The 288,358-nt window shown below is 46.1% G+C and overlaps 8 protein-coding genes, 2 long non-coding RNA genes and 1 pseudogene across 17 annotated transcripts; 6 read left to right on the forward strand and 5 right to left on the reverse strand.

Annotated features, from left to right (window-relative positions):
• Positions 1 to 14,523: 14,523 nt before the first annotated feature.
• On the reverse strand, positions 14,524 to 15,521 carry LOC119168353 (serine/arginine-rich splicing factor 5 pseudogene; annotated as a pseudogene).
• A 35,400-nt stretch (positions 15,522 to 50,921) lies between these two features.
• LOC142765631 (uncharacterized) lies at positions 50,922 to 121,251 on the reverse strand. Of its 4 annotated transcripts, none has more exons than XM_075866942.1 (8): positions 121,056 to 121,251; positions 118,349 to 118,443; positions 117,234 to 117,426; positions 115,535 to 115,583; positions 114,215 to 114,318; positions 108,465 to 108,553; positions 102,651 to 102,870; positions 50,922 to 51,109 (listed from the first exon to the last, which is right to left on the reverse strand). In XM_075866942.1, the coding sequence occupies exons 1-8, from the start codon at positions 121,149 to 121,151 to the stop codon at positions 51,020 to 51,022; spliced, it is 936 nt and encodes a 311-aa protein (XP_075723057.1). In that variant the 5' UTR covers positions 121,152 to 121,251; the 3' UTR covers positions 50,922 to 51,019. The 4 variants fall into 4 exon arrangements, with proteins under 4 accessions (XP_075723057.1, XP_075723059.1, XP_075723060.1 ...); XM_075866943.1 differs by lacking the exon at positions 50,922 to 51,109 and adding an exon at positions 87,890 to 88,115; XM_075866944.1 differs by lacking the exon at positions 118,349 to 118,443.
• On the forward strand, positions 51,734 to 76,468 carry LOC119184961 (uncharacterized). Its single transcript, XM_075865717.1, has 7 exons — positions 51,734 to 51,758; positions 52,409 to 52,810; positions 57,810 to 58,162; positions 61,443 to 61,769; positions 63,473 to 63,649; positions 64,515 to 64,692; positions 76,299 to 76,468. Exons 1-7 carry the CDS (start codon positions 51,734 to 51,736, stop codon positions 76,316 to 76,318), a joined length of 1,482 nt encoding a protein of 493 aa, XP_075721832.1. The 3' UTR covers positions 76,319 to 76,468.
• Positions 97,597 to 144,319, forward strand: LOC119184958 (uncharacterized). The gene is made up of 5 exons (XM_075866936.1): positions 97,597 to 97,970; positions 139,752 to 140,507; positions 141,073 to 141,516; positions 141,962 to 142,067; positions 143,462 to 144,319. The coding sequence occupies exons 1-5, from the start codon at positions 97,941 to 97,943 to the stop codon at positions 144,016 to 144,018; spliced, it is 1,893 nt and encodes a 630-aa protein (XP_075723051.1). The 5' UTR covers positions 97,597 to 97,940; the 3' UTR covers positions 144,019 to 144,319.
• Positions 126,327 to 127,967, reverse strand: LOC142765021 (uncharacterized). Its single transcript, XR_012884018.1, has 3 exons — positions 127,925 to 127,967; positions 127,746 to 127,811; positions 126,327 to 126,447 (listed from the first exon to the last, which is right to left on the reverse strand). It is a non-coding gene; the product is annotated as an uncharacterized LOC142765021 (long non-coding RNA).
• A 1,631-nt stretch (positions 144,320 to 145,950) lies between the features above and the next one.
• On the forward strand, positions 145,951 to 157,230 carry LOC119184959 (tetraspanin-33-like). 5 transcript variants are annotated; one of them, XM_075866937.1, is made up of 5 exons: positions 145,951 to 146,333; positions 149,553 to 149,879; positions 153,459 to 153,635; positions 154,503 to 154,677; positions 156,332 to 157,222. In XM_075866937.1, exons 1-5 carry the CDS (start codon positions 146,070 to 146,072, stop codon positions 156,349 to 156,351), a joined length of 963 nt encoding a protein of 320 aa, XP_075723052.1. In that variant the 5' UTR covers positions 145,951 to 146,069; the 3' UTR covers positions 156,352 to 157,222. The 5 variants fall into 5 exon arrangements, with proteins under 5 accessions (XP_075723052.1, XP_075723053.1, XP_075723054.1 ...); XM_075866938.1 differs by having other exon boundaries at positions 156,335 to 157,222; XM_075866939.1 differs by having other exon boundaries at positions 145,951 to 146,303; positions 156,332 to 157,216.
• A 42,542-nt stretch (positions 157,231 to 199,772) lies between these two features.
• On the reverse strand, positions 199,773 to 203,935 carry LOC142765632 (uncharacterized). Its single transcript, XM_075866946.1, has 3 exons — positions 203,614 to 203,935; positions 200,970 to 201,064; positions 199,773 to 200,045 (listed from the first exon to the last, which is right to left on the reverse strand). Exons 1-3 carry the CDS (start codon positions 203,794 to 203,796, stop codon positions 199,820 to 199,822), a joined length of 504 nt encoding a protein of 167 aa, XP_075723061.1. The 5' UTR covers positions 203,797 to 203,935; the 3' UTR covers positions 199,773 to 199,819.
• Positions 203,936 to 231,485: 27,550 nt separating this feature from the next.
• On the reverse strand, positions 231,486 to 257,915 carry LOC142765634 (uncharacterized). The gene is made up of 4 exons (XM_075866947.1): positions 257,696 to 257,915; positions 245,316 to 245,404; positions 239,990 to 240,209; positions 231,486 to 231,615 (listed from the first exon to the last, which is right to left on the reverse strand). Exons 1-4 carry the CDS (start codon positions 257,789 to 257,791, stop codon positions 231,601 to 231,603), a joined length of 420 nt encoding a protein of 139 aa, XP_075723062.1. The 5' UTR covers positions 257,792 to 257,915; the 3' UTR covers positions 231,486 to 231,600.
• Positions 257,916 to 262,260: 4,345 nt separating this feature from the next.
• LOC119183360 (uncharacterized) lies at positions 262,261 to 275,938 on the forward strand. The gene is made up of 8 exons (XM_075867900.1): positions 262,261 to 262,379; positions 265,613 to 266,371; positions 266,935 to 267,378; positions 267,848 to 267,953; positions 269,379 to 269,513; positions 269,568 to 269,780; positions 271,856 to 272,208; positions 275,459 to 275,938. Exons 1-8 carry the CDS (start codon positions 262,281 to 262,283, stop codon positions 275,936 to 275,938), a joined length of 2,589 nt encoding a protein of 862 aa, XP_075724015.1. The 5' UTR covers positions 262,261 to 262,280.
• A 461-nt stretch (positions 275,939 to 276,399) lies between these two features.
• LOC119168749 (uncharacterized) lies at positions 276,400 to 278,815 on the forward strand. The gene is made up of 2 exons (XR_005109458.2): positions 276,400 to 276,618; positions 276,691 to 278,815. It is a non-coding gene; the product is annotated as an uncharacterized LOC119168749 (long non-coding RNA).
• A 5,211-nt stretch (positions 278,816 to 284,026) lies between these two features.
• Positions 284,027 to 287,414, forward strand: LOC142765635 (uncharacterized). Its single transcript, XM_075866948.1, has 3 exons — positions 284,027 to 284,213; positions 285,081 to 285,258; positions 287,205 to 287,414. Exons 1-3 carry the CDS (start codon positions 284,067 to 284,069, stop codon positions 287,222 to 287,224), a joined length of 345 nt encoding a protein of 114 aa, XP_075723063.1. The 5' UTR covers positions 284,027 to 284,066; the 3' UTR covers positions 287,225 to 287,414.
• Positions 287,415 to 288,358: the final 944 nt, after the last annotated feature.

Here is a 288,358-nt window from a genome sequence, read left to right on the forward strand (position 1 = left end):
AAAAATTGAAAAATCACATTTTCAGTCAGTTTTGCCCTCGGTTCCATCTTAACCGGCCTCCAAATAACCAGAGAAAATTAAAAAAAAAGCAGTAAGTACGTTACTCTGTTTGGTGTTTACTTATTCTGCAGTAGAATTGGTGACGCCATCCGTTGGTTCGTGACTTCAATACGCGAAAATTGGCAGATTCCACGTACCTTGGAGATCGACGTTATGCGATGCGTGCGGAGGGAAGGTGACTGTGTTGTAATTTTTTTATTAGGCGACACGTCAGAAAATGGCGCTAAATTTATGTATAAATGTTGCATGCATAGACATATGTTATAGGGTACAATGTTAATATAACGAGTTCTTTGCACGTGTGCAGTGATGCCAACAGAAACTTGAGTATTATAGCAACACCAGAAGCGATAAGCTGATATGAAGCGCTGCTGCTCGCGAGGATGGTAGCCCTTGACACTGCTACAAGAATGAACTTCAGCGCATAATACCTAACTACAATTGACGTTAACCCGGTATGACGGCTACATCATAGGAATATTTGTGTAATGTTTATAAAATTAGATAGCCGAGCACTGCGACCACAATTCGGGTTTCAAGAACATTTGGGTATTTTTGAAAAGTAGTTCCCAAACCAGCCATGGCTCTGTGAAAGAATGCTTGGTTGCCACAGAGAATGTTTGGCTTCAATTCCTGCGGGGACCTTGACACTTATACTTTGCATTCGTCGTGTCACGCTGCCGATGTCAGGTTCTTCTTAACGCTCGCGCGCTGAAATTGCCCATGCTTGTTCTTGAGGTTCTTCGGTAGATGCCAAGTGTCAATGCCCTGCGGCACATACCCGCATACATGTGGTACATACCCGCCCGTGGGTATAGCCAACTGTCAGAGAAAAAGTTTTTCTCGACGTACACGACGAGACTGTGCCATTATCCATGTCTTGACGAGCACGTCATATTCGTCAAACCATCTTACGCTCCCATAGTGATTTTTGCTCACACCAAGTTAAGGGGGGGATACCGAGGGCACCCAGACGTAATTAGATAGATAGATAGATAGATAGATAGATAGATAGATAGATAGATAGATAGATAGATAGATAGATAGATAGATAGATAGATAGATAGATAGATAGATAGATAGATAGATAGATAGATAGATAGATACCAAGCCTTCTGCAGTACCGAAAGAAATGACTCGCGTTTAATAAGCTCTCGATTGGCCCATATAATAGGTATTGCATAAGTTGTTCATTGCCTCCTATGCCTTGTTTGCCTTGAAGTCGCACGTCTGTTGTATACCGCCTCGGAACAGTCGATATGGTTCTTGGCTGCTGACCCAAAGGTCGTGGGTTCGACCCGGGCCATGGCAGCCGCATTTTGATCGAGGCGAAATGGTAGAAGCCCGCGAGCTGTGTGATGTCAGCGAACGCTAAATAATAACACCGGATGGTCAGAATTTCTGGAGCCGTCCACCATACGACGTCTCTCATAATCATATCGTGGTTTCGGGACGTAAATCTTCGGATATCATTATCATTATTCGCGCTCGCCTCTTCAAGCTACGTTGTTCAGCAAGACTACCGTACGGCACCAACCAATTTGACTTCGTTTAGGGTGTTTTCGCTTACGCACTCACGGATAACGCGGTGTAGGCAAAAAGCGCTGAATCCTGACGTGCTCAATGCTTAGTTCGTACATTCTCCACGCATTTTATGTCGAAATTATTGGCGGGGAGCGTTTGGCGCTTGTAGAAAGAGCAGTGAAGACGAGACAGAAAGAAAAAAAAAAACATTGATTGATTGAATGATTTGTGGGGTTTAACGTCCCAAAACCACCATATGATGAGAGACGCCGTAGTAGAGGGTTCCGAAAATTTCGAGCACCTGGGATTCTTTAACGTGCACCCAAATCTCAGTACACGGGCCTACAACTTTTCCATCTCCATCGGAAATGCAGCTGCCACAGCCGGGATTTGATCCCACGCCCTGCGGGTCAGCAGCCGAGTGCCTTAGCCACTAGGCCACCGTGACGGGGCAAAAAGAAAAAAAAAGAAACTCTCACTTTCTAATAAGGAGTGATTTGGGACCTTAAACAACGAGCAACAAAGTCATTATGCTCAACTAACGCTCGAAGATTGGCTGCTTCGAGTGAAACTATATGATCCGTGCATGCGCAATTTTCGGCATGTGATATACTCGGCCATATATATATATATATATATATATATATATATATATCAAGCCTTAACCTCGAATAAGGTGGTTACAGTGCTGCGTCTCCAACTTTCCAATGCGCATTTAGTGAGCTCTCGTCAAGCAGAGAAGGATACACTAAAAGTTTAACGAAGTCCCTTAATCATCTTACAGAAAACGCAATCTTTTTCAGCATCGCCCACTGCTTATCGTAAAGTGAGCCGTGCCGTGCGCAAACTCTGCGAAGTCATTAACGTGCCGTCTCAGACGACCACTTTCAAGAAACCCGTTACGTCATTTTTCTCGCGGAGTTGACGACTTCGCAGCCGGCGTGCTACCTCAGACGTTTGCCTGCGAAGCGCCGAGGGAGTTGTCCCTAAGCCACTACTGCTAAATGAGCAGAAACTCATTTGCCGAAAAATGTTAATTAGCCTAATGGGAGTTTCGTACCACGCACTCTCACAATGGCTGTTGGAGTTTAGGAGAGCACTGAGCGAGAAAAGCGTTCGCTAATTTTCCTGGCACATCTTAGCGCCTTTGCGTGCGCAGCTGCGAAATTCTCGTGGCCCAAGCTCCGACGTAGAAGCTTCTCGGTTCAGAACTGGAATTGCTCCGCAAGTTGACAAGATCTATCTATCTATCTATCTATCTATCTATCTATCTATCTATCTATCTATCTATCTATCTATCTATCTATCTATCTATCTATCTATCTATCTATCTATCTATCTATCTATCTATCTATCTATCTATCTATCTATCTATCTATCTATCTATCTATCTATCTATCTATCTATCTAAGTAAAGGACGATGGGGGCAGCTTACTCCGCTCAAGCTCTCTAGAAAAGTTTCTGTCACTTGCTTTGGGGTGACGAGTTAGCCTTCCTGCCGAATTTCAGCCCGGATCTCGACATCACTGTTCAGCCAAACGTACTATGACAAGAAAGAACCTTTCAATTTTTACTATGTGCAGTACTTACGCTTGCGTCGAAGTGAGTGCGGAAAGTGCTAGTGACGACTCTTTAGCACAGCTGAACGCAGGGGCGTGCTCTCACCCGGCTTTCTCTCTCTCTCTCTTTACAGAGATGAAAGGCTTGTACTTCATTTCAAACTGTGACCGACTGCATACCTTTTCAGGGCAGTGCCATTGTATGCTCTGGGCAGTGGTAAATAGCTGGCCTTAGCTGTATGAGGCGGCGACGTCTGAATGTGTATTCTAGTTCGCCAGTCCGGAAAGTTGGTGTTTGTTTTTCAGTGAAATGGTCTATTGATTGTTTTCTGCAAGACACTTGGGTATCGCCGTCTTGGGCTGCTAAGCCGATACTTTCTTGTTGGTTTTTTACATATCAAGGCGGGAATTGATAAAGGCATGAACCATCGTATGGAGCAACACAACCGTGTTCATGCGTATACATGCGTCTACCGTGACACCATTCATTTAGTTGCGAAAGATACAAAACACAAACTTCAACAGCCCAACATGCCTACACTGAAACCCATCCGTAAAATAGTCACAGCCAACTTTACGGAATGCCGCACGGAAATTTCTCGAGGAGACGCATGTTCCGACGCAGTTTGGTGAACACGCGAAGGGTCCTTGCCGTGTAAAGCCGAACATTATGTCTCTGTCGAAATGTGTGTCGTCGAGTGGCGACCTCGCTGTGGCGTGTCTTTGTCCCATTACTCGCGTCAGTGCGTCAGATGGGCTTGTGTCGTCACTACGCTACGTCGTCACGTCTTGCCCGGGTCGTTTTACGCGCCGTTGATCATACGGGGCCCGCAGCCGGTTATCAGCAAACCACATGACGCGATGGTTCAGCGTCTCTATGACAGCCGCCTTTGATGATGAGCACGAGGCTATCAGTTATTTTTATCACCCGGAGGACCATACTTGAATGGTGAACTGGTAAAAATATATAGCTCTCTAACAATATTTGGCGCTTTTTTCAGAAAAAACAGCGCCAACTTGCGAAATAAACAATTGTCAATTTCAAGCATAACGTCCTTCTCGCATCGTCCTGTAATAACAATTGTCTTGCGCATCACCTTGGCTTATGAAGTGGTGTAAAGTGAATCTTTCTAACTCACACGTTTCGGCGTCGTTCGCAAGAAACTCGGGGGCCCGCCACAATACAGAATGCCTTTCACGTGCTTATCTAGGAGGTGCCATTTTCCAATATGCACTGTCAATTGTCTGCTTGTAGGTGATCGGCCATTTTCGATGCGGGCATCTGATCTACCATCGAGGTCACTTGACATATCACGTTGCCGAATTTCACAGTTGCCAAAATACGAATGTTACCCTTACTCATTGTTGGCTCTACCAAGTGAAGTGTTGCGTCGCGCTGCCCCATTTTTCGCATGGAGGAAGAATAGAAGACGCGGCATCGTGCTGGAGACGCCAATGCGACATGTTCCTTTATGAAAAAACATTTTTTTTTACAGATCCTTCACGTAAAATGATTTGAGAGACGAATATGCGTATAATAAATGTCTACGAATATTTTGATAGATTCTGCTATTCGCAATTATATATGTCTGTAGCTTCTGAACCTTAGTTAGTGTAGAGACAGAGAGATAGAGAAAAAGGAAGGCCGGGACGTCAACTAGATATTGGCATTGCGGGTGGGGAAAGAGGGGCAAGAAGTAGGGGGTAGATAGAGAGGAAAAAAAAAGTTTCGTGAAACGTCTACGTAATAAGTTTTCCGCTTCCCCACAATTTTACTGAATGAGCTCTCTAGTTTATAAGGCAGCTTCAACTAACAAGAAAGAAAGAACACAGCAATGCAGTATTTGTGACTTGTCCATAAATTTTACTCTCACGTCTTCGAAGCTGAGCTGCACAATCATCATTATCATCATCAGCAGTATTACGATAACCACTAGTAAAAAAAACTCCCACCTGTTGTATAGAATCACATTGTCCACGCAACACAAACTGGAAAATGAATTTCTTGCAGTGTTTTGCGTCGAGTACCGAGACACAAGCATGAAGAAAACACGTATATTATTTATTCATTTATTTACTCAGATATTTAGAACGCCCTATAGGCATTATTGTAGAGAAAAATGAATGCATTGCTGGAGGTATGCAACATCGAGAGTTAATATAACGAGATCAGCAGTACGTTTACAATTACAGATGACGTGATGCTGTCATTCGTTATGAAAGGGAACACACGAGCGCTTGGCCTGCGCTCTGCGGTGGCTGCCGACGACACCATCAGCTGAAGAAAGTGTTCCCGCCCCGCCGCGGTGGTCTAGTGGCTAAGGTACTCGGCTGCTGACCCGCAGGTCGCGGGTTCGATTCCCGGCTGCGGCGGCTGCATTTCCGATGGAGGCGGAAATGTTGTAGGCCCGTGTACTCAGATTTGGGTGCACGTTAAAGAACCCCAGGTGGTCAAAATTTCCGGAGCCCTCCACTACGGCGTCTCTCATAATCAAATGGTGGTTTTGGGACGTTAAACCCCACAAATCAAAATCAAAGAAAGTGTTCCCGCGTTTGGCGGCACCGTGCGTTGTCACACCAGCGCGGGATTGTAATCTAGCAGCGTTGAACGAATGACCATGACTAGTTATTGCGTGTGGATATAGATGGCGCCAAAGCCGACGTGGTTTCTCTAGCTGTCGGTCGATGGTATGTAAGGAGCCGCCACGGAAAGCAAGTCACGCGCTCATCTGTTCGATTTCGTAAAGGATGACAGTGTACATTCTGAACAGATCATTTGAAAAATATAATAATACAAACCAAGAACAGTACATTACAGCTTAACTAGAAGGTGTGTAACTACAAAAGGCTAAAAAAAAACTTCCGCAATCACTTTGAATAAGTCTGTATCATTTTATTGCATCTAGTTTTGATCGTTTGCCGCAAGAACTGTAACACAAACGTATATGTGGTTCGAACTGAGCCTAATTTCGAACGTTCGATGTCTTATGAATCAGTTGATTATACAGCAATTGAATGCAAGATTATTTCGAAGAGTTTTTTTTCATTATTTTACAGAACCACAATAAAAACCAACAAATAACGAAGCCCAGGGAGATATAGCGGACGTTAATCAAACTGCTCCAAGTGTGTTGGGGTGATTCGGGAATGTATATGAAGAAAGAAAGAATATGGAAAAGAAAATGACAGGGGCAACCTTAAGAGACAAGAATAGAGCACAGTGGGTGAGGGAAGAAACCGCGGTTAAGAATAACATAGTTGAAATCAAGAAGAAGAAACAGTGCACATGGGCCGGGCACGTAACACGATGACAGGATAACGGCTGGTCATTAAGGATAACTGACTGGATTCTGAGACGAGGCAACGCACGAGGGGGAGAGAGAAAGTTGGCTGGGCAGGTGAAATTAGGAAGTTTGCGGGTATAAAGTGGCCGTGAAGTGGGCGTAGTCAGCTTGATGATGATGATAATTATGATGATGATGACGATGAAAGTGAAGTGGGTGAAAATAAAACTACCGCCAGCTGGCAGGGACCCAACCGGCAAGCTTCAAATCACGCCTACAATACTCTACCAATTTAGCTGCTGCAATGGTATTCCTCTGCTTCACTTCGTTGTGGACGTATCAGCGTGGAAACCAGGGAGTGCCACTCAGAGCCGCCAGTAGCCATGACAGCTAGTGTGGAACACTCTTTTTTCTTGCCAGCTGACGCCATCTGGTAATTTTAACAAGTGTACAGCTGACAAATATAAATCGAACAATCAATCAACTTTCAAATTTCCAATTTAAAAGAAACACTCAGTCTATCATACAAGAACCTGTGTGAAATTTCGCCATTATACTATCTTGTCAGGTGCTGCATTGCAAATAATCCAAACTAAGCTATTTTTTCATTTAACGAGTCCTCCCTAGCCATTAATATAACTTTTCAAATCTTCATCTTTCAATCTTCCCCTCCCCGTTCCTATGTGCATGGTATATAGTAAACCAGTTATCCTGGGCTGGCTACCTTCCTTGCCTTTCCTTCTTGACTATTTATTCTTCACTGTGTCACTTATACGCTATGTCGCGCCATCGACTTCAGAGCCGACAAACTCCAATTTATTCTGATGTCTGCTGTGTAATTACAAAACGTGATACATATAGTAAAAAAACGGAGGTTCAGTGCTGCAATGCACGAATGAGACATTATTAATCACGGAAATGAATAAAAACGCAGAATACCGTGAAATATTTGCGTTCCCGGCGAGAGATTTACAATAACTCGGGTTGACATCCCCACCCCCGATGCCGCTTGGCTGATCAAAGTCACGTTCAAGTCCCTTGCTTTTCGCAAACCCATGGCGCGCTAATATTTAATGAGCGTTAAAGGTGTGCTCCAGAAAATGACAGCAACGAAACTACCCGCTTGTTGAAGCCCATCACTAATTAAAAAAGTGACACGTGACTGCAAAGCAAAACAAATAAAATACTCAGCACGTGTGCCTAATATTTTGACAGCATAAGTAAACACCACGAAAGCTTCGGAAGGTACGGCAAAACCATTGAAGCCGGAGTTTCACCTTTACACGAATGTTGAGTGAAACTTTGTGCACGTGCCGGATATTGATTAGCTTGTGCCGAAGTCGGGTTTTTGTTGTACCAATCTTTGTAAAACCTGGCTGCGAGGCGAGGTTTGAATTTTTGTTTCCGCTGATCGTAGCCCTTAGTTCATGCTTAAGCGTTCTCAGCGAAAGAGAACAAGCGTAGGAAGGACTGCGCACACATGATGAGTTAGACACAAAACTAAGCAGGAAACATTTCCCCGAAGATCGGCGAAGTGTTCAGAAGACCCTTTTTCATAATCTGCTAGTGCGCTTCTCTGCGCTGCACAGTCGCCTAATGAATGCCGGCACCTGTGGCGCTTCAAATAGAGGGGAAGTTCTCGTTGCACGTTCCGGGGTGTGTCAATTATGTGTGTTTATATCAAGTGAGATGAGTTTACATTTTCTGCTTCGTAGCGCAAGAAACGTTAGCTTGAACGCGCTGCGCACAGGTGTGACTAACCGGGATCAGACCGGCTGAGTGGCAGGAAAGTTAACTGCACAATTATGAAAATGGTATATTAATAATAATATTACTTCGGGGTAAACGTCCCAAGGCTACCATATGATTGTGAGAGACGCCATAGGGATCTTTATTACGTGCACTTTAATGTATATGCACACGGGCCTCAACCATTTTTACTTCCATCGAAAATGCTACCGCCGAGGCTGGGATTCGATCCCGCGACCTACGGGTCAGCAGCTGAGTGCCTTAGCCACTAGATCACCGTAGCGGGTTTATCAAAATGGTGTATTGGCAAAATGAAAATGAGCGGAATGATGGAATAGCGAAGCGGGATGGGCAAAATACTTTATGGGCAAACAGTGCCTGGAGAAATACTTCATTGGGGCAAATATAAGTTTGCGAAAGCTAATGCAGTAGCGTGGCTAATTGGCCTGGTACTTTTTGATTCTGATAGGATATGGTGGACACAGTAACACGTACACTAGAAGAACAAGATGGCATTTGTGTTTGCATTTTTCTTCCAGTGTTCATGCCTGAATGCTCACCGCATTGTGTCAAAAAGAAAAAAAAATGTTTTCTGGTATGATAAAATAATGACAGAAGATGTTGAAATAAACTGAAAGTGTTTATTGAATTGGCGAAAATGGATTGGGAAGACATTTGACAGATGAAGATAAATAGGCGAAATGTTCAACTAGCGCGAACAGCTAGACTAATGAAATGTCGCAACGGCGAATGACATCGGCTAAATTCTCCACAGGCCCGCATTGCGATAGCAAATGCCCATGTGCGTAGCCGCTAAGCACAAGCAGCGCTGACAGATTGAAACGTGACATCAAAGCTTTTAGTACAACGACTAATGTCGGCAACCGATTGTGATAATCGCGTCATATTGCTAAAGGATGGCGTGTACATGTGATGTTCGCCTTGATGTAGAATGTACATGCCAATATTGTGCCCGTGGGAATACAAACTGAAATTGGTGAAATTACCACGTATCAAATCGTGATCAGTGCTTACAAGTGGCCCTGGCTACTGAGCGATAGAGGAATGAGAGGAAGTGTCTTTCGCAGTCTTCGTTGCGTACAGTTCGTTCAAGGTTGCTCAGTACAGCACCTGTCTTTAACGCTGGAAGTTTGCGATTGAGAACACGTTCTAACAAGCCAAAAAAAGCAATCCTTATTCTTCAGAAGAGTGCCGTGCGCCGTAGCCACAATTTTTCGCAATGAGAAACGTTTGCCATGCACCACATAATGGGGAGAGAAGTTCCAATTTGACAGCCTTCTTTTTGGCTTGTGCGCAATGGCGCGGTGTGTGTGGATTGGTGCTTGAATGAGTCGCGTTGTTGAACATTTTTCTTCTCTTTTCTCGCATTTTCTTCTCTTCTATTGTGACATCAGCCAGCGTAAGGTCAGCTGAAAGCCACTATACTGCTTTTGATCATATTAAGAACTGTAGAGCAAATGAACTGTGGTCTCAATATGTATGCGACGTGCATCGCCAAACGTGGAGTGTGTGTATCTGCGGACTCTTTCAAGGTGCATCGTTTGCGTTTCTTTGGAGATTCTTAGTCGGCAAGTGCCGCATTGTATCCGAAAGCATCCCCTTCCTTTGCAGTCAGATGACAATTGAATATGACCTGATTGCTGAACAAACATAAGTGTTTAAGTACGACCCTGTCGGCTAAAGTGCAAAACATCTAAGGAATAGCCAGCTGTCTTGTTTTTGTTTTGTTATATTATTGTATTATAATAAGATGTATTTGTTCTAACAATTATACTTGCAGCTCAGTGGAACATGGCATCGCTGAAGTTTATTTAGCGGTACTAAGACAGACAACAAGTCCCTCACTTCGCAGTCGGGGTAACAGGCCTCAAACACTAAGTTTGTACTATACACCGGCCTACACCGGCCTACACCGGCCTTGTAAAACCTGGACGTTCATTAAACACTATGAGGAAAAGACTCGGCGAGATCTTTGTCGTTAACTCCTAACTTCCGTAACAGAGCGGTGTATATCGTATACGATGAGCGATATGAAAGCCCTATAGTAAGAAAGGTAATAATTAAACAAACAATTTTGTCACATCCTGTGTAGAAAAACTGCCTCGGGAAGACATTTTTTTACGGGGTGAAGGACTGTTCAATGAAGAAATTCGGGCTAGTTGGTGGGTGCAGAATCTTAGCAAGCGCAGCTAAATTTACGTGTATCATTTAGGGGCGAGGCGTGGGTCTGTACATCCTCCGATGTATGCAGTAGTAGTGGCAAGCCACTGGTGGCACCCTTTGGCACATACCTGCTCTATAGCGGGTACGTGCCACAGGGGATGCGAGATGGTAGCATTTGGAGTGTTCCCTAGATGGAAGCACGGACGGATGCATGGACGGAGGGGCAGACATACTAGCAGACGTGTGGACGGATGGACGCACAAACGCATGGACAGACGGATGAACGAACTCGCGGACGGATGCATGGACAGACGGACGGACACACGGATGGACGTGCGGACGGTCGCGTGGAGAGACAGAAGCAAAAACAAATGAACGGACGGAAGCACGGATGGGCTGACGGACGCTTCGCTACCACTCATCATCCTTCACTCTGTGGATATGCTGTGATCAAGTCAACAATGGTCAAGTGAAGAATGGTCAAGTAGCGCAACTAAACAATGCCTCTGTAGCAGCTCAAGCATCATTTAGAATCTTTTGACACAGACAGGTTTTATATACATTTTAGGGGCAAAGCTCCTTGCTGTAATTTTTTTCTTGTGTTTGTTCCGCTGCACTTGCTAAGATGTTCAATGTTCTTTGAGGACCGTGTCCGACAAGCCGCGCAATCATACACAGCACAGTTGATTTTGTTCCAAGCACAAAACAAAAATCGCGGTGTTACGCTTGTTTAGTGTTTTAATAACTGCCAATTTCGCTTTAGCTTTGTGAGTGACCACAGGAATTTTGCAAAAAGCGTATACATTCATTAGGTAGACGAAGTTATTAATAAAGAAGTTAAAAAAAAACTACCAGGGCTGCGCAGTCACAGCGAAAGCTCGAGGAGTGGTCTTTCACAGCCTTTTTAAAATTATTTGGGTAACTGCTACATGCACAATTGCAGGGTACCCACTACGCCACAAATCATAACATTTGTGTAGTTAGAAGGCATTTTGTTCAGATAAGATTTGTACCCGCTACACACCTGCAAAGGAATTTGTGCAATTTTTCGACGTTGTGGCTGACGACGATGAAGAACTATGCCTGAAGCTCTTGTAATGGCGTTGCAGCATATGAGGACACACTCGTTACGCAGTTAGCGTTGTGTTATTCCTGCGTGTTCCTTTGCTGTTCTAAAACGCTTTATTACTCGTAATAATGTGATTCCTTTCTCGACATCTAGCCTGCACGTAGGTTCAGTTTGCAACGGAGTTTTAAGCACTGGTGTGGCTCTCAAGTTGAATACTGGGCTGGCACGCAGAGAACCCGTGTTCAAATCTCATTCTGTCCCATGTTCTTCTTTCTCATTTCGCACCATAGCAGTTATCGACACTGGCGGCGGCGAACAACTACGGCGTACAGGATCCTTGTTGTTATTTTATAAATTGTTTCAGTGTAAAATAGGTACGAATCATCTCCTACGCCATATTTAGGATGCGGCTCGGGAACGGTCAGTGCTTCAATGGTAAAAGAAACTCTCAAGCCATTTCACACTATCACCGCTGAACTTCCATCAGATATCATGGCTTTTAAACGAAAGAAAGAAGCATGCTAGCAGTTAACATTAGCTCTATTTTGTGTACCACAGCGTCCCTGTAAACAGCTGTAATTTCATCTTCATCGGTGGACAATAAATGAGCGAGGAATAAGTGGTCACCGAAAAGCCGAGAAACAAGACTGGTAGTATTTTGTCAGCAGCAAGCAGATGCCGTGCACTCCACGAAACAGGTACTGCCCTTTCACGCACGACCGCATGTACGAGCTGTAGTCGGCACGGCAGCATAGGCAAACAAACAATAAAAACAAGAACTGCAATTACTGCTCAAAAAAAAAACATTCATTGAACCAATGAAAAGTGCCAGCGCCTGTTTGCCCAGTCAGAATGCGTCGAAATATTTTAGCGCTTTTACACCAATCAGTGCCGCCCATGTGCTTAGATATGGGTGCACGTTAAAGTACCCCAGGTGGTCGAAATTTCCGGAGCCCTCCACTACGGCGTCTCTCATAATCATATGGTAGTTTTGGGACGTTAAACCCCACATTTCAATCAATAAACATATCAGCGCCGAAATTATATGACATTCACCACCGGCGAAGAGTTTACGCAACTGTATATCAATATAACTGACTCTCAGTGGATGAAACTTTTTCAGGACGTCCTACATACTAACTTTCTACCTAATATGCATCACTAGGTACATAATTCAGCGTGCCATAATGAAAAAAAAGAGTGAAACTAGGGTTACTTCGCACAAACCAATCGGCTGCCAGACCAGACAGGCGCCACCGCGGAATCCAGAAAAAATTATCAACATATTTTAAGTACTAATGCACATCTTAGTGGAGCTCAGTCAGGCGTCCATCGGGATCCGTCCACCTCCCTCTCACATAGCAACAGCTGCGGGCGCGCGCGCTTATCCTCGTCTCTAGTAACCGAAGCCCACACCTCCTTCACTTGAACGTGACTTGCAAACGCCTCAATGCAGTGCGTTTGAAACTCGTTTGTAGCGTTTACACTGGCAGCGTTGGTGTAACGTTTTTTTTAGTGGTGAAGCTCCTAAAAGCGTGGGTCTGTCCATTCGTTGTATGTATGTACGTCCCCACCTATAGTTGCACCTTTGCGAACTGCCCTCCGCTTTGTCCTCGCAAGCATCCCACTACGCCCCATCACCGATCCACCACTTCAACGACCATAAAGCCGTTATAATGAAGGGGGAACGGAAGGGACGTATAGCTATTGCTATACGAATATTATAATTTCTTGTATTAATATATACAGAGTTTCTCACGTCTGGGATGCTGTAGTGGGCAATATTTTCGGACGGTTCATGGTTTAGCGACGAAACCCTCCAGCGCTTCACCCCACCCATCATCATTCACTCCGTGAATATGCTGTAATTCTTTTTTTAAAGATGATAGTCTTTCTTGAGGACCTTCAACGCAAAACTTTTGGTGTGTCGGTCTGTACATTTGTTTGTTTGTACGCCATTAATGGTACCCCAAAAAACACCAAACGATACCCCAAACGGTGGACCCCATCCGCAGCACCCACCAATTGCTCAAACTTTAGCGTTTATACTTGTGCAATTGTCAATTTGAAAACAAATATTGCGCATATCTGAGGCACCATAACAATACGTAGATGTTTTCTATGTGTGGCTTTATACTAAAGAAGGCACACATAAGTAATTCTAAGGCCCATAGCGTATATCAGACTGCGCTGACAGTGCAACACGATGCTCAAAAGGTAAGTGTTACCAACGTTTTGCTAAGACTGTACGGTGGCGGCACCTACCCATCGCTTTGCGTTTCACACTTTATCACCTCCAAGACGGGCGCACACGCCGCGTACTTCGTTTTCCAGGATAACTGCCAGATAGCGCTCATGTCTCACGTGTGACGTGACCCGTTCGCACTCGCATCCGCTGCACGCTCGACGCCCTCTAACGCAGAATAACATTAATTGATTTTTTTTTGCGCTGAACATCGAATAAACGTTTTGTTCACTCTCTCCAGACGCAAGACTATAGTCTTCCGACTGACATTTGCAGTGTAACATGCAAATACGGGGCCACATTTTTTTCTCTTTTTTTTGCCGTGCACGCTACGTACTAGAGTTGGAAACGCATACCACGTTTCTCGCGACAGAAAAACGCCACGTGCGGCAAACGGTGCTATTGGCTGCACAGTGTAAGAAAAGAAAAAGAAAACATTTTTCTTCTACCGCTGAGTTCTCACGAGCGAAACGCCGTTATGGACGCTACGCAATGCATTCGCATTTGCTCACGATTCCCTCACAGGAGGTGGGGGCATTTGTTCAGTTAGGTGAAAGTTGTTTTATTGACCACGAAACCCAAGGTACAAGACCACAGTGAGCAGTGCCTTTCTCTGCCACACAACGACACCAGAAACGCCAATGCAAACGTGCTCTTAAGACGGTGACAGTCTTTCTTTCGCACACGAGTGACTATGATTAGAGTTCCATGTGTAAATAGACTGCAATTATGATTAGAGTTTCATTTGCAAATAGGCTGGCAGTACTTCTGGCTCACTCGAACATGGTGCCAAGGGAATCGCGGTCAAGATCAGCGAAGGGAGCAATGTTGAAGTGATGGTTGCTCTTTCACTCTGTGTGTCCCGACGGCGAACGCAGGCTGCTGGCTTCTTCGCCGGAACCAATATTGTTTTCTTGGGCTTTGCAGTCGGCTTGGTGCGCAGGTTCTTCGGTACCAGAGCGATTCTGTTCGGGACTTGCTCGACGCTCCCCGGAAGATGATCGTGAGCTGGTCCGCTTCGCCGGTGAGCGCGGTGTCCTTGAACGGCTACGGCGGCTGTTGTTAGTTCGGCGTCGCGACCTGGAGTCTGACCGCGACCTGCTGCTGCTCGGGCGCTTTGGTGAATAGCGCGACCGACGACGCGCACAGGCGCGTTCTGAGCCGGACGAAGACCTGCGGCGACCGGAGGACTGGCGTTGTCTCGAGTTGGACCTGGAGCGTCGCGGCGATCTCGAGCGTGATCTGGATCTGCTCGAGGGACGTTGCAGGCGTTTGGTCTCCACAAGACGGATCCTCCGTCCGCGCAAGCTTACATTGTCGAGACTTCTCAGTGCCTTCTTCATGTCAGAATAGCTGGCGAACTCGACGACTCCCTCGTGGCGTCGCATACTGTGCGCCTCCGTGTACGTCACTTCACCCGCCTGACGCATGAAGTCTTTCAAGTCATGCGGACCCACGCTGCTGCTCAAGTTCTCCACGAGCAGCTGGTAGTCGGTGCGTGTAGGACGCCCGCAACGCCGCGAACCGCTATCGTAGTCTGTAGTCCAGCGCCGCATGCCCCTCGCCAGCTCTACCGTGACTCGCCTGCCCATGAGCCGCTTGCCGTTGAGATTGCGCACGGCATCCTCAGCGTCGCGGTAGTCGGCGATCTTCACGAACCCAAAGCCATTTTTAAGAACGACGTCTCCTACGCGGCCGTAGCCCCGGAAAAAGTGCTCCAAGTCGCGTTCGCGAACGACGTAGTTGAGCCGGCCTACGAACACCCGAGTCGCCATGGTTTCGCCACAGCTGCTGCAATGGCCAATACTGCAACAACGCCTGTAAACACGCGAAAGGGGAGGTTGCCAGCGGCCTCAACTCTCTGATGCTTCTAGTGCACGAGGAGCACACGAGAAGCGAATTAAAAAAAAAACCGTCTTGTGACGAAGAAGAAACCGAAACTCGCGTTGCTCTGGTTTAGCGATTCGTTCTTTTTTTATTGCGTGCTCACGTGTGGCCCCGCTTTGTAAAGGCTTTATCGCACGCCTTTTGTGTAGAATGGCGTTTCATCCAGTCTTAGAGTTTCATACAATATTACCTAGAGAGGAATCTGGCGCTGCAATCATGTACCACCATGGGAATTACGGGAAGTACAGGCTTCGGATTGGATAGGGTTAGCTAGCGAACTGTCTATGGACCTTTTCATACGGTTTCAGACTGGTTCTTCGCGCAGCGTGGGTAGTGGGGTGTGCTAAAAAGCACTAAGCAGCGCCATTATTGTTCAAAGAGGCTTAAGACCACTACGTCTGCAATTTGCTGTGAGGTTCAAGCTTGACGAGTCGTATTTGACAATTTAAACGAAGCGTCGTCTACTCACCGCTGCGCAGAGATGTAGCGTCTCATGTCAGCGCAATATATTGCACATAGAATTCATCTTTTTTTTTCAAGAGCGCGTCTTGCCTAAACTCGTTTTAAATCAACTGCAAAACAATTACGAGGCAAAGTAGGCGCACCGTCACGCTCCACTGACTCTACTTCACGACAAACCAGAGGTGCGTTGGAGGCAGACCCCTTGGACAGACGCATCTTGCATCGCAGAAGGCAAAACCTTAAGTGCTTCTCACTTGATACTGTACTGTTATTTCAATAAATAGATAATGCGTACTTTCCAGAGGAAAACAAGCATGCCTGTTTTCAAATGTTTTGATGTCAGATCTGGAACGCAATGGCAGAGTAACGCATACCCTGATGGTAAAATTGACCTGGGGTCACTTTTGCCATGTCATCACAAAATCATTTTGCACTAAAGTTTACGTACAAATAAATGAAGCCAGATTCAGTTAAAAATAGGTCCATATCACTTTGTTTTACTCTCGGAAAAGAAGTGTCGCAAATCTGATGAACGTAATCCATCCGAAGTGAATCCGAAGCCTGTCCTTCCCATAGTTCCAACATAGAGGTACAAGCGCCACTAAAGGAGTCCACATAGACACTAGCGCCAGATTGCCCTCTAGGTACTACTGTAGGAAAATATATGCGCCCAGTAGACAGAGCCGATGCCGATTTGCCGTGTGCCGGACGCTTGGCTGGAAATCATGGCCGTATATGGGGCATCGGAGACAACGATCACCATGACCAGCAGGGAGCGCGGCTCAGTCGTCTCGTGACGCTCGCGCTGCGCAGGAACTCGGCTTCGCCTAATTTTGTGCTGTTGTGAAATAAACGACTTGCCACACGTGTTTCGTTAAGTGAGTGTCATGCGTTGTAACAGTATGAGTAGACGAGTTCAACACTCATGTCGACGCAATCCCTGCTGATAAACGTGCCCACCACACTGCCGAGCTTCGCTTTTAGAGCTGACACGTTGTCGTTCTTGTCAACAAAGCACAGGTGACATGATAATGACTTCTGAAAAGGATAAGCGAAACGCAGGGCAAACAAATATTCCTTCTTCACTCGTTTCCACAGTAAAAAAAAAGTGGCTTGAACTTCCCATAGCTTCTCAAGTCATGCATAGTGGATCCAGGCCAACCACTGTGAGATCTTCCTGGTACCCCTGGACACGGTTATCGGTTAGCAGCTCTGATCCTGTCAGTGCTTGTGCATTTTTGATGCGCTCGCCGTTTTACGTCGTTGGGCTTTAATGCTGTCATGCCACGATGATCGTGAGAGGCCCATAAGTGGCAACGTGCAATGCAGAAGTCGGACAGAGTGGCAAGTTCTAATGTCGTCTTTTTCCACAAGTTCTGCACATCAAGTAGAAAAGGCTCGTGGAAGTGGATCAGAAGTTCTATCTCCCCAGACGCCTGCGTTCCTCCTCCTCTTATTTCGTGGCTCGCCATCACGTGATACGTGTCTTGAGATGCTGCAGAGGAAACACGTCGTGTTTTCAGGTCTCGAATTGGCACCTGGCAACGATGAGCGTGGTGTCAATGCCATTAGAGCGCACGGCAGATGATGCGGCGTCACGGTTTTCACAGCATCATGGTTAGTTGATAGTCTTCCTGAAGCAGTTTGCTCGCTTGACGCTCGGCTCTCATCTCTACTTTCTGCTTCCACTTGAAGAAACTTCAAGATTGCCTTCACTTGCTCATCTCTTGATGGTACTACAGAGTTTGCTACTTTTGTGTTAGTTTTGCTGCGCTTTCAATATTGGATTGCCAGCTCCTCCAGTAATAAGTGCATCAACACCCGGGGCAGGAGAACCACGTCTTATGAGAACGGCATACCAAGGCTCTCCAAACAGCTGGTCAGGAACTCTATTTGCTCGCAGAAATCTTGCAGCGTTGATACTCGCGACGATGTCTCGATTGGCTCGATGGCAAGGAGGCTGCCCATGTTGTCATCGATGAGAATATCTTTTCGGCGAAGTCTCTCTGGAGCACAGTGAAGGAGACGTTATAATTGGCTTCTGCGTGACGTATTCCTTCAATGGCCCGCTTCGCAGAACCGGCTAAGTGCATCTTCAAAGTACTTTAACTTCTTCGTACCAGTGAGATCGATGTGCGTGTGGATGGTCGCCTGGTAACGCTCCGAAAACCTCTGCCCCTAATGGTTCTCGCCGCTCAAGACAGGCACTTGAAGCTTCGGCAGAGTGGCCCACAAGCTTGGTGCCCGTGGCATACTGTGATGGACATGGGTTAGGCCGGTGGTCTCTAAGCGGGCTGCTTTCATGGCGCTGCTGGGTCCGTCGCTCGTACGTGCATTTCTTTGCTGGTTGGCTTCGAGGATGGTAGAGCCAACCGGGTCACGTGCGTTCATTACAGATCGAAGCCTGCGGATAGCCTTCGCAATCTTTCATGCTAATCAAGAGCACCCAAGATTTCTTCATCAAACTCTTCACTTCATCAATCTGTTTATCATAGTTTTGTGACAGCTAAATTCTCGTCATAAAGCACGTCAAGAATTTTCAGCAAGTCCGTTGAACGGTAATGTGTATCGCAACAGGATCTCACTGTCTTTTCAAAGGAGTCGGGTAGTAGCACAACGAAGGGCGCCTCGATTTTGGTGTATCTTGTCCTCCGGGGGAACGTATCGGTGCGGAGTTTGTCGGCCATTTTCAGTGTTTCGGCACCAATAATGTCGAGACAAAAAAGCGACCAACACCCACGTTGTCCTGGCTCTACGCATCGTTCTCATTTAAGGCAGAAGCCCTCTGCACCGTAGGTTGTGTGTCCTGTGTTGTCGTAGTCGTCGTAATACCTAGTTGCATTGCTTTGCATGTGAATAAAAACGGTGTCACTGCATAATCACGGAGTGAATGATGATGAATGGGGCGAAGCATCCGTCAGTCCATCCATGCTTCCGTGCGGCCGTTTGTTGCATAGAGAAGAGAGTTTATATGCAACAAGGTGTTATGTGTTTGTATTCAGACAACAATAGAACAAAGCAATGTGAAATGACGCGACTTCAATAAAAGATCACAATTCCACATAATGACCAGCGTATCACCTACAAGCACACTATTGAGCGAGCAAAAATGATTGAAAAACAGCGCACAGCATTACGCATGTGACCAGGACAACTTTGGCGGTATCATTTCGCTACTATCGCAAACGCAATGCTGTGTTGCGCACAACAATAAAACTGCACTTCTCCACTTGTTCTGTATACCATGTATTAACTTTTTGTTCTCTTATTATGCGTGCCTCACAAGTAGTCTTTTAGCGGGACGGCTCAGTCCTCTCCCATAGTTGAGTACCAAGTACTCGAAAGCGTTAAACATTTTTTTCTAAACACATACCATTCTGTAATGTCGTCGGGATGGTTTTATGCTCTCCCATTGTAGAGTACCTATAGTACTATAAATTGTTAAGCACTTATTCTAAACACATACCAGCAGGGCCTCGTCAAATGTGAGGCCCACGGGACGGCTTATGCTCTTGCATAGTGGAGTACCTGGTACTCTAAATAATTACCCACCTTTTCTACCCCCCCCCCCCCGACTCCAGAATGAGTTTTAGGAGGGAAGCTTCTTAAAGCGGCACCCGTTCGTCCCTCGTCGTAGTGCGTAACCAGTCTTACGTTTTGACCTGCATGGTGGTGCCAGTGGGAGATTTCTCCTGTGCGTTGTTGAACAATAAACAATTCGTAGCGTGCGCGTTAACTATAGTTACCGAAGTCTCCTGTCTCTCATTCCCCATTAGCAGCCGCTGGCATGTACATTGAGCACTATTTGACAAGAAAGGGTTGCTACGTTAAACTCACTGGGCGTAACCTCCTTGGTTTTAGAAAGGTTTAGCGAGCGTTGGGCCGCTGTGCCATGATTACAATCAACTAGTATATACCATGACCTCGAGGTGGTTAAAGGTGGGAAGTAGACACGAAGCAAAAACCAAATTCTCCTGTCTCTCATTCCCTATTAGCAGCCATTGGCATGTACATTGAGGACTATCTGACAAGAAAGGGTGGCTACGTCATACTCGCTGAGTGTAACCTGCTTGGTTTTAGAAAGGTTTAGCGAGCGTTGGGCCGCAGTGCCATGAATACACTGAACTAGTATATACCATGAACTCGAGGTGGTTAAAGGTGGGAAGTAGACACGAAGCACAAGCCGTAAGAAAGTGTGCGTGTGCCACCTCGCGTTTAGTCCTTGGAATGTCCACTGGATGGCGGTGCTCCTATGTGCGGAATATATGATGAAAAGATGCCAGATGGGGGTACTTGCAGCGTTCAATAGATGGACGAACGGACACACAGACGGACGCACAGATGGCTGCTAGGACGGATGGACGCATGAACGGACGCAGGGGCGGATTCATGGACGAACGCATGGACGGACGCATGGATGGACGTGCGGACGCACGAACAGACGCACGCACGGACGGGCGGATGGACGCATGGATGGTCACACAGACAGACGCATGGGCAGACGGAAGCAAGAACGGATAGACGGATGGATGCTTCGCCCCACTCTCCATCATTCACCCCGTGGATATGCTGCCATTTTATTTTCAGAAGTAGGTACACCTAATGCTCGCCCATAGCAGAGTTTTGCGAACTTTAAATCTTCGTACATTTGTTCTAAGTGCACATCAATATTCCCACTGAAGTCTTTAACTAATAATGAGCTTCGCTAGAATAGACAGCATTGCAGGGGTTAATATGCTGAAAGTATTTGAAGAGCTCGAGCCGAAGTCATTAGCAGATGGTAAGAAACGTATTTCTGCAACGAATGCCTGGGAAACGGAGCAGCTGTTACAATGACTCGATCTTCGATTCCTAATGCGTTATCCACGGTTCCCTTGCGAGGCTGCTTCGGGTATTTGCCGTTCGAAGTTAATCAATGGTGCAACGTGATGTTTTCCCGGACTCCAGCACAGAATCATTCCCTATCTCGGAACAGTGATTGCCTTCGACTGGCCTCCGCTCCGCTCAGTTTATATCTTTTTATTTTTATTTTTTGTTTGCACCGTTTCTATAGTGTGCCTGCGGCGTTCTTTCTAGAGTCACGCACACAAGTTCTGAAGCCTTCGAAGAGAATGTTCTATTCGTGCCCGTACAGCCGAGCAAATATTCCTAGTTATGGCTACATCGCTCGAGCAGATTACATTCTTGACGAGAACTACGATACATATTGCTCGACTGAACGAATTTTGCTGCCGTTCACACCAGTCATATATTTTTATCTTATACTTGTGACAGTTTGGTATTGAAGTTCACATTGCCATAATTTGAAACAGGTAGGGTGTTCTGGATTTCACCATGCGAATGGTTTTATACTAACTGTTTCGTGTGTGCGCGGAGGAACACGTTTCTTTTTATTTGCTTAGTGAACATTTTAAATGAAGGCAATTGAATGAAATTTCGCAAATGCAGTTGTGAAGAAATTATACATTTTTTACCAGTCGTTGCTACTAGTTTATCAGAAAATGTTCGAGCCTGAATAAAGCCTGTCAGGTGTGCATCGCGCAGGTGCTATATGAGCAGGTGCTATATGAGCAGGTGCTTTAGCTTCGGTAATGAAGAAAATTATCTTGCTTCTTCAACGAGTAACGAGTACGCTAGTTACTAGAATGTGCTTTTTTTTTGCGCACCTACTTTACTCTCCGCTTTCCTTCGCATCTTTCTTCTCCATTTCCTCTCCCCTTAATTCTGACTAGTAAACGAGATGCTACAATTCTGGTTAATCTCCCTGCCTTTCTCTCAACCTTATCGCTCTCTCCCTTACTCAAATTACTTGAAGTAACTAGCAACTAATAATTGGCGTGAAAGGACGCCAGTACATTGTTTTCTGTCTAACGCTGTACATGTTCTAATGTAATAAACTTGTGTCAATATGCATACAAGACACCCATAAACAAAGTAGGCGTAAACATCTTGTTGGGTGAGTGTAATCCACTAGCATTTGCACGCCGTTTTAGGTTGCACGTGTGAGGTCGACCAACAACTTACTAACATCCCAATAGGTAGGGTTAATACTATTCACCAGCAAATAAGATGAGTAATTTAACTACAACCAGTTTCACTACCTGCAAACACTAAAAAAGCAGTTCTATTTTTTGGACTAGTAAATACTTAGTAATTACTTGGCGGCTAAACCTACCTTTTTTATGAGCTCACTAGCAAAGCTAAGGATTAATCCCGGAGGCAAAAACTTAGGTTAATTTGCATATATCCGGAGCCGACAAGTGTACAGCAAAGCCAACTATACCGAATGAGGAAAAAAAACGCTAATGACATCAGGCTGTTGTCATTTACCGTCGAAAATTCCAGCATGCCTACCATAACAGATCGATGACTTGTGCATGCTAGCCTTGTAGACTTAGCCGCATAACTCTTAGCCCGTAGAACACCTTCTTACTATTCTCTGAAGGAATACAAATAAATCCAAGCAAACTCTCTAATGTTGGAAAGTTCTTATGAAATTCTTCTAGTATGAATAGGGTCATGTTTTTTTTTGCTCATGTAGACCCTTTGCGCCGTTTAATATGTCTGTCTGTCTGCCTGTCTGTCCATCCGTCTGTCTGTCCGTCCGTCCGTACGTCTGTCTGTCTGTCTGTCTGTCTGTCTGTCTGTCTGTCTGTCTGTCTGTCTGTCTACTTCGGAAAGATAAAGTAAGTTTCCCATTTGCCATTTATACCACCACATTTCTTAGCATCTGTTTAATGTCTAACAGTTGCAGGCAACGCCACCGATGTTTCCCCGAGGAGTCGTTCCTGCCAGCCGCATAAATCCCACGCAAATTTTGTTCATGAATGAGTACCAACTCGCCCAACTTTCAGTACTGTTGTTCATGAATATTTTAATGCAGAACATAGGTTCTCTGTATCACCACAAGTTTTCTAACTTAGCGACAGCACGCGTGGCACGTGATTTACCGTAAATGTTGCCAGACCATGCGTCCGCGTATGTGCCGTTAAAACTAACGACCGTAAGCTGTAGCCACCTCCCTGAGTAACCATTACACTGCTTAGTACACTAAATAATTATTCGCTGTATTGTGAATCACTCGTTACTTGGTACCGCCCATTCCCACTAACAACGATACAAGAAATAAGGCAGCATATACACGAAGTGAAAGATTGTGAGTGGGTGACGCTCCGGGGGATCTTTAACCACCGTACATTGTTTCTGTTTCTTCTTTTCTTTCCTACCTTCTTTCTTTCTTTTTTGTTTCTTTTTTCGTTCTTTTTTTCTTAATAAAGTGCACTCCATGACCATGGGAGAGAGATAGAGAGAGAGAGAGAGAGAGAGAGAGAAAGAGAGCCGGGAGCGAGCACGTTTTATAGCTTCTGGGGCGCCGCACAGAAAAAAGCAGCGTGCCACGAGCACACACTCGATCACTAATCTCTTCTTCTATCTACGATCGGCGTGCTCGCGTCTGGTGCTCGCAGCCCGTACAAGTTAGGACAAAGGACATCGCAGACAGAAGGCTCAACCTTTATGTGCTTCGCCCCTAACATTCAACTTTGCTATCTTACCATTTTAATGTAGTTGATTTGTGCCACTCATGGCTGTACCCATATTGCAGCATTTAATTGCTTCACTAGGACTGATTTTCCTAACTTCCGAAAGGTCCCCCTTGTTCATATTTGCCTTTCTTCACCAATATATTTTCTCTATCTGTCTACCGATACTCTATTAGATCTGAAGCAGCTTAGGGTTGAGCTCAATCCGGTGTGCGGCGTTACCACCTTAACTGCGCATGCGCGTCTGTTCCCTACTCTCTCCTTTCTTACCCTCCCCCCTCTTTCGTCTCATAACGCCAACGCAGGGAGCGTCTCCTAACCTACGCTCTCATCTCCCTCTCTCTCATTTAGGCATTCCTCCCCGCGGTGTTTACAGCCGGTTGCGCCTGCGCTACACGTTCCCCTCTCTCGTCTCGCAACGCCGATGCAGGCAGCGTCCGCTAGTGACAGCTCGCGCTGCACAAGAGTTAACTTCCTACCCCGTATATATAGGCACTGAATCGTGATCCCAGGGTATACTGGCAGTGGGAGATTTCTCCTGTGCGTTATTGAACAATAAGAATTCGCAGCGCGCACGTTATCTAAGAGTAGACGGCGGGTCTCTGTATCCAATCAGAGTCGTCCGTCTCTCATAGCCCATTAGCAGAGATTGGCATGTTCCAGTAGGAAACACTGGTCCATCACTGCATGCTTTGCGCCTCCCCAGGTTTCCCCCCTGTGCAACGCCGCGATGAGCGTCAACGTCGCCGCGAGTGTAAGCGTTGGCGCCTGGTGCTTGGCATAGTTCTCTTTAGCGGAAGTTGGTGTATTTTTTGCTCTCGTTCTTGTTCTTTTGTAATTGTTTGTCCTTCCATTTTGTCTGTTTTTACTCTATTGCGTATAATTCGACATAGTATTACATTGAACAATGTTTATTTCTCCGATTGGTAATGTATAAAGTATTTTGAAATCGGCAGTGTACTTTGTTGTGTTTCTACCAATTTAATTTTAATATCAATCGACTTTTGCCTGACAGCTTCAAGGCACTCTTTATACAAGGTTACAGGAATTCATTTTTGTTGCAACTTCTAACAGATTCCCATTGTCGATATATAAACATTGGTACCATCGGCTGTATAAAGTGTTGTGTAAGTGACGTATATGTAACAGTGAAGTGAGACTAAACCCTTTCACCCTTGGGATAGATAGAAAGTAATGTTTATGGACATCACTAGATATTCGTCAGCCGTTTTTAGCGCCTGGCTTGTTACCAGAGGTGTAGGACGATTACACTATGGTGCATACAATTGTCAAATACAAACGTCAACGATATGTACACTCACAAGCACATATACACACACAGAATATTCATTTATACACTCCTGGTTTGGTGTGTGTAGTCCACAAGAAAATCAACAGCGTCTTTGTGTCGAGCACAACACGAGTGTTGTTTTGTCACGGGTCATGAAGAAGCCACAACTCTAAGATGAAAGCTCGTTTCAAATGTAGTCCTGACTCCAGAATCTCTTTTCTTTTTGTGTGTTGCAGCGGGAACAGTTACATATATTCGGGAGTAAAGTTTCATGATTGAAGTCACCCTGGTATGGCTTTTAAGGTGAGCTGAGGAAAGGGGGGGGGGGCTTTTAATTATGCGGGTCACCTTTACTCCGAGAGAATAGACTTTTAGGCTAGTTGGTTCTGTATACTAAGTGAAGCCATCCTGATCAAAGCATAGGCACCGAGGAAAGGGAGCGGATTTGTGCTTCTATCCATGTGCGGTGCTTCTTTACTAATGTGCTGTGCGGCGGAAAGTTCAGGGGTGGTCTTTCTTGGTTCGAGGTTGAACAAATACTTAGCCAGAACTTAGTTGGGCCGTTGAATCCTAACTGCTTTCTTTTGCACGATGCATGGGCATGGAAGCACAACACAGTAATGGTAGCGCGAGTCCTGCACGGGTGTCCTTATTTACAGGAGTTGGCCATTCGGCCGACCGCCACAGCAGGTGTTTTTTCTTGCCTGACTTTAGGGGAATCGCTATCTTGTCTAGCTTTGCACATCAGCAAGCTAGCGAAATCTACGAGACTTACTGCATCTAGAAGAAGATAATTCTGTGAGCACTCTTTCACTGGCTCTGGAGGCCAAGAAAAACGCTTATCTGAAGCCATACTAGAAATATATGCGTTATCTGCCGCGTCTGCGCCTCCTTGTGGGTTACGAGCATGTTTATGCACTTTCAACGTATTTCGTCGATAAACTTTCAGTTTATGTCCAGCGTCATCTCTATTTACGCGTATTTTCCTTCAACGTTTGCTCTCTGCGTTTGTTACAATGCACAAGTTAAGCTGTACTCTATATGGTGGTTATATGGTGGCTATATGGTGGTTATATGGTGGTTTCGGAACGTTACACTCCAACAACAATTGTCAAAATCTTGGCGTGGGCTTATTGAAAATAGCAAGGCTGTGGACCTAGACAGGTGGTGGGCAAGCCTATGAAAAGGAGAGACACGCAATGTGACTATTAACCCCGGCAGCTAAGACGGAACGCAGGAGCGCAGGCACCTATTGATATTTTAAGTGCGTTTACGTGTACTGCCATGTGACATCCATGAATTTCCATTCAAAACGTGCAAGTAGCATTTCTGGCAGTCTTTCATGCTCCTTTAATGGAATCATTATGATCAATACAGCTATGTCAGGTTGTGTTATTCAGTTATAACTACGACTACAGCTCCCTGACTCTCTTTTAACTGCGGATGGAGCTCGGGCCACCAGGAGTTGGCAGCGGAAGTTGTTCTTTCTGCCCTGAAACTTCCGTGCCACTAAATGCGGCACATTTATGCACGTTTCTTCCCTCCGCATAAAAACGTCAATGGCAGCTGCAAAGGCCTGCATAAATCAGCTACCAAAGTAAAAAACAACAAGAAGGTCATGTCGACGCTATTAGCGATATTACGAGGGAGACAAGACGTGGCACGCAGTCTAAGACATCATAGGAACGATGCCGAAAAAAAAAGGATCCCGTAACACGATGCGTCAGCATCAGAGCAGCTCCCGAAAGAGAGCATCAAAAAGGCCAACGGTTGTAGAAAGAAATTCTTTTTTTTGCGCGTTTGCCGGCAGCCTTAATGCAGGCATTGATCCGTCACGATCTTAAGGCGGTGTCCCGTGTCTACGTTCCAGATACATTTGCTGAGTAGCTTGCAAAGTGTTAACAAGGCAGTGTAAAGAACGAAAAAAAAGGGGGGGGGCGTGGAGGGGCAACATGTGAAATGGCTCAGAGCAAGAAAGAAGCGAGCTTTGCCGGATTCCCTCGCCGCCTTAATGAATGGCGTGTTTCTCGGCACGGTGTTGATCCTTCGCGCCAATGCGGAAGCGACGAGATGGGCCCAAACGAGGAACTGGGTGCACCTCCTCCTTTTTTGTTCGCCTTAGTGGCGTTCGCGCAAGCTATTACGTTTCTTGTATAGCAAGACGGTGGCGAAAGCCTTTCCCTGTAGACCCATTATCTCGCGCTGAGATTTCTTTCCGATCGCCGGAGCCCTGAATGACTAGTCGCAGGTCTTTCCGTACTTATCACACAAAAACCATGTCGGTGATGCGAGTGTGAGCACAGCTGCAGTGTGCAACGGTGCATACAGTGGTGGCATTTATTTATTTATTTATTTATTTATTTATTTGTTTATTTATAGCTACTGCCTCAATTGGGAAGTGTATAAACAGGTTATTAGATCAAATAACAATGATACATTGCATTTTAAAGGTGTCCCAAAATGCAGTTTGGCAATATTTGCACAAAGTGTTCACTTAGTTTTTTTACCGCAAAGAAACATACTTAGACTCTTACAAATGTTGACAATGCTTGAAAAAAAAAAGAATGCTTAAAAATTATTTCAAATGGCTGGAAAGAAGCAATACTAAGAGGAGGGATCGGAGCATGGCACGCCTAGTGAAATGACTAAAAGAAATCTGCACTCGCCATGCTACTGCTGCCGTGTACAACTTTATGCAGCAAACTGATATGCTCAAGCATGCGCTGATAAGCCAACAGCCTCCAAAAGCGCAGTAAGGGACATCATAAATGTGTAATTCAGGCAATATAATTTGACGTAATACCCTATGGAGGTTTTGAAAAATTATAAGGCAGGAGAAACCCGTGTTAACCACTTTCAGACAACAGCCTTAAATATGCATAGGCTAATAGTAGCAAACTTATTTCCAACTGACGTATTCAACCAATATAAAAACACTGTTTGTTGTAAAAGTGATACTGGCGTTGCCGAGCACCGCTAGCTTTTATGACGCACAATAGTCTTAATAAAAGTCCACGTTTTTTTCCTTCGACAGTTGAATCTTCTTGTGGAATGCAGACCCCCCTGCAACCGAAAAAGTTATGTAGCCATCATTATGTCACGCTTGTATATAGTTCCTCAGAATCTTACTTCTGTTTTTGATTACTATCAAACCATGTGCAGCAAAAAAAAAAGAATCTCTCAGTTCTAGCTCATCTTGTTCGCTAAAATATTGTTCGCTAAAAATACTGAAAACGCTTGCTTCAACTTGGCGTAAAAAAGGCCGGACTTTCTACTTTTAAAAACGTTCCTGCAAAGACAAATGACTATCGCTACGAACCGTGCTTTTTGGCATTGAATTAGGCTGGCGAAATTCTTGCGAAAAAAAAGACGATGTTTTTCTTACTTTTTAAGAAGAGCGGACATGTTAAATACCGTCTCGAGTGGACACCGGTAAGGTCTACGTTCCACGACGCCTATAGTAAGGGAGTGACAAAATATATGCAAAAGACAAAAAAAATGCCGAAACGGGACCCGCCAGTGTCCAATTTCACAAAATTGGAGGTTACCAGGCTTGCACTAGTTGAAACTTGCGCTTGACAGCAATTTGTCTTAAGATAGTGCCAGTTCGTCGAGTAGACGTGACGGAAGGTTCAGTTACCATCTGTTTCTTTCTGAGCAGCCAAGGAATTCGTTGTTTTCTCAAGGCAACTACCAGGACTGTCTTTTCTCCTCTGTTTTAGTTTCGCACTTTCAGTTGGTATTGCAAAGATGGTTCCAAAATTAGATTTTTTTTTTTCGCGACAGAACTCCTAACGGCTGTTTCCTTTCTTACTTTATTCGCGCTAACGCAGTCGGAGTTGTAAGATTTCTATCCACAGAGCTTCGAGTTACCTTGTCTAGCGGCCTCTCCATGCTGCATGCAGCCGAACTCTCCCAGACTTAGCGTAAGGTAGGAAAAACAATCACTCCTCAGAGGCCCCTGAGGGCTGGCCTGTCTTGTCGTTTTTAAAGACGATGGTCTTTCTTGGGGACCTTCGACGCAAAAAGTTTAATCTGTCTGTCTGTCTGTTTGTCTGTCTGTCTGTCTGTCTGTCTGTCTGTCTGTCTGTCTGTCTGTCTGTCTGTCTGTCTGTCCACCCTTAACGGTTCTTGGTACTCTAAACAGCACCAGCCGAAACCCCAAATGGCCGACCCCATCCGCCGTGGCCACCTTTTTTGGTCAAGGTTCAGTGTTCATACTTGTGCGATTGTTAATTAAAAATCAATTATTGCGCATATCTGAGGCACCATAACAACACGTATATATTCTTTATGTGCGGCTTTTACAAGAAAAAGGCATACATAAGTAATTCTAAGGCCCGTAGCGGTTATCACGCTGCACTGACCATGCAACGCTTGCGAGTGTTTCCTACGTTTTGTTAAGACGACACGTTGGTGGCACCTACCCGTCGCCTTGCGTTCCGCACCTTATCAACTCTGAGACGTGCGAGCACTCCCGAGTCTGAGCTGCGCGTTTCGTTTTTCAAGAAAACTGCCAGATAGTGCTCATGTCTCACGTGTGACGTGACTTGATGCGCTCGTTCGCCTCCGCTGCATGCTCGAGGCACTCTAACGCAGCACCTCCAGAATACCATTCACCAATTTCTTGCGCAAAACATCAAATAAATGTTTTGTTCACTCTCTCCACACACAAGACTATCGTCTTTCGACGACATTTGCAGATTAACATGCAGATACGGGGCTATTTTTTTTCTTTGTGCTTCCTGCTTCGGGTGTGTTTGATAGAGTACGGCTAGCTTTTACTCCGTTGTGTGAAAGACTACAGCAGTGCTGCAAAAAGGTGTTTTGGGGGCACTGGCACAGGTTGAATCTTTGAACAGAGGCGATTTAAAATGCAATTCATGGGACAAGGACATTTACGTGTCGCGTAAATGTCTGCAGTCACTCGGTCCTCTCCTGCCCAGAAACACAGAAGGAAAAGGGACATACTTGGATTTCGCTCGATTAATCCAGTCATCACAGTATTCTTGATTATAATAGTGGCATTGAAGGTGTCACAAGGCCTGGAGCAGTAGACCCCTAGCTTTGATTTGTATTTCACTGCAAGTATAGCATGTTGCGCTGCGGGAGCTACTATGTCCGACGTCCCCATCGGACTGTTGTTTGAGTGCGTCACACGAATGAGACCACATCACCATCGATGTAGGTACGCATAAGGTCCTCAACTTGGGAGGGGGGCAGTTGGAGGGTAGGGTGACTCATGCAGGGACCTGTTGCCCGACAGCTCCTTCCCCCTCACCAGGATTAGTCTGAAAACAAAGCAAACTACACTATGGAGAGCAAAAAAAATCAAGCAGTGACATGTTAACAACTACCTATCTTTGGTCACAAGCTATTCGGAGGTAAATGTGGGAAGCACAACGTTCTTGGTATATAAAAGTGGTCCTAGGCATTCACGTAGCTAGGGGGTGGCAAACCGGGCTCGTGCCACATCCCAGTTTTTTTTTCATGAAATACTGAGCACAAGATGACACTCGACCTCATCTGCCTGCCCGGCTTTCACTTCAAAATAAAGTGGCATTCCGCCCCCCCCCCCAAAAAAAATCACAGCATATCTACGGAGTGCATGATGATGAGTGGGGCGAAGCGTCGGTCAGTCCGGCCGTTCGTTCTTGCTTCCGTCCGTCCGTACGTTTATCCGTGCGTCCACCCATCTGTGCATCCATCCATCCGTCTGTGCATCCGTCTCTGCATTCGTGCGGCCGTCCGTTCGTCCATCCGTGCGTCCAGCTGTGCATCCATTCATCCGTCCGTTTGCTTCTCTGTCTGTCCATCTGTGCATCCATCTATCCGTCCGTCCATCTAGTGAACAATCCAAGTACAGCCATCTTGCGTATTTTCATCGCGATCGTAGTCACGCGATCGTATCTCTCCTTCCCTGTGGCACATACCCGTCTATTCTCTGTGGTACATACTCGGTCTCTCGGGTATGTGCCACCGGCGGTTGCCCATAAGTATCTTCGCCCCCAAAAAATATGCCAGAATCCCTGATCATAGGCCACTATAAACCATCGCGAGAAACCTGCATGTCCGTAACCACACAAGTTAAAAGGTGCCTATACGAGTGTTACTGAGGTAAACTATAGAGCTCACTTAGCGCTCCCTGAGATGGTTAGGGAAGTACAGCGAGCAACCACCCCCTCCTCCCTGTGAACATGCCTCTGATCTTCCCCGTGAACCTCCTTCGTTAAGAAGCGTACCTCGTGTGTGTTACGAAGCTACCATGTCAGACCATTTCAGCACGCTTCTGTGCGTCACTGGTATACTAGTGACGATGTGGCGTTTGTAGATGTTCTCAGGGTGAAGCAGACAATTAAACATATGACTTACACCTTGATAATACTGGCTATCTCGGGAAGTGTGTCTGAAAATCATCGAGTGAAAGAAAAGGAACATTTGTTAGCTGCGTTCACGACCACTGTTTCTGTCGTGAGAGACATCTTAAGCTGTTTAGGCACAGCGATGGCGACAGTAATTAAATAACTAAAGAAGTAGCTACGTAATAAGCGGAGACAGGTGGTTGGATAAAATGGAAGAATTGATGTCCTTTCCGAGAAAAAAAACGGTGCTTTGAGATGCTGGAAAAATTTGGCCTGTGGTAACAATTTCGTAGCAGTGAAGCTCGTGCATATTCACTGGTGAAACCGAAGCTCCGATGAGTGCAACAAGCAGATGACCAGAATGACGTCACTGATGACAACGGCAATTTCAGGGATGTTAGGTCGTCTGTAAAGTTGCGGTACGTTCGCAATACATGCTCTGATCACGGATGAAACCGGCACAACCCCGAAGCGGAAAGTCGTTCATTCAACAATGCTCGCTCATTCTGGACGTCTCGCTGCGCTCTTTCCAAATTTCGCTTTCGGTTGCGCCTGCAAGAGCTTGTCAGATTTCATTACTCGCTAATAATTTCCACTGGCTGCTTTTGTTAAATCTCAAAGCAGCCGCAATCTCTTCGTAGAAAGGGTCGATATTTTCCTATTTCAAAGTAACATCTTTGTCTGCCATTTGCCAGGTGAATTAACGTATTTCTTTAATTACTGTCGTCAATGATGCCTCGACTCATTTTCAGATGCCAGCTGCCACCGAAAAAATTGTACTTTGAAGACAACGTGAAGATACCTCACTTTTGTGACTTCTGAGGATTTTCGGACACATTTTTTAAAACACCCAGAACATATAGTTCTGGCACCGCGAATCTGCCTAAAAGCATTCATCGTTTCCTGATTCAGTTGCATCGAATTTCTCCGTGTAACGTAAATGGAACATAAGTCCAAACGACTGGATTTACCCAATTTTCGTTCCTTCTCATTGAGCGAATTTCATGTTGGTACCCAATGGCATGCCGGTCTCTAATACCTCCATGCCAAGAGGTAGTTTAAGCACACGGAAATTTCGCATAGGTTGCTTCAATGGGGTTAAGTAACCGCATGGCACGCTTTGTAACCCCGATACTACCGATCCCATTAGCACACCACAGAGACGTTAGCAGATTTGATAAGATTTGTAATGTTCCACATCATACACCTTTATTTAGTGTTTTCCCGTAAGTTTTTAGACTTGACAATTTGCTATGCGAATGGCTGCTGTGCAATAATAGCCCAGACGTCTCAACACGTATAGGTGAGCAAGCTGCCGTGAGCTGCTGTTGTACCGAGTAAGATGGGAGTCGGCAGAAGATACTACAGTATTTGTGACATTTTTAGTTAACAAAAGAACGGACAGCCGCGCTAGTTTGTCTTGATTCGCACGAAAGCGATTTTTACGGCGCGAAATATGAGATAGAGGACAAAAAAAAAAAAGCAGCACAAACAGAAAGCGCTTCTGTTCAGTATAAATTAGGACCAACCAGACCAACCACCCGTTCTGTTATCTGTACCTTCGAGCATCGGAGGTACTTATACATGCGGTAGCCTAAATATCTTTGAGTCTGCAGTCATTGTTCGGCTGATTGCAAGTCTCTTGTGCTATCCTGGAATATACTTGTGCTGAATAAAAAAAATAGGCAGGGGACATGTGACCAAGCAGAACTAAACTATATGACAGAGCATTCTGTGGGGAGAGGCGCTGCAGAGAGGGGGAGTGCTTCGCCATATCCGGCTCACCGATCCCGCCATTCCGAAGAAAGCCTTATCACTGGTTCGAGTGAAGACGCTACTACCATCCATCACTGATCGTCAAGGCAAAAGTGTTGGCATTCTGCGCGATGCAGGAAGTGCATGCCTTCTAAGAGTACGTCAGGAGAGGAGCAAACATACGCGTACAGCGTTGAAAGCATCCCATAACGAGCAGTGACGTTAGTAGCGCGGCTTCGCTCGAGCCCGTGATAAGACCAGCGTGAGAGTATTGGGATGGAGAACCAGGATGCGCCGATGCACTCCCTATCTCTGCATCGAATCTTCTGATAGAGCTCGCTGGTATGAAGGGTCAACCCGTTGGGGCACAGCCCACGTGTTCCATTTTGCTTTTGGGGCAGCTTTACCATATGGCATCACTGTTCGAATGTGCTTCTTGTATTCCGTCTCGCATTTCGCACTTCACGAATAAATTTATTAATAGTTTTCACTTTATATCTCATAAATGTGGCTACAAGCGGCTTTTAGCCAAACTGCAGTGATGGTCTTTTACGGCGTTGCTCTCTAGGGACAGAGATGCAATCGGTCGGTCGGTCGGTCGGTCGGTCGGTTGGTCGGTCGGTCGGAGGAACAGGTTACACTTTGCTCCTGACAAAAAGGAGACAGGCGCCAGTTCGTAGCTTTGGATTCGTTAGCAAGCACACTTCAATAACCTTATAGCTTGAATCAAATAGCAGCTCAAAAACAAAAACAAAGAGAAAGCTGTTCATCGACATCACGTCCATGCCTAGACTCAAGACTTCTCAGTAGGCAAACGAGAAGCAATATCTAGCGCTGCTACAGTGTAGATGGCCTAGAATGCAAATGTAAAGCGTTGGCTGACTTATCACTTCAAACAGAATACGAAATGTGCAATATGGAAGGCACTTACGACGCCAATAGATTGCATTAGATGACTTACGATGGAAAATTGAGCTTGCATGTGTAGTTGGTGTTTTGATAAAACTCCAGCATCAATTTCCTAAAAGGCAAAACTGACATTGTACGACGTCCTGTTTGAATCGCAGTTAAAATACTGCGTATTGGTATGGGGAAGTTCAACAAAAACAAATATTAGTAAACTAATCTCAATGCAGAAACATGTGGTTGGAGCAATTGCTGACGTGCCTTACAGAACGCATTCTGAACCACTGTTTACCACCTATTGCACCATGCGCCTAACCAACATGAACCATGATCGTCTTTCCCAGCTCTACAAATCACAGATTGAACACGATGTATTGTTCTTATGTGAAGTCGCTAATATCCTCACCAACGTTCCCTACTACCTTACCAGGCACCACGAGTATTGGTCTGTGCCTCACCACGGACTTGCTACAGCTTTCTAACCCTGAGCTATACGTTGCCTTCTTTGCTTAACAAATTGAGCGTTTCTCACACCTCGATACGCGAACCTTCCTTTAACTCTTTTAGAAACTTATTTCGATAATGTGTGCATTTCCCCACCACTTGAATTATAATTTGTGTGCGCAACCTTATTTGAATAGATCTGGAGATATGTTTTTGTAGTATTGCTCATTTCATTGCTCACAGAGTTTTTCTGCTGTTGAGTTCTTTTTTATTTTGCTGTACGTTAGCCTGTGCTATTTCTGTTTTCGTAAATACCACAGTTACGATGTATCCTGGGGAAAGGGAGCAAGGTCAAGCTGTGACTGTGGGGCCTTTTTCCCTCCTCCTCAGCTCTGTATTTTTGTATGCATGTCTGAAATAAAGACTCAGACATCAGAGAATGCGTTACCGCAGCATACATTATGTCGTCGCAAAAAAGTTACAACGTTTCGAAATCATGGGACATGAATATATCAACTTTCACGTGTGTTCATGGTCATTGACGTAGCGCTGCCCGAACCACTCGCGTGCATGTGTCTTCTTTCTCTCTCTTTTTTATTAGCACTGCATGATTTGTGCCTTATTATTATTATTTATTATTTGATTTGCATACACAGATACACAAGCAGAGAAAAGCGGGAGAGAGCAAGCTGGCAACTGCCACCTGGAGGGGCATTACGCCTGCTCATTCTTTTGGAAGGAGGGAAGAAAAAGAGGAAACAAAGATTAGAAGTGAGAAAGAGGAAAGAATATAAGGAAGAGAGAAAAAAAATGACAAAGACTTCAACAAGTATAAGTAAAAAATGAAAAAATAATAATAAAAAAAGTGCCGCCACATCCACGAAGTGAATGATGATGAGTGGGCGAAGCTCCGGAGGTAAACCTGGTAAACCATGAATCCTCCGTACATTTTGCCCACTCGATTTTATTGCAACGCTCCCCCTAGCGTACGTCGCCGCACTATATCGAACGATGACACGCGCCATATGTGGCATCATTCCTATTTTATAACACTTCGCATCTTTCATAATCAACTACACGTACCGCCGTCTAGTTTATAACATCTTGCATCTTTTGGATGGATGGATGGATGGACGGACGGACGGACGGATATGGCTCTACCCTTTAGATCGGGCGGTGGCTAGCGTAATACTTAATGCCGCCAGCTACAAGTACCGCCATCTAGTGAACACTGCAAGAACTGAACGAGAGGTGGCTACATACAGGGGACGCACAGCCCACGCCTTAAGGAGCTTCGCCCCTAAAAAGGCCGTCTATAAACGGGTGGCCAGGTCCGTTTGGTTCATAAATGTAAGGAGAGCTCGGTGGGCCTGGTCGCGTTGGGAAGCCCTACCACTCGGAAGAGGTAGTCGTCTAGAGTCGCACACTTTAGACCTAGAAATTTATATTTGTTAATCAGCAAATACCGCTGCGTAGAAAATGTGGGACAGTGCACTACTTACGAGATGCTCAAGTGTTCCGCAGGAGCCACAAGCTGCGCACAACCGCAGGAGCCACAAGCTGCGCACAACGGGCTGTCCACACGCCCTTGACGGTGTAATCGTTCACGCACCAGCACAGAGGCCACTTTTAGTTTGTACAAGAGCGCTCGGGAACTACGAGGCAAGCCACGGCCACGAATACGGGGAGGGAACAATCCATTTGCCACATGCTGGTCTGGGTGCTGCTTTAGGAGGTGTCGGCGTATAAGCAGACGAGCGTTGTCCATCGCACATAGAATTCCCGGACAGTCACAGTCATCATGGTTGCATGACGAAGCAAGGCGATGCGCTTCTTCATTGCCCGCGATACCTACGTGCGAAGGTACCCACTGTGCAGCTAGGCATACCCCACGTGACAGAATATTGTTAATGGATTTCATTATGCTGCTCAGAATCGGGCTGTCGGTCTCCTTGGTGGTGGGTCTGGTAAGGGCACCACGAGAGTAGATGAGGATGAAAACATTCAATGCTGGTAACCCTTCTTGTACTTATTTAAGGGAGACATCAATCGCTGCTAGCTCAGCTGTCACCGACGATGAGGGGTGCGGTATTTTAAATAACTGCCTGATATCGATTAAAGGGTAGAAGAACGCTGCAGATGCGCTCAGGCCATCACTGCGTACAGAATCGTCCGTGAATACTTCTGCATAGTCTTCAAAGTTGTAAATAAGTGTGAATGGGCTAATTGGCATAGTTCCGAAACAGATTGGTCACACTTGTTGCGTATTCCTGGAATTGACAGATGGGTAGGGAAGGTAAATGGCCTGTGCTCTGTCGATGTTGGCAACTGAATAGCTTCGCCGGAATCGCCAATGTTGTCATTGAAAAAAGCCGCCATTTTCCCCATCCGAGAAAGTGGGCGCTGAAACAGCCTGTTAAGGAGTGTCTTGCCATGTGGAGCTCGCTTCAGATGCTCAATATGACGTAGCGCTCTCTGGTCAGCTTGCAGCTTTAGCGGCAACTGGTGCGCTTCAGTCAGTAGTGAGATGGATTGTGCTTCACGAGGTAAGCCAAACAGTGCTCGGAGGGCAACACGATGGCCCTGTTCCAGCTGGGACATTAAAGCAGGCGGAACATTCAAGACTGGCAAAGCATACATGATGCAAGAGAGTACAGTTGATTGGTAAACCTGTAGTGCCATCTTCTGATCAATTCCCTCACCCCTAGCAGTCAAGGCGGCTACATATTTGAAGAGGAACAGCGCTTTTCGCATCACAGTTTTAACAGCAGGGCACAAAGAAAGGCGATCATCGATGAATACACCCAGATGAATACACCCAGGCGATGTTGGTGTTAACCTAATGTATCGGTGTGTCTCCGAGGTAAAGCCTACTAAAGCTTCGACGAGCGCGTTGCCTTGGATGATACACGATGGCAGCTGACTTCCCATGTGAAACCTGTTGGCCAACTTCCACCAAGTATTTTGAAGTTGCATTCAGAGCTCGCTGCAATATACCACGAAGACGTGCACCATGGTGTGATGGACCACTGACCCAAAGTGTGATGTCATCAGCATAAATCGCTATGCCCATAAGAAAGTCACATTCTTGCGGTGATCGGCCTGCAAGTCCAGCAAGTACGCTGTTAAAGAGAAGCGATGACAAAAAGCTGCCTTGCGGGACGCGACATTTAACAGCGCGAGGTTGACTGCATGCAAAAAAGGTCCTACACGTGACAATCTATTTGATGGCTCTTTAATTTCATGAAGAGGTCTAAGTTACATGCATTAGACATTTTCTCGACGTATTTGCGGGGCTAGATTCACCAATAACATCTTCTGATGAGTGTTTGTTTTTCGTACAAGACGTCCTGTTTCTGATGACCAATACTAGATGACGCATGCTTGATTCTTGCAGGTGATGCTGCTGTAGTTAACGTATAGCCGTTGGAATGTTTTATATATGAGGCGTATGCAAACCAATATTCTGCACTAAGCTTTCATTAGGGTCATAAAATTTGTCTGCATTGAAAGTAAGAATATGCCCGAGCGTAACTGAGAACTCGTTCACCAGTGCCAACCTGTCCATTAGGTGGGTGACAATTTTTCTGAAGAGCTGTCTCACGTGGGGAGCCCAATTCACGCAACTCATTGGTCGTAAGCTGTATTCGCGATTGCACAGCCCCATCACTAATGATATTTGCGGCATCTTCATCGAATGAAACTTCTTTTTGCCTGAACAGTTACGACAGAAGAACGTTTTCTCGAACACGGGCCAACACTTACTTGGCAATGAGTGCCGCAGAATTGCCCGATTCCCTCTGTCACACATGATGTATACGCTGAAGAAAAGTTTGGCATGATTTTTTTGCGTTTACTCCTCAGCAAGCTAGCGAAAACTGTGAATTGCTTAAAAACAAGGTAACCTCCTGTGAAAGGCGAGATGAAGGCAATTCGCACTCATCGCCAGAGTTGATGTGGTCACTCGTGGTGAGCGATCGATCCGAGACCATGATCTTCGACCCAAAGTGTCGAGTGGTTATTGCTGATTGGCTGACGCACGAAACGGACTTGGCCGAACAACACCAAGTGAAATATTGAGCCTCGCCTGCGTTGAAATCCGCGACTCCCGTCTGTTTCTTAAAGCAACACTAGTGAGCAACAATGACGTGAATGAGATTTACTAACTGCGTTCTCAGAACTCTAATGCCTTGTGTTTCCCTATCATAAGTTCATTATTAGCTGATAAAATAAACGTTCACGTTCCATTCTTAAATTTCGCGCCGAAATCTGCTCGCGTGACGTAGGAAATCGCAAAATGTTTTTTCGGTATTTTGAAATTTTGTGTAACATCGTAGGCTTAGTCTATGGCACCCACAGATTACAATGCACTTTGTTTTTTTTTCAATTGCAGCATACGTAGGACCGAATAGATGCTTTCGAAATTACTTACGTCATGGTGTTTGTTGCGAGAATCTTGAAGTGGCGTCACCATTCGCATTTCTTTTCGCACGTTTTCTCGCTTACTGAGCGTCATGTCGCGGCGCGAGGGTGTTTCCGCGTTCGTGAAATTGTACTTTAAAAACGCACGAAAAATCGTTTCGCCATTTAGTGTCTTTTTAAGCATAAAACACTTTAAATGATGAATCTCCGATGTTTTAGAGCATGAAGAGCACTACTGATCCAATCGTGCTCAAAGATATACAAATACTGGAACCATCGTGCACCACAGACCAATGCCATAGTATACCCATAAATACTCTAGTCTAATTTCAACGTCTGTTTTTCGGGAATTTTCGATACGAACATACGATCAACTTGAATGGGAGAACACAATCATGCTTTGAGTGCCGCCTGAACAGTTGGCTTTAGATCAGGCTGTTTTCTAACAGATTTGGCTCGGGATCCAAATAAGCCCTCCTTCTCTCAGCACCGAGAATGAACGGCTTCTTTGAGAAGTGTTTGCAAGAAGCCCCGCACTAGCTAAGTGAACGCCCAAACCAGCTTGCGTGCTCTTTAGTGATTCATACTTCCTTAATTCAAACCTATAAGACAAGCCCGTATTTTCCGCCGCAAGGAGTTGCGTTCAGCGTGTGTTCGATAAAGATAAGGTTTCAGTCCTTACGTTCTGTGCTCCTCTGTTTCCCGGGAAAGATGATTCCCATAGCCTTTAAACTGGTTGCCGCTTCTGAAAATAATCCCTGCATCAAATGAATCATGCTCCGGTTCTTTATAATCCCTTTTCTTGCACCCACTCAAACGAACAATTCAAATATAATCCCATTTTTTCCTAAAATAACCAGGTTTCCGAATTGGAACGACAACGCTAGCAGAAACTGCGTATCTATATATTGAACCTTACTGAAACCACTGAAAATTCAGTGCGTAAGTATGGTTCCAACAGTGATGATAAAGAAGTAAAACGCAACTGACGTCTCGTCTGCGTGTTACAATATCTGTGTATCGTCGCCTTTTTGCCCGTATATGAATTTGTGATTGATTGATGATTGGTATGTGCTGTTTAACGTCCCAAAACAACGATATTATTATGACAGACGCCGTAGTGGAGAGCTGCGGAAATTTCTAGCACCTAGGGTTCTTTACCGTGCGTCGAAATCTGAGCACACAGGCCTACAAAATTTTCGCCTGCATCGAAAATGCGGCCGCCGCAGCCGGGATTCACTCCCTCGACCTGCGGGACAGCCGCCGAGTACCTTAGCCACTAGGCCACCATGGCGGGGCAACAATTTAACTGAATAGCAAGTTTCACTTGAACAAGTTCAGCTTGCATAGGAACTTCGGTGAAAGGCTTCTAATTGAAGAAGAAAGCGCCATGACCCATAAATTCAAGAGAGTGGTCCGAGTCCATCGTTTCGTAGAAACGACGCCCAGCATATATAGTCGCTTTCTGCTAGCAATATAAAACACTTCGCTTTGAAACAGGATCCAAGGGTGACAGTGGGTCGCTGAGGTGGAACTAACTCGATATAAATTGCGCTGAAACGCGGAATTTCCTGAACCGAGGTGAGAGAACATGGCGGGCTCCCTTCGACGTGGTCGGTGACACTTGAAAGGCCCTGTGACGCGCTTTACTTGGCACTTTGTCTCGCGCGGTCAAGTGTCACGCGTCGTGAAAGAGCTGTCGGATGTGGGACACCGTATACAGTGCCTTTCACTTCGGCTCTTTTCAAGAAAATGGGAAACTTTTCATGAAGAGTGGCAGCTTTTAATCCCCACGTCTTGTGCACTGAAAGCGCGGGTCGTTTATCTTGGCCGAGAAGGGGCTGAAGGGGGAGGGAAGAGTCATGGCTTCGTGGACACGATATTTTCGAAGCTGTAGCGCGACAATGGGTCTTGTTTCTCGCAGTCTTTCAGATTTTTTTATCTGAAGATAACACTCTGGAGAGGCGGATGTGGGCTACAGTGATGACAAGTTCAATAACAATGGCACTTGAAAGAAAAAAAAAAACAGGCGAATACCAAAATAGTTTATATTTGTACCTTATGGAGCCACCGATCTGATAAAATGTCACCCATTCCCAAGTATATTCGCGTAGAGCGCTTCGAAGACGGAAGGCCCTTTCTTTTGTAGCGTAAGCTGCTCTGGCAGAAGCATGTAGTTTGAGCTGAGATAGAGCGATGGTTCCACTGAGTGTGAAGCAGCGCGCCTTGAAGGGAAAGAGCACACATACACAGCGCTTTTCACGTACGATTGCTTCTTGTAGCTTTACAATCCGTTTAGGTGCATTGTTACACGCACATGGTGTGTCCAACTGGCCCGCCGAAAATCGGTGTTGATTTTCATTCACCTGGGCTTCCAAATCAGCCACACTCACCAATTCATCAAACACGTGACAGCTCCACAAACAACAAAATGCTTATTAGCTACGAAATCTCACTCACTTCCCTTTTTCTTTGTCACCACGTGTCTCCGGTATCTAAGACACCGCAGTCCTCACTGATCCGGGTGCCGCTCAATTATGCAGAAAGCCATCCGATATTGATTCCTCAGGACCTGTGCCTCTTATTTGTCCGTCATTCTTACTGTGGGTGTCTTCTACCAAGCTGCTCGGATGTGCTATCTAGGTCGTTCGTGACAAGGAAATGCCATCTTTACGGATCGATGCCGCGCCATGCGGGGAAGCTTGGTGGCCGCGCGGACGAAGGACTCGTCCCTATCGCTTTCGAATGCTACATCCTCGTTCGGCGCATGTCGAAACAACCAGCCGGGGAAGCGTTCACTTGGGTGTCTCTGAAGTCGTGGTTGACAGTGGTGGCTGCTGCTTTTCATGCCTATGAATGACACCTTCACTACTGCCTCACCTCTAGTCAAGCCCGGTTTTATTGTCAATACAAGATACATGGCTACAACAACAACAACAACAACAACAACAACAACAACAACAACAACAGCAGCAGCAACAACAAGATGTGGTCTGGTCATACAAACCTCAACATAACAATCAAGCAGCCGTTTAGTAATCTTAATATACATAAGTATCACCTTTTTCCACGTGCAATATCGCAATGGAATAAATTACCCGAAGAAGTAGTAAACGCTAACAAAAATGAATTATTTGTTCAGTTTTTAAATATTCTTTCGTTTGATATGTAAAGTTCTGTTTATGCTGAACATCTTTGTTGCTCTTTATTCTCGCGTTCTCTTCTTTATGCATAGAGTTCATCTGATGTGTTGAAATATTGTACGTGCATATTTTATCATTTATAATGTGTGTTTGTTATTTCGAGGCATAAATTTTATCACTTTATACAGCTTGTTAATTGTGGTTTACCACTTCAGTTGTCGATAGATCTAAGCTTTATTGTTGGTATTCTTTTTAATGGCATTCTCACTTCTGCTCGGGCCCGAGTAGGGCCTGCAGTATTTGTGAAACAACAACAACAACAACAACAACAACAACAACAACAACAACAACAACAACAACAACAACAACAACAACAACAAAAACAACAACAGCAACAACAACAACAACACGAAAACTTACAAGGTCTTCGATACGTTTACCTCCGACAATTCGATTGCGAAATGCGCCTTCACATTCTCTGTCTTCTCAGGCGATGTAATGATCCTCTTCTGCCCCCCTTTGAAAGCGTGGATTTTCCATGCCTCCAGGTCACTGCAGGCTTTCTGGACACCAGTTGCTTCCATGAATTGTCAATCTCTGAGCAGGCGATAATGTCATTCGAAGGAACGTCACCTGGTGTGAGGTCACAGTGGTGTCGTCTTATCATTTCTTTCATCACTCGTCTTGAAAGTGAGGCGGCGAGACTTTCCCGGTGACTGTGAAATTTTGAGCTTGCTGAGAGATCTGAGTACTTCACCTCATTTAAATTTGGGCCGTTAGCGTGTGTGCCTATAAGTATCCCTTCAGTGTAATACATGTTTGCAAGGAAAAGAGGTTTAGTAAAAAGGTGCAGTTATTATGTCTCTAAATAGCTATGAATGATCAAGAATACTGGAAAGTATTTACATGCGACTAAAAATAAGAAAATATACGTAATACAAAAGTTGTGCAACTGAAAAAAAAAACAACACAACATAGGAAGCTTCATTAGGCGGGGTTAAATTTGCCCTTCGCGCTATACTTTTCGACAAAGTACAAACTTTTGCTAGTCTCTGTTGCCTTTTTGATTGTCGCTCATGACCTCACTGATAATCAATGCAGGAACGAATCAATAAATCAATGAAATTAAATTTTTATTTCGTGCGCCCTAACGTATAGCCTAGACTGAAGCGATGTGTTTAGTGATTGTCTCACGCTACTGGGAAATTCGCAGCAACACACTTGTTTCAAACAAAGGTTTTACAAAGAGTGCAATGAACTGCGTATGCAGACTAGGCGACAAAGAGTGGTTGTTCTACTTCCCAGGTTTGTCACTGTGGAAGATATACGTGTTGTTTTGTGTCATTTGAAATCTTGTTTTTTTTGTTTTACGCGGCCTTAGCTCTGTAAAAGTACCTTCCAAGGTTTTCAGCATGCTAGAATCAATAAATAATAAAAATAAAGAAATTGGTTTATCATCCACCTGTTATTGATTCACTTTTTAATGGCTTCAGGGAAAGCGCTGTCCTTACATTGCTTATCAGCATTTTTATTGGGTCAAAACAGAATACAGAGTACTCGTGGCGAACATTGTGACGGTAAAGCAATCTCGGATAAGTTTCGGGCTGTGAACACGGGATTTACTATGTGTCCTGATTGAATATTCTATGGGGCAGACGCAGCCGCCGCCACAGAGTTAAAGGAGGTCTGACTGTGGAAGGGGAGAAAATCTTTGGACCTCACTAGAGCTGGAACTTAAACACGTTGTCGGAGAGCGTCAGCTTCTTTTTAATAATGACAATGACAGAAGCCTCCAAATTGAGCAACTTTTCCTTTTTTTCATTCTTTCTTTCGCTCTTTCTTTCTTTATTTTTTGTTCTGTCTGTCTACATTACTTTGTATTTGTTTCTTTTTGCACATATCCGTAAAGCATCGAAATAAAAAGTTCATCAGTTCGCCAAGGCATCAACGCTTTCCTCAAGGCTAAAAAGGTTGCTGATGAGCACGAAAAAGGCAGATTTTAAATTTAAATGCATAATTGGTTGTTTATCAATTAAAATTGATAAACTACCTAAAAGGTAAATTGTCAGTCGTGATTCAACTGACAATTTAAACAGCGAAGTTGTGTAAGCCATCTGTAATTTGTACGGCCTGTCATAAAGAAACAGGTACATGCCCACGTGGCGTTAAGAATATCATCATCATCATCATCATCGTCGTCGTCGTCGTCATCATCATAATCATCATTGTGATCATAAACCACTCTGTGTCATAAAATTTGGGTGATTGCTAGTCCGAAAGGCTGAAACGATGGCGAGACCCAGCAGTGCCTTGGAATAGGGGCCCGACCACGTGGCGTTGCCCTGTTTTACGGCAACGATATCTTTTTTGCTAATAAAGTTTTGTTCTTCTTCCTACTACTCACCTCTGGTACACTAAAAACGAAAAGAACTGTAAGCCCAACAAGTGGTTGTGCAGCAACTCAGATCTTTTAGGCGACAAGACAAGACAAGATTTAGGTGAGCTTAACGTCCAGGCTACGTACAACGAGACAGTGCTAAGGAAAAGAAGACGCAAAAGTTGAGGCACGAAGACACCGAAGCTATGGACGTCCTACGCCAACGGCATGGCCGTAGAACTGTGAGAGACGTGAACGCTAGCTTTGGGCGCGAGTTTGTAAGCGGGTTTCTGTTTCTAAAGTTTTGACGCCCTTTTCGTGTCTGTGAATTACCTCGAACCCTTCTAGGCTGAGAATCAGCATAATAACAACGCAACATTACCTACCTATAGGCTAGCAACGACGTTCAGGTAACATAGAAGCAACCTGTGCCCTCTAGCTAAGGGTTTGAAGCAACCCAGAAGTAACCAGACCAGTCTTAATAATCCTATTATTTATGAATTTCAAACCTTGCCTGGCCTTGCGCAAGCTTGGGACTTTTTTTTTCACAGCGGAGGAGACATTCCTGGGAACGAATTATACATCGTCATAAGAGGTGTACTTTTCTACAAGCCCTACAAGTGATTTTCTCCCCAAACATACGACGTTCATTTACTATCAGTATAATAATCTTGACGCAGACTACCCTGTGTTAATTCTCGTATCGACCACCTGAAATACATCAGCTGTCACCACTCAAGAGAAAACAACTTCATTTTTATTTACCATATTTATTTATTTATGAAAAAAGAAAGGCTGCACAAGAGCTGGCAGTTTTATTACGATGATGTTCATTATAAAAACGCACAAAAGGTAGAAGAGCTGAAATAATCAGAAAAAAAACTATTCGATTATATGTACATATAAGACATATGACATATAATGAATACCCTTACGAGCATAGTTTAATACATGTACGGTGTTCACACACATAACAACGAATAGAGCTTATTCAATAGAGCTTTGGCCGATCGCTTGAGTAGTGGGCATGAGCCACACGCTGATATTGTAAGAAAAAGAAGCAGCTTAGGCGGCGCCCGTCGGTTCTACCAGCTAACGCTGTCCGTGCCCTCGAACCTTCGTTGAACGAGTCCGGGTTACCCTAACCAACGGATCGAACATCCGAGATGTCCAAAGCTGATGCAGCTGTCGTCGAAGCGGACAACCAGGCCGTCGGAGCCAGTGGGGAAGCTGTCTTGAACGACGAATCTCAACAAGAAAAACGCGTGAGTGATGTACGTTACAATGTCGCAGCGTACATAGAAATGAGTTTCCCCGCGATCGCGAAGGAATGAATGAGATAGCATCAAACCGGAATCCTATACGAAGTATGGCTAGCAACCATCTCCTTTAGGGAGCCTATCTGGCGTAACTGTACAAACACTGGCGATTGAGAATACGGTTGCTCCAGGGAGAGAAGCACTTTTCGTGGTTTCTGTGTAGCTTCAACCCCAGGTAAGCGGTTAGAGCGCAGAGCGTACAGCACGTACAGATGTCCACACGCTTGTCTAGAATGCTGATGTGGCATACTTCGGCGTGTTCCAGCATGTTCTGTCGCAGCATATACCACTAACAAGTATACTTCTGGGATGTCCTCCTCGCTCGCTGGATTCCGTGCCGACCGGTTGCGCCCTCGCGATCTCCGACGACAGCGCAGCTCTGGTCGACTGGGTTAGTCCTACGCCACCTCCTGCCGCCAGTCCCCTACGACGGCGACAGCGTAGCTGTGGCCGACTGTATTAGCCCTATGCCATCTCCTGTTGCCGACAAGAGCTCTCGCCAGTGGTGCCCCGTCCTCGGAGTCCTGCAACCGTGTCCTTCTGTACTGTCTTCTTACTTCCATCGCTCCCTGTCCCTGCGCCTCGCTCTCTCCTTTCCTCTCTCTCTCTATCTCTCTACTTTTTAATCCTACCCTTTTAGTGACTTCTCTGCCCCCATCCCTCGTTAGCTACTGTTGAGGTGTCTTCTCCCTGAGAGACAGTTACGGGACTCACTTTACTCTTCTTTTCATTTAAAATCACCTTCCTCCCCTCCAATATGGTATCCGGGTTCATTTTCAGTTTGATTCAAGCTGCCGATTCAAGCGCCTCGCACGGCAGCGATGTCTAGAGGCACCACTAGAGGTGCGTAAGAAACATGTGTATATACGTGTAAATAAAGATCACTTGGTGACGTGTAGTCGTACGAGGCGGACATGTCTTCTTGGTGCTCCGTGCCACTTTGCCGGCGTTCCCGCCGGCAGCGTCGAAGGGCTGCGGTGCTGTCCTTTTTTTTTTCTTCATAGGCTGCAACCATACAACACCACGCTTAAGCATTTGTTCTTAGTTCTCATGTACGCTGTAATATGCCCTCTTTAAAGCCTGGTGTAATCGACAAAAGCCGTCAGTGCAGTCTGGAGGGCGCAGCTCCAGTGTTCTGGACTAGTGTGTTGATGTCTGTACAATTAAGGGTAAGAACCATCTGCTTTTATTTCTCGATAAAGCCTACATGCCACTGTTTCCGCTCTTTTGATCAAGATTCCTATTTGCTGCTCCTAAAGCTTGACACTCCTCCTCTTTCCCTACCGTCCATCGCTATCCGCAATGAAACCTGTTCATGCTGCATTGTCAGAAGGGACACGGCCGGCGAGTTTCATCTCTGCTTGAGCCGCGTTCATACACCTGCACTCAAATGGTGCCACTCGCTAACAGAATATATGATTCGTGGAGGCATGCTATTCATTGGCGCTTAATAAGGAAGGTGATGGCGATGGTGAACATGCGTCTCTATTGTACATACATTTGCTATCGCCAGTCTTAAATGGTTCGCCGCGTTTAGCGGAACATTTCAACACAGCGTGTAAACGGAGCCGTGGCTCAATTTCTTACTTACGCAAATAACGTTCTTCATTATTTGCAAATACTATTGTCACACTCCCTATTTAAACGACACGGCTTAAGTTTACGTATGTGTAATTGTTCCGTGTGTTTTATCGCGATTCCTCGGTTTACATTGCCCTATTTTGAAACTGTATGAACTTCAGTGCTGCCTTCCCAGTTAGCGTAAGGTTTTGAGACTTCTCAAGCTGTCATAGAGCATCTGGTTTTTCTGCAACCCTTTGTCGGCATGGAGAGATCAGAAATTAAAAGAATTGACTTGAATAAAATATGTAGAAGGTTGTTTAAATGTCACCAGCTGCGTCGTGCTCAACTCTCAATTGGGCAGGGGGGCTGCGCCTATATTACTGGCTGTAAAGTGATTGATAGTTCGTTATACGACGACCCTGCGTTCATACATGCTTTTATAATAGCGAGAGCAAACAGTGAAATGGACAGTAAGGTACTACATTATTCAGATTAGGTTATGTAATAAAACTATACAGTACATAACAGCCACATCAGCTTAAGAAGCAAAAAGCCTTGGCACGGTGACATCTGTTTCATTTTGTACAGCGTGAAAAGTGTACTTGATGATCTGACAGCAGATACGCAGTTCACCGATTCTTCTTTTTTTCAGTACAGGCATCCCAGCAAATCCTTGTGTAGGCGTGCTGTTGGTTGAATTTCAAACCTCTCAATTCCTCATATTAAATAAGTGGGTGTGTTCAACTTCATCTTTGCATGAGTAGCTTCTATATATAAATAAAAAAAGTGCGCTAACGCTTAACTTCCACATGTTTTCACCACGTGCTACCCTTTGATAAATGATTTCCTATCTGCACCGTGAAGACGCGTCTTGCCGCGACGAGAAGCCTGATGTGAAGATTATGCCAATATTCAAATTTTACTACGTGATTTAGGACGAAATCCTCAAAGGACTCTCTTGTGTATGAATAAATGGCACGGATTCTTTTCTTGAAGTACATTAGCTCCTTTTTAAAAGCATGAGCTAAGTGTTAGGATTTCGTTATTGTAGAATTGAGTGCAGTTACTTTGTACATGATTACAGCTACGCCTGCAGCACTGTAAATTATTGGTTTTCTTGATTACAATGCTTTGACTGATTAAACATTGTGGAAAGCTAGTCACCAAGGTGGTCGTATTATTACAAAGTTTTTATTTCTGGCAAAAAAGCCAAGCGTTAGTTTCTTCATGATAAGTAAACATTTATAGGTATCACAAGGTGAAATTTTCGGCACCCAATATTGATGTTACATATACCGAGGCAGAGGAATTCTCAATAAAAAAAAGAAATAACTGTGACCGAGCTAGCTGGCTCTACCATTTATATACCTTATATGTTGATAACTAGGCATACACACTTTGCACAGGATCACAGAATGACCCACCGATGAAACTCTGTAAACGTATCTGGCTTACTAAATACATCACAGATGCCTGTGTTTCTGGTGATTTGCGCATGTGACAATGCGCATGGTCTCCTGTGATAAGCAAGCGTATAAAAATAATAACTTTTCTGCCAACAGGTACGGAGGACGAGGTCGCCAAGCCGAGAGAAACTACCTGATGACTACGGGCCTTGTCTTCGCTTAAATACTCGGAGTAACCCCAGCCGTGACCGTCCTCTCTTCATCAGCGAGAAGCGAGAAGCTCCAAGCAGTTCTCGAAGATCAGAAGACACATCTCTAGCTAGTACAGGTGCACCCAAAGCCAGCGTGGTGAAGCCGACCACTACTCTCAACATAGGAATACCGAGAAGTGTTGACACGCTAATTACGGAGAGGCGTTTCCAAAAATCGGCCAGCCGTGCGACTGGCTCGCTCCGTAAAAGCTTCAACGAACAATGCAGTGTTGATTTAAAAGCAGTAGCCTTATCAAGGCACAGAGGAAGTACCGATATAAGCCCTGTAATACCACAGTTTCGCGAAGAATCGAACGAACCAATATGGCAATGGACTCATAACGAGACCAAGTGTGCAGACACGGCTCCTACGGACGGCCAACTTCTCGTGCCTGAACTGTTACTATGCCAGGACGACAAAAACGCTGCGAAAGTCCGTCAGCGATTTCCGGCCGGCATTCACAAAAGGCTCATATTAAGGAAAATGTATACAGGGTGTTTCAAAAATGACCTTTCAGAGTCATCGTTTACAGAGTGCGCGGTACCTCCAGAACTGATGCGTGAGCTGGGACATTCGAGCCTGTATCCTAAGCATTTACCGGCGACTGATCATGTTGGTTCCCGAAAAGCATGCACAACGCCGGATATGAATGTTTACAATCAGGTGAGTATGACTGATGCTTTCGATACTGAAGATTACGTTTAGGTTGCACAGATGCATCGATTAAGTTGTGTATGGTATAGTGGCAAACTAGACAGCTCTGGCACAAATAATCAATGAGCGTCACGAAAGTAACTCACACTTCATTCAAAAAAGCCGAAAATTAATTTACTCCATTCGGATAGTTTCCATTATCCGCATGTGCCTCATTACGAAGAAAATTACCTTTGGACACGGAATTGAACGTAAGCATGCGGTGATCAATAGGGGAAAGAATATAGCGTAACATAATCAATCGGCTAAGGTGAGTATTTAGGGACAGGTTGCCAAAAAACTAGTACCAAAAAATGCAGGGCTTTATCAGAAACAAATGTAAATACAATAGTGAGGGACGGGATTAGTCACCTATGCCAGCGCATGCTTCTTTTTACGACCTTTACTCTTTATAGGTAGGGTGACTATTTAGTACGCTAATTGTTCGGTGACTGTTTGAGCTGCTTGAAAGTTTACGCCTACCAAGTCACACGAGACATTTAAAAATAACAATTGTTTCATTGCTTACACAGGGGTCACGGATTATTTCCAAGCCTATAGTGCAGCCACAAACCCCGACGGTAGAACACTTTGGACCATCTGGGCATCGAGCTGGCTGGCATGAAACTCAGTTGCTGACGGTACTCGTCTCCAATCTGACAGCCAGAGGGGTACTGTCAGCAGAAGAAATGAACAGGGATAGCGTGAGACTTTTCTCCAAGCCAACTACGAGTGCGGGCATTTCACCGACTGGGACGAGAGCAGGGCCATCATCCACAGGCAAGATGTCTATAGAAATCGCCAGTGTCAAAGCGGGCACAGCTGCTGGCACCTTTCCTGCGGCCATGACGTCCCGGGGCCCTGGTGTGAGGCCACAAGCCCCTGTGATAGGAAGAGCAAATGGCGTCATCAGGACCGGTGTCGGTGCGACTAGCATCGCAACCCCTGGATACGCAACGTCCCCGGTTTCAGCAGGGGTATGTGTGCTATCTGTTTACAGTTAAGCCTCCATGGAAACTATCAATGTTACAGTGGTATACCATCGGCTTGTTCATTGGGATCACATGATTTCTATAGACTGGTATGCTGATATTAGTATGTTTGCTGTTTGCGCGTGTTCATATCACAACGCAATACCCTAAAATTTATTTTCTTAGATTTTTATACATAGGCGACAATCAGTGGAAATTCTTACATTATTCTTTTTAATAATTTTCTGGTCACTAAGCGATGTTGCGAATGCGTGGGCCATCAGTCTTGTCAAGCTTTAGGGATGAGAGCTTTACTGTTTATCGTATTCTTTAAGAATTACCCCGGGTTGTCCGAAAAGCAATCTCTGCATGCAAAGCTTCATAACAATCTTTGGTCAAGAATTATGTAAAGCTAATATATATATATATATATACAATGATACATTCCTATATAAAGCTATGAGACACCTCAGAAGCTACCGTAGAAGCAACTGGTAACACTTTTTGATGAATGGGACATCGCAGGGTCCAACTGCGAGTGGGAAGCGACCTACTGTGCCACGTTCGTCACAGCCTGTTCCACCAACGGCAGCAATGCCTCCGTCAACTGCTCGCCCATCACAAGCTCAAGGTGCGTTTCCTGTAAAAAAGTGTAAGATTTTTCAAGCTTCTTTGCTGCATCGAAGTGGAAACTGCTCTAACAGCTGTGCAAACAGACGAGAACGCGGATAATCGACGAATAAATCTGTACCACAAACACACCAGGACTAAAACAATACCAAACCTTGAGTGTGGGACCAAGGCTCACATGCTAAGAGCCGTCTTCCTGGTACGACACTCACCGTTGTGCACCTTTGTACCCATCAGGTTACATTACTGTGAACTTGTTTACAGCGCAACACCAGAAACACAGAAAAAGAAAGGAGCAAAAGAGAAAGAAAACACGGCGCTGACTCAGAACTGTTGTTCGTTAGCGCCGTCTTTTCTTTCTCTTTGGTCCTTACCCGTCTTGTGTTTCTGGTGTTTCGCTGTAAACAAGTTCACGATGGATCCCAGCCAAGTGGGCCATCTTACCGTCTTACTGCAGGTTACATTAGGTTTACAAAGCCATCTATTCGTCAATGACTATCCTACTACAGGCCATGGAAATCAATCGATTGATTTATCAATGAATCAATCAAATATACACAATCATTCAGTTATGTATCCTTTAGACCTCTTAAGTACAAGACTGAAAGCATGAGCAGCTTGATGAGGTGCCAACATGGCAAAGTGGCATAAAGGTGATGGTCAGCCACGCTGGAAGAGTGCGAATAAATTCGCAAGTATTACATGGCACTCAGAACTAAAAATTATGTAACAAAGCACTGAACAATACGAAAGAGCCCATTTGCTTAGACAAGAAACGACATGAGCATAAATAAAAAAAATGTCTGATACAAGCAAACTTATCGCCTACTTCGGTGAGAGCAGGTGATGGGGACCGAAGGCTGAATAAAGTAAGCCATACATACATACATACATACATACATACATACATACATACATACATACATACATACATACATACATACATACATACATACATACATACATACATACATACATACATACATACATACATACATACATACATACATACATACAAGCGCCGACCACGTATCTAGGGCAAAATTAGGGGGCGTCCAAGAAGCTTGCACTGCCTTAGATCCCTTATGCAGTGCTAAACCATGTGAGGCACAAACCTTTTCAGGAGGGGTGCGCGGGGGTATAATACAATCGACTGAGAAGTAAAAAGACATCTTTCGCCTTTGAATAACCCTAAGCAAATATATAGGTTTAGTTTGGGAAAACTTTATTGAGCAAATATATAGGTATCCGTAAATTTTTTTTTCCTCGTGATTGCCCTCTCTGCAATGTGCTGCTCTGTGCCCTCTAGGGCCTGCTGCCAAGGGCCCTGTCGTCCCAGGCGGTAACGCTACCGTGACCCCAAATCCAGGTGTTGCCCCGGCTGCTGCTCCTGCTACGGCTGTGGGTGCTGTTCCCACTAGCTATGGCCCTGCCTTCGGTGTAGGTCAGACTGCAAAACCTGCTTCTGCGAATTCCTTCACCCTTGGTCCTGGCCCAGGCTTCGCGGCTGCTGAAATTGGTGCAAGTCATGGCGTACCCACGGTGGGAACTGGTGCACCGATACCATTCTCTCCCGTCCTGGAATCGGCGCTATTTGCGGACTCCGAGGGTGACGAGGAGCCGGACTACGAGCTTTCCGACACCACAATCCTGGACGTCAATCCTTGTCTCCTTCTGCCGCTATCTGGATGCAACTTCTTTTTCATTGCCGGTGCGCAATTTAATTTTATGAAAGAAATTCATAACCAAAAAGTTTCAGCCGTGGCGTCATACGCAAAAAAGTCAAACGCTGGTAAGAGTTTGTATTTCAATGCGCTTTTCCCAAAAACTGAAAGGATCTCTTCCGTATTCTCCAAAGGTGATTAGAAGGCGAAAGACGTATTATTATTTTCCCTCTTAAGCAATTTATATATTAGTCCTCTACCCTCCCGCGAAGCTCTCTGTACCATTGAGGTTGCAGATGCCTTCAGGATAGAATGAACTGCAAGATTTCTGAAGCTCACCTGCTTAGGCACTGGCTCCACGATCGGCTCATCTAATGGTGACGTCATCACATGATTTTTGTGCATCACTCGCGTTGACGCCGCCGACGCTACCGACGCCTGATGTTAACATCGATGGTCAATTTTGGACTTCGATGAAGCATGTAAGGCAGTCGCCTTGATAATTTGTACTTTAAAACGCGAAATGGTGGTCGACAAGTTTCGCAGATGACGATGGTACTAACTGAAGTCACCTGTAATTTCACGGCAATTCAATTGACTGAGAAAGCCGTTCATATGTAATATTAGGTGTCTCTCACAATGCGACTCTAACACCATACAAGAAGACTGCTCTCTGAATACGTAACTGATTGCTTTAACATGTTTTGGGCAGGCTTTTGACTTCCAGTCTACGAGTTTTGGCGCGCTGCCGAATTGAAACAGTAAGCTATTCTTAGTTAAGGCTTCCCAATGGGATATTGTAGCGCTGGTCACATGGCGTACCACTAGCGAGATTGAGGTTCCGACAAACGGGAGTCGTGATAGTTGTGATTGATATCCATTAAGAGTGAGTAAGCGCAAAACAGACAAGGACGTAGAAGAGACAGACACATACAGAGCGCTACTTTCAACTGATCTTTTATTTTCGCACGAACCGATAAATATATACCGAGCGAGCGGAAATAACATAAACATAAAGAACATATCGCGGAATCACATCGTAGAACCAAGCACGTGTAAATTGCACTACATAGTAAAAGTACAAGTCACTGTGTCGAATCAAGGTAATGAAGTTCTTTTTGAGAAAGCGATACTGATGGTTGGCTAACGCACATGTCAGATAATTTCGCGATTTCATATGCCTCCATAATCTCCCTTGTCATTTTGCCAGGAGCCTTAGATAGAATTTTAGTTTTTTCGAAGAGGGGTATACATCCACAATCTCGGCAATGGATGCCCAAATGGCCCGAGATTGCTTTCGTGATATTATAATGATGTAATATCACGAAAGCAATCTCGGGCCATTTGGGCATCCATTGCCGAGATTGTGGATGTATACCCCTCTTCGAAAAAACTAAAATTCTATCTAAGGCTCCTGGCAAAATGACAAGGGAGATTATGGAGGCATATGAAATCGCGAAATTATCTGACATGTGCGTTAGCCAACCATCAGTATCGCTTTCTCAAAAAGAACTTCATTACCTTGATTCGACACAGTGACTTGTACTTTTACTATGTAGTGCAATTTACACGTGCTTGGTTCTACGATGTGATTCCGCGATATGTTCTTTATGTTTATGTTATTTCCGCTCGCTCGGTATATATTTATCGGTTCGTGCGAAAATAAAAGATCAGTTGAAAGTAGCGCTCTGTATGTGTCTGTCTCTTCTACGTCCTTGTCTGTTTTGCGCTTACTCACTCTTAATGGATTCAAACCAACTAGCCCACCAACGTGTTTTGGCAATGTGATTGATATGTATGGGTGAGCTGACGAGAGGCACAACAGGATAAGAGAGAGTTAGATCATGCCAAAAAATGGCCTTGAATCTGCATGCTATACTGCAAATGTCGTCGAAAGACGATAGTCGAGCGTCTCGAGAAAGTGAACAAAACGTTTATTTCACGTTCTGCGCAAGAAAATCGGTGAATGGTATTCTGGAGGCGCTGCGTCAGGCTGCCTCGAGCGTGCAGCTGAGGCGAACGAGCGCATCAAGTCACGTCACATGTGAGGCATGAGCGCTATCTGGCAGTTATCTCGGAAAAGGAAGCGCGCGCGGCGTGCGCGCCCGTCTCGGAGGTGATGAAGTGTAGAACGCAAGGCGACGGGCAGGTGCCACCACCGTGCCGTCTTAGTAAGGCGTTGGAAACACTCGCCTTTTCGTGCAAGCGTTACATCGTCAGCGCAGCGTGATAAGCGCTATGGTCCCTGGAATTACATAAGTATGCCTTTTCTAGTAAAAATGCACACATACAGACTGGTGACGTGTTGTTATAGTGCCTCATATATGCGCAATATTTGCTTTTTAGTGGACAATCGCACTAGTAGGAATGCTAAAACGTGAGCAGTGAGTGAGTATGAACTTTATTAAGGTCCTGAGAGGAAAGAAAGCGGTGCCGAAAGCCCCGCCATCAATCCGGCGGCTCCACCCAGGTCGGGACCGGTAGACAGAGTCTCTCGGCGACGGCCCGGGCCCTCTGGACAGCCTTGAGCTGGGCGATGAGCTCTGTGCTTCGAAGGGCGGAGTCCCAGGAGGACTGGTCAGAAAATTCTGTACCCACGTTGGCAGGGCACAACCAGAGCATGTGGTCGAAATTGTTATACTCGTTTCCACAGTGTGGACATGCAGTGGAAAAGTCCGGATTAATCCTGCTTAGTGTCGTTGGTGTGATGTATGTACGTGTCTGCAATTGTCTGTAAGTGATTGCTTGTGCTCTGTTCAGATCTCTGTGAGGAGGAGGAAAAGTTCGACGTTCTAATCTATGATGTGAGGTGAGTTCGTGATATGATACAAGTGGGTCTTTGTAATCGAGGTTCCTGCAGGCTGCATTTAAGCGAGGGGGCGAACCACTGACGCGGAAAGTGAGCTCTCGCGCCAGTGTGTGTGCCCGCTCGTTTGGGTTGCCAGCAAAGCCGGAAATGTTTCCCATGTGGGCTGGGAACCATGCGATGTGTGTAGACCGAAAGTTTTCCTCCTTCGTCTCGTGGTTGAAAAGCCTGTTAACGACCGCAGCTGCCTTCGAAGAGACTAGGGCCGCCGAAAAAGTTCTTATAGCTGTTCTAGAGTCCGAGTAAATGACAGAGGCTTCAGTGCAGCTTCGAAGGGCTAGCGCAATGGCCATTTCCTCTGCTTCGTGGGTGAAGTTGGTAACTACCGTGGCTGCGTTGACGAGCGAGCCGTGGGCGTCCACCACAGAGACTGCATAGGCACCTCGATTCCAATATTTTGCGGCATCAACGAAGAGGACCTGCGTATCGTTGCACATGATCTTGGCGAGTATTGCCTTGGCTCTCGCTTTTCTTCGTCCTTCATTGTGGGTTGGGTGTATGTTTCTGGGAATCGGGTCAACTGTTATCGCTTTCTTGGCTTGTGTGCAAAGTTGGGACTTTTCTGGCGGCATGAAGAAAGGCTGAAGACCGGCTTCAAACAATATCTCGTTGCCCGCCTTTGAGAGTGAGAGCCGACTAATCTGTGCATGCCGCTGTGCCTCAAAGAGTTCGGTAGCTGTATTATGCAGGCCCAATTGTAAGAGTCGTTCCGTACTAGTGTTGCGAGGGAGGCTCAGGACCCTTTTCAATCCTGTTCGAATTAATGTATCAATTTTGTTGAGCTCTGTCTTCTTCCAGTTGAGGAAGGGGGCGGCGTAAGTCACGTGGCTGATGAGAAAGGCGTGAAATGCTTTCATGAGGTTGTCCTCTTTCAGACCAGCCCTTCTACTGTTGACCCTTGATAATACCCTGGTGAAATTGAAGACACTTTTCTCTATACGTTTGAGGGCCTCCGCGTTGTCACCGCTGTAAGCACCAACTACCATGCCCAGGACCTTGATTGTGTTGCATATTGGGATACTACCTCCGCCCTTGGTGTGTAGGTGAACGGGGAGGGAGCTAAGAAGCTGTCCCTTTCTGGGGCCGTGTTTACACAGAAGGAGCTCTGATTTGCTCGTAGATAGCTTCAGCCCCGTATTTTGTAGGAAAGCTTGTGTGGTGTCTAGGGCATGTTGTAGGTTCTGCTCCAGGGAGCCTAGTGGGCCACTTGTGGACCAGATGGTAATGTCATCTGCGTAAATCACGTGTCCTACCCCATGAACTTTCGAGAGTCGGTTCGCCAGATCGTGCATTGCGATGTTGAAAAGAAGTGGCGAAAGCACTGACCCTTGGGGGGTGCCGACGTTTCCCAGCTTGTGCTTACGGCTTCTGATTTGTCCAATGTTTATGGTAGCCGTACGGTCCGCCAAAAACGATCTGACATAGTTGTGAAATTTTTCTCCGAGATGTAAACTGGAGATTTCGTTGAGGATATGTTCGTGCCTGACCGTATCGAAGGCCTTCGTTATGTCGAGCGCCAGGATGCCCTTTACGTCCCGTGATTTATTGTCTATCACAGCACTCCTGATAAGGAGCATGGATATCGTTAAGGGCGGATAAACAGACAACAGGACAGACAGACCAACATTGCTTTAAAATAGTGAACCAATGAGAGGAGCTTCAAGAGAGGTGAGAGTCAGGCTCGTGGGAGAAATCCAGCCTTTTTGCGAGAGCTACGACAATGACTGTCTCGGGAAAATACAGTAAAAAGCGTTGATTCTTTCTGAATTTGCAGTTTCATAACGACCAAGACGAAGCAGCCACCCGAAGTGAGTGTCGGCGAGAGCTGACGTGAAAGCGGGCATGTCCTTGCCGATCAAACTGCGTTCGCACGTAAAAGATCGGAGCTAAACGCCAACGAGTGCAAACGGTGAAAAATATCGAAACACGATAGACTGTCGTCGGAGGAGCATCAGAGTTTTAAGAATATTTTTAAGTTCCTTGTTTTATGGCTCTTAAAGGAAAAATTGTAGGTAAAACCGGCACAAAGACAGAAAATCATTGGGGGGATGGTGAAAGTACTGTGTTCTATCTCTGCACTTGCGATGGTTTTGCGCTGCATTTTTTCCCCAGAAGCTTCACTATTTCTACAGTACTGGATCAGTAGATCTGACTGGATCTTCATTTTTTTTCTTTTGCAGCTTCGGTAGTGGTCTTCCTCGGGGCCCTCTACGCGTACTTTGACCAGGAGTCAACCCCCACCACGACATCCGCCAACACATGGCTGGTGTACCTGTTACTACATCTCGAAATAGTGCTCATGGTCTTGTCTCTGGGCGTCTTCATCGTAGCTTCCATCGGCTTTATTGGGGCTCTGCGTGAGAACATTGAGCTATTGGATCTGTACGCCACGTTGCAAGGGTCGTTCGTCACCACCGAAGTGGTCTTCATCGTCATGGTATTCTTCCTACCCATCATCGGGCGCGAGTTTGTCATCTCGCACATCACGACCGAATTCATCGTCCACTATCGCGACAAGCTGGATTACCAAAGGGTGCGTGCTTTTCAAAAAAGAAAGAAAAAAACGTGAGTAGCTTGTGCGAGTGGTTCAAAGCTGGACTAATTGGGGAGCTGGCTGACCTAGATAATGAGCGATGTCTCACTTAGCATGATCTCAATTAGCAAAGTCATCTATGTTTTTACTGTTTGCCTTTTTCACACTTTATTTTTGAGTGAAAAGCGTTTATTGTCCCATAATTTCGTGTGTCCGTCCCTTAATCCGTGCCCTGGAACGGTGCCAGCTGTGGTCTCTCCCCCTTACCTTCTCTCGACATTCACAGGATGGCACACGGCTCATCAAAATAGTTGCTCCACCATAGTTGTGGCTAAACCCCTTACACGTTCCCATCAATCACGTGATTAAGAGTAAAAAAACAAAAATACAAAAAATACAACAAAGAGAAGAAAAAAAAGAAAGGACACGGCAAGTCAGACATGGCCACAGACTGTTGCCGTTCACTCTTCGGAATTTCTAAAGTGTCTTTCAATTTTTGTCGTTTTCTCTGTGTCTCTCTCATTTCTGTTCCGTTTATCTGTGCTGCACTTCTTTAATTTTTTTCAAAAAGCACTCGCATGAAAAAAACAGCTGCATTGTACCAACTATCGAATTAGTCTGTGCGGATGTGCTGACCATGGGCCCTATGATCCGAAATTTTAATACCTGATACAAAGAAACTTACTATAGTTGCCTTCATTTCCCAAATGTATGTCGTGAAGCACAGAGTGTTTATTTAAAATCAATTGTAAGAAAAGAATGACGATAAGGAGGAGGTACGAAGTGCCGGCTAAATTTTACGCTAAGGCACTCGGCTGCTGACCCGCAGGTCACGGGACTGAGTCCCAGCCCCATTTTAGATGGAGGCGAAAATGCCCGAGGACCGTCTAATTAGATTTAGGTGCACGTAAAGAACGCCAAGCGATCGAAATTTCTGGAGCCCTCCACCACGGCGTGTATTATGGTCAAACGGTTGTTTTGGGGCATTAAACCCCAGCAATAATGATTTTGTTATTTTATTGCGCTGTGGGGACTTCGTGCAGTTTATATTTTCGGTCACGTTAACCGGTGGAGCGAAACACTTTAACAGCTCAGCTGTTAGAAATCATGGCTAATGCCTCGAATGAAAGTTATGTAGGGTAGAAGTGCAGGGAAAGGTAAAAAGCTTAAATAGAGAAGTTATTGAAGGTGGCGTGTCCTGAAACTAACATAAGAAAGGCTATATCTTCCTGCTCAAGGCTGTTTTGAAGGATTCTAGGCCGTTTTCAGGAACGTTGGCTCGAGTGGCATTTCGTGGTCATAAATGTTTAATCCACATTGCGAGATATACCGTTTGCGCCAAACGCAGTTCGTTTTAACACGTCGTTTCGAACTGAAGCCAGGTGCATTAATCTCGGAAGCTGAGCAGCATATTTACTAGGAGGTTGATTCTGCTTTGTGACTACTTGTCAGGATTTCGTCAAGCGATAGACCTCAGATTTGAGTTTTGTGTAAAATTTCCCAATAGCTGTGAAAGATACCGAAGGAACAGAAATACAAGATCGTGAAATTTGATGACCAGAAGTGAATCCGGCTATCAAGACGGCGTAATGGAGGGCTCCGGAAAGTTAAGTATACCGGGATTTTGTGAATGCGCACTGCAATGGCACAGTGAATGGACCTCCGGAATTCCGCTTTCATAAAAATGCGGCCATGTTAATCTCTGCTTTTCTAATCAGGATAAAAGGACCGTAATCACTACTCCTCCCACCTCCGGCCTGGTAGTTTAGAATTCCAGCTAAACATTGATTTCAGCATTAGAACAATACTCCACGATTGTGATAGAACTTCGCCTGTGCAACACATGGGCTCTAAAAAAAAAACGCGGTATCTTGGCAATAACGAAGACACGTGTTGGCTGAGAGAAGACAAAATGATAGACAGAGAGCCCAGATGTCGACTTAAGGATCCTAGCATTTCCCAGTAGCACTTATACTTATGGGAACCCCGGTGTCTTTCATGACTCTTCACGAGATTTCTCATCACTCATCAGGACTCGGAAATAATAATACAGAACACCCTCAACAGGGGTATCACAGTATGAAGCAAGAAACAGAAAGCTTGCTTGAAGACGGAGAATTAGCATTATCCGCCTCGTTTTTATATTCCGAAGACACCCGCTTTGTCTAGGCAATGTGCAGTGCTCAACTACCATGCCTATAACGACAGAGCCTCTTTCGCGGAACAGCACGAGCGACATCTGCAGTCACAAATACGTCTCATCTGAGCATGCGCATTGACAGTAATGTGGTTACCTTGCAGTTGCAGTTTCTAGCCTTCTTTATCTCTGCTTCCGCGATGACTGCTTTGGCCATCGAAGCACCGTCAACATTATAGAGCTGAAAGAAAAAAAAACAACGAAATCAGCTATTGCTCGGATAGGCGCCTTTTGTACTTTGTCAAGCTATATATGGTGTTTCTTATGGTCAGTTCATGATAACATATCACAACGAGAACAGTTCGCTTTATTATATTTGCTCGCCTTTTTTTCGATAAACTGTTCAGAGCGCTTTCGACGCCCAAAGCGGTTATTGCATCTGCGGTGGTAAGCCAAGGAGGTTATGATAAACAGGAATCAGTATGTAAAGGCAGGCACATAACTAGTGCCGCGCATGTTCAGATGTGGCGTATTTGCGACTGCAGATGTTGTTCGCGCTGGTCCGTGCGCGACGCTTACTTGAAAATAAAATACATGCCAACAAACAATGTAACTAAAACAATTATGAAAATACAGTAAAGTAGGTGCGGGAGAGACGCCGAGATCTTATAAACTCCTATCATCTGGTCGTCACTTGGGCAAGAATTAACTATAGTTGATATTGACTTTGAACATAACCATATTTACCGACAAACAAATTAAAAAAAAAGTATTGGCACGAAACGCTTACTTGACGATTCCCTGAAAAATTTTAATGCGTAGACAGACAACAGTTTTTGTGACGTTGGTACCGGTAATCGAACACGGGACCATCACCTGTTTGGTGCAGTCATTCTACCAATTTACCTCTCTGGGTGGCTTGCAATCGGCTGCGCGAAGGCGGACTGTTCGAGAATCGGAAGCCGAAGTCACTAAATACGGCAAAATACATGTGTGGTAGTAAGCGATCGTGATGAATTGTCGTGAATAGGAAAATAACTGGACATCTTATTGTAGCATGAAGCCATACTAGACACACAGTCAATCTTGTAATTGAGCCTATTATACGGTTCCTGCAATTCGCTGAATGACATGTTATCGCAGGAGATCGACTACGTGCAGTCGTCACTGCACTGCTGCGGTATGACGGATAACTCGTATCGGGACTGGAACGCCAACCCGTACTTCAACTGCAGCCCGACCAATCCCAGCGCAGAGCGTTGTTCGGTGCCACCTTCGTGCTGTCGGACAACAGAAGTTCCGGACATCGTTGATTACGATAGTGGCACGGGCGAACCCGAGGCAGAGCCAGGAAAGGCATTCAAAAAAGGTGCTCCCGAAAGTGCAGGTGCAAGCGCAAATGACGACGTCTACGTCACTACACTTTGTGGACGAGGCGTGATGAACCTCAAGGAGCAGGATGCCTGGAAGGTACGTGCTCTGGTACCTGCTTCCGTACTGTTTGTCTACGTCAGGGGCTTCAAACTGTCCTCAGCTATAGCGGGCCCCGGTCCTCAAAGTGTATAGCCACAAAGGCCATGAAATGAAAAGAGTAAAAACGGTTGTGAAAAACGGAGGGTGGTGTGGTTTGAATCAACAACCCCTTTATGTATATCTATGCCAGTACGAACGCACGCTCCTCAACTGGAGCCGTCTGTGCGCCTTAGTTCAGGGAGAGGTCGTGATGCGACGCCGCATGAAGGGTACAGGGTGGCTGGCGTCTCACGTGTGTCCAAGCGCTTTCCTATGGAGATGCGATAGAGACTTTTCCCTCTCTAATATCGTACGCCTGTCATGTTTGTTTCCTTTGTTGATTGATATGTTGGGTTTAACGTCCCAAAACCACCATATGATTATGAAAGACACTGCAGTGCAGGGCTCCGGAAATTCCGACAACCTGGGGTTCTTTAACGTGCGCCCAAATCTGAGCACACGAGCCTACACCATGTCTGCCTCCATCGGAAATGCAGCCGCCACAGCCGGGATTTGATTCCGTGAACTGCGGGTCAGCAGCCGAGTACCTTGGCCACTAGACCACCAAAGCGGGGCTTTATTTCAATTTTTCTTCGTGCTCCTTCTTTGTCGCTCGAAACAATTCCGCCAGCTCCTCACGGCGCTCTTTATGTCAGCGCTAGAAGCAGCGTCACAGTTACGCTTCCGCACTAGTTTCCAGCATAGCGCCACGATTGGTGACATGCCATCTAAAAAAACTGTATATTTTTACACAGTCAGCATGACTGAGGAGGGAGTGCTGGCTAAGAAAAATATACCTTTGAAACCATTCTTCGAGCAGCAGTGCTTAATTTTGTGACCAATTCTGTTTATCTGATCTTGATGATATGTGAGAAGTGTGGCATCGCCGCATTATGCCAGTTAAAAAACAGATCTTAAATGAGAAAAAAGTGAAAATGTGACTTTTAAGTTCCGTGCAAGTTGATTGATATGTAAAGTTTAACGTCCCAAAACTACCATATGATTATGAGAGACGCCGTACAGTGGAGGAATCCGAAAACTTTGACTACCTGGGGTTCTTTAACGTGCACCCAAATCTGAGAATACGAGCTTACAGCATTTCCGCCTTTATCAAAAATGTGGCCGCCACAGCCGGGATTCGATTCTGCGACCTGTCGGGGTGTTCCGTGCAAGTGTCGAATAGAGCTGGTCCGTAACGTTTCGTGAAGTTGTGGCTTACTTTCACCGCTAACTTCTTGTCGCTGTTTTTCAAAGCTTCTGTGCACTCCTAAATATTATTAGGGTATTTAAAGTGACGTGTCCCTAATTGTTGTTCTGATCAGTAAGAAACGTACGTAAAGGGAGGCTCAGGCCCCCCAACCTATTGTCATAGTTCATTCAGTCGCACATATTTTCGAGCAACTTTTTTTTTGCCATAGAATTACTCTCATTCAAACAATTAGGTCATACCCCCTCCCCCACCCCCACCTCCTGAAAAATATTCTGGCTACATGCCTGCATTTGTTCAATCACGTTTAATTGGTTACTAAGCGGTGATATGCCTATATAAAATATTGTAGCACCATATGTAACATTATGAGCCATTTATTTACACTGATGGCTAACATTGACAAAGAGTCTTGCACATTTTTCACTTCAAACACATTCCGAATCTGCCGCAGCGTATCTACACACGAGGGTGCGGAGCAGCCATGTTTCACTTCATCGAGTCACGTGTCGTGGAGCTTGTCCTGTACACGTGCGCCGTCATCCTCGTTCACCTCTTTCTTACGGCGCTCGCGGTCGACGTGCGCAAGGAGATTGCCGCGCTCGCGAAGGTCTACGACAAGTACTACAAGGTGCTGTATCCATTGCATAATATGGTTCACGATTACAAACTATTTAAATACTCGGGAGACTATGATAGCAGGAAGAGAAGATTATTCCTGAACATGTGCTGTCACTTGCGTAAAAATTTCAAGTCGTTTTGTCTTCTTCAAAGCAGCAACCTTACCTCGAAGACAGCACCAAGTGCCAAAACGTCGGTTTAGCGACAGCTGGAACCAACAATCAATGCTTAGTACACGTACAGTCGTCAGCAAGTTTAACACGAGTGCTCCGCAGCATGTCTTCAAACAATTTTATTGACGATAGCGCCACGTAGCTTTGGACTCTGCCTCCTATATGTTACTCATGCATGCCGACATACTATACAAATATACCGAGGTATTATCTCGGCAACAGCGCCCAGCATCTCACGGCTGGCGTCAGTCCAAGTAGTGCAGGTCACGTGTCGGAGCGTTTGTGTTAAGCTTGCTAACGACTGTACATAGCACACGTGTCCGATGTAAGGACTAAGGATTGAGCCCATCAGTATTGCGAGCTTTCCGGCTGCCTACCATTATCTTCACTTGCGCAGTCAGAAAACGCACAGAGTGAAGTGGAATTTCTTGATTGATAACGCATGAAAGTTATGCGAGACAAGGCAGAGCTCGCGTAGGATTGCTTCACAAAGCAAGCTAGAAGGCTCAAATGCTACCTACCGTGTATGGCCCAATCAGGAGCCAATCTTCTCGTGACGTCGCGCATAGAAACTGCTGGCATTACAAATTACTTCCGCAAGACGTGGTGCGCCTGGGTGGAACAACGCTTTCTTTCCGTGTATCTTCAGGCGTTGCTTTTAACATTCGTGTTACGCTTACTTGATCACTGTGCATATTGTAGGTCGTATATCGCGGCCAGAAAAGAATGAAATTGAAAGACGAAGCAGCGACAGAAAGGCCATCCCCACAGGACCCCCCTCTGGTGGCCTCTAAAGAAGCTCGTCGCCAAAGACACCGCCGTCGCTACCTCGACGCCCGGCCACCATGGAAGCAACTTTCAAAGCAGATTGCTTCACCTGGTGCGTTTAGACGTGATGGCCTTAATTGCCCAGCTACGATAACCTTGGATGCACGTTGCGCTTCTTGTCAGACTGCCACACGACCTAGGTTTTGATGGGTAGCGTTTAACGTCCCAAAACCGCCATATGTTTGAGAGACGCTGAAGTGGAGGGTTTAAAGAATTTCAATCACCTGGAGTTCTTTAACGCGCACCCTAATCTGAGCACACGGGCCTACAGCATTTCCTCTTCCATCGAAAATGTAGCCGCCGCGTCTGAGATTTAATCCCGCGACTTGTGAGTGAGCAGCCGAGTACCTTAGCCACTAGACCAGCACGGCGGGGACCAAGGTTTTTAAGACAGACAAAACAAAACTAACTAAACAGAAAAGTACAGATTATATCAGAATAGGTAGTAGGTAGAATAAGGAGCCGTTGAATGGTAGTGGGGACAGGAAGGGCACACACACACATACGCCTGTAAGCAAAAGTATAAGTGCCGTTGCCGTCCGTACACCTTTTTGTCTGCGCCGTCTGCTGTCGAGAACACTTGTCTGGCGAATTCCGTCAATGCCTTTGACAGAAATTTCGTCTCAAAGTAATACCCTCGACCGCAGACGGCTCATATTTTGATAGCGACAGCAATTTTGACACACGCTTCCATGGTCCGCGTACTTTTTCTCACTGGTGTACATACATACATACATACATACATACATACATACATACATACATACATACATACATACATACATACATACACACACACACACATACATACATACATGCATGCATACATACATACATACATACATACATACATACATACATACATACATACATACATACATACAGACATACATACATACATACATACATACATACATACATACATACATACATACATACATACATACATACATACATACATACATACATACATACTGTACCGAAGCATAGTGGCGCCAGCTCTGTGCCAGCCTGGAAGAAGACGTTGACGTCCGTGTGTGGCTCGTTCTTGCCGGGTTCCTGCCTGTACCAGCTTGTTGCGGCTAACGTTTCTGGAATAATAACCTGTGTTTTTACGCAACCTTGCTCGTTGCATTTGGTGGAGGTACCGGGGTAACGTCCTGGAAGGAAGTTGCTCGACAGCTCTCTCTTGTCGCCACCATCAACGAGACCCCCACCACACTGGACCACTCACTTCGCCGTGCTATTCAGACGCAAGTTGTCGAGGCTCTCCCTTCGCCCGCATCCCCAATATCAGTGGCTGCACCGCTGACTTATGCAGAAGCCGTCCGCCGACCTCCTGCCCAACCGCCGCTCCCTTCATACAGTCCAGCCACCAACTACTACAGGTCACCAGTTTCAGTTTATCCGGTAAATTGGCCCATTCCACCACCTCGAGCACCCGTAAACTCTTGGCGTACTCCGGATAACCGGCCCGTCTGCTACAACTGTGGTATTCCAGGACATGTCGCGCGCTACTGCCGTCGCCGTGGATTCTATTTTAAGGATGTGCAGCATTCCGGCAACATACCTCGGCCATCAGAATCGCATGTGACACCTGATTCACATGACCCCCGCTCACGTCGACCAGACTTCAGACGACGTCGATCTCCTTCACCCCGTCTTCGGTCTCCTTCCCCCATGCTTCCCCCGCAGGGGCGCCTGCGCAAGTAGGCGTTTGGTGTGTAGCGACACCACGGACCCGAGCTAACGGGGGAGTTTTGACTCCCTCCCACGCCTAGCCGTGCGTGGCTTTGCCGTGTCCGGGGAAAAGGGGATCCTGGGGGTTGAGCCGACGCTGGGTGATTGGACCTTTAAGGCCCCCCGGCAGAGGCAACACACCCCTTTGGCCCCGGCTTCACGTAGACGGCACCCCTGGGCTGCCCACCCAGGGGAAATCGGCAGTCGCCTTTTCCTATCTCTCTCTTCCTACATCTTCGTCTTTATCTCTCACTATCTATCTGTCCTGTCTTCTACTCTCTTCTGTTTACTTCCAATTTTCCTGGCGGCAAGGGTTAACCCTGTGCAAATAGCCTACCTTGGCCTAGGCGCATTGGTTTATAGCAGGGTTGTACGGCTGACGTCTGCAAGCTTTCAGCACCTGCAAACTTGCAGCGTCCCCTTGTTGGGCTCCGTGGTGGGTGGCCGCCAACGCTGCTGAACAAAAATAAGACCGGCATGCATGGAGCATTCCCTCTTCTGTCTGATCGTACCGGCTTAAAGTGGGTACGCACCGATGATATTAACTTTTTTAACCAGCCAACAGAAAATTTTCCCCATTTCCACGTCATTCACTGTGAGAAAACTGGAAAGCAAGCCAGAACCGTCTCTCCTTTCCTGGTTTCTAGATGTCTTACTGAAACTATTGGCACAGGATACAAGGTAACCAAAATGGCTAGTGGAGACCTTCTCCTCGAAATCCGTGACAAAGAACAATTTAAAAAGCTAGACCGTCTTTCAGATTTCGGTGGCATACCAGTAACCATAACACCACATAGATCAATGAACACAACTCGCGGAGTGGTATCTGACATGGACTTACTTGACTTGACTGAGACTGAACTTTTGGAGGGGTGGAAGAGCCAAAATGTCACTAATGTACAGAGAATCATCATCAGAAGAGATAATAAGGAAACACCGACAAAACACTTAATACTCACATTTGCATCCAGTAAACTACCGGAATCTATTCAAACAGGGTACACAAAGACATCTATCAGGCCGTACATACCAAACCCTCGTCGTTGCTTCCAATGCCAGAGGTATGGCCATGGCTCTAAAACCTGTCGTGGTCGCCAGACTTGTGCACAATGTGGAGTCCTAGGCCACGTGTCTGAGAACTGCAAACAACCGCCACACTGTGTAAACTGCGAAGGAAACCATGCCGCATACTCACGCTCCTGCACATACTGGAAAAAAGAAAAAGAAATAATTACGTTGAAGGTGAAGGAGAACATTACAATTAAGGAAGCACGGCGAAGAGTCGCTCCATTCTATGGAGCTACATACGCTGATGCGGCGCGTCAGGGGGCACCGCCGCACCAGCCCTCGCCACTCCTTCGGCCCGAGCATACCGAGCCGGAGGTTGTGGCACCTGCCCCCAAGGCGGTTGTAGCCCAGGCTACACCGCCTACTCCCAAACAGAGACCGGAGACTCCAGAGTCCTCGGGTCTCAAGGCCTCACCTCCCCAGGCGAGGCCTGAAATTCGAACTAGCAGCCCGCACGTGCGGGCATCCAGTGCCTCCGAGCAGGCAATGGATACGTCGGTACCCTTGGTGCCGAAAGAGCGCCGTGGCTCCTTGGAGCGCGCCAAGAAAACAAAAAAAGCCGATAACAGGGCCTGGTGACGGCCCTGTTAAGTGAACTCAAACTCCCTGTCTAAACAGCCACTCGCTTTTCGTACACACAGCACTATTTTACATTCACCATGAACACTCAAATTATGCATTGGAACGTCAGGGGCCTTCTCAGAAACCTTGACGACATCCAAGAGCTCTTACACGAACACTCATCAAAAGTGCTGTGTGTACAAGAAACACACCTTAATTCAAAACACACAAACTTTCTTCGTAAATACGTTATTTTCCGAAAGGACCGTGTTGATGCTATGACATCATCCGGAGGTGTTGCCATCATAGTGAATCAAGGAATTGCATGCACACACTTACAACTCCAAACATCCCTTGAGGCAGTGGCTGTTCGAGCAGTTCTTTTTGATAAACTGATCACAATCTGCACTATCTACATTCCTCCTAGCTATCAGCTGCAAAAACGTGATTAACACTCCTTAAATGATGAACTTCCGGAGCCCTATGTTCTCCTTGGAGACTTTAATGCGCATAGCAGGCTATGGGGTGACTCTCGGTATGACGCGCGAGGTCGACTGATTGAACAGTTCCTTCTCTCCTCGAGCGCGTGTCTCCTAAATCGAAAAGAACCAACCTATTATAATCTCGCCAATAACACCTACTCCTCCATAGACCTAAGCATAGTATCTCCATCTCTTGTGCCTCTACTCCAGTGGAAAGTCGTCAGTAATCTGTACGGAAGTGACCACTTCCCCATAGTTTTGAGCACAAATACAGTAACTGAGTGTCCATCACGTGTTCCCAAGTGCCTCATAAACAGAGCCGACTGGGAACACTTTTATACCATCGCTCGTCTAGGTTGGAATGACATAAGTACTTTGAACATTGATGTTGCTGTCAACTACTTCACAGCATTTTTGATTGATGCTGCAACAAAATGCATCCCACAAACAAATGGACACCCTGGAAAACGGCGTGTGCCATGGTGGAACTCTGAATGCCGAAACGCGCGCAAACAGCAAAACAGAGCTTGGAGGCTGCTTCGGAACTCACCGACAGCCGAAAATCTTGACACCTTCAAGAAAATAAAGTCTCAAGGCAGGAGAACGCGTCGGCAAGCCAGAAGAGAAAGCTGGCAGAAGTTTTTGTCAGGGATCAATTCATACACACAGGAAGCTAAAGTCTGGAACACGGTCGGTAGGATAGCAGGAAAACAAGTACACACACTTCCACTCGTAAACACTCAGGGTGACACCTAGAAAGATCAGGCAAACTTCCTCGGTGCACACTTCGAACAGGTGTCCAGCTCATCTCACTATACTGACACTTTCCAAAAATACAGAACAAGAATAGAAAAGCAGAAACTCGAACACAAATGCACTAGATACGAGGCATATAATCAAGCGTTCAGTCTAGCTGAGCTGCGAATGTCTCTAAACTCCTGCAGTACTTCTGCCCCAGGTTCTGACCGCGTCGTTTATGAAATGTTAAAAAACCTACCGATCGAAACACGAAAAACCTTACTTTGTTTGTACAATGCTATCTGGTTTTCTGGCACTATCCCTAACTCCTGGAAAGAGGCTATTATAATTCCCATTTTGAAAGAGGGCAAGGACCCTTCTTTACCTTCGAGTTATAGGCCTATTGCACTCACAAGCTGCTTGTGCAAAATCTTCGAAAAAATGATAAACTGCAGACTTGTACATTTCCTTGAAACAAACAATTTGCTCGACCCATTTCAGTGCGGGTTTCGAGAAAGTAGATCCACCACAGACCACCTTGTTCGTATCGAGGCACAGATCAGGGACGCCTTCGTCCATAAACAATATTTTCTTTCTGTATTCCTCGATATTGAAAAGGCTTATGATACTACATGGCGTTTCGGAATTCCAAGAGACCTGTCCCACCTTGGCGTGCGCGGAAGAATGTTTCACATAATCGAAAGTTACCTGTCAAACCGGACATTCCGTGTCCGATTGGGTACGGTTCTTTCCCAAACATTCGTCCAGGAAACAGGCGTGCCACAAGGTGGTGTACTTAGCTGCACACTTTTTCTCATCAAGATGAATTCCTTGCACTTGTCCATCCCTCGCAATATGTTTTATAGTACATATGTCGACGACGTCCAGCTTGGCTTTAGATCTTGCAACCTGGTAATGTGTGAGCGACAGGTTCAGTTAGGTTTAAACAAGGTCTCCAAATGGGCAGAGGAAAACGGATTCCGACTGAACCCACAAAAGAGCACGTGTGTCTTGTTCTCCCGAAAGAGAGGCATGCACTCAGAACCTGACATTGAATTGAACGGTCAACGTCTGTCTGTCAATGCGGAGCATAAATTCTTAGGATTAATCTTGGACAACAAGTTGACCTTCGTACCGCACATCAACTATATAAAAACAAAATGTTTAAAAGCCATGAATGTTTTAAAATTGTTGTCACGTACTACGTGGGGTAGTGACAGGCAATGTCTCATGAATCTGTATCGAAGCCTCATTCGCACCCGCTTAGATTATGGGGCCATTGTTTATCAGTCTGCAACACAAAGTGCTTTGAAGATGCTGGACCCCGTGCACCATTTGGGCATTCGCCTTTCTACGGGTGCTTTTCGCACCAGCCCCGTAGAAAGCCTTTATGTTGAGTCAAATGAGTGGTCGCTTCATCTGCAGAGAACTTACATGTCCTTTGTTTATTTCCTTAAGGTGAAAGCAGATAAGGAGCACCCCTCATACTCTACTATTAATGATTTGTCGAGCTTCATTCTGTTTCAAAACAGGCCTTCGATGAGGCAGCCCTTCTCAGTTCGCCTGAAAAGTCTAGCTGAGGAAACTGGAGTCTCACTTGAACATAGTTTAATGGCTCCTGTAGCATATCTGCCACCGTGGCAATGGCAGACTATAGACTGTGATGTGTCCTTCCTTGAAGTTACAAAACATGCGCCTATTGCCCATATCCGAATATACTTCCTGGAACTTCAACACAAATACACACGTCCTGAGTTCTTTACAGATGCCTCCAAGTCCAACTCCTCTGTGTCCTACGCTGTTGTCGGCCCATCCTTCTCGGATGCTGGCTTTCTACATCCAGGCACAAGTATCTTCACAGCGGAAGCTTACGCGATACTTGTGGCAGCTAAACACATCAAACAATTACACATACAAAAAGCAGTAATTTATACAGACTCCCTCAGTGTGGTAACGGCTCTGCACAGTCTTAAAAAACAAAAAAACCCGGTCCTCATCTCACTTTACTCCATTTTGTGCACACTCTACACACTCAAACAACATGTTGTAGTGTGCTGGGTGCCAGGGCACCGTGAGATTCAAGGCAACGTGAGGGCGGACCAGCTCGCTGCATCCGCCCACAAAAGCACTGCCCCTACACCTATATCAATCCCGGCCCTCGATCTTAAGCCGACTCTCAAACGAAACCTCAGGGACTACTGGCAGAGCAAGTGGAATACACACACACAAAACAAACTACACATTATTAAGCCACACCTTGGTCATTGGCTGCCCGTATCGAAATCGCGTCATACAGAGGTAACACTAACGAGACTCAGGATAGGACACACATACACGACACACACACACATCTGTTGTCTGGTGGCGATCCACCATTATGTGACAGATGTGGTGAAACCTTAACCGTCCTTCACATGTTAATTCAGTGCAAACACTTAGACACTCTAAGAAAACAACATTTTCCTTTACTCTACCGACAACATATACCTTCACACCCTGCAATGTTTGTCGGTAGGGAACCGCTTTCTAGTCATAAATCATTGTTAGCGTTTTTAAAAGAAATTCATAGCTTTCATGTCATATACCCGGGCATACCGTAGTACGACCTCTCCAGAGAGGTTTTTGCTGTGGTGGCTACACAAGAAAGCACTTGCCTCACGGCCCTTGGACGCAAGAGTATGAACGAGTGAGGCACTTGTGCTAATGCCATACATATCCACCATCGTTCCATCCCAGGATGATCCAGGATGAAATCATCCTGGGATGGAACTTTCTTTCCGCTAATCATGCGGTTGTTGACTGCGCTCGTGCTCAACTCGTTTTGTTTCCATTCAGCACGACATTCATAGATCTCCCTCGCTCACCCAAAAAGGTGATCGTCGCCGCTGACGTCGTCATTTCTGCTTTTCCGGTCGCCGCGGGATCTCTTTTGTGCAACTCCGTTTCCGATTCAACGGCCCTATTTATGCCGTCACAAGAATGCGCTCGTCGCCGGAACCTTGTCGTCCCGTTTGCCGTCATAACACTTGCCGTTGGCTCCACTGCCGTGTACGTGTGCAATCCGTCCCTTGTCCCACTACCTTAGTGCATGGCGAATGCATTGGGAGTCTTGACACTTATGATGACATCTTTCCTTTCGATGCCCGTTCTGATACGACACCGATGTCCGTGGATACTGTCACAGCTGGCACTGCGCCCTCACTACCTGACGAAGACGTTCTGTTGCGCAGCGTAGACACCGGCCTTACGCAAGACCAGCGCAATCAGCTCATTCAACTACTTGACCGTTTCCGCACCTCCTTCGACTACAGACAACCTCCCTTGGGACGCACGTCAGTTGTCGCTCACCATATCGACACCGGTCATCATACTCCACTTCGTCAGCGCCCCTACCGCGTCTCGCAGGCTGAGCGTAACGTCATCACTCAACACGTCGACGAGATGCTGCAACGTGGTGTTATTCAGCCCTCACACAGTCCTTGGGCTTCGCCAGTGGTCCTCGTGCGAAAAAAAGGATGGCTCCATCAGGTTTTGCGTGGATTATCGTCGACTAACAACATCACACGCAAGGATGTTTATCCCCTGCCACGCATTGATGACGCCATGGATTGCCTTCAAGGTGCGGAGTTTTTCTCTTCACTGGATCAGCGCTCTGGATATTGGCAAGTACCAATGGCTGAACCAGACCGTCCGAAAACGGCGTTTGTGACCCCTGACGGTTTATATGAATTTAATGTAATGCCCTTCGGTCTTTGCAATGCGCCTGCGACTTTTGAAAGAATGATGGACAGTGTCCTTAGGGGACTTAAATGGCACATCTGTCTTTGCTATTTAGACGACATAGTTGTATTCTCGGCGAATTTCGAAACTCATCTTTCCCGTCTGGAACAAGTTCTCCAGTGCCTTACGGCAGCCGGGTTGCAACTTAACTTCAAGAAATGTCGTTTTGGCGCCCGCAAACTCACAATTCTCGGCCACGTCGTTTCAAAAGAAGGAATATCGCCAGACCCTGCCAAACTGCGTGCCGTTGCTGAGTACCCCAAGCCTACTACCCTAAAGGAGCTTCGTAGTTTCGTAGGATTGTGTTCCTATTTTCGGCGTTTCATTCGCAATTTTGCCTCTATAATTGCCCCTCTGACTCAGCTTCTCTCCCGTAGCACGGACCTCTCTGGCTGGAATTCCCACTGCGATGAGGCATTCACGGCGCTACACCGGCTACTCATCTCTCCGCCAGTTCTCCGCCACTTCGATCCCAATGCACCCACTGAAATTCACACGGTTGCAAGCGGTATCGGCCTCGGTGCCATTCTCGCTCAACGCAAGGATGGCTGCGACGAGTACGTTGTCGCCTATGCCAGCCGTACACTAACGAAGGCAGAGTCCAACTATTCCGTCACGGAAAAGGAGTGCTTGGCTATCATTTGGGCTATAGGAAAATTTCGCACATACCTTTAGGGACGCCAGTTTGATGTTGCCACAGATCACCATGCCTTATGCTGGTTAGCGTCCATGAAAGATCCTACTGGCCGCCTCGCTCGTTGGGCTTTACGCCTTCAGGAATACGATATCCGTGTTGTTTATCGCTCAGGACGCAGACATTCAGACGCCGATGCACTATCCCGTTCTCCACTGCCTCCTGACCTTGCCTTCTTATCAACTGCCATTTGCGATTCGTCATCGTTGAGCATCACTGACATGCCATCCGAACAGAGCAAGGATCCCTGGATCAATTCTTTGCTCGACGTCCTCTCTCACAGTTCGTCAGAAACGACTTCACGCTCCCTCTCTCGTCAAGCAAGACACTTTGCTGTCCGTGAAGGCTTGTTGTATCGCCACAATTACGTGACGGATGCCCGTAGGTGGCTCCTTGTCATCCCTCGTCATTTGTGTTCGGACATCTGCGCTGCCTTTCACGATGACCCCCAGTGTGGCCACGCTGGTGTATTTAAGACTTACTCTCGCCTTCGTCTAAGATACTACTGGCGCGGCATATATCGGCACGTTCGCCAGTACGTTCGGTCATGCACCACGTGTCAACGACTCAAGACGCCTTCTCACAGCACTGCTGGCCCTTTGCATCCCTTAACCTGCCCAGCGAGACCATTCGACCGCGTCGGAATTGATATTTATGGTCCTCTACCCAACTCTCTTCGAGGCAACCGGTAGAATATCGTCGCCGTGGATCATTTGACACGCTACGCTTAAACATCTGCGCTGCCTGCTACCACTGCGAAAGACGTTGCGTCTTTTCTTCTTCACCATCTCATTTTGCGACACGGTGCACCTCGGGAATTACTCAGTGACCGTGGACGCGTGTTTCTCTCGAACGCCATCGACGAGCTACTCAAGGCATGTCGCACTGTCCATAGGAAATCCTCGGCATACCATCCTCAAACCAATGGTATGACAGAACGCTTTAACCATACCCTTGGAGATATGCTTGCCATGTACGCCTCTGGCGACCACACTAATTGGGACCAAGTGCTCCCTTTTGTCACGTACGCGTACAACTCTGCGCCACAAACAACCACAGGCTTTTCTCCTTTTTTCCTTCTGTACGGACGTGAGCCATCATGCTCCATGGACATCATTCTCCCTTACAGGCCTGATGTTTCCGAAGCGACGCCTGTTTCCGAAGCAGCTGCGTATGCCGAAGAGTGTCGTGAACTCGCTTGCTCATTTACCGCACAAGACCAATGGTGCCAGAAAACTGACCACGATTCCTCTGCGTCTACTGTACACTATAACCCAGGAATGCTGGTTTGGCTCTGGGTCCCGTCCACCCCTCCCGGTCTTTCCCCGAAGCTTTCGTCGAAATACCATGACCCCTACCCTGTGGTGCGGCAAACATCTCCTGTCAACTATGAAGTTGAGCCCAGTGATCCACCCTCGGACCAACGCTGCCGTGGGCGTGAAACAGTACACGTATCACGCCTCAAACCGTGGTATGACCCCCTTGTCGTGTCCTTTCCCTAGGTCGCCAGGTTGGCTCCTTTCTGCGCGGGGAGTAATTGTACCGAAGCATAGTGGCGCCAGCTCTGTGCCAGCGTGAAAGAAGACGTTGACGCCCGTGTGTGGCTCGTGCTTGCCGGGTTCCTGCCTGTACCAGCTTGTTGCGGCTAACGTTTCTGGAATAATAACCTGTGTTTTTAGGCAACCTTGGTCGTTCCAATACATACATACATACATACATACATACATACATACATACATACATACATACATACATACATACATACATACATACATACATACATACATACATACATACATACATGCATACATGCATACATGCATACATGCATACACGCATACACGCATACACGCATACATGCATACACGCATACACGCATACACGCATACATGAATACATGCATACATACATGCATGCATACATGCACGCATACATACATGCATGCGTACATGCATGCATGCATACATGCATACATGCATGCATACATGCATGCATACATTCATACATGCATACATACATACATACATACATACATCAGAGAGTGAGATAGAGACAGGCAGGCTTCGGTTCGCCCGTACTGTGACTTTCGCCGAGTGTTGGGAATTTTATTTTGTCATTTGTATTTAGCGCGTGTGATACTCGTTGTTGAATACACGCAAGAATGGTGTTTCGAATCGTTCATTAAGTTGGGTGGTGTTTAACGAAAGTTGAAAAATTACAAAGAGAACTATCACAGTGTCTATAAGGGGCGGCGAGATATTGTTACGTAGCGCACGCATGAGACAAAACGTATCCCTAATCCTAAAAGCATCACATATTCACTAATTCATACAAGAAAGCGCGAAGCTTTTCCCTAATTAGCACTAGTTCTCGTTGACTCTTGATGATTATGCGTTCAGCAACGCAATTCCCTCGTCTTCTGTTATTCCATTTGAGCGATTTTTCTCTGTTCTTTGTAAGAGTGCATCGCTTCAAAGTTTGATGTAGTGCCTTAAAAGTGTTAGTTTTTAATCACTACGACTGACGCGTAATTTTGTTGCTTCACCAATTAACTTCAAACCAATGATGAAGGAACCTGCGTTTTTCTTCTTTCAGCAGCAGCAAGCAGTGTCTGACAAGCCAGAAGAAGCCACATAAGGAAAGAGGAAATTTTGATATTCGCCGAAATACCACATTTAGGTTAACGTCGTTTGGCATGCGCTGAGTGTGCGAACGTAATTTTACTAGCAGCCATACGCATCACTCACGCGCAATGTCGACTGTACTTTTACTCGGATAAAGTGAACTTCCTGTGTTGAATGGAAATTATATTTATATATCTTATGCCACGAGAGGTTCAGGGGAAAGTAAAACTTTTCATTGGCTGACAAGCTGTTCGCAAGGAACGCTTCTGGAGCGGACGTTTAGGTAAGGTACGTGCCATTGTCGGTGCAGCGAAAGACGACTCTGTCCAACACTCTCTACAGGGACAGGTGTGTAAGAGGAGTCGTCATCATCCCGTGTAACCTGTCCTGTAAATACCAGTAGGAGCACACTTGCCGCGGTGGTCTAGTGGCTTCGCTGCCCGACTTCTGACCCGCAGGTCGTGGGATTGAATCCCGGCAACGGCGGCTACACTTATGTTTGGATCAAGAATACCCAACGTCCCACGTACTCAGATTTGCCTACACGAAAAGAACCCCCAGTGGTCACAATTTCCAAAGTGACATACTATGACGCTTCCCATAATCCTAAGGCGGTATTACAGCGTGAATACCACAGAATTGTTTTTAATACCTTCAATGCGACGAAAGAGGCTAGTTGGTTTATGTTGGCTTGGCGATGCGCTTGTGGTAGGGAGGTGGCACGAGGGACAGATTACAAAGAACACGGGATACAGTGTTAACCACACTCGTTCTGTTAAAACATACATACATACATACATACATACATACATACATACATACATACATACATACATACATACATACATACATACATACATACATACATACATACATACATACATACATACATACATACATACATACATACATACATACATACATACATACATACATACATACATACATACATACATACACGCAGAGAGTGAAATAGAGACAGGTAGACCATCCGTTCATCCGCACTGCGACTTTGGCCAAGTGTTGGCAACAATATTCCGTCATTTGCGCATGCTCACCAACAGTGTAGGCAGTTGTGTGAAATCGCATTCAAGAGTTGTGCGCGAAGAGCAAGGAACAATATTCGCTGCATATGCACGGAGTGAATGACGATGAGTCATCGTTGCACGGTCATAGCTTAACCTTATCCTATAAGCACAGCAAAAACACGTGAAGAGCAACAAGCCATTCGAAGGCTCCGACCCCGAAGTCAGTGCCAGTGCAAAACCACGCTTTGCACAGAAAACATATTTGTGGGGGGGGGGGGGGGGAGGATCAATACAATTGCGTGAGTAGCTGTAGTCGATGCCAAACAAGAACAGGGTGACTTCCGCTTTGCAAATCATCACAGGCAAAAGCATAACTGACGGCGTGACTCCGGGTGTTCGACCAACCTACCCTTCAAGTATGTCTTGGTATTCTGATAAAGCAGAATTTGTGTAGTTTTCAAAGTAGTCATCCCCCTCCCCACGGCCTTTTACCTAAACACACAAAAAATCTGAATTCGTACCCTGCAGTACGTATTTCGCGTTCAGTGCGTTGCATTAAGGTGAAGCAGATATGAAAGCGTGGGTTCAGGCTCATGACATGCACTGTTCAGTGAGGTGCGAGACTTTGGTGCATAAACCTCTTTGTCAGTGTTACTGCTGTATTAATGGCGTTTCTTTGCGGTCATTTATAATCAAAAGATACATAACTTTCATGGACATTTAACTGCTTGTCAATCTAAATTAATATTCCGCGAGAATCATAAAGTTCTAATTTCTTTGAAGTCGTGCTCTTTTTTCTAGTATATTACTAAAATGGATTTGCGAACCCAGGTGGCTGGTTGAATGCACGCTGAACAAGAAACCACTCATGTCTTTATTATGGCTGGCTTCAATGCAGCGCATTGTCCATTACGGAAATCAAAACGTTTCAGTTCGTGCACTGCTTTAGGAGCACACCTTTCTCGCAACAAGCGCTTCAGTCACGGTGCTATTAAAATTTCTGCGGCTTGTGTGTTGACGATGCACAAGGCTGGCGACAGGGTTGCTGTACCGTGCCCCCAAGCAGTTGCGTCGCTGGCCTCACCTCCACAGCCGTAGTGACACACCTCGCATACGGTAGCACAAAGGAGTGTGGCGCACCATGTAGGCTGGCGTCGAGTGCTGAGAGCTCGGTGTCGTCATGCAAGGATAGCGTGGCTGAGGTAATGGCGAAGGGAAGTAGCCAGAAAGGAACGTGGTTCCTTGACACGTCCCGTACCTCCTGCTACAGGCGCAGTGGTAGTATCCTGTCGCACTGCAGCAATCGACGACGCATAGTGGACTCGCGCCTGAGGATATAGCCGGCGTAATCGCTGGTGCCACCGCGCTTACCGAGGGTTGTGCGTCCTGTGAGTCAGCTCGCGTGTGGGGCGATAAACGTGGCTTAACGGGAACTGGAACGGGAACAGGCACGGGAATCGGAAGCGGAGATGGCGGCGCAGGCATGAACATGACGGCTTGGGATCGGCGCTTTCTTTTTATGGGTACCGGAAACAGTTCTTCGAGCACAATGTTCAATTGTGTGGGTCCCGGTGACGTCCCTTCGGTCTGCACGCTGGAGTGTGAACGCGAGGGTACTGGCGACGGTGACGTTGGTTTCTTCTTTTTCTTTCGTTTGTTTTTTCGTTTCCTGATACATCTAACCCGCTTATGGGGTGGTGGAATCCTCAAGCTCTTCTTGTTTTTTTTCACCCACGGCCATGAATATCACTGCGACAGCAGCCACAGAGATAGCTGTTCCAAATCCAGTCAGTACAGACAGCACCATGGCCATCCAGTGCGCCAGCAAATCGTCAGTAAAAAGCGGGCACACGGACGTCATGTCCGTGTGGATGATCCTAAACGGGTAAAAGCAGTCGCCGATGACATTTTTCTCAGCCGACCCTGCTGCGGGAACGACGGCTGGCGGTTTCTCTGGCGGGTGAGGGACTTGAAACTCTATGACAGCGTCGTCTGGCTTGAAGATCATCAGCTTGCCCTTGTCCTTTTTTGTCTGGCACGCATCCAGATTCTTTATTGGAGTCTTGCCCTTCGCCGTGCACTTCTTAAATAGAGTGCTTGGTACCAGGCGACAGAAAGGATCGGGCCTGCTTGACAATGACCAAACCATGCGGACGCTGTTGTCCAGTATGGAGTACGAAGCGTCGCGGTACGGAGCGCACAGGTACGTGTCCGCGAGCACGCAGATGGGCAACCAGCGCGCGATCATAGGAAGTGCTACGACCATGTGAGTGCAAAGTATCACTGTGGCCGCTATGGCTGCAAGTGCTACGACGACTGGACTCTTGCGACCTTTGGCCAGCCTAGTCGTGCGCCGCCTCCAGGCGCCACATGCTAACAAAACAGAAGCGATCACTGCTACCAGCGCGAAGCCGAGAAGACCCATGTGAAGCATAGTTACGACGCCAGTCAACAGGGACTTCAGACCCGCATAGGCCGAGAACTTATCCTCCCATCGGGAGATGTTGCCACGAAGCCACTTGATACCAGACGTGGTCATGGATAGGCTATTGTCAAGCTCTTTCTTGTCACCTTTAGCTGCCTGGAGCATCTGCACCGTTAGAATGGTATAGTTCTGCAGCACCTCGAAAGTACACTCATACGCCATTGGTATATTTTCAACGAGAGCACTGTTCATGCCGTACCACGTACTCAACATGACCAACAGACAGATGAGCTGGAGGCCGGCGAAGATCATTAAAAGTAGCTCGAATAATACCCACGATAGGAAGCCCATGGTAGCCGCAAAGCGCCTCAGGCCAAACAACGCGAGAGGCAGCAGCAGGAACAGCAGGAATAGATTCAGCCCTACGAGAGCGTAGCAAGCATATTGTGCCGATGTTGCTCACCGACGGGCTTGCCGAGTCGATGTAGCTGGCGAGTGTACTCATGCTCCCGTCTTCGGCTAACGCACGGAACAGATCGGCGGTGACTGGGCCGGTGGTAAGGCTCGCCACGAACGAACGGCCCTTGGAGTGGAACCAGGGACTGGAGCCACCGTCCACGTACTCCAGCTCTAGGAGTACCAGAGTGGGTTTTTTCGGTTCGGTGGCTGCGGCTGGCACTGCCATTTAAGCCTGAAGACCACGGCTTGCGTACTACGGCCTTCGAAGAAACAGGCCTGACGTATTCTTCTTCTCCTTCTTCTTCGTGCTAAATTTGTGGCTGGCGTTGGGCACGTTTCGAATGTAGCTAGAGCTCAATGAAAAAAAAAAGGCACATGTAGTCTATGGCAGCGTTGACGAGGACTAGATCTTTCGTCAAAACATTTCTTCTGGTGACGAATGGCATTCAAGAAGCATATTACCGGAATAATGTTGACCCGATCAGCGGGTTGTTGCCACCGCAGTCACTATCATGCCTCCTAATGCTAAAGCATTTGTATATAATAAAACTCACAAAGAAGAATAAAATCGGAAGAAAACATTTCCGAAGTGTGCGACAGGAGACTCGTATCTGCGACCCCTCCTTCCGCAGTGCGCGCGTTAGACAACTTTCAAGAAGTTAAACCAGATTGGGCAACTCGAGAAGGCGCCAGTAATTATCCGTCATACTCGCGGTGAGCTATTTGTATACGACAATTACTGCTGGCTTTACGAAGAACCGTGAGGGGTTTTGACGTGTTCGCTATACCCAAAAGATGACGCGAAGGGAGCAACGGTCCTACAATTTGTTTTGATTTGCAAACTGCCTGCGCGAAAACGTGCCCTTCTTCGGCACCAACTCGCGATGTGAAACGTCGAGAAAACAATGCATCGGACATCACCTTTTATACTGAAACGGAAACTGAATGCAACATGCATCTAGTCGTGTGTATTATATGTTTATATATATATATATATATATATATATATATATATATATATATATATATATATATATATATATATATATATATATATATATATGTGTGTGTGTGTGTGTGTGTGTGTGTGTGTGTGTGTGTGTGTGTGTGTGTATATATGTAAATAGTAATGCCAAGAAATGTACAGGGGAAGTTATTAGAACCAATGGGATGTAAATAAGAAGAAAGAATTGTGGATGAAAAAATAACCAGCCGTTATTTTTTCATCCGGCTGGTTATATTTTCATCCACTTTTCTTTCTTCATATTTACATTTCATTGGTTCTAATCACTTCCCCTGTACATTCCTTGGCATTACTGTCTGTTAGATCTCATTATTATTGTGTTAAAACACGGAAAAACGAGCCCTTAGATATACACTTCTTTACGTTTCGGCCGTGGGACCGGCCTTCGTCAGAATAACGTATATTCTATATATACGTTAGAACAATGTCTATTAGCTACTGATTCTGATATATACTGTGGGACCAGATGCTACGCAAAGCAGGCGGCGTACGAGAGACGCAAGTAATGATATCGCTGTAAAGATATGTAATTCATGTTCGTCATGCACTCATGTCGTTTGTTAGTAAATGTAGTCTACAAAAGGCCGACCACACGCCCACACGAGAAAGAGAGGGAGAATAATATTAATGGAGAGCTGGAGTACTTTTATGGCTTTGCACCTGACATCCTACTCCAGGAACCGGATGATGACTATTAGTGGTAAACACAGAACACTTATAGTGACACATGCACTACACTCTTTAGAACGTTTCGTCTAAGCTTGTTGCCCGCAAGAATGTTGCTTGCCCTTTTGTGACGTATAACGTGCTGAAGCGGTTTTGTCATGGGCCTAGAATATCTGTAAACTTCTAGTTTGAGTGCCGCTGTAGTTTTAAGCACAGACTTTCCTAAAATTACCCAGAGAGGACTCCGGTGCTGCGATCGTTCAGCGACCATAGGAATTGCCTAGTCTTCGTAATTGCGGCTTCGTTTATTGCTGGTTTCGGTTTTGTTTTGAAGGAAAGAACGAATACTTTTGAATTCGTGACCCTATACGAAAAGGTAAGCCTAAAATAGAAAAAATAAGGCAGTGAAGTGCAACCGCTGAACATTTGCTGGTTTTTGTTTCGGGAGAAAGCAGCTCCAACCCACACGAACACACACGGATCCAGAAGCAGGCCAGCAGTATGAAGATTAGACAAATACGTATACTATCCATCCTTCCCATGCTCTCTGTAGCGCTGTGTGCTGCAGCTCCCATAGACATTATCGCCAAAGTTCCCTCTAGTGTATGTTAGAAAACTATATGGTTTTAAGGCCATCCTCAGCTACTGTCTCTCTGATTCGTATTTCGCACGGCGTCTAAATCATAATTTTGGTGCCCTGCGTGTAGTGATTTTCAGGTCTGTGCTTGCAATTTAGGTTCCTCCGCAGCCGGGTTTTAGAGGCGTGCAGATGTTCTTGCGCACTTATCCAGCAGTTACGTCTTGACACACTGACTGCTTTTTCAGTCGTTTCTTCCCTGTACATCTCAAGACTGGAACTACTTTCTCTCGAGTGTTACGAACATCTCTGATAGCAAGGTTATCCGCGAAACGTTAGTTAATGCTGTATAGTCTGGTGAATTATCCACTCTTATTTGCTTACTTTCCTTTCGTATTGCTTCAGTAAATTAACTATACTTGTATGTATCACGTGTAAAAACATTGCGCTAGCTGAGTGCACTGCACTTTTTTTGTTCTATATACTTCATTTATTAAGGCCAAATCTCTAAATGCCCCATCGAACGTGAACATAGACAATCGGCGTCCCGCTTTGGCGTTCCTGGAGTCAACATGACAGATGCAACCAATAATTATCATCCCATTATGACTTCACCATATGATGTCATCGTGACGTCACAGATCGATCATATCAGGGGTGTCAATATGACGTCGTTTGCCAAGTCGCTGATGTAATCGCATTACATAATGGCTTATTCAAAGGACCGGGGATCACGGAGCAGTACAACGCCCGCCAGGGTTCTCCGATCTTGGAGGCAGAGCGAAACCACGTTGGCTGCGAAAATTTTTTGATGGGTGGCGGTGCAGGATCAATACATCGACTGAGAAGAAAGAAATAATGGCTTTAGCCTTCAAGTCGTCTTCGGTAAATGAGTTCATGTAAACACTCTCATATTTAGGGATCTTAGACCTCAATGGTATTTTAACTAGGTAAATAAATAAATAAGTAAATACATAAATAAGTAAATAAAAATAAATAAATAAATAAATAAATAAATATTGGTACTTTGCTGTACATGACCGACTTGCTAAGCTAGAACGACGTTCAAAAATTAGAAGAACAAGGACCAGCCAGGAATTTTTTATTTTTGTTCATGAACAGCAAACGAACCGTCAAAAACCATGTTGTTTCAGCCTGAAAAAAGATTGCAGCAAACAAAGAAATCTTCTTCGCTTTGCCACCCAAATCAATAACGAAAGGACAGTGTGTAAGGAACATTTCAGAAGGTAACTCGAATGGTTTCAGAGTATAAAGAAGAGGGTGTTAACGTTGACGAGAAGACGCTGACGGCAGCAATGGACCCCTAATACTCACGTCGGATGCCGAGTTTCCACTGTGGCTACGACCAAAGTTGTATGATAACTGCCGCGCCCGGAGCATTCTGGTCACGAAGTTCTAATCATTACGACGAAGACAGTTGAAAAAAAATGCAAGGTAAACGCAGCCCATTTATTTGCCCACTTCAACTGGGAGTAGTGATCATCGTCACACCTTGTCTCCGCAAAAGTACTGCTGTCACGGTCCACTTCAACTTTACCTTTATTTGGAGTAAACCTAAACAAAACATCGCGCCAATAGGCATTGATTGCAATGGCGGGCAGCGCACAGAATACATGGACTAAATTGGAGCAGAAGAAAAAGTTCAGGGTGCCTTCTTCTATCGGAAAAAAAAAAGGGCGGGGAAGGGGGGTCTGGCGCACTGAGTTTCTTTCTTTCTTTCTTTCTTTCTTTCTTTCTTTCTTTCTTTCTTTCTTTCTTTCTTTCTTTCTTTCTTTCTTTCTTTCTTTCTTTCTTTCTTTCTTTCTTTCTTTGTTTCTTTCTTTCTTTCTTTGTTTCTTTATTTCTGTCCTTCTTTCTTCCTTTCTTTCATTCTTTCTTTCTTCTTTCTTTTTTGCTTCTTTCCCTTCTCTCTTTCCTTCTGTCGCTGTTGCTCTTTCTCTATATTTCGTTATTTCTTTCTTTTTTTTTCCTGTCGCACGGTGCAATGCTCCCTCTTAAATGTTTCTTTCCTCTATGCCGGTAATTCAACCAAGAATGTTTTTAAAAAAACTTTTTTAAACCTCCTTGAATTCAACCGACATCCACGTGCTTACGACCGCAAACCTTCAGTTGCTACAGGTAGCAACGAATATGCCACGCTGTGATCTTCAAGCAACGATCAAGTGCGGCAAATTAAAATGACAAGTGGCTGCAATGAAAGAACCGGTGGCCATATCACAGTCGGCTGATTGTCAACAAGTAGATGACTGAGAGAGCACGACTCATTTCAAAATCACGCATACGAATGCGCGTGTGACAAGTGCACCTTTTAGAGGTGCATTTCATCACGTGAGCCAGCACTTTCTTCTCATTACGGCGTGTACAAATTTTGTAGATATAACAGTTTTGTTGCGTCGAATCGCGCTTTTCTTCACTCCTCTGTCTGCGCACGGGACGGCTCTATGCTCTCCCATCGTAGAGAATTTTTTTTTTACATCCCGAGCTTTTATGAGATCACTTTTCGGGTCACGCGCAGTCGTTGTCTGCCGCCGCCGCCGGTGTTCTCAGCCACATCACACGAAAATAGGAAAAAACCTTGCATCAATGACACAGTAAGGCTTAAAACCAGGTCCGCTGGGTACCAGCCCAATATTCTACCACAGAGTTACGCCGGTGCTTGTAACTTGTTGTCAAACTTGCCTTAGGCAGGCATGACCTAACACCATTGGCACAGTGGGGCTCGAACACGGGTGCGCTGGGTGCCAGCCCAGTATTCTACCACTGAACTACACCGGTCCTTGTGACATGTTGTCAAACTTGACTTAGGCAGGCTTGATGTCGAGAAAGCAATCGCGTTAATGCGACTTATAAAGCGTTTTACAACAGCTAAAGAACAACCGGTCGTCGTACAATCCGAATAGCATAACGAAATGGCCGTTCAATGCTCCAAACCATCAAAAAAGCTTGTTCTTGTTCCCCTATTAACTGGGGCGCATACCAACTTCAGCCATAATTCCTCATCTTCGTCAGCCAGTGCATGGACCAATCCTAGCGAATGTTTAAATTCCTGGCAAGTGTTTAAAAATTCCTTGCAAGTGTTTAAAGGATACCATGCTTCTCAGAAGAATGACGAAAAGTAGCATAGCGACTGCAGGCTCATTACCCAAAAGTTTAATATTAACGGCCTAGCGGGTACCAAGCCAGTATGCTTGTAGTAGTTACCCAATGAGTGTTTTGAAAAGGCTCTGAAAGGTAGCCCTTTTAGCTTTCGCTGTGACTGTGCTGCGCCTACCACGCCGGCCTGGTGGTTTTTTTTTTTTTGTCAACACGGTCTCATAAAGAATGAGGGCCAGGAGATGGCCTTATACTTTCCCATAGCTGAGTACCATAGCAGAGTACACGGTATTATTCCTCTGGTTCGAATGAATTGCTTCTCCGTCGTGAACTCGTTCACGGTGAAATTTTTCTCAACACGGCCTCATTAAGTGGGAGGCCCACGGGATGGCTTTAGTACCCGGTACTGTAAATCATTAAGCACTTTTTCTTAACACACTTTGAAGGTATGTCGCTAAGAATTCATGAAGACTTTGTCCTGGTGTGACTGCAGCAGAGCACCAAGTTTGGATTGTTGGTAGAAGTTCATTCTTCAAGGGTACAATTGAGCTAAAACCAAGGAGGTTTGAAAAAAATTGCTGGAGTGGAACTTCCTACCCACGAGTTATGCGGTGCCAATCATAAGATGGTGGCTGTGGCAGCCATCTTACTAGGGGCATGATGATCTAGTTGCGTTCAGCGATTGAGAAGCAGCGTTTTCCTCGCACACCGTACGAGTTCAACGTGGCAACCTTTTCGGGCCAGATAGTGCTCAAAGCGGGTTTTTATGTTACTAGTTGTCTTTATTAAGCCCAGAATTCAAGGCAAAATGTATTCCAGATTAAGTAACCAATACTAGCCTCTGCGGACTACTTATTTGTAATAAACTATCGGTTAATATATATATATCATAGCTTTTGGACTAACATAATAAAGCCACTTGATGTCTAAGTAGGCATTACCAGAAAACAGCATGATTCTGACGTCTTTGGAGGGCAAAGCTGGTTTCACTACTGCTGGCAAAGCATTGCGGGAGCTTCCACTGTATAATTTTTTTTTAAACCTTCTTGGATTGCACACATCCCCTTACGTCTCCCCTCTTCTGAAAGCTTTCTGCATTCAACGCTGTTTGACACTGTGCACGTGATCGTCGGCATTGGAAGCTTTATGCACTTTCCTTAGTCTTGCATAGCCTGCGTGATCGGCCTACCTTTAACTCAACGAGGACGTCACGTCCCGACGTCATACTGCAAAATCGCCTAATGTTACGTCATATTGACGCCTCAAACTTTGGCAGTTTTAGCCTAAGGGATGACAATGCAACATAGTGCCCTCATCCTGTGAAGACCCTTTTTGCCATAACGCGAAATTGCCTAATGTTACGTCATATTGACGTCTCGAATTCTGGCGGTATTAGCCAAAAGGGTTGACGATGCGACATGGTCCAATCATACCATGATGATTTTTTTTTTGCCACCAGTTCTGCTGATGCCGACATTTCAGGACACCACAACTTCCAACGTCCTGTTTCGCATTTTCAAGAGGCATTTAAAATTTTCGCCCAACTTTGAATAAAAGTAATACTAGGTTTCACATCCCAAAAGCACGATAGCATTATAAGAGACGCCGTGGTTGACCGCTCCGGATATTTCAACCATTTGGTGTTCTTGAACGTCCATAGATATCGCACAGTACACTGGCTTCAAGCATTTCGCGTCCATTCAAACGTGACCATCATGACTGCGATCGAACTCGTGACATTCGGGTCAGCAGCCGTGCACCAATACCGCTACACCACCGAGGCACACTCACTTAATGCAAAAATCTTGTAAAAATATAATAGATCTGGTTGTAAATTTTCGCTTCTGGTTCATGTTTAGGATTATACTGGGCGCATAAGATATTGGAGCATGGTTTTACTCAAAATAAAGGGCAAATAAATGTCTTGATAATCGATGAGAATTGTTTGAAATAGTTTATTTTGAAAGAGCTTATAGATTTCTTTTCTTAACAGCTGGGATTGTTGCAGCACACAATGGAGCGATTCGCAAACATGCATTTTTTTGTTCTACATAGCTTCTAAGATACGCTTAAGCGCAGCACCGAAATACAAACTTAATCCAAAGAACGGCACGGCACACAAACGTGAAGATGCGCGTAGCAGTACCCCAAAATAAAGGGTTAACCGGGCCTCATTTTTTTTAGTTGAAATCACGTTTTCTCGAAGGGTTCTTCACATTTCTGTATGCAGAGATATTTTACATGTAAAAATAGCTATAGCATCGTGACACCACCACCAAGCATGCTTAAGCCGATCCTACGCGGCAATCACAATACCACAGCATTGTCACAAAAGAAAACACAACGAATACGCTTTTATGGGGCTGTGCACACAAATTTATTACTCTGAATCAAGGTTTAAGAGAAGCGTTTCCACGTTTAAGAAATCGTCTAGTAGGAATATTGAAGCTGTTCGTACGTCTATCCGTGACACGCTGGTTTCAAAAGGATGTTATCTGAAAATAAATAAATAATGAGTCATAATGAGCAACTTTTCTCGCACTTATTTTCATATGCACCTGCACTGGCGTTACATTCCTAATTGCTGCCTACAAATACTGACGAGAAAATGTATTTTTTGGAACAGAAAGGCGGCTCTAGACCCACTGTTTCAAAAGTTCCCTTCATCACTGTGGGGGCGACAGGCTACAGCCAATAGGAAGGACAGTTAGCCCCTTTACATGCATACATTCGCGCAATGTCATCTGCTCGACGTCTTCACGACGTCTGCTCGCCGAATCGTCTATGCATGCTCATTGCAGATAAGGCTAGTTCATCAACATAAAAATACAGTGAAACTGTGGTCAAGCAGGCACAACAGGCACACAAGCAGGAACAAGCAGGAACAAGCGGGCACAATGAGAACTTAAACCGTGCATTTCTTGTTCTACTGAAGATCGGTAGAAGTTCATGTAAGTGGTTCTTAAAAGAGAGAAAAGAAGATAAAAGTGAAGTGAAGCCCGTAATTGTTTACATCATAGTGCGACACCTCGACGGTGACTCACGAGGGATGGGGGTAAGGATGTATTAAAAGGGATAGGGTGGATTAAAGGGATAGGGACGGAGATAGGGCAGGGACAGAGAGACCCACATACGGATATAAGGAAAAGACAGGAAAGATGAACACGGTCGCAAGAGTCCGAGGACGGGGTACCACTCAGCGAGAGCTCTTGTCGCCGTCAGGAGATGGTGTAGGGCGAGCCAGTCGGCCAGAGCTGCGCTGTCGTCGGAGATCGCAGGAACCCGACCGGTTGGCACAAAATCCAGCGAGCGAGCCCGTAGACGTTCATGCCGGCGGAATACTTCCCTTTGTGGCTGTTTCTCTCCGACGCTGTTCGTGCCTCTCGTATGAGTGCTTCCTCGTCGACGCGTTCCGTCGCATCTTCCGCTGCAACTCTTCTATCCTCTCTTCTTCGTTTCCACTGAAGGAGGATTCGACGAGCGCGAGATGCTGTACGCCAAGTTGCAAGTCCGTTGTAGAATCAGCGTTCTTAGGCCCGTATTCACAAACCAGCCTCGGCCTTACCTCACGTTTTCCCCAACTTCCTGCGTTCTTTTATGCCTGCGAGTCCACAGCGAACGTCCGTGCCTCTGAAAAAGGCAATCTGTGTCAAGGCCAGCCCGCCTGACGCGAACAACTCAACGGCGTAAACACTCGCGGCATCTTTCTGGCACGCACGTGCAGTGAGTCAGCGCAGCCAGCGAGCCCGACGAGTAAACAACTGGCGTCTTCCTGTCTGGGGGGCGGCTGACGCAATGCGCGGCGACGTCACTCGTCCTTGGGTGCAGCCACCTGCAGCGCAGCCTCTCCAGATTCGATGAGAAAGAAGGACGCGGCCCAGCGGCGACCTCATTGGAGGATTCTCACATCGCGACCAGCGGCGCTTCTGGTTGGACATTCGGGTTGGACCCGGTGCATATAAAACAAGCCCTGCAGCGCGTCGAGGAGACCCCTTTGACAGCAGACCCTTTTGAGAGTAGAGCTATGTGTTAGAGAGAAGAGCTCGGCTCTTCGCGTCTCTGTCGGCTCCAGTGCCGAATTTGTAACGCCTCTGTATATATGCTGTACATAAACCTTGTTTAACTCACCGTCGTCTCGTCCGCTCGTCTATCAGCTCTGCGCAGAAGCAGTCGCGAGCTGAGAAACCTACGCTACTAAACAGCTGGTGACCTTCCCGGTGGAATTCGAAGCAGTGGCGCCTTCGGGACCGTGTTGGGGTCGCCGTCTTTCGAAACAGTGGTTGCAGCGGTGAGATTCGTAACGCCCTTCGTAACGTCGTCGGAGGTGCGCGTCGCAACAGTGGTGGCAGCGGTGTTATTTCGAGGCGCCCTTCGTAACGTCGTCGGAGGTGCGCGTCGCAACAGTGGTTGGCAGATGCGGGATCGGCCGGCATCAGCGACATCGATGCCGTGAGTGCCTGATGTTTTCCCCTCAGTTCACCAGACTACTCTAGCTCAGGTTGTAGTAGTTTAGAGAAAAGCTGTGTGAAGCATTAGAGTGAGGTTTGATCGTTTCAAGCCAAGTCGAAGCGCTTTGAACTAAAGTTAATGCGGAGGGTGTAAACACGGGAGTGTGAAAAATTGCTTGCGCGTCTTGCTAGTAGGCTTATAGTGGGTACGGCAAGTAGATTCAAAACAGGGGCAAACAACAAGAGGCTAGTGTGAACGATGGAGAACCTTAATGTGAAGGAACTCATCGAAATTTGTGAGGAACAAGGCATTACTTTAGGCCGTGCGAAACGAAAGCAAGCGATCCTTGAGATCATGAGAGATGAAGGAGTTTCGGCTGAGGAAGTCGATGAGGCCTGGGAGGATATAAAGCACGCCGCGAAGAGGCTGAAAGGCGAGAAGTAGAAGCTCGCGAACGTGAAGAAGCTGAAAGGCGAGAACGCCATGAGGAGGCCGAGAGGCAGGAGCGCCTTGAGTTGAAACGAATTGAATTGGCAATCCTACAGTGTTCGCAGGCGCCTAGCGTAGCTTCTGCGACAGTTCAGGTCAGCGGTCAGAGAATTCGCGACCAACTGCCACCGTTCGTAGTAGGCGAGGACATGGCGAAGTATCTCGTCATGTTTGAACACGTCTGTGAGCGAAACGCTTTGGAGCGGTCTCTTTGGGCGCAGAACCTGTTAGCTCTTCTTCCCGGCGAAGTGTCCGACGAGATAACTTGCTTGTCGAGTAAAGCGTTTGAGAGCTATGACGAGGTTAAGGAAGGGCTCTTGAGACGTTATAAGTTGTCACCCGAGGCTTTCAGGCAAAGGTTCCGGTATGCTAAAAAGGGGAATGAGTCACACGTTGACTTCGCGTTTCGTCTTAAAGCCGATTTAATTGAACGGCTCAAGGGCGAAGGTGTTTATGACGACCGCGATAAAGTGGTGGAATGCGTTGCATTGGAGCAATTCTACCGCTCCATCGAGGACGATGTCAAACTTTGGCAGTAGGGCAAACTTGGTGAAGTACAGCTAAACAAGGCAGCAGAGTTAGCTGAGGAGTATTATACTCGCCGAAAGTTGCATAGCAGGGCAGTGCGCGTTGAAAAGGATGAAAGGAAAGAGGGCTTTTCAAGGAAACCTGATCAACGGAAACCCGCTCCGCACCGTAATTTCAAGAAGGACCCGTCTCTTACGAAGGACACTGTGGGGGAAGGGCAAACGGAAGCGGAGAAATCGAGTGAGGTTTCTAAACAACGCACTGATACCACATGGGCGTTTGAATCACGGAAGCCACTAATCTGCTACAACTGCAAAAAGGAAGGGCACATCGCGACAAACTGTAAGCAAAAGTTTGCTTTTGCAACAATCCGAGAATCGGAAAAGAACATGCGGTTGTTGGAGCCGTACATCCAAGGAATTAGTGTGTATGGGCAAACGTGTCGAGCACATCGTGACTCAGCGGCAACCATGGATGTTGTCCATCCTTCATTGGTGTCTCCGAATGACTTTACAGCAGAATGCGCGTGGATCAGGCAAGTCGCCGAAGAGCAGAGTGCTTGTTTACCAATCGCCACGGTTGTCATCGAAGGCCCGTTCGGTAAGCTTTGCACCGAAGCGGCTGTGTCTGCCGCGCTTCCCGATCGTTTTCCTTATCTTTTCTCTAACAACTGAGAGCAGCTTCTCAAAGAACAAGGTAAATCGTTCTTCCCCAACTTAGCGTACATGGCCCTCACACGATCGCAAGCGCGGAAGCTTTCGCCGGAGCTTGATCTTGTTCAATGCGGTTAACTCTCAAGTGACCTTGTCGGCGGGTCGACGGAACCTCAGAGAGGAAATTTTCCGTGTGAGTCATGTGAGCAGTCACTCGAGCGGCCCGTCGCCGAAGCGACCGGCGCGGCTTCCGTAGCAGGGGGAGACGACATGGCGCCATTGAGTCAGAGCGAGGGGAGTGCAACGCTCTCGCTTGTAGCTGAAAGTTGGAGTGAGCTGTCGAGGGTTGATTGAGAAACGCTCATTCAAGAGCAGCGTGCGGACCTCTCAATTAAAGCGCTAGGGGAAAGCCACATGAAGGCTTCACAAATAATGTCGAAGAAGTACTACGACAAATCGGCGAAGAAGCGCGTTTTTGAAGTAGGAAGTCAGGTATTGCTGCTGCGGCCGTCCAAAAAGAACAAGCTTGAGATTCATTGGGAAGGGCCCGCCAAAGTAATATCTGAGCTTTCCGATAGAACTTATGAATTGAAATTAGGAAGGCAGCCAAACAAAATTTACCACAGTAACTTGAAAGCAGTCGTAAATCAGCTGTTGAATGCTTCAGAGGAAGAGGGAGCAGAAATTTTGAGTTCTAGTGATATAATCGAAAGGGGATCGGAGGTAACCTTGGAGCACTTGAACCTAGAGCCTAGCTTAAGTGAAGTCCAGAAGGAGGACCTGAGAAAGATTGTTTCCGAGTTTGGAGACGTGTTTTCAGACCGCCCCGGAAACACGAGGGTGATCGAACACCATATCGAGCTATGCGGTGAGGAGTCAATCCGTAGCAAGCCGTATCGTTGTTCCCCTGTGCAACGTCGCAAGTGTGAGCCGCTCTTGGTACCGCATAGGTATCGTCGCCTAAAAGTGACCGGTTACTGAGTTGGAGCGTGGTTCTCCGACAGCACAACTTCGACGTGCGCTAAATAAAAAAAAGGAAAGCTATACGCTAATGCAGGTGCATTGAGCCGTGCGTTTAGTTAGTACTTTCTCCACCTTTCGGTTTCTCGCTGGCGATTCGGGGCAAAATTTTGACCTCATCACGACATTAGCTGAGCGCTCTCGTCCAGAGTGAGCTCAAGGGGCCAACTTTGTTGTATTCTACTTCGTTACGTTGTTGTACGTAAAAAAAATTGAGCTCTCATTTTAAGAGTCTTGTGTCCCACATGTGCCTCTTGATGTAGAGGGAACGAAATTCCGATAGACACGTAGCTAGGTATATGTGTACTATACTTTGTCTGGTGTTCTGTCGGGTGACCGAGGGCACTTGCTTGTGTCGTGTGTGGTCTGTTGTCGAACCGTTCTTGGAAAGTTGCAGAACCATCGCATCGACAAGTGCTGAAACCAAAGATTGTCAGAAGAGACGAGCGAAGCTGGTCGACAATTTGTGGCGACAAGCCAGTGGAGCTGGGATCCGTGCTCAAGAATGGGATGTGCTCCCGGAACGGAGCCTGGATCTGAATTCTCCCCATGGCCCTGGAGGCGAACCTGGAGGGACCTGGCGAACGAGCGCGCCTGACATCCGAGCCACGTGGAAGCAGCTCGTCTTTTCGGCGCATTGTCTGGCGGCGGGGGTGCTGTTATGCCTGCGAGTCCACAGCGAACGTCCGTGCCTCTGAAAAAGGCAATTTGTGTCAAGGCCAGCCCGCCTGACGCGAACCACTAAACGGCGTAAACACTCGCGGCGCCTTTCTGGCGCACACGTGTAGTGAGTCAGCGCAGCCAGCGAGCCCGTCGAGTAAACAACTGGCGTCTTCCTGTCTGGGGGGCGCCTGACGCAATGCGTGGCGACGTCACTCGTCCTTCAGTGCAGCCACCTGCAGCGCAGCCTCTCCAGATTCGATGAGAGAGAAGGACGCGGCCCAGCGGCGACCTCATTGGAGGATTCTGACCTCGCGACCAGCGGCGCTTCTGGTTGGACATTCGGGTTGGACCCGGTGCATATAAAAGAAGCCCTGCGGCGCGTCGAGGAGACCCCTTTGACAGCAGACCCTTTTGAGAGTAGAGCTATGTGTTAGAGAGAAGAGCTCGGCTCTTCGCGTCTCTGTCGGCCCCAGTGCCGAATATGTAACACCTCTGTATATATGCTGTACATACACCTTGTTTAACTCACCGTCGTCTCGTCCGATCGTCTATCAGCTCTGCGCAGAACCAGTCGCGAGCTGAGAAACCCACGCTACTAAACGGCTGGTGACCTTCCCGGTGGAATTCGAAGCAGTGGCGCCTTCAGGACCGCGTTGGGGTCGCCGTTTTTCGAAACAGTGGTTGCAGCGGTGAGATTCGTAGCGCCTTTCGTAACGTCGTCGGAGGTGCGCGTCGCAACAGTGGTGGCAGCGGTGTTATTTCGAGGCGCCCTTCGTAACGTCGTCGGAGGTGCGCGTCGCAACAGTTCTCTACATGCGTTATAAAGAACCAAAAAATGGTAACAGGGTAAAAGATATGGACAAGACTGGTATACGTATACTGGTCCAATTTGTTTATCATGTTGAATAAAGGTTTAAAACCGATAACGAAAAATTGAGGAAAGTATGAGCTTGGTTTGTGAATACGGGCCTTTGTCTGGTGATGCAGCCCAAACAATGCCTTAGAAAGTTAGTCAACCCTGTCAGTTTTAAGGCATTGGTTTATCTGGGACTATGTTTTGTGAGTTATTTACAAGCAGGATTTCGAACAGGCTACTCAACAATTGACCACATTCATACTATCAATCAGGTAATAGAGAAATGCTCAGAGTATAACCAACCACTATACATAGCCTTCATAGATTACGAGAAGGCGTTTGATTCAGTAGAAATATCAGCCGTCATGCAAACACTGCGGAATCAGGGCGTAGATGAAGTATATATAAACATTCTGGAAGAAATCTACAGGGGATCAACTGCTACCATAGTGCTTCATAAAGAAAGCAACAGAATACCAATCAAGAAGGGTGTAAGGCAGGGGGACACAATTTCCCCAATGCTATTTACCGCGTGCTTACACGAGGTTTTCAGAAGCTTAGAATGGGAGCAGTTAGGGATAAGAGTCAATGGAGAATACCTTAGTAACCTGCGCTTCGCCAATGACATTGCATTGCTGAGTAACTCGGGGGACGAATTGCAACTCATGATTACGGAGTTAGACAAGGAGAGCAGAAAGGTGGGTCTTAAAATTAATCTGCAGAAAACGAAAGTAATGTACAACAACCTCGGCAAGGAGCAGCGCTTCGAGATAGGTAATAGTGCACTTGAAGTTGTAAAAGACTATGTCTACTTAGGGCAGGTAATAACCGCAGAGCCGAACAACGAGATTGAAGTAACTAGAAGAATAAGAATGGGGTGGAGCACATTCGGCAAGCACTCTCAAATTATGACAGGTAGATTGCCACTATCCCTCAAGAGGAAGGTATATAACAGCTGTATCTTGCCAGTACTTAGCTACGGAGCAGAAACCTGGAGACTTACAAAGAGGGTTCAGCTTAAATTGAGGACGACGCAGCGAGCAATGGAAAGAAAATGGTAGGTGTGACCTTAAGAGACAAGAAGAGAGCAGAGTGGATTAGGGAACAAACGGGGGTTAAGGATATCATAGCTGAAATCAAGATGAAGAAATGGACATGGGCAGGGCATGTAGCGCGTAGACAGGATAACCGCTGGTCATTAAGGGTAACTGACTGGATTCCCAGAGAAGGGAAGCGGGTTAGGGGGAGACAGAAGGTTAGGTGGGCAGATGAGATTAAGAAGTTTGCGGGTATAAATTGGCAGCAGCAAGCACAGGACCGGGTTAACTGGCGGAACATGGGAGAGGCCTTTGTCCTGCAGTGGACGTAGTCAGGCTGATGATGATGATGATGATGATGATGATGTTTTGTGAGGCAAGAGTGTGGTTTTCTTACACCCCATAGCTCTGGTAGTGCTGAACCACAGTGTTGAAACAGAGTATAGTAGGTATTGTGCAGCCGAATTACGCCGAATTTTCAGCTTTGCTGAAAATTCAGCGTAACAGTTTTGATCACGCACGAAGCAATAGTTCTTTTGTTTCATGTTCCTACGCTTGGCTTATTATACAAGAGGCTGCAATTATAAACGCTAACATATCATAGTCAGCAACGTGTGAAGAAATGAGTGATAACTTTTTTTTTTCCTTTCGTTATACACTCGAGAACACATGTTGGTGCTGCAAGTCGGGCATGGCACTGCAGTGCAACTATTTTCGGCTTGCCAGAAGATTCGACACTGCAGCAGGCGACTTATCAAATACATTGCTATTTCATGAGAGCATGTCCAGAATATAAGGATTCTACGCCACACACAAGCTAACCGCAAAGGATATATACAACCCTACTCTTTGTATTGATTGCGGTATCGTCGGAGTAATGCAGGGAGCAGCTTTAAGCAAACAGAAAAGCCCCTCAGATATTAGTCGTACACGTGTTATACCCGGTACAGGAAAGGAAACGCCAGAGGTGAGCATGCGCTGAAGATGATTCTAACGGGCACGCACCACTTCAGCTTATCTACCTCTTACACTCCAGGGACGTGAATGCCGTACAGATGTCTTAACCATGAACTCTAAGACAATTACTTTTCACGTTTAAGGCATTAATTTTTGTTCATCACTATTTGCGTTTACGTCTTGTAAGGCGTAGCGTAAAACTGCTATTACAACAGGTTTAAAATCATCCTTAAACACTCATTTAGTATGGTCAGAAAGCACAATCAATATAGAGCCAAATGTTACATCGCAGCACACTGCCTGAAATTGATACATAATTCTCAAAGTAACCTGCAACTTATCCACCTCTGCACTCGACATATTCTGCCTCAAACCCAAATAGATAAATCATAAACTCAAAGTATATGACCATTTGGAGATTTGAGAGTTATAAAAGACGGGGCAGGCAAACATGAGCACAAGTAATAAGTCAGGACAGCGCTAATGGCGACTAACTGCAAAGACGCACAGCGGCGGAAAAGAACACATGGAAACTGAACCGCGCATACGCAAGCAATATGCGAACCTGTCAATCTGGCCCACGTGGATGTTTACGTTAAGTGTTATGGTTATTACGTTTGATTTCTTTTTGGTGCTAAGTAAGCCACGGTTGACTCGCGCTTACGCTACCACCATCATCGATACTCGATGCACGAATGATTAGACGCGCTTCTTCAATCACGCACTCGTACGAAAGAGCGCATTCGCCCAATTCTGGCACGCACCTACACCGTGAACAATGTAAATACAGAGTGGAAGGTGAGCTTTTGGTCAGCGTTCTCTTGTGTTCTAATAACCCCTGGTTAGCAAAACGGCCCGTCTCTCCTACGAGCAGCTGCAGCTAAAATGACCCTCATACACCACACCGGTATGGTGATGAGTGAATTTGTTGGGTTTGTTATCAAACACCTGTCAGTGGATTTTTTGTATATTGGGCGCTTATTCTTTATCTGCCCAGCGGCACAAATCTATTTAGCTAATTTGTCTTATAGGAACATAGGATATCTGTAACCGGACCTTCACGTTCGAATCTATCTTTACATTGCCGAGAGTATTCATGCTGCAACTCGATGAGTGCCCAGATTTCTACAGGCACGGGAATGAATAAACGCGTGTCCGATTATCGAACCACGGCATATCAATAACAGTAGTGCATGCATTAGTCAACCGTCGAACAAGTCGCAAAAAAAATAGAATGCTTGAAAGGGCACCCCAACCAATGTCACCTAAAAAATATATTACATGCCTGCTCACTACTCCGGGAATGGCCTTTGACGTCACTCAGTTTTGACTGTCGCCTCGTGCTGAGTGGACATACAATTGCATGCTGCCGACATTCGAGAGAGCAGGATTGCTAAGCCTGCGAAGCCTATCAGCGTGTGCTGGTGTTTCTTTTGCTGACTGCATGAAGATACCGTGTTTTTCTGCGTCTGTGAACTGCTGCCTGGTGATAAGATGTTCTTTGTTCACTGAACATTGGCGTAGTGAATCACCTACAAGCCCTCCCAACGGAGCAGTTCTGCGGGCCCAACTGCCATCGCTATTGACAATGTACCGGAGGTTCGAGTGTTTTCGTTCTCCAAGGACGATCAGAAAGCCAAGTGGGAGCGTGCCGTTCATCGGGATGGAATGGATATGCATTCGCTGTGTAATTCCGAGGTATGCTTTTGACTTGCTTTAAGAGCGTTAACACGTTCTGTTCTTTCTGCAAAGTTATATCGTGTGCTTTTCTTACTTTTTGGCGAATAAGCCTTGACGTTAGACACCTTGAGACGAAGTTCGCTAACGCACAATGCCGCAATAACGTAACGTTCCGAGACAGCACTAGGAACTGCAGATTTAGCGTTTTTGACGAGTGGTTGTACATACTTTGGGTGAGCTTATGCACATAAGTGGTTGTGTTGTGTGTTCTGTGTAATAGTTGCTGCGCTTCCTACCAAGTTGACGGGCGTGTTTGCCGAGACGTGGTCTGCTTGGCTGCAAAGCGATGACGAAACGAAGTAGACGTTTGTTCGCACTCCACTTCATTGGCTTACTAGGCGGAGCGAGATAAATTTTTACGTTCGTTGCTCGCCCCTTGAAAAAGCCGAAATGAAGGAATGAACGCGCATAGCAATTTATTCTCCGAAGAGGAGTTTATCTTTCAGGGTGGCTATGTGAGCATACCGCCACGGGCTTATTGTAACATCTTCGATAATTTCCTAGAGAAGAGGACAGGAGTACTGGTGCGTAGCGTCGTGTACTTGCTGTCAACTACGAAACACTTCTTTCCTCAGTTCCCACCGTTTTTTCATAAATATTACAATTATGCGACAGTCTCGCCAAAACCATAGCCCATGTAACTTCCATCAAAAATGTGCTGCTGCTTAATTTTGATGCCTGTAGACACCTGAAAGATTTTTCTGTTTTGCACCTTAGTAAATAAGTGTCATGTGCTGCAGAAACCCTCTGATATATCGCTTTCGTAAATGGTGTATTAGCTCTTTTTCGAACCTAGGGCGTTCGATGGTGTTCACTTAATTTTAAGAGGGTTATTAATGGCTTACTGATAAATCGTGCACAAAAAATTTAATGCGAAATACATTTCGTTAACCACAGCCCATTGCCACGCAAAAAAACAATTTCAGCCATTGCATGCGTAACACTCGCTTGCGAGCATTTTTGTCGTTTTACGGAAGACGGTGCCGGCAGTGACTTGATATCCTAGCTTCAGAGCCTATCGTGCACGCTCGCTCGATCAAGCAGCGCCTCCTCTATAGTTTATTAATGTCAGCAAGATGCACCCTCTACAGTCATTCCCCACCTTCTCTTCTAGCCCTTTCCCTCTATCGCCCATCGCGTAGCCTTCGCGAGCGCTTTGCGCTCATGGGGAAGAGAGCCAATCATGCATTGCCTCCCGACGGAAATCACAAAAAGTTTTCTTTTTGTTCAGTTGTGTACGATTCCGTGGGAGGCGTCTTGCCATTCCTCGAGTTCATAGTGTTGGCCGTCACGCTGGCTGTGTAAAAGATACGGTTCTTCGAGATAGTAAACACTTTTAGTTGGGCGTACGTAACGAGCCTACTACGTATGCAGCACGATACGTTGCGTAGGCTGCATGCGAAGAGCTCAACGACCCTTTTAGTTCATCGTATTGACCGTACCGAGATACGTTTGGTTCAACTAGACGAATGCTCTTAGAAATAAAACAGCTTTTGGGGGCTTTTTAGCGCCCTCGTGAGGTAGCTGTGCAACATCGTCTCTCAAAGTAAAACATACTCTGTTTGGGCCGGCTTTGTTGCTCTCTGCGTTTGACGCCATCGCTGCTGTTTTGCTATCTGGTGGCTATCTCAATTGAGATATCGCGAGAGTGTCACGCCGCGTACGCTTCGCCTCGTCACGGTTACGCACGCCGCATTTTTTTTTTCGGGCGTACGCGCGCATCTCTGGAACCGATGCGTTACATACTGCACATCTGCAGTTCTCTTTCGTGGCAGTGCTGTGTACGTGGGCTCGTTACGTACGCCCAGCTGAAAGAGTCTAATGTGTCGCCGTTCGTGGCGTTTTGCGGGACACCAATGGGAAAGCGTCACTGCAACGCTACTGCGTGCGTTCAATTTGAGAGCGCTATGATGCAGCGGTGGCATTGCTTGAAGCCACAAAGGAGGAGACCGAAGGAACAAGTCTGACATACTTATGGTATCGGAGTGGGAAACACGCCAGTCGCATCTTCGGCGGAAAGCGCTTGGACGCACGTGCGACGCGAGCGGAGCTACCTATCATGTAGCGCCGCATTACGACCACTTCCTGAATTAACGCGAACCGAAGACTCCCGTTGAAAAGTGCACTTTTCGACTGGCATTTCAAGAAATAAAGGCAGCGATGGGTGAAAGTGGCAATCAGCAGGCCTGAAAATATATTTTATGTAGCACTGTCCCATAAACCGCGTTCAAAGGTGAAGGAGTGGGTTCCTCCTCGTATTTGCTACGCTTCCTACAGGCGATATCTACTCCTTGCCACACATTTCTTAAAAGCACATGCACGATGTCAGAACTGAGCATTGAGCATATTGAGATTTCGTGCTTGTCGGATAGACGTTGGTGTCTGAGCTTCCGCAGCCCGAATAAACACACACATACACGCAACACGCAAAGACACACACAGAAACAAAGTGAATTAAGTTGATCGTGCATGAGAGGCAAAGAAAAACTGGCGGGCGGCTGCATAGTAAAGCAGTGTAGGGGACAATTCGCACCTGATGTATCGCGTATATAGACCAATCGAGAGTGCGTACAGTAACGAAGTCACGGAGACCACTCTTCTTGCGTCACGAAGTGTGCCAGTAAGTCGAAAATTGCCAGGTGAGATCAACGCCCTCGTTTTCGTTTTCATATTTTGAGAGGCTGGTGAGAGCTCCTTAACAGTTACCTTGCCGCAAACCTCCACGCGTGGCGTATTGATAGAAAGAACATCGCGAATGCACAGTATGGGATCATGATTTACTAACTTGCCCAGCGTACTTCATCACTGGATCAATGTGTCCAGCAGTTGCCTGAGCATGCGAAAATGAGTTCCCATTTCTTCTTTCTTTTCCGCCATTGTGCGTTTTTTTCAGTTATTCGACAATGCTTGGGGCGCCTTGACGTTTGTCTCATGACCATATTTGAACAACGTGTCTGAATGATATTTAGCAACTAGCTGAGCCCTCTGTCATTTTGGTTTGAACAGTATAAGCTGTATAGTTACCATGGCCTCGTCGGGATGCCGCCACATGCCCAGGCGCACGCTGGCGACCACATTGAATGTAAGCTGCGCGTTTGACAATGAAAAGTTAAACGCTCATTGTTATGATGCGCGCTGACAAGGGCGTGCGACCACTCGCACCTTTGTCACGCCGATCCTACACATCTTTCAGTGAACTCGCTGGTGTGACAATGAGATAGAAAGCGCTTAAGGCGTGCGGCAAATTCCTGTATCTCCACTAGCAGTTGATGATGATGATGATGAAAAACATTTATTATAAAAGAGAGAGGTACGGGGCCAAAGCATGACCCCGCTACATGGTCGGCGTCCTTAGTCCGGGACACCGCATGAGGAGGCCCCTACTCGCGCCCGTCTCACCAGAGCCTGTTGAGACTCTAGTGATGAGCAGTTGAGGAGGGCAGTCTCCCATGCCTCTTGGGAAGGGGTAGGGGAAGGGGGTAGTCAAAACATGTGAGCACAAAATGAACACTGGAAAAGGAGGCAAAGGAGGTCACTGAAAAGGGAGGTCAAGGAAGTTCTGGTTTGTCGTGAGAAATCGTTGTTTCTTAGTAGTTAACGGACTGTTTGCGACAGTCTATTCATGAAGCAATGTGCTCTTTCATTTAACGGTTACTTGGAAGGTTCTTGCAGGAAACGTTGAAGGATATCACAGTTTGGCATAAGTTTCCACAACACTGCCCCAATTACAAATTTACAGCAAAGCATACAGATGTGAACAGATGTAGTAACGTTTCACGTATACGAAAGTACTAACGTACACCAACCCTGGCAGTACAAGTCAGGGGTCTCGATCTGTGCACAGAAAGCGGGCCTCAGGCAATAGGCGCAGACAGTTGAAGCGAAGGGGGGGGGCGGGAGGGGGCGGGCATAAAAGAGATGTCAGCGGCCGTTCTCAATTGAAATGACACGAAGCGTATCAGATTAAGTGTAATTTTTGAAGGGTTGGTGGAGTAAGGATTTGAGAAACTTCAATACACACGTGCCGAATGGCCGAAAACTGTACGCCAGTTCTAAAATATTGTTTCTTGATCTACGCTTTGGTTCAACGCCGGAACGCTATATGAGTTGCCTCATGAAAAGAATGCTTAAGTCATGACCATGTAGCTCACGCACGTGCTCATGAAGAAAAACTAAAGAAAATATTTCAGAAGAAAGCAATCACGTGCGGGTGGCAGGCTGCTAGTGAAAAGTTTGCAGGTTGTACGTGGTGCGTGAGCTATCTGTTTGAGACTCCCTGATCTTAGTACTAACGAGAATATTCACAACCCCTAAAAGATAAGAATGGTTCCTATAGATAGCAAACGCTCCCATGATGTTGTAAACGGTGCAGTCACTACCATTTTTATGGGTGTATACGCTTAGAAGATGTACTTTATTTCTTAGGATGTAAAAACAGTGCAAAGATAGAGACAAGGACTGAAGAAGAGACGAGAGGGCGCTGAACTCGCAACTAAGATTTATTGGAAAGAACACGCACGTATATCAAGCAACCGACTTAGAATAGTTAATCAACGTCCACATTTTTTCTGTTTGGGCAGCTGAAAACGTGTGTATTTTGGCATCCAAAGAAGTGTAAAATGAGACAGCACTACTTACGTGCACAACGTGTTTCATGGCGAAGTTGCTCGTGAATCTGGGTACATTAAGGTCTCCCGCGTCGAGTAAGTCCGTCGTTTGTACAGATAACACCTTGCCATAGTCAGTAAGAAAGATAAATCTCGTCAGCGTCCTCTGTATATTCATCGTGACTAATGTTGGCGATTTATTTGGTTTCCCGAGGTTATCTACTGCTTTTTTAGGGCTTTTAAAGCTGATACTGGAAAGAGTACACACAACACTGTTGAAATAATGTATAACGCTCGACTTCAGATCATTTGGTTATGGATACAGAATTAAAATGGCACAGCAGAATGGCAAAGAGGAACCACACATTTTACTGAGCGCTCTAGCTGACGGGCTTCGCGACATACGTATTTCTTTTCTGAATTACGTTGACATTTGCTTCCTGACGCTAAGCTTAACAATGTTGCACAACCTAACATGAAGACGTATCTGTCACATAATTTGAAGCGTTAAGAATGGAGCTCTACAAACTAACTCCACAAAGTTTCAAATTGGGCTAGCTGGCACGGCATAGCGGGATGTGAATCAGTGCAACTACATTCGAAGTTACAAAATAAGAAGGGCAATAAGCAATACCTTTAACGCGTTACCGCCGGTGGCTTAACTCAGTTATGCCTGGGTGTGCGTAGCGAGAGGGACGACTCATCTAACTGTTTAGCTTGATTCTCTCTACCGTTACGTCTCTCAAGGCGCGCTACTCAATCTTCCTCTCTATTCTCGGCTGCCCGCCTCTTGATTTCGTTCTGACGACGAAGCCCGGCTTCTTTCAGTATCTCCTACTCACTATATCCATATCTGCCGGCAAGTTCCACCAAGCCGCCCTTTCTGCATATACGATGTAATGACAGCTCCTCCTCTGTTGCAGCGCGGTTTGACTGGTGGCCCCACTGACGTCATTCCGAATGGCGCAGAAAGCCGCTCGGTCAGCGGTGGTGGTTGCTAGGCAAAGACAGAGCTCGTGTTGCGGCCACTGGGCCCCGGTGAATCACCGAGAATACGGTGACTGTAGCTCTCGCTACAAAGGCTCGTTTCGCAGATATACCGGTACTCGCGTGGGTGAAGAATCAGCTTAATCGTCAGTGATAAGTCGAGTTACAGGGAAGTAAATAAGAAAAAAACTTATCTTCCATTTTAGAGCGATGCGAACCCAGGTATCCTGCATGATATGCAAACGTTCTACAGCAGAGCCACAAAAGTGCTCCAAACTGCTTAGAAAAAAAGTTTATTCGAAGGTCATGCCGAGGAGCAGTCTCCTTAACGCAAGTTGTATTTTACGGTCGAAGCGTGGAATCGCGAAGCCTAAAAACTCGTAAAGTGAGCAACGAGGGGGTTGTTTCTCTCGATTTTGCCAAGATATTTCACAGCGTACTGCATAAGCGCCTACTACTAAAGCTTATCCAGCTCTACATGGACCCTATGAATGTCTCAAAGATTACAGAATTCCTCATTAACTGCTACAAGTAGGCCTCAATAATAGCCCATCTATGGTCGCTCATGCGTCTGTACTAAAACCCCTCCCTGTTCCAAATTCACAATATTGACCTATCTATACATCTTACTTCTTATATTCATTTACTTCCGTCGACTGGGTAATACTTCGCAAAATACTAATATTTCTAAGGGAACTGAACTCGAACAGCACCTTAACCCAGTGTAAAAGTGGTAATGTCGCCGATTGACAAAGCCTAACCAGGCTAAAAGCATACTTGTTTCATTTCAACGCCTGCATAATCCTTTGTCATTTTAATGCTCATACTTTAGACCCACTGTTCAAGAAGTTGAAGTGCCCCCCCACGGTGGTCTAGTGGCTAAGGTACTCGGCTGCTGACCCGCAGGTCGCGCGATCGAATCCCGGCTGCGGCGGCTGCCTTTCCGATATGGGCGGAAATGTTGTAGACCCGCGTGCTCAGATTTGGGTGCAAGTTAAAGAACCCCAGATGGTCGAAATTTCCGGAGCACTCCACTACAGCGTCCCTCATATTCATATGAAGGCTTTGGGACGTTGAACCCACTGATTTTTCAACTGATTTTTCGATTTTTCGATGGAGGTGACAATGCTGTAGGCCCATATGCTCAGATTTTGGTGCACGTTGAAAAACCCCAGGTGGTCGACATTTGCGGAGCCCTCCACTACAGCGTCTCTCATAATCATATGGTGGTTTAGGCATGCTACACCTTGCATATCAATCATAATTCATGATACTTGTACGACATAAGCGTATCATGCTTAAAACGTTAAACTCATCTTGATCATCTTTTTGTTGTTCACTACATCAGCAGCCTCTGTTTCGTTTCAAAATTTTTTAACACAGATTCCTTAACCGCGCCACTTGTAAAATCCTATCGAGAAGCACGGACAGCTAGGCGAGTTGGTAATTCATCTCACACCTGGCGCTGGGTCCAGGTTTGTTCCTTTTGCATTTCAATTTTTTTCCCACACTCAGTTAAGAAGAATCCTATTGAACTTTATATCTGACCACATAATCCACACAAGCGCACGCTCACGAACTGGCACTACTGCTTTTGCCACCTCATTATTTATTGGCACAGCAATGGAGTGTAATGGCCAACCCGGTGACATTGGAGCAATCAAGCGTTCATCGAAGTTTGCGGACAACGTCAATGCTCATTACTCGTCTTGGATGTCGTACTTTGTAACATTAATTTGTAAACCTACTCTCACGCAATACCTGCTAAAGTAGTTTTTAAGGTATCACACTTGACTGAAATTTAAAGATGCCGCCCATTAGAAAGCACTCAGGCCTAATTAGTTGCCGATAAGAGCATCAGCATCAATAAAGTGCGCGCTCCGTAGGCGCTCCTGACGCCTTAAGAACGCGTAATAGAGTATTAGCTGATTCACAGAAGGCAGACATATGAATAGCAGGCCTGTCATGATGTAGATACGACTTCACACAAATAGACTTTGGTAGCTATTGTGGTAATGTTCTGCTGTCGCATATTTTTGTGCCGACTAACTAAAAGCGATCTTATTTTTACTCGATTGCCAGCTACGACTTGGCTTAGTGCTGTTGTATATGACATACACTGCTGTTTGTACCATACGAGGGCGAGCACGTTAATAAAAATTTCGTTACAGCGCGGTCATCAATGTACGAAACTGCAAGCAGCCTTGTTAATTATAGCGCAGAGATTGAAAACGAGGCCTTCTTAAGAAAGCAACCTTGCGCGAGGAAAAAAAAATGCCGCCATATCCACGAAGTGAATGATGATGAGTGGGCGAAGCTCCGGAGGTAAACCTGGTAAACCATGAATCCTCCGTACATTTTGCCCACTCGATTTTATTGCAACGCTCCCCCTAGCGTACGTCGCCGCACTATATCGAACAATGACACGCGCCATATGTGGCATCATTCCTATTTTATAACACCTCGCATCTTTCATAATCAACTACACGTACCGCCGTCTAGTTTATAACATCTTGCATCTTTTGTACGGACGGACGGACGGACAGAAGGACGGATGGACGGACGGATGGACGGACGGACGGATGATGGATGGACGGATGGAGGGACGGACGGACGGACGAACGGATGGAGGGACGGATGGACGGATGGATATAGCTGTACCCTTTAGATCGGGCGGTGGCTAACGTAATACTTAGAACTGAACGAGAGGTGGCTACATACAGGGGACGCACAGCCCACGCCTTAAGCAGCTTCGCTCCTAAAATTTAGAAGCCCCGGCCCATACAAGCAATGGATTCAAACGAAGCTTACCGTGTGCGTGCATAAAGTATTACTTTTGTTTGTTTCGTTAATTATTCACCAAGAAAATATTTATTTCATTTATTTATACATCCTTTCTTTTATGGTTACATACCCATTATTTGATTAATTGTAATTGTGTCGTATTGTGGAATGCTCTCTCCAAGCTCAGTCTATTCTGAATGCCGGGAATTACGTGAAACTCCATCCATACGCTTGTCAGCCCAACGCTACAGTTGCTAAAGGCAACAACAGTGATCGTGACGGTGTATGCAAACTACCTTGTAGCAACCTTAGGTGACAAGTCATTTGGATAAATGATCCGCTTGCGATATCAGAAGTGGCTGATTGTTGACAACTTCATCATATAAAGAGCATCAGTGTTTGAAAACGGTGCATACTAATACACATTTCTCCAGCGCACATTTTGGGGCTGCATATCTTTAGGTTTGCCAGCCCCGAGTGTAAGCGTTTCGGACGCTGTTGCACAATAGTTCGGATCAAGTAGTGATAGGTTTTTCTACTCACACCTCTATAAACAGCCCTTAAATGGCCTGGGATGTCACGGGACGGCTTTAAGCTCTACCACAGTCGAGTACCCTGTACTCTAAATTATTACCCTGTTTTTTCTAACGTGCGCGCGCGTCCACGCTGCATTGGAGTGTATTGGGCCATTCATGAGGCGCTCGTCATCGTTTCGTTGCTCCACATATACTAAATTTAGTATCACGTGACGTGAATTGATGACGAAGGTAAATGACACATCCTAACACGATAATCATGACACGAAAGTCATGTACGGCATCATTTACCTCAACTTCGTAACGTTGTGTTGATTTTCAAGTGACAGATCCACCCTTCTCCTTTGTGCTTCACATATCATCGATTCCCACTGTACGTAGGATTTGCCAATTTTTTTTATAAACACGTCAAAATCGTTAACAACTTTTTCCAAACGCACGCCTCAGTGTTGTTGCATGTTTGACACGACGGGCGTAAGCTCGTTTCGCTTATGCTCACGGGACGGCTTTCGGCTCTCCCATAGTAGAGTATCTAGTACTCTTAATCGTCAACCACTTTCTCTAATTCGAAGTGCTCTCTCATCGTTGAGTACAAAGTACGCGAAGTCATTGGGCACTTTTTCTAAACACACTGCTCCCTCTGTTGTCAACCTAGAAACTTTGTTTGCGTGATAATTGTTCGAGCTTTAGGTATCGAAACTACCGTAGGATTATGAGGGAGGCCGTACTAGAACACTCCGGAACTTTCAACCATCTGGACTCGACTTTCTTTTTCTCTATCTAAATGCGGCAGTCATGGCCGATATTCGATCTCGCGACCTCTGAATTAGCAGTCGAAAACCGTCACAACAGTGGCGGGGCACTTTAAAGGTGTCTGTTTATGCCCTCTTCAGTTATAATAGAGAAATTATAGACTATCTTCCCGAAGGAAACCTTGATGGAATGCGAAACAGCAGCGGTGCGCACGGCGTTGATCCAGTAGAAACGTGCGTTCACGTGAGGGGTGGAAGAACGATTTGAAGTGGAAACCGGTGTAGCATTTACTTGAGCAAGCGTTTCTGTGACACACAAAGGCAGACAGGCGGGTCAGGCTTCGTGTAAGTTTTATCACGGATAAACAAGCCGAAAGATTGTTTCCACTCGACGTGTGGTGAAACGTTGCGGGTGATAAGGAGGGTACACCGCGAGGGAAGTGCATTTCGAGCAGGTGGAGGAGCAGGCAGCTGCGGCGAGTGTGCTGCGGGTGAGGAAGAAATGCACAGCTCTACCTGCGAAAGAAGCTTGTGAGGGGAGCGTCACGTCAACGCGGAACCGCGGCGTGACCTACTTGGCACCGCTCCTACACCGGCGGCGAGGGTAATGCGTTGCGGCGCATTTCTACGGACACACGTACGTATGGAATTATAAACGCCAGTAAAATAGTTGCTCAAACAAGATAATTCGAAAGAAATAGTTGCTCAAACAAGAAATAGTTGCTCAAACAAGAGATCTCAAACAAGATAATTCGGGTCACTTCAAGCATGCAGCGTCTAGCTCACTTGTCGTTTCCCGTGTATTTGCCGATGCATACGAAGTGGGAACCAGGGTTCAGCTTGATCCAACCAGGCAGCCAATCCTCGAATGAGGTCTGAAAGAATACCAAAATATGGATAGCTGGAGGCGTATCTGTAACCAGCACTTTTAAACTACCAGAACCGCATAGTCGTTCAGCGAACGTGGAGCGCGAAAACGGACCAAAAACACAGAAGAGCCACACAGCACAAACGCTCACTAATTGTTATAGAGAGCTCATGCCGTGTGGCTCTTCTCTTTCTTTTGTGTGTTCACAAGCTCCAAGTTTGCTTAACCAATACGAACTACCAACTAACGCACCTTTCTATCCTGTTACCGGAACTGCACCCAACTAATTTTGTGTCTAAAGCGGTAATTCTGTTATCTCATTCAACATTTACCCGAGTTCTGAAACCAGAGAACAGGTTGAGTCAAACAGATTGTTTCGTTATTTGGTTAGTATAATGCGACACCGTGCCTTACTCATTCGCCTAAGACGACTGAAATGTAGAGACCATCTTTTTTGCTCATTTCTCTTCCGAGAATGTAAATTTCTTCTTAGCCAACCATAACTGGAGCCCGTAAGCTGCATGCTTTGTAATCATCTTCTGGCCGAGGTTCTAACGTGTGGTGGCTGGTTCGAGTCCGTAGTGGGACGAAGCTTCATAAAAATTTTTCCAGAACTTTTTCTTTAGGTATAACATGTACTACATCAATGTATATACAGAAATGGCAAGATCATCCACCCACCTAGAGCGTCCACATAATTGCTATAGCGAAATTTCACCAGAGCTCTTACTGTCTTTCTCGAGATGACTCGAAGGTTAAAGTCACCTTGTATTTTTGCTGGGTTGATTCATTGATCCTCCCCTGCCTCTAGAATTTTTGTGCACCTATGTAAGTGTACGCCCTTTTCCTCACACAGTCTCGTTTTCTTTAATGAAGAGTTCGTAAACCTACGTGATGGTGACGTCGTGATGATGTCCCAAATATTGGCAATCTTTGACGTTACGATAGCGTTATATGGTGGCGTCATCACATGATGACAGATTTTGCCTCCGGCATGTTGACGCAGCGGACGCGCGATGCCACAAACGCCGCCAAAGGTTCATTTTCGCGCTTGATAAGACGCTAAGCCTTTCACCTTGATGGGGCCCGGCAATACTTTTGTAACTTCAAATAGAAAAGTTTGACTATCAATCCGGGCTGCGGCGGCTGCCTTTTCCATGGAGGCGAAAACGCTGAGGCCCATGTGCTCAGATTTGGGTGCACGCTAGAGAACCACAGGTAGTCGAAATTTCCAAAACCCTTCACTACGGCGTCTCTCATAATCATGTTGTGGTTTTCGGACGTTAAACCCCGCCCCGCCGCGGTGGTCTAGTGGCTAAAGCACTCGGCTGCTGACCCGCAGGTCCCGGGTTTAAATCCCAGCTGCGTCGGCTGCATTTCCGATGGAGGCGGAAATGTCGAGGCCCGTGTGCTCAGATTTGGGTGCACGTTAAAGAACCCCAGGTGGTCAAAATTTCCAGAGCCCTCCACTACGGCGTCTCTCATAATCATACGGTGGTTTTGGAATTTTAAATCCCACAAATCAATCAATCAACGTTAAACCCCACATATAAATCATATCAAAGTTTGACTATCAGCGCATAAGCCTTTGGCATGCGCTGATAGTCCCACATTTGACATTCGACAAAATTATTAGAACCCGTCCATTGAGAGGGAGTATCAGGAATTGTTCGCATGCAAACAACGCTTTTTATCTCTTTTCATAGCAGTTAGTGCGCTCCGAGCAATGCAAAAAAAATCAATGAAACGGAATCGAGACGATGTGTACTTTCTTCAGCGTGCGTCATGACTTCAAGCATCCTTTTTTTTCGAATAAGTGGTAAATTTCTGTGTGTTCGCTAGTGCACGTGTGAGAGCGTGGCGACGCCTTGTGGTGTCTCTAGTAATTGATTGATTGATTTGTAAGGTTTAACGTCCCAAAACCACTATATGATTATGAGAGACGCCGTAGTGGAGGGCTCCGGAAATTTTGACCACCTGGGGTTCTTTAACGTGCACCCAAATCTGAGCACACGGGCCTCGACACTTCCACCTCCATCGGAAATGCAGCCGCCGCAGCCGGGATTTGAACCCACGACCTGCGGGTCAGCAGCCGAGTACCTTAGCCACTAGACCACCGCGGCGGGGCATGTGGGTCTCTAGTAAGTACACACATCACCATGCTCAAATCAGCCAATGACCATGTACTTTGGGTATATAGCGCAGTAACTTCGCTACATGACGTCATTCATAGAGAAAAGAATGAGCTATTTTCTCGCTGATTTCAACAAATCACTGTAAATTTCAGGACGCGTGCAGCACTATAATGTAAGGCTAGCGTGATCTTCAACTGCTCATCGGCAACGTTTTCTAACCGTGCTTCTAAAGTGTTCCAGTGCATTTTTAATAACATCATGGCATTGACACTGTGCAATCATTAGCACCGCTATTTGCCGTTGTCTCCTCGGTGACGTGCTCAATTTTCTGCATCTATACCAGTCACTCATTGGATTGGATAAACTTTTATTTGGTCCTCCAAAACACAGATAACTGTGTTGCGGGCAGCTAACACGTGGGGACTGAGATGCCAAGCTTCTCAGCCGCCTCGCGGGCTTGGTGGACAGCCCAGAGCTGATCTGCCAAGGATGAGCTGCGGATTGCCGACTCCCATCTGGCAGAGGTGATGTTCGATATATGAGCGAATTCGGTGCACTGCCAGAGCATGTGTTCTAATGAAGCTATTTCCCCACAATGTGAACAAAGATTACTTGGGTATAGGTCAGGTTACATGATGTGTAACATTTTCAAAGTAGGGTACATCCGCGTTTGCAAAAGCCTTAATGTAAGTGCTTGGGGCCGCGTTAGATTTATGTGAGGTGGAAGAAAAATACTTCTAGACAGGCAGAAATGTTTAGTGAGCTCGTTATATGTTGTAAGAATTTGCCGGTTATCCCCTTCACCAGTAGAACGCATCCCTGGGAAGGCGCGGTTGGAGAGTTCTCGCGCCGCCTCGTGTGCTGCTTCATTGAAATTGGGAGGGGAATCGTTGATTTGCTCGAGGTGAGCTGGGAATCAACTCAGAAGATGATGCGTTATGTTCTTGCTTGCAGTATTCTCAGCATTTGTTCAGACACCATCCCCTTGGCGAACGCCCGTAGTGCTGCCGTGGAATCACTGTAGACGACTTCAATGTTATCCATCTTGAGTGCTAAGGCGATAGACATCTGTTCCGCAATGATTGGGTCTTTCGTCCTGACCGTCGCTGAGTTGACGACATGGCCATCCCCATCGACCACCACTGCCACAAACGCTTTCCCATTGGCGTAGGAAGCCGCGTCAACAAATACGACCCCTTGTTCCTCGTTTGAGACTTGACGAAGTATAGTCCTGGTCCTCGCTACTCTTCTTACGACTTTGTGTTCTCGATGCATGTTTCTTGTCATAGGAGACACCGTGATATACTCCCTGATATTTTCGGGGATATCATTGTAATTGTGCCTGATTGTCATTGGGTGTTGGCCCAGCTCCTGCACGATCATTCTCCCCGACCTTCTTGTAGTTAACCTTGCAAACTGTGCTCTCTCTTGGGCTTCTGCTATTTCTTCGAGCGTGTTGTGAATGCCAAGCTCAAGCAGACGCTCGGTGCTGGTATATATGAGTAGGCCCTGGACCTTCTTGATAACTTTCCTGAGGAGCACATTCAGTGTCTCGGACTCTGCTCTTGACCAGTTGTGCATTGCTGCCTCGTGCGTGAAGTGGCTTAGAACAAACGCGTGCATCAATCTGATGAGGTTGCCTTCCTTGATCCCGTTTTTTTTGTTGGCCACTCTGCGTATGAGGTGCACCGCACGGTCTGTTTTCCAAGTTAACTTGGCTATAGATTTGCTGTTGGCGCCGGTAGACTCTATCAGCATGCCCAGAACTTTGATGGAGTCGACCCTCTGAATGGAATCCCCTTGATTTGTACGGAGTTGAATGTCTATCTGGTTTAACGGCTCCCATCCTGTGAGGTTCGGTCCCCGGCGTGCAGTCCAATACAGTAAAAGTTCTGACTTACTCGAGGAGCACTTGAGCCCAGAAGGATCAAGGTACTCTTCTACGGTGTCAATCGCCTCTTGCGGGGCGCTCTCACTCTGCCCCTCGCATGAACCTGTGCACCAGATGGTAATGTCATCTGCGTAGATGCTGTGCTTCAACCCTTCAATGCTCGATAACTTATTTGACAGTCCACTCATGGCAATGTTGAACAGCATTGGTGAAATCACTGCCCCTTGCGGCGTGCCCTTGCTTCTAGTTCGATTGCTGTGGTCTCGATAGCTGCAATCTTCATCGCGGCTTTCTGATCTCTAAGAAAGGACCATACGTAGTCATAGAAGGCTTTCCCCAGACCAAGCTTGGAAATTGCTTCGAGTATGAATGAGTGGTGAATGTTGTCAAACGCTTTTTCTAGATCTAGGCACAGAATCGCTCTCACGTCTCTCGTTTTGTTGTCGATTACCTGGTGTTAGATAAGCCTAAATGCATCTTGAGTGGATAGCCCTGCCCTGAATCCAACCATATTGTGTGTATATATGTCGTTATCTTCCAAGTACTTGTTTATCCTTTGCAGTATGGCATGTTCTGGAACCTTGCCGATACATGATGTCAAGGATATTTGCCTCATGTTGTCCAAGTTAGGGGGCTTTCCTGGCTTGGGAATAAGGATTGTCCTGGCCAGCTTTCACTGCTCTGGCACCCTGCCTTCTTTCTATGCTGCATTGATCATACCCTTCAGCATTTCAATGGAATCATCATCAAGGTTACGAAGGGCCTTGTTTGATATACCATCCGGGCCAGGGGCCGACCTGCCGTTGAGATCATGCAAGGCTCTTCTGATCTCCTCGATGTTAAAGCCGCCACGCCCTCAAGACCTGGATTGGGCCTGCCCTGGTACTGTCTAGTTGGTGGTGCCAATCCTCTTTTGATTGGGAGGTACTTATGCACGAGCCGCTGCACAACTTGCTGTTCTGTAGTGCACTCCATCTCTTTATGCAAAATTCGAGCGATAACATGCTTTTGATTTGTTTTGGTGGTGTTTTCGTTGAGGAGAGTCACTCATTGAGCATTACGCAAATGGATTCGTGTTCACCCACAAACGCGAAAAGTTTCCCCCGGTGGACGGCCATTTATTGCTTATACCTAGCAAAGCTACTTAACAATAACTGGGGCGTCACAATCCTGGAAATCCTACCATCTGCGTGCCCTGACAGTGCACAGTAAATGGGCCCCTGACAATTCCCCTCTGCCGAAATGAGGCAGCCTAGGTGGAACACCTGCTACGTGGCTCGGGTTCTGACTCACAGGCCGCGGGTTCAACCACGGCCATGGCGATCGCATTTCGATGAAGGTGAAATGGTAGAGGTCTTGTACTGTGCGATGCGAGGGCACGTCAAAGAACACCAGATGGAATAAATTTCCCGAGTGATCCACTACGGGGTCTCGCATAATCATATCGAGGTTTAGATATGAAACACCTAATGCACTATTATCACATCCACCGAAATGAGACCGCCGAAGAAAGAATCAAAACCGTGACCTGAGTGTTAGAAGCCTAGCACCGAAAATGCTTCAAAACGCGGCGTACCGATAACGACTTACTACCGAATATTTCCTCCCACGAATGAATATAGCCTATACTGTTTTCACTTACGTTGCTATTTGAAAGGCTTTGGCCACTGAACGCTTCGAAAATGTGAGCCGATACTAAAGCGAAAGCGTCCTCGTCAAAATACGGCCCCACACTAATTTTTTCGTCTGAAAAAAAGAAAAACAAGGAGTATAAGTTAAACGCCACGTTGGAAATGCTCATGCCTAGAACGAACGTGCTTTCCGACAAAAATTAACGCTGCTGCTTCCACTAAGTCGTGCGAAGCTAGGTTACAGTCATGGGCGAGCGCATGGAGGGGGGAGCAATAGAGTAGCTTCATCCCCCCCCCCATCCACAGTCATGAATAGGGGCGCAAAGGCAGCCCCATACAATAACATAAAATGAAGGGGGGGGTGCTACCTTCGCCGGCCCCCACCCCGGGAGGGAATCCCTCCGCACGCTAATGGTCACGGTATAGAGCTGGTAAGCGCCTGGCAGCCTGGCTTGGCTTGGCTTTTTTGTACCTTGTCAAGTGTCCCCCACCCCAAACCTTTTCTGTACTCTATTATTTGTGGCTATACTTGTATCTTTTTTTCATATATATATATCTTTCTGTGTCTGTTTCCTAGGGTACGTTCGCACTTGGCTTCGAAGGAAGTGAAAGCGACAAAACTCACTGGAACACGCTGGTTGTCTTCTTACTTATTTCTCTCTCTACCTAGACTTATTCTCTGCAAATTATTGCTTTCTTCTGTTTTTGTCTGTTAATTCCTGCCTCGTTTTCCCCCAGTCTATTTTTCTCTGCGTCTTCTGTCTACAGCAATATAGAAAGAAAGTAATGTCTTACTTCCACTTCACACATAGACTACAAAATACATAAACAAAGTGCATATAAAATGGCAAATTGAGCATCCATAAGCTGTCTACACGACTACACCCACAAGCTAGAAGTATATGCTTGTTTCTTCAATGAAGTCCCTGGGAATCGGAACATTGTGAGATTTTCAATTTTTCACTCAAATATAAAAATTGACTAAGTGTTACTGATGTAATGTGCTAACATATCCAGTTCAAGGATGACAACCGAAAAAAGGAATATTTCAGCTCTTCACTGTTATTTTTTTACTATGTAAATAAGCTTGCATGCTTGTGCCAAGTAGCTCGTGTTTGTGATTGAGAAAAATTTCGAACTTCAATTTTAAAATCGATATGAAGGAGCTCACAAATATTTCGAAACATACCTGTTTCGCTTATGCTGCTAGCGTAAGAAGTTGAGAAATATCTTGAGCGTTAGTATTCACAGGCTGAATGTTCGATAGTATTTAACGATCAATATACTAACAATCTTTGCATTAAAATTATTAACAAAAGGTGCTGACTCACTGATGAATGTGAAATCAACTTGCGCTAGATTTTCGAAGTTGAAGTAGTTCTGAAAACAAAACAGAAAAAAAAGAATGCACACTTCGCAAAACCAAGGAGTCTTCAACTATCTCTCGTACTTGGAAAATAGCGCCGCCTACTGAGAGCAAAGCCTGATAATAAGCATTCGGATAAAAATTCTTTTGTAAAGCACAGCATAGAAAAATCAGCAGTCAAGCAAAAAGTTACTCCATTCGCAAGCAGCCTCTCATAAAACGCAAGCTGTTCTCCACTACGTTAGAAGCTGTTAATAGATGCCAGGTTTCGTTATTTTGCAGATGGCTGCCACTAGCGAACACTCAATCCCATTCAATTCATTCGTTATTCTTCACAAGAAGTATGCATCAGTCCTGATATAAAGGCAGAAACGCATAACATGGAGGAGTTGTCAAGGGGGCCCTTAAGTTACATCTAGGTATGCAAACAATACAGAGCGCGAGAAATTAGAATAACGGCGGTTGAATGGGTCATTCTATTCACGTCAAGAGAGCATGAAACTATGTGAGTTAGCTTTGTAACTGGTAAACGATTGGCATTCTATTAGGTCTGTGGTGTATTTTGTTTCAAAGATGTGATGCGGTATGTGCCAATGTAAATTATCCATAATTTGTGCGAGATTTTGGAAAGGTTCATCACATAACTGCGCAAAAAAACAGCCGAAAACACGAAAGAAGAGAAACGGACACAAAAGCGAAGATTGTGCGTTTGTATGACCTCTTCTTTCGCGTTCCCGTCTGTTTTTTGCGCAGTTGCACTATAGATCAGTACAAACTCGCCCATCCTATCAATATTCTTTGGAATAGCTAAAGTACTTACATATGGATGAAGCAACATACGAAATAGAGCAATTCCCGACATGAATCCGCGGTGCCGTTTGCATCAGATAAGCTTATGGTTATAATCACATCTATAAACAAAGCCCGCTATAAGAAACAATCTCGCATGTTCGCTCATTCATTCACCTAAGACAACCCATTCGCGACCATTCAGCGACCATAAGAATGCTGGGTAGTACATGGAATCGCCATACTTTTGGGTCTCGAATCGCACTTGAGGCTTTGCCTATTTCTGTGTTTCGGTTTTATTTCGGGAAAAGAAACAAGTTGCTCTGAACTTCGTGACTAGATTTCAGCTCGTGAGCATAAAAAATCGAGGTGGTGATGCGTAGCTGATAAACTGTTGCCGATTGTTCTTTCGTGACAAAGGAGCTTCAAGCCATACGAAGCCAGAAGGAACGTGAGATACGCAGGCCTGCTATAGGCAAAACCATTTGCATCTCATGATTCCGATGCTTGCTGAAGTACCATGCGTGGGCAGCTCTCAATGACACTAGCGCTAGAGTTCCTTCCAATGTATTTATAAGAAACTGTATGCTTTAAGCAAGCTGCGATGCGATGTGAGGACGTCATCACGTTTAGGACGTCACCATGCACGTTTACGTGACGACACTTTTCGTCACCATCACGACTTGTCGACGTGACAAACTTAAGCGATCTGCGAAGCAATTCCGAAATGATAGGGTGACGTCACCTCGCGATGATGTCTTGCATCACTCGTCACTCTACCCGACGCCACGAGACGGCGCCACGCAGGACGCCAACAAAATTTCGGGCTTCACGTGGCATCTCTAGGGCTGTCGCCTTGAGAAAATAAAGCTTGCCTCTGCCAACTGCTTCGATCGGTTGGAAAAACACACTCCCACGGCGATGTAGTCTCCCGCGTTTATTGTGCCACCACCGCTTCCGATAGTGTAGTCGCTTGCATCCGTTGCCCTGTTGTAGTAGTGCCCCGTAGCGTTACTCATTTCAGTATTGACGATTGCGTTTCGTGGCCCCAAAGCAGCTATTCCAGCTCTGGAAGATGGATTCACGCGCAAAACGTGAACGTCAGAAATAATTGTCGTGGATCTCCAACAGCATAGTCATATACACATTTATTATAAACCTAGAATAGAAAGAGAGAAAGAGGCCGATATCAAATGATACGATGTCTTGCAGAGCAAGGTGTTGGGAAATAGGTATTAGGAGGAGGAGGGAAATAAAGAGGGTGTAGATGAAAGCATAGCGCTGTAAATTCAACATCGGCATCATCATCATTAATCTTACTACGTCCACTGCAGGACAAAAGTCTCTCCCATGTTCCGCAGTCGACTCGCTGCTGTGATTGATGCAGCCACATAGCACCCGCAAAATTCCTATGTAATCTCATCTGCCCACAAAACTTTCTGTCTCCCCTTCACCCTCTTTCCTTCTATGGGAATTCAGTCGGCGATCTATAAAGACCAGAGGTTTTCTTGCCATGGTGCAACATGCCCCACCAGCGACCATTTCTTCTTGATTTTGACCACAATGTCCTTAAAACCGGTTTCTTCACCGGCCCACTCTACAAAGTGCACTACAACACATCAAGTGGGTGGGAAAGGAGTGTGACGGTAAAAATCAGAGAAGGAAGAACAGGGTCACCAGCTTCGTTGTTTTCAGTCTTCGTAAGATCAGTGCGCAGCTGTACTTTTTTTTTCGTAAATATGTGGAGATGCTCTATAACGCCCCGAGCATATGATCGGCTTCCATCATGCCTGCATCGTTGCCGGCAGGCTTGTATGTGCCACTGTGGGGAAAAAATGTTTGCGCAAGCACGCAAAAAAGACGACGAGATCATAATGCCAGTGATCGGATCAGCCTGTCCTGGTGTACTGCTAAAGTTACACGTTGCTGTGCTGTTACAATACAGAGTGGCAATATGATAGAAAGGAACACGATAAAATTGACGTCTTACGGTTTGTCAGCAGAAGAACAATATACAAAAATGTACGCCGCCAAGTTAACAAATCCTTTCGCCACAGTTTCACACATCGGTTTTGCATATCCCATCTGAAAGGAACAAAATTGCCTTCTAAGAGTTAATTCATAGTTTAGAGCAGAGAAATTTCTGAATTAACCCATCAATAAGTCGGTCACGTCTTTTAACTTAACTTTCAATACTAGAGCACACATAGGATCTAACATGCAAGACTACACTAAATAAATGCAATAACACAAGTTTTATTGGAAGAATTAACTCAAAATGTGCTGGGCGCATTCGCTACAGACGCCTTTTACTTGTTATATTGGTTCTAGCAAGCCCCACTCGAAATATTTCTGGATCTAAGTGGTTTTATGCTGCCTCTACAATTATATGCATGATGATGATGATGAAAACTTCATTTAGGTCCATAGAAGTCACAGGCAAGACCCAGCGCCACCCGGCTTGTCACACATGGGAACAGCCAAGCCAAGCTTGGCCGTCTGTTCAGATGCACCCTGGATGGATGGGAAGATTTCTTTGCATTGCTTCTCAGATCGACCCACGTACGACCAAGAAATAATTTCACGTGCTGACGCTATGGTGAAAGTTTGGCAATATTTCGCGTCATAACATTCTTATATTGTGTGAAACAGCACATAGACCGAAGGCACAAATGAAATACAGGTGACAACTAGACAATCATTGCATTTCGGCAATCTAGTGTTTTTCTCTTCCTTTTGTGCTTGGTTTGTGTGCTCTGCTTCAGCCTCGCCGCGGTGGTAAGTGGCTAAGATACTCGGCTGCTGACCCGCGGTCGCGCGATCAAATCCCGGCTGCGGCTGCGGCATTTCCGATGGATGCGGAAATGTTGTATGCCCGTGTGCTCATATTTGGGTGCACGCTAAAATACCCCAAGTCGTCGAATTTTCCGAAGCCCTCCACTACAGCGTCTCTCATGATGATATGGCAGTTTTGGGACGTTAAACCCCACATACCATGCGTTCTGCTTCACTAGTAAAAATTAACGGTCACACGTACATTTGCCCAACTTTCTGTTTTACTGGTCATAAGTGATGACTTTTGTATGACTAAGACTGAAGTCGATGCCGCGGGACGCTGATGATGATGACGGCAAAATCTGCCCTTTGGTGAGGCATTCAGTACTTTCACTTTGAGCAGGCTCGAGATGCAGCTGGGTGTGGCCCGTAGTCTGGAACTGCACTTCTCACAGCAGGCCACTTTGCATGGTCGACGTGCGCCTCTTGGTGCTCACCTTTCACGCAAGCGAGACAAGGTCTCCCAACGGTTCCTCTCGAATAGAGAAACTTGAGTGGAAATTAAAGTGTGCTGTCTTTCTGACTTAATTTTACAGCAAATAAAAAAGATGTAATAGATGCCTAAAAATTCAAGAGTTGTTGTCCGAGGGTGAATATGTGATAAGTGAAGCTTAGCGTTTGTAGCAGACACACTACCTTTCCTTCCTTCCTTCCTTCCTTCCTTCCTTCCTTCCTTCCTTCCTTCCTTCCTTCCTTCCTACCTTCCTTCCTTCCTTCCTTCCTTCCTTTCTTTCTTTCTTTCTTTCCTTCTTTCTCATTGCACAACCTTGCTTCTTGCGTTTGCCTTTTTACTATCCGGGAACTGGACTTTGTGCCATGTACATTATCATCACCGCAGCTCATCTGTTTCTTCAGGCAACAGCGACGGTCGTGTGTGAAACGATACAGTGCAACAATGAAAAGCAACCATGACATCAGGCCGAGTGAAACGACATGTAACCTCGTTAGAAGATCAGATTGGCATACTACAAATGGCTGGTGTTCCACATTTATCGGGCCAACATTACTACTCACCACACCTCTCAACTAACTGTTAGGAAGGGAACACGCCATAGGCCAACATCGATTACGAGTGGCACATTGCGGCGTCTCTCGTTAGCCGTTCGTATTGATTGCTTGGGCGGTGATTGGGTGCGCGCCTGTTCAGGATGATGGTCATTTTTTTTATAACCACACACAACAGACGTTGATCCTACCAGCTGTGCTGCAAAACACGAACACACAGAGGAAATAATTTTTTATTTCTCGTTTCTTTTCTGTTCTTGCAGAGTTCATATGCGGTGTTGCCTGTGTTACACCAAGGAACCAAGAAATACGAGAGCGTAAGACAGCCCAGGCCTCTAAAATTATCTGCATTTGAAATGCAATAAGCGCAACATACACGGGGCACAATAAGAGCAATTGAACTGAGAGGTTCGTGTGGGCCAAATAATCATAAAATAATGAACAAAAAAGAGCAAACAATGCCCTGCCAACTTCACCGAAGTATTGCAGGCTAACTATATAAAAATAAATAAATAAATTAGACATGTTTCAAATAGTATTATTTAAGAAGAGAAAGAGACCTGGGTGGAAAGTTAGAGAGCACTCACCCCCACCCCCACAGCCAATCACCTCCAAGGGAACGAGAGACGATCTCAGCGACATATTGTACAAAACCCTTTACTAGAATACGCAAATAAATATTTTGACTTGGTCTTGACTTACAAAAACAATTTTTTTCTTGCTTTTTTTTCTCGGTTTCAATCTTCCATCATGCAGGCTGACTTTGCCATCTTCTTTGTCTTCTCCTTTCATGTCCTTACTGTCAGATAGGATCCCGTAGCGTACGTTTTATCGAAACGTAAATAGACAGTACTTACCGGAAAGACAACGTGTACGCCATTGTTGGCCATTGTGAATTTCTGATGCAGGCGAACGATGGCAGGCAGAGGACTGTGGGGAAGATAATTCGCCATGCTTTTGGCACTGTGACTCGGGTGGTTGAGACGCTCCTGGTGGGTATAGCTGTCGAGAAAGGACCTAACTATTCAGCTAGCTGGATGCAACTGCGGGCGATAGAAGAACCACTCAGCTGCAAGTGATGCGCGAACCTTCAGGATAGCGCCTTCTGGCGTCGACAAATTATCGACTAAAAAAAAAAGCCCAAGCTTACGCGGGATGCCTTATACGCGTCACGAGTTCGTGATGCTAGCGCCAGCTCACTTATCCGTACGATGAAATCGGCAGCAGTATTGTAGCGTCATGTGCCCGAATACAATTGAGAATATTGAGTGGGCGTCTCAAATAGGTAGGCTTAAGGAACCCGTCACTACGTAGTATCCCGAACTCGAAGAAAATATGTATAATTCATTGCATTCGAACATCCTGATTTTACCAAGACGTCTTCGATACGAAGACTTATGACATCCGTCAGCAATGTAGTGTAATTTAGCCGAACAGAAGTGAGTGCCCAGCCAAGGTGTGTTGAATTGCTGCAGGTTCAAGACACCCATCGCCCTTAACAGAAGGCAGCATTAGTTGGCGATTGCATGTTATATGAGCCCATAGAAAGACCGGGGAAACGGTGCGAGGCAAGTGGAACGTTGAATGGATCGCAATAAGAGGCATTACTTATTGTGTAAGAATAGAAACGTTTATTTACCGATGAATGTCTCGGCGTGTGCTATACTGACAGTAATGCCACAAACTGTGGCATGAAATCGCGCGAGCGATTGCCCCCGTCTTCATTGGCTGTGAAAGTGCACTTGTCTTGAATAAGTCCACCTATGAAAGTGTCGGACAGCCCATCTGCTCAAAGACCTTACTTCTGCTCATACAAGCACTGTAGACTACGTTGTTGCAGTGACAATAGAAAGTGTATTTCCCAATACTGCGTTTTTGTATTTTTAGGGCATTTTGCTTTGTTAACCTTTTATTTCATGCTTTCAAAGATCAAGGGTTCCGTCCCTGCCGGCGACAAGTTCGCTTGTCGTGTACGCGGCCTTTTTCACATCTATATCACAGTTATTGCAGTACGTTTGAATCAGTACAACTAATGTGCCTTGTGACTTTTTTGCCTTTTTTACTCACTAGTTTTATTAAAGTAGTGTCAATAAATGAGCTTTTGAAAATTTCCTTCATTCATTTTTTCTTTCAAAGTAATGTGTTAGTTATACCTGGACATTGACTGTTAGTCCTCTGTCAGTTGTATAGACGTGTTCTTAAAGAAATCTAGTAAGGAATTTCATGAATATGCACAGTATTCGCACTTTGTAGGCCACGCGTACAGAAAAGTGTAGTTTCTGAGCCTCTCGGGAAACTGCATTTCTCATCTGGAAGTACTGCTGCCATGTCTCTTCATGCACGCCGCTTTGTCCATAACAAAAATGCATTGTTTGTTCTAATACTCACTGTGCATACGTCAGCGCATCACTTTTTTGTTTCTAGAATAGATCTTTTCCAGCAGGCTTACGCTTCGTAGACAGTCATTCATTACAGCTGCATTGCGTATATACCACCGGAACTGCCATCAAAAGGGTGTCACACACCGTTTGCTTACAGCAACCCCTGCAAATATATTTGAAGTTGCACTCACGTTTCGTCGGCGTGGGGCCTTTGCCTAAAGCACTGTTTCAAGACATGGCCAGCCCACCTCGCAAATTACCCAAACAAGGCCGCTGACCTGACTGCCACGTAGGTATTGAGCTCCATTCCCGCTGACATCCTCATTTTTATACTTTGTATTCGTCGAGTCAACACTGCTTCTGCCAGTTTTTTTTAACGCCCCCGCAAGGGCGCCTGCGCAAGTAGGCGTTTGGTGTGTAGCGACACCACGAACCCGAGCTAACGGGGGAGTTTCTACTCCCTCCCACGCCTAGCCGTGCGTGGCTTTGCCGTGTCCGGGGAAAAGGGGATCCTGGGGGTTGAGCCGACGCTGGGTGATTGGACCGTTAAGGCCCCCCGGCAGAGGCAACACACCCCTTTGGCCCCGGCTTCACGTAGACGGCACCCCTGGGCTGACCCACCCAGGGGAAATCGGCAGTCGCCTTTTCCTATCTCTCTCTCCCTACATCTTCGTCTTTATCTCTTACTATTTATCTGTCCTGTCTTCTACTCTCTTCCGTTTACTTCCGATATTCATGGCGGCAAGGGTTAACCTTGTGTAGGTATCCCACCTTGGATAATTACATTGGGTTATAGTGACAGCGTACGGCTGGCGTCGGGAGGGCTTGTTTCAACAAGTCCAACCACGTCCCCTTGTTGGGCTCCGTGGTGGGTGGTCGCCGCTGTTACCGAACACATTCATACTTGTATGGCTTTACAAGCATCCGCCGACCTTGATCGGTCTCGCAAAAGAGGCCGCACCGAAGCAAGTTATCACGTCTCGAAAGAAACCAAATTTACTTTCGCGAAGTACCACATTATCCACAGTGACAGCACACCTCTAAGAAAATTATCCCCATTTTTGGTGGCCAAGTGCCTAAAAGAAAAAATAGGACCCACATACAAACCATCTAAAATGTCAAGCGGTGACCTCCTTTTGGAGCTAACCGAAAAAGACCAAGTGCCTAAGCTATCCCAACTAACCAGCATTGGAGAAACAGCTGTCACCGTTTCGGTCCATCGCTCTCTAAATACCAGCAGGGGAGTAATCTCTGAGGAAGACTTCTTAGGCCTTAGTGACGAAGAGCTCCTCGAAGGATTCCAAGACCAAAATGTCATAAAATTTCAAAGAATAGTGATCCGTCGCAATAATCAGGAAGTGCCCACCAAACACGTAATACTAACCTTTGGAACATGTGAAATGCCCACCTCACTTAAGGCTGGGTACTTAAAAATAAATGTCAGACCTTACATTCCAACCCCAGACGCTGCTTCAAATGTCAGAGATTCGGACACGCCTCGCACTCTTGCAGATGCAAAGAAACATGCGCAAAATGCAGTGCAAACGACCACAAATCCGAAAATTGCTCATCCTCACCCCACTGTGTTAACTGTGACGGGGAACACCCAGCGTATTCCCGGTCATGCCCATGTTGGAAAAAAGAAAAAGAAGTGATCCCTCTGACCGTCAAAGAAAAAATATCACTCAGCGAAGCGCGAACACGGCTATCATACCTTTTCCACAGAAGTTACGCCGATGTGACGCAGTCGGGGGCAGCGTCACAAAGGCCTCAGGAGTCGACCGCTACCACACCCAGTGGTTGTATGGTGACTCAAACCGCCCCCGTAAAAGAAGCAGCGCCAGCTGCTCCATGCACATCAAAGGGCCCGCAGACTCCGGTCTCCCTGGGCCCTAAACTCAATAGAGCGCCAAGGCCTGAGATCCGTTTCTCAGCGCCTCACTCTCGATCTTCCAGCGCCTCAGACAAGGCAATGGAGATCGACCACAAAACTCCGGTGTCGTCGACACCGAAGGAAAAGCGCTCTCTCGAGCGTACCAAACAGGACAAGGACAAAGTCCCAGTAACCACAGTAAGTAAGCGATAACCGTAATGGTTATCGTATTTCTTTCTATTTCTATTTCTTAATATTGTCACCTATCATCTTTTATACCGATCAATCCCCACAAGTATAATTACTTGACTTTATTCTGCCATGGCTTTTATTGTACATTGGAACTGTAGAGGCTTAATTCATAACTTTGGTGACATAAAAGACATCATTAACAAATTCTCACCAGTAGCCTTTTGCCTCCAAGAGACAAATCTTGGTGCAAAACACAACCACTTCCTAAAAGGCTTCAAAGTTGCCCGAAAGGACCGCGAACATTGCAACCGCCTTTCAGGAGGAGTAGCCATAGTGGTGCAGGGCAGCACTTCTACGCGAGATGTCCAAATAAACACATCTTTCGAGGCCGTAGCAGTCACCATCCTATCATAAAAAACCATCACCATCTGCTCACTGTATATCCCACCTCACACCCTTTTCAGCACCAAAAACCTAGAAAATCTAGTGGAACAGTTGCCAAAACCATTTATCTTAGTTGGGGATTTCAATGCTCATTCAACCCTTTGGGGTAGCGACAAAATTGACGCAAGAGGGCAAGCCGTGGAAGATTTTATTTTAACAAATGACATCTGCCTTCTTAATTCCGGTGCTTTTACCTACTTTTCACCAACCTCGCGCACTTTTAGTTGCTTAGATCTCGCCATGTGTTCATCGTGTATTTTTAATGATTTTAAATGGGACGTCGTCAACACATCTTATGGCAGTGATCATCAACCCGGCATCATAAAACTCATACCATCTTACCCAACTCTAACAAGCAGGCCACGCCGGTGGAAACTACAGCTCGCGAACTGGTCAGTTTTCACAGAAAACGCTAAGCTCGATGAAGTTTTCTCATCGGAGCTTTCTTTTGAGAAACTAAACCAAGAGTTTGTCAAAGTTTTAATCTTAGCAGCAGAAAAAGCAATACCGCAATCATCCGGCATCGTACCTAAGAAATTCAACCCTTGGTGGACAAACGAGTGTACTGATGCCAAAAAACTACAAAATAAGGCCTGGGGAATTCTACGAAGATATCCCACCTACGCCAACGTCATCAACTTCAAACAGGCAAAAGCCAGAGCCCGATTTATTCGAAGACAGGCAGAAAAGGATTCATGGCAAAAATACATATCATCAATTAACAGTTCAGTCACATCTAAACACATCTGAGACCAGGTGAGGAAGTTCAAGGGAGAGTACTCCTCCTACACAATACCACTGCTTACAAGTCCAGACACACAATCAACACTAGAAGACCAGGCCAACCTATTAGGAGAACACTTTTATAAGGTATCATGCTCAGCAAATTACACGAATACATTCCTGAAATATAAAGAAAATGCAGAAAGACAAAGATTGCCTTCTAGCAGTACCTCAAATGAAAGTTATAACCTTCCGCTTACGCTGCACGAATTGAACAGGGTACTCTCTGCCGGTAAAAAAACGAGAACAGGGTCTGACCAGATACACTACGCAATGTTGACACACCTATCCCAAGCATCCGCGCGGGCACTTCTCCAATTCTTCAACAAAATATGGGACTCTGGCATAATGCCTGAAGATTGGAAAAAAGCCACAGTCATACCATTCCTAAAACCTGGTAAACCCCCAACAACCCCAAGTAGCTACAGGCCCATTGCATTAACAAGTTGCCTTGCAAAAACTTACGAAAGCATCATAAATATTAGACTTACCTTCACTCTGGAATCGGAGCACCTAATAGACGCACACCAGTGCGGATACAAAAAGGGCTGTTCCACCACTGATCACATTGTTAGGCTGGAACAAGAAATACGACAAGCATTTCTACACAAACAGTTCTGTCTCTCGGTCTTTTTGACCTAGAGAAAGCATATGACACAACTTGGAGATACGGAATTCTCAGAGATCCAGCTAACTTAGGGATTCGCGGAAGAATGCTGAACTGCTTACACGATTTTTTATCGAATAGAACTTTTCAAGTATGTTTGGGTACGGTACTGTCACGAAAATTTGTCCAAGAAAATGGTGTACCACAGGGCTGCGTTTTGAGCACCACCCTGTTTATTTTAAAAATGAACTCCATCAACAGGGCTATACCCCGTACAGTCATGCACTCCATCTATGTTGATGATCTACAAATTGCATGCCGAGCCTCCAGCCTATCATCCTGCGAAAGGCAACTCCAAATTACAATAAATCGGCTTACGAAATGGGCCGACCAAAATGGTTTCCGCTTTTCAGCCCAAAAAACCACAGCTGTTCTCTTTACACAAAAGAGAGGACTGTTCCCTGAGCCCGCGCTCAAACTATACAACATAAACATGCCGGTAAAACAAGAACACAAATTTCTAGGAATCACATTCGACCGAAAACTAAACTTTCTTCCACACATAAATGCACTGAAAACTAAGGCAAACAGAGCACTCAATGTGCTCAAAGTACTCTCCCATAAACACTGGGGTTCCGATCGATTCTGCCTTATACGTATTTACCGATCCCTTGTACGCAGCATGTTAGACTACGGATGCATAGTCCACGGCTCGGCGCGAAACTCGTACATCCGTCGTCTTGACCCTATACACAACCTCGGTCTCTGTCTGTCAAGTGGTGCTTACAGAACATCACCCGTGCAAAGTCTATACGTAGAATGCAATGAGCCCCCTCTATGTGATCGAAGAGCATTACTAACCTTGTCATATGTTTTAAGAATAAGGTCGTCACCTGAACACATCTGCTATGAAATTGCTGCAAAATGTGACTCGCGCTCACACTATCTCAACAAACCGAACCTAATCAAACCACTTGTCTTACGTTTTGAGGAATACTGCCGCTTTTATACCATCCCTGTTGAATCACTAGATGTCGCTATAAACCACCAAGACTGCCGCCATGGTTTGACCTGTCACAGCTATGCGAATTTTCACTTAGCCGTTTCAACAAAAAAAGCACCCCACCAGAACACATAATCCAAGAATTTTATACACTTCAGCACAAATATAGGGATTACGAAGAATTTTACACAGATGGCTCAAAAACGGAGGACCACGTGAGTATTGGGATTGTGACGACAAAAAGCGCAATTTCTGTGAAAGTACCTCGTAGTTTTTCCATTTTTTCAGCTGAAGCTTATGCCTTGAGTGAAGCAGTTCGGAAAATCATCGCTGAAAAATACAAGAAAGCAACCATATACACCGACTCAATAAGCACACTAAAAGCACTACATATAAAATTCGAATGTGAGCCTATAGTAGGCGACATTCTAAACATGGTATACTTAAACAGCCAGGCAACCTGCATCCGTTTCTGCTGGGTCCCAAGTCATGTGGGGATACCTGGAAACAAAAAAGCAGATAAGTATGCTTCCCAGGCAGCCCATAAAACAGTAACAAAAGTAAAAATTCCCCTTAAAGATATCCAGAGAACAATTCGCCTGGCCCTACTAGCAAAATGGCAAAAGCAATGGGACACCTGCACGAACAATAAGCTCCACCTGGTGAAACCCAATCTCGGGGAATGGAAGACCTGCCGTCACCAGCAACAGTTTATTGAAGTTGTATTATGCCGACTTCGCATTGGACACACACACTTGACACACAACTTCTTACTCGCAAAGGAAGATCAACCAACGTGTGAAAAATGCCAAGAAGCGTTAACACTTATGCACATCCTAATCACATGTCCTACCATTGAAACACAGAGACAAAAACTTTTCAGCAAGCTATACAAACAACACGTACCTTTACACCCTGCTTTGTTCCTAGGAGATGATCCTCTAGTACCTCTGCCTGACTTGCTAAACTTTCTGAAAGAAAGTAACCTGTTGAATGGGCTTTAAAATGTCATCTTTTTAGCGTCCATTCCTGAAAGTCTTGTGTCTGGCGCAGCATAGCCTTAGCTTCTTTTCGCCATAAAAAAACCAAATTAACCTAACCTTTTTAACGCCGTCACATTGAAATTACCAATGTCTGTTTTGTCACTCCTGGAAAGACCTAAACTCTCATTGGCCTGCGTCGGAAATGGATACCACGGCCCATAGTATTACAGGTATGTGGTACACGAGTCTGGAGGAAAGGGTTTGACGACGTGCGAAGCATAATTTTCACGTTATTCATGTCCTGACGAGACCGCCATATCAGACAAATTTTCTTACGGTTTACACCAATTTCGGTTTACATTAAGTTTATGATTGTAAGAGCATTCAGATCTTGGCGGCGACAGACAGATGGATGGATGAATGGATGGACGGATGGACGGATGGACAGACGGACGGACGGACGGACGGGTGAGTGGGTGCGTGGACGGGTGGACGGACGGACGGGTGGACGGAAACTACGTATGCAGACTAGGCGACGAAGTGTGGTTGTTCTGCTTCCCAGGTTTGTCACTGTGGAAAATATACGTGTTGTTTTGTGTGATTTCAAATCTTGTTTCCTTTGTTTTACGCTGCCTTATCTCTGTAAAACTACCTTCAAAGGTTTTCAGTATGCTAGAATCAATAAATAAGAAAAAATAAAGACATTGGTGTATCAACCACCTGTTTTTGATCCACTCTTTAATGGCTTCAGGGAAAGCGCTGTCCTTTTATTGCTTATCAGCTTTTTTTATTAGGTCAAAACAGAATAAAAGGTACTCGTGGCAAACATTGTGACTGTAAAGCAATTTCGGATAAGTTTCTGGCTGTGAACACAGAATTTACTATGCGTCCTGATTGAATATTCTATGGGGCAGACGCCGCAGCCGCCACAAAGTTGAAGGAGGTCTGACTGTGGAAGGGGAGAAAATCTTTGGACCTCACTAGAGCTGGAACTTGAACGCGTTGTCGGAGAGCGTCAGCTTCTTTTATAATAATGATAATGACAGAAGCCTCCCAATTGAGCAACTTTTCCTTTCTTTTAATCTTTCTTTCACTCTTTCTTTCTTTCTTTTTTTTGTTCTGTCTGTCTACATAATTAGGTGTTTGTTTTTTACAAATATCTCTAAAGCACCGAAATAATAAATTCATCAGTTCGCCAAGGCATCTACGCTTTCCGCAAGGCTAAAAAAGGCACTGATGGGCACAAAAAAGGTAAATTATCAATTTAAGTATATATTTGGTAGTTTATCAATTCAAATTGATAAACTACCTCAAAGGTAAATTGTCAGTCATGATTCGATTGACAATTTAAACAGCGAAGTTGTGTAAGCCATTTGTAATTTGTGCGGCCTGTCTAAAGAAAGAGGTACGCGCCCATGTGGCGTTAAGAATATCATCATCATCATGATCACCGTCGTCGTCATCATCATCATCATCATTATCGTCATCATAAACCACTGTGTGCCATAAAATTTGGGTGATTGCTAGTCCGGAAGGCTGAAAAGATGGCGAGACCCAGCGGTGCCTTGAAATAGGGGCCCGACCACGTGGCGTTGCCCTGTTTTACGGCCACGATGTCTTTTTTGCTAATAAAGTTTTCTTCTTCTTCCTACTACTCACCCCTGGTACACTAAAATTGAAGAGAACTGTAAGCTAAACAAATGATTGTGCAGCGACTCAGATCTTTTAAGCGACAAGACAAGACAAGACTTAGGTGAGCTGAACGTCCCGACTACGTACAACGAGTCAATACTAAGGAACAGAAGACGCAACGGTGGAGGTACGAAGACACCGAAGCTATGGACGTCCTACGCTAATGGCATGGCCGTAAAAATGTGAGGGACGTGAACGCTAGCTTTGGGCGCGAATTTGTAAGCGGGTTTCTGTTTCTAAAGTTTTGACGCCCTTTTCGTGTCTGTGGTTTACCTCGAACCCTTCTAGGCTGAGAATCAGCACAATAACAGCGTAACATTGCCTACCTATAGGCTAGCAACGACGTTCAGGTAACCTAGAAGCTACCTGTGCCCTCTAGCTAAGGGCTTGAAGCAACCCAGATCTAACCAGATCAGTCTTAATAATCCTATTATTTATGAATATCAAGCCTTGCCTGGCCTTGCGCAAGCTTGTGACTTTTTTTTTTCGCAGCGGAGGAGACATTCCTAGTGTAGAGAGGAAGAAGAATATGTGCCGCAGTGGGTCACGCCTTTAGCAGGAGGAGCCAAGCGCGAGCGTTTGCCCCGATTGCTGTGATTCCCGAGTCCGTTGCTGCCGCCCGCTTTCCGCGTCAATAGACCTACCGTGCAAGTGCTACTTGTGCCAATAAACCCCGTTGCAGAGTGGTGGAGGTGCTGGGTACTTCAACCTGGAACTCCGCAACAGGAAACTACCTGCCATCCCAGAAATGGCTGAAGAAACCACCCAGCAAGGTACGACCCAGCCTCCGATGGTCATCGTGCCCACTTCGCTACGCGTGCGCGATCCACCTTTTTTCGACGGTACCGATGAGCAAGACGTAGAAGATTGGCTGTCGACATTTGAAAAGGTAGGCGCAAGCAACAAGTGGGACGACCCTTCGAAGCTTCAATATGAACCCTTCTACCTGAAAGAGGTGGCGAGTCTCTGGTTTAACAACCACCACTCGGAATTCGCCACTTGGGGTGCCTTCAAGCTGCGCATTACCGATGTGTTCGGTCGCCCCGAGGTACGCAAGCTCCGTGCCGAACAGCGCCTACGGGGACGCGCAGAGCTTCAGGGGGAAGGCTTCACGAGCTACATCGAGGATGTGCTCGACTTGTGCAAGCGCCTTAACCCTTCAATGATTGAGGCAGACAAGATCAAGCACATCTTGAAGGGGATAGACGACGACGCCTTCCAGATGCTGCTGGCCAAGGGCCCCCGTACCGTGTCTGAACTCGCCACTCTTTGCCAGAGCTTCGAGGAATTGCGCAAGCAGCGGGTCATGACACGGCGGCCAGCGACTACCGACGAAACTCTCGCGGCATTGACCCTAGGTGGAGGCAACAACACAATCATTACGGAAATCAAACGATATGTACGCGAGGAGGTGGCCCGACAACTTTCGTGTCTGTCGTATCAACCGGCAACGGAACCCTCTTCTGAGCGTCTCGCGCCCGCCATCAGACAGGTAATACAGGCGCAGGTATCTGAGGCACTGCCGCCCGTCTCTCAGACAACAGCTGTCACCGCGCCATTGACTTACGCTGCTGTTGCTGCTACTTCACCACGACCTACACTTCGGCCGACTCCCCAGCCTCTACTAGTACCAACGACGCCAGTTCCAGCAACACAACAGCGCTATCACGGAAACCCTTGGCGCACAGTTGACAATCGTCCGATCTGTTATGCATGCGGATATCCAGGTCACGTGGCGCGCTTCTGTCGCCGGCGCTTCACAACGGGCCCGGCTGCAGCTCCAAGGTACTCTGACGACTCTTTCCCGGCCCCGTACAACGCGCAACGAGAAATTACCCGTCAATACGACCGACAATCAGTGCAACGCGACCCGTCCCCATCCGAAATAGACCACCACCCTGCTGCCGACTACCGACCATTCGGTCCCCGTCGCTCATCCTCACCACGCCGCTACCGTTCTCCGTCCCCGTTGCGTCGCCGACCGAACCCCGCAGAGACGGAAAACTGACTGCCGCAGCTCCGGAGGCACGAGCTGCGAAATCGTCGCATTGTAGAAGTCCTCGCCCATCCCCCACAAACGTTCTGGAACTGTATGTTGAAGGTCTACGAACTCTTGCGCTTGTTGACACGGGTGCCGCCGTATCGGTGATGAGTCAAAAACTCTCCCGTTCGATACGAAAAGTAACGACGCCGCCTTCCGACGTATTGCTGAATACCGCGAGCTCGCAACCTATTCGACCAGTCGGAGCATGTACAGCGAGAGTAATCATTCACGACGTCCTGTACCACATCGAGTTTCTCGTGTTGACCACTTGTGCTCACGACGTGATACTAGGATGGGATTTTTTGTCACGGCACCACGCCGTAATTGACTGCGCTCGCGCGCAGGTAGAATTATCTGTGTTTTCAGATGCGCCATCTACTGACAATGAGCGCACTCACCTGGGCAAGCTTCTTGTTGCTTCCGACGTTGATTTTCCTCCTTTTAGTGCCATTGTTGTCCCCGTCAATCGCACTGAATTGTCCGGCTCTACCGTTGTGTTCTCTCCATCTGACGTTTTCAGTCGCCGCCACGGTACGTCTCTGCCATACGCCGTTCTGCCACCTCATCAAGATACTTCCGGAATTGTCGTTTGCAATCCTAGCTCATGCCCTCTCACCTTAAGAGCTCTTGAAACACTGGGCTATGTTCATCCTGTTGACGACAACGTTATTGTGCCTATTGAGTCCCATGACACTGGCCAGCAACTTCAGCTGAACGCCGTTACTCCTCTTTTTACGCGGGATGACTACTCCTCGGATATCTTCAATCGTTCCATCGACAGCAAGCTTCCTTCGGATCAACGGGACCAGCTAATAGCCCTTCTGCATGAATTCCGAGATTCATTTGACCTTCCTCAAAAGGCACTGGGTCAAACTAACACCGTCGCTCACACAATCTACACCGGAACGCACCCTCCTTTGCGGCAACGACCCTACCGCGTATCACCCAAGGAACGAAGTGTAATTGCAGAGCAGGTGGATGATATGCTTCAGCGCGGTTGCATCAAACCATCTTCTAGCCCCTGGTCTTCACCTGTTGTGCTAGTGAAGAAAAAAGACGGTTCGATTAGATTTTGTGTTGACTACCGGCGACTGAACAAAATTACACGGAAAGACGTATACCCTCTTCCCCGCATCGACGACGCTATCGATTGCCTACAAGGTGCCGAATTCTTTTCTTCGCTGGACTTACGTTCAGGTTACTGGCAGGTTCCGATGGCAGAGTGTGACCGTCCCAAAACAGCGTTCGTTACGCCGGATGGCCTATACGAATTCATGGTTATGCCATTCGGTCTGTGCAATGCACCTGCAACGTTTGAGCGAATGATGGACAGCATTTTACGCGGCCTTAAATGGCAGATATGCTTATGTTACCTCGATGATGTTATCGTATTTTCGCCTGATTTCCCTACCCACGTCGACCGTCTGCGCACCATTCTTCAGTGTCTTACCAAGGCAAACCTCCAACTTAACCTAAAGAAGTGCCGCTTTGGGGCTCGCCAACTTACTATACTTGGTCACGTTGTGTCAAAGGATGGAATTTGCCCCGACCCCGACAAACTTCGAGCCGTAGCCGACTTTCCGAAGCCGACTTCACTCAAAGAACTTAGGAGCTTCATCGGCTTGTGCTCGTATTTTCGTCGTTTCGTCCACAACTTTGCAACAATAATAGCCCCACTTACACAACTACTGAACGGTCCAGCTAATCTTTCTAACTGGTCCCCGGCATGCGACGAAGCTTTCCTTACACTGCGCCGCCTACTTACGTCCCCACCAATTCTACGTCATTACGACCCAAGTGCCCCCACTGAAGTGCACACAGATGCCAGTGGCGTTGGTCTGGGAACAGTACTCGCGCAACGAAAGCCCGGTATTCCGGAGTACGTCGTCGCATACGCAAGCCGCGCACTCACAAAAGCGGAGATGAACTACTCCGTAACTGAAAAAGAATGTCTCGCAATCGTTTGGGCGTTAAGCAAGTTTCGTCCTTACTTGTACGGACAGAGTTTCGACGTTGTGACCGATCACCACGCGCTTTGTTGGTTGGCGTCGCTAAAAGATCCTTCAGGTCGCCTTGGACGTTGGGCTCTTCGCCTACAAGAATTCGACATTCGTGTCGTCTACCGCTCAGGACGAAAACACTCTGATGCGGACACCCTCTCACGATCACCACTGAAATCCACCGCAGACCTGCATTCGGACACCAACTTCTCCATCGCTCCCATTTCCGTCACAAGCATGTCGTCTGAACAGCGGAAAGACCCATGGATAACTTCTCTCCTTAACATTCTTTCTGACTCTTCAACGTCTGCATACCCACGCGCTCTTCGCCGACAAGCCACACATTTCGCCATACGGGATGCGCAACTATACCGCAGAAACTACCACGCGGATGGTCGTAAATGGCTCTTGGTTATACCACACCACATGCGATCTGATGTCTGTGCGTATTTCCATGCCGACCCACAACATGCTCACGCTGGTGTGTTACGAACATATCAGCGGATCCGCCAGCGTTACTACTGGCGTGGTATGTACACTTTTGTACGAAAATACATTCGGTCTTGTTCATCATGCCAACGACGAAAGACACCTGCCCATTCACCCGGATTATTACAGCTTCTACCGTGTCCGGCGCGCCCTTTCGACCGCATTGGTATCGATCTATATGGTCCCCTTCCTTACACTGCCACTGGAAATCGATGGATCATTGTCGCCGTCGATCATCTGACGAGGTATGCTGAAACAGCTCCACTACCTACGGCAGGTGCACGTGACGTAGCCAATTTCGTTTTGCGACGCTTCGTACTGCGTCATGGGGCACCACGTGAACTACTAAGTGATCGAGGGCGTGTCTTTTTATCCGAAGTTGTACAACAACTCCTTCGGGCATGCCACACGGTGCACCGCACCTCTACAGCCTACCACCCGCAGACCAACGGTCTAACTGAGCGCTTCAACCGAACGCTAGGAGACATGCTCGCCATGTATGTCAATTCCGACCAATCAAACTGGGATGTCATTCTCCCATTTGTGACCTATGCGTACAACACCGCGACGCAGTCAACCACAGGCTTCTCGCCTTTCTTTCTTCTATATGGGCGTGAGCCGTGCTCCACCCTTGACACCATTTTGCCGTATCGTCCCGACGTCTCAGAGTTCAGCCCTCTTTCTGAAATTTTGCACCACGCTGAAGAGTGTCGTCAGTTGGCCCGATCATTCACCTCGGACAAGCAAGCATTCGAAAAAGACCGCCACGACCGCGACCAGCAAGTCGAGACTTTTGCCGTGGGCTCGTTTGTCTGGCTCCGACTTCCCTTCCACTCCCCAGGTCTGTCCGCTAAGTTTGCCCCCAAGTTTCACGGTCCTTATCGCGTCGTCGAACGTCGATCTCCTGTCACATACGTGATCGAGCCGATCACGCCATCTACAGACAGGCGATGCCTTGGTCGTGAGACTGTCCACGTGAGTCGTCTCAAGCCCTATCACGACCCACTCCTAATCTCGTCACCTTGACTTGCCAGGATGGCTCGTCTTCGTCGCCGGGGTATTGTAGAGAGGAAGAAGAATATGTGCCGCAGTGGGTCACGCCTTTAGCAGGAGGAGCCAAGCGCGAGCGTTTGCCCCGATTGCTGTGATTCTTGAGTCTGTTACTGCCGCCCGCTTTTCGCGTCAATAGACCTACCGTGCAAGTGCTACTTGTGCCAATAAACCCCGTTCCACTAGGAACAAATGATACATCGTTATAACAGGTCGACTTTACTACAAGCCCTACAAGTGATTTCCTCCCCCAACATACGACCTTCATTTACTATCAGTATAGTAATCTTGACGGAGACTACCCTGTTATATTCCTCGTATCGACCATCTGAAATACATCAGCTGTCGCCACTTTAGAGAAAAAGACCTTCATTTTTAATTACCATAATTATTTATTTATGAAAAAGACAGAAGCTGCATTAGGGCTGGCAGTTTTATTACGATTATGTTCAATATAAAAAACACAAAAGGCAAAAGTGCTGAAATAATCAAAAAAAGACTATTTGATTATATGTACATATACGACATATGACATGTAAAGAAATATCTCAAGAGCATCGTTTACATCGTTTATTACACATACACTGTTCAGACACATTACAACGAATAGAGCTTATTCAGTAGAGCTTTAGCCAATCGCTTGAAAAGTGGGCATGAGCCACACGCTGGTAGCGAGAGAAGAAGAAGCAGCTTAGGCGTCGCCCATCGCTTCTACCAGCTAACGCTTTCTGTGCCCTCGAACCTTCGTTGAATGAGTTAGAGTTACCCTAACCAATGGATCTCACATCCCAGATGTACAAAGGTGAGGCAGCTGTCGTCGAAGCGGACAACCAGACTGTCGGAGCCAGTGGGAAATCTGTCTCGAACGACGAATCTCAACTGGAAAAACGCGTGAGTGATGCACGTTACAATGTCTCAGCGTACATAGAAATCTGTTTTACCGCGATCGCGAAGGAATGAATGAGACAGCATCAAACTGGAATCGTATATGAAGTATGGCTATCAACCAACTCCTTTAGGGAGCCTATCTGGCGTAACTGTACAAACACTGGCGAGTGGGAATACGGCTGCTCTAGGGAGAGAAGCACTTTTCGTGGTTTCTGTGTAGCTTCAACCCCAGATAAGCGGTGAGAGCGCAGAGCGTACAGCACATACAGATGTCCACACGCTTGTCTAGATTGCTGATGTGGCATACTTCGGCGTGTTCCAGCATTATCTGTCGCAGCACACGCCACTAACAAGTATACTTCTGGGATATCCCCCTCGCTCGCTGGATTCCGTGCCGACCGGTTGCGCCCTCGCGATCTCCGACGACAGCGCAGCTCTGGCCGACTGGGTTGGTCCTACGCCATCTCCTGTTGCCGACAAGAGCTCTCGCCAGTGGTGCTCCGTCCTCCGAGTCCTGCAACCGTGTACTTCTGTCCTGTCTTCTCCTTACTTCCGTCGCACCCTGTCCCTGCGCCTCGCTCTCTCCTTTCCTCTCTCTCTATCTCTCTACCTTTTAATCCTACCCTTTTAATCACTTCTCTGCCCCGATCCTTCATGAGCTACTGTTGAGGTGTCCTCTCCCTGAGAGACAGTTATGGGGCTCACTTTTCTCTTCTTTTAATTTATAATGACTCCCCCCCCCCCTCCCCTTTCGTGTGGTACCCGGGTTCATTTTCAGTTTGATTCGAGCTGCCGTGTGGCGCCTCGCATGGCAGCGATGTCTAGAGGCACCACTAGAGGTGCGTAAGAAACTTGTGTATATACGTGTAAATAAAGTTCACTTGACGAGTAGTCGTACGAGGCGGACGTGTCTCCTCGGCGCTCTGCGCCTCTTTGCTGGCGTTCCCGCCGGCAGCGTCGGAGGGCTGCGGTGCTGTGCTTTTTTTTTCTTCGTAGGCGGCGGCCATACAACACCACGCTTAAGCATTCGTTATTAGCTCTCATGTACGCTGTAATATGCCCTCTTTAAAGCCTGGTGTAATCGACAAAAGCCGTCAGTGCAGTCTGGAGGGCGCAGCTCCAGTGTTCTGGACTAGTGTGTTGATGTCTGTACAATTAAGGGTAAGAATCGGCTGCTCTTAGTTCTCGATAAAGCCCACATGCCACTGTTTCCGCTCTTTTGATCCGAATTCCTATTTGCTGCCCCTAAAGCTCACCACTCTTCCTCTTCCCCTACCTCCCATCACCGTCCGCTATGAAACCTGCTCATGCTGCATCGTCTGGGGAGACACGGCCGGCGAGTTCCATCTCTGCTTGAGCCGCGTTAATGCACCTGCATTCGAATGGTGCCACTCGCAAGCAGAATATATGATTCGGGGAGGAATGCTATTCATTGGCGCTTTTTAAGGAACATGATGGTGACGGTGAACATGCGGCGCCATTGTACATACATTTGCTATCACATGACTTAGTTTGCTTCGCAACATTTATCGGAACATTTCAACACAGTGTGTAAACCGAGCCATGGCTTGATTTCGTACTTTCGCAAATAACTTTCTTTATTATTTGAAAGCAATACTGTCACACTCCCTATTTAAACGACACGGCTTAAGTTTACGTATGTTTAATTATTGTTCCGTGTATTTTACCGTGACTCCTCGGTTTACATTGCCCTATTTTGAAACTGTATGAGCTTCAGTGCTGCCTTCCCAGTTAGTGTAAGGTTTTCAGACTTCTCAAGCTGCCACTGAGCATTTGGTTTTTGTGCAACCTTGTGTCGGCATTGAGAAATCAGAAAATAAAAGAATTGACTTTAATAAAATATGTAGAACAGTGTTTAAGTGTCACCAGCTGTGTCGTGCTCAACTTTCAATAGGGCATGCGGGCTGCGCTTCTACTACTCGCTGTAAAGTGATGGATAGTTCGTTATACGAGGACGCAGCTTTCATGCATCCTTTTATAATAGCGAGAGCATACAGTGAAATGGACAGTATCGTACTACGTCAATCACATTAGGTTAGGTATTAAAACTACACAGTACATAACAGCCACATCAGCTCAAGAAGCAAAAAGCCTTGGCACGGTGACATCTGTTTCATTTTGTACAGCGTGGGAAGTGTACTTGATGATCTGACAGCAGATACGCAGTTCACCGATTCTTCTTTTTTTAGTACAGAGAGCCCCGCAAATCCTTGTGTAGCGTGTTTGTTGGTTGAATTTCAAACCTCTCAATTCCTCGTATTAAAGAAGTGGGCGTGTTCAACTTCATCTTGGCATGAGTAGCTTCTATATATAAATAAAAGAATTGTGCTAATGCTTAACTTCCACTTGTCGTCACCAGGTGCTACCCTTTGATAAATGATTTCTTATACGCATCGTGAAGATGCGTCTTGCCGCGACGAGAAGCCTGCTGTGAAGACTATGCCAATATTCATATTTTACTACGTGATTTAGGACGAAATCCTCAAAGGACTCTCTTGTGTATGAATAAATGACACGGCTTTTTTTCTTGAAGTACATTAGCTTCTTTTTTGAAAGCATGAGCTAAGTGTTAGGATTTCGTTATTGTAGAATTGAGTGCAGTTACTCTGTACATGATTACAGCTACGCCTGCAGCGCTCTAAATTATTGGTTTTTCTTGATTGCAATGCTTTGACTGATGAAACATTGTGGAAAGCTAGTTACCAAGGTGGTCGTATTATTACAAAGTTTTTATTACTGGCAACAAAGCCAAGCGTTAGTTTCTTCATGATAAGTAAACATTTATTGGTATCACAAGGTGAAATTTTCGACACTCAATATTCATGTTATTGATACCGAGGCCGAGGAATTCTCAGTAAATAAAAAGAAATAAATGTGACCGAGCTAGCACGCTCTACCATTTATATAACTTTATATGTTGATAACTAGGCATACACTCTTGGCACAGGATCACAGAATGACCCACCGATGAAACTCTGTAAACGTATCTGGCTTACTAAATGCATCACAGATGCCTGTGTTTCCGGTGATTTGTACATGTGACAATGCGCATGATCTCCTGCGATAAGCAAGCATATTACAATAATAACTTTTCTGCCAACAGTTACGGAGGACGAGGTCGCCAAGCCGAGAGAAACTACCTGATGACTACGGTCCTTGTCTTCGCTTAAATAGTCGGAGTAACCCCAGCTCTGACCGTCCTCTCAACAGCGAGAAGCGAGAAGCTCCAAGCAGTTCTCTAAGATCAGAAGACACATCTGTAGCTGGAACAGGTGTGCCCGAAGCCACCGTAGTGAAGTCGAGCACTACTCTCAGCATAGGGATACCGAGAAGTGTTGACACGCTAATTACGGAGAGGCGTTTCCGGGAATCGGCCAGCCGTGCGACTGGCTCGCTCTGTAAAAGCTTCAACGAACAATGCAGTGTTGCTTTGGAAGCAGTAGCCTTATCAAGACACAGAGGAAGTACCGAGATAGGCCCAGTGATACCACGGTGTCGCGAAGATTTGAATGAACCAACATGGCAATGGACTCCTAATGAGACCACGTGTGGAGGCACGGCTCCTACGGGTGGCCAACTTCTCGTGTCTGAACCGTTACCATGCCAGGACGACGAAAACGCTGCGAAAGTCCACCAGCGATTCCCGGCTGGCATTCGCAGAAGGCTCGTATCAAGGAAAACGCATACAGGGCGTTTCGAAAATGACCTTTCAGAGTCATCGGTTACAGAGTGCGCGGTACCTCCAGAACTAATGCGTGAGCTGGTACATTCGAGCCTGTATCCTAAGCATTCACCAGCGACTGATCATGTTGGTTCCCGAAAAGCACGCACAACGCCGGATATGAATGTTTACCATCACGTGAGTATGACCGATGCTTTCGATGCTGAAGATTACGTTTAGGTGGCACAGATGCATCAGATGAAGTTGTTTACGGTATAGTGGCAAAGTAGACAACTCTGGCACCAATAATCAATGAACGTTACGAAAGTAACTCACATTTCATTGAACAAAGCCGAAAATTAATTTACTTCATTCGGATAGTTTCCATTATCCGCATGTGCCTCATAACAAAGAAAATTACCTTTGGACTCGGAATTCAACGTAAGCATGCGGTGATCAGTAGGGGAAAGAATATAGCGTAACATAATCAATCGGCTGAGGGGAGAATTTAGGGACAGGTTGCCAAAAAACGAGTACCGAAAAAATGCAGGGCTTTATCAGAAACAAATGTAAATACAATAGTGAGGGACGTGATTAGTCACCTATGCCAGCGCATGCTTCTTTTTACGACCTTTACTCTTTATAGTTGGGGTGACTATTTAGTACGCTAATTGTTCGGTGACTGTTTGAGCTGCTCGAAAGTTCACGCCTACCAAGTCATACGAGACATTTAAAAATATTAATTGTTTCATTGCTCACACAGGGGTCACGGATTATTTCCAAGCCTAGTGTGCAGCCACAAGCCCCGACGGTAGAAAAAGTTGGACCATCCGGACATCCAGCTGGCTGGCATAAAACTCAGGTGCTGACGGTACTCGTCTCCAATCTGACAGCCAGAGGTGCACTGTCAGCAGAAGCAATGGACAGGGATAGCGTGAGACTTTTCTCCAAGCCAACTACGAGTGCGGGCATTTCACCGACTGGGACGAGAGCAGGGCCATCATCCACAGGCAAGATGCCTACAGAAATCGCCAGTGCCAAAGCGGGCGCAGCTTCTAGCACTTTTCCTACGGCCATGACGTCCCGGGGCCCTGGTGTGATGTCACAAGCCCCTGTGATAGGAAGAGCAAATGGCGTCGTCAGGACCGGTGTCGGTGCGACTAGCGTCGCAACCCCTGGATACGCAACGTCCCTGGTTTCAGCAGGGGTATGTGTGCTATCTGTTTACAGTTAAGCCTCCATGGAAATTATCAATGTTACAGTGGTATACCATGGGCTTGTTCATTGGGATCATACGATTTCTATAGACAGGTATGCTGATATTAGAATGTTTGCTGTTTTTGCGTGTTCATATCACAACGCAATACCCTAACATTTATTTTCTTAGATTTTTATACATAGGCGACAATCAGTGGAAATTCTTACATTATTCTTTTTAATAATTTTCTGGTCACTATGCGATGTTGCGAATGCGTGGGCCATTAGCCTTATCAAGCTTTAGGGATGACAGCTTTACTGTTTATCGTATTGTTTAAGAATCAACCCGGATTGCCCGAAAGGCAATCTCTGCATGCAAAGCTTCATAACAATATTTGGTCAAGAATGATGTAAAGCTAATATATATATATATATTGATGGATGGGACATCGCAGAGTCCAACTGCGAGTGGGAAGCGACCTTCTGTGCCACGTTCGTCACAGCCTGTCCCACCAACGGCAGCAATGCCTCCGTCAACTGCTCACCCATCACAAGCTCAAGGTGCGTTTCCTGTAAAAAAGTGTAATATTTATCAAGCTTCTTTGCTGCATCGAAGAGGAAACTGCTCTAACAGCTGTGCAAACAGACGAGAATGCGGATATTCATCGAATAAATCTGTACCACAAACACACCAGGAATAAAACAATACCAAAACTTGAGAGTGTGGGACCAAGGCTCACATACATAGAGCCGTCTTCCTGGTACGACACTGTCCGTTGTGCATCTTTGCACCCATCAGAGTACATTACTGTGAACTTGTTTATAGCGCAACACCAGAAACACAGAAAAAGGAAGGAGCAAAAGAGAAAGAAAACACGGCGCTGACTCAGAACTGTTGTTCGTTAGCGCCGTCTTTTCTTTTTCTTTTGCTCCTTACCCGTCCTGTGTTTCTGGTGTTTCGCTGTAAACAAGTTCACGATGGACTCCAGCCAAGTGGTCCATCTTACCGTCTTACTGCAGGTTGCATTAGGTTTACAAAGCCATCTATTCGTCAATGACTAGCCTACTACAGGCCACGAAAATCAATCGATTGATCTATCAATGAATTATTCAAATATACACAATCATTCAGTTATGTATCCTTTAGACCTCTTAAGTACAAGACTGAAAGCATGAGCAGCTTGATGAGGTGCCAACATGACAAAGTGGGATAAAGGTGATGGTCAGCCGCGCTGGAAGAGTGCGAATAAATTCGCAAGTACTACATGGCACTCAGAACAAAAAATTATGTAACAAAGCACTGAACAATACGAAAGAGCCCATTTGCTTAGACAAGAAACGACATGAGCATAAATAAAAAAAGTCTGATACGAGCAAACTTATCGCCTACTTCGGTGAGAGCAGGTGATGGGGACCGGAGGCTGAATAAAGTGAGCCATACATACATACATACACACACATACATACATACATACATACATACATACATACATACATACATACATACATACATGCATACAAAGATACATACATACATGCATACAAAGATACATACATACATACATACATACATACATACATACATACATACATACATACATACATACATACATACATACATACATACATACATACATACATACATACATACATACATACATACGTGCGCCGACCACGTATCTGGGGCAAAATCGGGGGGCATCCAAGAAGCTTGCACTGCCTTACATCCCTTATGCAGTGCTAAACCATGTGAGGCACAAACCATTTCAGGAGGGGTGCGCGGGGGTATAATACAATCGACTGAGCCGTAAAAAGACATCTTTCGCCTTTGAGTAACCCTAAGCAAATATATAGGTTTAGTTTGGGAAAACTTTATTGAGCAAATATATCGGTATCCGTAAATTTTTTTTCCCCGTGATTGTTCTCTCTGCAATGTGCTGCTCTTTGCCCTCTAGGGCCTGCTGCCAAGGGCCCTGCCATGCCAGGCGGTAACGCTACCGTGACTCCAAATCCAGGTGTTACCCCGGCTGCTGCTCCTGCTACGGCTGTGGGTGCTGTTCCCACTAGCTATGGCCCTGCCTTCGCTGTAGGTCAGACTGCACAACCTGCTTCTGCAAATTCCTTCACCATTCGTCCTGGCCCACGCTTCGCGGTTGCTGAAATTGGTGCAAGTCGTGGCGTACCCACGGTGGGAACTGGTGCCCCGATGCCATTCTCTCCCGTGCTGGAATCGGTGCTATTCGCGGACTCCGAGGGTGACGAAGAGCCGGACTACGAGCTTTCCGACACCACAATCCTGGACGTCAATCCGTGTCTCCTTCTGCCACTATCTGGATGCAACTTCTTTTTCATTGCCGGTGCGCAATTTAATTTTATGAAAGAATTTCACAACCAAAAAATTTCAGCCGCGGCGTCATACGCAAAAAAATCGAACGCTGGTAAGAGTTTGTATTTCAATGCGCTTTTTCCAAAAACTGAAAGGATCTCTTCTGTATTCTCCAAAAGTGATTAGAAGGCGAAAGACGTATTATTATTTTCGCTCTTAGGCAATACATGTATTAGTCCTGTACCCTCCCGCGAAGCTCTCCTTACCAATGAGGTTGCAGATGCCATCAGGATAGAAGGAACTGCAAGATTTTCGAAGCTCACCTGCTTTGGCACTGGCTCCACGATCGGCTCATTTAATGGTGACGTCATCACATGATTTTTGTGCATCACTCGCGTTGACGCCACTGACGCTGCCGACGCCTGATGTTAACATCGATGGCCAATTTTGGACTTTGATAAAGCATGTAAGACAGTCACCTTGATAATTTGTGCTTTGACTGGTGAGATAGTGGTCGACTAGTTCGGAGATGACGGTAGTACTTAACTGAGGTCACCTGTAATTTCACGGCAATGCCGTTGACTGAGGAAGCCGTTTATATTTATTATTAGGCGTCTTTTACATTGCGACTCTAACATCATACAAGAAGACTGCTTTCTGAATACGTAACTGATTGATTTAACATGTTTTGGGCAGGCTTTTTACTTACAGTCTACGAGTTTTTGCGCGCTGCCGAATTGAAATAGTAAGCTATTCTTAGTTAAGGCTTCCCATTGCGATATTGTAGCGCTGGTCAGGTGGCGTAGCACTAGCGAGATTGAGGTTCCGACAAACGGGAGTCGTGATAGTTGTGATTGATATGGATGGGTGAGCTGCGAGAGGCACAACAGGATAGGAGAGAGTTAGGTCATGCAAAAAAATTTGCCCCGAATCTGCATGTTATACTGCAAATGTCGTCGAAAGACGATAGTCTAGCGTCTCGAGAAAGTGAACAAAACGTTTATTTCATGTTCTGCGCAAGAAAACCGGTAAATGGTATTCTGGAGGCGCTGCGTCAGACTGCCCCGAGCGTGCAGCTGAGGCGAACGAGCACATCAAGTCACGTCACATGTGAGGCATGAGCGCTATCTGGCAGTTATCTCGGAAAAGGAAGCGCGCGCGGCGTGCGCGCCCGTCTCGGAGGTGATGAAGCGTAGAACGCAAGGCGACGGGTAGGTGCCACCACCGTGCCGTCTTAGTAAGGCGTTGGAAACACTCGCCTTTTCGTGCAAGCGTTACATCGTCAGCGCAGCGTGATAAGCGCTATGGTCCCTTGAATTACATAAGTATGCCTTTCCTAGTAAAAATGCACACATACAGACTGTTGACGTGTTGTTATAGTGCCTCATATATGCGCAATATTTGCTTTTAGTTGACAATCGCACTAGTAGGAATGCTAAATCTTAAGCAATATTGATGGACGCTGCGGATGGGGTCGGTGGTTTGGATTTTTGCTAGAACCGTTCAGATTTTAGAATATCGTTAAGGGCGGATAAACAGGCAAATGGACAGACAGACCAACATTGCTTTAAAATAGCGAACCAATGAGAGGAGCTTCAAGAGAAACGAGAGTTGGGCTCATGGGAAAAATCCGGCCTTTTTGCGAGAGCTAGGACAATGACTGTCTCGGGAAAATATAGTAACAACCGTTGATTCTTTCTGAATTTGCATTTTCATAACGACCAAGAGGAAGAAGCCACCCGAAGTGAGTGTCTGCGAGAGCTGACGTGAGAGTGGGCTTGTCCTTGCCGAGCCAACTGCGTTGTTCGCACGTAAAAGACCGGAGCCTAACGCCAACGAGTGCAAACATTGAAAAATATCAAAACACGATAGACTGTCGTCGGAGGAGCATCAGAGTTTGAAGAATATTTTTAAGTTCCTTGTTTTATGGCTCTTGAAGGAAAAATTGTAGGTAAAACCGGCACACAGACAGAAAATCAATGACGGATGGTGAAAGTCCTGTGTTCCATCTCTGCACTTGCGTTGGTTTTGCGCTGCATTTTTTTCCCCAGAAGCTTCACTATTTCTACAGTACTGGATCAGTAGATCTGACTTGACCTTCATTCTTTTATTTTGCAGCTTCGGTAGTGGTCTTCCTCGGGGCCCTCTATGCGTACTTTGACCAGGAAACAACCCCCACCGCGACATCCGCCAACACATGGCTGGTGTACCTGTTGCTACATCTCGAAATAGTGCTCATGGTCTTGTCGCTGGGCGTTTTCATCGTAGCTTCCATCGGCTTTATTGGGGCTCTGCGTGAGAACATTGAACTATTGGATCTGTACACCACGTTGCAGGGGTCGTTCATCACCACCGAAGCGGTCTTCATCGTCATGCTATTCTTCCTACCCATAATCGGGCGCGAGTTTGTCATCTCGCACATCACGACCGAATTCATCGTCCACTATCGTGACAAGCTAGATTACCAAAGGGTGCGTGCTTTTCGAAAAAGAAAAAAAAACGTGAGTAGCTTGTGCGAGTGGTTCAAAGCTGGACTAATTGGGGATCTAGCTGACCTATAAAACGAGCAATGTCTAAATTAACATGGTCTTAATTAGCAAAGTAGTCTCTGTTTTTTTTCTGTTTGCCTTTTTCACAATGTTTATTTTTAAGTGAAAAGCGTTTATTGTCCCATACTTTCGTGTGTTTGTCCCTCCATCCGTGCCCTGGGACGGGGCCAGCTGTGGTCTCTCCCCCTTACTCTCTCTCAACAATCACGGGATGGCACACGGCAAATGAAAATATTTGCTCCACCATAGCTGTGGCTTAACCTCTTACACGTTCCCATCAATCACGTGATTGTTAAGAGAAAAAACAAAAATACGAAAAATACAACAAATAGGAAAAAAAGGAAAGGACATGGCAAGTCAGACATGGCCACAGACTGTTGCCGTTCACTCATCGGAATTTCCAAAGTGTCTTTCAATTTTTGTCGTTTTCTCTGTGCCTCTCTCTTTTCTGTTCCATTTATCTGTGCTGCACTTCTTTATTTTCTTCAAAAAGCACACTCATGGAAAAAACAGCTGCATTGTACCATCCATCGAATTAGCCTGTATGAATGTGCTGACCACGGGCCCTATGATCCGAAATTTTAATAGCTGATACAAAGAAATTCACTATAGTTTCCATGATTTCCCAAATGTATATCGTGAAGGACAGACTGTTTATTTAAAATCAATCGTAAGAGAAGAATGGCGATAAGGAGGAGGAACGAAGTGCTGGCTGAATTTTTCGCTAAGACACTCGGCTGCTGATCCGCAGGTCTCGGGATCCAATCCCAGCCCCATTTTAGATGGAGGTGAAAATGCCTGAGGAGCGTCTACTTAGATTTAGGTGCACGCAAAGAACGCCAAGTGACCGAAATTTCCGGAGCCCTCCACCACGGCGTGTATTATGATCATACGGTTGTTTTGGGGCATTAAACCCCAGCAATAATGATTTTGTTATTTTATTGCACTTTGGGTACCTCTTGCAGTTTATCTTTTCGGTCACGTTAACCGGTGGAGCGAAAAACTTTAACAGCTCCGCTGTTAGAAATCATGGCTAATGCCTGGAATGAAAGTTATGTAGGGTAGAAGTCCAGGGAAGGGTGGAGAGCTTAAAAAGAGAAGTTCTTGAAGGTGGCGTGTCCTGAAACTAACTTTAAGAAAGGCTCTATCTTCCTGCTCAAGGCTGTTTTGAAGAATACTAGGCCGTTTTCAGAAACGTTGCCTCAAGCGGCATCCCGTGTTCATGAATTTTTAATCCACATGTGCGAGATATAACGTTTGCGCAAAATGCAGTTCGTTTTCACATGACGTTTCGAACTGAAGCCAGGTGCATTACTCTCGAAATCTGAACAGCATATTTATTAGGAGGTTGATAATGCTTTGTGAATACTTGTCAGGATTTCATCAAGTTATAGACCTCAGATTTGAGCTTTGTACAAGCTTGCCCAATAGCTGTGAGAGGCACCGACGGAACAGAAATACAAGATCGTGAAATTTATGACCAGAAGTGAATCCGGCTATGAAGACAGCGTAATTGAGGGTTCCCGAAAGTTCAGAAGACCAGGATTTCGTAAATGCGCATTGCACTTGCACAGTAAATGGTACTCCGGAATTCCGCTTTCATAAAAATGCGGCCACCTTAACCCACGCTTTTCGAATTAGGATAGAAAAACCGTAATCACTACTCCCCCCCCCCCTCCCTTCTTGTATTTTATAATTCCAGCTAAACTTTGATTGCAACACTAGAACGATATTCCACGAGCGTGATAGAACTTCTCCTCTGCAGCACAAGGGATCTAAAAAAAACATGCTGCATCTTGGCAAAAACGAAGACACGTGTTGGCTGAGAGCAGACAAAATGATACACAGAGAGCCCAGATGTCGTCTTAAGGTTCCTAGCATTTCCCAGTAGCACTTCTACTTAACTCTGGTGTCTCTGGTGTCACGAGAGATTTCTCATTACTCACCAGGACTCCGAAATATTAATACAGAACACCTTGAACGGTGGGATCACAGTCTGAGGCAACAGACAGAAAGCTTGCTTGAAAACCGAGGCTTATCATTATCCGCCTCATTTCTTTATTCTTAAGACACCTGCTTTGTCTAGGCAATGTGCAGTGCTCGGCTATTATGTCTATAACGACGAAGCCTCGCTCACGGAACAGCACGAGCAACTTCTGCAGTCACAAATACGCCACATCTGAGCATGCGCAACGACAGCGATGTGGCTACCTTGCAGTTTCCAGCCTTATTTATCTCGTCATTCACGATCACTGCTTTGGCCATCAGAACATTGTCAACATTACAGAACCGAAAAAAAAAACAAGAAAACCAGCATTTGCCTGCATAGGCGCCTCTTTACTATAAACTTCTGGTCGCTTCGTGATATCATATCACAGCGAGAATGGTTCGTTTTATTTTTTTGCTTGCTTTTTGCTTTTTTTGATAAACTGTTCAGAGCGCTTTCGACAGCCAAAGCGGCTGTTGCTTCTGTGATGATAAACCAAAAAGGATGTGATAAACAGGGATCAGTATGGCAAGGTAGGCACGTGATTAGCGCCGCGCATGCTCAGATGTGGCGTATTTGTGACTGCAGATGTTGCTCGCGCTGTTCCGTGCGTGACGCTTATATAAAAATAAAAAACATGCCAACAAACAATGTAAATAAGAAACAACAAAATACAATAAAATAGGTACGGGAGAGATGCAGAGATATTAATTCCTCCTATCATCTCGTCGTCACTAGGGCAGAAATTAACTATAGTTGATATTGACTTTGAATATAACCATATGTACCGACGAACCACTTTAGAAAAAGTATTGGCATGAAAAGCTTACTTGACGATCCCCTGAAAAATTTTAATGCGTAGATAGACAACAGTTTCTGTGACGTTGGTACCAGTAATCGAACACGGGACGAGCACTTGTCAGGTGCAGTCACTCTCCTAATTTACCTCTCTGTGTGGCTTGCAATCAGCTGCGCTAAGGCGGACTGTGAGATTTGGAAGCCTGAAGTCACTGAATACGGCATAATACACGTTTGGTAGTAAGTGATGGTGATGAACTGTGGCGAATGAGAAAATAACCAGCCATCCTATTGTAGCACAAAGCCATACTACTTATACAGTCAATTTTGTAATTGAGCCTAATATACACTTCCTGCAATTTGCTGAATGACATGTGCTATCGCAGGAGATCGACTACGTGCAGTCGTCACTGCACTGCTGCGGTATGACGGATAACTCGTATCGGGACTGGAACGCCAACCCGTACTTCAACTGCAGCCCAACCAATCCCAGCGCAGAGCGTTGTTCGGTGCCGCCTTCGTGCTGTCGGATAACGGAAGTACCGGACATCGTCGATTACAATAGCGGCACGGGCGCTCATGAGGCAGAGCCAGTAAAGGCTTCCAAAAGTGGTGCTCCCGAAAGTGCAGGTGCGAGTGCGGATGGCGACGTCTACGTCACTACACTTTGTGGACGAGGAGTGATGAACCTCAAGGAGCAGGACGCCTGGAAGGTACATGCTCTCGAACTTGCTTCCGTACCGTTTGTCTACCTCAGGGGTCTCAAACTGCTCTCAGCTATAGCGGGCTCCGATAATGAAAGTATATTGGCGCAAAGGCCTAGAAAGAAAGAAAGTAAAAAACTTGGCAGCATATCCACGGAGTGAATGATAGAGAGTGGGGCGAAGCATTCGTCCGTCCATTCGTTCTTGCTTCTGTCCGTCCATGCGTCCGTCTGTGTGACCGTCCATGCGTCCACCCGCCCATTCGTTCGTGCGTCTGTTCGTGCGTCCGTTCCTGCGTTCGTCCATGCATCCGCCCCTGCATCCGTTCATGCGTCCATCCATGCCTCTGTCTGTGTGTCCGTTCGTCCATCTATTCAACACTAAAAGTACCTCAATCTCGCATCTTTTCACCATATATTCCCCATATAGAAGCACCGCCATCCAGCGGACATTCCAAGGACTAAACGAGAGGTGACACATGCACACTTTCTTACGGCTTGCGTTTCGGTCCACTTCCCACCTCATACCACCTCGAGTTCATTGTATATACTAGTTCACTGAATTCATGGCACTGCAGCCCAACGCTCGCTGAACTTTTCCAAAACCAAGGAGGTTACGCCCACCGAGTATAACGTAGCAACCTTTTCTTGTCAGATAGTGCTGAATGTACATGCCAATGGCTGCTAATTGGAAATGAAAGACAGGCGAATTCGGCTTTTACTTTCTTACTGCTTGCGCTTCGAATCGTTTTCCCACCTTTAACCAGCTCGAGTTCATGGCATAGACTATTTCATTGTATTCATGGCACTGTGGCTCAACGCTCGCTAAACCTTTCTAAAAGAAAGGAGGTCACACCCAGCGAGTATAACGTAGCAACCCTTTCTTGTCAGATAGTGCTCAAAGTGCATGCCAATGGCTGCTAATGGGGATCGCCGTGTGGGCTTTAACTAAAAGCCGAATTCTCCTGTCTCTCATTCCCTATCAGGAGTCATTGGCATGAATATTGAGCACTATTTTTTATTGTCGAAGAACGCACAGAAAAAATCTCTCACCGGCACCACTTTTTTGGTCAAAATGTTATACTTGTTACACACTACAACGGCTACGAAGGACGAACAGGTGTTGCTATAAAGAGCTTCGCCCCTAAAAGAGTTGTGAAGAAAGGAAGGTGGTGTAGTTTGAACCAACAACTCCTTTATGTATTTCAATGCCAGTGGGAACGCGCGCTCCTCAACTGGAGCCGTCTGTCCGCCTTAGTTCAGGGAGTGGTCGTGATGCGACGCCACATGAAAGGTACAGGGCGGCTTGCGTCACACGTGTGTCCGAGTGCTTTCCTACGGAGATGCGATAGACGTTTTTCCCAGTCCAATTATATACGCCTGTCAGACTTTTTCTTTCGTGCTCCTTCTTTGTCGCTCGAAGCAATGCCGCCACCTCCTCACGGCACTCCTAATGTAAGCGCATGCAGCAGCGTCCCAGTGGCGCTTTCACACTGGTTTCCATAGAGCATAGCGCCACGAATGGTGACACGCTATCTCAAAACACTGTATATTTTGCACAGCCAGCATGACCTCCAACATTGTGAACACGAGGAATGCGAGACGCCGCCCCACGAAACAGCACGCAACTGAAACAAAATTACTAAATATAATTTTCGTCGTGATGCACTACATGATAGGTTCTCTCTCTGGTGACCACAAAGCACACGCTAAAGCTACTCGATGAGTGAAGGCAGAAAATGACTACATTAGAAGGTGCTGATTGGCTGAAAGGGGTGCATCTGACTGGCATTTAGAAAAATGGAGGAAGTACTGGTTTGTATCGTGCCCTTCGTCTTTGGCTTTCTCTCTCTTTCTTTTTTTTCGTGGCGAATCTCAGTTCTTCTGAAAAATTCTTGCCAAGATTCAATTTCTTTTGCAATTGCGGCTTTCGAGAAAGGGTTGCATGTTTCACTGTGAAAGCAACGTAATGCAAGACTGAATATATTAGTTTTTATGTCCCAAAAACAGATCTGATCTCGAAGCATGCCGCAAAGCAAGGGCAGTGACAATTTGGGCCAACTGATGCTCTTCAACGTACATATCCATAGTACACGTGTGACGCACAGTACTCTTCTCAAGAGGATGAATACTCCATCAGCTAGATGCGCACTGCGATTTCCAGATTCTTTGGAGCCAGTCCTTGCAAGCCTATTTCAACATGTCGGACTACAGTCTACATTTAAAAAATCGCGAAGAAACTGGTCTCAAACACTTTCCATTTGTGACTTTCCAAGTGTGCGCGGTAAATGCTGACATGTATGCGCGCCCACTTGTTCCCTCTTACCTCCTTGCTTCATATATTCTTTCCCTTCCATTTCCCCTCCCCCATGTACGGTAGCGAAACTGGTATAGTCTGTCTAACGCCACTGCTTCTGTTCTCTCTCTCTCTCTCTTTCTCTCTCTCTCATGCTCGAAAAAAGTCTCGATGGGTCAAACTCTCATCCACAAGGTGTATATAGGAAGGCCGGAAATTCTGCGCGAACGAGCTCGATTTCGCAACGTTTATTCAATCGTTATATAACATGTACATGCTCAGCGCCTAAAATTACAGGAAGATGAAAGCTTCAATGGGTTCGTTACGTTCGAAAAAGAGATAGAGAGAAAGAGAGAGAAACCGAATGCTGGTGCTTATGTTTTGAGGAGGAGGGAGTGCTGGCTGAGATAACTATGCTTTTAAAACCATTCTTCGAACAGCAGTGCTTAATTTTGTGACCATTTCTGATTATCTAATGTCGATGACATCCGGAAAATGTGGCATCACTGCATTATGCCAGTGATTAGGCAGATCCCTAATGCGAGGAAAAAAAGATAAAAGTGACCTTTATGTTGTGTGCAAGTTGTATGATATGTCGTGTTTAACGTCCCAAAACCACCGTACGATTATGAGATACGCCGTAAAGGAGGGATGCGAAAACTTCGATCACCTGGTGTTCTTTAGCGAGCACCCAAACCTGAGCAAACGGGCTTACAGCATTTCCGCCTCAATTGGGAATGCAGCCGCCGCAGCTTACATTTCATCCCGCGACCTGTGGGTATGTTCCATGCAAGTGACGAATAGAACTGGTCCGTAACGTTAGGAGAAGTCGTGGCTGACTTTCGCCGCTAACTTTTTCGCCGCTAACTTTTTTGTCTTTTATTGCTTCTGTGCACTCCTGAATATTATTAGGGTATTTAAAGCGACGTGTCTTTAATTGTTATTCTGCTCAGTCAGGAACGTATATAAAGGGTGGCTCAGGCACTCCCACCCAATATCGTAGTTCATCCAGTCGCACATATTTTCGAGCAGCTTTTTTTTTTCTTTTTTTGCCATGGTAAGACGCATTTAAACAGTTAGGCCTTACCAACCCCCTCCCCCGTGAAAAACAGTCTGCCTACATTCCTGCACTTATTCAATCACGTTCAAGTGCGTACTAAAACGTAATAGCTTTAAATATAATATTGTAGCACAATTTTTAACGTTATAAGCCATTTAACTTACACTGTTGGCTAACTTTGACAGAGAGTCTCGCACATATTTCACTTCAAGCACATTCGGAATCTGCCGCAGCGTATCTACACACGAGGGTGCGGAGCAGCCATGTTTCACTTCATCGAGTCACGTGTCGTGGAGCTTGTCCTGTACACGTGCCTCGTCATCCTCGTTCACCTCTTCCTCGCGGCGCTAGCGGTCGACGTGCGCAAGGAGATTGCCGCGCTCGCGAAGGTCTACGACAAGTATTACAAGGTGCTGTATCCATTGCATAATATGGTTCACGATTACAAACTGTCTAAATACTCGGGAGACTATGATAGCAGGAAGAGAAGGATATTCCTGAAGACGTGCTGTCACTCGCGAAAACATTTCAAGTCATTTTGTCTTCTACAAAGCAGCAACCTTGCCTCGAAGACAGCACCAAGTGCCATAACTTCGGTTTCAGCGACAGCTGGAACCAACAATCAATGCTTAGTGCACGTACAGTCGTCAGCAAGTTTAACACCAGTGGTCCGCAGCATGTCTTCAAGACAGTTTGATTGGCGATAGCGCCGTGTAGCTTTGGGCTGTGCCTCCTATAATTTACTCATTCAAGCCGACATACTATACAAACGTACGGAGGTATTATCTCGGCAACAGCACCCAGCATCTCGCCGCTGGCGTCAGTCCAAGTAGTGCAGGTCACGTGTCGGAGCGTTTGTGTTAACCTTGCTAACGACTGCACATCGTACACGTGTTCGATGTAAGGACCAAAGATTGAACCCATCAGTATTCCGAGCTTTCCGGCTTCCTACCATTATATTCACTTGCGCAGTCGAAAAACACACAGAGTGAAGTGGAATTTCTTGATTGATAATGCATGATAGTTATGCGAGACAAGGCAGAGCTCGCGTAGGATTGCATTGCAAAGCAAGCTAGAAGGCACAACTGCTACTTACCATGTATGGCCCAATCAGGAGCCAAGCTTCTCGTGACGTCGCGCATAGAAACTGCTGGCGTTACAAATTACTTCCGCAAGACGTGGCGCGCCTGGGTGGAACAACGCTTTATTTCCGTGTATATTCAGGCGTTGCTTTTAACATTCGTGTTACGCTTAATTGATCACTTTGTATATTGTAGGTCGTATACCGCGGCCAGAAAAGAATGAAATTGAAAGAAGCAGCGACAGAAAGGCCATCCCCACAGGACCTCCCTCTGGTGGCCTCTAAAGAAGCTCGTCGCCAGAGACACCGCCGTCGCTACCTCGACGCCCGGCCACCATGGAAGCAACTTTCAAACCAGATTGCTTCACCTGGTGCGTTTAGACGTGATGGCCTTAATTGCGCAGCTATGATAACCTCGGTTGCATGTTGTGCTTCTTGTCAGACCGCCACACGAGCTAGCTTTTGATGGGTAGCGTTTAACGTCCCAAAACTGCCATATGTTTACGAGAGACGTCGTAGTGAAGGGATTGGGAAATTTCGATCACCTGGAGTTTATAACGCACACCCAAATCGGAGCACACGGGCCTACAGCATTTCCTCTTCAACCGAAAATGCAGCCGCCGCATCTGAGATATGATCCCGCGACTTGTGGGCAAGCAGTCGAGTACCTTAGCCACTAGACCACCACGGCGGGGACCTACGTTTTTTATACCGACAAAACAAAACTAACTAAACAGAAAAGTACAGAATATATGAGAATAAGTAGTAGGCAGAATAAGGAGCCGATGAATGTTGGTGGGGACAGGAAGGGCACACACACACACGTACGCCTGTAAGCAAAAGTATAAGGGCCGTTGACGTCCGTACACCTTTTTTGTCTGTGCTGTCTGCTGTCGAAAACACTTCTCCGGCAAATTCCGTCAATGCTTTTGACCGAAATTTCGTCTCAAAGCAATACCCTCGACCGCAGACGGCTCATAACTTGATAGCGACAGCAATTTTGACACACGCTCCCGTGGTCCTAGTACTTTTTCTCACGGGTGTACATACATATACGTACATACATACTTGCATACATACATACATACATACATACATACATACATACATACATACATACATACATACATACATACATACATACATACATACATACATACATACATACATACATACATACATACATACATACATGCATGCATGCATGCATGCTTGCAAACATGCGTACATGCGTGTATGCATATATGCATACATGCATTCCTACATACATTCCTACATACATACATAAATACATTCCTACATTCATACATACATTCCTACATACATACATACATACATACATACATACATACATACATACATACATACATACATACATACATACATACATACATACATACATACATACATACATACATACATACATACATACATACATACATACATACATACATACATACATACATACAGAGAGTAGGATAGAGACAGGCAGGCATTCGTTCGCCCGTACTGTGACTTTCGCCGAGTGTTGGGAGTTGTATTCTGTCATTTGTATTTAGCGCGTGTGATACTCGCTGTTGAATACACGCAAGAATGGTGTTTCGAATCGTTCAATAGGATTGGTGGTGTTCAACGAAAGTTAAAAGATTACGAAGACAACTATCACAGTAGCTATAAGGAGCGGCGAGATTTTGTTACGTAGCGCATGCATGAGCCAAAACTTACCCCTAATCCTCAGAGCAGCACGTATTCACTAATTCGTACAAGAATTTGCAAAGCGTTTTCTTAATTAGCACTAGTTATCGTTAACTGTTGATGATTATGTGTTCAGCAACGCAATTCCCTCGTCTTCTGTTATTCCATTTGAGCGATTTTTCTGTTCTTTGTAAGGGTGATTCGCTTCAATGTTTGATGTAGTGCCTTAAATGTGTTTGTTTTTAATCAGTACGACTGACGCGTAATTTTGTTGCTTTCCCAATTAACTTCAAAACAGTGATGAAGGAACCTGTGTTTTTCTTCTTTCAGCAGCAGCAAGCAGTCTCTGACAAGCCAGAAGAAGCCACAAGTGGAAAGCGGGGATTTCAATATTCGCTGATATACCACATTTAGGTTAACGTCGTTTGAAATGCGCTGAGCGCGTGAACGTAACTTTACTCGCGGTCTTACGCACCACTCACGCGCAATGTCGGCTGTAATTTTACTCTGATAAAGTGAACATTCTGTGTTGAACGGAAATTACAGTTATATATCTTATGCCACGAGAGGTTCAGGGGAAAGTGAAACTTTTCAATGGCTGACAAGCTGTTCGCAAGGAACGCTTCTGGAGCGGACGTTTCGGTAAGGTACGTGCCGTTATCGGTGCAGCGAAGGGCGACTCTGTCCAAAACTTTTTACAGGGACATGTGTGTAAGAGGAGTCGTCATCATCCCGTGTAACTTGTCCTGTAGTTACCAGCGGGAGCACACTTGCCGCGGTGGTCTAGTGGTTTCGCTGCCCGACTTCTGACCCGCGGGTAGTGGGATTGAATCCCGGCAACGGCGACTACACTTTTGTTTGGATCAAGAATACCCATGTCCCACGTACTCAGATTTGTCTACACGTAAAGAACCCCCAGCGGTCACAATTTCCAAAGTGAAATGCTATGGCGCTTCCCATAATCCTAGGGTGGTGTTACAACGTGAACACCACAGAATTGTTTTTAATACCTTCAATGCGACGAAAGAGGCTTGTTGGTTTATATTGGCGTCGCGATGCGCTTGTGGTAGGGAGGTGGTACGAGGGTCAGATTACAAAGAACACGGGATACAGGGTTAACCACACTCGTTCTGTTAAAACATACATACATACATACATACATACATACATACATACATACATACATACATACATACATACATACATACATACATACATACATACATACATACATACATACATACATACATACATACATACATACATACATACATACATACATACATGTGACGTATGAAGCGATGATTGGTAGAAGCCGTGGAGGAGGAAGTGCAGAACAGAATAAACATGGAGTATGAGCCGGGCCACGTCGCCCATTCATCATAGCGTCACACGAGTCGGCAGGATGAAGACCTCGCAACCACTTCATCGCCCGGCCATCATCATCGAAGACCTCAGCGAGACGCAGTGACCGAACGCGGACCACCAAGACCACCAAGCATCATGACAGCTGCATCAGAAGACCTTGACATCCCTAAGTACACCGGATCAGCGGACGACGGACCCGTACAGGACTGGTTCAACCTGTTCGAGCTCCATGCCACCGCTGCATCATGGTCGGAACGGGAGATGATCAACTTCACTGACTACATCTCAGGGGAGGCGTTCAAATTTTACCTCACCCACATCTTCGAGAACGATGAGTCTTGGAAAAAGATCAAAGAAGAAATGATCACCCGTTTCAAAGAATACGATGAAGACCTGTACATACCTCATCAGCTGAAGTCTCTTCAACAAAACGATCACAGTTACGCGAAGTCTTCCCGCAGTAAGCGTATTTCCCAAACAAGACTTCAGAGTAAATATTCCACCATTGTACCATCGTATGACTCGTCCAAATACACTTCACGCATTACAACACCAACTAGGGACTTGCACGTCGCAGCAGAGAAGGTAATGCCACCGTATGCCGATAGGAATGTAGACCATTTTGCCAAAAGACCGGACTTACGGTTGGATTTTTCATGGGCAAATAAATTGGCATTTCCAATGTATTTACGGCACCATAATACTTCAGGTATTACTGAACAACCCGAATCACTTGATGCTTGGTGTCGCACACATGGCCCACACGGCTCCGGATGCGTGACGGCAATTACGCACGACGAGTTAGTAAATCCACATGAAACCAACCCAGACAACGAATGTTCACAGAAACATCATTCGTTCAAAGTATTTAGCTCAGCAGTTCCATCTCGTGTCATCAACTTTACTGATAAACCTGATGAAGCACCTCACAAGATCGTAGCATTTACGCATGACGAGTTAGTAAATCCGCACGAAACCAACCCAGACAACGAATGTTCACAGGAATCTCATTTGTTCAAAGTATTCAGTTCAGCAGTTCCACAGAGACAGAAGCATTCACAATCAGCATCTTGTGAAGAAAAGTGTTCTGCAAATGCGTCGAGTGTTCATCAATCACAAGATCGAAGCGACGTGAACCCAGTACAAAACCTCACTGCATATAATGAAAACAAAACCACAGGTGCAACTTCTGATGACATAAGTACGCTTCAAACAACGACCAACAATGAACGGTTTATAAATACAGAAGATTCAAGTGCATCAAACCCGCCACATTATTTGGCGCCGGAAACAGTTGCATTGGTTGGCATCGTAGAAGCCTGCGGAGGACTCGCTGAGAATCCTGGCGCAACACGATCAATGTCACACCACAAGCAAGTTGACGAAACGAAGAAATTACAACGTCAACGCATACTTCAACATTGTCAATGACGAAACAAAACTTCATCGAGTGCACTCTTAAGGCTTGAAGAACATTGCAAAAAGGCCCATCGTGGTGGATACATTCTCCACCAAAGATCAAGAATGTGCCTTCCATCAAACCATCTGCGACATCGCCATAGGAAAATTTCTAAAAGCCACAAAAGGACCCCTTGTACTCGGCAGAAACACAGGTAGCGCCCAATCAACCTCGATCAACGCGCACGCAAGCTGCCTGCACGACCTGTGCCACGACGAAGAATTCGATGCCTACGATATCTGAACTGTCCATTCTGTAAGGTGTTCGAACCTCGTTTCTTCTTCACAAGAATGCCGGCAGCGATTTCCGCTATCTCCACGTCCAAAGCATTCTTGTGTTGTCTAGGACGCAACCATCAGCCTCGCCCACCAGAACTCCTGCGTTAACCGGACTGCTGCACTCTTTCCTGAAGTTTTGCCAGTTTACAGAACACCACGGGGCTACGAAGCCAATTGTGCATTTTGACATTTGTGACTTCTCAACCTCTCCTTGTGTACTTTTCCTTGTTCGTAATTCATGCCTTCTTTCGAGGGGGAGGGGGAATCGTGTGACGTATGAAGCGATGATTGGTAGAAGCCGAGGAGGAGGAAGTGCAGAACAGAATAAACATGGAGTATGAGCCGGGCCACGTCGCCCATTCATCATAGCGTCACATACATACATACATACATACATACATACATACATACATACATACATACATACATACATACATACATACATACATACATACATACATACATACATACATACATACATACATACATACATACATACATACATACATACATACATACATACATACATACATACATACATACATACATACATACATACACACATGCACGCATACATACATACACACATGCACGCATACATACACACATGCACGCATACATACATACGTACATGCACACATACATACACACATGCACGCATACATACATACCTAAATACATGCATACATACACACATGCACGCATACATACATACGTACATGCACACATACATGCACGCATACATGCATACATACACACATGCACGCATACATACATACGTACATGCACACATACATGCACGCATACATGCACGCATACCGACATACATGCACGCATACATGCACGCATACATACATATATACACACATGCATGCATGCATACATGCCCGCATACACACATGCATGCATGCATACTTGCCCGCATACACACATGCCCGCATACACACATGCACGCATACACACATGCATGCATACACACATGCACGCATACATACATGCACGCATACACACATGCACGCATACTTACATACATACATACACGCAGAGAGTGAAATAGAGACAGGTAGACCATCCGTTCTTCCGTACTGCGACTTTGGTCAAGTGTTGGCAAGAATATTCAGTCATTTGCGCATGCTCACCAACTGTGTAAGCAGTTCTGTGAAATCGCATTCAAGAGTTGTGCGCGAAAAGCAAGGAACAATATTCGCTGCATATGCACGGAGTGAATGATGATGAGTCATCGTTGCGCGGTCAAAGCATAACCATATCCTAGAAGCACAGCAAAAACACGTGAGGAGCAACAAGCCATTCGAAGGCTCCGACCCCGAAGTCAGTGCCAGTGCAAAACCACGCTTTGCACAGAAAACATATTTGTGGGGTGGAGGGGGTGGAGGATCAATACAATTGCGTGAGTAGCTGTAGTCGACGCCAAACAAGAACAGGGTGACTTCCGCTTTGCAAATCATCACAGGCAAAAGCATAACAGACGGCGTGACTCCAGTGTTCGACCAACCTACCCTTCAGGTATGCATTATTCTGATAAAGCAGAATTTGTGTAGTGTTCAAGGTCGTCGTCCCCCTCCCCATGGCCTTTTACCTACGCACAAAAAATCTGAATTAGTACACCGCAGTACGCATTTCGCGTTCATTGCGTTGCATTAAAGTGAAGCAGATATGAAAGCGTGGGTCCAGGCTCATGACCTGCACTGTTCAGTGAGGTGCGAGACTTAGGTGCATAAGCCTGTTTGGCAGTGTTACTGCTGTATTAATGGTGCTTCTTCGCGGTCATATAATGAAAAGCTACATAATATTTATGGACATGTATCTGCTTTTCACAGTGAATAAATATTCTGCAGGAATGATAAAGTTCTAATTTCTTACAAATCGCGCTATTTTTCCTTCTCGTATATTATTAAAATGGATTTGCGAACCCAGGTGGCTGATTGATTGCACGCTAAACAAGAAACCACTCATGTCTTTATTATGGCTGGCTTCAATGCAGCGCATTGTCCATTACGGAAATCAAAACGTTTCAGTTCGTGCACTGCTTTAGGAGCGCACCTTTCTCGGAACAAGCGCTTCAGTGGTGGTGATATTATAGTTTCTGCGGCCCTTCGTGTGCCGCCGAACCACAAGGCTGGTGACGGGGTTGCTGTACCGTGCCCCCAAGCAGTTGATTCGCTGGCCTCATCTCCGCAGCCGTAGATGGCACACCTCGCATACGGTAGCACAAAGGAGTGTGGCGCACCATGTAGGCGGGCGTCGAGTGCTGAGAGCTCGGTGTCGTCATGCACGGATAGCGTGGCTGAAGTAATGGCGAAGGGGAGTAGCCAGAATGAAACGTGCTTTCTTGACACGTCCCGTACCTCCTGCTACAGGCGCAGTGGTAGTATCCTGTCGCGCTGCAGCAATCGACGACGCATAGTGGACTCGCGTCTGAGGATCTAGCCGGCGTAATCGCTGGTGCCATCGCGCTTACCAAGGGTTGTGCGTCCTGTGAGTCAGCTCGCGTGTGGGACGATAAACGTGGCATAACGGGAACTGGAACGGGAACAGGCACGGGAATCGGAAGCGGAGACGGCGGCGAAGGCATGAACATGACTGGTTGGGATCGGCGCTTTTTTTTATGGGCACCGGGAACGGTTCTTCGAGCACAATGTTCAATTGTGTGGGTCCCGGTGGCGTCCCTTCGGTCTGCACGCTGGTGTGTGAACGCAAAGGTACAGGCGACGGTGACGTTGGTTCCTTCTTTTTCTTTCGTTTGTTTTTTAGTTTCCTGATACGTCTAACCCGCTTATGGGGTGGTGGAATTCTCAAGCTCTTCTTGTTTGTTTCGCCCACGGCCATGAAGATCACTGCGACAGCGGCCGCAGATATAATTGTTCCAAATCCAGCCAGTACAGACAGCTCCATGGCCATCCAGTGCGCCAGCAAATCGTCAGTAAAAAGCGGGCACACGGACGTCATGTCCGTGTGGATGATCCTAAACGGGTAGAAGCAGTCGCCGATGACATTTTTGTCGGCCGACCCTGCGGCGGGATTGGTGGCGGAAGGTTTCTGATGCGGCTGAGGCACTTGAAACTCTATGACAGCGTCGTCCGGCTTGGAGATCATCAGCTTGCCCTTGTCCTTCGTTGTCTGGCACGCATCTAGATTCTTTATTGGAGTCTTGCCCTTCGCTGTGCACTTCTTGAATAGCTTGCTCGGTACCAGGCGACAGAAAGGATCGGGCCTGCTTGACGGTGGCCAAACTATGCGGACGCTGTTGTCCAGTATGGAGTACGAAGCGTCGCGGTACGGAGCGCACAGGTACGTTTCCGCGAGCACGCATATGGGCAACCAGCGCGCGATCATTAGAAGTGCTACGACCATGTGAGCGCAAAGTAGCACTGTGGCCGCTATGGCTGCAAGTGCTACGACGACGGGACTCTTGCGACCCTTGGCCAGCCTAGCCATGCGCCGCCTCCAAGCGCCACATGCTAACAAAATAGAAGCGATCACTGCTACCAGCGCGAAGCCGAGAAGACCAATGTGAAGCATAGTTACGACACCAGTCAACAGGGACTTCAGGCTCTCGTATGCTGAGAACTTATCCTCCCATCGGGAGATGTTGCCACGAAGCCACTTGATGCCAGACGTAGTTATGGATAGGCTATTGTCAAGCTCTTTCTTGTCACCTTTAGCTGCCTGGAGCATCTGCACGGGTAAAATGGTGTAGTTCTGCAGCACCTCGAAAGTCCACTCGTACGCTATTGGTATATTTTCGACGAGAGCACTGTTCATGCCGTACCACGTACTCAACATGACCAACAGACAGATGAGCTGGAGGCCGGCGAAGATTATTAAAAGTAGCTCGAATAAAACCCACGATAGAAAGTCCATGGTAGCCGCGAAGCGCCTCAGGCCAAACAACGCGATAGGCAGCAGCAGGAACAGCAGGAATAGGATCAGCCCTACGAGGGCGTAGCAGATTGTGCCGATATTGCTCACCGACGGGCTTGCCGAGTCGATGTAGCTGGCGAGTGTGCTCATGCTCCCGTCCTCGGCTAACGCACGGAACAGATCGGCGGTGACTGGGCCGTTGGTAAGGCTCGCCACGAACGAACGGCCCTTGGAGTTGAACCAGGGACTGGAGCCACCGTCCACGTACTCCAGCTCCAGAAGTACCAGAGCGGGTTTTCTCGGTGCGGTGGCTGCGGCCGGCGCTGCCATTTACGGCTGAAGACCACGACTCGCGTACTACGGCCTGCGAAGAAGGAGGCCTGGCGTATTCTTCTTTTCCTTCTTCTTCCTGCTAAATTTGTGGCTGCCGTTGGGCACGTTTGAAATGTAGCTGGAAATCAATAAAAAAAAGGCACATGCACTCTGTGGCAGCGTTGACGAAGACAAGATTCTTCGTTAAAACATTTGTTCTGGCGACAAATCGCATTCAAGAAGCTTGATTCCGCACTAATATTGACCCAATCAGCGGGTTGTTGCCACTGCAGTCACTATCATGCCTCCTAATGCTAAAGTATTTGTACATTATAAAGCTCACAAAGAAGAATGAAATCGGAAGAAAACATTTTCGAAGCGTGTGACAGGAGACTCGTATCTGCGACCCCTCCTTCCGCAGTGCGGGCGTTAGGCAATTTCAAAAAAGTTAAACACGCTTGGGCAACTCCAGCAGGTGCCATTATTAATCCAGCATACTCACGGCGAGCTATTTGTATACAAAAAATTTCCGCTGGCTTTACGAAAAACCGAGAAGGGTTTTGACGTTTTCGCTATCACCCACAAGATGGTGCGAAGGGAGCAACGGTCCTACAATTTGTTTAACTTTGCAAACTGCCTGCGCGAAAACTTGCCCTTCTTCGGCACCAACTCGCGATGTGAAACGTCGAGAAAACAATGCATTGGACATCACCTTTTATACTGAAACGGAAACTGAATGCATCTAGCGTAGTGTAATATATATATATATATATATATATATATATATATATATATATATATATATATATATATGTATATATATATATATATATGTATATATATGTATATGTATATATATAAGAATAAAAAGAAGACTTACGTCGAAAAAACAGAGAGGTTTTTTTTAGTTTTGGCCGTGGGACCGACCTTCGTCAGAGAAATGTATATTCTATACATACGTTAGAACAATGTCTATTAGCTACTGATTCTGATGTATACTGTGGGACCATTTGCTACGCAAAGCAGGCGGCGTACGAGATACGCAAGTAATGATATTGCTGTAAAGATATGTCATTCATGTTCATCATCCACTCATGTCATGTGTTAGTAAATGTGGTCTTCAAAAGGCCGACCACACGTCCACACGAGGAAGAGAGAGAGAATTATTTTAATGGAGTGCTGGAGATGTTTGTGTGGCTTTTCACCTGACATTCTACTTCAGGTACCGGGAGATAACAATCAGTGGTAAACACAGAACACATACAGCGACACACATGCACTACACTATTTAGAACGTTTCGGTCAAGCTTGTTGCCCGCAAGTATGTTAATTACTTGCGCTTTTGTGACGTATAATGTGATGAAGCGGTTTTGTTATCGGCATAAAATATCTGTCAACTTGTACTTTGAGTGCTGCACAGAGTTTCCTAAAAATACCCAGAGAGGACTCCGGTGCTGCGACCGTTCAGTGACCATAGGAATGATGGGTAGTACACGGATTTGCCTAGTCTTCGTAATTGCGGCTTCGTTTATTGCTGGTTTCGGTTTCGTTTGGAAGAAAAGAACGAATACTTTTGAACTTCGTGACCCTATTCGAAAAGGTAAGCCTAAAAAAATAAGGCAGTAAAGTGCAAACGCTGAAAATTTGCTGATTTTCGTTTCGGGAGAAAGCAACTCCAAGCCACACAAACACACACGAGCCAGAATCAGGCCAGCAGTATGAAAATTAGACAAATACGTATACTACCCATTCTTTCCATGCTCGCTGAAGCGCTGTGTGCTGCAGCTCCTATAGAGACTATCGCCAGAGTTCCCACTGGTGGATGTTAGGAAGGCCATCATCAGCGACTGTCTCTCTGATCTGTATTTCGCACGGCGGCAAAATCATGATTTTCGTGACCTGCGTGTAGTGATTTTCAGGTCTGTGCTTGCAATGGAGGTTCCTCCGCGGCCGGGTTTTAGAGGCGTGCAGATGTTCCTGCGCACTTATCCAACAGTTACGTTTTGACAAACTGGCTGCTTTTTCAGTCGTTTCTTCCCTGTGCATCTCAAGACCGGAAGCACTTTCTCTCAAGTGTTACGAACATCTTTGATGGCATGGTTATCCGCGAAACTTCAGTTTACGCTGTATAGTCTGGTGAATTATCCACTTTTATTTGCTTATTTTCCTTTCGTATTGTTTCAGTAAGTTAGCTATACTTGTATGTATAACGCGGAGAAACTTTGCGCTAGCTGAGTGCACTGCACGTTTTTGTTCTGTATACTTCACTTATTAAGGCCAAAGCTTTAAATGTCCCATCGATTGTGAACATTGACCATCGGCGTCCCGCTTTGGCGCTCCTGGAGTCAACAGATACAAACAATCATCGTCATCCCCTTATGACTTCACCATATGATGTCATCGTGACGTCACAGATCGATATCAGGGGTGTCAGTATGACGTCATTTGCCAAGCCGCTGACGTAATCGCATTACATAATGGCTTATTCAAAGGACGGGTGATCACGGAGGCAGTACAACGCCCGACAAGGGCCCTCCGATCTTGGAGGCAGTGCGAAACCACTTTGGCTGCGGAAATCTTTCGATGGGTGGCGGTGCAGCATCAATACATCGACTGAGAAGAAAGAAATAGTGGCTTTCGTTTTCGAGTCGTCTTCTGTAAATGCGTTCTTGTAAACACTCTCATATTTAGTGATTTTTGACCTCGATTGTAGTACAAATGGATAAGTATATAAATAAGTAAATAAATAAATAAATACTGGTACTTCGCTTGACATGACCGACTTGCTAAGCTAGAATGTCGTTTAAAAATTAGAAGAACAAGAATCAGCCTGCGATTTGTTTTATTTTTGTATGTTCATGAACTGCAAATAAATCGTTCCGTCACGCGAACCGTCAAAATCCGGTTGTTTCAGCCTGGAAAAAGATTGCAGCAAGCAAAGATATCTCCTTCGCTTTGCCACCCTAATCATTAACGAAAGGACAGCGTGTAAGGAACATTTGCAGAAGGTAACTCGAATGGTTTCAGAGTATAAAGAAGGGGATGTTAACGTTGACGAGAAGACGATGACGGCAGCAATGGACCCCTAATACGCATGAGCATCACGTCGGATGCCGAATTTCCACTGTGGCCACGACCAAAGCTGTATGATAACAGCCGCGCCCGGAGCATTCTGGTCACGGAGGTCTAATCATTACGGCGAAGACAGTTGAAAAAAAAATGCAAAGGAAACGCTGCCTATTTATTTGCCCACTTCTACTGGAAGTAGTGATCATCGTCACACCTTGTCTCTGCAAAAGTACTACTGCCACGGTCCACTTCAACTTTACCTTTATTTGGAGTGAACCTAAACAAAACATCGCTCCAATAGGCATTGTTTGCCATGGCGGGCAGCTGCGCACAGAATACATGGACTAAATTGGAGCAGAACGAAAAATTCAGGGTGCCTTCTTCTATCGAAAAAAAAAAGTGCGGGGGGCGGGGGGTCTGGCGTACTGAGTTTTGTTCTTTCTTTCTTTCTTTCTTTCTTTCTTTCTTTCTTTCTTTCTTTCTTTCTTTCTTTCTTTCTTTCTTTCTTTCTTTCTTTCTTTCTTTCTTTCTTTTTTCTTTCTTTCTTTCGTTCTTTCTTTCTCTCTTTCTTTCTCTTTTCTTTCTGTCCTTCTTTCTTCCTTTCATTCTTTCTCTCTTCTTTCTTTCTTTGCTTCTTTCCCTTCTCTCTTTCCTTCTGTCGCTCTTGCTCTTTCTCTATATCTCGTTATTTCTTTCGTTTTTTTTCTGTCGCACGGTGCAATGCTCCCTCTTAAATGTTTCTTTCCTCTATGCCTGTAATTCAACCAAGGAGGTTTAAAAAATTTCTTTAAACCTCCTTGAATTCAACCAACATCCACGTGCTAACGACCGCAAACATTCAGTTGCCACAGGTAGCAACGAATATGCCACGCTGTTATTCTTAAGCAACTATCATGTGCGGCAAAGTAAAATGACAAGTGGCTGCAATAAAAGAACCGGTGGTTATATCACAGTCGGCTGATTGGCAACAAGTAAATGACTGAGAGAGCACGACTCATTTCAAAATCACGCATACGAATGCGCGTGTGACAAGTGCACCTTTTAGAGGTGCATTTACTCACGTGAGCCAGCACTTTCTCCTCATTACGGCGTGTACAAATTTTGTAGATATAACAGCTTAATTGCGTCGAATTGCACTTTTCTTCACTTCTCTGTATTCGCACGGGACGGCTCTATGCTCTCCCACAGTACAGCATTTTTTTTACATCGCGAGCTCTTATGAGATCCCTTTTCGAATCACGCACAGTCGTTGTCTGCCGCCGCCGCCAGTGTTCTCAACCACATCACACGAAAATAGGAAAAACCTTGCTTCAATGACACAGTAAGGCTTAAAACCAGGTCCGCTGGGTACCAGCCCAACATTCTACCACTGAGCACCACCGGTGCTTGTGACTTGTTGTCAAACTTGACTTAGGCAGGCTTGATGTCGAGAAAGCAATCGCGTTTATACGACTTATAAAGCGTTTTACAACAGCGAAAGAACAACCGGTCGTCTTACAATCCGAATAGCATATTGCGTTGGCCGTCCAATGCTCCAAACCATCACAAAAGCTTGTTCTTGTTACCCAAATACCTGTGGCGCCTACCCTATTCAGCCATAATTCCTCATCTTCGTCAGCCATTGCATGGATCATTCCTTGCAAGTGTTTAAATTCCTTGCAAGTGTTTAAAGGATACCACGCTTCTCAGAAGAATGACAAAAAGTAGCATAACGAATTCCGGCCTATTACCCAAAGGTTTAACATTAACGGCCTAGTGGGTACCAAGCAAGTGTGCTTGTAGTAGTTACCCGATGAGTGTTTTCAAAAGGCTCTGAAAGGAAGGCCTTTTAGCTTTCGCTGTGACTGTGCTGCGCTTACCACTAAGGCCTGGTGTTTTTTTTTTGTTTTTGTCAACACGGTCTCATCAAGTGTGAGGGCGAGGAGATGGCTTTATGCTTTCCCATAGCAGAGTACCATAGCAGAGTACACGGTATTATTCCTCTGGTTCGAATGAATTGCTTGTCCGTCGTGAACTCGTTCACGGTGTAATTTTCCTCAACACAGCCTCAGCAAGTGTGAGGCCGACGGGATGGCTTTAGTACCCGGTACTGTAAATCGTTAAGCAGTTTTTCTTAACACACGTCTAAGATATGCCGCTAAGAATTCATGAAGACATTGTCCTGGTGTGACTGCAGCAGAGCGCCAAGCTTGGCTTGTTGGTCGAAGTTCATTCTTGAAGGGTACAATTGAGCTAAAACCAAAGAGGTTTGCAAAAATTGCTGGAGTGGAACTTCCTACCCACGAGTCATGCCATGCCAATCATAAAATGGTGGCTGTGGCAGCCTTCTTACTAGGGGCATGATGAGCTAGTCGCGTTCAGCGATTGAGAAGCAGCGTTTTCCTCGCACACCGTACGAGTTTAACGTGGCAACCTTTTTGGGCCACATAGTGCTCAAAGCGGTTCCTTATGTTACTAGTTCTCTTTATTAAGCCTCAAATTCAAGGCAAAGTTTATTCGAGATTAAGTCACCAATACTAGCCTCTGTGGACTACTTGTTCGTAATAAACTATCGGTTAATATATAATTACCATAGCTTTTAGACTAACATATTAAAGCCACTTGATGTCTAAGTAGGCATTACCAGAAAACAGCATGATTCTGACGTCTTCGGAGGGCAAAGCTGGTTTCACTACTGCTGGCAAAGCATTGCGGGAGCTTCCACTCTATAAATTTTTTTTAACCTCCTTGGATTGCACACATCCCCTTACGTCTCCCCTCTTCTGAAAGCTTTCTGCATTCAACGCTGTTTGACACTGTGCACGTGATCGTCGGCATTGGAAGCTTTAAGCACTTTCCTTAGTCTTGCATAGCCTGCGTGATCGGCCTACCTTTAACTAAACGAGGACGTCACGTCCCGACGTCATACTGCGAAATCGCCTAATGTTACGTCATATTGACATCTCAAACTTTGGCAGTTTTAGCCAAAGGGATGACAATGCGACATGGTGCCCTCATCCTGTGAAGACCCTTTTTGCCATAACGCGAAATTGCCTAATGTTACGTCATATTGACGTCTCGAATTCTGGTGGTATTAGCCAAAAGGGTTGACGATGCGACATGGTCCAATCATACCATGATGATTTTTTTTTTGCCACCAGTTCTGCTGATGCCGACATTTCAGGACACCACATCTGCCAACGTCCTGTTTCGCATTTTCAAGAGGCATTTAAAATTTTCGCCCAACTTTGAATAAAAGTAATACTAGGTTTCACGTCCCAAAAGCACGACAGCATTATAAGAGACGCCGTGGTTGACCGCTCCAGATATTTCAACCATGTGGTGTTCTTGAACGTCCATAGATATCGCACAGTACACTGGCTTCAAGCATTTCGCGTCCATTCAAACGTGACCATCATGACTGCGATCGAACTCATGACATTCGTGTCAGCAGCCGTGCACCAAAACCGCTACACCACCGAGGCAGACTCACCTAATGCAAAAATCTTGCAAAATTAAAATAGATCTGGTTGTAAATTTTCTCTTCTGGTTCATGTTTAGGATTATACTGGGCGCATAAGATATTGGAGCATGGTTTTACTCAAAATAAAGGGCAAATAAAGGTCTTGATAGTCGATGAGAATTGTTTGAAATAGTTTATTTTGAAAGAGCTTATAGATTTTTTTTTAACAGCTGGCATTGTTGCGACACACAATGGAGCGATTCGCAAGCAAGCATTTTTTTGTTCTACATAGCTTCTAAGATACGCTTAAGCGCAGCGCCGAAATACAAACTTAATCCAAGGAACGGCACGGCACACAAACGTGAAGATGCGCGTAGCAGTACCCCAAAATAAAGGGTTAACCTGGCCTCAATTTTTTTAGTTGAACTCACGTTTTCTCGAAGGGTTCTTCAAATTTCTGTATGCAGAGATATTTTACATGTAAAAATAGCTATAGCATCGTGACAGCACCACCAAGCATGCTTAAGCCGATCCTACGCGGCAATCACAATACCACCGCATTGTCACAAAAGAAAACACAACGAATACGCTTTTATGGGGCTGTGCACACAAATTTATTACTCTGAATCAAGGTTTAAGAGAAGCGTTTCCACGTTTAAGAAATCGTCTAGTAGGAATATTGAAGCTGTTCGTACGTCCATCCGTGACACGCTGGTTTCAAAAGGATGTTATCTGAAAATAAATAAATAATGAGTCATAATGAGCAACTTTTCTCGCAGTTATTTTCATATGCACCTGCACTGGCGTTACATTCCTAATTGCTGCCTACAAATACTGACGAGAAAATGTATTTTTTGAACAGAAAGGCGGCTCTAGACCCACTGTTTCAAAAGTTCCCTTCATCACTGTGGGGGCGACAGGCTACAGCCAATAGGAAGGACAGTTAGCCCCTTTACATGCATACATTCGCGCAATGTCATCTGCTCGACGTCTTCACGACGTCTGCTCGCCGAATCGTCTATGCATGCTCATTGCAGATAAGGCTAGTTCATCAACATAAAAATACAGTGAAACTGTGGTCAAGCAGGCACAACAGGCACACAAGCAGGAACAAGCAGGAACAAGCGGGCACAATGAGAACTTAAACCGTGCATTTCTTGTTCTACTGAAGATCGGTAGAAGTTCATGTAAGTGGTTCTTAAAAGAGAGAAAAGAAGATAAAAGTGAAGTGAAGCCCGTAATTGTTTACATCATAGTGCGACACCTCGACGGTGACTCACGAGGGATGGGGGTAAGGATGTATTAAAAGGGATAGGGAGGATTAAAGGGATAGGGATGGAGATAGGGCAGGGACAGAGAGACCCACATACGGATATAAGGAAAAGACAGGAAAGATGAACACGGTCGCAAGAGTTTGAGGAAGGGGTACCACTCAGCGAGAGCTCTTATCGCCGTCAGGAGATGGCGTAGGGCGAGCCAGTCGGCCAGAGCTGTGCTGTCGTCGGAGATCGCAGGAACCCCACCGGTTGGCACAAAATACAGCGAGCGAGCCCGTAGACGTTCATGCCGGCGGAATACTTCCCTTTGTGGCTGTTTCTCTCCGACGCTGTTCGTGCCTCTCGTATGAGTGCTTCCTCGTCGACGCGTTCCGTCGCATCTTCCGCTGCAACTCTTCTATCCTCTCTTCTTCGTTTCCACTGAAGGAGGATCCGACGAGCGCGAGACGCTGTACACCAAGTTGCAAGTCCGTTGGAGAATCAGCGTTCTTATGCCCGTATTCACAAACCAGCCTCGGCCTTACCTCACGTTTTCCCCAACTTCCTGTGTTCTGTTATGCCTGCGAGTCCACAGCGAACGTCCGTGCCTCTGAAAAAGGCAATCTGTGTCAAGGCCAGCCCGCCTGACGCGAACAACTCAACGGCGTAAACACTCGCGGCACCTTGCTGGCGCGCACGTGCAGTGAGTCCGCGCAGCCAGCGAGCCTGTCGAGTAAACAACTGGTGTCTTCCTGTCTGGGGGGCGGCTGACGCGATGCGCGGTGACGTCACTCGTCCTTGGGTGCAGCCACCTGCAGCGCAGCCTCTCCAGATTCGATGAGAAAGAAGGACGCGGCCCAGCGGTGACCTCATTGGAGGGTTCTCACCTCGCGACCAGCGGCGCTTCTGGTTGGACATTCGGGTTGGACCCGGTGCATATAAAACAAGCCCTGCAGCACGTCGAGGAGACCCCTTTGACAGCAGACCCTTTTGAGAGTAGAGCTATGTGTTAGAGAGAAGAGCTCGGCTTTTCGCGTCTCTGTCGGCCCCAGTGCCGAATTTGTAACGCCTCTGTATATATGCTGTACATAAACCTTGTTTAACTCACCGTCGTCTCGTCCGCTCGTCTATCAGCTCTGCGCAGAAGCAGTCGCGAGCTGAGAAACCTACGCTACTAAACGGCTGGTGACCTTCCCGGTGGAATTCGAAGCAGTGGCGCCTTCGGGACCGTGTTGGGGTCGCCGTGTTTCGAAACAGTGGTTGCAGCGGTGAGATTCGTAACGCCCTTCGTAACGTCGTCGGAGGTGCGCGTTGCAACAGTGGTGGCAGCGGTGTTATTTCGAGGCGCCCTTCGTAACGTCGTCGGAGATGCGCGTCGCAACAGTGGTTGGCAGCTGTGGGATCGGCCGGCATCAGTGACATCGATGCCGTGAGTGCCTGATGTTTTCCCCTCAGTTCACCAGACTACTCTAGCTCAGGTTGTAGTAGTTTAGAGAAAAGCTGTGTGAAGCATTAGAGTGAGGTTTGCTCGTTTCAAGCCAAGACGAAGCGCTTTGAACCAAAGTTAATGCGGAGGGTGTAAACACGGGAGTGTGAAAAATTGCTTGCGCGTCTTGCTAGTAGGCTCATAGTGGGTACGGCAAGTAGATTCTTAACAGGGGCAAACAGCAAGAGGCTAGTGTGAACGATGGAGAACCTTAAGGTGAAGGAACTTATCGAAATTTGTGAGGAACTCGGCATTACTTTGGGCCGTGCGAAACGAAAGCAAGCAATCCTTGAGACCATGAGAGATGAAGGAGTTTCGGCTGAGGAAGTCGATCAGGCCTGGGAGGATATAAACCACGCCGCGAAGAGGCTGAAAGGCGAGAAGTAGAAGCTCGCGAACGTGAAGAAGCTGAAAGGCGAGAACGCCGTGAGGAGGCCGAGAGGCAGGAGCGCCTTGAGTTGAAACGAATAGAATTGGCAATTCTACAGTGTTCGCAGGCGCCTAGCGTAGCTTCTGCGACAGTTCAGGTCAGCGGTCAGAGAATTCGCGATTAACTGCCACGGTTCGTAGTAGGCGAGGACATGGCGAAGTATCTCGTTAAGTTTGAACACGTCTGTGAGCGAAACGCTTTGGAGCGGTCTCTTTGGGCGTAGAACCTGTTAGCTCTTCTTCCCGGCGAAGTGTCCGACGCGATAACTTGCTTGTCGAGTAAAGCGTTTGAGAGCTATGATGAGGTTAAGGAAGTGCTCTTGAGACGTTATAAGTTGTCGCCCGAGGCTTTCAGACAAAGGTTCCGGTATGCTAAAAAGGGGAATGAGTCACACGATGACTTCGCGTTTCGTCTTAAGGCCGATTTAATTGAATAGCTCAAGGGCGAAGGTGTTTATGACGACCGCGATAAAGTGGTGGAATGCGTTGCATTGGAGCAATTCTACCGCTCCATCGAGGAGGATGTCAAACTTTGGCTGTAGAACAAACTTGGTGAAGTACAGCTAAACAAGGCAGCAGAGTTAACTGAGGAGTATTATACTCGCCGAAAGTTGCATAGCAGGGCAGTGCGCGTTAAAAAGGATGAAAGGAAAGAGGGCTTTTCAAGGAAACCTGATCAACGGAAACCCGCTCCGCACCGTAATTTTAAGAAGGACCCGTCTCTTACGAAGGACACTGTGGGGGAAGGGCAAAAGGAAGCGGAGAAATCGAGTTAGGTTTCTAAACAACGCACTGATACCACATGGGCGTTTGAATCACGGAAGCCACTAATCGGCTACAACTGCAAAAAGGAAGGGCACATCGCGACAAACTGTAAGCAAAAGTTTGCTTTTGCAACAATCCGAGAATCGGAAAAGAACATGCGGTTGTTGGAGCCGTATATCCAAGGAATTAGTGTGAATGGGCAAACTTGTCGAGCACATCGTGACTCAGCGGCAACCATGGATGTTGTCCATCCTTCATTGGTGTCTCCGAATGACTTTACAGCAGAATGCGCGTGGATCAGGCAAGTCGCCGAAGAGCAGAGTGCTTGTTTACCAATCGCCACGGTTGTCATCGAAGGCCCGTTCGGTAAGCTTTGCACCGAAGCGGCTGTGTCTGCCGCGCTTCCCGATCGTTTTCCTTATCTTTTCTCTAACAACTCAGAGCAGCTTCTCAAAAAACAAGGTAAATCGTTCTTCCCCAACTTAGCGTACATGGCCCTCACGCGATCGCAAGCGCGGAAGCTTTCGCAGGAGCTTGATCTTGTTCAATGCGGTGAACTCTCAAGTAACCTTGTCGGCGGGTCGACGGAACCTCAGAGAGGAAATTTTCCGTGTGAGTCATGTGAGCAGTCACTCGAGTGGCCCGTCGCCGAAGCGACCGGCGCGGCTTCCGTAGCCGGGGGAGACGACATGGCGCCATTGAGTCAGAGCGAGGGGAGTGCAACGCTCTCGCCTGTAGCGGAAAGTTGGAGTGAGCTGTCGAGGGTTGATTGAAAAACGCCCATTCGAGAGCAGCGTGCGGACCTCTCAAATAAAGCGCTAGGGGAAAGCCACATGAAGGCTTCACAAATATTGTCGAAGAAGTACTACGACAAATCGGCGAAGAAGCGCGCTTTTGAAGTAAGAAGTCAGGTATTGCTGCTGCGGCCGTCCAAAAAGAACAAGCTTGAGATTCATTGGGAAGAGCCCGCCAAAGTAATATCTGAGCTTTCCGATACGAATTGTGAATTGAAATTAGGAAGGCGGCCAAACAAAATTTACCACAGTAACTTGAAAGCAGTCGTAAATTAACTGTTGAATGCTTCAGAGGAAGAGGGAGCAGAAATTTTGAGTTCTAGTGATATAATCGAAAGGGGATCGGAGGTAACCTTGGAGCAGTTGAACCTAGGGCCTAGCTTAAGTGAAGTCCAGAAGAAGGACCTGAGAAAGATTGTTACCGAGTTTGGAGACGTGTTTTCAGACCGCCCCGGAAACACGAGGGTGATCGAACACGATATCGAGCTATGCGGTGAGGAGTCAATCCGTAGCAAGCCGTATCGTTGTTCCCCTGTGCAACGTCGCAAGTGTGAGCCGCTCTTGGTACCGCATAGGTATCGTCGCCTAAACTGGCCGGTTACTGAGTTGGAGCGTGATACTCCGACAGCACAACTTCGACGTGCGCTGAATAAAAAAAAGGAAAGCTATACGCTAATGCAGGTGCATTGAGCCTTGCGTTTAGTTAGTACTTTCTCCACCTTTTGGTTTCTCGCTGGCGATTCGGGGCAAAATTTTGACCTCATCACGACATTAGCTGAGTGCTCTCGTCCAGTGTGAGCTCAAGGGGCCAACTTTGTTGTATTCTATTTCGTTACGTTGTTGTACGTAAAAAAAAATTGAGCTCTCATTTTAAGAGTCTTGTGTCCCACATGTGCCTCTTGATGTAGAGAGAACGAAATTCCGATAGACACGTAGCTAGGTATATGTGTACTATACTTTGTCTGGTGTTCTGTCGGGTGACCGAGGGCACTTGCTTGTGTCGTGTGTTGTCTGTTGTCGAACCGTTCTTGGCAAGTTGCAGAACCATCGCATCGACCAGTGCTGAAACCAAACATTGTCAGAAGAGACGAGCGAAGCTGGTCGACAATTTGTGGCGACAAGCCAGTGGAGCTGGGACCCGTCCTCAAGATTGGGATGTGTTCCCGGAACGGAGCCTGGATCTGCATTCTCCCCATGGCCCTGGAGGCGAACCTGGAGGGACCTGGCGAACGAGCGCGCCTGACATCCGAGCCACGTGGAAGCAGCTCGTCTTTTCGGCGCATTGTCTGGCGGCGGGGGTGCTGTTATGTCTGGGAGTCCACCGCGAACGTCCGTGCCTCTGAAAAAGGCAATTTTTGTCAAGGCCAGCCCGCCTGACGCGAACCACTCAATGGCGTAAACACTCGCGGCGCCTTTCTGGCGCGCACGTGTAGTGAGTCAGCGCAGCCAGCGAGCCCGTCGAGTAAACAAGTGGCGTCTTCCTGTCTGGGGGGCGCCTGACGCAATGCGCGGCGACGTCACTCGTCCTTCAGTGCAGCCACCTGCAGCGCAGCCTCTCCAGATTCGATGAGAAAGAAGGACGCGGCCCAGCGGTGACCTCATTGGAGGATTCTGACCTCGCGACCAGCGGCACTCCTGGTTGGACATTCGGGTTGGACCCGGTGCATATAAAAGAAGCCCTGCGGCGCGTCGAGGAGACCCCTTTGAAAGCAGACCCTTTTGAGAGTAGAGCTATGTGTTAGAGAGAAGAGCTCGGCTCTTCGCGTCTCTGTCGGCCCCAGTGCCGAATTTGTAACGCCTCTGTATATATGCTGTACATAAACCTTGTTTAACTCACCGTCGTCTCGTCCGCTTGTCTATCAGCTCTGCGCAGAACCAGTAGCGAGCTGAGAAACCCACGCTACTAAACGGCTGGTGACCTTCCCGGTGGAATTCGAAGCAGTGGCGCCTTCGGGACCGTGTTGGGGTCGCCGTCTTTCGAAACAGTGGTTGCAGCGGTGAGATTCGTAGCGCCCTTCGTAACGTCGTCGGAGGTGCGCGTCGCAACAGTGGTGGCAGCGGTGTTATTTCGAGGCGCCCTTCGTAACGTCGTCGGAGGTGCGCGTCGCAACAGTTCTCTACATGCGTTATAAAGAACCAAAAAATGGTAACAGGGTAAAAGATATGGACAAGACTGGTTTATGTATACTGGTCCAATTCGTTTAACATGTTGAATAAAAGTTTAAAACCGACAACGAAAAATTGAGGAAAGTATGAGCTTGGTTTGTGAATACGGGCCTTTGTCTGGTGATGCAGCCACAACAATGCCTTAGAAAGTTAGTCAAACCTGTCAGTTTTAAGGCATTGGTTTATCTGGGACTATGTTTTGTCAGGCAAGCGTGTGGTTTTCTTACACCTCATAGCTCTGGTAGTGCTGAGCCCCAGTGTTGAAACAGAGTATAGTAGGTATAGTGCAGCCGATGCTTTGCTGAAAATTCAGCGTAACAGTTTTGATCACGCACGAAGCAATATTTCTTTTGTTTCATGTTCCTGAGCTTGGCTTATTATACAAGAGGCAGCAATTATAAACGCTAAAATATCATATTCAGCAACGTGTGAAGAAATGAGTGATAACTTTTTTTTCCTTTCGTTATACGCTCGAGAACACATCTTGGTGCTGCAAGTCGGGCATGGCACTGCAGTGCAACTATTTTCGGCTTGCCAGGAGATCCGACACTGCAGCAGCCGCCTTATCAAATACATTGGTATTTCATGAGAGCATGCCAAATATAAGGATTCTACGCCACACACATGCTAACCGCAAATGATATATACAACCCTACTCTTTGTATTGATTGCGGTATCGTCGGAATAATGCAGGGAGCAGCTTTAGCAAACAGAAAAGCCCCTCAGATATTAGTCGTACAGGTGTTATACCGGTACAGGAAAGGAAACGCCAGAGGTGAGCATGCGCTGAAGATGATTCTAACAGGCACGCACCACTTCAGCTTATCTACCTCTTACACTCCAGGGACGTGAATGTCGTACAGATGTCTTAACCATGAACTCTAAGACAATCACTTTTCACGTTTAAGGCCTTAATTTTTGTTCATCACTATTTGCATTTACGTCTTGTATGGCGTAGCGTAAAACTGTATTACAACAGGTTGAAAATCATCCTGCAACACTCATTTACTATGGTCAGAAAGCACGATCAATATAGAGCCAAATGTTACATCGCAGCACACTGCCTGAAATTGATACATAATTCTCAAAGTAACCTGCAAATTATCCACCTCTGCACTCGACATATTCTTCCTCAAACCCAAATAGATAAACCATAAACTCAAAGTATATGGCCATTTGGAGATTTGAGAGTTATAAAAGACGGGGCAGGCAAACATGAGCACAAGGAATTGGTCAGGACAGCGCAAATGGCGACTAACTGCAAAGACGCACAGCGGCGGAAAATAACACATAGAAACTAAACCACGCATACACAAGCAATATGCGAACCTGTCAATCTGGCCCACGTGGGTGTTTACGTTAAGTGTTATGGTTATTACGTTTGATTTCTTTTTGGTCCTAAGTAAGCCACGGTTGACTCGCGCTTACGCTACCGCCATCATCGATACTCGATGCACGAATGATTAGACGCGCTTCTTCAATCACGCACTCGTACGAAAGAGCGCATTCACTCAATTCTGGCACGCACCTACACCGTGAACAATGTAAAGACAGAGTTGAAGGTGAGCTTTTGGTCAGCGTTCTCTTGTGTTCTAATAACCCCTGGTTAGCAAAACGGCCCGTCTCTCCTACAAGGAGCTGCAGCTAAAATGACCCTCATACACCACACCGGTATGGAAATGAGTGAATTTGTTGGGTTTGTTATCAAACACCTGTCAGTGGATTTTTTGTATATTGGGCGCTTATTCTTTATCTGCCCAGCGGCACAAATCTATTTAGCTAATTTGTCTTATAGGAACATAGGATATCTGTAACCGGACCTTCACGTTCGAATCTATCTTTACATTGCCGAGAGTATTCATGCTGCAACTCGATGAGTGCCCAGATTTCTACAGGCACGGGAATGAATAAACGCGTGTCCGATTATCGAACCACGGCATATCAATAACAGTAGTGCATGCATTAGTCAACCGTCGAACAAGTCGCAAAAAAAATCGAATGCTTGAAAGGGCACCGCAACCAATGTCACCTAAAAAATATATTTCATGCCTGCTCACTACTCCGGGAATGGCCTTTGACGTCACTCAGTTTTGACTGTCGCCTCGTGCTGAGTGGACATACAATTGCATGCTGCCGACAATCGAGAGAGCAGGATTGCTAAGCCTGCGAAGCCTATCAGCGTGTGCTGGTGTTTCTTTTGCTGACTGCATGAAGATACCGTGTTTTTCTGCGTCTGTGAACTGCTGCCTGGTGATAAGATGTTCTTTGTTCACTGAACATTGGCGTAGTGAATAACCTACAAGCCCTCCCAACGGAGCAGTTCTGCGGGCCCAACCGCCATCGCTATTGACAATGTACCGGAGGTTCGAGTGTTTTCGTTCTCCAAGGACGATCAGAAAGCCAAGTGGGAGCGTGCCGTTCATCGGGATGGAATGGATGTGCATTCGCTGTGCAATTCCGAGGTATGCTTTTGACTTGCTTTAAGAGCGTTAACACGTTCTGGTCTTTCTGCAAAGTGATATCGTGTGCTTTTCTTACTTGTTGGCGAATAAGCCTTGATGTTAGACACCTTGAGACGAAATTCGCTAACGCACAATGCCGCAATAACGTAACGTTCCGAGACAGCACTAGGAACTGCAGATTTTGCGTTTTTGACGAGTGGTTGTACATACTTTGGGTGAGCTTATGTACATAAGTGGTTGTGTTGTGTGTTCTGTGTAATAGTTTCTGCGCTTCCTACCAAGTTGACGGGCGTGTTTGCCGAGACGTGGTCTGCTTGGCTGCAAAACGATGACGAAACGAAGTAGACGCTTGTTCGCACTCCACTTCATTGGCTTACTAGGCGGAGCCAGATGAATTTTTACGTTCGCTGCTCGCCCCTTGAAAAAGCCGAAATGAAGCAATGAACGCGCATAGCAATTTATTCTCCGAAGAGGAGTTTATCTTTCAGGGTGGCTATATGAGTATACCACCACGGGCTTATTGTAACATCTTCGATTATTTCCTAGAGAAGAGGACAGGAGTACTGGTGCGTTGCGTCGTGTACTTGCTGTCAACTACGAAACTTTTCTCTCCTCAGTTCCAACCGTTTTTTCATAGATATTGCAATTATGCGACAGTCTCGCCAAAACCATAGCCCATGTAATTTCCATCAAATATGTACTGCTGCTTAATTTTGATGCTTGTAGACACCTGAAAGATTTTTCTGTTTTGCACCTTAGTAAATAAGTGTCATGTGCTGCAGAAACCCTCTGATATATCGCTTTCGGAAATGGTGTATTAGCTCTTTTTCGAACCTAGGGCGTTCGATGGTGTTCATTTATTTTTAAGAGTGTTATTTATGGCTTACTGATAAATCACGCACAAAAAATTTAATGCGAAAAACATTTCGTTAACCACAGCCCATTGCCACGCAAAAAACAATCTTCAGCCATTGCATGTGTAACACTCGCTTGCGAGCATTTTTCTCGTTTTACGGAAGACGGTGCCGGCAGTGACTTGATATCCTAGCTTCACAGCCTATCGTGCACGCTCGCTCGATCAAGCAGCGCCTCCTCTATAGTTTATCAATGTCAGCAAGATGCACCCGATACAGTCATTCCCCACCTTCTCTTCTAGCCCTTTCCCTCTATCGCCCATTCGCCCATCGCGTAGCCTTCGCGAGCGCTTTGCGTTCATGGGGGAGAGAGCCAATCATGCATTGCCTCCCGACGGAAATCACAAAAAGTTTTCTTTTTGTTCAGTTGTGTACGATTCCGTGGGGTGGCGTCTTGCAATTCCTCGTGTTCATAGTGTTGGCCGTCACGCTGGCTGTGTAAAAGATACGGTTCTTCGGGATAGTAAACACTTTTAGTTGGGCGTACGTAACGAGCCTACCACGTATGCAGCACGATACGTTGTGTACGCTGCATGCGAAGCGCTCAACGACACTTTTATTTCACCGTATTGACCGTACCAAGTTACGTTTGGTTCAACTAGACGAATGCTCTTAGAAATAAAACAGCTTTTGGGGGCTTTTTAGCGCCCTCGTGCGGTAGCTGTGCAACATCGTCTCTCAAAGTAAAACATACTCTGTTTGGGCCGGCTTTGTTACTCTCTGCGTTTGACGCCATCGCTGATGTTTTGCTATCTGGTGGCTATCTCAATCGAGATATCGCGAGAGTGTCACGCCGCGTACGCTTCGCCTCGTCACTTTTACGCACGCCGCATTTTTTTTTCGGGCGTACGCGCGTATCTCTGGAACCGATGCGTTACGTACTGCACATGTGCAGTTCTCTCTCGTGGCAGTGCTGTGTACGTGGGCTCGTTACGTACGCCCAGCTGAAAGTGTCTAATGTGTCACCGTTCGTGGCGTTTTGCGGGACACCAATGGGGAAGCGTCACTGTAACGCTACTGCGTGCGTTGAATTTGAGGGCGCTATGATGCAGTGGCGGCATTGCTTGAAGCCACAAAGATGGAGACCGAAGGAACAAATCTGACATACGTATGGTATCGGAGTGGGAAACACGCCTGTCGCATCTTCGCGGGAAAAGCGGTTGGACGCACGTGCGACGCGAGCAGAGCTACCTATCATGTAGCGCCGCATCACGACCACTCCCTGAACTAAGGCGAACCGAAGGCTTCCGTTGAGAAGCGCGCGATTCCATGGTACTGAAAGAAATAAAGGAGGTGTTGGGTCAAAATGGCATTCAGCGGGCCTGAAATTATATTTTATGTGGCATTGCAACATAACTCCGCGTTCAAAGGCGAAGGAGTGGTTTTCTCCTCGTATTCGCTGCCCTTCCTACAGGCGATATCTCCTCCTTGCCATATATTTCTTCAAAGCACATGCACGATGTCAGAACTAAACGTTGAGCATATCAAGATTTTGTGCTTGTCGGCTACACGTTGTTACCTGAGCTTACGCAGCCAGAATAAACACACACATATGCACAAAGACACATACGCAAACAAAGTGACTTAAGTTGATCGTGCATGAGATGCAAAGAAAAACTGGCCGGCGGCTGCATGGTTAAACATTGTAGGGGACAATTCGCACCTGATGTATCGCGTATATGGACCAATCGAGAGTACGTACAGTAACAAAGTCACGGGGACCACTCTTCTTGCGTCACGAAGTGTGCCAGTGAGTCGAAAATCGCCAGGCGAGATCAACGCCCTCGTTTTTGTTTTCATATTTTGAGAGGCTGGTGAGAGCTCCTTAACAGTTACCTTCCCGCAAACCTCCACGCGTGGTGTATTGATGGAAAGAACATAGCGAATGCCAAGTACGGGATCATGATTTACTAACTTGCCCCGCGTACTTCATCGCTAGATCAATGTGTCCAGCTGTTGCCTGAGCATGCGAAAATGGGTTTCCATTCCTTCTTTCTTTTCCGCCGTTGTGCGTTTTTTTTTTTCAGTTATTCAACAGTGCTTTGGGCGCCTTGACGTTGGTCTCATGACCATATTTGAACAACGAGTCTGAATGAACACTTAGCAACTAGCTGAGCCCTCTGTTATTTTGGTTTGAGCAGTGTAAGCTGTATAGTTACTATGGCTTCCTCTGGATGTCGCTATATGCCCAGGCGCACGTTGGCGATCACACTGAATGTAAGCTGCACGTTCGAAGAAAAAAGTAAAGCGCTCAAAGTTATGATGCCTGCCGACAAGGGTGGGCGAGCACTCGCCTCTTTGTCACGCCGATAGTACATATCTTTCAGCGAACTCGCTGGTGTGACAATGAGGTAGAAAGCGCTTAAGGCGTGTGGCTGATTCCTGTATTTCCACTAATAGTTGACGGACTGTTTGCGACAGTCTATTCATGAAGCAATGTGCTCTTTCAGTGATGTCATTTAACGGTTACTTAGAAGGTTGTTGCAGGAAACGTTGAAGGGTATTACAGTTTGGCATAATTTTCCACAACACTGCCCCAATTACAAATTTACAGCAAAGTATACATATGTGAACAGAGGTAGTAACGTTTCACGTATACGGAAGTAGTAACGTACATACACCACCCTGGCAGTACAAGTCAGGGGTCTCGAACTGCGCACAGAAAGCGGGCCTCGGGCAATAGGCGCAGACGGTTGAAGCGAGGGGGGGGGGGGGCGGGAGGGGGCGGGTATGCAAGAGATGTCAGCGGCCGTTCTCGATTGAAATGACACGAAGCGTATCAGATTAAGTGTAATTTCTGAAGGGTGGGTGGAGTAAGAATTTGAGAAACTTCGATACACATGTGCCGAATGGCCGAAATCTGTACGCCAGTTCTAAATTGTTTCTTGATCTACGCTTTTGGTTCAACGCGCGATTGCTACATGAGTTGCCTCATGAATAGAATGTTTACGTCATGACCATGTAGCTCATGCACGTGCTCATGAAAAAAAACTAAAAAAATATTTGAGAAGACAGCAATCACGTGCGGGTGGCAGGCTGCTAGTGAAAAGTTTGCAGGTTGTACGTGCACCGCGGTGCGTGGGCTGTCTGTTTGAGACCCCCTGATCATAGTAGGAGAATATTTACAACCTCTAAAAGATAAGAATGGTTGCTACAGATACCAAACGCTTCCATGATGTTGTAAACGCTGCAGTCACTACCATTTTTATGGGTGTAGGCTTAGAAGATGTACTTTATTTCTTAGGAAGTAAAAACAGTGCAAAGATAGAGACAAGGACTGAAGAAGAGATGGGAGGGCGCTGAACTCGCAACTAAGATTTATTGGAAAGAACACGCACGTATATCAAGCAACCGACTTAGAATAGTTAATCATCGTCCACATTTTTTCTGTTTGGGCAGCTGAAAACGTGTGTATTTTGACTTCCAAAGAAGTGTAAAATGAGACAGCACTACTTACGTGCACAACGTGTTTCATGGCGAAGTTGCTCGTGAATCTGGGTACATTAAGGTCTCTCGCGTCGAGTAAGTCCGTCGTTTGTACAGATAACACCTTGCCATAGTCAGTAAGAATGATAAATCTCGTCAGCGTCCTCTGTATATTCATCGTGACTAAAGTTGGCGATTTATTTGGTTTCCCAAGGTTCTCTACTAATTTTTTAGGGCTTTTAAAGCTGATGCTGGAAAGAAAACACACAACACTGTTAAAATAATGTATAACGCTCGACTTCAGATCATTTGGTCATGGATACGGAATTAAGATGGCACAGCAGAATGGCAAAGAGAAACCACACATTTTACTGAGCGCTCTAGCTGACGGGTTTCGTGACATACGTATTTCGTTTCTGAATTACGTTGGCATTTGTTTCCTGACGCTAAGCTTAACAATGTTGCCCAACCTAACATGAAGACGTTTCTGTCACATAATTTGAAGCGTTTAGAATTGAGCTCTACAAACTAACTCCACAAAGTTTCAACTTGGGCCAGCTGGCACGGCATAGCGGGATGTGAATCAGTGCAACTACATTCGTAGTTACAAAATAAAAAGGGCAATAAGCAATACCTTTAACGCGTTACCACCTGTGGCTTAACTCAGTTATGCTTGGGTGTGCGTAGCGAGAGGCACGACTCATCTAACTGTTTAGCTTGATTCTCTCTACCGTTACGTCTCTCAAGGCGTGCTACTCATTCTTCCTCTTTATTCTCGGCTGCCCGCCTCTATTTCGTTCTGACGACGAAGCCCGGCTTCTTTCAGTATCTCCTACTCACTATATCCATATCTGCCGGCAAGTTCCACCAAGCCGCCCCTTCTGCATATACGATGTAATGACAGCTCCTCTTCTGTTGCGGCGCGGTTTGACTGGTGGCCCCACTGACGTCATTCCAAATGGCGCAGAAAGCCGCTCGGTCAGCGGTGGTGGTTGCTAGGCAAAGACAGAGCTCGTGTTGCGGCCACTGGGCCCCGGTAAATCACCGAGAATACGGCGACTGTAGCTCTCGCTACAAAGGCTCGTTTCGCAGATATACCGGTACTCGCGTGGGTGAAGAATCAGCTTAATCGTCAGTGATAAGTCTAGTTACAGGGAAGTAAATAAAAAGAAGTTTATCTTCCATTTTATTGCGATGCGAACCCAGGTATCCTGCATAATATGCAAACGTTCTACAGCAGAGCCACAAAAGTGCTCCAAACTGCTTAGAAAAAAAATTTATTCGAAGGTCATGCCGAGGAGCAGTCTCCTTAACGCAAGTTGTATTTTACGGTCGAAGCGTGGAATCGCGAAGCCTAAAAACTCGTAAAGTGAGCAACGAGTGGGTGGTTTCTCGATTTTCCAAAGATATTTCACAACGTACTGCATAAGCGCCTACTACTAAAGCTTATCCAGCTCTACATGGACCCTATAAATGTCTCATATATTACAGAATTCCTCATTAACTGCCACAAGTAGGCCTCAATAATAGACCATCTATGGTCAATCAAGCGTCTGTACTAAAACCCCTCCCTGTTCCAAATTCACAATATTGACCTATCTATACATCTTACTTCTTATATTCATTTACTTCCGTCGACTGGGTAATACTTCGCAAAATACTAATATTTCTAAGCGAACTGAACTCGAACAGCACCTTAACCCAGTGTAAGAGTGGTAATGTCGCCGATTGACAAAGCCTAACCAGGCTAAAAGCATACTTGTTTCATTTCAACGCCAGCATAATCCTTTGTCATTTTAATGCTCATACTTTAGACCCACTGTTCAAGAAGTTGAAGTGCCCCGCCACGGTGGTCTAGTGGATAAGGTACTCGGCTGCTGACCCGCAGGTCGCGGGATCAAATCCCGCCTGTGGCGGCTGCCTTTCCGATATGGGCGGAAATGTTGTAGGCCCGCGTGCTCAGATTTGGGTGCACGTTAAAGAACCCCAGATGGTCGAAATTTATGGAGCACTCCACTACAGCGTCCCTCATATTCATATGATGGCTTTGGGACGTTAAACCCCACAAATTTAAGAAGTTGAAATATAGAAATACCTATGCCTCACGTTATCATGTCAGCTATCCGGGAATTGAGATATATTCCGCAAAAGTCATACCCCGCGTGGCATAAAATGTTTCGCCTAGGAATTTCTCTTGAGGTCTGATCATTATAGCATAAGCCGCTAGTGCCGCGCCCCACTTGTTCCTTTTTTCCTTGTTAATAAAGTGCCCTACTTAACCTTGCAGTATAATGATCAGTCACTAACTAGCCCAGCTCGCTCTCAATGCTATTGAAGCTCATGAGGCCTGAACTCGAATATCCAGCGACCATCTTAAACTTGCACCATGCTTATTGATTAGACTGCAATCTGCACAAAAATATGCTGCTAGGTTCATTCACTCTTCATTCCCCGCCGCAGTGGTCTAGTCGCCCCGCCGCGGTGGTGTAGTAACTAAGGTACTCGCCTGCTGACCCGCAGGTCGTGGGATCGAATCACGGCTTCGGCGGCTGCATTTCCGATGGAGGCGGAAATGTTGCAGGCCCGTGTGCTCAGATTTGGGTGCACGTTAAAGAACCCCAGATGGTCGAAATTTCCGGAGCACTCCACTACAGCGTCCCTCATATTAATATGGTGACTTTGGGACGTTAAACCCACTGATTTTTCAACTGATTTTTCGAGTTTACGATGGAGGTGACAATGCTGTAGGCCCATATGCTCAGATTTAGGTGCACGTTGAAAAACCCCAGGTGGTCGACATTTGCGGAGCCCTCCACTACAGCGTCTGTCATAATCATATGGTGGTTTAGGCACGTTACACTTTGCATATCAATCATAATTCATGATACTTGTACGACATAAGCGTATCATGCTTAAAACGTTAAACTCATCTTGATCATCTTTTTGTTGTTCACTACATCAGCAGCCTCTGTTTCGTTTCACAATTTTTTACACAGATTCCTTAACCGCGCCACTTGTAAAATCCTATCGAGAAGCACGGACAGCTAGGCGAGTTGGTAATTCATCTCACACCTGGCGCTGGGTCCAGGTTTGTTCCTTTTGCATTTCAACTTTTTCCCCACACTCAGTTAAGAAGAATCCTATTGAACTGTATATCTGACCACATAACCCACCCAAGCGCACGCTCACGAACTGGCACTACTGCTTTTGCCACCTCATTTTTTATTGGCACAGCAATGGAGTGTAATGGCGATCCCCGTGACATTGCAGCAATCACGCATGCATCAAAGTTTGCGGACAACGTCACTGCTCATTGCTCGTCTTGGATGTCGTACTCTGTAACATTAATTGGTGAACCGCCTCTCACACAATATCTGCTAAAGTGGTTTTTAAGGTATTGACATGGGCTGAAATATAAAAATACCCGCCCATTAGAAGACACTCAGACCTAATTAGTTGCCGATAACAGCATCAACAATGTGCGCGCTCCGTAGGCGCTCCTGACGTCTTAAGAACGCGTAGTAGAGTGTTAGCTGATTCACAGAAGGCAGACATATGAATAGCAGGCCTGTCATTATGTATACGACTTTACAAAAATAGACTTTGGTAGCTATTGTGGTAATGTTCTGCTGTCGCATATTTTTGGGCCGACTAACTACAAGCGATCTTATTTTTCCTCGATTGTCAGCTACGACTTGGCTTAGTGCTGTTGTATATGACATACACTGCTGTTTGTACCATATAAGGGCGAGCACGTTAATAAAAGTTTCGTTACAGCGCGGTCATCATTGTACGAAACTTCAAGCAGCCTTGTTAATTATAGCGCAGAGATCGAAAACGAGGCCTTCTTAAGAAAGCAACCATGCGCGAGAAAAAAAAATTAGAAGCCCCGGCCCATACAAGCAATGGATTCAAACGAAGCTTACCGTGTGCGTGCATAAAGTATTACTTTTGTTTGTTTCATAATTATTCACCAATATAATATTTCTTTCATTTATTTATTCATCCTTTCTTTTATGGTTACATACCCATTATTTGATTAATTGTAATTGTGTCGTATTGTGGAATGCTCTCTCCAAGCTCAGTCCGTTCTGAATGCCGGGAATTGCGTGAACCTCCATCCATGTGCTTGTCAGCACAGCGCTACAGTTGCTAAAAGCAACAACGTGATTGTGACTGTGTATGCAAACTACCTTGTAGCAACCTTACTGTGACAAGTCATTTGGATAAATGATCCGCTTGCGATATAAGAAGCGGCTGATTGCTGACAACTTCATGTTATAAAGAGCATCAGTGTTTGAAAACGGTGCATACTAATACACATTTCTCCAGCGCACGTTTGGGGGCTGCATATCTTTAGGTTTGCCAGCCCCGAGTGTAAGCGCTTCGGACGCTGTTGCACAATAGTTCGGATCAAGTAGTGATAGGTTTTTCTGCCCACACATCTATAAACAGCCCTTAAATGGCCTGGGATGTCACGGGACGGCTTTAAGCTCTACCACAGTCGAGTACCCTGTACTCTAAATTGTTACCCTGTTTTTTCTAACGTGCGCGCGCGTCCACGCTGCATTGGAGTGTATTGGGCCATTCATGATGCGCTCGCGATCGTTTCGCTAGCTCCACATATACTAATTTTAGCATCACGTGATGTGAATTGATGACGAAGGTAAATGACACATCCTAACTTGATAATCATGACACGAAAGTCATGTACGGCATCATTTACCTACACTTCGTAACGTTGTGCTGATTTTTAAGTGACAGATCCACCCTTCTCATTCGTGCTTCACATATCATCGATTCCCACTGTACGTAGGATTTGCCAATTTTTTTTATAAACTTTTTCCAAACGCACGCCTCAGTGTTGTTGCATGTTTGACACGACGGGCGTAAGCTCGTTTCGCTGATGCTCACAGGACGGCTTTCTGCTCTCCCATAGTAGAGTATCTAGTACTCTTAATCGTCAACCACTTTCTCTAATTCAAAGTGCTCTCTCATAGTTGAGTACAAAGTACGCGAAGTCATTGGGCACTTTTTCTAAACACACTGCTCCCTCTGTTGTCAACCTAGAAACTTTGTTTGCGTGATAATTGTTCGAGCTTCAAGTATCGAAACTACCGTAGGATTATGAGGAAGGCCGTACTAGAACTCTCCGGAACTTTCAACCTTATGGACTCGACTTTCTTTTTCTCTATCGAAATGCGGCCGCCATGGCCGATAATCGATCTCGCGACCTCTGAATTAGGAGTCGAGAATCGTCACAACAGTGGCGGGGGCACTTTAAAGGTGTCTGTTTATGCCCTCTTCAGGTATAATAGAGAAATTATAGACTATCTCCCCGAAGGGAACCTTGATGGAATGTGAAACAGCAGCGGTGCGCAGGTCGTTGATCCAGTAGAAACGTGCGTTCACGTGAGGGGTGGAAGAACGATTTGAAGTGGAAACCGGTGTAGCATTTACTTGAGCAAGCGTTTCTGTGAAACACAAATGCAGACAGGCGGGTCAGGCTTCGTGTAAGTTTTATCACGGATAAACAAGCCGAAAGATTGTTTCCACTCGACGTGTGGTCAAACGTTGCGGGTGATAAGGAGGGTACACCGCGAGGGAAGTACATTTCGAGCAGGTGGAGGAGCGGGCAGCTGCGGCGAGTGTGCTGCGGTCGAGGAAGAAATGCGCAGCGCTACCTGCGAAAGAAGCTTGTGAGGGGAGCGTCACGTCAACGCGGAGCCGCGGCGTGACCTACTTGGCACCGGTCCTACACCGGCGGCGAGGGTAACGCGTTTCGGCGCGTTTCTACGGACACACGTACATATGGAATTATAAACGTCAGTAAAATAGTTGCTCGGCATCTCAAACAAGATAATTCGGGTCACTTCAAGCATGCAGCGTCTAGCTCACTTGTCGTTTCCCGTGTATTTGCCGATGCATACGAAGTGGGAACCAGGGTTCAGCTTGATCCAACCAGGCAGCCAATCCTCGATTGAGGTCTGAAAGAATACCAAAATATGGATAGCTGGAGGCGTATCTGTAACCAGCACTTTTAAACTACCAGAACCGCATAGTCGTTCAGCGAACGTGGAGCGCGAAAATGCACCAAAAATACAGAAGAGCCACACAGCACAAACGCTCACTAATTGTTATAGAGAGCTCATGCTGTGTGGCTCTTCTCTTTCTTTTGTGTGTTCACAAGCTCCAAGTGTGCTTAACCAATACGAACTACCAACTAACCCACCTTTCTATCCTGTTACCGGAACTGCACCCAACTAATTTTGTGTCTAAAGCGGTAATTCTGTTATCTCATTCAACATTTACCCGATTTCTGAAACCAGAGAACAGGTTGAGTCAAACAGATTGTTTCGTTAATTGGTTAATATAATGCGACGCCGTGCCTTACTCATTCGCCTAAGACGACTGAAAGGTAGAGATCATCTTTTTTGCTCATTTCTCTTCCGAGAATGTAAATTTCTTCTTAGCCAACCATAAATGGAGCCCGTAAGCTGCATGCTTTGTAATCATCTTCTGGCCGATGTTCTAACGTGTGGTGGCTGGTTCGAGTCCGTAGTGGGACGAAGCTTCATAAAAATTTTTCCAGAACTTTTTCTTTAGGTATAACATGTAATACATAAATGTATATACAGAAATGGCAAGATCATCCACCCACCGAGAGCGTCCACATAATTGCTATAGCGAAATTTCACCAGAGCTCTTACTGTCTTTCTCGAGATGACTCGAAGGGTAAAGTCACCTTGTATTTTTGCTGGGTTGATTCATTGATCCTCCCCTGCCTCTAGAATTTTTGTGCACCTATGTAAGTGTACGCCCTTTTCCTCACAGTCTCGTTTTCTTTAATGAAGAGTTCGTAAACCTACGTGATGGTGACGTCGTGATGATGTCCCAACTATTGGCAATCTTTGACGTTACGATAGCGTTATATGGTGGCGTCATCACATGATGACAGATTTTGCCTCCGGCATGTTGACGCAGCGGACGCGGGATGCCACACACGCCGCCAAAGGTTGATTTTCGCGCTTGATAAGACGCTAAGCCTTTCACCTTGATGGGGCCCCGGCAACACTTTTGTAACTTCAAATAGAAAAGTTTGACTATCAATCCGGGCTGCGGCGGCTGCATTTTCCATGGAGGCGAAAACGCTGAGGCCCGTGTGCTCAGATTTGGGTGCACGCTAAAGAACCACAGGTAGTCGAAATTTCCGAAACCCTTCACTACGGCGTCTCTCATAATCATGTTGTGGTTTTCGAACGTTAAACCCCGCCCCGCCGCGGTGGTCTAGTGGCTAAGGTACTCGGCTGCTGACCCGATGGTCGCGGGTTCAAATCTCGGCTGCGGCGGCTGCATTTCCGATGGAGGCGGAAATGTCGAGGCCCGTGTGCTTAGATTTGGGTGCACGTTAAAGAACCCCAGGTGGTCAAAATTTCCAGAGCCCTCCACTACGGCGTCTCTCATAATCATACGGTGGTTTTGGGACGTTAAACCCCACAAATCAATCAATCAACTTTAAACCCCACATATAAATCATATCAAAGCTTGACTATCAGCGCATAAGCCTTTGGCATGCGCTGATAGTCCCACATTTGACATTCGACAAAATTATTAGAACCCGTCCATTGAGAGGGAGTATCAGGAATTGTTCGCATGCAAACAACGCTTTTTATCTCTTTTCATAGCAGTTAGTGCGCTCCGAGCAATGCAAAAAAAAATCAATGAAACGGAATCGAGACGATGTGTACTTTCGTCAGCGTGCGTCATGACTTCAAGCATCCTTTTTTTTCGAATAAGTGGTAAATTTCTGTGTGTTCGCTAGTGCACGTGTGAGAGCGTGGCGACGCCTTGTGGTGTCTCTAGTAAGTACACACATCACCATGCTCAAATCAGCCAATGACCATGTACTTTGGGTATATAGCGCAGTAACTTCGCTACATGACGTCATTCATAGAGAAAAGAATGAGCTATTTTCTCGCTGATTTCAACAAATCACTGTAAATTTCAGGACGCGAGCAGCACTATAATGTAAGGCTAGCGTGATCTTCGACTGCTCAACGGCAACGTTTTCTAACCATGCTTCTAAAGTGTTCCAGTGCATTTTTATTAACATCATGGCATTGACTCTGTGCAATCATTAGCACCTCTATTAGCCGTTGTCTCCTCGGTGACGTGCTCAATTTTCTGCGTCTATACCAGTCACTCATTGGATTGGATAAACTTTCATTTGGTCCTCCAAAACACAGATAACTGTGTTGCGGGCAGCTCCCACGTAGGGACTGAGTAGCCAAGCTCCTCAGCCGCCTCGCGGGCTTGGTGGACAGCCCAGAGCTGATCTGCCAAGGATGAGCTGCGGATTGCCGCCTCCCATCTGGCAGAGGTGATGTTCGATATATGAGCATATTTGGTGCACTGCCAGAGCATGTGTTCTAATGAAGCTATTTCCCCACAATGTGAACAAAGATTACTTGGGTATAGGTCAGGTTACATGATGTGTAACATTTTCAAAGTAGGGTACATCCGCGTTTGCAAAAGCCTTAATGTAAGTGCTTGGGGCCGGGTTATATTTTTGTGAGGTGGAGGGAAAATACTTCTAGACAGGTAGAAATGTTTAGTGAGCTCGTTATATGTTGCAAGAATTTCCCGGTTATCCCCTTCATCGGTAGAACTACTCCCCGGGGAGGCGCGGTTGGAGAGTTCTCGCGCCGCCTCGTGTGCTGCTTCATTGAAATTGGGAGGGGAATCGTTGATTTGCCCGAGGTGAGCTGGAAACCAACTCAGAAGATGATGCATTATGTTTTTGCCTTGCAGTATTCTCAACGTTTGTTTAGACACCGTCCCCTTGGCGAACGCCCGTAGTGCTGCCTTGGAATCACTGTAGATGACTTCAATGTTATCCATCTTGAGTGCTAAGGCGATAGACACCTGTTCCGCAATGATTGGGTCTTTCGTCCTGACCGTCGCTGAGTTGAGGACATGGCCATCCCCATCGACCACAACTGCCACAAACGCTTTCCCATTGGCGTAGGAAGCCACGTCAACAAATACGACCCCTTGTTCCTCGTTTGAGACTTGACGAAGTATAGTCCTGGTCCTCGCTACTCTTCTTACGACGTTGTGTTCTCGAGGCATGTTTCTTGTTATAGGAGACACCGTGATATTCTCCCTGATATTTTCGGGGATATCATTGTAATTGTGCCTTATTGTCATTGGGTGTTGGCCCAGCTCCTGGAGGATCATTCTCCCCGACCTTCTTGTAGATAACCTTGCAAACTGTGCTCTCTCTTGGGCTTCTGCTATTTCTTCGAGCGTGTTGTGAATGCCAAGCTCAAGCAGAGGCTCGGTGCTGGTATGTATGAGTAGGCCCTGGACCTTCTTGATAAAAGAATAACTTTTCTGAGGAGCACATTCAGTGTCTCGGACTCTGCTCTTGACCAGTTGTGCATTGCTGCCTCGTACGTGAAGTGGCTTAGAACAAACGCGTGCACCATCCTGATGAGGTTGTCTTCCTTGATCCCGTTTCTTTTGTTGGCCACTCTGCGTATGAGGTGCACGGCACGGTCTGTTTTCTAAGTTAATTTGGCTATAGATTTGCTGTTGGCGCCGGTAGACTCTATCAGCATGCCCAGGACTTTGATGGAGTTGACCCTCTGAATGGAATCCCCTTGATTTGTACGGAGTTGAATGTCTATCTGGTTTAACGGCTCCCATCCCGTGAGCTTCGGTCCCCGGCGTGCAGTCCAATACAGTAAAAGTTCTGACTTACTCGAGGAGCACTTGAGCCCAGAAGGACGAAGGTACTCTTCTACGGTGTCAATCGTCTCTTGCGGGGCGCTCTCAATCTGCCCCTCGCATCAACCTGTGCACCAGATGGTAATGTCATCTGCGTAGATGCTGTGCTTCAACCCTTCAATGCTCGATAATTTCTTTGACAGTCCACTCATGGCAATGTTGAACAGCATTGGTGAAATCACTGCCCCTTGCGGCGTGCCCTTGCTTCTAGTTCGATTGCTGTGGTCTCGATAACTGCAATCTTCATCGCGGCTTTCTGATCTCTAAGAAAGGACCATACGTAGTCATAGAAGGCTTTCCCCAGACCAAGCTTGGAAATTGCTTCGAGTATGAATGAGTGGTGAATGTTGTCAAACGCTTTTTCTAGATCTAGGCACAGAATGGCTCTCACGTCTCTCGTTTTGTTCTCGATGACCTGGTGTTTGATAAGCCTAAATGCATGTTGAGTGGATAGCCTTGCCCTGAATCCAGCCATATTGTGTGTATATTTGTCATTATCTTCCAAGTACTTGTTTATCCTTTGCAGTATGGCATGTTCTGGAACCTTGCCGATACAAGATGTCAAGGATATTGGCCTCATGTTGTCCAAGTTAGGGGGCTTTCCTGGCTTAGGAATAAGGATTGTCCTGGCCAGCTTCCACTGCTCTGGCACCCTGCCTTCTTTCCATGCTGCATTGATCATACCCTTCAGCATTTCAATTGAATCATCTTCAAGGTTACGAAGGGCCTTGTTTGATATACCATCCGGGCCAGGGGCCGACCTGCCGTTGAGATCATGCAAGGCTCTTCTGATCTCCTCGATGTTAAAGCCGCCCTCAAGACCTGGATTGGGCCTGCCCTGGTACTGTCTACTTGGTGGTGCCAATCCTCTTTTGATTGGGAGGTACTTATGCACGAGCCGCTGCACGACTTGCTGTTCTGTAGTGCACTCCATCTCTTTATGAAAAATTCGAGTGATAACAAGCTTTTGATTTGTTTTGGTGGTGTTTTCGTTGAGGAGAGTCACTCATTGAGCATTACGCAAATGGATTCGTGTTCACCCACGAACGCGAAAACTTTCCCCCGGTGGACGGCCATTTATCGCTTATACCTAGCAAAGCTACTTAACAATATCTGGGGCGTCACAATCCGAAACCACGTTATAAATAGGAGAAACGCCGTATAGTGTAGGGTCCTGGAAATCCTACCATCTGCGTGCCCTGACAGTGCACAGTACATGGGCCCCTGACAATTCCTCTCGGCCGAAATGAGGTGGCGTAGGTGGAACACTTGCTACGTGGCTCGGATGCTGACTCACAGGGCGCGGGTTCAACCACGGCCGTGGCGATCGCATTTCGATGAAGGTGAAATGGTAGAGGCCTTGTACTGTGCGATGCGAGGGCACGTCAAAGAACACCAGATGGAATAAATTTCCCGAGTGATCCACTACGGGGTCTCGCATAATCATATCGAGGTTTAGATATGAAACACCTAATGTACTATTATAACATCCACCGAAATGAGACCGCCGAAGAAAGAATCAAAACCGTGACCTGAGTGTTAGAAGCCTAGCACCGAAAATGGTTCAAAACGCGGCGGACTGCTAACGACTTACTACCGAATATTTCCTCCCACTAATGAATACAGCCTATACTGTTTTCACTTACGTTGCTGTTTGAAAGGCTCTGGCCACTGAACTCTTCGAAAATGTGAGCCGATACTAAAGCGAAAGCGTCCTCGTCAAAATACTGCCCCACACTAATGTTTTCGTCTGAAAAAAAGAAGAACAAGGAGTATAAGTTAAACGCTACGTTGGAAATGCTCATGCCTAGGACGAACGTGCTTTCCGACAAAAATTAACGCTGCTGCGGGCAACAAGTCGTGCGAAGCTAGGTTACAGACATGGGCGAGCGCATGGAGGGGGGGCAATAGAGTAGCGTCCACCCCCCACCCCCCGCCGCAGTCAACTGAATAGGGGCGCAAAGGCAGCCCCATACAATCACATAAAATGAAGGGGGGGGGTGCTACCTGGGCCATCCCCCGCCCCTGGAGGGAATCCCTCCGCACGCTAATGGTCACGGTATAGAGCTAGTAAGCGCCTGGCAGCCCAGCTTGCCTTGGCCTTTTTGTACCTCGTCAAGTGTCCCCCACCCCATACCCTTTCTGTACTCTATTATTTGTGGCTATGCTGGTATCTTTTTTTCATATATATTGTGCTGAGCACAGTTGAGTTTCTGGGACTATTCTTGGTGAGTCAGTTCTTTTTGGTGTGGTGTATCTAACGGTAGCAAGTGGACCACGTGACGGCAACTACTAAGTCCTATGGTGTATCGTCGAGGATGTGAAACAGTGGGGTGCAGACCGCGAGGTGCTGTTGATGGAAGACTTTAACGGACACATCCCGGTCACTCACGGGAATGGGAAGCTGTAGTGGCAATGTGAGGAACAGCTCTCCTTGGAAATAGTTAACCTTCGCACTGACTGTGAGGGATGCTTGACATAGTGCGCTCATAGCAGCCACTCTGCCATAGATTATATGCTGTGGTGACTGCAAAACTGGCGGCTCGCATAGCACAAATGCATATTGATGAAGAGGATTGGTATACTAAATGCCCACACTGATTCCCCCCACGTGAGAGCGGCCAGCCTGGCCGCGGCGAGTCAAGAGGACAAAGAACGTCGCATGAAGGGCTTCATACGGGAGACATGGACGACTTCAGTAGTTCGATAACGGCGATCTGCTGGGACTACAAGTGGCGTCACGCGATAATTTACTGGTGAAGTTTCTTCAAGAACTGTGTACGGCCCGATTAATCGTGGCTGGAACTTGTCGCACAAACCAGGTGTGCGAATAGGCGTCAAAAGTTGCACTTCGTCTCCAGGTTGAAAGGATACAGCACGATGCGATTCATCATAAACCAGCTTTCTGTCTTGCTGTCGGGCTTCAGTGTTTATACGAGCACGTTGACGGCTCTGTGCGAGCCGCAAAACGTATTCCTGTGAAGAGGATGGAGATGAATCCGCATGGCAGGTAAAGAAAGAGACGTCCAGGAGAGAAGTAGGGGAGCGTCCATAAACTAGGTAAAATGGTGAGTAGCCGGTTGTCCGCTGAATAGCCGTATTGTAGGCGAAAGTGACGAATGGTAGAACTACATCCCAGTTTTTGTGGTCTGGTTGAATGTAGGCGGCGATCATGTCAGCAAGAGTGCGGTGGAATCGCTCAGTGCGGCCGTTAGTTTGGGGATGATAACTAGAGGCAGTCTTGTGAGCTGTGCCAGAGGCGCGAAGAAGTTCGTTCACTAGTTGTGAAAGGAACGCCCTTCCACGGTCGCTGAGCAATACACGAGGAGCACCATGACGCAGTATAATGGCTCGGAGGATGAAGACGGCAATTTCAGAACCTGAACCGGTAGTGACAGATGCCGTCTCGGCGTAGCGCGTCAAATGGTCAACGGCTGTTACTATCCATCGGTTTCCAGCAGCACTGACTGGAATCAATATGCAGTTGTGCTGTGCGAGCCGCCAGTTTTGCAGTCACCACAGCATATAGTCTATGGCAGAGCGGCTGCTACGAGCGCACTATGTCAAGCATCCCTCACAGTCAGTGCGAAGGTTAACTATTTCCAAGGAAAGCTGTTCCTCACATTGCCACTACAGCTTCCCATTCCCGTCAGTGACCGGGATGTGTCCGTTAAAGTCTTCCATCAACAGCACCTCGCGGTCTGCACCCCACTGTTTCACATCCTCGACGATACACTATAGGACTTAGTAGTTGCCGTCACGTGGTCCACTTGCTACCGTTAGATACACCACACCAAAAAGAACTGACTCACCAAGAATAGTCCCAGAAACCCAACTGTGCTCAGCACAAGGCCCCTTCATTGGCATCCAGACTACATTGCGGCGCCACAATATATATATATCTTTCTGTGTCTGTTTCCTAGGGTACGTTCGCACTTGGCTTCGAAGGAAGTGAAAGCGACAAAACTCACATGAACTCGCCGGTTGTCTTCTTACTTATTTCTCCCTCTACCTATACTTATTCTCTGCAAATAATTACTTTCTTCTGTTTTTGTCTGTTTATTCCTGCCTCGTTTTCCCCCAGTCTATTTTTCTCTGCGTCTTCTGTCTACAGCAATATACAAAGAAAGTAACGTCTTACTTGCACTTCACACATAGACTACAAAATACATAAACAAAGTGCATATAAAATGGCAAATTGAGCATCCATAAGCTGTCTATACGACTACACCCACAGGCTAGAAGTATAAGCTTCTTTCTTCAATGAAGTCCCTGGGAATAGGAACACTGTGAGATTTTCAATTTTTCACTCAAAGAGAAAAAATTACTAAGTGTTACTGATGTAATGTGCTAACATATCCAGTTCAAGGATGACAACCGAAAAAAGGAATAATTCAGCTCTTCACTGTTATTTTTGTACTATGTAAATAAGCTCGCATGTTTGTGCCAAGTAGCTCGTGTTTGTGATAGAGAAAAATTTCGAACTTCAATTTTAAAATCGATATGAAGGAGCTCACAAATATTTCGAAACATACCTGTTTCGCTTATGCTGCTAGCGTAAGAAGTTGAGAAATATCTCGAGCGTTCGTAATCGCAGGCTGAATGTTTGATAGTATTTAACGATCAATAGACTCACAATCTTTGCATTAAAATTATTAACAAAAAGTGCTGACTCACTGATGAATGTGAAATCAACTTGCGCTAGATTTTGGAAGTTGAAGTAGTTCTGAAAACAAAACAGAAAAAAAAGAATGCACACTTCGCAAAACCAAGGAGTCTTCAATAATCTCTCGTACTTGGAAAATAGCGCTGCCTACTAACAGCAAAGCCTGATAATATGTATTCGAATAAAAATTCTTTTCTAGGACACAGCATAGAAAATTCAGTAGTCAAGCAAAAAGTTACTCCATTCGCAAGCAGCCTCTCATAAAACGCAAGCTGTTCTCCACTACGTTAGAAGCTGTTAATAGCTGCCAGGTTTCGTTATTTTGCAGAAGGCTGCCACTAGCAAACACTCAATCCCATTCAATTCATTCGTTATTCTTCACAAGAAGCATGCATCAGTCCTGATATAAAGGCAGAAACGCATAAGACGGAGGAGATGTTAAGAGGGCCCTTAAGTCACGACTAGGTATGCAAACAATACAGAGCGCGAGAAGTTAGAATAACGGCGGTTGAATGGGTCATTCTATTCACGTCAAGAGAGCATGAAACAATGTGAGTTAGCTTTGTAACCGGTAAACGATTGGCATTCTATTAGGTCTGTGGTGTATTTTGTTTCAAAGATGTGATGCGGTATGTGTCAATGTAAATTATCCATAATTTGTGCGAGATTTTGGAAAGGTTCATCACATAACTGCGCGAAATAAACAGCCGAAAACACGAAAGAAGCGAAACGGACACACGAGCGAAGATTGTGCGTTTCTATGACCTCTTCTTTCGCGTTCCCGTCTGTTTTTTGCGCAGTTGCACTATAGATCAGTACAAACTCGCCCATCTTATCAATATTCTTTGGAATAGCTAAAGTACTAACATATGGATGAAGCAACATACGAAATAGAGCAATTCCGGACATGAATCCGCGGTGCCGTTTGCATCAGATAAGCTTATGGTTATAATAACATCTATAAACAAAGCCCGCTATAAGAAACAATCTCGATTGTTCGCTTATTCATTCACATAAGACGACAGGAATATGCAGGCCATCTCTTTTTTTTTCCTCTCGGCGGATGAATGCTGCCCTGCCTCCCTCGGTACTGACTTTCTCACAGTTCGGGGGCACCTCATTTTATTTTTGTGTAGCCTCCATGATCAGACCGTCTTTTAGTCATAGAGTTTTTTTAAGTTAACTGGAGGAGACTTTGGCATTGCGACCATTCAGCGACCATGAGAATGCTGGGTAGTACATGGAATCGCCATACTTTTGGGTCTCGAATCGCACTTGTGGCTTTGCCTATTTCTGTGTTTTGGTTTCATTTCGAGAAAAGGAAGGAGTTGTTCTGAACTTCGTGACTGGATTTCAGCTCGTGAGCCTGAAAAATCGAGGTGGTGATGCGTAGCTGATAAACTGTTGCGGATTGTTCTTTCGTGACAAAGGAGCTTCAAGCCATACGAAGCCAGAGGGAACGTGAAATACGCAGGCCTGTGTTAGGCAAAACCATTGGCCGCCCATGATTCCGATGCTTGCTGAAGTACCATGCGTGGGCAGCTCTCAATGACACTAGCGCTAGAGTTCCTTCCAATGTATTTATAAGAAACTGTATGCTTTAAGCAAGCTGGGATGCGATGTGAGGACGTCATCACGTTTAGGACGTCACCATGCACGTTTACGTGACGACACTTTTCGTCACCATCACGTCTTGTCGACGTGACAAACTTAAGTGATCTGCGAAGCAATTCCAAAATCATAGGGTGACGTCACCTCGCGATGATGTCTTGCATCACTCGTCACTCAACCCGACGCCACGAGACGGCGCCACGCAGGACGCCAACAAAATTTCGGGCTTCACGTGGCATCTCTAGGGCTTTCGCCTTGAGAAAATAAAGCTTGCCTCTGCCAACTGCTTCGATCGATTGGAAAAACACACTCCCACGGCGATGTAGTCTCCCGCGTTTATTGTGCCACCACCACTTCCGATAGTGTAGTCGCTTGCATCCGTTGCCCTGTTGTAGTAGTGCCCCGTAGCGTTACTCATTTCAGTATTGACGATTGCGTTTCGTGGCCCCAAAGCAGCTATTCCGGCACTGGAAGATGGATGCACGCGCAAAAAGTGAACGTCCGAAATAATTGTCGTCGATCTCCAACAGCATAGTCACATACACATTTATTATAAACCTATAATAGAAAGAGATAAAGAGGCCGATATCAATTGATACGATGTCTTGCAGAGCAAGGTGTTGGGAAATAGGTTATAGGAGGAGGAGGGGAATAAAGAGGGTACAGATGAAAGCATAGCACTGTCAATTCAACATCAACATCAGCATCAGCATCATTAATCTTACTACGTCCACTGCAGGACAAAAGTCTCTCCCATGTTCCGCAGTCGTCTCGCGGATGTGCTTGATGCAGCCAACCCGCAAAACTCCTATATAATCTCCTCTGCCCACAAAACTTTCTGTCTCCCCTTCACCCTCTTGCCTTCTCTGGAAATCTATTCTGCGATCTATAAAGACCAGAGGTTTTCTTGCCATGGTGCTACATGCCCCACCAGCGACCATTTCTTCTTGATTTTGACTATAATGTCCCTTAAATCCCGTTTCTTCACTGGTCCACTCTACAAAGTGCACTACAACACATTAAGTGGTTGGGAAAGGAGTGTGACGGTAAAAATCAGAGAAGGAAGAACAGGATCACCAGCTTCGTTGTGTGCAGTCTTCGCAAGATCAGTGCGCAGCTGTACTTTTTTTCTTCGTAAGTATGTTGAGATGCTCTATAATGCCCAAGCATATGATCGGCTTCCATCATGCCTGTATCGTTGCCGGCAGGCTTGTATGTGCCACTGTGGGGAAAAAAATGTTTGCGCAAGCACGCGAAAAAGACGACGAGATCATAATGCCAGTGATCGCATCAGCCTGTCCCGGTGTACTGATAAAGTTACACGTTGCTGTGCTGTTACAATACAGTGTGGCAATATGATAGAAAGGAACACGATAAAATTGACGTCTTACGGTTTGTCAGCAGAAGAACAATATACAAAAATGTACGCCGCCAAGTTAACAAATCCTTTCGCCACAGTTTCACACATCGGTTTTGCATATCCCATCTGAAAGGAACAAAATTGCCTTCTAAGAGTTATTTCATAGTTTAGAGCAGAGAGATTTCTGAATTAACCCATCAATAAGTCGGTCACGTCTTTTAACTTAACTTTCAGATACTAGAGCACACATGGGATCTAACATGCAAGAGTACACTAAATAAATACAATAAAACAAGTTTTATTGGAAGAATTAACTCAAAATGTGCTGGGCGCATTCGCTACAGACGCCTTTTACTTGTTATATTGGTTCTAGCAAGCCCCACTCGAAATATTTCTGGATCTAATATGTTTTATGCTGCCTCTACAATCATATGCATGATGATGATGATGAAAACTTCATTTAGGTCCATAGAAGTCACAGGCAAGACCCAGCGTCACCCGGCTTGTCACACATGGGGACAGCCAAGCCAAGCTTGGCCGTCTGTTCAGATGCACCCTGGATGGATGGGAAGATTTCTTTGCATTGCTTCTCAGGTCGACCCACGTACGACCAAGAAATAATTTCACGTGCTGACGCTATGGTGAAAATTTGGCAATATTTCGCGTCATAACATTCTTATATTGTGTGAAACAGCACATAGACCGAAGGCACAAATGAATACAGGTGACAACTAGACAATCATTGCATTTCGGCAATCTAGTGTTTTTTCCCTTCCTTTTGTGCTTGGTTTGTGTGCTCTGCTTCAGCCCCGCCGCGGTGGTAACTGGCTAAGATACTCGGCTGCTGACCCGCGGTCGCGCGATCAAATCCCGGCTGCGGCTCCGGCATTTCCGATGGATGCGGAAATGTTGTATGCCCGTGTGCTCATATTTGGGTGCACGCTAAAATACCCCAAGTCGTCGAATTCTCCGAAGCCCTCCACTACAGCGTCTCTCATAATGATATGGCAGTTTTGGGACGTTAAACCCCACATATCATGCGTTCTGCTTCACTAGTAAAAATTAACGGTCACACGTACATTTGCCCAACTTTCTGTTTTACTGGTCATAAGTGATGACTTTTGTATGACTCAGACTGAAGTCGATGCCGCAGGACGCTTATAATGATGACGGCAAAATCTGCCCTTTGGTGAGGCATTCAGTACTTTCACTTTGAGCAGGCTCGAGATGCAGGTGGGTGTGGCCCGTAGTCTGGAACTGCACTTCTCACAGCAGGCCACTTTGCATGGTCGACGTGCGCCTCTTGGTGCTCACCTTTCTCGCAAGCGAGACAAGGTCTCCCAACGGTTCCTCTCGAATAGAGAAACTTGAGTTGAAATTAAAGTGTGCTGTCTTTCTGACTTAATTTTACAGCAAATAAAAAAGATGTATTAGATGCCTAAAAATTCAAGAATTGTTGTCCGAGGGTGAATATGTGATAAGTGAAGCTTAGCGTTTGTAGCAGACACACTACCTTTCCTTCCTTCCTTCCTTCCTTCCTTTCTTTCTTTCTTTCTTTCCTTCTTCCTCATTGCACAACCTTGCTTCTTGCGTTTGCCTTTTTACTATCCGGGAACTGGACTTTGTGCCATGTACATTATCATCACCGCAGCTCATCTGTTTCTTCAGGCAACAGCGGCGGTCGTGTGTGAAACGATACAGTGCAACATTGAAAAGCAACCATCACATCAGGCCGAGTGAAACGACATGTAACCTCGTTAGAAGATCAGACTGACATACTACAAATGGCTGGTGTTCCACATTTATCGGGCCAACATTACTACTCACCACACCTCTCAACTAATTTTAGGAAGGGAACACGCCATAGGCCAACATCGATTACGAGTGGCACATTGCGGCGTCTCTCGTTAGCCGTTCGTATTGATTGCTTGGGCGGTGATTGGGTGCGCGCCTGTTCAGGATGATGGTCATTTTTTTTATAACCACACACAGCAGACGTTTGATCCTACCAGCTCTGCTGAAAAACACGAACACACAGAGGAAATACTTTTTTCATTTCTCATTTCCTTTCTGTTCTTACCAGGGTTATATGCGGTGTTGCCTGTGTTACACAAAGCGACCAAGAAATGCGAGAGCGTACGACAGCCCAGGCCTCTAAAATTATCTGCATTTGAAATCCATAAGCGCGACATACATGGAGCACAAGAGGAGCAGTTGAACTGAGAGGTTCGTGTGGGCCAAATAATCATAAAATAATGAACAAAAAAGAGCAAACAATGCCCTGCCAACTTCACCGAAGTATTGCAGGCTAACTTATTAGAAATAAATAAATAAAGTAGACATGTTTCAAATAGTAATATTTAAGAAGAAAAAGAGACATGGGTGGAAAGTTAGAGAGCACTCACCCCCACCCCCCACAGCCAATCACCTCCAAGGGAACGAGAGAAGATCTCAGCGACATATTGTACAAAACCCTTTACCAGAATACGCAAATAAATATTTTGACTTGGTCTTGACTTACAAAAACATTTTTTTTCTTGCTTTTTTTTCTCGGTTTCAATCTTCCATCATGCAGGCTGACTTTGCTCTCTCTTTGTCTTCTCCTTTCATGTCCTTACTGTCAGATAGGATCCCGTAGCGTACATTTTATCGAAACGTAAATAGACAGTACTTACCGGAAAGACAACGTGTACGCCATTGTTGGCCATTGTGGATTTCTGATGCTGGCGAACGATGGCAGGCAGAGGACTGTGGGGAAGATAATTCGCCATGCTTTTGGCACTGTGACTCGGGTGGTTGAGACGCTCCTGGTGGGTATAGCTGTCGAGAAAGGACCTAACTATTGAGCTACCTGGCATGCAACTGCGGGCGATAGAAGAACCACTCAGCTGCAAGTGATGCGCGAACCTTCAGGAAAGCGCCTTCTGGCGTCGACAAATTATCGACTAAAGAAAAGCGCAAGCTTACGCGGGATGCCTTATACGCGTCACGAGTTCGTGATGCTAGCCCCAGCTCACTTACCCGTACGATGAAATAGGCAGCAGTATTGTAGCGTCATGTGCCCGAATACAATTGAGAATATTGAGTGGGCGTCTCAAATAGGTAGGCTTAAGGAACCCGTCACTACGTAGTATCCCGAACTCGAAGAAAATATGTATAATTCATTGCATTCGAACATCCTGATTTTACCAAGACGTCTTCGATACGAAGACTTATGACATCCGTCAGCAATGTAGTGTAATTTAGCCGAACAGAAGTGAGTGGCCAGCCAAGGTGTGTTGAATTGCTGCAGGTTCAAGACACCCATCGCCTTGAACAGAAGGCAGCATTAGTTGGCGATTGCATGTTATATGAGCCCATAGAAAGACCGGGGAAACGGTGCGAGGCAAGTGGAACGTTGAATGGATCGCAATAAGAGGCATTACTTATTGTGTAAGAATAGAAACGTTTATTTACCGATGAATGTCTCCGCGTGTGCTATACTGACAGTAATGCCACAAACTGTGGCATGAAATCGCGCGAGCGATTGCCCCCGTCTTCATTGGCTGTGAAAGTGCACTTCTCTTGAATAAGTCCACCTATGGAAGTGTCAGACAGCCCATCTGCTCAAAGACCTTACTTCTGCTCATACAAGCACTGTAGACTACATTGTTGCAGTGAAATTAGGAAGTTTATTGCCCAATATTGCGTTTTTGTATTTTATGGTATTTTGCTTTATTTACCTTTTATTTCATGCTTTCGAAGATCAAGGGTTTCATCCCTGCCGGCGACAAGTTCGCTTGTCGTGTACGCTGCCTTTTTCACATCTATATCACAGTTATGGCAGTACGTTTGAATAAGTACAACTAATGTGCCTTGTGACTTTTTTGCCTTCTTTACTCACTAGTTTATTAAGGTAGTCTCAATAAATGAGCTCTTGAAAATTTCCTTTATTCATATTTTCTTTCAAAGTATTGTGTTAGTTACACCTGGACATTGACTGTTAGTCCTCTGTCAGTTGTATAGACGTGTTTTTAAAGAAATCTAGTAAGGAATTTCATGAAAATGCACAGTATTCGCACTTTGTAGGCCACGCGTACAAAAAAGCGTAGTTTCTGAGCCCCTCGTAAAACTGCATTTTCCATCTGGAAGTACTGCTGCCATGTCTCTTCATGCACGCCGCTTTTTCCATAACATTACTGCATTGATTGTTCTAATACTCACTGTGCATACGTCAGCGCATCACTTTTTTGTTTCTAGAATAGGTCTTTTCCAGCAGGCTTACCCTTCGTAGACAGTCATTCATTACAGCTGCATTGCGTATATACCACCAGAACTGCCATCAAAAGGGTGTCACTCACCGTTTGCTTACAGCAACCCCTGCAAATATATGTGAAGTTGCACTCACGTTTCGTCGGCGTGGGGTCTTTGCCTAAAGCACTGTTTAAAGACTTGGCCAACCCACCTCGCAAATTACCCAAACACGGCCGCTGACCTGACTGCTACGTAGGTACTGAGTTCCATTCCCGCTGACATCCTCATTTTTATACTTTGTATTCGTCGAGTCAACACTGCTTCTGTCACTTTTTTTAACGCCGTCACATTTAAATTACCAATGTCTGTTTTGTCACTCCTGGATAGACCTAAACTCTCATTGGCCTGCGGCGGAAATGAATACCACGGCCCATGGTATTACAGGTATGTGGTACACGAGTCTGGAGGAAAGGGTTGGACGACGTGCGAAGCATAATTTTCACGTTATTCATGTCCTGACGAGACCGCCATATCAGACAAATTTTCTTACTGTTTACACCGATTTCGGTTTACATTAAGTAGATGATTGTAAGAGCATTCAGATCTTGGCGGCAACAGACAGATGGATGGATGGATGGATGGATGGATGGATGGATGGATGGACGGACGGACGGACGGACGCATGGACGGACGGGTGGATGGGTGGGTGGGTGGACGGGTGGATGGACGGACGGGTAGACGGAAACTACGTATGCAGACTAAACGACAAAGTGTGGTTGTTCTGCTTCCCAGGTTTGTCACTGTGGAAGATATACGTGTTGTTTTGTGTGATTTGAAATCTTGTTTCCTTTGTTTTACGTGGCCTTATCTCTGTAAAACTACCTTCCAAGGTTGTCAGTATGCTAGAATCAATAAAAAAGAACAAATAAAGAAATTGGTGTATCATCCACCTGTTTTATCCACTCTTTAATCGCTTCAGGGAAAGCGCTGTCCTTGTATTGCTTATCAGCTTTTTTTATTGGGTCAAAACAGAATACAAGGTACTCGTGGCAAACATTGTGACTGTAAAGCAATCTCGGATAAGTTTCTGGCTTTGAACACAGAATTTACTATGCGTCCTGATTGAATATTTCATGGGGCAGACGCAGCCGCCGCCACAGAGTTGAAGGAGGTCTGACTGTGGAAGGGGAGAAAATCTTTAGACCTCACTAGAGCTGGAACTTGAACACGTTTTCGGAGAGCGTCAGCTTCTTTTATAATAATGATAATGACAGAAGCCTCCAAATTGAGCAACTTTTCCTTTCTTTCATTCTTTCTTTCGCTATTTCTTTCTTTCTTTTTTTGTTCTCTCTGTCTACATAATTATGTGTTTGTTTACACATATCTGTAAAGCAACGAAATAATAAACTCATCAGTTCACCAAGGCATCTACGCTTTCCGCAAAGCTGAAAAAGGCACTGATGGGCACAAAAAAGGTAAATTATCAATTTGAATATATATTTGGTAGTTTATCAATTCAAATTGATAAACCACCTAAAAGGTAAATTGTCAGTCATGATTCGATTGACAATTTAAACAGCGAAGTTGTGTAAGCCATCTGTAATTTGTGCGGCCTGTCTAAAGAAAGAGGTGCGCGCTCAAGTGGCGCTAAGAATATCATCATCATCATGATCACCGTCGTCATCATCATCATCATCATAATCATTAACGTCATCATAAACCACTGTGTGCCATAAAAGTTGGGTGATTGCTAGTCCGGAAGGCTGAAAAGATGGCGAGACCCAGCGGTGCCTTGAAATAGGGGCCCGACCAGGTGGCGTTGCCTTGTTTTACGGCAACGATGTCTTTTTTGATAATAAAGTTTTGTTCTTCTTCCTACTATTCACCCCTGGTACACTAAAATTGAAGAGAACTGTAAGCTAAACAAATGGTTGTACAGTGACTCAGATCTTTTAGGCGACAAGACAAGACAAGACTGAACGTCCGGACTACGTACAACGAGTCAATACTAAGGAACAGAAGACGCAATGGTGGAGGCACGAAGACACCGAAGCTATTGACGTCCTACGCTAATGGCATGGCCGTAAAACCGTGAGAGACGTGAACGCTAGATTTGGGCGCGAATTCGTAAGCGGGTTTCTGTTTGTAAAGTTTCGACGCCCTTTTCATGTCTGTGGTTTACCTCGAACCATTCTAGGCTGAGAATCGGCATAATAACAATGTTACATTGGCTACCTATAGGCTAGCAACGATCGCGCTCTTGACCCCTTTACGCATGAAAGGCGGGCAGCCTGCGCTGCTCCACCTGAAACCTCCACACGGGGTGCTTTCCGACCTAACGTAATGTGGGAGGTGCTGCTCGCAGGAGCGTATCCTACGATAACGTAGCGAGCCGATCACGACAGCTTGAAGCTGCTCCGTCTGGGAATACAGACCGTGATGGAGTGCGCTGTTACCGCTGCCGTGAAAGAGGGCACATAGCAAGGGAATGCGCCGGATCCAGGCCTCCTGCGAGGCAGGGAAACGGGCTTCCGGGTCGTTCGAGAATGCACGAGCGACCCGACCTTTGCTTTCTCCGTCTGCGTGCAGGGCAAGCACTTTTCTTGCTGATACGCACGCGCCGTTCATTCCGGTCACCATTGCCGGCCGTGAATTTTCTGCTTTGCTGGACACGGGTGCTAGCGCCTCGTTGTTTGGCGAACAGGTGTTGTCTCAGTTGCAGAAGCACTCAGTGCAGTTGCGGGACAGCCGAACGACATTCACCCTTGCGAAAGGCGTGGCCCATTCGGCAGGCGCTGCAAGGTTGACTGTCCGATAGGGAGATGGAATGAGACGCTGCCGTCTTGTTCATCTTCCAGGGCTCAATGTTCCAGTGATTCTCGGTCGGGACTTTCTCCTTAAAACCGGTATCGTTGTGGACATTCCGAATGGCGGCTATCGTGATGGCCCATTTTGCCAACTGAAGCCGTTCATCAGCCCGCCGGCATTTACCGTCGCCTTTGAGGCAGAAGCGTCGGAAACGTGCCCTGCGCAGAGTTCGAGGCCAAGCCCGCGCTCACCGCAATTGCCCTCTCACAGTCCCCTTGGGGAACAAGAGGCGCCGCACGAACCGTGTCATGCGCCAACTCCGGGGTCGTACCCTGGCGTTCCGCGCTCGTCGGCTCGAAACCCCTGCGTGGATCGACCAACATGACACGAAGAGGCACTACATCGTTTGGTCACCTGCGCGACTCAGTTGGATGAAGCACAGAAGGCTCGTCTGTTGATACTGTTACGTCAGTACGACGAGCTCTTCACCGATCAACCTGGCTGCACCGATTTTGTGAGCCCTGTGATCAAAACTGGTGACGCGCTTCCTTTAAAGTGTAACCCCAGGCCCGTCAGCCTCGCCAAAAGGCAAGATGATCGATGGGTTGCTAGATGACACGCTTGCGGCTGGCATTATTCGCCACTCGTCTAGCTCCTGGGCGTCTCCAATTGTGCTGCTGCCTAAGAAAGATGGCAGTCATCGCCTGTGCGTCTACTATCGCCGTCTGAATGAAGTGACTCGTAAGGATGCCTATCCGCTCCCCACGATAAACTCCATCGTAGCCTGGATGATGCACGGTACTTTACCACGCTTGACGCCTCTAAAGGTTACCTACAGGTCCGGATGGGTAACCGTGACCAGTGTAAAACTGCGCTCACGTCCCACAGAGGGTTGTTCGAGTTTACTCGTATGCCCTTTGGTCTTTGCAATGCTCCTGCGACGTTTCAAAGACTCATGGACCACGTCCTCAGGGAAGCAAAGTGGTCATACTACATGTGCTACCTCGACGACATCGTAATTTATTCACGAACCTTTGAAGAGCACTTGGCCCATGTTGCCGATGTACTCGAGAGGGTGAGGACCGCCGGGATGACATTAAACCCCGCTCAGGTCCAGTTAGCGGAGACCCGTGTTCAGTTGCTCGGGTTTACGCTGGGCGAAGGCTTCATAGAGCCGGATCGGGAGAAACTTCGAGCTATTTTCGAATTACCTGTGCCCAAGGACGTACGTGGCCTTTGCCGCTTTTTAGGAATGGTAAACTTTTACTGTTCCTTCATTCCGTCCTGTGCCCGACTGCAGGCGCCCTTGAGCAAACTCTTGGGTAAACTGCTGAGTGGCAATGGGGACTTGAGCAGCAGGAGGCGTTTTGCCGACTGTCTAACGCCATAGCGGAGACAGCGCAGCTCAAGCTCCCCGACCTGACCAGACCGTTCGTTGTACAAACTGATGCGAGCAATCTGGGTTTAGGAGCTGTTCTCCTACAGGAATACGATGGCATGTTGCAGCCGTTGGCCTTTGCCAGCCGCTCATTGGTCTCTGAAAAATTATTCCGGGACCGGAAAGGAGTGCCTCGCCATCGTGTTTGCACTGCGGAAGTTTGACGTCTATCTTGATGGGACGAAATTCGTAGTGCGAACGGATCACAGTGCGCTCAGCTGGCTGATGCGGCTCCATGAGCCTGCCGGCAGGCTGGCGCGCTGGGCTCTCCTGATACAGCACTATGACTTTTCGGTGCCGTATCGAAAGGGGAGCACCAACGTGGTAGCTGACGCGCTTTATCGTGCCCCATTGTCGGCCGAGGACCTTGATCCGGGTGCGACAGCCGCTAGCGGTGCCTTAGCACATGCAAGTGTCGGGGACGAAACAGCAGCTTCGCCGCCATTCGGCGAGAAGGGTGAGTCCCCATGCGGGCAATCCTTGGCTGCTAACCAGGTAAGCGGTGCACCGCGAAGCGGCCGAGCAGTGGAGCTTTTCGAAGGCCACGAGGCCGAGAGCGAACCCGTAACGCCGACTCAAGCGGTTGTTGCTGCGGTCCTGAGTGGGCGTGATACCAGACTCCCCCATTTTGGGAGAATGGGCATCGATTTCAGCAGAGAAGAGCTTCTGAAGGCCCGGCAATGTGACCCGATTTGTCGCGAAGTATGCGACGGTCTCAGAGAGATGGAGCGCCGTGACGCTGCTTGTCCTGCAGCGGGCGCCGATAACGACTGTCTCGACGAGACGGTAGGTAGGTAGGTAGTAAACTTTATTCACTCAGTTGACAGGAGAGAGTTAGGGACGGCTTTAAGGGCCGGCCCCTTACAAAATCTAGGAGGAGTCCCTAGTCCGGGACCCCTGTGGCTTCTGCTGCAGCACGCGCTCGGGCCACTAGGGCACGCTGGTCCTCTAAGGTCGAGCAACCGAGCAGGGCAGCCTCCCAGCTCTCTCGGGTAGGGAGGGAAGGGGAAGGAAGTGGCGGGACCGCCGGATTTGAGGGGCATGCCCACACCATATGGAAATTATCCGCGAACGGATGGTCACAGTGCGGGCATTCCCCAGAGAATGCCGGATTGAAATGTTTGAGTATCGCCGGGCAGAATACTGTATTGGTATAGAGACGGAGGAGCCAGCGCTCGTCCTTCTTGGGCAGGCCCGATGCTGGGGGTGGGAAGCGGAGCCTGTTCGATTTGTACATAGCGGTGATTTCTCTGAAAGGGGTAGCCGGATTGGGTTCTGGAACATCAGGCGATGGAGGGCGAGGCGGGTCCCGGTAAATAAGTGCACGGGCCGAGGGATCTGCAGCCTCGTTTCCAACTAGCCCCGTATGAGCAGGAGTCCAGATGACGGTGCGTGGATTTGGGCGATCTAGATAATAGCATCGCTTAAGGATTTCGGCGGCGCGATCATTGATGCAACCCCGTGTGAGATTTTGGCACGCCCTCCGCGAGTCGGTAATAATTATCCGAGATGCGGGGTCCGCTGCGGCGAGGGCTATGGCGACCTCCTCCGCGTGTGTGATGTCCGGTGCTCGAAAGGTGAGCCCTTGAATAGGTACGTTTTGGTGAACCACAGCGGCCGTGTACCACCCGCCGTGGTGGGGGCCGGATGCGTCCGTGTAGAAGACTCCCGGGCGTGAGCCATACCGTTGCTGTAGGGCTGTAGCTCGCGCTGTACGCCACCCATCGTGAGTCCCATTTGTCATGTTTTGGGGCAGAGGCGGAATGATCAGTGCACCACGCCAATCCTCGGGGATCGCGGTACGCTCTTGCACCTTGTGGGTGTTGGAAATGTGGAGGCGGTGTAGGAAATTGTTCCCATCCTGAGACCTACTAAGGCGCAGGTACTGGTTATTGAGATGAGCCTCTTTAAGATCCCCGTACGTGTTTGTCATGCCCAGGTCTGCGAGACGTTGGTTCGACGTTGAGATGGGGAGGTCTAGGGCACGTTTGTAAATTTTGCGGAGTATACAGTCTAGTGTGTTCTCGTCGCAATTACGCAGACGCAGGTAAGGTGTCGAAAGGATCCGGCTGGTCACGAAAGCGTTGGCGAGGCGCAGAGCAGCACGGCTCTTGAGACCTCCTCGCCTGTTCGAAACCCGGCGGATCATGTGGCCCACCTGATCCCCTACAGTGCGTAGTTTGCGCAGAGTGGTGTCAATTTCGCGGTGTTTGTGTATGAAGAGTCCCAGGACTTTGATTTTGTCGCGTTCCGGAATGGCCCTGTTACACAAGGTGAGTTCAATTTGTGTCGTGTCGTTCGGTTTGGGGCGAAGATGCACGTATTCCGATTTGGTGGGTGAGCATTCGAGACCGCAGCCGCGGGCGTAGCTGTCAACTACCGACGCGGCATGTTGCAGGCATGTCTCGATGCTACCAAGGAAACCCTGAGTTGCCCATAGCATGATGTCGTGGGCGTACAGAGCGTGCTGCACGCCTGGGACATCGTTTAGCAATGAGGGAAGGTGAGCCATGGCAAGATTAAACAGAAGAGGAGAGAGGACTGCTCCCTGTGGTGTTCCGCGCGTACCGAGGGGGTACAGTCCATGCTCCTTGTCTTGAATACGCAGGTATGTCTGCCGTTCTATGAGGAATTGGTGGACGTACCTAAAAGCATTATGCCCACAGTTTGTTTGTGATAGGTTGGTAAGGATGATGTCATGGGTAACGTTATCGAAAGCTCCCTTGAGATCTAAGGCGAGGACTACCTTGTCGTCACTGGGATGTTTGACCGGTTCGACAACGTCACGATGGAGTTGCAGGAGGATGTCCTGAGCAGAGCGATATGGGCGGAAGCCGTACATAGTGTCTGCAAAAGTGTGTCGGACCTCTAAGTATTCAGAGAGTCTGTCCCGGACCATAGCTTCCATAAGTTTCCCTACGACTGAGGTTAGAAAAATTGGTCTGAGATTGTCGATGTTTACAGATTTGCCTGATTTAGGCTTGAAAGTTACGAAGGTCGTTTTCCAATCGAGCGGTAGGGGTTCGCGCCCCTCCCAGATCTGATTGAAATAGTCGAGGAGGTGAATGTACGCCGAGTCAGGGAGGTTGGCTAGGAGCCGAACCGTCACTCGATCCCGACCTGGCGCCGTGCCTCGTTTCATTTTGGACAGGGACAGATGGTGGAGATGAAAGCAACGATCCAACTCGGCGTTTTCCGTGCCTGCATATGAATACGCCGGTCCGATGGGGTCCTGTTGGCTACAGAGATATTTGTCTCTGAGAGCCTGTGCCAATTTTTCCGCGTCACCCGCGTAGGCGTGAAGCACGCGCTGAAGGTGTTTCTGCGTTTCTGTGCGTGTTTGGCTAGGGTCGATGAGAGCCCTAAAGAGACGCCAGGTGTTGCGGCTTGACATCTGTGTGGCGGCAGTGTTGCAGCACTCTACCCAGTTTGAGTCGGCGAGCTGGGCCGCGTACTCGTCGGCCTCTAGGGTGAGAGCCGCTATGCGGATTTTGAGCTGTCGGTTGTGTTTCTGTCGGTGCCATCGGCGCACTAGGCTGTGCCGAGCCTCCCAGAAATGCAGGAGGTGGTTGTCCACCGCCGGCGTGGCCTCTGAAAGTTGAACCGTCTGCTCGATTTTGTGGAGTGAGTTTACGAGATGTTGGGACCAAGAGTAGTATCCTTGGTGAGCTATGGGGGTCGGATTGGAGTATACCAAGCGAAATTTGGTCCAGTCTGGAAGTTTCGCTTGGTGGTGGGGACGAGTAAGGGGGTGTGTCCGGATTGTGGTAATGACAATGCAGTGGTCACTACCGAGGGTTTCCTCGGCATTGAGCCAATCTGCGTGTTTGATGTTTTTGTTGAGTGTGAGATCGGGACATGTGTCTCGGGTAACAGAGTTTCCAATGCGGGTTGGGTGTGTGGGGTCCATCAGGATGGTTAGGCCCATGGTGGAAATGAGTTCCGCCAATTTCCGACCACGTCGTTCCTCCCGACGATAACCCCAGTGAGGGCTGGGGGCATTGAAATCGCCTACTATGACTAGTGGTTCTTTGCCTGCCACCGTGTGAGCTTTGCTAAAGATGTCGGCGTATGTTATGTTGGGCAGTTTGGGTGAACTGTAGATGTTAAGAATGTGTATGGATGGGCCCTGCTTCCTAAGAGGGAGGAGAGTCACCATAGCATACGAGTAAGCCGAGTTGCATTCGAGATCCACCAAACTGGTGGTGTAATCTCGATGCACGCAAAGTGCCGTTTGCGCGTCCCTTTGATACACGGTATAGTTTGTAAGGGCGGCGTGTTCGCCCGGTTTCTGTAGGGCCACTACCGCGGGTAATTGGGGATAGGTTTCTAAGTGGAGCCGGAGAGCAGCCCGCTTAGTGCGAGCCCGAAATCCCCGGCAGTTCCATTGGAGGATTGTGAAAGGGTCCGAATTAACGCGGGCGCGGCGCGATCTAGAGGCGTTGTCCGCCATCATGGGTATTAGAATTTTGGGTAGCCTCCAGGAGAGCAGAGAGATCCAGAGGTGCTCCACCGCTCGGTCCGGGGCTTGCTGCTGATGTTGCAGTCAGTATGGCAGGCTGCCTGTCAGCCTCAGCCCTTTGGGGAAGTGGCCGGGGCGTCTGAGGTTTATTAACCCGCTTAAGTTTTGGGGTGGGACGACGGGTGCTGGAAGCGAGTTGGGGCAGCTGGGCCACTATCATGCCCGGGATTCTGGCGAATACGGTTTGGAGGGCGGCAGCCAAGCGATCCTCGATAGTAGTTACTATGGAGGCCACCTGGCCCTCCAGGCTATTTAGACGTGCCTCAATCGGAGCGAGGAGTGCCGTGGTGTCCCTTTGTTTCGAGGGGGCACTATCCATCGCTTCCGGCGCCTGCCCGGAAGGTGTCGAGTTAGATGGAGGCGGGCGGTTTGCGAGTGCCTCCATTGCACGGGTCAACGAGGCCACTTGGGCCCGGAGCTGTTTAATTTCGAGTTGTTTCCGTGTGGGGGTGGAAGAGGTTTGAGGTTTGGGTGGGTTCGAGGGGGTTCCGGATGGGGAGGCTGCCCCGCCCGAGCCGCTCACCTCGGGTCCTTGTCGGACGCGAGCGGCCCATGTGGCATCCCCTTGGGCAGCAGGCTGGATTCCGGGTGACGGCGGGTGCGGTGTAGGGGAGGCAGGTGGGCCCTGGCTCGAGGTGGACCTCGCGGCGGGAGGTCCGGCCGGGGTGGGGCCTCGCTTGGAGGGCCCGGCAGCCCCCGCGCCAGGATGCGGGGGTGGAGGAGAAGGTTTGGTGGCAGGAGGCTGGGCCCCCTGCGGTGAAGTCCCGGTGGTCGGCCTGCTTGGCTTCCGTGTTCGCCGGCGTTTGCGTTTCTTGGAGCCAGTTTGGTTCTTCGGTAGAAGAGTGGATGGTGTTGGTGGTGGTGCCCTGTAACGTTCCTTACAGCACCGGTCCCCGGTGATGTGGGGTCCGGCGCATAGAGCACACATCGGCATGCGTTCGTGAGGTGCGCGAGCACAATCTATGAGTGGCACTGTGTTGCCACAGGTACCACAGAGGTCCGGTTTAGGGCCAGGGCAAGCGTCGGGTCGATGCCCAACTGAGCCGCACTGGTTGCAGGCTGGTACAGTTTTTCTGTATGGCTGCACCGGAACCAGCAGGGCGTCATAGGTGACGCACCTGGGCTTCACCTTTCCTGCAAAAGTGAGCCGCACCTTGTTGGAGGTGCCCAAACGCCGAATGTGCAGTATTTCGCCTTCCGGCCAGTAGAAGCGTTGGCGAAGTTCGGCTCCAGAGTCAGAGCTGCGCACAGTCACCACTCCGTAGCAGGAGTCCTTGGTGTCCGCGCGGAGATACCCGAACAGGGGCACCGGTCCGACGGATGAAGGAACTGTCAGTTCACCAATTAGTCTGTCCGCAATAAGCGGATGTGGGGTGTAGGCCAGGATCCGTGACGCTGCTTGCCCTGCAGCGGGCGCGAATAGGGGGCTCGAACCAGCGTGTGTCGATGAGTCCTTGGCGGATTCATATCTGCTGGACCATGACGGGCTCCTGCTGAAGTATATAGCCACTGACGACGAGTCCATAGACCCGTTTAAGGTGGTTATGCCCAAAAGTCCGAGAGCCGCACTGTTGTGATCCTCTCACGACGAACCCATCGCCGGTCACCTGAGTGGCTCGAAGGTTTTTGCAAAACTGAGCCGCGTCGTGACCTGGCCGGGCATGAAGCGAGACATTTTTCGCTATTGCCATTCTTGCCGCGTCTGTCAAACGGTGAAATGAAGGGGTGACAAACCGCCCGGTCTGATGAAACCGATTGTCAGTGAGCGTCCGTGGCAAGTGGCCACCTGCGATCTAATGGGACCATTTCCCAGAAGTAAGCAGGGGTTCATTCACCTGATGGTAGTCGTTGATCACTTTTCAAAATGGGTGGAACTTCTCCCACTTTGAAAGGTGACAGCGCGAGCGGTGCTTGAGAAGCTGCAGGAAGTGTTTTGCCGGTTCGGCTTCCCGGAAAGGCTCATCACTGACAATGCTTCGTATTTCACCGCTCGGGTGTTTGGTGTCACGTGCCCTTTCCTCGGAATCGATCACTGCACCACTTCACCCTACCATCCCCAGTCCAATTTGACGGAGCGCGTCAATCGTACGCTCAAACCGATGTTGGCGGCCTTTGCCGAAAGTCAAAGGGACTGGGCAGACCATTTGAGTGAGCTCGATTGATTGATTGATTTGTGGGGTTTAACGTCCCAAAACCACCATTTGATTATGAGAGACGCCGTAGTGGAGGGCTCCGGAAATTTTGACCACCTGGGGTTCTCTAACGTACACCCAAATCTGAGCACACGGGCCTACAACATTTCCGCCTCCATCGGAAATGCAGCCGCCGCAGCCGGGATTTGAACCCGCGACTTGCGGGTGAGCAGCCGAGTACCTTAGCCACTAGACCACCGCGGCGGGGCCATTTGAGTGAGCTCGCGTTCGCTATTCGAACATCCGAGAGTCGCTCAACTGGTTTCTCGCCCGCCTTCTTAAATTTTGGAAGGGAGTTGGCAAATCCGGTGACCAGCGTCACTCAATGCCAGCTCGATGACGAGCAAGCGCCGGCAGACTGTTCTGCTTACGCGCCGGCACTTCGGGACAGGCTTTGTCGAGCTTTCTGCAAAGCAAGGCAAAGTTTGGCGTCGGCCAGGGCTTAGCAGAAGGCCCAATATGACCGCAAGCATCGCGACCTAGTTTTTGAGGTGGGCGATCTTGTCTTGAAGCGCAACCACGCTCTTAGCGATGCCAGTAAGGGGTTCTCACCCTCGCTCGCTCCTAAGTGGCTTGGCCCAAACCGAGTGGAGAAAGCTGACACTCCACTCGCGTACTTGCTGAAAGATCCCCATACGGGAAACTTCAGCCGTGCCCATATCGCAGACCTGAAACCCTTTGTATCACGGTCTGACGAGCTCACGCCAGAGCCCCCCGGGTGTGCCCCGCAAGCAACGGGGCACACCCGGAGCGGCGAACCGCATTCGGACCCCGCACCGGTATAATCTGAGGAAGCGGTCACCTTTGTGATATCGCGCCGGACGGTGGACTTCTCCGCAACCGAAGGCCCTCAGTTTACTGTCTAGCCTCAGTATAGGTTAGCTTCTTTACGGCTTTTTCTCGTAAAGACGTTGACCCCGCCCTGTCTGCTGCCAGTGTTTCTTTTTTTTAAGTGTTCATGTATATTTTATGTTTCTTTTGTCTAATAATAAGTGTTATTTGTATTTTATGTTTTTTATTTTCTTTTGGCCAGATGTTTAGTGTCAGTTTGCTCTGTGTTTACTTTTTTTTCCCCGTGTTTGTTTCGTCTACCACGAAGGGAGCTGTGTGTGACCTTGAGTTACGGTGCTTGCCGGGGGAGAGAGACGAAGGACGCTTTGCGCCTACGCTCGCGCAGCCGTCGGTGGTGTGTGAGTGCGTGACGCTTCAGAGCGAGCCCGCGAACAGTGCGTCATGGCTTTCCTCCCATCGACGCGGACACGGGAGGAGCTGGGGGGCACTGACTCACTGACGTCAGACCGTCTGGCTGTGCTCTGCTCTCGGCCGTCGTCGAAGAAGCCCTGCTGCCTTTCTCACCATGGCTCCTGCGCGGGGCCAGCTGAAAGCATCTATATGCGGCCGGCCAACCCCAGGGCGCCTCGCAGCCAGTTCGGGTTCGGCCTCCCTGATCACTGGAGAGGCCCGGCTTCCCGCAACGTTCCAGCTCCGTCATCAAGCCAGAAATGCGGGGCCTCCGAACAACCGAAGCGGCTTTTGTCGGATTCGCGGCTTATCAAGAGCAGCAACAAGCCATCAGTGAGCCCCCTCCCGTACCTCTGACCTCGCACTCGGGCATCGCCCCAAGCGAACACTGTCACGCCCTTCCGCCCTTCCGCGCAGTGGACACTATCCCCCTTCAGCACCACGAACACTGGTCCTACTGTTCTGTGCTCCATTTCGCAATTGTTTTTGTAGTGTCATGTGTTTATTTTTTATTTTTTTGTTCTTTGTAATAATTTTTTTAGCAGCAGTAGCAGGGCTAGACTGAGGTTAGCTGCCGCTCATAGCAGTGTCATTTTAACTGCATGGGTGACGTCCGGCTGCCTTTTGCAGACCGGTAAAGGGCAAATTTAGGAGATGGGGATGTGGGAATTGAGGCTAGCCCGCTGCCTTTGCGCGGGCTTTGCCGCCTTTTCTGCTGTTCTCATGTCCCGACATGTCTGCCCTCCTTTGCTGTCTGCCGCACTGAGAGAGCGGAGTGACGTTTAACTCCCTCACCCGGTAGTGGATTTCTACTGTGGCGCCGCGCGCGGGGACTTCCGAGAGGTTTTCGCGCGCTGCGTCGGGAGCGGTCATATACTCCGGGACAGAAAACGATGAGCCACGCAATCTTTTCCGTCCGTCGACTCCCGTCGCTCGAGGGCTCGTCGGACTTCGCTGACGGCGCCTCGCGCCCGAGGCGAACGCTCACCTTTTGTTGCCCCGCTGCGTACACACGGCCGAAGGGCGGTACGGTGTCCTAGTGCGTGGCCTAGCTACGCCGACCCGTCTCTCTTCGAAGCCAACGCGAGCGCCTTTGCCCTCGCTCGAGCAACCGGGCCTTGGTCCCGGTGTCTCCGTGGATCACCTTTACCGCGGAGACGTGCTCGCGGCACCCTGTGTAGTACTTTGTGCCCGTGGCGTGGATAAGCCTACTTGCTTTCCCACCGCGCCTTTTTGCAACGGGCTGTACTGCGTCTGGTGTTGCCACAATAAAGTGTTGCGACTTTGAGCAGTATCGTGTTCTCGCCACGGTGACAGTTGACGCGTGCCCTGCGGCTCGCTAAGAACGCACCCACGCTGGTGGCCGTACTCCTTTGGGATACGTGCACACCACAATGCATACATTCCTACATACATTCCTACATACATACATACAAACATTCATTTATACATACATTCCTACATACATACATAAAAACATTCCTACGTAAATACTTACAAACATTCCTACATAAATACATACAAACATACATACATACATAAATACATACATACAAACATTCCTACATACATACATACATACATACATACATACATACATACATACATACATACATACATACATACATACATACATACATACATACATACATACATACATACATACATACATACATAAAAGCAGAGAGTGAGATAGAGACAGGCAGGCATCCGTTCGCCCGTACTGTGACTTTCGCCGAGTGTTGGGAATTATATTCTGTCATTTGTATATAGCGCGTATGATAGTCGCTGTTGAATACACGCAAGAATGGTGTTTCGAATCGTTCATTGAGCTGGGTGGTGTTTAACGAAAGTTAAAAGATTACGAAGACAACTATCACAGTAGCTATAAGGAGCGGCGAGATTTTGTTACGTAGCGCACGCATGAGCCATAACTTACCCCTAATCTTCAGAGCATCACGTATTCACTAATTCGTACAAGAATTCGCAAACCTTTTTCTTTATTAGCACTAGTTGTCATTGACTCTTGATGATTTTGTGTACAGCAACGCAATTCCCTCGTCTTCTGTTGTTCCATTTTAGGGATTTTTCTCTGTTGTTTGTAAGGGTGCTTCGCTTCAAAGTTTGATGTAGTGCCTTAAAAGTGTTTGTTGTTAATCGGTACGACTGATGCGTAATTTTGTTGCTTTCCCAATTAACTTCAAAACAGTGATGAAAGAACCTGTGTTTTTCTTCTTTCAGCAGCAGCAAGCAGTGTCTGACAAGCCGGAAGAAGCCGCATGCGGAAAACGGGGATTTTCATGTTCGCTTATATACCACTTTTAAGATAACGTCGTTTGGCATGCGCTGAGAGCGCTAACGTAATTTTACTAGCTGCCTTATCCACAACTTACGCGCAATGTCAGCTGTAATTTTGCTAGGATGAAATAAACTTTCTGTGTAGAACGAAAACTACATTTATATATCTTATACCACGAGAGCAGTTCAAGGGAAAGTAAAACTTTTCAATGGCTGACAAGCTGTTCGCAAGGAACGCTTCTGGAGCGGACGTTTAGGTAAGGTACGTGTCGTTATCGGTGCAGCGAAAAACGACTCTGTCCAACACTCTCTACAGGGACACGTGTGTAAGAGGAGTCGTCATCATCCCGTGTAACCTGTCCTGTAGTTACCAGTAGGAGCACACTTGCCGTGGTGGTCTAGTGGTTTCGCTGCCCGACTTCTGACCCGCAGGTCGTGGGATTGAATCCCGGCAACGGCGGCTACACTTTTGTTTGGATCAAGAATACCCAACGTCCCGCGTACTCCAATTTGCCTACACGAAAAGAACCCCCAGTGGTCACAATTTCCAAAGTGACATACTATGGCGCTTCCCATAATCCTGAGGCGGTATTACAACGTGAATACCACAGAATTGTTTTTAATACCTTCAATGCAACGAAAGAGGCTAGTTCGTTTATATTGGCTTGGCGATGCGCTTGTGGTAGGGAGGTGGAACGAGGGGCAGATTACAAAGAACACGGGATACAGTGTTAACCACACTCGTTCTGTTAAAACATACATACATACATACATACATACATACATACATACATACATACATACATACATACATACATACATACATACATACATACATACATACATACATACATACATACATACATACATGCCCACATACATGCACGCATACGTATATGCATACAGACATGCATACATACATACGTACATACATACATACATGCACGCATACATACATACGTACATACAAACATGCACGCATACATACATACATGCACTCATACATACATACGTCCATGCACACATACATGCACGCATACATACATACATACACTCATGCACGCATACCTACATGCACGTATACATACATGCACGAATACATACATGCAACCATACATACATGCACGCATACATACATGCAAGCATACATACATACATACATACATACATACATACATACATACATACATACATACATACATACATACATACATACATACATACATACATACATACACGCAGAGAGTGAAATGGAGACAGGTAGACCATCCGTTCATCCGCACTGCGACTTTGGCCAAGTGTTGGCAAGAATATTCAGTCATTTGCGCATGCTCGCCAACTGTGTAGGCAGTTCTGTGAAATCGCATTCAAGAGTTGTGCGCGAAGAGCAAGGAACAATATTCGCGGCATATGCACGGAGTGAATGACGATGAGTCATCGTTGCGCGGTCAAAGCTTAACCTTATCCTATAAGCACAGCAAAAACACGTGAAGAACAACAAGCCATTCGAAGGCACCGGCCCCAAAGTCAGTGCCAGTGCGTAACCACGCTTTGCACACAAAACATATTTGTGGGGCGAGGGGGGGGGAGGATCAATACAATCGACTGAGTAGCTGTAGTCGACGGCAAACAAGAACAGGATGACTCCCGCTTTGCAAATCGTCACAGGCAAAAGCATAACAGACGGCGTGACTCCGAGTGTTCGACCAACCTACCCTTCAGGTATGCCTTGTTATTCTGATAGGCACAATTTGTGTAGTGTTCAAGGTCGTCGTCCCCCTCCCCACGGCCTTTTACCTATACGCACAAAAAATCTGATTTAGTACCCTGCAGTACGTATTTCGCGCTCAGTGCGTTGCATTAAAGTGAAGCAGGTATGAAAGCGTGGGTCCAGGCTCATGACCTGCACTGTTCAGTGAGGTGCAAGACTTTTGTGCATAAACCTCTTTGTCAGTGCTGCTGCTGTGTTAATGGCATTTCTTTGCGGCCATAAATAATCAAAAGCTACACAACTTTCATGGTCCTGTAACTGCTTTTCCCAGTAAAAAAATATTCCACGAGAATGATAAAGTTCTAATTTCTTTCAAGTTGCGCTATTTTTTTCTAGTATATTAATAAAATGGATTTGCGAACCCAAGTGGCTGGTTGAATGCACGCTGAACAAGAAACCACTCATGTCTTTATTATGGCTGGCTTCAATGCAGCGCATTGTCCATTATGGAAATCAAAACGTTTCAGTTCGTGCACTGCTTTAGCAGCACACCTTTCTCGCAACAAGCGCTTTATTGACAGTGCTATTAAAGTTTCTGTGGCTTGTCGTGTGCCGGCGAACCATAAGGCTGGTGACACAGATGCTGTACCGTGCCCCCATGCATTTGCTTCGCTGGCCTCACCTCTACAGCCGTAGGTGACACACCTCGCATACGGTAGCACAAAGGAGTGTGGCGCGCCATGTAGGCGGGCGTCGAGTGCTGAGAGCTCGGTGTCGTCATGCACGGATAGCGTGGCTGAGGTAATGGCGAAGGGGAGTAGCCAGAATGGAACGTGCTTCCTTGACACGTCCCGTACTTCCTGCTACAGGCGCAGTGGTAGTATCCTGTCGCGCTGCAGCAATCGACGACGCATAGTGGACTCGCGTCTGAGGATCTAGCCGGCGTAATCGCTGGCGCCATCGCGCTTACCGAGGGTTGTGCGTCCTGCGAGTCAGCTCGCGTGTGGAGCGATAAACGTGGCATAACGGGAACCGGAACGGGAACAGGCACGGGAATCGAAAGCGTAGACGGCGGCGCAGGCATGAACATGACGGGATGGGATCGGCGCTTTCTTTTTATGGGCACCGGAAACGGTTCTTCGAGCACAATGTTCAATTGTGTGGGTCCCGGTGGCGTCCCTTCGGTCTGCACGCTGGCGTGTGAACGCGAGGACACTGGCGACGGTGACGTTGGTTTCTTGTTTTTCTTTCGTTTGTGTTTTCGTTTCCTGATACGTCTAACCCGCTTATGCGGTGGTGGAATCCTCAAGCTCTTCTTGTTTGGTTCGCCCACGGCCATGAAGATCACTGCGACAGCAGCCGCAGAGATAGTTGTTCCAAATCCAGTCAGTACAGACAGCACCATGGCCATCCAGTGTGCCAGCAAATCGTCAGTAAAAAGCGGGCACACGGACTTCATGTCCGTGTGAATGATCCTAAACGGGTAAAAGCAGTCGCCGATGACATTTTTGTCGGCCGACCCTGCTGCGGGAACGACGGCTGGCGGTTTCTCTGGCGGCTGAGGCACTTGAAACTCCATGACAGCGTCGTCCGGCTTGAAGATCATCAGCTTGCCCTTGTCCTTTTTTGTCTGGCACGCATCCAGATTCTTTATTGGAGTCTTGCCCTTCACCGTGCACTTCTTAAATAGAGTGCTTGGTACCAGGCGACAGAAAGGATCGGGCCTGCTTGACAGGGGCCAAACCATGCGGACGCTGTTGTCCAGTATGGAGTACGAAGCGTCGCGGTACGGAGCGCACAGGTACGTGTCCGCGAGCACGCATATGGGCAACCAGCGCGCGATCATAGGAAGTGCTACGACCATGTGAGCGCAAAGTAGGACTGTGGCCGCTATGGCTGCAAGTGCTACGATGACTGGACTCTTGCGACCTTTGGCCAGCCTAGTCCTGCGCCGCCTCCATGCGCCACATGCTAACAAAACAGAAGCGATCACTGCTACCAGCGCGAAGCCGAGAAGACCCATTTGAAGCATAGTTACGACGCCAGTCAACAGGGACTTCAGGCCCGCATAGGCCGAGAACTTATCCTCCCATCGGGAGATGTTGCCACGAAGCCACTTGATACCAGACGTGGTCATGGATAGGCTATTGTCAAGCTCTTTCTTGTCACCTTTAGCTGCCTGGAGCATCTGCACCGTTAGAATGGTATAGTTCTGCAGCACCTCGAAAGTCCACTCGTACGCCATTGGTACATTTTCGACGAGAGCACTGTTCATGCCGTACCACGTACTCAACATGACTAACAGACAGATGAGCTGGAGGCCGGCGAAGATCATTAAAAGTAGCTCGAATAATACCCACGATAGGAAGCCCATGGTAGCCGCAAAGCGCCTCAGGCCAAACAACGCGAGAGGCAGCAGCAGGAACAGCAGGAATAGAATCAGCCCTACGAGAGCGTAGCATATTGTGCCGATGTTGCTCACCGACGGGCTTGCCGAGTCGATGTAGCTGGCGAGTGTACTCATGCTCCCGTCTTCGGCTAACGCACGGAACAGATCGGCGGTGACTGGGCCGGTGGTAAGGCTCGTGCACGAACGAACGGCCCTTGGAGTTGAACCAGGGACTGGAGCCACCGTCCACGTACTCCAGCTCCAGGAGTACCAGAGCGGGTTTTTTCGGTGCGCTGGCTGCGGCTGGCGCTGCCATTTAAGCCTGAAGACCACGGCTTGCGTACTATGGCGTGCGAAGAAACAAGCCTGACGTATTCTTCTTCTCCTTCTTCTTCGTGCTAAATTTGTGGCTGGCGTCGGGCACGTTTCAAATGTAGCTAGAACTCAATGAAAAAAAGGCACATGTAGTCTATGGCAGCGTTGTCGAAGACTAGATCTTTCGTCAAAACATTTGTTCTGGCGACAAATGGCATTCAAGAAGCTTAATACCGGAATAATTTTGACCCAATCAGCGGGTTGTTGCCAGCGCAGTCACTATCATGCCTCCTAATGCTAAATTATTTGTATATAATAGTGCTCACAAAGAAGAATAAAATCGGAAGAAAACATTTCCGAAGTGTGTGACAGGAGACTCGTATCTGCGACCTCTCCTACCGCAGTGCGCGCGTTAGACAACTTTCAAGAAGTTAAACCAGCTTGGGCAACTCAAGAAGGCGCCAGTAATTATCCGTCATACTCGTGGTGAGCTATTTGTATACGACAATTACTGCTGGTTTCACGAAGAACCGGGAGGGGTTTTGACGTGTTCGCTATCACCCAAAAGATGGCGCGAAGGAAGCGACAGTCCTACAATTTGTTTTACTTTGCAAACTGCCTTCACGAAAACGTGCCCCTCTACGGCACCCAATCGCGGTGTGAAACGTCGAGAAAACAATGCATCGGACATCACCTTTTATACTGAAACGGAAACTGAATGCAACATGCATCTAGTCGTGTGTATTATATATATATATATATATATATATATATATATATATATATATATATATATATATATAGTAATGCCAAAGAATGTACAGGGGAAGTTACTAGAACCAATGGAATGTAAATGAGAAAAAAGAAAAGTGGATGAAAAAATAACCAGCCGTTATTTTTTCATCCGACTGGCTATATTTTCATGCACTTTTCTTTCTTCATATTTACTTTCCATTGGTTCTAATAACTTCCCCTGTACATTCCTTGGCATTACTGTCTGTTAGATCTCATTATTATTGTGTTAAAACACGGAAAAACGAGCCCTTAGATATACACTTCTTTACGTTTTGGCCGTGCGACCGGCCTTCGTCAGAATAACGTATATTCTATATATACGTTAGAACAATGTCTATTAGCTACTGATTCCGATGTATACTGTGGGACCAGAAGCTACGCAAAACAGGCGGCGTACGAGAGACGCAAGTAATGATATCGCTGTAAAGATATGTAATTCATGTTCGTCATGCACTCATGTCGTTTGTTAGTAAATGTATTCTACAAAAGGCCGACCACACGCCCACACGAGAAAGAAAGAGAGAATAATACTAATGAAGAGCTGGAGTATTTGTATGGCTTTGCACCTGACATCCTACTCCAGGTACCAGATGATGACTATTAGTGGTAAACACAGAAAACATATAGTGACACATGCACTACACTCTTTAGAACGTTTCGTCCAAGCTTGTTGCCCGCAAGAATGTTACTTGCGCTTTTGTGACGTATAACGTGCTGAAGCGGTTTTGTCATGGGCCTAGAATATCTGTCAACTTCTAGTTTGAGTGCCGCTGTAGTTTTAAGCACAGACTTTTCTAAAATTACCCAGAGAGGACTCCGGTGCTGCGATCGTTCAGCGACCATAGGAATGGTGGGTAGTACACGGATTTGCCTAGTCTTCGTAATAGCGGCTTCGTTTATTGCTGGTTTCGGCTTTGTTTTGAAGGAAAAAGAACGAATACTTTTGAACTTCGTGACCCTATACGAAAAAGTAAGCCTAAAATAGAAAAAATAAGGCAGTGAAGTGCAACCGCTGAACATTTGCTGGTTTTTGTTTCGGGAGAAAGCAGCTGCAAGCCACACGAACACACACGGAGCCAGAAGCAGGCCTGCAGTATGAAGATTAGACAAATACGTATACTGTCCATCCTTCCCATGATCGCTGTAGCGCTGTGTGCTGCAGCTCCCTTAGACATTATCGCCAGAGTTCCCTCTAGTGTATGTTAGAAAACTATATGGTTTTTAGGCCATCCTCAGCGACTGTCTCTCTTATTCGTATTTCGCACGGCGTCTAAATCATGATTTTCATGACCTGCGTGTAGTGATTTTCAGGCCTGTGCTTGCAATTTAGGTTCCTCCGCGGCCGGGTTTTAGAGGCGTGCAGGGATTCCTGCGCACTTATCCAGCAGTTACGTCTTAACACACTGACTGCTTTTTCAGTTGTTTCTTCCCTGTACATCTCAAGACTGGAACTACTTTCTCTCGAGTGTTACGAACATCTCTGATGGCAGGGTTATCCGCGAAACGTTAGTTAACGCTGTATAGTCTGGTGAATCATCCACTCTCTCTTACTTGCTTACTTTCCTTTCGTATTGTTTCAGTAAATTAACTATACTTGTATGTATCACGTGGAAAAACATTGCGCTAGCTGAGTGCACTGCATTTTTTTTGTTCTGTATACTTCATTTATTAAGGCCAAATCTCTGAATGCCCCATCGAACGTGAACATTGATCATCGGCGTCCCGCTTTGGCGTTCCTGGAGTCAACATGACATATGCAAACAATAATCATCATCCCATTATGACTTCACCATATGATGTCATCGTGACGTGGCAGATCGATCATATCAGGGGTGTCAATATGACGTCGTTTGCCAAGTCGCTGACGTAATCGCATTACACAATGGCTTATTCAAAGGACGGGGGATCACGGAGGCAGTACAACGCCCGCATAGGGTTCTACGATCTTAGAGGCAGTGCGAAACCACGTTGGCTGCAAAAATTTTTTGATGGGTGGCGGTGCAGGAGCAATACATCGACTGAGAAGAAAGAAATTATGGCTTTAGCCTTCAAGTCATCTTCGGTAAATGAGTTCATGTAAACACTTTCATATTTAGGAGTCTTTGACCTAAGTAGTATTTTAACTAGGTGAATAAATAAATAAGTAAATACATAAATAAGTAAATAAAAATAAATAAATAAATAAATAAATAAATATTGGTACTTTGCTGTACATGACCGACTTGCTAAGCTAGAACGACGTTCAAAAATTAGAAGAACAAGGACCAGCCAGGGGTTTTTTATTTTTGTTCATGAACAGCAAATGAACCGTCAAAAACCATGTTGTTTCAGCCTGAAAAAAGATTGCAGCAAACAAAGAAATCTTCGCTTTGCCACCCAAATCAATAACGAAAGGACAGCGTGTAAGGAACATTTCAGAAGGTAACTCGAATGGTTTCAGAGTATAAAGAAGGTAGTGTTAACGTTGACGAGAAGACGCTGACGGCAGCAATGGACCCCTAATACGCACGAGCGTCACGTCGGATGCCGAATTTCCACTGTGGCCACGACCAAAGCTGTATGATAACAGCCGTGCCCAGAGCATTCTGGTCACGGAGGTCTAATCATTACGCCGAAGACAGTTGAAAACAAAATGCAAGGTAAACTCAGCCTATTTATTTGCCCACTTCAACTGGGAGTAGTGATCATCGTCACACCTTGTCTCCGCAAAAGTACTACTGCCACGGTCCACTTCAACTTTACCTTTATTTGGAGTAAACCTAAACAAAACATCGCGTCAATAGGCATTGATTGCAATGGCGGGCAGCGCACAGAATACATGGACTAAATTGGAGCAAAACAAAAAATTCAGGGTGCCTTCTTCTATCGGAAAAAAAAAGGGCGGGGGAGGGGGGTCTGGCGCACTGAGTTTCTTTCTTTCTTTCTTTCTTTCTTTCTTTATTTCTTTCTTTCTTTCTTTCTTTTTTTTCTTTCTTTCTTTCTTTGTTTCTTTCTTTCTGTCATTCTTTCTTCCTTTCTTTCATTCTTTCTTTCATCTTTCTTTTTTGCTTCTTTCCCTTCTCTCTTTCCTTTTGTCGCTCTTGCTCTTTCTCTGTATTTCGTTAGTTCTTTCGTTTTTTTTCCTGACGCACGGAGCAATGCTCCCTCTTAAATATTTCTTTCCTCTGTGCCGGTAATTCAACCAAAAATGTTTTTAAAAAAGTTTTTAAACCTCCTTGAATTCAACCGACATCCACGTGCTTACGACCGCAAACCTTCAGTTGCTACAGGTAGCAACGAATATGCCACGCTGTGATCTTTAAGCAACGATCAAGTGCGGCAAAGTAAAATAACAAGTGGCTGCAATGAAAGAACCGGTGGCCATATCAAAGTCAGCTGATTGCCAACAAGTAGATGACTGAGAGAGCACGACTCATTTCAAAATCACGCATACGAATGCGCGTGTGACAAGTGCACCTTTTAGAGGTGCATTTCATCACGTGAGCCAGCACTTTCTTCTCATTACGGCGTGTACTAATTTTTAGATATAACAGTTTTGTTGCGTCGAATCGCGCTTTTCTTCACTCATCTGTCTGCGCACGGGACGGCTCTATGCTCTCCCATAGTAGAGAATTTTTTTTTTACATCCCGAGCTTTTATGAGATCACTTTTCGGGTCACGCGCAGTCGTTGTCTGCCGCCGCCGCCGGTGTTCTCAGCCACATCACACGAAAATAGGAAAAAACCTTGCATCAATGACACAGTAAGGCTTAAAACCAGGTCCGCTGGGTACCAGCCTAATATCCTACCACAGAGTTACGCTGGTGCTTGTAACTTGTTGTCAAACTTGCCTTAGGCAGGCACGACCTAGCACCATTGGCACAGTGGGGCTCGAACACGGGTGCGCTGGGTGCCAGTCCAGTATTCTACCACTGAACTACACCGGTCCTTGTGACATGTTGTCAAACTTGACTTAGGCAGGCTTGATGTCGAGAAAGCAATCGCGTTAATGCGACCTATAAAGCGTTTTACAACAGCTAAAGAACAACCGGTCGTCGTACAATCCGAATAGCATAACAAAATGGCCGTTCAATGCTCCAAACCATCACAAAAGCTTGTTCTTGTTCCCCTATTAACTGGGGCGCATACCAACTTCAGCCATAATTCCTCATCTTCGTCAGCCAGTTCATGGACCATTCCTAGCGAATGTTTAAATTCCTTGCAAGTGTTTAAAAATTCCTTGCAAGTGTTTAAAGGATACCATGCTTCTCAGAAGAATGAAGAAAGTAGCATAGCGAATGCAGGCTCATTACCCAAAAGTTTAATATTAACGGCCTAGTGGGTACCAAGCCAGTGTGCTTGTAGTAGTTACCCAATGAGTGTTTTGAAAAGGCTCTGAAAGGTAGCCCTTTTAGCTTTCGCTGTGACTGTGCTGCGTCTACCACGCCGACCTGGTGGTTTTTTTTTGTCAACACGGTCTCATAAAGAGTGAGGGCCAGGAGATGGCTTTATACTTTCCCATAGCTGAGTACCATAGCAGAGTACACGGTATTATTCCTTTGGTTCGAATGAATTGCTTCTCCGTCGTGAACTCGTTCACGGTGAAATTTTTCTTAACACGGCCTCATTAGGTGGGAGGCCCACGGGATGGCTTTAGTACCCGGTACTGTAAATCGTTAAGCAGTTTTTCTTAACACACTTTGAAAGTATGTCGCTAAGAATTCATGAAGACTTTGTCCTGGTGTGACTGCAGCAGAGCACCAAGTTTGGATTGTTGGTAGAAATTCATTCTTCAAGGGTACAATTGAGCTAAAATTAAGAAGGTTTGAAAAAAATTGCTGGAGTGGAACTTCCTACCCACGAGTTATACCGTGCCAATCATAAGATGGTGGCTGTGGCAGCCATCTTACTAGGGGCATAATGAGCTAGTTGCGTTCAGCGATTGAGAAGCAGCGTTTTCCTCGCACGTCCTACGAGTTTAACGTGGCAACCTTTTCGGGCCAGATAGTGCTCAAATCGGGTCCTTATGTCACTAGTTCTCTTTATTAAGCCTCGAATTCAAGGCAAAATTTATTCGGGAATAAGTCACCAATACTAGCCTCTGCGGACTACTTATTCGTAATAAACTATCGGTTAATATATAATTAACATAGCTTTTAGACTAACATATTAAAGCCACTTGATGTCTAAGTAGGCATTACCAGAAAACAGCATGATTCTGACGTCTTTGGAGGGCAAAGCTGGTTTCACTACTGCTGGCAAAGCATTGCGGGAGCTTCCACTCTATAATTTTTTTTAAACCTCCTTGGATTGCACACATCCCCTTACGTCTCCCCTCTTCTGAAAGCTTTCTGCATTCAACGCTGTTTGACACTGGGCACGTGATCGTCGGCATTGGAAGCTTTATGCACTTTCCTTAGTCTTGCATAGCCTGCGTGATCGGCCTACCTTTAACTAAACGAGGACGTCACGTCCCGACGTCATACTGCGAAATCGCCTAATGTTACGTCATATTGACATCTCAAACTTTGGCAGTTTTAGCCAAAGGGATGACAATGCGACATGGTGCCCTCATCCTGTGAATACCCTTTTTGCCATATTGCGAAATTGCCTAATGTTACGTCATATTGACGTCTGGAATTCTGGCGGTATTAGCCAAAAGGGTTGACGATGCGACATGGTTCAATCATACCATGATGATTTTTTTTTTGCCACCAGTTCTGCTGATGCCGACATTTCAGGACACCACAACTCCCAACGTCCTGTTTCGCATTTTCAAGAGGCATTTAAAATTTTCGCCCAACTTTGAATAAAAGTAATACTAGGTTTCACATCCCAAAAGCACGATAGCATTATAAGAGACGCCGTGGTTGACCGCTCCGAATATTTCAACCATGTGGTGTTCTTGAACGTCCATAGATATCGCACAGTACACTGGCTTCAAGCATTTCGCGTCCATTCAAACGTGACCATCATGACTGCTATCGAACTCGTGACATTCGGGTCAGCAGCTGTGCACCAAAACCGCTACACTACCGAGGCAGACTCACCTAATGCAAAAATCTTGTAAAAATATAATAGATCTGGTTGTAAATTTTCGCTTCTGGTTCATGTTTAGCATTATACTGGGCGCATAAGATATTGGAGCATGCTTTTACTCAAAATAAAGGGCAAATAAATGTCTTGATAGTCGATGAGAATTGTTTGAAATAGTTTATTTTGAAAGAGCTTATAGATTTCTTTTTTTTAACAGCTGGGATTTTTGCGGCACACAATGGAGCGATTCGCAAGCATGCATTTTTTGTTCTAGATAACTTCTAAGATACGCTTAAGCGCAGCGCCGAAATACAATTTTAATCCAAGGAACGGCACGGCACACAAACGTGAAGATGCGCGTAGCAGTACCCCAAAATAAAGGGTTAACCGGACCTCATTTTTTTTTTAGTTGAAATCACGTTTTCTCGAAGGGTTCTTCAAATTTCTCTATGCAGAGATATTTAACATGTAAAAATAGCTATAGCATCGTGACAGCACCACCAAGCATGCTTAAGCCGATCCTACGCGGCAATCACAATACCACAGCATTGTCACAAAAGAAAACACAACGAATACGCTTTTATGGGGCTGTGCACACAAATTTATTACTCTGAATCAAGGTTTAGGAGAAGCGTTTCCACGTTTAAGAAATCGTCTAGTAGGAATATTGAAGCTGTTCGTACGTCTATCCGTGACACGCTGGTTTCAAAAGGATGTTATCTGAAAATAAATAAATAATGAGTCATAATGAGCAACTTTTCTCGCAGTTATTTTCATATGCACCTGCACTGGCGTTACATTCCTAATTGCTGCCTACAAATACTGACGAGAAAATGTATTTTTTGGAACAGAAATGCGGCTCTAGACCCACTGTTTCAAAAGTTCCCTTCAGCACTGTGGGGGCTACAGGCTACAGCCAATAGGAAGGGCAGTTAGCCCCTTTACATGCATACATTCGCGCAATGTCATCTGCTCGACGTCTTCACGACGTCTGCTCGCCGAATCGTCTATGCATGCTCATTGCAGATAAGGCTAGTTCATCAACATAAAAATACAGTGAAACTGTGGTCAAGCAGGCACAACAGGCACACAAGCAGGAACAAGTGGGCACAATGAGAACTTAAACCGTGCATTTCTTGTTCTACCGAAGATCGGTAGAAGTTCGTGTAAGTGGTTCTTAAAAGAGATAGAAGAAGATAAAAGTGAGCCCCGTAATTGTTTACATCATAGTGCGACACCTCAACGGTGACTCACGAGGGATGGGGGTAAGGATGTATTAAAAAGGATAGGGAGGAATAAAGGGATAAGGATGGAGATAGGGCAGGGACAGAGAGACCCACATACAGATATAAGGAAAACACAGGAAAGATGAACACGGTCGCAAGAATCCGAGGACGGGGTACCACTCAGCGAGAGCTCTTGTCGCCGTCAGGAGATGGCGTAGGGTGAGCCAGTCGGCCAGAGCTGCGCTGTCGTCGGAGATCGCAGGAACCCGTCCGGTTGGCACAAAATCCAGTGAGCGAGCCTGTAGACGTTCATGCCGGTGGAATATTTCCCTTTGTGGCTGTTTCTCTCCGACGCTGTTCGTGGCTCTCGTATGAGTGCTTCCTCGTCGACGCATTCCGTCGCATCTTCCGCTGCAACTCTTCTATCCTCTCTTCTTCGTTTCCACTGAAGGAGGATCCGACGAGCGCGAGACGCTGTACACCAAGTTTCAAGTCCGTTGGAGAATCAGCGTTCTTATGCCCGTATTCACAAACCAGCCTCGGCCTTACTTCACGTTTTCCCCAACTTCCTGTTTTCTCTACATGCGTTGTAAAGGACCAAAAAATGGTAACAGGGTGAAAGATATGGACAAGACTGGTTCATGTATACTGGTCCAATTTGTTTATCATGTTGAATAAAGGTTTAAAACCGATAACGAAAAATCGAGGAAAGTATGAGCTTGGTTTGTGGATACGGGCCTTAGTCTGGTGATGCAGCCCAAACAATGTCTTCGATAGTTAGTCAACCCTGTCAGTTTTAAGGCATTGGTTTATCTGGGACTATGTTTTGTCAAGCAAGCGTGTGGTTTTCTTACACCTCATAGCTCTGGTAGTGCTGAGCCGCAGTGTTGAAAAAGAGTATAGTAGATATAGCGCGGCCGATGCTTTGCTGAAAATTCAGCGTAACAGTTTTGATGACGCACGAAAGCAATAGTTCTTTTGTTTCATGTTCCTGAGCATGGCTTATTTTACAAGAGGCAGCAATTATAAATGCTAAAATATCATAGTCAGCAACGTGTGAAGAAATGAATGATAACTTTTTTTTCCTTTGGTTATACACTCGAGAACACATCTTGGTGCTGCAAGTCGGGCATGGCACTGCAGTGCAACTATTTTCGGCTTGCCAGGAGATCCGACACTGCAGCAGCCGACTTATCAAATACATTGGCATTTCATGAGAGCATGCCCAGAATATAAGGATTCTACGCCACACACATGCTAACCGCAAGAATATATACAACCCTACTCTTTGTATTGATTGCGGTATCGTCGGAGTAATGCAGGGAGCAGCTTTAAGCAAACAGAAAAGCCCCTCAGATATTAGTCGTACACGTGTTATACCCGGTACAGGAAAGGAAACGCCAGAGGTGAGCATGCGCTGAAGATGATTCTAACGGGCACGCACCACTTCAGCTTATCTACCTCTTACACTCCAGGGACGTGAATGTCGTACAGATGTCTTAACCATGAACTCTAAGACAATTACTTTTCACGTTTAAGGTCTTAATTTTTGTTCATCACGATTTGCATTTACGTCTTGTATGGCGTAGCGTAAAACTGCTATTACAACAGGTTTAAAATCATCCTGCAACACTCATTTAGTATGGTCAGAAAGCACGATCAATATAGAGCCAAATGTTACATCGCAGCTTACTGCCTGAAATTGATACATAATTCTCAAAGTAACCTGCAACTTATCCACCTCTGCACTCGACATATTCTGCCTCAAACCCAAATAGATAAATCATAAACTCAAAGTATATGACCATTTGGAGATTTGAGAGTTATAAAAGACGGGTACAGGCAAACATGAGCACAAGGAATAAGTCAGGACAGCGCAAATGGCGACTAACTGCAAAGACGCACAGCGGCGGAAAATAACACATGGAAACTGAACCGCGCATGCACAAGCAATATGCGAACCTGTCAATCTGGCCCACGTGGGTGTTTACGTTAGGTGTTATGGTTATTACGTTTGATTTCTTTTTGGTGCTAAGTAAGCCACGGTTGACTCGCGCTTACGCTACCACCATCATCGATACTCGATGCACGAATGATTAGACGCGCTTCTTCAATCACGCACTCGTACGAAAGAGCGCATTCACCCAATTCTATCACGCACATACACCGTGAACAATGTAAAGATGGTGTGGAAGGTGAGCCTTTGGTTAGCGTTCTCTTGTGTTCTAATAACCGCTGCTTAGCAAAACGGCCCGTCTCTCCTACAAGCAGCTGCAGCTAAAATGACCCTCATACACCGCACCGGTATGGTAATGAGTGAATTTGTTCGGTTTGTTATCAAACTCCTGTCAGTGGATTTTTTGTATATTGGGCGCTTATTCTTTATCTGCCCAGCGGCACAAATCTATTTAGATAATTTGTCTTATTAGAACATAGGATATCTGTAACTGGACCTTCAGGTTCGAATCTATCTTTACATTGCCGAGAGTATTCATGCTGCAACTCGATGAGTGCCGAGATTTCTACAGGCACGGGAATGAATAAACGCGTGTCTAATTATCTAACCACGGCATATCAATAACAGTAGTGCATGCATTAGTCAACCGTCGAACAAGTCGCAAAAAAAAAAATCGAATGCTTGAAAGGGCACCCCAACCAATATCACCTAGAAAATATTGTCACGGGGTCGTGACGTGGCCGAAGGCAAGAGACTTCGTGTTGGGATTTAACCGTTTATTTGGGCGAACCTGTGCCCGGTAAACGAAAAGTCCAAATACAGCAGCAGTCTCGCACAGATAGCAGTCTCGGACTGATAGCGGCGAACGGAGCGTCGGCCTTCGATCAACAACTGACAAGCGGCGAAGCGCGTCGGCATTTATACACTTGCCGTCGAATGTTCTAGCGTTATCGCTGGCGGTGGCGTAGGTTCCAGAACAATCTGTACTGTTCGCACAGTGGGCGTGATCTTATCGAAATGATCTTCTACAGTCCGGAACCTTCTAGAAAACTTCAGGCACGGTTTGCGCTGAGAATCGTGTGGTGTTTTGGAACGATAACAAAAACTTGGGAAATTTAACGTGGCAATATATTCCATGCCTGCTCACTACTCCGGGGATGGCCTTTGACGTCGCTCAGTTTTGACTGTCGCCTCGTGCTGAGTGGACATACAATTGCATGCTGCCGACATTCGAGAGAGCAGGATTGCTAAGCCTGCGAAGCCTATCAGCGTGTGCTGGTGTTTCTTTTGCTGACTGCATGAAGATACCGTGTTTTTCTGCGTCTGTGAACTGCTGTGCTGCCTGGTGATATGATATTCTTTGTTCACTGAACATTGGCGTAGCGAATGTCCACAAGCTCTCCCAACGGAGCAGTTCTGCGGGCCCAACTGCCATCGCTATTGACAATGTACCGGAGGTTCGAGTGTTTTCGTTCTCCAAGGACGATCAGAAAGCCAAATGGGAGCGTGCCGTTCATCGGGATGGAATGGATGTGCATTCGCTGTGTAATTCCGAGGTATGCTTTTGACTTGCTTTAAGAGCGTTAACACGTTCTGTTCTTTCTGCAAAGTGATATCGTGTGCTTTTCTTACTTGTTGGCGAATAAGCCTTGATGTTAGACACCTTGATACGAAATTCGCTAACGCACAATGCCGCAATAACGTAACGTTCCGAGACAGCACTAGGAACTGCAGATTTAGCGTTTTTGACGAGTGGTTGTACATACTTTGGGTGAGCTTATGTACATAAGTGGTTGTGTTGTGTGTTCTGTGTAATAGTTGCTGCGCTTCCCACCAAGTTGACGGGCATGTTTGCCGAGACGTGGTCTGCTTGGCTGCAAAACGATGACGAAACGAAGTAGACGCTTGTTCGCACTCCACTTCATTGGCTTACTAGGCGGAGCGAGATGAATTTTTACGTTCGCTGCTCGCCCCTTGAAAAAGCCGAAATGAAGCAATGAACGCGCATAGCAATTTATTCTCCGAAGAGGAGTTTATCTTTCTGGGTGGCTATGTGAGCATACGACCACGGGCTTATTGTAACATCTTCGATTTTTTCCTAGACAAGAGGACAGGAGTGCTGGTGCGTTGCGTCGTGTACTTGTTGTCAACTACGAAAAATTTCTTTCCTCAGTTTTCACCATTTCTTCATGGATGTTACAATTACGCCACAATCTCGCCGAAACCATAGCCCAAGTCATTTGCTTCAAATATGTGCTGCTGCTTAATTTTGACACCTGTAGACACCTGAAAGTTTTTCTGTTTTGTACCTTAGTAAATAAGTGTCATGTGCTGCAGAAAGCCTATGATATATCGCTTTCGTAAATGGTGTATTAGCTCCTTTTCGAACCGAGGGCGTTCAATGGCTTTCATTTATTTTTAAGAGAGATAATAAATGGCTTACTGATAAATCACGCACAAAAAATTTAATGCGAAATACATTTCGTTAACCACAGCCCATTGCCACGCAAAAAACAATCTTCAACCATTGCATGTGTAACACTCGCTTGCGAGCATTTTTGTCGTTTTACGGAAGATGGTGCCGGCAGTGACTTGATATCCTAGCTTCACAGCCTATCATGCACGCTCGCTCGATCTAGCAGCGCCTCCTCTATAGTTTACCAATGTCAGCAAGATGCACCCGATACAGTCATTTGCCACCCTCTCCTCTACCCTTTCCTGCGATTGCCCGTCGCGACCCTTCGTGAGCGCTTTGCGTTCATGGGGAGAGAGCCAATCATGCATTGCCTCCCGACCGAAATCACAAAAAGTTTTCTTTTTGTTCAGTTGTGTACGATTCCGTGGGGTGGCGTCTTGCAATTCCTCGTGTTCATAGTGTTGGCCGTCACGCTGGCTGTGTAAAAGATACGGTTCTTCGGGATAGTAAACACTTTTAGTTGGGCGTACGTAACGAGCCTACTACGTATGCAGCACGATACGTTGTGTATGCTGCATGCGAAGCGCTCAACGACACTTTTATTTCACCGTATTGACCGTACCAAGTTACGTTTGGTTCAACTAGACGAATGCTCTTAGAAATAAAACAGCTTTTGGGGGCTTTTTAGCGCCCTCGTGCGGTAGCTGTGCAACATCGTCTCTCAAAGTAAAACATACTCTGTTTGGGCCGGCTTTGTTGCTCTCTGCGTTTGACGCCATCGCTGCTGTTTTGCTATCTGGTGGCTATCTCAATCGAGATATCGCGAGAGTGTCACGCCGCGTACGCTTCGCCTCGTCACTTTTACGCACGCCGCATTTTTTTTTTTTTTCGGGCGTACGCGCGCATCTCTGGAACCGATGCGTTACGTACTGCACATGTGCAGTTCTCTCTCGTGGCAGTGCTGTGTACGTGAGCTCGTTACGTACGCCCAGCTGAAAGTGTCTAATGTGTCGCCGTTCGTGGCGTTTGGCGGGACACCAATGGGGAAGCGTCACTGCAACGATACTGCGTGCGTTGAATTTGAGGGCGCTATGATGCAGCGGCCGCATTGCTTGAAGCCACAAAGAAGGACACCGAAGGAACAAATCTGACATACTTATGGTATCGGAGTGGGAAACACGCCTGTCGCATCTTCGCGGGAAAAGCGCTGGGACGCACGTGCGACGCGAGCAGAGCTACCTATCATGTAGCGCCGCATGACGACCACTCCCTGAACTAAGGCGAACCGAAGGCTTCCGCTGAGAAGCGCGCGATTCCGCTGGCACTGAAAGAAATAAAGGAGGTGTTGGGTCGAAATGGCATTCAGCGGGCCTGAAATTATATTTTATGTGGCATTGCAACATAACTCCGCGTTCAAAGGCGAAGGAGTGGTTTTCTCCTCGTATTCGCTGCCCTTCCTACAGGCGATATCTCCTCCTTGCCATATATTCCTTCAAAGCACATGCACGATGTCAGAACTAAACGTTAAGCATATCAAGATTTTGTGCTTGTCGGCTACACGTTGTTACCTGAGCTTACGCAGCCAGAATAAACACACACATACGCACAAAGACACATACGCAAACAAAGTGACTTAAGTTGATCGTGCATGAGATGCAAAGAAAAACTGGCCGGCGGCTGCATGGTTAGGAAGTGTTGGGGACAATTCGCACCCGATGTATCGCGTATATAGACCAATCGAGAGTACGTACAGTAACAAAGTCACGGGGACCACTCTTCTTGCGTCACGAAGTGTGCCAGTGAGTCGAAAATCGCCAGGCGAGATGAACGCCCTCGTTTTTGTTTTCATATTTTGAGAGGCTGGTGAGAGCTCCTTAACAGTTACCTTCCCGCAAACCTCCACGCGGGGTGTATTGATAGAAAGAACATAGCGAATGCAAAGTACGGGATCATGATTTACTAACTTGCCGAGCGTACTTCATCGCTAGATCATTGTGTCCACCTGTTGCCTGAGCATGCGAAAATGGGTTTCCATTCCTTCTTTCTTTTCCGCAGTTGTGCGTTTTTTTTTCAGTTATTCGACAGTGCTTGGGGCGCCTTGACGTTGGTCTCATGACCATATTTGAACAACGAGTCTGAATGAAGACTTAGCAACTAGCTGAGCCCTCTGTTATTTTGGTTTGAGCAGTGTAAGCTGTATAGTTACTATGGCTTCCTCGGGATGTCGCTATATGCCCAGGCGCACGTTGGCGATAACACTGAATGTAAGCTGCACGTTCGAAAAAAAAAAGTGAAGCGCTCAAAGTTATGATGCCTGCCGACAAGGGTGTGCGACCACTCGCCTGTTTGTCACGCCGATAGTACATATCTTTCAGCGAACTCGCTGATGTGACAATGAGGTAGAAAGCGCTTAAGGCGTGTGGGAAATTCCCGTATTTCCACTAATAGTTAACGGACTGTTTGCGACAGTCTATTCATGAAGATATGTGCTCTTTCAGTGATGTCGTTTAACGGTTACTTGGAAGGTTGTTGCAGGAAACGTTGAAGGGTATTACAGGTTGGCATAATTTTCCACAACACTGCCCCAATTACAAATTTACAGCAAAGCATACAGATGTGAACAGAGGTAGTAACGTTTCACGTATACGGAAGTAGTAATGTACACCACCCTGGCAGTACAAGTCAAGGGTCTCGAACTGCGCACAGAAAGCGGGCCTCAGGCAATAGGCGCAGACGGTTGAAGCGGGGGGGGGGGGGCGGGAGGGGGCGGGAATGCAAGAGATTTCAGCGGCCGTACTCGATTGAAATGACATGAAGCGTATCAGGTTAAGTGTAATTTCTGAAGGGTGGGTGGAGTAAGGATTTGAGAAACTTATATACACTTGTGCCGAATGGCCGAAATCTGTACGCCAGTTCTAAATTATTGTTTCTTGATTTACGCTTTTGTTTCAACGCGCGATTGCTACATGAGTTGCCTCATGAAAAGAATGCTTACGTCATGACCATGTAGCTCATGCACGTGCTCATGAAGAAAAACTAAAAAAAATTTTTGAGAAGACAGCAATCACGTGCGGGTGGCAGGCTGCTAGTGAAAAGTTTGCAGGTTGTACGCGCACCGCGGTGCGTGGGCTGTCTGTTTGAGACCCCCTGATCATAGTAGGGGAGTATTTACAACCTCTAAAAGATAGAATGGTTGCTACAGATACCAAACGCTTCCATGATGTTGTAAACGCTGCAATCACTACCATTTTTATGGGTGTAGGCTTAGAAGATGTACTTTATTTCTTAGGAAGTAGAAACAGTGCAAAGATAGAGACAAGGACTGAAGAAGAGTCGGGAGGGGGCTGAACTCGCAACTAAGATTTACTGGAAAGAACACTATCAAGCAACCGACTTAGAATAGTCAATTATCGTCCACATTTTTTCTGTTTGGGCAGCTGAAAACGTGTGTATTTTGACTTCCAAAGAAGTGTAAAATGAGACAGCACCACTTACGTGCACAACGTGTTTCATGGCGAAGTTGCTCGTAAATCTGGGTACATTAAGGTCTCCCGCGTCGAGTAAGTCCGTCGTTTGTACAGATAAAACCTTGCCATAGTCAGTAAGAATGATAAATCTCGTCAGCGTCCTCTGTATATTCATCGTGACTAATGTTGGCGATTTATTTGGTTTCCCGAGGTTATCTACTGCTTTTTTAGGGCTTTTAAAGCTGATGCTGGAAAGAGTACACACAACACTGTTGAAATAATGTATAACGCTCGACTTCAGATCATTTGGTTATGGATACGGAATTAAGATGGCACAGCAGAATGGCAAAGAGGAACCACACATTTTACTGAGCCCTCTAGCTGACGGGTTTCGCGACATACGTGTTTCTTTTCTGAATTACGTTGACATTTGCTTCCTGACGCTAAGCTTAACAATGTTGCACAACCTAACATGAAGACGTTTCTGTCACATAATTTGAAGCGTTAAGAATGGAGCTCTACAAACTAACTCCACAAAGTTTCAACTTGGGCTAGCTGGCACGGCATAGCGGGATGTGAATCAGGGCAACTACATTCGTAGTTACAAAATAAGAAGGGAAATAAGCAATACCTTTAACGCGTTACCGCCTGTGGCTTAACTCAGTTATGCTTGGGTGTGCGTAGCGAGAGGCACGACTCATCTAACTGTTTAGCTTGATTCTCTCTACCGTTACGTCTCTCAAGGCGTGCGGCTCATTCTGCCTCTTTGTTCTTGGCTGCCCGCCTCTCGATTTCGTTCTGACGACGAAGCCCGGCTTCTTTCAGTATCTCATACTCACTATATCCATATCTGCCGGCAAGTTCCACCAAGCCGCCCCTTCTGCATATACGATGTAATGACAGCTCCTCCTCTGTTGCAGCGCGGTTTGAGGGGTGGCCCCACTGACGTCATTGCAAATGGCGCAGAAAGCCGCTCGGTCAGCGGTGGTGGTTGCTAGGCAAAGACAGAGCTCGTGTTGCGGCCACTGGGCCCCGGTAAATCACCGAGAATACGGCGACTGTAGCTCTCGCTACAGAGGCTCGTTTCGCAGATATACCGGTACTCGCGTGGGTGAAGAATCAGCTTAATCGTCAGTGATAAGTCGAGTTACAGGGAAGTAAATAAGAAAAAAACTTATCTTCCATTTTAGTGCGATGCGAACCCAGGTATCCTGCATGATATGCATACGTTCTACAGCAGAGCCACAAAAGTGCTCAAAACTGCTTAGAAAAAAAGTTTATTCGAAGGACATGCCGAGGAGCAGTCTCCTTAACGCAAGTTGTATTTTACGGTCGAAGCGTAGAATCGCGAAGCCTAAAAACTCGTAAAGTGAGCAACGAGGGGGTTGTTTCTCTCGATTTTGCCAAGATATTTCACAGCGTACTGCATAAGCGCCTACTACTAAAGCTTATCCAGCTCTACATGGACCTTATGAATGTCTTAAAGATTACAGAATTCCTCATTAACTGCTACAAGTAGGCCTCAATAATAGCCCATCTATGGTCGCTCAAGCGTCTGTACTAAAACCCCTCCCTGTTCGAAATTCACAATATTGACCTATCTCTACATCTTACTTCTTATATTCATTTACTTCCGTCGACTGGGTAATACTTCGCAAAATACTAATATTTCTAAGGGAACTGAACTCGAACAGCACCTTAACCCAGTGTAAGAGTGGTAATGTCGCCGATTGACAAAGCCTAACCAGGCTAAAAGCATACTTGTTTCATTTCAACGCCAGCATAATCCTTTGTCATTTTAATGCTCATACTTTAGACCCACTTTTCAAGAAGTTGAAGTGCCCCCCCCACGGTGGTCTAGTGGCTAAGGTACTCGACTGCTGACCCGCAGGTCGCGGGATCGAATCCCGGCTGCGGCGGCTGCCTTTTCGATATGGGCGGAAATGTTGTAGACCCGCGTGCTCAGATTTGGGTGCAAGTTAAAGAACCCCAGATGGTCGAAATTTCCGGAGCACTCCACTACAGCGTCCCTCATATTCATATGATGGCTTTGGAACGTTAAACCCACTAATTTTTCAACTGATTTTTCGATTTTTCGATGGAGGTGACAATGCTGTAGGCCCATATGCTCAGATTTTGGTGCACGTTGAAAAACCCCAGGTGGTCGACATTTGCAGAGCCCTCCACTAAAGCGTCTCTCATAATCATATGGTGGTTTCGGCACGTTACACCTTGCATATCATTCATAATTCATGATACTTCTACGACATAAGCGTATCATGCTTAAAACGTTAAACTCATCTTGATCATCTTTTTGTTGTTCACTACATCAGCAGCCTCTGTTTCGTTTCACAATTTTTTAACACAGATTCCTTAACCGCGCCACTTGTAAAATCCTATCGAGAAGCACGGACAGCTAGGCGAGTTGGTAATTCATCTCACACCTGGCGCTGGGTCCAGGTTTGTTCCTTTTGCATTTCAATTTTTTCCCCACACTCAGTTAAGAAGAATCCTATTGAACTTTATATCTGACCACATAACCCACCCAAGCGCACGCTCATGAACTGGCACTACTGCTTTTGACACCTCGTTTTTTTATTGGCACAGCAATGGAGTGTAATGGCCACCCCCGTGGCATTGCAGCAATCACGCATTCATCAAAGTTTGCGGACAACGTCACTGCTCATTACTCGTCTGGGATGTCGTACTTTGTAACATTAATTTGTAAACCGCCTCTCACGCAATACCTGCTAAAGTTGTTTTTAAAGTATCAAACTTGACTGAAATTTAAAGATGCCGCCCATTAGAAAGCACTCAGGCCTAATTAGTTGCCGATAAGAGCAACAGCATCAACAAATTGCGCGCTCCGTAGGCGCTCATGACGCCTTAAGAACGCGTAGTAGACTGTTAGCTGATTCACAGAAAGCAGACATATGAATAGCAGGCCTGTCATGATGTAGATACGACTTTACGAAAATAGACTTTGGTAGCTATTGTGGTAATGTTCTGCTGTCGCATATTTTTGGGCCGACTAACTAAAAGCGATCTTATTTTCCCTCGATTGTCAGCCACGACTTGGCTTAGTGTAGTTGTATATGACATACACTGCTGTTTGTACCAAACGAGGGCGAGCACGTTAATAAAAATTTCGTTACAGCGCGGTCATCAATGTACGAAACTTCAAGCAGCCTTGTTAATTATAGCGCAGAGATCGAAAACGACGCCTTCTTAAGAAAGCAACCATGCGCGAAAAAAAAATTTAGAAGCCCCGGCCCATACAAGCAATGGATTCAAACGAAGCTTACCGTGTGCGTGCATAAAGTATTGCTTTTGTTTGTTTCATTGTTTATTCACCAATATAATATTTATATCATTTGTTTATTCATCCTTTCTTTTATTGTTACATAACCATTATTTGATTATTTGTATTTGTATCGTATTGTGGAATGCTCTCTCCAAGCTCAGTCTATTCTGAATGCCGGGAATTACGTGAAACTCCATCCATACGCTTGTCAGCCCAACGCTACAGTTCCTAAAGCAACAACAGTGATCGTGACTGTGTATGCAAACTAGCTTGTAGCAACCTTAGGTGACAAGTCATTTGGATAAATGATCCGCTTGCGATATCAGAAGCGGCTGATTGCTGACAACTTCATCATATAAAGAGCATCAGTGTTTGAAAACGGTGCATACTAATACACATTTCTCCAGCGCACACTTTGGGGCTGCATATCTTTAGGTTTGCCAGCCCCGAGTGTAAGCGTTTCGGACGCTGTTGCACAATAGTTGGGATCAAGTAGTGATAGGTTTTTCTGCCCACACCTCTATAAACAGCCCTTATATGGCCTGGGATGTCACGGGACGGCTTTAAGCTCTACCGCAGTCGAGTACCCTGTACTCTAAATTGTTACCCTGTTTTATCTAACGTGCGCGCGCGTCCACGCTGCATTGGAGTGTATTGGGCCATTCATGATGCGCTCGCGATCGTTTCGCTAGCTCCACATATACTAATTTTAGCATCACGTGATGTGAATTGATGACGAAGGTAAATGACACATCCTAACTTGATAATCATGACACGAAAGTCATGTACGGCATCATTTACCTACACTTCGTAACGTTGTGCTGATTTTTAAGTGACAGATCCACCCTTCTCCCTTGTGCTTCACATATCATCGATTCCCACTGTACGTAGGATTTGCCAATTTTTTTTTATAAACACGTCAAGATTGTTAACAACTTTTTCCAAACGCACGCCTCAGTGTTGTTGCATGTTTGACACGACGGGCGTAAGCTCGTTTCGCTGATGCTCACGGGACGGCTTTCGACTCTCCCATAGTAGAGTATCTAGTACTCTTAATCGTCAACCACTTTCTCTAATTCAAAGTGCTCTCTCATCGTTGAGTACAAAGTACGCGAAGTCATTGGGCACTTTTTCTAAACACACTGCTCCCTCTGTTGTCAACCTAGAAACTTTGTTTGCGTGATAATTGTTCGAGCTTTAGGTATCAAAACTGCCGTAGGATTATGAGGGAGGCCGTACTAGAACACTCCGGAACTTTCAACCATCTGGACTCGACTTTCTTTTTCTCTATCTAAATGCGGCAGTCATGGCCGATATTCGATCTCGCGACCTCTGAATTCAGCAGTCGAGAACCGTCATAACAGTGGCGGGGCACTTTAAAGGTGTCTGTTTATGCCCTCTTCAGTTATAATAGAGAAATTATAGACTATCTTCCCGAAGGAAACCTTGATGGAATGCGAAACAGCAGCGGTGCGCACGGCGTTGATCCAGTAGAAACGTGCGTTCACGTGAGTGGTAGAAGAACGATTTGAAGTGGAAACCGGTGTAGCATTTACTTGAGCAAGCGTTTCTGTGAAACACAAAGGCAGACAGGCGGGTCAGGCTTCGTGTAAGTTTTATCACGGATAAACAAGCCGAAAGATTGTTTCCACTCGACGTATGGTCAAACGTTGCGGGTGATAAGGAGGGTACACCGCGAGGGAAGTGCATTTCGAGCAGGTGGAGGAGCAGGCAGCTGCGGCGAGTGTGCTGCGGGTGAGGAAGAAATGCACAGCGCTACCTGCGAAAGAAGCTTATGAGGGGAGCGTCACGTCAACGCGGAACCGCGGCGTGACCTACTTGGCACCGCTCCTACACCGGCGTCGAGGGTAATGCGTTGCGGCGCATTTCTACGGACACACGTACGTATGGAATTATAAACGTCAGTAAAATAGTTGCTCAAACAAGATAATTCGAAAGAAATAGTTGCTCAAACAAGAAATAGTTGCTCAAACAAGAGATCTCAAACAAGATTATTCGGGTCACTTCAAGCATGCAGCGTCTAGCTCACTTGTCGTTTCCCGTGTATTTGCCGATGCATACGAAGTGGGAACCAGGGTTCAGCTTGATCCAACCAGGCAGCCAATCCTCGAATGAGGTCTGAAAGAATACCAAAATATGGATAGCTGGAGGCGTATCTGTAACCAGCACTTTTAAACTACCAGAACCGCATAGTCGTTCAGCGAACGTGGAGCGCGAAAACGGACCAAAAACACAGAAGAGCTACACAGCACAAACGCTCACTAATTGTTATAGAGAGCTCATGCCGTGTGGCTCTTCTCTTTCTTTTGTGTGTTCACAAGCTCCAAGTTTGCTTAACCAATACGAACTACCAACTAACGCACCTTTCTATCCTGTTACCGGAACTGCACCCAACTAATTTTGTGTCTAAAGCGGTAATGCAAGATCATCCACCCACCGAGAGCGTCCACATAATTGCTATAGCGAAATTTCACCAGAGCTCTTACTGTCTTTCTCGAGATGACTCAAAGGTTAAAGTCACGTTGTATTTTTGCTGGGTTGATTCATTGATCCTCCCCTGCCTCTAGAATTTTTGTGCACATATGTAAGTGTACGCCCTTTTCCTCACACAGTCTCGTTTTCTTTAATGAAGAGTTCGTAAACCTACGTGATGGTGACGTCGTGATGATGTCCCAAATATTGGCAATCTTTGACGTTACGAGAACGTTATACGGTGGCGTTATCACATGATTACAGATTTTGCCTCCAGCATGTTGACGCAGCGGACGCGGGATGCCACACACACTGCCGAAGGTTGATTTTTGCGCTTGATAAGACGCTAAGCCTCTATCCTTGATTGGGCCCGGCAACACTTTTGTGAGTTCAAATATAAAAGTCTGACTATCAATCCGGGCGGCGGCGGCTGCATTTTCCTTGGAGGCGAAAACGCTGAGGCCCGTGTGCTCAGATTTGGGTGCACGCTAGAGAACCACAGGTAGTCGAAATTTCCGAAACCCTTCACTACGGCGTCTCTCATAATCATGTTGTGGTTTTCGGACGTTAAACCCCGCCCCGCCGCGGTGGTCTAGTGGCTAAAGCACTCGGCTGCTGACCCGCAGGTCGCGGGTTCAAATCCCGGCTGCGGCGGCTGCATTTCCGATGGAGGCGGAAATGTCGAGGCCCGTGTGCTCAGATTTGGGTGCACGTTAAAGAACCCCAGGTGGTCAAAATTTCCAGAGCCCTCCACTACGGCGTCTCTCATAATCATACGGTGGTTTTGGAATGTTAAATCCCACAAATCAATCAATCAACGTTAAACCCCACATATAAATCATATCAAAGTTTGACTATCAGCGCATAAGCCTTTGGCATGCGCTGATAGTCCCACATTTGACATTCGACAAAATTATTAAAACCCGTCCATTGAGAGGGAGTATCAGGAATTGTTCGCATGCAAACAACGCTTTTTATCTCTTTTCATAGCAGTTAGTGCGCTCCGAGCAACGCAAAAAAAATCAATGAAACGGAATCGAGACGATGTGTACTTTCTTCAGCGTGCGTCATGACTTCAAGCATCCTTTTTTTTTCGAATAAGTGGTAAATTTCTGTGTGTTCGCTAGTGCACGTGTGAGAGCGTGGCGACGCCTTGTGGTGTCTCTAGTAATTGATTGATTGATTTGTAAGGTTTAACGTCTCAAAACCACTATATGATTATGAGAGATGCCGTAGTGGAGGGCTCCGGAAATTTTGACCACCTGGGGTTCTTTAACGTGCACCCAAATCTGAGCACACGGGCCTCGACATTTCCACCACCATCGGAAATGTAGCCGCCGCAGCCGGGATTTGAACCCACGACCTGCGGGTCAGCAGCCGAGTACCTTAGCCACTAGACCACCGCGGCGGGGCATGTGTGTCTCTAGTAAGTACACACATCACCATGCTCAAAACAGCCAATGACCATGTACTTAGGGTATATAGCGCAGTAACTTCGCTACATGACGTCATTCATAGAGAAAAGAATGAGCTATTTTCTCGCTGATTTCAACAAACCACTGTAAATTTCAGGACGTGTGCAGCACTATAATGTAAGGCTAGCGTGATCTTCAACTGCTCATCGGCAACGTTTTCTAACCGTGCTTCTAAAGTGTTCCAGTGCATTTTTAAGAACATCATGGCATTGACACTGTGCAATCATTAGCACCTCTATTTGCCGTTGTCTCCTCGGTGACGTGCTCAATTTTCTGCGTCTATACCAGTCACTCATTAGATTGGATAAACTTTTATTTGGTCCTCCAAAACACAGATAACTATGTTGCGGGCAGCTAACACGTCGGGACTGAGATGCCAAGCTTCTCAGCCGCCTCGCGGGCTTGGTGGACAGCCCAGAGCTGATCTGCCAAGGATGAGCTGCGGATTGCCGACTCCCATCTGGCAGAGGTGATGTTCGATATATGAGCGAATTTGGTGCACTGCCAGAGCATGTGTTCTAATGAAACTATTTCCCCACAATGTGAACAAAGATTACTTGGGTATAGGTCAGGTTACATGATGTGTAACATTTTCAAAGTAGGGTACATCCGCGTTTGCAAAAGCCTTAATGTAAGTGCTTGGGGCCGCGTTAGATTTATGTGAGGTGGAAGGAAAATACTTCTAGACAGGCAGAAATGTTTAGTGAGCTCGTTATATGTTGTAAGAATTTGCCGGTTATCCCCTTCACCAGTAGAACACATCCCCGGGGAGGCGCGGTTGGAGAGTTCTCGCACCGCCTCGTGTGCTGCTTCATTGAAATTGGGAGGGGAATCGTTGATTTGCTTGAGGTGAGCTGGGAACCAACTCAGAAGATGATGCGTTATGTTCTTGCTTGCAGTATTCTCAGCATTTGTTCAGACACCGTCCCCTTGACGAACGCCCGTAGTGCTGCCGTGGAATCACTGTAGACGACTTCAATGTTATCCATCTTGAGTGCTAAGGCGATAGACACCTGTTCCGCAATGATTGGGTCTTTCGTCCTGACCGTCGCTGAAGTGACGACATGGGCATCCCCATCGACCACCACTGCCACAAACGCTTTCCCATTGGCGTAGGAAGCCGCGTCAACAAATACGACCCCTTGTTCCTCGTTTGAGACTTGACGAAGTATAGTCCTGGTCCTCGCTACTCTTCTTACGACTTTGTGTTCTCGATGCTTGTTTCTTGTCATAGGAGACACCGTGATATTCTCCCTGATATTTTCGGGGATATCATTGTAATTGTGCCTGATTGTCATTGGGTGTTGGCCTAGCTCCTGCAGGATCATTCTCCCCGACCTTCTTGTAGTTAACCTTGCAAACTGTGCTCTCTCTTGGGCTTCTGCTATTTCTTCGAGCGTGTTGTGAATGCCAAGCTCAAGCAGACGCTCGGTGCTGGTATATATGAGTAGGCCCTGGACCTTCTTGATAACTTTCCTGAGGAGCACATTCAGTGTCTCGGACTCTGCTCTTGACCAGTTGTGCATTGCTGCCTCGTACGTGAAGTGGCTTAGAACAAACGCGTGCATCAACCTGATGAGGTTGTCTTCCTTGATCCCGTTTCTTTTGTTGGCCACTCTGCGTATGAGGTGCACCGCACGGTCTGTTTTCCAAGTTAACTTGGCTATAGATTTGCTGTTGGCGCCGGTAGACTCTATCAGCATGCCCAGGGCTTTGATGGAGTCGACCCTCTGAATGGAATCCCCTTGATTTGTACGGAGTTGAATGTCTATCTGGTTTAACGGCTCCCATCTCGTGAGGTTCGGTCCCCAGCGTGCAGTCCAATACAGTAAAAGTTCTGACTTACTCGAGGAGCACTTGAGCCCAGAAGGATGAAGGTACTCTTCTACGGTGTCAATCGCCTCTTGCGGGGCGCTCTCACTCTGCCCCTCGCATCAACCTGTGCACCAGATGGTAATGTCATCTGCGTAGATGCTGTGCTTCAACCCTTCAATGCTCGATAACTTATTTGACAGTCCACTCATGGCAATGTTGAACAGCATTGGGGAAATCACTGCCCCTTGCGGCGTGCCCTTGCTTCTAGTTCGATTGCTGTGGTCTCGATAGCTGCAATCTTCATCGCGGCTTTCTGATCTCTAAGAAAGGACCATACGTAGTCATAGAAGGCTTTCCCCAGACCAAGCTTGGAAATTGCTTCGAGTATGAATGAGTGGTGAATGTTGTCAAACGCTTTTTCTAGATCTAGGCACAGAATGGCTCTCACGTCTCTCGTTTTGTTGTCGATTACCTGGTGTTTGATAAGCTTAAATGCATCTTGAGTGGATAGCCCTGGCCTGAATCCAACCATATTGTGTGTATATATGTCGTTATCTTCCAAGTACTTGTTTATCCTTTGCTGTATGCATGTTCCGGAAACTTGCCGATACATAATGTCAAGGATATTGGCCTCATGTTGTCCAAGTTAGGGGGCTTTCCTGGCTTAGGAATAAGGATTGTCCTGGCCAGCTTCCACTGCTCTGGCACCCTGCCTTCTTTCTATGCTGCATTGATCATACCCTTCAGCATTTCAATTGAATCATCATCAAGGTTACGAAGGGCCTTGTTTGATATACCATCCGGGCCAGGGGCCGACCTGCCGTTGAGATCATGCAAGGCTCTTCTGATCTCTTCGATGTTAAAGCCACCCTCACGACCTGGATTGGGCCTGCCCTGGTACTGTCTACTTGGTGGTGCCAATCCTCTTTTGATTGGGAGGTACTTATGCACGAGCCGCTGCACGACTTGCTGTTCTGTAGTGCACTCCATCTCTTTATGCAAAATTCGAGTGATAACAAGCTTTTGATTTGTTTTGGTGGTGTTTTCGTTGAGGAGAGTCACTCATTGAGCATTACGCAAATGGATTCGTGTTCACCCACGAACGCGAAAACTTTCCCCCGGTGGACGGCCATTAATCGCTTATACCTAGCAAAGCTACTTAACAATAACTGGGGCGTCACAATCCGAAACCACGTTATAAATATGAGAAACGCCGTATAGTGTAGGGTCCTGGAAATCCTACCATCTGCGTGCCCTGACAGTGCACAGTACATGGGCCCCTGACAATTCCCCTCGGCCGAAATGAGGCAGCCTAGGTGGAACACTTGCTACGTGGCTCGGATGCTGACTCACAGGGCGCGGGTTCAACCACGGCCATGGCGATCGCATTTCGATGAAGGTGAAATGGTAGAGGCCTTGTACTGTGCGATGCGAGGGCACGTCAAAGAACACCAGATGGAATAAGTTTCCCGAGTGATCCACTACGGGGTCTCGCATAATCATATCGAGGTTTAGATATGAAACACCTAATGCACTATTATCACATCCACCAAAATGAGACCACCGAAGAAAGAATCAAAACCGTGACCTGAGTGTTAGAAGCCTAGCACCGAAAATGCTTCAAAACGCGGCGGACTGATAACGACTTACTACCGAATATTTCCTCCCACAAATGAATATAGCCTATACTGTTTTCACTTACGTTGCTATTTGAAAGGCGTTGGCCACTGAACGCTTCGAAAATGTGAGCCGATACTAAAGCGAAAGCGTCCTCGTCAAAATACGGCCCCACACTAATTTTTTCGTCTGAAAAAAATAAAAACAAGGAGTATAAGTTAAACGCCACGTTGGAAATGCTCATGCCTAGGACGAACGTGCTTTCCGACAAAAATTAACGCTGCTGCTTCCACTAAGTCGTGCGAAGCTAGGTTACAGTCATGGGTGAGCGCATGGAGGGGGGAGCAATAGAGTAGCTTCACCCCCCCCCCTGCCACAGTCAACTGAATAGGGGCGCAAAGGCAGCCCTATACAATAACATAAAATGAAGGGGGGGTGCTATCTTCGCCACCCCCCACCCCTGGAGGGAATCCCTCCGCACGCTAATGGTCACGGTATAGAGCTGGTAAGCGCCTGGCAGCCTGGCTTGGCTTGGCTTTTTTGTACCTTGTCAAGTGTCCCCCACCCTAAACCCTTTCTGTACTCTATTATTTGTGGCTATACTTGTATCTTTTTTTCATATATATATATCTTTCTGTGTCTGTTTTCTAGGGTACGTTCGCACTTGGCTTCGAAGGAAGTGAAAGCGACAAAACTCACTGGAACTCGCTGGTTGTCTTCTTACTTATTTCTCTCTCTACCTATACTTATTCTCTGCAAATTATTGCTTTCTTCTGTTTTTGTCTGTTTATTCCTGCCTCGTTTTCCCCCAGTCTATTTTTCTCTGCGTCTTTTGTCTACAGCAATACAGAAAGAAAGTAACGTCTTACTTGCACTTCACACATAGACTACAACATACATAAACAAAGTGCATATAAAATGGAAAATTGAGCATCCATAAGCTGTCTACACGACTACACCCACAAGCTAAAAGTATATGCTTGTTTCTTCAATGAAGTCCCTGGGAATCGGAACACTCTGTGAGGATTTCATTTTTTCACTCAAATAGAAAAATTGACTACGTGTTACTGATGTATTGTGCTAACATATCCAGTTCATGGATGACAACCGAAAAAAGGAATATTTCAGCTCTTCACTGTTATTTTTGTACTATGTAAATAAGCTTGCATGTTTGTGCCAAGTAGCTCGTGTTTGTGATTGAGAAAAATTTCGAACTTCAATTTTAAAATCGATATGAAGGAGCTCACAAATATTTCGAAACATACCTGTTTCGCTTATGCTGCTAGCGTAAGAAGTTCAGAAATATCTCGAGCGTTACTAATCGCAGACTGAATGTGTGATAGTATTTCGCGATCAATATACTCACAATCTTTGCATTAAAATTATTATCAAAAGGTGCTGACTCACTGATGAATGTGAAATCAACTTGCGCTAGATTTTCGAAGTTGAAGTAGTTCTGAAAACAAAACAGAAAAAAAAGAATGCACACTTCGCAAAACCAAGGAGTCTTCAATTATCTCTCGTACTTGGAAAATAGCGCTGCCTACTGACAGCAAAGCCTGATAATATGTATTCGGATAAAAATTCTTTTCTAGGGCACAGCATAGAAAATTCAGCAGTCAAGCAAAAAGTTACTCCATTCGCAAGCAGCCTCTCATAAAACGCAAGCTGTTCTCCACTACGTTAGAAGTTGTTAATAGCTGCCAGGTTTCGTTATTTTGGAGATGGCTGCCACTAGCGAACACTCAATCCCATTCAATTCATTCGTTATTCTTCGCAAGAAGTATGCATCAGTCCTGATATAAAGGCAGAAACGCATAACACGGAGGAGTTGTTAAGGGGGCCCTTAAGTCACGTCCAGGTATGCAAACAATACAGAGCGCGAGAAATTAGAATAACGGCGGTAGAATGGGTCATTCTATTCACGTCAAGAGAGCATGAAACAATGTGAGTTAGCTTTGTAACTGGTAAACGATTGGGGTTCTATTAGGTCTGTGGTATATTTTGTTTCAAAGATGTGATGCGGTATGTGTCAATGTAAATTATCAATAATTTGTGCGAGATTTTGGAAAGGTTCATCACATAACTGCGCAAAAAAAAAAACAGCCGAAAACACGAAAGAAGAGAAAAGGAGACAAGAGCGAAGAATGTGCGTTTGTATGACCGCTTCTTTCGCGTTCCCGTCTGTTTTTTGCGCAGTCGCACTATAGATCAATACAAACTCGCCCATCTTATCAATATTCTTTGGAATAGCTAAAGTACCAACATATGGATGAAGCAACATACGAAATAGAGTAATTCGCGACATGAATCTGCGGTGCCGTTTGCATCAGATAAGCTTATGGTTATAATCACATCTATAAACAAAGCCCGCTATAAGAAACAATCTCGCATGTTCGCTTATTCATTCACATAAGACGACGGGAATATGCAGGCCATCTCTTTTTTTTCCTCTCGGTGGATGAATGCTGCCCTGCCTCCCTCGGTACTGACTTTCTCACAGTTCGGAAGCACCTCATTTTATTTTTGTGCAGCCTCCATGATCAGACCGTCTTTTAGTCATAGTTTTCTTAAGTTAACTGGAGGAGACTTTGTCATTGCGACCATTCAGCGACCATGAGAATGCTGGGTAGTACATGGTATCGCCATACTTTTGGGTCTCGAATCGCACTTGTGGCTTTGCCTATTTCTGTGTTTCGGTTTTATTTAGAGAAAAGGAAAGAGTTGTTCTGAACTTCGTGACTAGATTTCAGCTCGTGGGCATGAAAAATCAAGGTGGTGATGCGTAGCTGATAAACTGTTGCGGATTGTTCTTTCGTGACAAAGGAGCTTCAAGCCATACGAAGCCAGAAGGAACGTGAAATACGCAGGCCTGTTATAGGCAAAACATTTGCCGCCCATGATTCTGATGCTTGCTGAAGTGCCAAGCGTGGGCAGCTCTCAATGACACTAGCGCTAGAGTTCCTTCCAATGTATTTATAAGAAACTGTATGCTTTAAGCAAGCTGTGATGCGATGTGAGGACGTCATCACGTTTAGGACATCACCACGTTAACGTGACGACACTTTTCGTCACCATCACGTCTTGTCGACGTGACAAACTTAAGCGATCTGCGACGCAATTCCGAAATCATAGGGTGACGTCACCTCGCGATGATGTCTTGCATCACTCGTCACTCAATCCGACGTCACGAGACGGCGCCACGCAGGACGCCAACAAAATTTCGGGCTTCACGTGGCATCACTAGGGCTTTCGCCTTGAGAAAATAAAGCTTGCCTCTGCCAACTGCTTCGATCGGTTAGAAAAACACACTCCCACGGCGATGTAGTCTCCCGCGTTTATTGTGCCACCACCGCTTCCAATAGTGTAGTCGCTTGCATCCGTTGCCCTGTTGTAGTAGTGCCCCGTAGCGTTACTCATTTCAGTATTGACGAGTGAGTTTCGTGGCCCCAAAGCAGCTATTCCGGCACTGGAAGATGGATGCACGCGCAAAAAGTGAACGTCAGAAATAATTGTCGTGGATCTCCAACAGCATAGCCACATACACATTTATTATAAACCTAGAATAGAAAGAGACAAAGAGGCCGATATCAAGTGATACGATGTCTTGCAGAGCAAGCTGTTGGGAAATAGGTAATAGGAGAAGGAGGGGAATAAAAAGGGTATAGATGAAAGCATAGCGCTGTAAATTCAACATCAACATCAGCATCATCATCATTAATCTTACTACGTCCACTGCAGGACAAAAGTCTCTCCAATGTTCCGCAGTCGACTCGCTGCTGTGCTTGATGCAGCCACATAGCACCCGCAAAATTCCTATATAATCTCATCTGCCCACAAAACTTTCTGTCTCCCCTTCACCCTCTTGCCTTCTCTGGAAATCTATTCTGTGATCTATAAAGACCAGAGGTTTTCTTGCCATGGTGCTACATGCCCCACCAGCGACCATGTCTTCTTGATTTTGACTATAATATCCCTTAAATCCCGTTTCTTCACTGGTCCACTCTACAAAGTGCACTACAACACATTAAGTGGTTGGGAAAGGAGTGTGACGGTAAAAATCAGAGAAGGAAGAACAGGATCACCAGCTTCGTTGTGTGCAGTCTTCGCAAGATCAGTGCGCAGCTGTACTTTTTTTCTTCATAAGTATGTTGGGATGTTCTATAATGCCCGAGCATATGATCGGCTTCCATCATGACTGTATCGTTGCCGGCAGGCTTGTATGTGCCACTGTGGGGAAAAAATGTTTGCGCAAGCACGCGAAAAGACGACGAGATCATATTGCCAGTGATCGGATCAGCCTGTCCTGGTGTACTGCTAAAGTTACACGTTGCTGCGCTGTTACAATACAGTGTGTCAATATGATAGAAAGGAACACGATAAAATTGACGTCTTACGGTTTGTCAGCAGAAGAACAATATACAAAAATGTACGCCGCCAAGTTAACAAATCCTTTCGCCTCAGTTTCACTCATCGGTTCTGCATATCCCATCTGAAAGGAACAAAATTGCCTTTAAGAGTTAATTCATAGTTTAGAGCAGAGAGATTTCTGAATTTACCCATCAATAAGTCGGTCACGTCTTTTAACTTAACTTTCAGATACTAGAGCACACATGGGATCTAACATGCAAGAGTACACTAAATAAATGCAATAAAACAAGTTTTATTGGAAGAAATAACTCAAAATGTGCTGGGCGCATTCGCTACAGACGCCTTTTACTTGTTATATTGGTTCTAGCAAGCCCCACTCGAAATATTTCTCGATATAAGTGGTTTTATGCTGCCTCTACAATCATATGCATGATGATGATGTTGAAAACTTCATTTAGGTCCACAGAAGTCACAGGCAAGACCCAGCGTCACCCGGCTTGTCGCACAAGGGGACAGCCAAGCCAAGCTTGGCCGTCTGTTCAGAGGCACCCTGGATGGATGGGAAGATTTCTTTGCATTGCTTCTCAGATCGACCCACGTACGACCAAGAGATAATTTCACGTGCTGACGCTATGATGAAAGTTTGGCAATATTTCGCGTCATAACATTCTTATATTGTGTGAAACAGCACATAGACCGAAGGCAAAAATGAAATACAGGTGACAACTAGACAATCATTGCATTTCGGCAATCTAGTGTTTTTTCCCTTCCTTTTGTGCTTGGTTTCTGTCCTCTGCCTCTGCCCCGCCGTGGTGGTGAGTGGCTAAGATACTTGGCTGCTGACCCGCGGTCGCGCGATCAAATCCCGGCTGCGGCTGCTGCATTTCCGATGGATGCGGAAATGTTGTATGCCCGTGTGCTCATATTTGGGTGCACGCTAAAATACCCCAAGTCGACGAATTTTCCGGAGCCCCCCACTACAGCGTCTCTCATAATGATATGGCAGTTTTGGGACGTTAAACCCCACATAACATGCGTTCTGCTTCACTAGTAAAAATTAACGGTCACACGTACATTTGCCCAACTTTCTGTTTTACTGGTCATAAGTGATGACTTTTGTATGACTCAGACTGAAGTCGATGCCGCGGGACGCTGATAATGATGACGGCAAAATCTGCCCTTTGGTGAGGCATTCAGTACTTTCACTTTGAGCAGGCTCGAGATGCAGGTGCGTGTGGCCCGTAGTTTGAAACTGCACTTCTCACAGCAGGCCACTTCGCATGGTCGACGTGCGCCTCTTGGTGCTCACCTTTCTCGCAAGCGAGACAAGGTCTCCCAACGGTTCCTCTCCAATAGGGAAACTTGAGTGGAAATTAAAGTGCGTTGTCTTTCTGACTTAATTTTACAGCAAATAAAAAAGATGTAATAGATGCCTAAAAATTCAAGAGTTGTTGTCCGAGGGTGAATATGTGATAAGTGAAGCTTAGCGTTTGTAGCAGACACACTACCTTTCCTTCCTTCCTTCCTTCCTTTCTTTCTTTCCTTCTTCCTCATTGCACAACCTTGCTTCTTGCGTTTGCCTTTTTACTATCCGGGAACTGGACTTTGTGCCATGTACATTATCATCACCGCAGCTCATTTGTTTCTTCAGGCAACAGCGACGGTCGTGTGTGAAACGATACAGTGCAACAATGAAAAGCAACCATGACATCAGGCCGAGTGAAACGACATGTAACCTCGTTAGAAGATCAGACTGGCATACTACAAATGGCTGGTGTTCCACATTTATCGGGCCAACATTACTACTCACCACACCTCTCAACTAACTGTTAGGAAGGGAACACGCCATAGGCCAACATCGATTACGAGTGGCACATTGCGGCTTCTCTCGTTAGCCGTTCGTATTGATTGCTTGGGCGGTGATTGGGTGCGCGCCTGTTCAGGATGATGGTCGTTTTTTTTATAACCACCCACAACAGACGTTGATACTACCAGGTCTGCTGCAAAACACGAACACACAGAGGAAATAATTTTTTATTTCTCGTTTCTTTTCTGTTCTTGCAGAGTTTATATGCGGTGTTGCCTGTGTTACACCAAGGAACCAAGAAATACGAGAGCGTAAGACAGCCCAGGCCTCTAAAATTATCTGCATTTGAAATGCAATAAGCGCAACATACACGGGGCACAATAGGAGCAATTGAACTGAGAGGTTCGTGTGGGCCAAATAATCATAAAATAATGAACAAAAAAGAGCAAACAATGCCCTGCCAACTTCACCGAAGTATTGCAGGCTAACTAGTTAAAAATAAATAAATAAATTAGACATGTTTCAAATAGTATTATTTAAGAAGAGAAAGAGACCTGGGTGGAAAGTTAGAGAGCACTCGCCTCCACCCCCACAGCCAATCACCTCCAAGGGAACGAGAGAGGATCTCAGCGACATATTGTACAAAACCGTTTACCAGAATACGCAAATAAATATTTTGACTTGGTCTTGACTTACAAAAACAATTTTTTTCTTGCTTTTTTTTTCTCGGTTTCGATCTTCCATCATGCAGGCTGACTTTGCCATCTTCTTTGTCTTCTCCTTTCATGTCTTTACTGTCAGATAGGATCCCGTAGCGTACATTTTATCGAAACGTAAATAGACAGTACTTACCGGAAAGACAACGTGTACGCCATTGTTGGCCATTGTGAATTTCTGATGCAGGCGAACGATGACAGGCAGAGGACTGTGGGGAAGATAATTCGCCATGCTTTTGGCACTGTGACTCGGGTGGTTGAGACGCTCCTGGTGGGTATAGCTGTCGAGAAAGGACCTAACTATTCAGCTAGCTGGATGCAACTGCGGGCGATAGAAGAACCACTCAGCTGCAAGTGATGCGCGAACCTTCAGGAAAGTGCCTTCTGGCGTCGACAAATTATCGACTAAAAAAAAGCGCAAGTTTACGCGGGATGCCTTATACGCGTCACGAGTTCGTGATGCTAGCCCCAGCTCACTTACACGTACGATGAAATCGGCAGCAGTATTGTAGCGTCATGTGCTCGAACACAATAGAGCATATCGAGTAGGCGTCTCAAGTAGGTAGGAACCCGTTACTACGCAGTATCACGAACTCGAAGAATATAAGTATAATTCAATGCATTCGAGCATCCTGTCTTTACCAAGACGTCTTCGATCGGAAGAGTTATGACATCTGTCAGCATTGTAGTGCAATTTAGCCGAACAGAAGTGAGTACCCAGCCAAGGTGTCTTGAATTGCTGCAGGTTCAAGGCACCCATCACCTTGAATGGAAGGCAGCATGAGTTGACAATTGCGTGTTATATGAGCCCATAGAAAGACCGGGGAAACGGTGCGAGGCAAGTGGAACGTTGAATAGATCGCAATAAGAGGCATTACTTATTGTGTAAGAATAGAAACGTTTATTTACCGATGAATGTCTCCGCGTGTGCTATACTAACAGTAATGCCACAAACTGTGGCATGATATCGCGCGAACTATTGCCCCCGTCTTCATTGGCTGTGAAAGTGCATTTCTCTTGAATAAGTCCACCTATGGAAGTGTTGGACAGCCCATCTGCTCAAAGACCTTACTTCTGCTCGTACAAGCACTGTAGGCTACGTTGTTGCAGTGACAATAGAAAGTGTATTTCCCAATACTGCGTTTTTGTACTTTTAGGGCATTTCGCTTTGTTAACCTTTTATTTCATGCTATCAAAGATCAAGGGTTCCGTCCCTGCCGGCGACAAGTTCGCTTGTCGTGTACACTGCCTTTTTCACATCCATATCACAGTTATTGCAGTACGTTTGAATCAGTACAACTAATGTGCCTTGTGACTTTTTTGCCTTCTTTACTCACTAGTTTTATTAAGGTAGTGTCAATAAATGAGCTTCTGAAAATTTCCTTCATTCATTTTTTTCTTTCAAAGTATTGTGTTAGTTATACCTGGACATTGACTGTTAGTCCTCTGTCAGTTGTATAGACGTGTTCTTAAAGCAATCTAGTAAGGAATTTCATGAAAATGCACAGTATTCGCACTTTGTAGGCCACGCGTACAGAAAAGTGTAGTTTCTGAGGCCCTCGTAAAACTGCATTTCTCATCTGGAAATACTGCTGTCATGTCTCTTCATGCACGCCGCTTTGTCCATAATATTACTGCATTGATTGTTGTAATACTCAATGTGCATACGTCAGCGCATAACTTTTTTGTTTCTAGAATAGATCTTTTCCAGCAGACTTACCCTTCGCAGACAGTCATTCATTACAGCTGCATTGCGTATATATCACCGGAACTGCCATCAAAAGGGTGTCACACACCGTTTGCTTACAGCAACCCCTGCAAATATATTTGAAGTTGCACTCACGTTTCGTCGGCGTGGGGTCTTTTCCTAAAGCACCGTTTCAAGACATGGCCGGCCCACCTCGCAAATTACCCAAACACGGCCGTTACCTGACTGCCACGTAGGTATTGAGCTCCATTCCCGCTGACATCCTCATTTTTATACTTTGTATTCGTCCAATCAACACTGCTTCTGCCAGTTTTTTTAACGCCGTCACATTTAAATTACCAATGTCTGTTTTGTCACTCCTGGATAAACCTAAACTTTCATTGGCCTGCGGCGGACATGAATACCACGGCCCATGGTATTACAGGTATGTGGTACACGAGTCTGGGGGAAAGGGTTTGACGACGTGCGAAGCATAATTTTCACGTTATTCATGTCCTGACGAGACCGCCATATCAGACAAATTTTCTTACGGTTTACTCCGATTTAGGTTTACACCAAGTAGATGATTGTAAGAGCATTCAGATCTTGGCGGCAACAAACAGATGGATGGATGGATGGATGGACGGATGGACGAACGGACGGGTGGGTGGACGGACGGTTGGGAGGACGGGTGGACGGACGGACGGAAGGACGGACGGACGGGTGCACGGGTGGACAGACGGGTGGACAGAAACTACGTACGCAGACTAGGTGACGAAGAGTGGTTGTTCTGCTTCCCAGGTTTGTCACTGTGGAAGATATACGTGTTGTTTTGTGTGATTTGGAAACTTACTTCCTTTGTTTTACGCGGCTTTATCTCTGTAAAACTACCTTTCAAAGTTGTCAGTATGATAGAATCAATAAAAAAGAAAAAATATAGAAATTGGTGTATCATCCACCTGTTATTGATCCACTCTTTATTGGCTTCAGGGAAAGCGCTGTCCTTGTATTGCTTATCAGCTTTTTTTATTGGGTCAAAACAGAACATAAGGTACTCGTGGCAAACATTGTGACTGTAAAGCAATCTCGGATAAGTTTCCGGCTGTGAACACGGAATTTACTATACGTCCTGATTCAATATCCTATGGAGCAGACGCAACCACCACCACAGATTTAAAGGAGGTCTGACTGTGGAAGGGGAGAAAATCTTTGGACCTCACTAAAGCTGGAACTTGAACACGTTGTCGGAGAGCGTCAGCTTCATGTATAATTATGATAATGACAGCTGCCTCCAAATTGAGCAACCTTTCCTTTCTTTCATTCTTTTTTTCGCTCTTTCTTTCTTTCTTTTTTTTGTTGTGTCTGTCTACATAATTATGTGTTTGTTTTTTACACATATCTGTGTAAAGCACCGAAATAATAAATTCATCAGTTCGCCAAGGCATCTACGCTTTCCGCAAGGCTAAAAAAGGCACTGATGGGCACAAAAAAGGTAAATTATCAATTTAAATATATATTTGGTAGTTTATCAATGCAAATTGATAAACTATCTAAAAGGTAAATTGTCAGTCATGATTCGATTGACAATTTAAACAGCGAAGTTGTGTAAGCCATCTGTAATTTGTGCGGCCTGTCTAAAGAATGAGGTACGCGCTCATGTGGCGTTAAAAATATCATCATCATCATGATCACCGTCGTCATCATCATCATCATCATCAATAACGTCATCATGAACCACTGTGTGCCATAAAATTTGGGTGATTGCTAGTCCGGAAGGCTGAAAAGATGGCGATACCCAGCGGTGCCTTGAAATAGGGGCCCGACCACGTGGCGTTGCCCTGTTTTACGGCAACGATGTCTTTTTTGCTAATAAAGTTTTGTTCTTCCTACTATTCACCCCTGGTACACTAAAAATGAAGAGAACTGTAAGCTAAACAAATGGTTGTGCAGCGTTTCAGATCTTTTAGGCGACAAGACAAGACAAGACTTAGGTGAGCTGAACGTCCAGACTACGTACAACGAGTCAATACTAAGGAACAGAAGACGCAACGGTGGAGGCACGAAGACACCGAAGCTATGGACGTCCTACGGTAATGGCATGGCCGTAAAACTGTGAGAGACGTGAACGCTAGCTTTGGGCGCGAATTTGTAAGCGGGTTTCTGTTTCTAAAGTTTCGGCGCCCTTTTCGTGTCTGTGGTTTACCTCGAACCCTTCGAGGCTGAGAATCAGCATAATAACAACGTAACATTGGCTACCTATCGGCTAGCAACGACGGTCACGTAACCTTGTAATAACCTGCGCCTTCTAGCTAAGGGCTTGAAGCAACCCAGAACTAACCAGATCATTCCTAATAATCCTTTTATTTATCAATTTCAAGCCTTGCCTGGCCTTGCGCAAGCTTGGGACTTTTTTTTTCACAGCGGAGGAAACATCCCCAGGAACAAATGATGCATCGTCATAACAGGTGTACTTTACTACAAGCCCTATAAGTGATTTCCTTCCCAAACATACGACCTTCATTTACTATCAGTATAATAATCTTGACGCAGACTACCCTGTCTTATTCCTTGTATCGACCATCTGAAATACATCAGCTGTCACCACTCAAAAGAAAAAAACATCATTTTTATTTACCATAATTATTTATTTATGAAAAAAGAGAGGCTGCATAAGAGCTGGCAGTTTTATTATGATGATGTTCATTATAAAAACACACAAAAGGTGAAAGTGCTGAAATAATCAGAAAAAACTATTTGATTTTATGTACTTATACGACATATGACATATAAAGAATACCCTTAAGAGCATAGTTTAATACATGTACGGTGTTGGCACACATTACAACGAATAGAGCTTATTCAATAGAGCTTTGGCTAATCGCTTGAGTAGTGGGCATGAGCCACACGCCGATAGCGTAGGAACGAGAAGCAGCTTAGGCGTCGCCCATCGCTTCTACCAGCTAACGCTGTCCGAGCCCTCGAACGTTCGTTGAACGAGTCCGAGTTACCCTAACCAACGGATCGAACATCCGAGATGTCCAAAGGTGATGCAGCTGTCGTCGAAGCGGACAACCAGACTGTCGAAGCCAGTGGGGAATCTGTCTCGAACTGCGAATCTCAACTGGAAAAACGCGTGAGTGATGCACGTTACAATGTCTCAGCGTACACAGAAATCTGTTTCACCGCGATCGCGAAGGAATGAATGAGACAGCGTCAAACTGGAATCGTATACGAAGTATGGCTATCAACCAACTCCTTTAGGGAGCCTATCTGGCGTAGCTGTACAAACACTGGCGAGTGGCAATACGGCTGCTCCAGGGAGAGAAGCACTTTTTGTGGTTTCTGTGTAGCTTCAACCTCAGATAAGCGGTGAGAGCGCAGAGCGTAAAGCACATACAGGTGTCCACACGCTTGTCTAGAATGCTGATGTGGCATACTTCGGCGTGTTCCAGCATGTTCTGTCGCAGCACACGCCACTAACAAGTATACTTCTGGGATATCCCACTCGCTCGCTGGATTCCGTGCCGGCCGGTTGCGCCCTCGCGATCTTTGACGACAGCGCAGCTCTGGTCGACTGTGTTGGTCCTACGCCACCTCCTGCCGCCGGTCCCCTACGACGACGACAGCGTAGCTCTGGCCGACTGGATTAGCCCTACGCCATCTCCTGTTGCCGACAAGAGCTCTCGCCAGTGGTGCTCCGTCCTCTGAGTCCTGCAACCGTGTCCTTCTGTCCTGTCTTCTCCTTACTTCCGTCGCTCCCTGTCCCTGCGCCTCGCTCTCTCCTTTCCTCTCTCTCTATCTCTCTACCTTTTAATCCTACCCTTTTAATCACTTCTCTGCCCCGATCCCTCATGAGCTACTGTTGAGGTGTCCTCTCCCTGAGAGACAGTTATGGAGCTCACTTTTTTCTTCTTTCAATTTATAATCACTCCCCCCCCCCCCTCCCCCGTGTTGTATCCGGGTTCATTGTCGGTTTGATTCGAGCTGCCGTGTAGCGCCTCGCATGGCAGCGATGTCTAGAGGCACCACTAGAGGTGCGTAAGAAACATGTGTATATACGTGTAAATAAAGTTCACTCGGTGACGAGTAGTCGTACGAGGCGGACGTGTCTCTTCGGCGCTCTGCGCAACTTTGCCGGCGTTCCCGCCTCAGCGTCGGAGGGCTGCGGTGCTGTGCTTTTTTTTTCTTCGTAGGCGGCGACCATACAACACCACGCTTAAGCATTTGTTATTAGTTCTCATGTACGCTGTAATATGCCCTCTTTGAAGCTTGGTGTAATCGACAAAAGCCGTCAGGGCAGTCTGGAGGGTGCAGCGCCAGTTTTCTGGACTAGTGTGTTGATGTCTGTACAATTAAGGGTAAGAATCGGCTGCTCATATTTCTCGATAAAGCTCACATGCCACTGTTCCCACTCTTTTGATCCAAATTCCTATTTGCTGCCCCTAAAGCTCAGCACTCTTCCTCTTCCCCTACCTCCCATCACCGTCCGCTATGAAACCTGCTCATGCTGCATCGTCTGGAGAGACACGGTCGGCGAGTTCCATCTCTGCTTGAGCCGCGTTAATGCACCTGCATTCGAATGGTGCCACTCGCAAGTAAAATATATGATTCCTGGAGGAATGCTATTCATTGGCACTTTTTAAGGAACATGATGGCGACGGTGAACATGCGCCGCTATTGCACATACATGTGCTATCACAAGACTTAGTTGCTTCGCAACGTTTATCGGAACATTTCAACACAAGATGTAAACCGAGCCATGGCTTGACTTCATACTTATGCAAATAACTTTCTTTATTATTTGCAAGCACTACTATCACACTCCCTATTTAAACGACACGGCTCAAGTTTACGTGTGTTTAATTATTGTTCCGTGTAGTTTACCGTGACTCCTCGGTTTACATTGCCCTATTTTGAAACTGTATTAGCTTCAGTGCTGCCTTCCCAGTTAGCGTAAGGTTGTCAGACTTCTCAAGCTGTCACTGAGCATTTGGTTTTTCTGCAACCTATTGTCGGCATTGAGAGATCGGAAAATAAAGGAATTGACTTGAATAAAATGTGTAGAACATTGTTTAGGTGTCACCAGCAGCGTCGTGCTCAACTTTCAATAGGGCATGCGGGCTGCGCTTCTACTACTCGCTGTAAAGTGATTGATAGTTCGTTATACGACGACCCTGCTTTCATACAACCTTTTATAATAGCGAGAGCAAATAGTGAAATGGACAGTATCGTACTACATTGATCAGATTAGGTTAGGTATTCAAACTACACAGTACATAACAGCCACATCAGCTTAAGAAGCAAAAAGCCTTGGCACGGTGATCATCTGTTTCATTTTGTACAGCGTGGGAAGTGTACTTGATGATCTGACAGCAGATACGCAGTTCACGGATTCTTCTTTTTTTAGTACAGAGAGCCCCGCAAATCCTTGTGTAGGCGTGTTTGTTGGTTGAATTTCAAACCTCTCAATTCCTCGTATTAAAGAAGTGGGTGTGTTCAACTTCATCTTGGCATGAGTAGCTTCTATATATAAATAAAAGAATTGTGCTAATGCTTAACTTCCACATGTCGTCACCAGGTGCTACAGTTTGATAAATGATTTCCTATACGCATCGTGAAGACGCTTCTTGCCGCGACGAGAAGCCTGATGTGAAGACTATGCCAATATTCAAATTTCACTACGCGATTTAGGACGAAATCCTCAAAGGACTCTTGGAATAAATCCTCAAAATCCTCAAATCCTCAAATAAATCCTCAAAATCCTCAAAGGAATAAATGGCACGGCTTCTTTTCTTGAAGTACATTAGCTCCTTTTTAAAAGCATCAGCTAAGTGTTAGGATTTTGTTATTGTAGAATTGAGTGCAGTTACTCTGTATATGATTACAGCTACGCCTGCAGCACTGTAAATTATTGGTTATCTTGATTACAATGCTTTGACTGATGAAACATTGTGGAAACTAGTTACCAAGGTGGTCGTATTATTACAAAGTTTTTATTACTGGCAACAAAGCCAAGCGATAGTTTCTTCATGATAAGTAAACATTTATTGGTATCACAAGGTGAAATTTTCGGCACCCAATATTCATGTTATGTATACCGAGGCCGAGGAATTCTCAGTAAATAAAAAGAAATAAATGTGACCGAGCTAGCATGCTCTACCACTTATATAAATTAATGTGTTGATAACTAGGCATACACTCTTGGTACAGGATCACCGAATGACCCACCGATGAAACTCTGTAAACGTATCTGGCTTACTAAATACATCACAGATGCCTGCGTTTCTGGTGGTTTGTACATGTGACAATGCGCATGATCTCCTGTGATAAGCAAGCATATAACAATAATAACTTTTCTGCCAACAGCTACGGAGGACGAGGTCGCCAAGCCGAGAGAAACTACCTGATAACTACGGGCCTTGTCTTCGCTTAAATAGTCGGAGTAACGGCAGCTGTGACCGTCCTCTCTTCAACAGCGAGAAGCGAGAAGCTCCAAGCAGTTCTCCAAGATCAGAAGACACATCCGTAGCTGGAACAAGTGTGCCCAAAGCCACCGTAGTGAAGTCAAACACTACTCTCAGCATAGGGATACCGAGAAGTGTTGGCACGCTAATTACGGAGAGGCGTTTCCGGGAATCGGCCAGCCGTGCGACTGGCTCGCTCTGTAAAAGCTTCAACGAACAATGCAGTGTTGCTTTAGAAGCAGTAGCCTTATCAAGACACAGAGGAAGTACCGAGATAGGCCCAGTGATACCACGGTGTCACGAAGATTTGAATGAACCAACATGGCAATGGACTCCTAATGAGACCACGTGTGCAGGCACGGCTCCTACGGGTGGCCAACTTCTCGTGTCTGAACCGTTACTATGCCAGAACGACGAAAACGCTGCGAAAATCCACCAGCGATTCCCGGCCGGCATTCACAGAAGGCTCGTACCAAGAAAAATGCATACAGGGCGTTTCGAAAATGACCTTTCAGAGTCATCGTTTACAGAGTGCGCGGTTCCTCCAGAACTAATGCGTGAGCTGGTACATTCGAGCCTGTATCCTAAGCATTTACCGGCGACTGATCATGTTGGTTCCCGGAAAGCACGCACAACGCCGGATATCAATGTTTACCATCAGGTGAGTATGACTGATGCTTTCGATGCTGAAAATTACGTTTAGGTGGCACAGATGCATCGATTAATGTTTTGTACGGTATTGTGGCAAGCTAGACAGCTCTGGCACCAATAATCAATGAACGTCACGAAAGTAACTCACATTTCGTTCAAGAAAGCCGAAAATTAATTTACTCCATTCGGATAGTTTCCATTATCCGCATGTGCCTCATAACAAAGAAAATTACCTTTGGACACGGAATTGAACGTAAGCATGCGGTGATCAATAGGGGAAAGAATATAGCGCAACATAATCAATCGGCTAAAGTGAGAATTCAGGGACAGGTTGCCAAAAAACGAGTACCAAAAAATGCAGGGCTTTATGAGAAAAAAATGTAAATACAATAGTGAGGGACGTGATTAGTCACCTACGCCAGCGCATGCTTCTTTTTACGACCTTTACTCTTTATAGTTAGGTTGACTATTTAGTACGCAATTGTTCGGTGACTGTTTGAGCTGCTTGAAAGTTTACGCCTACCAAATCATACGGGACATTTAAAAATAACAATTGTTTCATTGCTCACACAGGGGTCACGGATTATTTCCAAGCCTGGTGTGCAGCTACAAGCCACGATGGTAGAAATGTTTGGACCATCCGGGCATCCAGCTGGCTGGCATGAAACTCAGGTGCTGACGGTACTCGTCTCCAATCTGACAGCCAGAGGTGCACTGTCAGCAGAAGATATGGACAGGGATAGCGTGAGACTTTTCTCCAAGCCAACTACGAGTGCGGGCATTTCACCGATTGGGACGAGAGCAGGGCCATCATCCACAGGCAAGATGCCTAGAGAAATCGCCAGTGCCGAAGCGGGCGCAGCTTCTAGCACTTTTCCTACGGCCATGACGTCCCGGGGCCCTGGTGTGATGTCACAAGCCCCTGTGATAGGAAGAGCAAATGGCGTCGTCAGGACCGGTGTCGGTGCGACTAGCGTCGCAACCCCTGGATACACAACGTCCCCGGTTTCAGCAGGGGTATGTGTGCTATCTGTTTACAGTTGAGCTTCCATGGAAATTATCAATGTTACAGTGGTATACCATCGGCTTGTTCATTGGGATCATATGATTTCTATAGACAGGTATGCTGATATTAGAATGTTTGCTGTTTGCGCGTGTTCATATCACAACGCAATACCCTAAAATTTATTTTCTTAGATTTTTATACATAGGCGACAATCAGTGGAAATTCTTACATTATTCTTTTTAATAATTTTCTGGTAACTATGCGATGTTGCGAATGCGTTGGCCATTAGCCTTGTCAAGCTTTAGGGATGACAGCTTCACTGTTTATCGTATTGTTTAAGAATCAACCTGGATTGCCCGAAAGGCAATCTCTGCATGCAAAGCTTCATAACAATATTTGGTCAAGAATGATGTAAAGCTAATATATATATATATATATATATATATATATATATATATATTGACGGATGAGACATCGCAGAGTCCAACTGCGAGTGGGAAGCGACCTTCTGTGCCACGTTCGTCACAGCCTGTTGCACCAACGGCAGCAATGCCTCCGTCAACTGCTCGCCCATCACAAGCTCAAGGTGCGTTTCCTGTAAAAAAGTGTAATATTTATCAAGCTTCTTTGCTGCATCGAAGAGGAAACTGCTCTAACAGCTGTGCAAACAGACGAGAACGCGGATATTCATCGAATAAATCTGTACCACAAACACACCAGGAATAAAACAATACCAAAACTTGAGAGTGTGGGACCAAGGCTCACCTACATAGAGCCGTCTTCCTGGTACGACACTGTCCGTTGTGCATCTTTGCACCCATCAGAGTACATTACTGTGAACTTGTTTATAGCGCAACACCAGAAACACAGAAAAAGGAAGGAGCAAAAGAGAAAGAAAACACGGCGCTGACTCAGAACTGTTGTTCGTTAGCGCCGACTTTTCTTTTTTTTTTTTGCTTCTTACTCGTCCTGTGTTTCTGGTGTTTCGCTGTAAACAAGTTCACGATGGATTCCAGCCAAGTGGTCCATCTTACCGTCTTACTGCAGGTTGCATTAGGTTTACAAAGCGATCTATTCGTCAATGGCTAGCCTACTACAGGCCACGAAAATCAATCGATTGATCTATCAATGAATCAATCAAATATACACAATCATTCAGTTATGTATCCTTTAGACCTCTTAAGTACAAGACTGAAAGCATGTGCAGCTTGATGAGGTGCCAACATGACAAAGTGGGATAAAGGTGATGGTCAGCCACGCTGGAAGAGTGCGAAGAAATTCGCAAGTACTACATGGCACTCAGAACTAAAAATTATGTAACAAAGCACTGAACAATACGAAAGAGCCCATTTGCTTAGACAAGAAACGACACGAGCTTAAATAAAAAAATGTCTGATACAAGCAAACTTATCGCCTACTTCGGTGAGAGCAGGTGATGGGGAACGGAGGCTGAATAAAGTGAGCCATGCATACATACATACATACATACATACATACATACATACATACATACATACATACATACATACATACATACATGCAAAGATACATACATACATACGTAGGTACATACATACATACATACATACATACATACATACATACATACATACATACATACATACATACATACATACATACATACATACATACATACATACATACATACATACATACATACATACATACATACATACATACATACATACATACATACGTGCGCCGACCACGTATCTAGGGCAAAATTGGGGGGCATCCAAGAAGCTTGCTCTGCCTTAGATCCCTTATGCAGTGCTAAACCATGTGAGGCACAAACCATTTCAGGAGGGGTGCGCGGGGGTATAATACAATCGACTGAGAAGTAAAAAGACATCTTTCGCCTTTGAGTAACCCTAAGCAAATATATAGGTTTAGTTTGGGAAAACTTTATTGAGCAAATATATCGGTATTCGTAAATTTTGTTTTTCCCCGTGATTGCTCTCTCTGCAATGTGCTGCTCTTTGCCCTCTAGGGCCTGCTGCCAAGGGCCCTGCCGTCCCAGGCGGTAACGCTACCGTGACTCCAAATCCAGGTGTTGCCCCGGCTGCTGCTCCTGCTACGGCTGTGGGTGCTGTTCCCACTAGCTATGGTCCTGCCTTCGCTGTAGGTCAGACTGCGCAACCTGCTTCTGCAAATTCCTTCACCATTGGTCCTGGCCCAGGCTTCGCGGTTGCTGAAATTGGTGCAAGTCGTGGCGTACCCACGGTGGGAACTGGCGCCCCGATGCCATTCTCTCCCGTGCTGGAATCGGCGCTATTCGCGGACTCCGAGGGTGGAGAAGAGCCGGACTACGAGCTTTCCGACACCACAATCCTGGACGTCAATCCGTGTCTCCTTCTGCCGCTATCTGGATGCAACTTCTTTTTCATTGCCGGTGCGCAATTTCATTTTATGCAAGAATTTCACAACCAAAAAATTTCAGCCGCGCGGTCATACGCAAAAAAATTGAACGCTGGTAAGAGTTTGTATTTCAATGCGCTTTTCCAAAAACTGAAAGGATCTCTTCTGTATTCTCCAAAAGTGATTAGAAGGCGAAAGCTCTTAGGCAACACACGTATTAGTCCTGTACCCTCCCGCGAAGCTCTCCTTACCAATGAGGTTGCAGATGCCATCAGGTTAGAAGGAACTGCAAGATTTTTGAAGCTCACCTGCTTTGGCACTGGCTCCACGATCGGCTCATTTAATGGTGACGTAATCACATGATTTTTGTGCATCACTCGCGTTGACGCCACCGACACTGCCGACGCCTGATGTTAACATCGATGGCCAATTTTGGGCTTTGATAAAGCATGTAAGACAGTCACCTTGATAATTTGTGCTTTGAATTGTGAGATAGTGGTCGACAAGTTCGGAGATGACGATGGTACTTAACTGAGGTCACCTGTAATTTCACGGCAATGCCGTTGACTGAGAAAGCCGTTTATATTTATTATTAGGCGTCTCTTACATTGCGACTCTAACATCATACAAGAAGACTGCTTTCTGAATACGTAACTGATTGATTTAACTTGTTTTGGGCAGGCTTTTTACTTACAGTCTACGAGTTTTTGCGCGCTGCCGAATCAAAATAGTAAGCTATTCTTAGTTAAGGCTTCCCATTGCGATATTGTAGCGCTGGTCACGTGGCGTAGCACTAGCGAGATTGAAGTTCCGACAAACGGGAGTCGTGATAGTTGTGATTGATATGGATGGGTGAGCTGCGAGAGGCACAACAGGATAGGAGAGAGTTAGGTCATGCAAAAAAATTTGCCCCGAATCTGCATGTTATACTGCAAAAGTCGTCGAAAGACGATAGTATAGCGTCTCGAGAAAGTGAACAAAATGTTTATTTCATGTTCTGTGCAAGAAAATCGGTAAATGGTATTTTGGAGGCGCTGCGTCAGACTGCCCCAAGCGTGCAGCTGAGGCGAACGAGCGCATCAAGTCACGTCACACGTGAGGCATGAGCGCTATCTGGCAGTTATCTCGGAAAAGGAAGGAGCGCTATCTGGCAGTTATCTCGCGCGCCCGTCTCGGAGGTGATGAAGTGTAGAACGCAAGGCGACGGGTAGGTGCAACCACCGTGCCGTCTTAGTAAGGCGTTGGAAACACTCGCCTTTTCGCGCAAGCGTTACATCGTCAGCGCAGCGTGATAAGCGCTATGGTCCCTTGAATTACATAAGTATGCCTTTCCTAGTAAAAATGCACATATACAGACTGTTGACGTGTTGTTATAGTGCCTCATATATGCGCAATATTTGCTTTTTAGTTGACTGTCGCACTAGTAGGAATGCTAAATCTTGAGCAATATTGATGGACGCTCCGGATGGGTCGGTGGTTTGGATTTTTGCTAGAACCGTTTAGATTTTAGAATATCGTTAAGGGCGGATAAACAGACAAATGGACAGACAGACCAACATTGCTTTAAAATAGCGAACTAATGAGAGGAGCCTCAAGAGAAATGAGAGTTGGGCTCATGGGAAAAATCCGGCCTTTTTACGAGAGCTAGGACAATGACTGTCTCGGGAAAATATAGTAACAACCGTTGATTCTTTCTGAATTTGCATTTTCATAACGACCAAGAGGAAGAAGCCACCCGAAGTGAGTGTCTGCGAGAGCTGACGTGAGAGCGGGCTTGTCGAGCCAACTGCGTTTTTCGCACATGAGAGATCGGAGCTTGACGCCAACAAGTGCAAACGTTGAAAAATATTGAAACACAATAGACTGTCGTCGGAGGAGCATCAGAGTTTGAAGAATATTTTTAAGTTCCTTGTTTTATGGCTCTTGAAGGAAAAATTGTAGGTGAAACCGGCACAAAGACAGAAAATCAATGGCGGATGGTGAAACTCCTGTGTTCCATCTCTGAACTTGCGTTGGTTTTGCGCTGCATTTTTTTCCCCAGAAGCTTCACTATTTCTACAGTACTGGATCAGTAGATCTGACTGGACCTTCATTCTTTTTTTTTTGCAGCTTCAGTTGTGGTCTTCCTCGGGGCCCTCTATGCGTACTTTGACCAGGAGTCAACCCCCACCGCGACATCCGCCAACACATGGCTGGTGTACCTGTTGATACATCTCGAAATAGTGCTCATGGTCTTGTCGCTGGGCGTCTTCATCGTAGCTTCCATCGGCTTTATTGGGGCTCTGCGTGAGAACATTGAGCTATTGGATCTGTACACCACGTTGCAGGGGTCGTTCATCACCACCGAAGCGGTCTTCATCGTCATGCTATTCTTCCTACCCATAATCGGGCGCGAGTTTGTCATCTCGCACATCACGACCGAATTCATCGTCCACTATCGCGACAAGCTGGATTACCAAAGGGTGCGTGCTTTTCGAAAAAGAAAAAAAAAACGTGAGTAGCTTGTGCGAGTGGTTCAAAGCTGGACTAATTGGGGAGCTAGCTGACCTTGATAACGAGCGATGTCTAAGTTAGCATGGTCTTAATTAGCAAAGTAGTCTCTGTTTTTTTTCTGTTTGCCTTTTTCACACTGTTTATTTTTAAGTGAAAAGCGGTTATTGTCCCATACTTTCGTGTGTTCGTCCCTCCATCCGTGCCCTGGGACGGTGCCAGCTGTGGTCTCTCCCCCTTACCCTCTCTCAACATTCACGGGATGGTACACGGCACATGAAAATATTTGCTCCACCATAGCTGTGGCTTAACCCCTTACACGTTCCACTCATTCACGTGATTGTTAAGAGAAAAAACAAAAATACGAAAAATACAACAAATAGGAAAAAAAGGAAAGGACATGGCAAGTCAGACATGGCCACAGACTGTTGCCGTTCACTCATCGGAATTTCCAAAGTGTCTTTCAATTTTTGTCGTTTTCTCTGTGCCTCTCTCTTTTCTGTTCCATTTATCTGTGCTGCACTTCTTTATTTTCTTCAAAAAGCACACTCATGGAAAAAACAGCTGCATTGTACCATCCATCGAATTAGCCTGTATGAATGTGCTGATCACGGGCCCTATGATCCGAAGTTTTAATAGCTGATACAAAGAAATTTACTATAGTTTCCTTGATTTCCCCAATGTATATCGTGAAGGACAGACTGTTTATTTAAAATCAATCGTAAGAGAAGAATGACGATAAGGAGGAGGAACGAAGTGCTGGCTGAATTTTTCGCTAAGACACTCGGCTGCTGATCCGCATGTCTCGGGATCCAATCCCAGCCCCATTTTAGATGGAGGTGAAAATGCCTGAGGAGCGTCTACTTAGATTTAAGTGCACGCAAAGAACGCCAAGTGACCGAAATTTCCGGAGCCCTCCACCACGGCGTCTATTATGATCATACGGTTGTTTTGGGGCATTAAATCCCAGCAATAATGATTTTGTTATTTTATTGCACTTTGGGTACCTCTTTCAGTTTATCTATTCGGTCACGTTAACCGGTGGAGCGAAAAACTTTAACAGCTCCGCTGTTAGAAATCATGGCTAATGCCTGGAATGAAAGTTATGTAGGGTAGAAGTCCAGGGAAGGGTGGAGAGCTTAAAAAGAGAAGTTCTTGAAGGTGGCGTGTCCTGAAACTAACTTTAAGAAAGGCTCTATCTTCCTGCTCAAGGCTGTTTTGAAGAATACTAGGCCGTTTTCAGAAACGTTGCCTCAAGCGGCATCCCGTGTTCATGAATTTTTAATCCACTTGTGCGAGATATAACGTTTGCGCAAAACGCAGTTCGTTTTCACATGACGTTTCGAACTGAAGCCAGGTGCATTGCTCTCGGAATCTGAACAGCATATTTATTAGGAGGTTGATTATGCTTTGTGACTACTTGTCCGGATTTCGTCAAGTTATAGACCTCAGATTTGAGCTTTGTACAAGCTTGCCCAATAGCTGTGAGAGACACCGACGGAAGAGAAATACAAGATCGTGAAATTTATGACCAGAAGTGAATCCGGCTATCAAGACGGCGTAATGGAGGGTTCCCGAAAGTTCAGAATACCAGGATTTCGTAAATACGCACTGCACTTGCACAGTAGATGGAACTCCGGAATTCCGCTTTCATAAAAATGCGGCCACCTTAACCCACGCTTTTCGAATTAGGATAGAAAAACCGTAATCACTACTCCCCCCCCCCCTCCCTTCTTGTATTTTATAATTCCAGCCAAACTTTGATTGCAACAATAGAAAAATACTCCACGAGCGTGATAGAACTTCTCCTCTGCAGCACATGGGATTAAAAAAAAAAAACATGCTGCATCTTGGCAAAAACGAAGACACGTGTTGGCTGAGAGCAGACAAAATGATACACAGAGAGCCCAGATGTCGTCTTAAGGTTCCTAGCATTTCCCAGTAGCACTTCTACTTAACTCTGGTCTCTCTGGTGTCACGAGAGATTTCTCCTCACCCACCAGGACTCCGAAATATTAATACAGAACACCTTGAACGGTGGGATCACAGTCTGAGGCAACAGACAGAATGCTTGCTTGAAAACCGAGGCTTATCATTATCCGCCTCATTTCTTTATTCTTAAGACACCTGCTTTGTCTAGGCAATGTGCAGTGCTCGGCTATTATGTCTATAACGACGAAGCCTCGCTCACGGAACAGCACAAGCAACTTCTGCAGTCGCAAATACGCCACATCGTAGCATGCGCAACGACAGCGATGTGGCTACCTTGCAGTTTCCAGCCTTATTTATCTCGTCATTTGCGATGACTGCTTTGGCCATCAGAACATTGTCAACATTACAGAACCGAAAAAAAAACAAGAAAACCAGCAATTGCCTGCATAGGCGCTTCTTGTACTATAAACTTCTGGTCGCTTCGTGATATCATATCACAGCGAGAATGGTTCGTTTTATTTTCTTGCTTGCTTTTTGCTTTTTTTGATAAACTGTTCAGAGCGCTTTCGACAGCCAAAGCGGCTGTTGCTTCCGTGGTGATAAACCAAGGAGGATGTGATAAACAGGGATCAGTATGGCAAGGTAGGCACGTGATTAGCGCCGCACATGCTCAGATGTGGTGTATTTGTGACTGGAGATGTTGCTCGCGCTGTTCCGTGCGTGACGCTTATATAAAAATAAAATACATGCCAACAAACAATGTGAATAAGAAACACCAAAATACAATAAATTGGCACGGGAGAGACGCAGATATTAATTCCTCCTATCATCTCGTCGTCACCTGGGCAGGAATTAACTATAGTTGATATTGACTTTGATTATAACCATATGCACCGACGAACCACTTTGGAAAAAGTATTGGCATGAAAAGCTTTTTGACGATCCCCTGAAAAATTTTAATGTGTAGATAGACAACAGTTTCTGTGACGTTGGTACCACTAATCGAACACGGGACGAGCACCTGTCAGGTGCAGTCACTCTCCCAATTTACCTCTCTGTGTGGCTTGCAATCAGCTACGCTAAGGCCGACTGTTTGAGATTTGGAAGCCTGAGGTCACTGAATACGGCATAATACACGTTTGGTAGTAAGTGATGGTGATGAACTGTGGCGAATGAGAAAATAACCAGCCATCCTATTGTAGCACAAAGCCATACTACACATACAGTCAATTTTGTAATTGAGCCTAATATACACTTCCTGCAATTTGCTGAATTACATATGTTTCGCAGGAGATCGACTACGTGCAGTCGTCACTGCACTGCTGCGGTATGACGGATAACTCGTATCGGGACTGGAACGCCAACCCGTACTTCAACTGCAGCCCAACCAATCCCAGCGCAGAGCGTTGTTCGGTGCCGCCTTCGTGCTGTCGGATAACGAAAGTACCGGACATCGTCGATTACGATAGCGGCACGGGCGCTCATGAGGCAGAGCCAATAAAGGCTTCCAAAAGTGGTGATCCCGAAAGTGCAGGTGCAAGTGCGAATGACGGCGTCTACGTCACTACGCTTTGTGGACGAGGAGTGATGAACCTCAAGGAACAGGATGCCTGGAAAGTACGCACTCTCGAACCTGCTTCCATACCGTTTGTTTACCTCAGGGGTCTCAAACTGCCCTCATCTATAGCGGGCCCCGGTCATGAAAGTGTATTGGCGCAAAGGCCAAGAAAGAAAGAAAGTAAAAAACTTGGCAGCATATCCGCGGAGTGAATGATGGAGAGTGGGGCGAAGCATTCGTCCGTCCATTCGTTCTTGCTTCCGTCCGTCCATGCGTCCGTCTGTGTGACCGTCCATGCGTCCACCTGCCCATCCGTTCGTGCGTCTGTTCGTGCGTCCGTTCCTGCGTTCGTCTATGCATCCGCCCCTGCATCCGTTCATGCGTCCATCCATGCCTCTGTCTGTGTGTCCGTTCGTCCATCTATTCAACACTCCAAGTACCACCATCTCGCATCTTTTCAACATATATTCCCCATATAGAAGCACCGCCATCCAGCGGACATTCCAAGGACCAAACGAGAGGTGGCACACGCACACTTTCTCACGGCTTGCGCTTTAGGTCTACTTCCCACCTTTAACCACCTCGAGTTCATGGTATATACTAGTTCACTGAATTCATGGCACTGCAGCCCAACGCTCGCTGAACTTTTCCAAAACCAAGGAGGTTACGCCCACTTAGCAGCAGCGGCAGCAAGCCGTGAACATCGTCTCAAAAACTGCTCTTTTTGCAGTGTCGTCTACGTCCGGACCCGCAGTGAACGGAGTGCAAGAAGTGTTTCGCCGGACCGCTTCTGCGAATTTCACGTGGATCTGCCCTTGGGACGAGGATTCACCCGCAAGTCGTCTCTGCACATGCGCATCTAGCCAGCTCGGCACAAGAAAAGCGGAGCACGGTGACCCGCCCACCACTTAGCAGCAGCGGCAGCAAGCCGTGAACATCGTCTCAAAAACTGCTCTTTTTGCAGTGTCGTCTACGTCCGGACCCGCAGTGAACGGAGTGCAAGAAGTGTTTCGCCGGACCGCTTCTGCGAATTTCACGTGGATCTGCCCTTGGGACGAGGATTCACCCGCAAGTCGTCTCTGCACATGCGCATCTAGCCAGCTCGGCACAAGAAAAGCGGAGCACGGTGACCCGCCCACCACTTAGCAGCAGCGGCAGCAAGCCGTGAACATCGTCTCAAAAACTGCTCTTTTTGCAGGTTAGTGTTACTGTGTTCAATAATATTCAGTTGCAATAGTATTTCTACTGCTGCTGCTGTCGCTGCTGCTGCTATTGGTTTTGCTTGTGTACCGCTGGGCACCGTATTGTGGTTGCATAGCTACACTTGAAACAATGTCTCTTTCTTGTAACACATGTAATCTGCTCATCTCTCCTGACGAGCCCTTTGTGGAATGTTGTAAGTGCGAGAACGGTTATCACTTTGGAAAATGCGCTGGCCTAACAGAAAAGTCGTTCAAGGCAAAGAACGAGGCCGCAAAGAAATCATGGCAGTGTCCGTCGTGTAGAAGTGCTAGTGGTGGCAACATGTGCAGTAAAGACAGTAATGATTCTGAAACAGAAATTAAGCTTGCCCTCATGTCAATTAACCAGAAGTTAGAACGGCTGATGCCCCTGACAAAAAAAGTTGAAAGCATTGAAGAGTCTCTTACCTTCATATCTACAAAGTTCGATGAATTTGAGCAAAAGTTCTGCCATCAAGAAGCCGATTTAAAAGACATAAAAAAAAAGGTGTCTGAGCTTGAAAAAAAAGATGACCTAAATCAAGTAACCTGTGCCCAACTTGAAAAAGAGATGCATGACCTTGAATTTAGAAGCAGGCAGCTAAACTTGGAACTGCATGGTATTAGAGAAGTAGCAAATGAGAATCTTATGGTCACATTAAATGACGTAGCTGACAAACTTCAAGTGCCTCACTTAATGGAATCGGATGTTGCGAATGTTCATCGAATTCCTGCAAAACATGGCAAGGTGCCAGGCATCATTGTCCGCTTTACAAAGCAAGCGATAAGGGACCAGTGGATCAGGAATAAAAAGAACCTTAAGGATAGCCACCCACCAATTTTCATGCAAGAAAATCTGACACGCCGCAATAGAGAACTGCTCCAAGCAACGAAAGAATGCGCCAAAGATAAAGGCTACAAGTTTGTTTGGTATCTCAACGGAAAAGTTCTCGTTCGGAAAAGCGAGGGAGTGAATGCTGTGCATGTGAAGGGAAAGAGCGACTTAGAGCACCTATAGTGCTTCACGTTGAATGCTTTGTTTTCTTTTGAAATGTAATCACGATGGAGCACATGAGTTATTTTCTTCCGAGTGATCTTAATAAAATTACTTCATGTACTACTAAGCCAACATCGTTTAAAGCCATTCACTTAAATGTACGCTCTGTAAAAAACAAGACCATGTGTTTGGAGGAATTTTTCGGTGAATTTTCATTTACTTTTTCTTTGGTCATGCTCACTGAAACTTGGAGCACCAATGATTCTGACACCTTTACGATGACTCACTATAAAACTTATTCTCTGAACCGCTCCAGCCAGCGAGGAGGTGGAGTTGCTTTGCTGGTGTCTAACAATATAGAATGCGATAAGCTGGACTCGTACTCTCTGATTACTGATGATTTTGAAATCATATCAGTCTGTACTGGTCAGTTCGTGTTTTCGGTGTGCTATCGTCCCCCTAAGGGAAATGCGCTCAAGTTTTTCCAGTTTTACGATAATTTCCTTTCATTTATAACGGACAGTAAATACACATTAATAGCTGGTGGGGATTTTAATATTGATTTGTTGAAGGATAATTATTTTGCTATGAATTTTAACACAACTCTGGCTTCGAACGGATTCGTTAACCTTATAAAAATTCCAACAAGGGTTACACCAGAGGGTGCGTCTCTTCTTGATCTGCTTATTACGAACTCATCTCAACCAATAGCTGCAACAGGTGTAATAACATGCGCAATCAGCGACCACCTTCCGGTGTTCTTAAGTATAAATAAGATTCCAGCGGTAAAGTACTGGCAAGAAAAAGCTGCATATCAGCGTATAACAAACCAAACCCTGAGTTTATTTTACAACTCAATAACACAAGTTCAGTGGGATGGCACCGGCCTTTCAAATGATGCAAATGAGGCCTACGATAAGTTTCTCTACGTATTCAAGCAGCTTTATCATTCCTGCTTCCCACTAAAAGTACGCGGATTAAAACGCAAAACGCGCAAACCTTGGGTAACTATTGAATTACGCGAAGAAATTAAAACGAAAGATAAGCTGTTCAAAGTATTCTTAAATACGCGTTCAGCTGATGACCTCAAGGTATTTAAGAAATACAGGAATAGGCTAACAAAAAAATTGCGTAAGGCACGAGCGGAATACTACTCTACTTTACTTGAAGTTAAAAACGGTCGCCATGATTTGCTGTGGTCAAGATTAAATCTCTTACTTAGACGGGAGCAACCACAGGCTTCCCTACGTATGTTAAAGCTAAATGATAAAGATATATCTGGAGTAGAACTGGCGGAAGTTTTCAACAACTTTTTTACAACTCTCGCCCATAACAGTCCGTCCGATGATTCTAATAAATACATTAATTCTTTTAATAATGATACAATATTCCTGAGCCCTGTTACAACAGAAGAAGTTATAGCAGTGTTACAAAACCTTAAAAACAGTCATAGCTGTGACATAGATGGCATTCAAGTGAGACCTGTGAAACATGTTGCCGCCGTCATTGCGCCTACTCTTGCAGACATATTTAACCTATGTTTAGATACCGGTACATTTCCTAAACAAATGCAAGTTGCTAAAGTAACGGTTCTATATAAGAAAGGAGATCGCAATGATTTAGGTAATTATAGACCAGTATCCATACTTCCAATATTTTCGAAAGTTTTTGAGAAAGTGTTATATACTAGGTTGTATGATTTTATTAATAAACATAGCCTACTATCACCAAATCAATTTGGGTTTTGTAAAAATAAATCTGCTGAACTAGCACTACTCGAACAAAAGGAATATATATTAACACAGTTTGAAAAGAAAGCCTTCGTTATTGGTATCTTCGTAGATTTCTCGAAGGCGTTTGATCTTGTCAATCACACTATACTCCTGCAAAACTTAGAATGTTATGGTATTCGTGGACAGGCGCAGTTGCTCCTGAAATCATATCTATCGCATAGAAAACAGGCTGTTTGCATTGACAACATAAAATCTGAACTAAAGTCTGTTACCTGTGGCGTTCCACAGGGCAGTATATTAGGACCATTGCTTTTTAATATGTATCTTAACGACATTTGCAATATCAACACCACTGCTAAATTTATCATCTATGCTGATGATACTAGCATCTTTTTTTCTGGAAATAATCTTGATATCCTTGTTCGGGATTGCAATGATACCATGAGTGAGCTACAAAAATGGTCAGAATCCAAGTGCATGCGTATCAATGAGAAGAAAACACAAGCTGTCGTATTCCGCCCTAAAAATAAACCAGTTCCTTTTTCCTTCGGCATTAAACTGAACTCACGATGTATAGATGTGGTTGAACAATTTAAGTGCCTCGGAGTGGTTTTTTCCTCCTCTATGTCTTGGGAACAGCATGTGGATCACATTTCAACGAAACTGGCTCAAATAACTGGGATCGTAGGCAGGCTCAAATACGTTCTCCCGAAACCAATAAAACTACTATTGTACAATTCCCTTTTTTACTCTTATTTAAACTATTGCCACTTAGTCTGGGGCACGACTACTCCTGGCTGTCTTCAGCGTATCTACATTCTGCAAAAGAGATTCCTTCGTCATGTTCATAATGTACCTTGGCACTCGCCCAGTGCAGATCTCTTTTTGCAAAGTAATGTAATAAAGATCGAGAACTTGTACAAATTCCGTTTGAGTGTCAGGTTTCAACTCGAAACTCTAAAAAATATAAACCATCTACGATACCTTGCCGATTTGCATGCACGAAAAATGACATTTATGACAAGGCATGGAGAGTCTTGGGTTGTGCCGACACCCAGAATAAACTTAGGTCGACAACGCCTGCAATTTACTCTTCCTTCCCTTCTAAATTCATATTTACATAGTGGTTTTGATCTCTTCAGTTCGTCAAAGAATACTTTGCGTGCCATGTACGTTAATATGTAAGCTTAGTTTTTTTTTTTTTTTTTCTATTTTATAATATCTTTTAGAGTCTCTTTTGTATTTGTCGATTATTGTGTATTTGCCATTACACTATGTTAATACTGTTGTTTAATGAACATTGCTGTGAAGCTGCTGCTAAGCAAAAGGGTGTCGCGGCTTTGTCAAGCTGTCTCTGACAGCTTTTTCTGCGCCTCCACTGTCTGTACCCCTACAAGGCAGAAATAAAGAATTTGAATTTGAGTATAACGTAGCAACCTTTTCTTGTCAGATAGTGCTGAATGTACATGCCAATGGCTGCTAATGGGAAATGAAAGACAGGAGAATTCGCCTTTTACTTTCTCACTGCTTGCGATTCGTATCGTATTCCCACCTTTGACCACCTCGAGTTCATGGTATATAGTATTTCATTGTATTCATGGCACTGTGGCTCAACGCTCGCTAAACCTTTCTAAAAGAAAGGAGGTCACACCCAGCGAGTATAACGTAGCAACCCTTTCTTGTCAGATAGTGCTCAAAGTGCATGCCAATGGCTGCTAATGGGGATCGCCGCGTGGGCTTTATCTAAAAGCCGAATTCTCCTGTCTCTCATTCCCTATCAGCAGCCATTGGCATGAATATTGAGCACTATTTTTTTATTGTTGAACAACGCACAGAAGAAATCTCTCACTGGCACCACTTTTTAGGTCAAAATGTTATACTTGTTACACACTACAACGGCTACGAAGGACGAACAGGTGTTGCTATAAAGAGCTTCGCCCCTAAAAGGGTTGTGAAGAAAGGAAGGTGGTGTAGTTTGAACCAACAACTCCTTTATGTATTTCAATGCCAGTAGGAACGCGCGCTCCTCAACTGGAGCCGTCTGTCCGCCTTAGTTCAGGGAGGGGTCGTGATGCGAAGCCACATGAAGAATATAGGGCGGCTTGCATCACACGTGTGTCCGAGTGCTTTCCTACGGAGATGCGATAGACGTGTTTCCCAGTCCAATAGCATACGCCTGTCAGACTTTTTCTTTCGTGCTCCTTCTTTGTCGCTCGAAGCAATGCCGCCACCTCCTCACGGCGCTCCTAATGTAAGCGCATGCAGCAGCGGCCCAGTGGCACTTTCAAACTGGTTTCCACAGAGCATAGCGCCACGAATGGTGACACGCTATCTCAAAGCACTGTATATTTTACACAGCCAGCATGACCTCCAACATTGTGAACACGAGGAATGCGATACGCCGCCCCACGAAACAGCACGCAACTGAAACAAAATTACTAAATATAATTTTCGTCATGAGGCACTACATGATAGGTTCTCTCTCTGGTGACCACAAAGCACACTCTAAAGCTACTCGATGAGTGAAGGCAGAAAATGACTACATTCGAAGGTGCTGATTGGCTGAAAGGAGGGCATCTGACTGGCATTTAGAAAAATGGAGGAAGTACTGGTTTGTATCGTGCCCTTCGTCTTTGGCTTTCTCTCTCTTTCTTTTTTTCGTGGCAAATCTCGGTTCTTCTGAAAAATTCTTGCCAAGATTCAATTTCTTTTTCAATTGCGGCTTTCGAGAAAGGGTTGCATGTTTCACTGTGAAAGCAACGTAATGCAAGAACGAATATATTAGTTTTTATGTCCCAAAAACAGATAAGATCTCGAAGCAAGCCGCAAAGCAGGGGCTGTGACAATTTGGGCCAACTAATGCTCTTCAACGTACATATACATAGCACACGTGTGTCTCACAGTACTCTTCTCAAGAGAATGAATACTCCATCAGCTAGATGCGCACTGCGATTTCCATATTCTTTGGAGCCAGTCCTTGCAAGACTATTTCAACATGTCGGACTACAGTCTACATTTAAAAAATCGCGAAGAAACTGGTCTCAAACACTTTTCATTTGTGACTTTCCAAGTGTGCGCGGTAAATGCTGACATGTATGCGCGCCCACTTGTTCCCTCTTAACTCATTGCTTCATATATTCTTTCCCTTCCATTTCCCCTCCCCATGTACGGTAGCGAAACTGGAACAGTCTGTCTAACGCCACTGCTTCTGTTCTCTCTCTCTCTCTCTCATGCTCGAAAAAAGTCTCGATGGATCAAACTCTCATCCACAAGGTGTATATAGGAAGGCCGGAAATTCTGCGCGAACGAGCTCGATTTCGCAACGTTTATTCAATCGTTTTATAACATGTACATGCTCAGCGCCTAAAATTACAGGAAGATAAAGCTTCAATGGGTTCGTTACGTTCGAAAAAGAGAGAGAGAAAGAGAGAGAAACCGAATGCTGGTGGTTATGTTTTGAGGAGGAGGGAGTGCTGGCTGAGATAACTATGCTTTTAAAACCATTCTTCGAACAGCAGTGCTTAATTTTGTGACCATTTCTGATTATCTAATGTCGATGACATCCGGAAAGTGTGGCATCACTGCATTATGCCAGTGATTAGGCAGATCCTTGATGCGAGGAAAAAAAGATAAAAGTGACCTTTATGTTGCGTTCAAGTTGTATGATATGTCGTGTTTAACGTCCCAAAACCAACACAAGATTCTGAGATACGCCGCAAAGGAGGGATGCGAAAACTTCGACCACCTGGTGTTCTTTAGCGAGCACCCAAACCTGAGCAAACGGGCTTACAGCATTTCCGCCTCAATTGGGAATGCAGCCGCCGCAGCTTACATTTCATCCCGCGACCTGTGGGTATGTTCCATGCAAGTGACGAATAGAACTGGTCCGTAACGTTAGGAGAAGTCTTGGCTGACTTTCGCCACTAACTTTTTTTTGCTGTCTTTTATTGCTTCTGTGCACTCCTGAATATTATTAGGGTATTTAAAGCGACGTGTCTTTAATTGTTATTCTGCTCAGTCAGGAACGTATATAAAGGGTGGCTCAGGCACTCCCACCCAATGTCGTAGTTCATCCATTCGCACATAATTTCGAGCAGCTTTTTTTTTTCTTTTTTGCCATGGTAAGACTTTCATTTAAACAGTTAGGCCTTTTCAACCCCCTCCCCCGTGAAAAACAGTCTGCCCACATTCCTGCACTTATTCAATCACGTTCAAGTGCGTACTAAAAGGTAATACCCTTAAATATAATATTGTAGCACAATTTTTTAACGTTATAAGCCATTTATGTTACACTGTTGGCTAACTTTGACAGAGAGTCTTGCACATATTTCACTTCAAACACATTCCGAATCTGCCGCAGCGTATCTACACACGAGGGTGCGGAGCAGCCATGTTTCACTTCATTGAGTCACGTGTCGTGGAGCTTGTCCTGTACATGTGCCTCGTCATCCTCGTTCACCTCTTCCTCACGGCGCTCGCGGTCGACGTGCGCAAGGAGATTGCCGCGCTCGCGAAGGTCTACGACAAGTACTACAAGGTGCTGTATCCATTGCATAATATGGTTCACGATTACAAACTGTCTAAATACTCGGGAGACTATGATAGCAGGAAGAGAAGGATATTCCTGAAGACGTGCTGTCACTTGCGAAAACATTTCAAGTCATTTTGTCTTCTACAAAGCAGCAACCTTGCCTCGAAGACAGCACCAAGTGCCATAACTTCGGTTTCAGCGACAGCTGGAACCAACAATCAATGCTTAGTGCACGTACAGTCGTCAGCAAGTTTAACACCAGTGGTCCGCAGCATGTCTTCAAAACAGTTTGATTGACGATAGCGCCGTGTAGCTTTGGGCTGTGCCTCCTATAATTTACTCATTCAAGCCGACATACTATACAAAAATACGGAGGTATTATCTCGGCAACAGCGCCCAGCATCTCGCCGCTGGCGTCAGTCCAAGTAGGGCAGGTCACGTGTCGGAGCGTTTGTGTTAAGCTTGCTAATGACTGCACATCGTACACGTGTCCGATGTAAGGACCAAAGATTGAACCCATCAGTATTCCGACCTTTCCGGCTTCCTACCATTATATTCACTTGCGCAGTCGAAAAACGCACAGAGTGAAGTGGAATTTCTTGATTGATAATGCATGATAGTTATGCGAGACAAGGCAGAGCTCGCGTAGGATTGCATTGCAAAGCAAGCTAGAAGGCACAACTGCTACCTACTATGTATTGCCCAATCAGGAGCCAAGCTTCTCGTGACGTCGCGCATAGAAACTGCTGGCGTTACAAATTACTTCCGCAAGACGTGGCGCGCCTGGGTGGAACAACGCTTTCTTTCCGTGTATCTTCAGGCGTTGCTTTTAACATTAGTGTTACGCTCACTTGATCACTGTGTATATTGTAGGTCGTATACCGCGGCCAGAAAAGAATGAAATTGAAAGAAGAAACAGCGAGAGAAAGGCCATCCCCACAAGACCCCCCTCTGGTGGCCTCTAAAGAAGCTCGTCGTCAAAGACACCGCCGTCGCTACCTCGACGCCCGGCCAACATGGAAGCAACTTTCAAAGCAGATTGCTTCACCTGGTGCGTTTAGACGTGATGGCCTTAATTGCCCAGCTACGTTAACCTCGAACGCACGTTGCGCGTCTTGTCAGACTTCCACACGACCTAGGTTTTGATGGGTAGTGTTTAACGTCCCAAAACCGCCATATGTTTATGAGAGACGCCGTAGTGGAGGGTTTCAGAAATTTCGATCACCTGGAGTTCTTTCACGTGCACCCAAATCTGAGCACACGGGCCTACAGCATTTCCTCTTCCATCGAAAATGCAGCCACCGCATCTGAGATTTGATCCCGCGACTTGTGGGTGAGCAGCCGAGTACCTTAGCCACTAGACCACCACGGCGGGGACCTAGGATTTTTAAACATACAAAACAAAACTAACTAAACAGAAAAGTACAGAAGATATCAGAATAGGTAGTAGGTGGAATAAGGAGCCGATGAAAGGTGGTGGGGACAGGAATGGCACACACACACGTACGCCTGTAAGCAAAAGTATAATGGCCGTTGCCATCCTTACACCTTTTTTATCGGTGCCGTCTGCTGTCGAGAACACTTCTCTGGCAAATTCCGTCAATGCTTTTGACCGAAATTTTGTCTCAAAGCAATACCCTCGACCGCAGTCGGCTTTTTACTTGATAGCGATAGCAATTTGGACACACGCTCCCGTGATCCACGTACTTTTTCTCACGGGTGTACATACATACATGCATACATGCATACATACATACGCACATACATACATACATACATACATACATACATACATACATACATACATACATACACACACACATACTACACGCATACACGCATGCATACACGCATACACGCATGCATACACACATACACACATACATACACACATACATACATACATACATACATACATACACACATACATACATACATACATACATACATACATACATACATACATACATACATACATACATACATTCCTACATTCCTACATACATACATAAATCATACATTCCTACATACATTCATAGTTACATACTACACGCATACACGCATACACGCATGCATACACGCATACACAAATGCATACATGAATACATGCATGCATACACGCATGCATGCATACATACATACATACATACATACATACATACAAACATACGAACATACATACATACATACATACATACATACATACATACATACATACATACATAAATACATTCCTACATACATACATACATTCCTACATTCCTACATACATACATACATGCATACATGCATGCATACACGCATGCATGCATGCATTTATGCATGCATACATACATACATACATACATACATACATACATACATACATACATACATACATACATTCCTACATACATTCATACATTACTACATTCCTACATTCATAGATACATAAATGCAGAGAGTGAGATAGAGACAGGCAGGCATCCGTTCGCCCGTAATGTGACTTTCGCCGAGTGTTGGGAATAGTATTCTGTCATTTGTATTTAGCGCGTGTGATACTCGCTGGTGAATACACGCAAGAATGGTGTTTCGAATCGGTCATTAATATGGGTGGTGTTTAATGAAAGTTAAAAGATTACGAAGGTAGCTATCATAGTAGCTATAGGGTGCGGCAAGATTTTGTTACGTGGCGCACGCATGAGCAAAAACTTACCCCTAATCCTCAGCGCATCACGTATTCACTAATTCGTACAAGAATGCGCAAAGCTTTTCCTTAATTACCACTAGTTCTAGTTGACTCTTGATGATCATGTGTTCAGCAACGCAATTTTCTCATCTTCTGTTGTCCCATTGGAGGGATTTTTCTCCGTTCTTTGTAAGGGTGCTTCGCTTCAAAGTTTGATGTAGTGCCTTAACTGTGTTTGTTTTTAATCGGTACGACAGACGCGCAATTTTGTTGCTTTCCCAATTGACTTCAAAACAATGATGAAGGAACCTGTGTTTTTCTTCTTTCAGCGGCAGCAAGCAGTGTCTGACAAGCCAGAAGAAGCCACATGCCGAAAGTGGGGATTTCAATATTTGCTGATATACCACATTTAGGTTAACGTCGTTTGGCCTGCGCCGAGTGCGCGAACGTAATTTTACTACTGGTCTTACGCACCACTCAAGCGCAATGTCGGCTGTAATTTTACTAGGATAAAGTAAACTTCTTGTGTTGAACGGAAATTACATTTATATATCTTATGCCACGACACAAGTTCAGGGGAAAGTGAAACTTTTCAATGGCTGACAAGCTGTTCACAAGGAATGCTTCTGGAGCGGGCGGTTAGGTTAGGTACGTGCCCTTATCGGTGCAGCAAAGGACGACTCTGTCCAACACTCTCTACAGGGACACGTGTGTAAGAGGAGACGTCATCATCCCGTGTAACCTGTCCTGTAGTTACCAGTGGGAGCACACTCACCGCGGTGGTCTAGTGGATTCGCTGCCCGACTTCTAACCCGTGGGTCGTGGGATTGAATCCCGGCAATGGCGGCTACACTTTTGTTTGGATCAAGAATACCCATGTCCCACGTACTCACATTTGCCTACACATAAAGAACCCCCAGTGGTCACAATTTCCAAAGTGACATACCATGGCGCTTACGATAATCCTAAGGTGGTATTACAACGTGAACACCGCAGAATTGCTTTTAATGCCTTCAATGCAACAAAAGAGGCATGTTAGTTTATATTGGCTTGGCGATGCGCTTATGGTAAAGAGGCGTTACGAGGGACAGATTACGAAGAACACGGGACACAGTGTTAACCACACTCGTTCTGTTAAAACATACATACATACATACATACATACATACATACATACATACATACATACATACATACATACATACATACATACATACATACGTACATACATACATACATACATACATACATACATACATACATACATACATACATACATACATACATACATACATACATACATACATACATACATACATACATACATACATACATACATACATACATACATACATACATACATACATACATACATACATACATACATACATACACACACACATACATACATACACACATACACGCATACATCATACACACATACATACATACGTACATACATACCTTTATGCATACATACATA

This window comes from Rhipicephalus microplus, chromosome 6, assembly GCF_043290135.1.
Source record: "Rhipicephalus microplus isolate Deutch F79 chromosome 6, USDA_Rmic, whole genome shotgun sequence".
NCBI classification, from domain to species: domain Eukaryota; kingdom Metazoa; phylum Arthropoda; class Arachnida; order Ixodida; family Ixodidae; genus Rhipicephalus; species Rhipicephalus microplus.

Bases quoted from the DNA above. Each gene is read 5' to 3' on its own strand.
- LOC119184961 (XM_075865717.1), top strand. From the start codon at position 51,734: ATGGCAAAGTGGCATAAAGGTGATG. The intron at 58,163-61,442 runs GTGCGTGCTTTT...ATGTTATCGCAG, and splicing joins ACAAGCTGGATTACCAAAGG to GAGATCGACTACGTGCAGTC. The intron at 64,693-76,298 runs GTGCGTTTAGAC...TTCTTCTTTCAG, and splicing joins AAAGCAGATTGCTTCACCTG to CAGCAGCAAGCAGTGTCTGA.
- LOC119184958 (XM_075866936.1), top strand. From the start codon at position 97,941: ATGGATATGCATTCGCTGTGTAATTCCGAG. The intron at 97,971-139,751 runs GTATGCTTTTGA...TTCTGCCAACAG, and splicing joins ATTCGCTGTGTAATTCCGAG to TTACGGAGGACGAGGTCGCC. The intron at 142,068-143,461 runs GTGCGTTTCCTG...TTTGCCCTCTAG, and splicing joins TCACCCATCACAAGCTCAAG to GGCCTGCTGCCAAGGGCCCT.
- LOC142765631 (XM_075866942.1), bottom strand. From the start codon at position 121,151: ATGGCGAATTATCTTCCCCACAGTCCTCTGCCTGCCATCGTTCGCCTG. The intron at 117,427-118,348 runs GTAAGACGTCAA...TCCATCTTCCAG, and splicing joins TGTTCTTCTGCTGACAAACC to AGCTGGAATAGCTGCTTTGG. The intron at 115,584-117,233 runs GCAAGCTTTATT...TTTTGTTTTCAG, and splicing joins GATCGAAGCAGTTGGCAGAG to AACTACTTCAACTTCGAAAA.
- LOC119184959 (XM_075866937.1), top strand. From the start codon at position 146,070: ATGGTCTTGTCGCTGGGCGTTTTCATCGTAGCTTCCATCGGCTTTATT. The intron at 146,334-149,552 runs GTGAGTAGCTTG...GTGCTATCGCAG, and splicing joins TTCGAAAAAGAAAAAAAAAC to GAGATCGACTACGTGCAGTC. The intron at 153,636-154,502 runs GTGCTGTATCCA...TGTATATTGTAG, and splicing joins TCTACGACAAGTATTACAAG to GTCGTATACCGCGGCCAGAA.
- LOC142765632 (XM_075866946.1), bottom strand. From the start codon at position 203,796: ATGCCAGGTAGCTCAATAGTTAGGTCCTTTCTCGACAGCTATACCCAC. The intron at 201,065-203,613 runs GTAAGTACTGTC...TGTTCCTTTCAG, and splicing joins GCGTACACGTTGTCTTTCCG to ATGGGATATGCAAAACCGAT. The intron at 200,046-200,969 runs GTAAGACGTCAA...TCCATCTTCCAG, and splicing joins TGTTCTTCTGCTGACAAACC to TGCCGGAATAGCTGCTTTGG.
- LOC142765634 (XM_075866947.1), bottom strand. From the start codon at position 257,791: ATGGCGAATTATCTTCCCCACAGTCCTCTGCCTGTCATCGTTCGCCTG. The intron at 245,405-257,695 runs GTAAGTACTGTC...GTATTCTTTCAG, and splicing joins GCGTACACGTTGTCTTTCCG to ACCTCATTCGAGGATTGGCT. The intron at 240,210-245,315 runs GTGAGCTAGACG...TACTCTTTCCAG, and splicing joins AAATACACGGGAAACGACAA to CATCAGCTTTAAAAGCCCTA.
- LOC119183360 (XM_075867900.1), top strand. From the start codon at position 262,281: ATGTCCAAAGGTGATGCAGCTGTCGTCGAAGCGGACAACCAGACTGTC. The intron at 269,514-269,567 runs GTCAGACTGCGC...GTCCTGGCCCAG, and splicing joins TGGTCCTGCCTTCGCTGTAG to GCTTCGCGGTTGCTGAAATT. The intron at 272,209-275,458 runs GTGCGTGCTTTT...TATGTTTCGCAG, and splicing joins ACAAGCTGGATTACCAAAGG to GAGATCGACTACGTGCAGTC.
- LOC142765635 (XM_075866948.1), top strand. From the start codon at position 284,067: ATGTTTCACTTCATTGAGTCACGTGTCGTGGAGCTTGTCCTGTACATG. The intron at 284,214-285,080 runs GTGCTGTATCCA...TGTATATTGTAG, and splicing joins TCTACGACAAGTACTACAAG to GTCGTATACCGCGGCCAGAA. The intron at 285,259-287,204 runs GTGCGTTTAGAC...TTCTTCTTTCAG, and splicing joins AAAGCAGATTGCTTCACCTG to CGGCAGCAAGCAGTGTCTGA.